We start from the raw sequence: 266567 nt of genomic DNA on the forward strand, positions 1-266567 counted from the left end.
GCCTGTAGTCCCAGCTCCTCAGGAGGCTGAGGCAGGAGGATCTCTTGAGCCCAGGAGTTTGAGGTTGTTGTGAGCTAGGCTGACCCCATGGCACTCTAGCCCGGGCAACAGAGTGAGACTCTGTCTCAAAAAAATTTAAAAAAAAAAAAAAAAAAAGAATGATGGGTTCAAGCAAGCCCAGACTGCAAAGATTAAAATAAATACCTAACTCTTCAATGCCCAGACACTGATGAACATCCACAAGCATCAAGAAATCAAGAACATACAAGTAAACATGTACTAGTGACCAGTCTTGGAGTGATGGAGATATGTGACATTTCAGACAAAGAATTCAAAATAGCTGTTCTGAAGAACCTCAATGGACTTCAAGATAACACAGAACAGAAATTTAGAAGCCTACTGGAGAAATTTAAAAAAGAGATTGAAATAATAATAAAAAAAAAAAACCAAGGAGAAATTCTGGTGCTGAAGAATTCAATTGACAAACTAAGAAATGCATCATAGTCTCTTAACAGCAGAATTGACCAAGCAGAAGAAAGAATTAGTGAGCTGGAAAACAGGCTATTTGAAAAGGCACAGTCAGAAGAGGAAAATGTTGCCCAGGCTAGAGTGCCGTGGTGTTGGCCTAGCTCACAGCAACCTCAGACTCCTGGGCTCAAGCAATTCTCTTGCCTCAGCCTCCTGAGTAGCTGGGACTACAGGTGCACACCACTATGGCCGGCTAATTTTTTCTTTCTATTCTTAGTTGCCTGGCTAATATTTTCTATTTTTAGTAAAATTGGGATCTTGCTTTTGCTCAGGCTGGTCTCGAACTCCTGACCTCAAGGGATCCTCCCACCTTGGCCTCCCAGAGTGCTAGGATTACAGGCATGAGCCACTGTGCCCAGCCAGAGCCACTTATATCTGAACTAGGAAGATTAAAAGACAAATCTATAAAAAATAACTATTTAATACAGCAAGGATTTGAGAGATAGTATAAAAAGATATGGATGGAAACAACAAAAAGTTAAAAAGTGGGGGGAAGGATGGAGTTAAAGTGTAGAATTTCTGTTAGATTTCTCATTGTTTTTGTTTGTTTGTAAGCAAAGTTGTCCCATTTTTAAAATAATTGGTTATAAAATGTTTTTTTTTGCAAAACTCATGGTAACCTCAAATCAAAAAATCTACAAAGGTACACAAAAAATAAAAAGCAAGCTATTACAACACACTACCATAGAAAATCACTTTCAATAAGGGAAGACAGGAAGGAAGGAAGGAATAAAGAAAGGACCCAAAACAACCAGAAATCAAATAACAGTAGTAAGTCCTTACCTGTCAGTAATAACATTCAATGTGAATGGACTAAATTCTCCAATCAAATGTCATAGAGTGGCCAGTGCAGTAGCTCAAGCCTGTAATCCTAGCACTTTGGGAGGCTGGGGCAGGAGGATTGTTTGAGTTTAGGAGTTCGAGACCAGCTTGAGCAAGAGTGAGACCCCATCTCTACTATAAATAGAAAAAATCAGCTGGGCATTGTGGCATTTGCCTGTAGTCCCAGCTACTTGGGAGGCTGAGGCAAGAGAGTCACTTGAGCCTAGGAGTTTGAGGTTGCAGTGAGCTACGATGATGCCACTGCACTTTACACCGGGTGACAGAGTGAGACTCTGTCTCAAAAAAAAAAAGGGTAGAAAACTTCAAATAAACAACCTAATGATTCATCTCAAAGAACTAGAAAAACAAGAGCAAACCAAACCCAAAATTAGTAGAAGAAAAGAAATAATAAAGATCCAAGCAGAAAAAATGAAATTGAAACAGGCTGGTCTGAGTGCAGTGGTATTTACAACTAATTGATCCTTTACAGATTCCTTTGTTCCTTCTCCTGCTTCACTTGACAAGCCTTTAAAAAAAAATGAAAAAATAAAAATTAAAAAAGTAGAAATTGAGGTCCTGGTTCGTGGAGAGCCACTGGGTTGGTGCTCTGGGACTTGGACCCTAGCAATAAAAATAAAAATAAAAATAAAGTAGAAATTGAAACAAAAAATACAAAAGATCAATGAAACAAAAAGTTGGCTTTTTGAAAAGATAAACAAAATTGACACATCTTCAGCCTGACTAAGAAAAAAGAGAGAAGACCCAAATAAATAAAATTGCATGAAAATGGAGACATTACAACTGATACTACAAAAATTCAAAGAATCATTAGAGACTATTATGAGCTACTATATACCAATAAATTGGAACACCTAGAAGAAATGGATAAATTCCTGGACACATACAACCTACCAAGATTGAAGAGAGAAGAAATCCAAAACCTGAATAAACCAATAACAAGTAATGAGATAGAAGCAGCAATAAAAAGTCTCTCATTGGCCGGGCACAGTGGCTCACACCTGTAATCCTAGCACTCTGGGAGGCCAAGGTGGGAGGATGGCTCGAGGTCAGGAGTTTGAGACCAGCCTGAGCAAGAGCGAGACCCCGTCTCTACTAAAAATAGAAAGAAATGATCTGGATAGCTAAAATTATATATATAGAAAAAAATTGGCCAGGCATGGTGGCGCATGCCTATAGTCCCAGCTACTATGAAACTACTAAAACAAAACATTGGGGGAATGCTCCAGGGTACTGGTCTGGGCAAGGACTTTAGTAAGAAGCAAGAAGCCCCCAAGGCATAGGCAACCAAAGCAAAATTGGACAAATGGGATCACATCAAGCTAAAAAACTTCTGCACAGCAAAGGAAACAATCAACGAAGTGAAGAGACAACAGAATGGGAGAAAACATTCACACACATCCCATCTGACAAGTGATAAATAACTAGGATATATAATGACCTCCAACAACTCAATAGGAAAAATATCAAATGATCTGATTTAAAAATGGGCAAAGGATCTGAATAAACGTTTCTCAAAAGAAGACATACAAATGGCTACCTGCTATATTAAAAAATGTCCAAATCATTAGTCATCAGAGAAATGCAAATCAAAACTACAATGAAATATTGTTTCACACCAATTAAAATGACTTTTATCAAAAAGACAGGCAATAAAGAATGCTGGTGAGGATGTGGAGAAACTGTTGGTAGGAATGTACACTGTTGGTGGGAATGTAAATTAGGGCAACCACTATGGAGAACAGTATGGAGCTTCCTCAAAAAACTAAAAAGAGAACTACCATATGACTCAGTGATCCCACTGCTGGGTATAGTATCCAAATAAGGGGAATTCAGTATATCAAAAAGATACCTGCACTCCCATGTTTATTGCTCACTATTCACAATAGCCAAGATAGGGAATCAACCTAAGTGTTCATCAGTGGATAATAGATAAAGAAATTATGGTACATGTACACAATGGAATGTTATATAGCCACAAATAAGAATGAAATCCTGCCATTTACAACAACATGGATGGAACTGGAGAACCTTATGTTAAATGAAATAAGCCAAGCACAGAACGACAAATCTCTCATGTTGTCACTCATATGTAGGAGCTAAATATTAAAAAAAAATTGATTTCATGGAGACAGAGAGTAGAATGATGGGTAGGGTGTCAGTGAGGGGGGATAAATTGGGGATGGTTGATGGGTACAAACATTTAGTTAAATAGATAGAACGAACAACATGTGATGGCACAACAAAGTGACTGTAATCAACAATAAGTTAAGATACACTTTAAAATAACTAAAAAAGTGGAATTGGAATGTTCCTAACACAAAGAAATAATAAATGCCTGAGATGATAGATACCCCAATTACCCTGATTTGATTAATTCACATTGTATTCCTGTATCAAATCATCACATGTGCCCTATAAAGATATACAACTATTAAGTACCCATAATAATTAAAAGAAAGAAAAAAAGAACAAACAAGTGAGCACACAGTGTAGTTCTAGGGATCTAGGTAGCAGGAAGTGATGAGCAGTCTCTCCAGGCACTATCAGAGGGGACTTGCATTAATCTACCCAAAGTTAAATTCTTACAATGAGGCATTTGGTAGACCTTACTTGGGTTATACACCTATGCTCTTGTCTAGGGGAGGAGAAGGCAGCTTGGCTGATATTCAAGTATGTATACACTGGAAGAGAGTAAACTCCAGAAGAAAAATACAGGTTGTGTTACCAGGAGAGGGGCATGTATGCTGGATGGGCACAAAGAGCAGGTGTCTACTACACTGTTCTGTCTGTGATGAAATATCAAGATTCTGAATTTTCCAAATATTCTCAAACATGCAGAATAACAATGAACACTTACATACCTTCCAACTAAATTCAACAATTGCTAATATTTTGCTAGATTTGCATTATCTCTCTCTGCATATTTTTATTTGTTGAACTATTTGAAAGCCATAGACATCATGGCATTTTACCCCTTAAATATTTCAGCATACATCTCCTGAGAACAGTGACACTCTCCTGCAATACCATTATCACACTTACATCCATAAGTATTCCACAATGTCTTCTAATAGCTAGTATATGTTAAAATTTCCTCAATGATACAAAAATGTATCCTATACATTTTTTCTCAAATCAGGAGTAAATAAATATTCACTCATTGCACTTGGTTGTTGGGTCTCTTTATTCTGTTTTAATCTAGAGCAATTCCTCTACATTTGGGGATTTTTCATGACATTGACATTTTAAAGAGTCCAGGCTAGTTGTCCTGCAGACAATTTTACATTGTTTCCTTTGCGTTCCTTTTTTTTCTGGTATAGTATTTTTTATTTTGACAAAATATATGTAACACAAAATTTACCATTTTAACCATTTCAAAGTGCACAAAATTAGTGGTATTAAGTACATTCACAATGTTGTACAAACATCACCACTATCCATTTCCAAAACTTTTGCATCATCCCAAACTGAAACTCTATACCAATAAATAATAACTCTCCATTATTTCCCATCCCCAGCTCCTGGTGACTTCTATTTTACTTCTTACAGAAAGCTTGGCACTTGTTCCCAAGACCACATAAGAAGAAAGAGGACAAGTGGTTTGAGGAGAAGGAAAGAGAGATTTATTAATTTTCTAGCAAATGAGGAAGATAAAGACTGCTATGTAAAAATGCCATTGTCCTCATAATAAGCAGAAATACAGAGCTTTTAAAGGGTGGGTTCTCAGCTTCAGGCAATTGTTGTTCAACTACAGTTGATGATCCTGATCTTCCCATCTCTGTCTCATCTCCTCTGAAGACAATCCTGTGACCTCCGCCCAGGTCCTCCCTCCATCAGGTCAGGGCTGAACAATCTCCTGTAGCACAAAGAACAGAAGACATTCCCCTGCCCCTCTGACCACTGGCCTGAGGCAGAGATGCAGGTCCTAGTTCTCCAGAAGCAGTAGGAGAGGTTTTAAACAGACATAAAATACCTTTGCCATTTTTTTTCCAGGCCCTTCCTTCTGCTACAATTTCTGTCTCTATGAAGTCGCCTATTTTAGGTGCCTCATATAAGTGGAATCATGATATTTGTCCTTTTATATTTGGCTTATTTCACTTAGCATAATGTCTTCAACATTGTAGCATGTATCAGAATTTCATTTTCTGCATTGCTTTTAAAAGTTAATTTGTTAGAGTCTTATGTTTATTTCCTTATAACCTTTTTTCACGTGAAGAAATGTATTTAGATTTATTCCCAAGTTTAAGAGAATATGCCTAGACTTTTACACTGGCTACGTTTATTAGATTTAGATCAATGAGGTCATGGTGAGTAGGTTAATTTATCACCAAGTTGGAGTAAAATTAACCTTCTATAACAAACATAGCTATAGTTTACAGCTTTAAATGAATAACACTATTTTCTACAACATCCTTTTAAAAATGTAGTTTCTTATAATAAAAATTAATAGCCTCAGTGTTACAAATACTCCCTGCAATTATTAAAACAAGCACTTTAATATTATAGAAAAGCTCTTTGTCCTTTTAATTAAAAGACTTAGTATATTTTTATGGTGACATAATTCAGAATCCATTTAGATTTATCTTGAATTTTATGGTAACTCTTATGTAAAATTCACTAACCTTCTTCCTTATCTTTCTAAACAAAGGGGGGTGGATAATCCAGTGCTTAACATTCTCTAAAGCACTTAAGTTAATAGCATCTCATCTCAAGTTTCCTGATAAAGATCAAGACTTTAAGGTTTATTATTTTTTTCTATATCTCTATACTCATGGAAGCTTCATAGCATAGTTTTTATACCTTCATTCTTTTCCAATTTTTATCACACACACACACATACATATATGTATGTATCTGGCATAATTCTAAGCACTTTGTATATATATAATTCTCACTTAACCCTTTTTCTTTTTCTTTCTTTCTTTCTTTTTTTGCTCTTTTTTTCCTTTTTTTGAGATAAGTCTTTTTAAAATCTCCATTTTACATGTGGGAAAATTGAGGCACTACTTGACCTGTCCAAGGGCACACAACTGTGCCATTGGGGTTCATACAGACACAACTTTCTGCAGAACTCTTATTCTTAATCTCTACTCATTCTTACTTTAGGGGGAAATTAAAAGAACAACACCACCAAAAAAGCAAACTTGACAGATACATATAGCATAGAAATTAATAATCCCCTTAACTCTATCCATGAGAAACATCCATTGATAACAGCTTACATTTTAATTTTACACCTAGGTATAGAGTACAAATACACAGATAATGACATTCTTGGGGAAGGTATAGCCATAATTAAAAGCAAACATTAACCGATTATCTGGATGGCAGGAAACCTCTAGGCAACCTCAGTGTGACCCAGCTCACTCTGTGGAATTGGACAGGGACAGGGTGAGGGTGGCTTGCTTAGTTGTGGGCAGCTGACAGTTGAGCTCCACAGCAGGGGCCACCTGAACAGGAGGGGAACCAAGAGTAGGAACAGGAGGCCAGACTGTTACCCAAAGCTTGGTGCTTGCCCCCGAGGCCACATTAGAAGAATGACAACAAGTGGTTTGAGAAGGAAAGAGAAGTGGTTTGAGGAGAAAGAAAGAGAAGTTTATTATAATACTTTGCTGACAAAGGAGGAGGATGGAGACTCCTCTCTAAAAAATGCCATCATCCTCATAATAAGCAGAAATACAGAACTTTTAAAGGGTGGGTTCTCAGCTTCAAGCAGTTGTTGTTCAACTACAGTTGATGATCCTGATCTTCCCATCTCGGTCCCATTTCTTCTGAAGACAATCCTGTGACCTCCGCCCAGGACCTCCCTCCATCAGGTCAGGGCTGAACCAAAGAACAAAAGACATTACCCTGGCCCTCCCAACCAGTGGCCTGAGGCAGGGATGCAGGTTTTAATTCTCAAAAAGGAGTGGAGGATGTTTCAAAGGACAGAAAATATTTTTGCTATTTTTTTCAGGCTATTTGCTCTGTTACATATTTCCCACTATCAATATTTCCTTTCCATATCTATGGGAGGAGAGGTGACTACTCTGTTACAAGATCAGCTCTCAGTAGGGTGAAGGCAGGGGCAGAAACCAGGTATCCCAGATGAGTTCAGTCAGAAGGATGAGGCAGCACCAGTGAGGTGAGGGGCTGGCCTGTGGGTCTAGTGTTGTCCATGAGGACAATTCGCAGTTATGTGGAGCCCCAAGGCTGTGCCAAAACAGCTGTTAATGGTCATCTGTGTAAGAAGATACTGTCTCAAGTGTGTTAATTAAAATAGAAAGGCATCCTAGTAGAAGAGTGTTGGACATGGCATGGGTGTGACCATGTGTGGGCATCAGGCATCCAGAAATAATCAAAGTGGGGGCCACAGCAGATAGCACAAGAATGACTATATGCAGTGACCTGGGTCAGCAGTTCACAAAGGTTTCATTCTCAGGATCCTTAATACTCTTAAAAATTATTGATGACCCCAAAGAGCTTTTGTTTACATGGGTCATAGCTGTTTATATTTTCTCCTTTAGAAATTAAAACTGAGGAACACACTGGCACACATTCCATTAGCCATCAGCAATGATATCATCATGTAGTCTCTGGAAAATGCCAGCACAGTTTTGGAAGAACGAGAATGAAAAAGGCAAATAATGAGTGAGTGTTATTTTTAAAGTAGGTTTGATTTCACTTACTCCCTGTTAGTGTCTTAGAGATCTCCAGGAGGTCCTCAGACCATCCTTTGAGAACCTCTGGTCTAGATAACATGTAGCATTTTATATTTGTGTAGTACTGCATAGTTTACAAAGCTTCTTAAATCAGGAAAAGTATTTTAAACTCCATGTTATAGCTGAAAAACACATTGCTGTGGAGCAGGGGAGGGTTCCGGCTGTTCTACCTCTGAAGAAATGTCACTAAGATGGTGGCCTGGAACCCATCACTGCAGCTGTTGCACTAGGATTGCTGCTTCCCGAGCTTCCCACGATTCCTGGGACTTGCTGTCTGCTACAACACTTGGCATTCTGCTCTTGGCTTTCTCTCTGCCAGGGAGCTGATCATGTCCACCCAGTCCTTGGAAATCGGTAGAGTGTCTGGGAGGAATTAAAGGCAAGAATATCAGATGCTCAGATTTCCACATAGGGCCGGGCGCGGTGGCTCACGCCTGTAATCCTAGCACTCTGGGAGGCTGAGGCCAGGAGGATGGCCCGAGGTCAGAAGTTCAAGACCAGCCTGAGCAAGAGCGAGACCCCGTCTCTACTAAAAATAGAAAGAAATTACATGGACAACTAAAAATATATATAGAAAAATTAGCTGGGCATGGTGGCACATGCCTGTAATCCCAGCTATTTGGGAGCCTGAGGCAATAGGATCGCTTGAGCCCAGGAGTTTGAGGTTGCTGTGAGCTAGGCTGACACCACGGCACCCTAGCCTGGGCAACAGACTGAGACTCTGTCTCAAAAAAAAAAAAAAAAGATTTCCACATAACTAATTTAACTGTCAGGTAAATATGGAAGAGTCTACCTAGAGGGCAGAGATAGTGTTAACTGAATATTTCAGTTTTAATGTCATACCTTCTTAGTCAGGTTTCAGCACAGGAAACAAATAATTCTAGGTGTTTTAAGCAGAAAGCAACTAATTTTAGGAGATTGGATGTTGCCAAAATCATTGGAAAGGCTGAGGAGCGAAATCAGGAGGTTAACTCTGGAATTGCTGATTTCAAGAACATACCTCTACAACTAAGATTCAGGGATCAGAAAGCTAGGATTGGGTGAGTACTGCCTTCGCACCCACTGTTGCTGTAACTGTCTTTCAAAACTCCTGGAGGGAGATTAGAAACTGAAATTCTGCTGCAGAAAAACCCCATGTCTCCAACAATGATTATATTGGCCAGCAGAAATAGCCAAAGTATAGGAAAATGGTCTCTTCCTCATTTCTACCTTGCAAATCTTATCCAAGTGCATCTAATAGACAATATCTAGTTCTCATCCAGAATCCCACCTGAAAGGAAGCCTGAGAAATGCCATTTTTAACCTTCTGATCTCTGCAGTAAAGGAAGGCTCACTAGAATGAAGTGGGAAAGGATGTTCAGCCCCATCTGAACATACTCAGCACACAATATTTTTGTCTGTGGATTGATTAGAATGTGAGCTCCATGAGGGCAGGGGTTTTGTCCGATTTGTTTTTTACTGTGTCTTCAGAGTCTAGAGTGTTAGAAAGTAGTAGCTAAATAAACAGGTAGAACACATCAAAACGAAGGTTTCCTCAGGATCTGTTTTTGTGAACATCAGAAAGATTACAGTAGTGGTAACAAGACTAAGTTACTCTGAAAATATTCCTGGGGAATAAAAAAAATCAGATACACAGCATAAAGAAAATACTCTAGTGAATTAAAGATGGCCTCAAATTCTTTGACATTTGTCCCATCACAAGGTGGGGTCTAGGTGAATTCTATGACTACTTTGACCAATAGACTAGGATGGAAGTGATGCTGTGCCAGTTTCCAGAATGGCAGCTTCCACAACCTGTCTCTGTGGAGCCGTGAGCTGCCATGTAAGAAGTTCAACTACCCTAATAGAGAGACCACGTGGAAAGGCTCTAAGGCTACATGGAGAGGGTCAGCTAAGTCCAGCCTTTCAGTGCCAGGCACCTGAGTAAGGCTATGTTGGACCTTCCAGACTAGCCTAGCATCAAGCTATGATACTACTAACTGACTCTGGTTGATGTCATATGGAACAGAGAAATCACTCAGCTGAGCCCTGCCCAAATTCTTGACTCAAAATGTGTGAGATATGCTATAGTGGTTGTTTTAATTCACCGAGTTTTGGGATAGTTTGTCATGTACCAATAGATAACCCGAGTACACCAGAAGTGTGGTCTTAGTGAATACAAAGCTGACTGTGGTAAGGATGGAGGAAATGTTCCATGTGTATCTCATGTGGATTCCCATGGCTACAATTTTAATCCATGGTTATAATTTTATAGTACATATTTCTGTAAGGTGTTCCTAAAACACCCATGTTTTGTTCAAGATACATTCTCTACAAAGCAAGCAAGAGATCTTGGATGTTGCTAAATGATACAGATTTCTTGGGGAAATAATATGAACAATAAGAGTGACTATATAGAAAAGATGCCTGTGGGTAAACTGAGGATAATATATACTCAGGAAACTGAAAATACTTTGTTCTAAAGATAGCAATATATCGCATATCTTAAAAATGTGAATTTACTCTACTCCAAAGGCTTTTTGCTAGTAAAATTTTGGACAAAACTATGAAAAAGACTCTAGTAATTTCTAGGAAAGGTCATGGAGGCAAACAGTGACGAATGTTTTCATTACAATGTTGAATAGATTGCTATAGATTTAAAACATTTTTTTGACTCACCAGTATACTAATGAGGAGCTATAGGTTTTTTAAATATTTATTTATTTTATTGTAGCAAAAATATCTATCATGAAATTTGCCATCTTAATCATGTTTAAATATACAGTTTAGCAGTGTTAAGTATATTTGCATTGTTGTGAAACAGATCTCTAGAATCTTTTCAGCGTACAGAACTGAAACTCTATACTCACGAAACAATTCCCCCTTGTTCTCTTCCCCAGCCCTTTGTAACCACCATTCTAGTTTCTATATCTATGAATTTGACTAATTTAGATACCTTACATAAATGGAATCATACAGTACTTGTCCTTTTGTGAATGGCTTATTTTACTTAGCATAATGTCCTCAAGGTTCATCCATTTTGTAGCATGTGTCAGAATTTCCTCCCTTTTTAAATCTGCATAGTATTCCCCTCTATACATACACCACACATTTTGTTTGTCCATTCATCCATCAATGGACATTTGGGTTGCTTTCATCCCTTAGCTACTGTGAATAGTGCTGCTATGAACATGGGTGCACAGATATCTCTTTGAGATCCTACTTTCAATTCTTTTGGATATATACCCAGAAGGGGATTACTGGATCATATGGTAATTCTATTAATTTTTCTGAGGAACCACCACACTGTTTTCCATAGAGGTTGTACCATTTTATAATCCCACCAACTATAGATTGCTTTTAGAGGCTGAACTGTCAGGTATATAATAAGAAATTGCCTTAAGTACATTAGAGAACATCAACAGAAATAAAATCCAGACACTGTACTTCAGCTATATCAATCAGGAGAGTTTAAATTAATAACTGTTATAAAATACTGATCATACATTCATCATGTCTTTTTTTTTTTTTTTTTTTTTGAGACAGAGTCTCATTCTGTTGCCGGGGCTACAGTGCCATGGAGTCAGCCTAGCTCACAGTAACCTCAAACTCCTGGGCTCAAGTGATCCTACTGCCTCAGCCTCCCAAGTAACTGGGACTACAGGGATGAGCCACCATACCCGGCTAGTTTTTTCTATATATATTTTTAGTTGTCCATGTAATTTCTTTCTATTTTTAGTAGAGACGGGGTCTTGCTCTTGCTCACGCTGGTCTCGAACTCCTGAGCTTCAAACGATCCACCCGCCTCGGCCTCCCAGAGTGCTAGGATTACAGGCATGAGCCACCGCACCCAGCCCATCATGTCTTTTTTTAATGGAAATATATAGAGGCGTTATTTTTAGACCTTTTTAATGTAATTAATTTTGGGCTTTGATTTACATTTTGGCTTTGTTTAGAAAGATTTGGCTATAATGTTTTTGGACTATATTAATAGCCTTGCTTTAGTGTTAAACTTTGTGGTTGTTGTTGTTTTAGAGATAGGGTCTTGCTCTGTCACCCAGTCTGGAGTACAGTGGTGCAATCACAGCTCACAGGAACCTCAAGCTCCTGGGCTCGAGTGATCCTCCTGCCTCAGCTTCCCAAGTAGCTGGGACTACAGGTGTGATCCACTGTGTCTGGCTCTTTTGTGTTACATTTGAATGAAATATTTCAAATCTGCAGAAAAGAATAGAAAACAATGTAACCAATATCTGAGTACTTACAACTCAGCTTGAACAATTCTAACCATATTTTTTGCCATATTTTTAAAAATTTGTCCCAAGTAGTAGTATAGTAGGGTAAGAATAAACCCTCAACAAATAATTCCACTGCTTGCTGACCATGGTAGCAAGCAAAATGCATGAAATCAAAGAAGAGAAACTTGTAAGTAAATAAATTCATGCTTGGCTACCTGTTGCTCTTCCTGTAGTGTGAGAGGAACATGGTCCAGTAGTTACCATCATGGGCTTTGAAGTCATACAGAACTGTATTCAAGTCCTGTGTTTGCTTCTGTGCAGCCTCAAGCAAGTTTCCTAACTTCTCCCTGCCTCAGTTTCTTCATCCATAAAATAGAGATAATCATAATTCTTCCCAAGTTTGTTGGGGGGATTAAAAGAGAAATGTGAACACTGATGTATTTACTACATATGGTCAATGAATACAGTAAAGCTTCAATAAATATTAGTAATTACTTGTGTTTACTGAGCACTCACCATATGGTAATCAGTCCTCTAGTGTTGAGAATTCAGCAGTGAACAAGAGAGATAAAGACCCCGGTGGAGTTTACTTTCTAGTGACAAACAAGTAAATAAGATAATGTCAAATAATGATAGGAACATGAAGAAAAGATAAGGTATGGGAAGGGAGAGACAGGAGGGTATGGGAGGCCTTCAGGAGGTGAGTGTAACTGCAGCCAGCAGAAGGAACCATTCATGGGGGAAGGTTTGGGGAACAGAGGGAACAGTATGTGCTTAGGCCTCAAGGCAAGAAAAGTTGGTTTGTGCAAGGAACAGAAAGGAGAGCATGGCTGGAGCTCAGTATGTGAAAAGAAGGAGGCTGGGCATGACATCTGAGATTTGGGAAGGACAGGCCACAAACGGCCTTGTAGACCAGAGTAAGGAGCTTGGATTTTATTCTTAATGGACTGTAAAGACAGTGGAGATTTTTTTTACAGCCGGTGAGGTACAGCACTCTCTGCCCTGGCGAGGAATTTGTGTTTTCCTGTAGCTCTGTTTTAGCATTACAGTCATGTGCTGCATGACGACACTTCAGTCAACGATGTATGGCATTGGCCCCATAAGATTATAATACTTTTAACTATACCTTTTCTATGTTTAGATTGTTTAGATACACAAATACTTACCATTGTGTTACAACTGCTTGCATATTCAGTACAATAACATGCTGTACAAGTTTGTAGCCTAGGAGCAATAGGCTATACCACATAGCCTAGGTGTGTATAAATACACTTTATGATGTTCGAACATCAAGGAAATTGCCTAACGAGGCATTTCTCAGAACACATCCCTGTAGTTAAGCACTGTGTGACTGTATGTATATGTACGTGCTTTAGGAGTAACTTTTCTGAGGATGCCACATTGGCTACTCACGGGGTCCCCCTGGTGGACTCACTTGCATAGTTTCAGATCAGCAAAAGCAAAGTAAAATGACCAATTTTTCTCAAAGTAAATAAGCATTTTATCCTTCAATTCAACAAACATTTATTCGGCACCTACAAAGTTCCAGGCTCTGTTATGGTACTGAAATACATCCGTAAACAAATCAAAGATCCATGCCCTAATAGAGTTTACATTTGGTCAGGGGAAGGGAGACAGTAAAATTTACAAGGAACTTGTGATAAAAAGACAAAAATTAAGGGAGGAACTGAGGTAGAAAGTACAAGGATGATGGTAGTGTTCCAATTTAAAATATAATGTCAGAGAAGTCTCATAGAGAAAGTGACATTTAAATAAAGATGTAGGGCTGGGCACAGTGGCTCACGCCTGTAATCCTAGCACTCTGGGAGGCTGAGGCGGGAGGATCGTTTCAGCTCAGGAGTTGGAGACCAGCCTGAGAAAGAGCGAGAATCCCGTCTCTACTAAAAATAGAAAGAAATTAGCTGGACAACTAAAAATATATAGAAAAAGTTAGCCAGGTGTGGTGGCGCATGCCTGTAGCCCCAGCTACTCGGGAGGCTGAGGCAGGAGGATCGCTCGAGCCCAGGAGTCTGAGGTTGCTGAGAGCTAGGCTGACACCATGGCACTCTAGTCCGGGCAACAGAGTGAGACTCTGCCTCAATAAATAAATAAATAAATAAATAAATAAATAAAGATGTAAACGCCGTGAAAGGGTGAATGATGCAGGTATCTGGGGGAAGAGCATTCCGAGCAGAGGGAACAGCAAGCACAGTTTCCAGAGCCCACGGGTAGGTCTGAGGAAGGTGAAGAGGCCAGTGTGGCTTAAGTGGAAGGGTGACAGAGAGAGTAGGAGATGAGGTTCTACTGGTGGGTGTCCTACAGGCCAATGTAAGGATTTTGGCTTTCACTCTGAGATAGGAATCCATTGGAAAGTGGATAGGATCTCATTAAGGTTTTAACAGGAACTCACTGCTACTGTAATGGATTGCGGGAAGGCAAGGGTATAAATAGGGCACTCACAGTCACCGATTGGGGCTTATACCAACAGAGGCAGTAAATGTCAGATTTTGTACAGATTTTAAAGGCAGAGTCTGCAGAATTTGGTGAATTAGATGTGGCATGTGAGAGAAAGAAGTTAGGATATCAGTAAATGAAGTTACTTGGTACATTGTTGTCATAGGAAGACATGATCAAAGATTATGCAGCCAAAAATGTAGAAAACAACGTATCTTAGAGGTGTATCAAGCAGTTAATTAATACAAATAGTGTTCTGTGGTATTTGTGAGCTAATTTTTAAAATTTGCAATTTGTGATTTCTTTTCTGGAACTCCTGACCTCCAGTGATCCTCCTGCTTTGGCCTCCCAAAGTGCTAGCATTACAGGCATGAGCCACCATACCTGGCCTGTTCTTTTCTCCTTATACAAGTTTCACTTTTGTATCTACCATTGTATTTGTAATTTTGGATTCTTTTTCTTAAAGAGGACCCCCAAATTTAATAAACTTCAACTCCACAAAGCCTGAATTTAAACTTGCTCCTTGCCCATACTTGGGTTGTAATTTACAATTAACGAAGTATTTAAAAACTTTGTTTCTGAAAACAATGTGCACGAAATGAAGTTAACTGTAAGCTCAATACATTATTAGGAATAAACTGAATTCAGGGACAAAAAGATCACCTTGTGCTAGCCTCCCAAGTGTCTTCCAAAACTTCCCACCCATTCTTCCTACCAGTTTTTCTAGATCTACCAAATGCATCCAGCATTTCTCCTCACATTTCCTTTAGGTAGGGAGGGATTATATGCGCTTAAAAAGACCTGGAGAGGCCAGGCGTGGTGGCTCACGCCTGTAATCCTAGCACTCTGAGAGGAGGCGGGAGGATCGCTTGAGGTCAGCAGTTCGAGACCAGCCTCAACAAGAGCGAGACACCCCCCCCCCTCCGCCCCGTCTCTACTAAAAATTGAAAAAAATTAGCCAGACAACTAAAAATAGAAAAAATTAGCCGGGTGTGGTGGTGCAGGCCTGTAGTCCCAGCTACCTGGGAGGCTGAGGCAGGAGGATTGCTTGAGCCCAGGAGTTTGAGGTTGCTGTGAGCTAGGCCGATTCCATGGCACTCTAGCCCAGGCAATAGAGCGAGACTCTGTCTCAAAAAAAAAAATAAAAAATAAAAAGATCTGGAGAAACGACGGCCGTGGTACTCTTTGCCAGGGATGCTTGCGGCTCTGTAGTGCAGCAGTCACCGTCCACACACTGCAGGACTCAGAGGCGCTGAGCCCGGCACGACTAGAGGCGAGGCTCGCTAAGCACACGAAGTGGGCGGGCCCTAGGCGCTTCCCCGCCTCCTGAGGCCCGACACATGCGCCCAGAGGCTTCTCGCCGAACGAGGTGTGGATTGAGGTGACCGTGGCCGCTTACTTCCGGTTCCTAGGGATACACTTCCGGTTCCTAGGGATGCGCATCCGGGTTACGCTAGCGCCGCGGTTTACTCCACTCGTTGGGTTCTACTGTGGGTCTGGACCGGTCCCCATGTCCTGCTGTGGGGCTTCTGCAGCCTGTGGGTGAGTCTCCGCGGTCGACAGGGTATGAGCGCAGCCGATCGAGTACAGCCTGGAGGGAGACGGGTCAAGAGTTCTGCCTCGGTCCTTGTGGGTGGGGGGTCTCTTCGCCTGTCCCTTGTCCCTGCAGTGCTTCCCTCACTCCACCCCTTTCCTTCACGCTGGCCTCGCCTCTTTCACCTCAGCTTAGCCTTCTCGGTCCGCGCACTTCTCGCCTCGCTATTTTTCCTCAGCCTCATCATCAGCGCCTTTCTAACCCCGGTTTCTTGCCTTCCGCCTCAGCGCTTCCCTCAGCCACTGCCTCTCCGTTTTCCTTCTGTTTTCTTGTTTTAGCACCTCTTTTTCCCATCCCCTGATTCTCACCGTTCTTTTACCTAGCGAGATGGCCCACCTCCTTAATTTGCTTACTCCTCTCCACTGCGAAACTGAGCCTCTCTCTAGGGTCTTAGGTCCTTGTCTCCCAACTTTCCTCACCTTTGCCCCTTTCTCCAGGGACTAGTAGGTGACAGTGCTGCGCCTGTAGTTCTCCTGCCCGTTTTTAGCTAGAGGAGGGCTCTGCCAAAGCCCCAGTCTGGGAAGACTTCCCCAGCCTAGCGGAAGTTTTGCCCCAAGGCTCTGGGTTGGACTGAACTCTCTGGTAGCTTCCGTAGTTAGGGAACAACAAAAGCGTTCCCAGTTCTGCGCTGGAGCTCAGTTTTGGGGCTCTCAAGAGCAGCTAACAGGTGGCAGGCTCACGGTACTGCTGGCGGTTGGGCTTGTGTGATCTTGCTAATTGACAGATCATGAGGACGTTCTGTCAGTCTTGTGTTCCCATGAGAATGGATGTGCACAGCTGAGGCAAAAATGCGAATGTTCTGGGACGGTCAGTTCTGTTTTCTGCATGGGCTTTACTTACAGGACAATTGCTATGAGAGAGGACAGGCTTTTTTTGGCGATTATTGGCCCCAGACTTATAAATTTATTGTCAAAAATTTTAGTGTGTTGTTACTGAAACGTTTTCTGTCAAAGAGTTCACTAGAGTGATTTCAAAGTAATTTTCTCTAGTTGAACTCAGTATGCAAATGTATCCCTATCCTTGCCTGTTCTACATTGTTTTTTCATTTTTACTGTGTTAAGGTTTCTATATCTCTCTCTGTTTCTTCATAAGCCAGACATTACAGTACCTCTTAGAATATTCTGCTAACTTTTGGTTTTTTTCTTTACCATTTCCACTTTAGTCTCAAAACCATCTTTTTCTCATTTTGAAACTTGGGGTGTCTTTCTTAAATTTCTCTGAAGGTTTTAAGTCGTGTATAATATGAAAGAATTGGATTTAATAATGGTCAGTGCCCCATTTCCCAAATTTTGTGATCTGAGGTATACTTAGAGGTACAGGGTTGGGTAATCTTTGTTTTTCCAGGTTTATGGTGTACATCTAGCATTTGATTGCAAAGGTTTTTTTGTGTGATCAGTTTGTGTAATCATATAAATTGTGCTCTAAAATTTAGTACTTCAATGTGAACAGAACAAATACAGGTTTTATCATCTACTTCTCTTTTAGCTAATAAGTTATAGAAAAATATCCCTCATTATGTGATACATATACATATAAGAGTTTATAAACCTTGGCTTATTCCAAAATTGGTCTGCTCTCTTCAGCTATTTTTAGCAAAGGACTTTGGAGCTTGACTATGTTAGTCCTAGAAGCCACAGAGAAGGACCCTTCTGGTGGGTTTTCAAGACTTAACTAACTGCTGAGGGAAGCCACTTTGAATGTTTCTTTTTTTATTTTTTAAGCTCGTATTTTGTTTTATTAAGCTAGACATTAAAGAGATTTGTAAAAAATGTAAAACAGTGCTACTCATTAAATTTTTTTTGTTTTGGAAAATATAATTATTTTAATAAAAATATATTGACTTGTAACAGGTTTATTATTTTTACTTTTAAATGAATTAAAAAGCAGTTCAAATATTTCTCAATTTCTAATAAAGTAAAGATCAATAAATATAACCCATGTAAATAAGAGTGTTTTGGAATACTCAGTACTTTTTAAGAGTTTGGGTCCTTAGTGAAAGTTTCTTATCTCTACCTCTTTCCCTGCACCTACACCGGAAACTGTAGCTTCTGTCCATCCTGGCCTTAACATGTCCCATCCTTAAAAACTAACCCCAATGAGTATAGTTTACTCCAGCTGCTTCCTTTTAGTAAGGTTAGTGGACTTTTTTTAAAGCCATGGGAACCCCATCAAGAACATCAAACCCAAAAATGAGAAATCACTGTTTTCAAAACAGTAGGAAATCATAAAATCTAGTTTTAAAAATTACGTAGCATTGTCACTGGTAACAAGTGACACTTTGTTTTACATGTAAGGAAATCAGGGCTTAAAGAATTAATGATGATTTTTCCAAGGTCATTTTATTTTATTTTTTTATTTTTTTAATTTCAGCATATTATGGGGGTACAAAAGTTTAGGTTACATATATTGCCCTTGCTTCCCCCCACCCCGTCAGTGCTTCAAGCGTGTCTAGTAGATAGTGCGCATCGCACTCTTTATGTATGTATACACCCATCCCTTCCCCACCACATCTGCCCGACACTGATTAATGTTATTCCTAAATGTGCTCTTAGGTGATGATCAGTGAAACCAATTTGATGGTGGATTTTTTTTTTTTAATAAAGAAGTCCTGCACATGCACTCAGAGTAGTGGGTTTTAGTTTCATCAAAGCTGAAGGCTGGAGAGCACCATATAGTATTTAGTGGGTCATTTTGATACATTTATGCCATGGGAATGAGATTATTAGGATAAGAAATCTGTGGCACAGATTTTTAAATCCAAAGCTGAAGTCATTTTCTCTTCAGAAAGGGACTAGAGAAAGAAACTTTTGTGCAGAAGTGGAAGTTGAAAAATTTTAGGAGTCTGTCTTTCTTCTTCTAAAATAGCTTTGGCCTATTATAATATAAATCTGCGCAAAAGCCCTTAAGTGAAATGAACATCCTATGTTCTCATTGGAACAGTTGTGTTTATGCTGCTAGTCTTCATACAGAACACTGATAGACTTTCTGATTACTGAAAAGCCTGCCCTTCTATCTAGCTGCCAAACCAAAAAAACAAAAAACAAAAAAACCCAAAACCACTAGCGATAGCTTATTTAGTGCATGTTTACTTTTAAGGCTCAGGAGAGGAATCATTGTCTGTTTTCTATAGAAATTTCTACTGTAGCTTGTTAATCTTAGTTTGTAACCCCAAGGGCTCAATTTAAAATACATTTCTGCATATTGGTTTTCTGTTTTGTTTTGGTTTGATTATTTTTGGTTATTCCGGATTTTACTTGCTACTATACTTTATCTTACATGTTTTAATTTTTGTTCTTGAACCCTATGTTGTGTTTTAAGGAGGATGCAGTTTTAAAAATTTAAGAAGCAAAATGTACCTCTAACATGTTCTTGCTGTTTGTACCTTGCAGCATCGTGGTTTCTGTGATTTGCCTAAGCTGCTTCATGACTTCATTCTCTTTGTTTTGATTATAAATAAAAAGTTCATAGAACTTCTTTTTTCATTGTTGTTTGTCTAAAAGATTTTCGTGTTCTGCATATAACAGGATATTTTAGCTTATGTATGATTTAAATGGAAGAATAATAGTTCAAAGGAGAAATGTATATTTAAAAATATTAGGAATAGTTAATTCTTCCCATATAGTCATCTAATTGGTTTATATACCAAAGGATTGAATTGTTTTATTTATAGTAAAGTGGAAAATAGGTGGACTTTCCATCTTTTGATTAACTTAAAAATACAAGTGCATGTTCTTTTACAGAATATATGGCTTAAGCTATAAGCTACCCTTATTGGGAGTAGTATGTTTTATTGTCAGAACATAGTAAATAATGGAACATGTCATCATGTTGGTACTTTTATTTTGTCCCATCAACCTAAGTCCTAGGGTAGCTAATTGGTAAATGTAGAAATAATTAAGATATTTTCTCTGTTATTTATAGTAAATTTAAAAACAGACATTTAAAAGATAGGCTTCATAAAATTTGTCCTTACTGTTTTCCCTTTATAAATATGCAATAGTATTTTGAATCAGAAAGGAAATGTGTAGTTTAACTAGTACACTTATTGTAAATAAGTTAACAGAGCAGCACAAGGCAATCAGTGCTTAATATCTTAAAGATCTTACCACAGATTCTGTTGGATGCACTTTAACTTATTAGCTTGGTTAATGTTTGTACCAGTTAGATTTGTTTTTTTTCTCTGTAGAAAATAGTTAGCCGTAATCTTTGTAATAACATTTCTTTCAGCAAATATATGGGTACCTGCTATGTACAATTATTAGGTTATTAAGTATGAAATGTTAGATTTCCTTAAGTACTGAGTTTGACAGTTAAAATCTGTGACATTTCACTTTGACATTCTTGTTTTATTTTGATTGTAAAGGTACATCCTCATTCTTTCAAATGCAAGTTTTGAATTGTGATTATCTTTCAAATTTTTTAGTACAATTTTTGTACAACCATACATAAGGCAGAAATTTGCATTATTTTCAAATATCAGTTCCATCATAAAACCGATACAACGCAAATAGCTCAAAATATCAACAAAGTGTTTGGACAGGATGTAGCTAATGAAGACAGTTCATTGATGGTTTAAAAAGTTCCATTCTGGTAATTTTAATATTAAAAATGAGCCACGGGGATGACCTGAGACCAAGGTGGATAATGATAAAACTGTAGTGGAAGTGAATCCATCTCCGCCTACACATAAATTAACAAGGTTTGACATTACTATTCTGACAATATTAGACCATTTAAAACAAATCCACATGGTAAAGAAGCTGGATAGATGGCTACTATATAAATTTAACAAACATCAAAAGAAAAATCGTCTCAAAGCTTGTCTTTTGCTGTCATCGACATAAAGGTGAACCATTTCTACCATTATTATGTGTGATAAAAAATAAGATTCTTTTTGACAATCACAAGCATTCAGCACAATGACTGGGTAAAGTGCTGAAACACCATCCAAAACCAAATATTCATCAGAAGAAGTGAATTATGTCTTGGTTTGGTGGTCTAGAGCTGCTTTTATCCACTGCAGCTTCATAAAACCTAGTCAGTTGATTACAGTGGATGTCTACTACCACCAATCGGACAAAATAATGAAGATGCTTGCGATTAAATAGCCAAGATTGGTCAATAGAGACAGGCCAGTCCTCTTACAACACTCAACCACGTGCCGCACAAAAACACTGCTTAAACTACAGAGACAGAAACTCTGTCATCCACCAGGTTCACCAGACCTTACACCAACTGACTACCACGTCTTCCAGATTTTGGACTACTTCTAGCAAGAAAAAATATCCAGTTCTTAACAAGCTGTGAAAAATGACTTTCTCGATTTCATTGTGACTTGCTTTGCAGTGTTCTTCACTGTTGACATACACAAGCTACCGTTAAGATGACAAAATTTTTTGGTGGTTTAGACACATACTTTGATTAACTGTACTACTTCTTGTTTGAGATGTAGTAAACTAAACTTTTGATTCAAAATCAGACATTTCTTATTTAATGACTTAATATAATAATATATATTTAGGCTGTTCATATGATTAGGTGACATTGTACAGAGCTGAAATATACCCCTTTTTTTGATATTTACCCTTAAATATTGAATTTGATTTGATTTGTACATTTCCAAATTAAACATGAGACTTAATATAATTAGAATTAAATAAGCTTAATATAAAATCATGTTTTTTCATTATAGATGCAATTAAATAACTTTCACTTGGGAAACTTTTTTACAACTGAACTGTAAAAATCTGTAGTGGTAAAACAGTAAAAATAAAGTGAACTTTACATAGCACTTTCTGTGTGCTAGGAACAATTCCACGTGGTTTACATGTATTAACTCTTTAATCCTTACAACTCTATGAAGTAAGTGCTATTCTTATTATCTCCACTTTACATATGAGGAAAGCGAGGCATAGAAGTTACATAACTTGCACAAAGTAACACAACTAGTTATTGAGAGAGCTATATTTGAACTTAGTCTTTTCTGGCTCCAGTGTTCATGACCTTTTTTGTACAAGGTTCTACTACTTTAGTGATTTCTTCCTTTATAGGTTAAGGTTAAAAATCCAATTTTTCTAAAGTACAAAAGAATACTGCTTTTGGTTGGGAACCTTTAGAGGAGGTTTTACCTGGCCTTTTATTAATACTGGCTTACAGCAAATCACAAACGCTTTACTACCTGTTTCTCAGGTGGCAAAAACCGTATGTTAAGAAAGCAAAACAGGATTAAATTCCTCCCCCTTTTAGAAAAATTATCTTACGGAAGTTAATTACTTCAGAGTTATTTGGAGAAAAGGCAGTGTTTTTAATAAAATGCCCTCTCAATGTTAATTTTTTTCGTTCTTCTGCACAGTATTAAATAAGCTTGTGTGATAGTCTTAAAATGCTGAAATCTTAACATCCCCCATATGAATTTAACAGCTTCAAAATATAAAACAGAAGATAAAAATGAAATTTCTGATTTCCTTCTAGTCTCATTTCTAAATTGGAAATTTGTGCAAAATTAAGTACATTCAGTAGGGATACCATGTTTAGAGTAAAATATTTAGTGTTTTTGCTTTTACTTCAGAAGACAGGAAGGGAACTTTCAAGAACCAATTTAATTTTTTATATTAAAATGCAAATCATAATCATTTGGAATATTAATCATATTAATATTATCCTTTTGTGCCTTATTATTCGCAAATAGAAATTTTAATTGCATACCTGGGGGAAGGAGAGGATTTTATATTAGTTGAGGTGCACCTCAGTGCAAAAATCTTGTACTCAAGTTATTTTTCTGAATATTTTGAAAACATGAGAATCATAGAAAAGTATATTTCTGGTAAGAAGGAACACTTGATTAGGAGTACTACTTATGTTAATTCTTATATGTTAATTCCTCTTATTAATTCAGACATATTAATTAAGTACACTCTTTTTCATAGTGGCTTTTGTCTCAATGTTTTTTTTTTTTTCCTGGTGGGAAAAGTATAGTTATGGAGCTGAAAAAAGTAGGCTTTATTTACTGTGGTGATTTATTTGTTGATATTTAGATTGTTGTTTACTTTTACTTAAACATTTAATTTTTGATTCAGAGCAATTCTCTTTTAAATGTAGGTTTGATAATCAGTTTGTCTTTTAAAATTTCACTAGTTTTATTTCACCTGAAATTTAATAATGTAGCAATTATGAATTTAGGAAAATTAGTAGTTAGTTGCTATCAGCACTGTTACTATGGGAATAAATTAGAGTGATTAGCTTTCAGGTGGAATTGAACTTTATTCTTTAGTTTCCATAGTACTCAAAAAAGATTTAGGTCAGCTTCACCTGTTGTCCCCCTTCCCCCTTTCACAATGAGAGAAACATTTAAGAGTGTATATTCTGGAAAACTTGAATCTATGTTCCTGGAGGGCCATCCTCAACCTTTACATTTGAATAAACTCTTGTTAAACTAAAACAAACAAACAAATGGAACATTTAATTTAGCGCAATGATGTTAATATTTTCCTACTAGATCGATGGTATTAATATGATAATCTCACTCTCTTTACCAACAGCGTAATCCAAAATATATGGGTGAAGTTTTTTTTTTGTTTTTTTTTTTGAGACAGAGTGTCACTTTGTTGCCCGGGCTAGAATGAGTGCCATGGCGTCAGCCTAGCTCACAGCAACCTCAAACTCCTGGGCTTAAGCGATCCTACTGCCTCAGCCTCCCGAGTAGCTGGGACTACAGGCATGCACCACCATGCCTGGCTAATTTTTTCTATATATATTTTAGTTGGCCAGATAATTTCTTTCTATTTTTAGTAGAGACGGGGTCTTGCTCTTGCTCAGGCTGGTCTCGAACTCCTGACCTCGAGCGATCCACCCGCCTCGGCCTCGGCCTCCCAGAGTGTTAGGATTACAGTCGTTAGCCACTGCACCTGGCCTATGTGTGGTTTTTTCTTGGAATATTTCAGACTTCAGAGGACATTTTAGGATAAAAATAGTATATAAATGTCTTCTAAAAAATACCCTAGGAATCATTGTGTTATTACTTCACTGAATTTTTCTCTTTTGAAGATGTCAAATTTAGGAAACATCTGTGATGATAATTTAAAATAAAGCAGAATATTCCAAATCTGCTGTTCGATTTCACCAGGTCTTCCTTTGCAATAGGTTAAGAAGCAGTGATTAGATAACACTGATGAATAGAGTTCTTGAGAGTGAAGCTAGGGCTTTTGCAAAGAGAATAGGCCATCTCGTATTTGGTGGGGCATTTAATATTAGCTAGGTTAGCTAGATGAACTGAAAACCTTTGCTTTGCCTCATTTCTATGTATTTTCTCTTAGTATGTATTTATGTAGTGTTGGGACCTTACATTTTGTGAAACTGTTGTTTTCTTTTTTAAGTGACTGTTGATTCTTACCAAGATGGTTTCATTTTCCTTTTTTGTTCTCTTTCAGAGGTTTGCTTTTATAAAACTATAACTTAGAGAACCACCAAATTCTGAGTGTTGTTTCATATATAGTTTGAAGTGGGTATTTTCCTCCCTTTTTGACTGGCCAGTTTTTTTATTTCTGGTAAAGTGGCCCACTATAAAATACATTTTCCTTTGATACCTAGTACTTATACACATAAATGTACATGTTAATATTTTAAATCGAGACAGAAGTTTCCTGAAACAGTATTTCTCTTTACTACTGGTGATACATTGTAATATTTTCTATCTTGTTTTGTTGTATGTCATTTAAAACAAACTGGTTTCCAGTCACTAAGTCGATATGATAACCTATTAATGCAGTATACCTGCAGTTTGAAAAATTCTAGTGACTGCTGGGTTTTTTCCAATATTGTCTTTTTGGAATTAAAAATGTTTGGGCTTGCTAGTTTTTTTTTTTTCTCTGAAATGTACCTTGATTCTATAAAGCTTTTAACCTAAATAATTGTGCTGAGCTTCTGTCATTAGAATCCTTTGCTAGTTTCCATCTGACAGTCAGAAGTTTAGGTCCATTCAGCTGCTTTTCACAAACTTTGCTTCTGTTTTTGGCAACTAGTCAAAAAGTTACAAAGCTGCTTTATTCTGCTTTCTTCTGGCCCCAATCCAGTCTTTGTGAACCAAAAAAAAAGAGAATTGAGGAATGAAGCAGTTTGCTGCTTCATGGTGTATATGGTTAGGTGAAAGTAAGCTGGTTGAAGAGTTACTAGGGTTTGTGACAGTGGACTGCATTTATTTATTGTCCCAATTTGTTTCCTGTAATCACAGAGAGGAGAAAGATGGTAGAGATATCAACAATTCCTAGCCTATCCTAGCCATTACAGTGAAACAGGGTCAGCAGGCATACTCTACTATTTTTACCCCTACCACCTCTTAACACTTAATGAGCACTTACTATGTGCCAGGCACTATTTAAAGCACTTCACTTGTATTAACTCATACTTATTGGGAGGCCTGGGAGAAGAATGAGAAAGGATAAAGAAGAAAACTTGCCTTCTTCTTAATATCTTCTCATTACCTGGTTTATGCATTCTTGGCTGTTGCTGACTGTAGTATGTAAAATGTGAATCATACATTTTAAGCTTGGTTAGCTTTTAAAAATCACCAGTCCTGTCTGTGATGTTCCATTATGAGGCATGTAGCTGTAGATTGAGAGCTCAGGCTTTGAAGATTGCCTGCCTAAGCTTGAATCCCAAGTTGGTGACTTACTAGGTTTATAACCTTGGGCAAGTTACTTTCTGTGTCTTAGTTTTCTCATCTGTAAAGTGGTAATAATAACAAATAGTACCTATCTTATAGACTTATTGAAAGCATTAAAATAGTTAATATATCAAAAGTACTTAGACCAGTGCCTGATGCATAAAGAGCATTCCGTGAGTATTAGCTATTAATAGTTATCAACTCACAGTTGGATCTCCTGAGAGTATTTGTGGCTGTGATGAGTTCTGTATATTTGCTGAGTAACAGGACATGACTGATGTTCGATGTTATATTGCTCAGGAGCTTGAAAACATCTTTTCTTGAGGACTTGTAGGGGAAAGTTCTTGCGTAGAGTGTTGTGTTGAAAGCTAGGTGACAAAGGTTATCAGAGCTACAGGCCCAACTTGTTTAATGTCTCATAAGCATCTCTTATTATTTGGACCTCATTCTTAATAGTTTTAATATTTTGCTGTTTGGGAAATCTAAGAGGAGCTACTTAGTGAATTGACTTTCACTCAATACCAGATTTCTTTCCTGTGCATCTATGTCTAAGATATTTATTTTATTATTATTATTTTTTTGACAAACACTTATATTACACTTACTATATGCCGGGCACTATTTTAAGAGCTTTACAGATAGTAACTCATTCAATCCTTATGGTAATTTTATGAGAAAGGCACTATTATTCACATTTTACAGATGAAGTAACTGAGGCCTAGGAAAGTTAAATAATTTATCTAAGATCACACCACTCATTAGTGCCAGAGCTGGTATTTGGACCTAAGTAGTCTGGCTCCAGAGTTTGTGCTCCAAAAATACATTCCACTTGCCAAAAATACATTACGCTTGCCAAACCTGCTTCTTACAGAGGTGTTATGTCGAAAAGGGTAAAATAAAGAGTGTTATATCTTGCTTCACTATTCTTCACTCTTTCTGGGCTAACATGACGGCCCTGAAATTATGGGTGATGGCATTATTTGTCTGATGGATTTTTTTTTAGTGATACATAGCAGTTGTGAATAGTTTGGGAGTACATGTGATATGTGCATACAATGTGTAATGGTCAAAGTAGGGTAATTGGGATATCCATCACCTCCAAACATTTATCTTTTCTATGTTGGGAACATTCCAATTCTTCTCTTCTAGCTATTTAGAACTATATAATAAATTATTGTTAACTATGGACACTGTACTGTACTATTGAACACTGGATCTTATTCCTAATAACTGTATTTTTGTAGCCATTAACCTGTCTTCATCTTGTCTGATGGATTTTTGAAGGAGTAGATAAGTTTGGGGAAATAAAACATTAATACAAGAACTGAACCTAGATTTTACATTTCTTCTGGTAGCTAAAGACATACATTTCAAAAGATTTAGTTCTGTTAGTATAGTATATATTAAATATTATCCAAATACGGGAGCGCTGTTTGATATAGAGGATGGATATATAGATGAGATATATATAATGATATAGAATATTACAAAATGGATGAAATAGGGTACAACTTTTCCTGTGTAACTAGAAGCAACATATATATAGAATATTCCTGTTGGAATATAATACCATGTGTTAGGCCACATAGAGAAAAAAAAAGTGATTTGCTTAGAAGCATTGATTTCACAGATTAAAGAAGAATGAAGATAAAGTTTTGGAGTCTGAGTTCTGTGGAGTCTGCATCTCCAAACAAATTCTTACACTGTGTGACTGACAAGTTACTGAAAACTCAAAAGAGGTCTAAGGAGTGTTGGAAGTAATATAGTAGAAGAATTGTTAGACTATGATTAAGCTTACCATGACAGAGCTAATTCAGATCAACCTGTTCCTTCTTAATGGTTTTTACTGTGGTTTTGGAACTTTTCCTGTGGAACACATCTTCCAACTTATTGGAAGCTTGTGGGGAAAAGTTTCTGCTAATTTTTATTAAAGATTGTTTTATAGACAACTTCAAAGGATGATTTTCCAAGAAGTAATATTAGAAATTGTAAAAACAGTTCTTCTCAGAGAATCTATTCCTGAGAAAATATTGTTTATTAAGAATTTGGAACAGCCTAAATATATTTTTTAAAAAACTTTCTCAGTAAGGTTTCGTAGTATTCTGTTAAGTGTAAAGTTACTATAAATATTCCTACAGCTGACAATACCATGATATGTTAGTCAGTCATGCCTCCCAAATAAAGTAGCCGGAAGAATTCACCAACTTTACCACAGTCAGTTGGCGGCTGTTTGTTTATGTAAGGAGTTGACCAGCATGGTGATGGCTTATTTTTATTTTTATTTTTTTGAGACCGACTCTCACTCTGTTGCCCAGGCTAGAGTTGCTCACAGCAACCCCAAATTCCTGGGCTCAAGCAATCCTCCTGCCTCAGCTTCCCCAGTAGCTGAGACTACAAGCATGCACTACTACGCCTGGTTAATTTTTTCTATTTTTAGTTGCCTGGCTAATTTTTTTTCTATCATTATTATTTTTTTAATAGAGATGGGGTCTCATTCTTCCTCAGACTGGTCTCAAACTCCTGATCTCTAACGATCCTCCCACCTCAGCCTCCCAGAGTGCTAGGATTATAGGTGTGAGCCACCTCGCTGGCCAGTGATGGCTTTTATCTGTCTACAGAAAGTCCATCAGGGAAGGTGTAGTTGGTTGCAGTTTTTTCACAGAAGTGTGATTTGTGCTGTTGCCTTAGTTGTGAGAGCTGAAAGGCTGTCTTAGGATCATTCTAAACCAGGCCTTAAGAGAGGTCACCTGAGTGTAGGTCTCCTGGCTATTTGTGTCTACTTCAGCGGGGCTCTGAGTACAAAGGATTCTGAGTGGATATGTTAGTAGGTATGTTAGATGTTTTTAAAAACATAGTAAATCAAGAGGGGTAGCCTTTAGCTGATGAGACTTTAATGGATTTCTGAAAGAAAGGAAACAGTGAGATTGGATTGATGGAGAAACTAGGAGAAGAAATCACAGCCTAAAGTATATGTAGAAGTTTCGGAAATGTACCGAACTCCAAGTAAACAAATATGAAGGGCCTGGAACATTCATCAGTTTGCTGGCCCTTGCTCTTGATTTTGAGCATCTGGTGTTTGTCCCCTGGATAAAGCCTACTTAGAGAAACACTTTCAAACATACTGGACAATTTGCGTGGGAGGGCATGTATTTCCTTGCAGTCTATTCTCAAATCATATCATACTCTTGCTTAAAGCACTCACTCATTGCTTTCCAAAACTCCTGTTATAAGCTGCGTGCAATCTTGCCCTTCTCTGTTTTTCAGGCCTCATTTCCTGCCACTTGTTTATTTGCAAACACTGGCCTTTTTGCTATTTCTCAAACATGACAAAAACGTTACCTTTTCAGTTTCTTTACACTTGTTCTCTCCTGGAAAGCCCTCCTTCACATCTTCTTACAGCTCTATTTTTGTCATTCGTATCTCTACTGAGAAATTACCAGCTTAGAGAAATTATTACCCCATCTGAATTAGCCTCCTCGAAGTGAGAGTCCTGGCATAGGAGACCAGCTGTATCCCAAGTAATTTATGTGATGCTCAGAAGAGACAGGGATTTATATCCAGAAAGCAAATTACCTGCAGATACTGCCTAACTGCATTTTTTATTCCTCTTCCACAATCACTAGAGGTGGGTGTATATTTTAATAATTAGAACCTGCATACACCAACAGATAAAGAAAGATTTTCATCCTCTTTGAGAAAAAGCTATTTAGTTGAAACTCCCAACTACAAATATGAACTAATAACCTAGATTTATCAGTCATTTAAGGAAAATTAATACATGAAAGAGAGGTACCAAGTGTAGTCAACACTAAAGCAAATACTAATTAGTATAAACTGAAGGAGATTTTAAAGATAAGCATTACTGTTAATTTTAGAGGAAATAAAAAGGCAAATGAGAAATGGAAATATTGAAATTGAAAAATTTTTTAAATGGACTGAATAGCAGAATAACAAATTAGTAAGTATAAAGATTAAGCTGAAGGAGTTTCTCAAAATTCAGTGCAGAGGATGTCAGCAAAAATGGCAGAGTAAGAATGCCTAAAAATGTTCTCCTCCATAAAAGCATTGATAACACTAGCAAAAATTGTCGGAGGCAACTTTTTTCAGTATTCTGGAAATTAGCTACAGGCTTGCAGCAATCTGGGAGCATTTATTCAAGAAAAATGGCTGAATCTTGACAAAAACAGCAAACTTTGTGGCATTTTAACTTGCTCTTTTCCCACACCACCCTGTCTAGCTCCACAGTAGCCTTGAAAATTAACAGCCTCAAATCATGAAAATCAGCCACTGAAAGGGACAAAATGAGTTTAGAGTGTCTTCAAAGCCCCATTCCCGGAGAGTTGTCATTATTTCACCTAGCTGTTGGTTCCTTGAAAGACCTCATTCACAAAACCATCTGTATTTGACTTGATTTGGAGTTCACCAAGTACAAACTGCATTATTTCCCTGGAGCGTTCGTTGGAAACAGAGGCAGTTGTTGAACATCTTGAGTGCATGTGACAGTGAAATAATAGTTGGGGCAAATAATACAGGCTAATCAAAAAGCATTTTTAAAAGGAAAAGCTGGAAATGAGATGTTACAAAGGAATTTTTAAAGATCTGATATATTTCTGAGAACCTAGAAGGCTACGTGCATGTGTAGGGCTGTGTATATGCTTAGAAAAGAACTAAAAAGGCCCTAAGCTCTCAGTTCTGGTTGATCTTGAGGCTCTGTGCAAGCAGGAAGTGAAAGCTAAGGCAGAGTTGTAAACTTCCTGGCTGGGTGTGAAAGTAACACATATACAAAGCCTGTCAATACAGACTGGGACTTATTTGTTCCAGGCCTCTAAGGAAATCTCTGTTCAGTTATTAGCAGAGCATTAACAGAGCAGAGACTTCAGTGGCCACATGACTGAGAATCCAGACTTTACATAATTAGTTCTGAAAAGTCACTAAAAGAAACAAAGAACAACAGTAGATAGTAACAACAACAAATACTGGATTCTCTGATTTCCAGAGTTGTCACATTATGTATTTAAAATGTCTAGTTTTCAACAGAGTATTAAAAGACACGCAAAAAAACTACACCAAGTATGGTCCATCCAGGAAAGAAAGCAGCAAAATAGAAACTGTCCCTGAGGAAGACCAAACATTGGACTTATTCGACAGACTCTAAATCAGCCATTTTAAATATGTTCAAAGAACTAAAGGGAGGTATGACAACTATTTTGGTCTCCTTGGTTTGCCATAACAGAATTTTACAGACTAGGTATCTTTAAATAACAGAAACTTATTTTCTTACAGTTCTGAAGGTTGGAAGTCTAAGATCTTTTTCTCTTTTTTTCTTTTTAAAATGAGTATCAGCTCTCATTTAGGTGTAACTACTTCTGAATGATTGTATGTTGTGTAGGTCTACCTGTAGTGATTTAAGATAGAGGTAGAATTCTTCAGCCATTTCTATTTAAGTAGGGAAAAGGTATCCGTTTGAAGGCAGTCACATTTAAAGTGAAAAATAAGAATTTATACAGTTTGACCTTATTTAAGTCATCTGTCTAATGGAAAACTCTTCTGTTACAATGATATCAAATAATAAAGCCTGCATTTCAAATCTCTGTACTCATAGATAAACCGTTGATGCAACTGTGTTTATAATTTTATTAGCCAATGTTTCAAATCTCTGTACTCATAAATAGTTGATCCAATTATGTTTATAATTTTGTTAGTCAACATTTCAAACCTTTATGTTCATAAATAAACTATTGGTCCAATTGGTTATAATTTTGTATTACAGTCATAGAATTTTATTCAGTTTCATATGTGGTTTTCTAAAAATCTAAACAGATCCTATTATAATTTTTGAGGTATAATTCATATACAGTAAATTCTTCCTCTTAAGTATATAGTTGCATGAGTTTTACAAATGTATACAGTCGTGTAACTGTCACCACAGTCAAGATATAGAATAGTTCCATCATCCCCAGAAAGTTCCCTTGTGCCCCTTTGTAGCCACCCCCTTCCCCTATCTCCAACACTTGGCAACCTCTTATCTGTTTTCTGTCCCTATGGTCATGTCATATAAAGAATGTCATACAGACTGGGCACAGTGGCTCATGCCTGAAGTCCCAAGACTTTGGGAGGCCAATGAGGGAGGATTGCTTGAGGCCAGAGAGTTTGAGACCAGCCTGGGTAACATAGTGAGACCCTATCTCTCAAAAAAAAAAAAATTTTAGCCAGGTGTGGTAGCGTGCACCTGTAGTCCCGGTTGCTCAGGAGACTGAGGCTGAAGGATTGCTTGAGCCCAGGAATTTGAGGTTATTGTGAGCTGTGATCAGGCCACTGCACTCCAGCCTGAGTGACAGATAAGACCCTGTCTCTTAAAAAATGTAATCATACAATATGTAAGTTTTTGAGTCTGCCTTCTTCCACTTAGCATAATGCATTTGAAGTTCTTCCAGATTGTTCTGTGATTTGCTATGTGTAGTATTCCAGTATATGGATGTACTACAGTTTCTTTTTTTTTTTTTTTTTTTTGAGACAGAGTCTTGCTCTGTTGCCTGGGCTAGAGTGAGTGCCGTGGTGTCAGCCTAGCTCACAGCAACCTCAAATTCCTGGGCTCAAGCAATCCTCCTGCCTCAGCCTCCCGAGCTGGGACTACAGGCATGCGCCACTATGCCTGGCTAATTTTTTCTATATATATTTTTAGTTGGCCAGATAATTTCTTTGTATTTTTACTAGAGACGGGGTCTCGCTCTTGCTCAGGCTGGTCTCGAACTCCTGACCTCGAGCGATCCGCCCACCTTGGCCTCCCAGAGTGCTAGGATTACAGGCGTGAGCCACCGTGCCCGGCCACTACAGTTTCTTTATCCATTCACCAGTTTGAAGGGCATTTGAGTTGTTTCTAGTCTTTGGCATATGTATGAAAAAGCCACTGTACACGTTCACATACAGGTTTTTACATGAACAGAAGTTTGCATTTCACTTTGTAGATACCTCAGAATGAGATTGCTGGGTTGTATGTTGTTTCTTCCTTTATAGAGAAACCACCAAACTGTTTTCCATAATGGCTTTACTGTACCATTTCGAATTCCCACCAGCAGTGTACAATTTCTAGTTGTACATTGTTTTAGTTGCATAGAGTTCTTTTTGCTGTGAATCCTTGCCAGCATTTGGTCAGTTTTCTTTTGTTTATTTTAGTCATTCTAGTAAGTATGTAGTGGTATCTCATTTTATTAAGTAAGCTTTTTATTTTGGAATAATTTTAGATTTCCAGAAATGTTTCAGAGATGTTACAAAGGGTTCCCATTTACCCCTCACCCAGTATCTCTGCTATGGGATTAATATCTTACATAACTATGGGATGTTTGTCAAAACTGAGAAACCAACATTGGTACATTACTATTTCATTACTGTTTACTAGACTCCAGGCTTCATTCAGATTTCACTACTTTTTCCACCAATATCCTTTTTCTATTCCAGGAGACCACATTGCATTTAGTATAATTTTATTTAATTTTTATTTCTGGCTCTAACATGTTATAACCAATTTATATGGCCTTGGTTCTGTTTTTTTGCAAGAATATTTTTTCAGCTCATATCTATCCCAGAATGCTTTATATGTCATGTACTTTTCTTTTGGGAAATGAGTTTGTGTATCATCCTTTTTGAGTTGCATTCAAAGGAGATTCCAAAGTTTTGGATTGCTGACCTCTGTAGATTGGATCCTTTAATTTAGGACAGAATAGTACGGAGAGCCTCAGAGAATTGTTTCAATTAAGAGTATTTGTCAAGAAAATGAATAAGTTCCTAAAGTTTACCCTTTTCATTGACTTTGTTGCCTTGAAGTTAGAATTAACAGTTTTTATTGGTTAAATTAGCTAAGCGTTTATATTTTCATTCTGTTTGATCTGTATGATTACATTTTAGTGTTCAATTAAATGGCATATTCAACACTGACATGAACTTCTGATACATAGCAGCCAAAAGCAATTAAGATTTCTTTCAGAATATGTCTTTAATATCTGGCATATTCTAACTTGGATTCCATTTCAGTGTTTTTCTTCCAGCTCAAAATATTCTGTGAATACTTTAGAAAGAATTTCAGGGCTCTATTCATGGCACACAAAAAGACAGTCCCAAAGAAAGTAGTACATGCAAAAAATATGTATTGTTGAGTTAGAAAAGTCACATTTTTCTAATAACAAAAATTTCTGACAATCCAGTACCATCCCATGATGTGTATATCAGTGTTCTTAATATAGTGCTGAGCATAATATTACAAAATTAAAAGTTTAGTAAGTGCTTTATGGAGAAGCATACTACGCTATAGATAACACAAAATGACCACATGACAGAAATGCAAAATATGAATTTCAATCAAAGTAGAAAAATATGAGTGTTAGTCTTGAGGAATAGTTTGCCTGCGTTGTTAAGATCAACTTAGAAAGGAAGAATTGCATCTTACAGGTTTAACTGTAGCAGTAAATTTTTTCCCAAGCAAAATACATCAGAGTACAGTGATTATATGTTGATTTTAAGTGCTTTCTTGTGAATACTAGTACTTGAGTTTGTTCTCAGGGCTTTGGAAAGATCTATAAGGCTTCTCGAGACCCATGAAGTACCTGGAACTGTCAGTGTTATTATGTTACCTGGGTATTTCTTCCACTATATAAATTTAGAGTTTGACATGGAGTGAAAGCAGAATGCTAACTTTGAAGTTTTGTAACAGTTCCATAAGAGAAGCAAACTTTCTAATGATTTGAAAGCTTTTGAGTGTTTTATGTTCACCCTATTATTACTGAAAGTTTGCTACTTGTCCCTGAGGCTGAATCAGTGAGAATGAAGAACGAGAACAAGTGGTTCGAGGAAAAGGAATGAGAAATTTATTAATTTGCTGGCAGATGAGGAGAGTGGCAGATTAGCGTCTCAAAAGACCACCACCTGACTTTAAGCAGCAATACAGGGCTTTTTAAAGGGGGTTTTCAGCGGTTGGGCGCAGTATCACATGTCGTGGCTTCAGGCTATTGTTTAACTGTACTTGGTGGTTTTCCTCCGTTTTATCTCTAGTGAAGACGATCTCACAACCTCAGGACAATTCTGTTGAGCCATCTCCTATGGTTTAAGACCCTAGAAAACTAAGAACAAAGAACATTTTTCTGCCCCCTTGGTTACTGGCCTCTGGCATGCCAGTTTTAATTTCCAAAAAGGTTGGGGGGTTTTAAAGAGACATTTTTCCTTTTCAGACTTTTACTTCTGTTACACTATTCCTCTCAATGTTTGGAAGCATTTTTTCAGCTGTGTGTACAAAGTCATGTTCTGTTAACATATTTACTTATTTTTCTTCATTTCTCACCTTTGTTTTCAATTTGTACATTTTATTCAGTGGCCAGGAGATGACCAAACAAATCTAAGCAAAGAGGTAATAGCAAAAATCAACAAATGAAAAACATGAACTTCTTTGCTATATTTGTATTAGTTTCCTGTGGCTGCCATAACAAATTACCCCAAGCAAACTTTGAGGCTTAAAACAATAGAAATTTATTATCTCATAGTTCTGTTACTGAAAGCTCAGCCACTTGTCCTCAAGGCTGCATTAGAAGAACGAGAACAAGTGCTTTGAGGAGAAAGAAATTTTATTACTTTGCTGACAAAGGAAGAGGATGGAGCCTCCTGTCTAAAATGCCATCCTCGTAATACTAATCAGAAATACAGAACTTTTGAAGGGTGGGTTCTCAGCTTCAGGCAGTTATTATTCACTTACAGTTGATGATTCTGATTGCCCCATTTCAGCTGAAAACTGTCTTTCGACTTCCACCCAGGACCTCCCTTTACCAAGTCTGGGCTGAGCCTTCTCCTTTAGCACAGTAACAAAAGCCTTACCCTGCCCTTCCCAGCCACTGGCCTGAGGCAGGGATGCAGGTTTTAGTTCTCAAAAAGGAATGGAGGATATTTTAAAGAGACAGAAAATATTTTTGCTGTTTTTCTCAGTGCATTCCCTCTGTTACATATTCCCCACTCTCAATATTTGCCTTCCATATCTATGGGAGGAGGGCTGACTACTCTGTTATAGTTCTGGAAACCAGAATTCTGAAATCAAAGTGTTGACAGGGCTGAACTTCCCCCAGAGGCTTTAGGAGAAATCATTCCTTGCCTCTCCCAGCTACTAGTGGCTTCACTTCGGTCTGTTTCTCCATTTTCACATTGCCTTTGTGCTTGTGGGTGTGTGTGAAATTTCTATCTGCTTTTCCCTTATAAGGATGCTTGTGATGGTATTTAGGGCCTACCCAGGTAATCCAGGATAATCTCATTTTAAAATCCTTAATTTAAGTACGTCTGCAAAGACCTTTTTTCCAAATAAGGTAGCATTCACAGGTTCTGGGCATTAGGATGCGGACCTGTCTTTGGCTAAAAATTTATTTCATGATAGCTGTGTGTTTATGTGTTTGGGAAAGGGGATTCCTTTCTCTCCTCCTCTTCCTCCCTTCCTCTCTCTTCTCTCCTTCTCCTCTTTTCTTCTTCCCTCCTTCCCCACTGCCCCCTCCCCTCCTTTTTTTTCTTTTTTAACTTAAAACTTTAGCCTATTAATAGGGGGAAGAACCCTAAGAGCTCCTAACCTGTAAGTAGCTCATGTGATCCTTGTTATGGATGTGATATTAAAATTTCATTTGAAGTATTTCATTCTTTTCTTGTATTTGAAGGGAACTTTTCAGTTAATACAGACTTCAAAATGATATTCCTTTTTTTTTTTTTTTGAGACAGAGTCTCACTCTCTTGCCTGGGCTAGAGTGCCGTGGCCTCAGCCTAGCTCACAGCAACCTCAAACCCCTGGGCTCAAGCAATCCTCCTGCCTCAGTCTGCCAAGTAGCTGGGACTACAGACATGCGCCACCATGCCCGGCTAATTTTTTCTGTATATTTTTAGTTGTCCAGCTAATTTCTTTCTATATTTAGTAGAGACGGGGTTCTCACTCTTGCTCAGGCTGGTCTTGAACTCCTGAGCTCAAACGATCCTCCCGCCTCAGCCTCCCAGAGTGCTAGGATTACAAGCGTGAGCCACCGCGCCCGGCCCTAAAATGATATTCTTTAAATCAGTTTTTGTTTTTGTTTTTGTTTTTAAACCTGTAAAGAATTAGAGTTGTAACTTAGGCATCCCTGGTGAAGATGGGAGAAGTGAAGTTTTGAGTTTTGTGTCTCTAAACATACTGAAAGTTCTTAATGAACTGATTTTAAGTAAATATTTAGAGGAACCAAGACCCTGGAAATTGTGCTTGATTGAACAAATATTTATTCAATGCCTGCTACATGCTATAAGATAATAAGAATAAAGTGGTCTCTGCCATTGTGAAATTTAGAACCAAGAAAAGTGAATAGTTGTAAGAATTGTTATGAGCCACAGTAGGTCAGAGGAATAGTTTTGAAGAACTCTTTAATGAAGCAGGGAACTCTCACTAATAACTGAGGTTTTAGGTTGGGAGGTTTGTTTTTCTGAAATCATAATGCTTATCTTTGTCTAGAAATGGTAAAGTTATTTATTTTTATATACTTTCTAGTTAAACTTGCTTGTTTTGTTAACAGTTCATCAGAGCTTATACATTTGTACATTAAGGGCTTAGTTTGTAAAAAGAAATGGTTTTTTTTTTGTTAGATTCTACAGTATTTTAATAAGTAGCATGAAAAAGAATCTCAGGTAGTTCTCTGAACCTCTTCTGCTTCTAAGGGCTGCAGGATTCATGAATGGTTCTTTGCTCAACTATGTTACATTTAATCCATGTAAACAATAAAACAAAGAATCTTGTTTTTGGATTTTTAGGAGGTCTTTAAAGTGCCAATCCATACATTGATTGGGTTTATAAATTTAAAACATTCTAAAACTTTAAGAACATGTTGTTATTCTACAAGATCAAAGTAATGTATTATACTATAGAATAGTTAGAGATTTAGTGAAAGAAAAGGAAAAACTGGCCTCAGGTAATATTGAGAATGCAATTTTTAAAGGAAGGATTGTATGCTCAGTTCTACATGAAGGAAGAAAAAAGCTTTAGGACAAGGGAGTTCAGAGTCTCGGGTTTCCACCACTGGTTTTGCTGCTTACAGGTTCATGGGGTGGTGCCTTGACCCGTTTGGTTTAATTTCCTCGACTCTAAAATGAGGATTACCTCTAACGATCTATAATACTCTATATCCTTTGTAGCATCTTATATATTTCTTTGCCTTAGGAGGAGAGAATAATGATTTCTGTCCAGAAAAGTGAAACCAAATGTGAAGTTTCTTCTAATAGCAAATTCTTTAACTATTAGAAGTTCAATGCTTTTGCTCAGAAACATAAAGTGAACCAACCCTGAGTCTGTGTACAGTGTTTAAATAACTTGACTTCTTACAAAGGAGATAACATAGCAAGAAAATCAAATAAATCTTTCTGCCTGTACTGTTGTCATAAACTTCTTCAAGGTTTTGTGGGTGAGGGAGGATCTCTGCAATTTAAATTGCTTTTACCTCAAAGTTAGAAATTTTTCCTGAGGAAAAAGAGTGGAACAAGAATGCAGAATTTATGTCCAATTTTAGCTTAATGTCAAACATTTTTGTAGAAGCATTTTTAGAATATGTACTTAAACATTTTCCTATACAAACCTTTAAATATGTAACTTTGTATCTGCTTTTAATTCATATCAAATTATATGTAAGCTATTAAATTATAATGAAAAAAACTTACTTTTTTAACATTTTAAACAAGGTTGTATAAATAGGTTACAGTTTTGATTTTAATATGGAATGTTCAGTTGTAGAATTAGGATAGCATAGTTAAACCATTCTTCACATGTTGGTTTATAATTTTCCATTTCTGTGAACAACAAACTTATACTATTTTTTAAAATAGGGTTAGCTTTTTCTCTGTGTATGTAATTCTTGGGAAAATATCTAAGAAAAATTATACGGGTTAGGTGATGGCCAATTTTATGACCTCTTTTATACTTTATTTGGGGAACAGTCTAAAGATACATGTGATTTTTATAGCTGTACCTGAATATGTCTTTTTTTAAAGCCCAGATAACTTCAGGTTATGTTGTTTAGATTTTTTTTTGTTTGTTTAAATTTTTTTGAGTGGTTTAATATGGATGAAGAGGTATGTTAAGAATATTGCAATTTATTTCTTCAGTTAGTAGTGAGAGTCTTTCCTCAAGTGCAGAGTTGATCTTCCTGGTGACTTAAACTGCCTGTTTTTATCCTTTGATAGGTTTATATGTTAGTCAGTATTTGTCACATAATAGATGATTGGCAAATGTTGAATTGGTTTGGTTTATATTGTAGACATTAAGCTTTATCTGTAATAATTATTGCAGATATTGCCTTTATTTGTTATATCATTTTAATATTGCATTTGTTTTTTCATTTCATAGTTTATTTTACATAAGTGGTTTTGTTGATTTATTGCTTATGCTTTCTTCTATTGCCCATAAATTTATCTTTTTCCACAAATAAGATAAATATGCTATTCTGTTTTCTCCAAAATACTTTGAATGCTCAGTTTTTTATATATTTATAATTAACATAGCATATGATGTGAATGTATTTTTTCCACATTGATAATCCATTTTCTGACAATATTTTTTTAACTACTGATTTTTCCCTATTTATTTCATATTTTAAGTACTTTTTAGATTTGATGTTATTTTGGCATTTCTAGTCTCTTATGGTATTTTTTAAACTTTTTTATTGTGGTAAAATAAACATAGCATAAAATTAACTTTTTTTTAACTATTTAAGTACAGTAGTCCCCCTTATCTGCAGTTTCACTTTCAATGGTTCTTTCAGTTACCTGCAGTCAACCTCGGTCCAAAAATATTAAATGGAAAATTCCAGAAATAAACAGTTCATCATAACTTTAAAATTTCATACCACACCGAATAGTGTGATGAAATCTCTTGCCATTCCCCTCTTTCCTGCCTGGGATCTGAATCATTTGCCCAGTGTATACACACTATAGACACAACCTGCCTGTTACTCACTTAGGAGCCCTCTTGGTTATCAGATTGCCTGTTGGAGTATCACAGTGCTTGTGTTCAAGTAACCCTTTCTTTACTTAATAATTGCCTCCAAGTGCAAGAGTAATGATGCTTGCAATTCACATATACCAAAGGGAAGCTGTAAAGTGCTTCCTTTAAGTGAAAAGGTGAAAGCTGTTGACTCAATAAGGAGAGAAAAAAAACATTATGCTGAGATTGTTAAGATCTACAGTAAGGAACAAATCTTCTATCCATGAAATTGTGAAGAAAAATAAAATTTGTGCCAGTTTCACTGTTGCACCTCAAATTGCAAAAGTTGTAGCCACAGTGTATGATAGGTGCTTAGTTAAAATTTTATCATAGGTATGTATGTATAGGAAAAATCATAGTATATATAAGGTTTGATACTATCCACACTTTCAGGCATCCGCTGGGGGTCTTGAACTCCTCCTAAAGCCTCCTAGTTTCTAAATTAGATTTTTTTTTTTTTTTGAGACAGAATCTTGCTCTATCCCCTGGGCTAGAGTGCTGTGGCATCAACCTAACTCACAGCAACCTCAAACTCCTGAGCTTAAGCAATCCTCCCACCTCAGCCTCCCAGAGTGCTAGGATTACAGGTGTGAGCCACCATGGCCGGCCTATAAATTAGAATTTATTTTGAACTGATATCTTTAGGCTTTAGGTTTGGTCCTTTGGGTATCAGGACACTTGTTTCTGAATTCATTAATATATCCCCCTCAGAATAGGTTAGTGCTTATTGATTTTTATTTTTAAAAAATTTATTTTTTTGGTGATAGGGTTTTGCTCTGTTGCCCAGGCTAAAGTGCAGTGGCATCATCATAGCTCACTGCAACCTCAAATTCCTGGGCTCAAACAATTCTCCTGCCTTCCAGGTAGCTAGGATTACAGGCACACACCACCATGCCCAGCTAATTTTTTTTCTTTTTTTGGTAGAGATGGTGTCTTGCTGTGTTGCTCAGACTGGTCTTGAATTCCTAGCCCTAAGCAATCACCAGTTTAAGCCTCCCAAAGTACTGGGTTTACAGGCTTGAGCCACTGCATCAGCCAGTAATTGTTGGATATCAATACTTGAAGCAATTGTCTTAAAGCCATTAGAAGAGGGTATTTATTTGCTTTTTGTTTTCATTCTTCAAGGTGTACACAAAAGTATATCTGAAGATGCCATGGTAAACATTTGCTAATTACCTACTTCTTTTAGGTCCTAAAGTAATCCACACATTAATAAAAATCTTAAGTGATAATATACTACTTTTCTGATATGTTTCCAGGCTACGATCGTTTATAACTATTATTGCATTTTTTTAATTTTGGTAAGGATGCTGTTAATTTTCCCCTGGGAAACTTCTGTAGGCTGATTTTTGGTATGCTCTAAAATATATATATAAGGCTTTGAAAGGGGTAGTAAATAAACTTCTAAAATACAGTGTAGTCAGTGATCAAATTTATGGACTACCTATGTTCTATATAGGACTGTATCAAAGATATTCAGTTAACCCTACATATCTCTGCATACTTAGCTACCTTCTAAGACCTATAATCAGACTGTTTTTGCTCTGTTTAGACACTTATCTTGCAGTTTAATTAAGAGTGATATATACTTTGTTTTCATTGAAAACAATTTGATGTTTATTCTGTGCTTTATTTTATTTTTTCATTTTTCTTTTCACCATCTCGAACCAGAATATTCTGTGCTTTAAAAAATATATATGGACATCAAAAGAAAACAGACTAATGGCCAAAAAACATATGAAAAATTGCTCAACATTTTTAATCATCAGGGAAATGCAAATCAAAACCACAATGAGATACCACTTAACTCCAGTGAGGTTGGCTTTTATCAAAAGGTCCCAAAACAACATATGTTGGCAAGGATGTAGAGAGATAGGAACGCTCATACAGTGCTGGTGGGACTGCAAACTAGTACAACCTCTATGGAAAGTAATATGGAGATACCTCAAAGAACTAAAAGTAGAACTACCATTTAATCTAGCAGTCCCACTACTGATATTTACTCAAAGGCAAAAAAGACATTCTATAATAAAGACATCTGCACTCAAATGTTTATAGCAGCACAATTCACAATTGCAAAGATGTGGAAACAACTCAAGTGCCCATCAATATATGAGTGGATTAATAAAATGTGGTGTATGTATACCATGGAGTACTACTCAGCCATAAAAAAGGTGAACTGACTCTTGTATTATCCTGGATAGAGCTGGAGCCCATTCTTCAACGTGAAGTATCACAAGAATGGAAAAACAAGTGCCACATGTACTCACCATTAAATTGGTACAAATTGATCAACACTTATGTGCACATATGGAAGTAACATTCATCAGGTGTCAGGCATTTGGGGGGAGTAAATTCACACCTAATGAGTGTGGTGCTGGGGGGTGGGCATGCTTATAGCTCTGACTCAGTGCAAAGGCAATTTATGTAAGCAAAGCATTGTACCCCTGTAATATTCTGAATTTTTTTTAAAAAAGGGAAAAAAGTAAATATATATATATGGACATACATATTTAATTTCCCTTCCTAAGCCTGAGAGCTGTAATAACACATTGAAGTGACCTGAGTTCTTGCCTGTGGCCATTTACAATTACTAGATAAATAGCGCGTTAAACTCTGTATGAGACAGAAACTATGATGTAGGACTCTAATTAGAATTTTGGAATAAAATATTTGTTACTAATTATTTCCCGTCTAACTTCTAAGGAGTAAAAATAAAATTTATAGCTGCCATATTACAAAAGGATTCTGCTTTATTTTTGAACATGTGAAATCACAATAATATTTAAAATTGTGACTTTTTGGAATCAAACCAAAGTTCCTATTTTTTCGTTGTCTACATTTGTAGGTAGGGAAATGTGGAGTCTTAGGAAATCTATTTCTGTTCTCAAAAAATTTTAAATTTTCCTAGAATTCTGTCCATGAAGGCATATGGATACTGACAAGCTCTACCTCCAAAAAAGGTGATAAAACAAGTGTATTTAGAAACCAATGGTAAAAATTGAAATTAGAAAATTGTGAAAAGACATTACTATTTAAATGTCCTAAAGATACTTAAGATTAACTCAGAGCGTGTTTTGTAATTTCATCAGCTGTTTTGACTGAGCTTTAATTATTTTAATTACATTAAAAATCCACTTTCCGCTTGTATGTCAAAGCTATTGTATTATTTGATATTTTAAAAGATGAATCAATCTCATTGAATGTAGAGTAATGTCAGGTTACATTAATGGGGGAAAAAAAGAAAACCCACCACAGATTAAACTCTAGAAGTAATACATGGAAACTAATACTAAGATTTTTATAGTAATTCTGTACTTCTTTTATTATCAAGTACTAGAATATGGTGTGTATGTTATACAATACTTTCCTTTCGTTGCTGGTAAATGTGACTTTTCTTTCTTTAGCATGTGCCACTTGCAGAAAATGGTGTGAGATCTTACTAAAAGTTTTAGCACGTTGATAAATTTTGGGAATGTGCTGAACACTTGCATTCTTATATTTAGTATGTTCTTATATTTCAGGTCTTTCAGATTACAAATTATTGGAAGGAAGGAGAATTGATGGAAAATAGTACTTAGATGCATGTTGTGATGAAATTACATAATTTATCATCATTAATGCATCTTATACACAAATGTGCCAGAATGTATGTTTGCAGACTTCTTACATATCACATGTTGCCAGTAGAATCCCAGAAAATTCTGTAATATATCATACTCTTTCCTTGGAGGCTGCTTTTTTTGTTTTAAGATTATCAAAATTACTGGTGCTCATTGGCCAATTACTTTGAGATATCAAGCCTGATTTTTTAAGTTCTTTTCTTCTACCTATAGAAATTATTTATGCCCTTTTTATTCCCCTAAATTGAAAAGCTAAGAAAATAAAGGTAATTTTTAATATGGAAACAACAAAGGACACTTATTTTTGAAGAAGAAATAGGACCAGTAGAAAGGAATGTCTTTCAATTTCCCCTTAAAGGATTTCTTGCAACTTATCAATAATTTAATAAAAATAGCAGATTTGTCTTTTCTATTATAAATTCAATTTAATAGTACCAGATTTCTACAGAACAAAATTCAGGATTTTAACATTTGGTTTTGGGTGGCTTGAGAATTTATTTCCCTACTGTTCAGAGTAGTGTTTCTTAGTTTTTAAAACCCATGACCCCTTTGACCAATAAACAATCTTATGTTCTCTTTTAACGTTCAGATTTTTTAAATAAATTAGTTTTTGTGTTTAAAAACAAAATTAAAGCACATGTATTATCATTCTTCTTCTTTTAATAATACTTCTGACTGTTCTCTTATCCAGAGATGGATTTTATAACCATTCCCCTGTAGGAATTGGGGGTGTGGATATCCCTTCCTTCTCCCTTGCTGAGAATATACTGGAGGTTACAATTTTGACAGTCATGGAAAACATGGAATATTTTCACTTTTTATGTAGATGAAGAGCTGGTTACACAAAAATTCAACAAATGAGATATTAAAGACATTACATTTCCTAATGATTTGGTCCTATTTTGCTCTTATGGGATGAAATCATATATGTATAATGTATATTTAGACAGCACTAAAATCCCATAAGGTAAAGAAAAGACTTTTCAATTTAATACTTAGATAGATATAAACTGGGTAAAACAAAAAATGTTTCATCTTGCACAGTTGTGAATCAGCTTCACCTCACGTTGATTATGCTCTTCTGAGTTGAGCAAAACAAGTGCAGGGAAGATAGCTCCTGTGGGCTTTAGTTATTGCACTCTGTAATTCTGCAGCACTGGTTATCTGCGTCATGTAGTAGGAGAACTTAGCTTTTGAGGCTCTGTGTACGAGCTACACGTGAGTACATTGAGCATCAGGTGTTTCTGACCTTTAAACTTTTTTTCTTTTGATATTCTAGATCAGGACAGAGAATAAAGCTGTGTCAGAGTTGGACAGTTTTGCATCTAATTGTATCCGTTACACGTGTTTTCTCTCCTTTAACCATTCTGGAGTGTGGCTCTAAAATAAAGTGTATTGTATTGCACCAAGACAGAGTAATAGAAGTAGATTGGTGGTATGCTGGCACAACTGAAGCTTTTTGTTTTTCTTTTCATACTATTTGTCTTTTTTCATTATTTCTGCAATGTGATTCTTAGCTTTGTGTGTTAAATTAGGTACAGTGGTTGCAGAAGAAGTGAAAACAGCTGTGACTTTAAAAGCATAAGCAATCACATCTGTTTGGTAGAAGTGCTAGTCTCATTTTTGTTAAATAGAAATGGAGTATTTCATTTTTGTAATGAGCTTTCTAGAGTAATTTCTGTCTCTCTGTCTCCTTTCAGCAGGGCACAGTAATGTGGTTTTACCAGTAAATGTGGGAATTATAATCCTGTTTTTCTTTTTTCTTTTTGTGTTTGAAAATCAGGACAGGAGGAACAGGGTCTGAGAAGGTAAAGATTTTATTTGAATAATCGACTAGGCAGTATACTTAGTGGAAGCTCATTATTTCAGAATTAAATTGGGTCTTAGCTTTACATGATTATTTTTCCTTAATTCTAAAATTCAAAGTTTCACTATACTTACTTATTTTCATTGTTAAGATGCAGAAGAATTTAGTTTTCCTTTAAATTCATTACACATAGACGGTTGTGAATATATTTAATTGATATTCCAGTTTGTCCTATTTAAAGTGATTCTGTGTGTCTATGTTAACAGTTATGTAAATGTTCCACATTAAAGCAGGTTAGATGTTATCATAACTTACTGACTTGCTAGGCTAGTCTCTATCATTTTTAATGTAACTCTAATCCTTAAAAAAATTATTTTATTATCTGCACGTGGCTGTCATTGTAAAATGTTTAATGCATTAGGCACTATAGTAACCAGCAGAAGTGGTTCCACGTGTTGGCTTTTGCAAGGTATTATAAAAGTCATTGTGTACGTCTCTCTTGACTTGGTGCAGCATGTCATTTTGAAAAGCCACGTGCAAGTTTTGAGATTTTGAGATTGGAACTCACGTAGAAAGGTTGGGGTAGCAAAATATTAAAAAATTATTCTCTGATGGCCTCAATGATAATACTTTAAGAGCATATAAAGCTTTGAATCCCTTCTTTTTTTAAAAAACAGACTGTGAAGACTGCTGAGAGAGACTTGCAGTTCAGTCACATAAGCATAATAAAGAAATATTGGGCCTCATGGAAGAAGAACAAGATTTACCAGAGCAACCAGTAAGTATTTCCTTTAACGATTTAAAGTTGACTATAGAAAAGTTAATCTTAAAGGATTTTAAATATTGTACAGTTATACTTATAGATTCTAAATGTTGTATTTTGCTAACTTAAAGCTATTTAGAAAGTTCAGCATTACAAAGTGGATATTGTATTTGGAAATGTCATTTAAAAAAATCAATGGCTAGTGTTACAGTTTTTAGAAAATAAAAGAGGATGCCTATTTACTAGTCAGGCAGTATATCACCATTTCTGCCAGAAAATTTAGTTTTATTTTTACCTAAATTTCCCTAATTTACTTAATTTTTTTAAATGTGAGGAAAGTATCATTTGACTATTAGCTAATTCTTAAAAACAGACAAGACCTTAGAAACGAGATTGAATTGTTAATTTCTTTTAAATATTTAATACTATAAAATAATTTTAAATGTCTCCAAGTGATATGGATTTATCTTCTTTTTGTTTTTTGGCCCTTAACATTTAGAAAAGGAAAGCAATAGTGTTATTCTTTTAAAATAACTTTTCTGTTAAAGGGTCTTTTCCTTTTGTCTCTAGTTTCTTTTTCTAAGGTTAAATAAATACTGATTCAATTTGCTATCCTGAGTGGGCCGCTTGTATTTCATATTAAGAGAGAATACAGAATAGTACATGCTTACTTTTCTTTATGAAAATCCAACCTAGAAAAATTTGAATTTTGAAAGCAGATAATAGGATATATTTTTTATGTTCTTTATATCACAAAAGGATGTGATATAAAGCTTCCATTTAAACAATGAAGTCCTTATAATATATTTTTAATGTTTTTCTTTATGTTGAGAAATGCATGTTGGTGGTTACTTTGCCATTCATTATTCTTCTAGCCCTCAGTTGAGGTGTTTAAGTGTAACATTAGGAAGACATAAGCAGCTGGTAAAAAGGCCTTTTGAAACATTTGAAATGTGATCCCATCCCTGGTGGAACATTAATAATTAGGGAAATGGTAAGGTTAAAAATTATCTTGAGTGGTTTATATAGGGTATGCACTATTGAAACAAATAGATGAATTATAGATACTCAATGTAGCAAGGACAATTATATCATTGAGTTTTTAATGTGGTAAGATAGAAGTCATTTTTCATATTTTCAAAAGACTTATGTAAGTGTTGACATACTATTTATTGAAATATGGGTATTGTTAGTTACTCCTTACCTGTTTAAGGTAATGAGAATTGTGAGGCTGACCTTCTGACGAGCCATGTCTCTGCTCTGCTTCATTTCCTTGTCATTCTATTCAATTTTTGTAACATAATGTGCAAAACCTGATTGTTACTTCAGAGAAAGGTAAGAAATTGAAGCACTTTAAAACCAAATTTCTGCAAGTATAAGTGATTATAGTCAGTCACAGGGCATCATTTCTTTTTTTTTTTTTTTTCGAGACAGAGTGTCACTTTGTTGCCCGGGCTAGAGTGAGTGCCGTGGCGTCAGCCTAGCTCACAGCAACCTCAAACTCCTGGGCTCAAGCGATCCTACTGCCTCAGCCTCCCGAGTAGCTGGGACTACAGGCATGCGCCACCATGTCCGGCTAATTTTTTCTATATATATTTTTAGTTGTCCAGATAATTTTTATTTCTATTTTTAGTAGAGACGGGGTCTCGCTCAGGCTGGTCTCGAACTCCTGACCTCAAGCGATCCACCCGCCTCGGCCTCCCAGAGGGCTAGGATTACAGGCGTGAGCCACCGCGCTCAGCCTATTTCTTTATTGATTTGTGCTCAGGTCTTAATTTATAAAGGTGACTGAGTGGGTGCCATTAAAAAAAAGTTTAATGTTACTCACAGTTCCCCTAGAAAGAAGAGGTATAGCGTGCCATACAGGGCCACAAAGGAAAGTACCATTGTTGGTCAGGAGGCGGGAAAGGCATGGGCCACAGACTTTATTGAGGTTTTTATAGGAAAGGAAAGGCAAGGCAAGACAGGGTAAACAATTTAGAATTGGCTAGATTGGGTAATTCCAGCAGGCTTTGTGGCCTAGGGGCTATTTCTCATCCAGTACCTGGCCCTAGGTTGATTTAGGGCAGGTAGAGGCGAAATAGAGGCTTAGTGTGTGAGAGTTAGATAGAGGATGTGGTTTAGAGTATGGGCACTACTGGATTGCAGGGGAAATATAAACAACTTTGGCCTTTAATTAGGCCCTGATTTATGGATGCCAAATAGACAGATACAGAATCTAAGAAAACACAGAACACTTAACTGGTAAAAATTGAATAGGAAGAGTAAATGTCATATTTTTAGGAGAAAAACAGCTTTTTACAGGCTATAGTAGAGATCTAAAATATGAGTGGAAAGAATGATCCTATCCCAAGTTAATAATAAATAAAGGCAACATTTTTTTTTTGAGACAGAGTCTGGCTCTGTTACCTGGGCTAGAGTGCCGTGGCATCAGCCTAGCTCACAGCGACCTCAAACTCCTAGGCTCAAGCAATCCTTCTGCCTCAGCCTCCTGAGTAGCTGGAACTACAGGCATGTACCACCATGCCTGGCTAATTTTTTCTATATATATTTTTAGTTGTCCAGATAATTTCTTTCTTTTCTCTCCTCTCCTCTCCTCTCCTCTCCTCTCCTCTCCTCTCCTCTCCTCTCCTCTCCCCTCCCCTCCCCTCCCCTCCCCTCCCCTCCCCTCTTCTCTTTTTTTTTTTTTTGAGGCAGAGTCTGGCTCTGTTGCCCGGGCTAGAGTGCTATGGCATCAGCCTAGCTCACAGCAACCTCAAACTCCTGGGCTTAAGCGATCCTCCTGCCTCAACCTCCCGAGTAGCTGGGACTACAGGCATGCGCCACCATGCCTGGCTAATTTTTTCTATATATTTTTAGCTGTCCATATAATTTCTTTCTATTTTTAGTAGAGACGGGGTCTCGCTCTTGCTCAGGCTGGTCTTGAACTCCTGAGCTCAAACGATCCACCCGCCTCGGCCTCCCAGAGTGCTAGGATTACAGCCATGAGCCACCGTGCCAAGCCAGAAAGGAGTTTTTAATATGGCAGATACTTTGTCCCATCAGAAGACCAAGAGAAGTTACCTCAAATCTGTCTCTGAAACCAACATTTTTAACTCTACTGTTTACCTATATATAGGGAGAGGGATTACTGATGGGCATTATTATTGAACTTATTTTAATCCTATCTCTTCTTAACTCTTACTGAATTTATCCCTTCTCTTGTTTCTTTACTACTTGCTTGCTCTACCTGAAGATTTTGTTCAGGTTGTCATTCATAACACATAAATTCTAACCTCTGGTTCTTTCACTTTCCATTTATTGCTAATCAATCCTCAGCCTTCCCTGCAATCAGAAATGGTTCTCTCTGTAGTTACCTTTTAACTTGAAATCACTCAATCTTTTCCTCCAGCGGTCACCTTTCTCAGCTATTGTCCAAACTGGAACTATTTTGAAAAAGAGTGAAAGGGTACACTAACCTGACTTGGTTTTAGGATAAGAGGCATAAACTAAGACTGTTGCTGGCAAACTGGAAGTATTAAAAACCCCTTTTTGGTTACCAGGAGTGCTCTCTGAATTCAAGTTTTTTAATTTTCTTTTGTGAGACAGGATCTTGCTCTATCACTTAGGCTGGAGTACAGTGGTGCTATCATAGCTCACTGTAACCTTGAACTACTGAGTTCAAATGATCCTCTTACTTCAGCCTCCTGGGTAGCTAGGACTACAGACATGCTCCGTGCCCTGCTAATTTTTAAATTTTTGGAGAGACAGGGTCTCACTTTATTCCCCAGGCTGGTCTCGTACTCCTGGCCTCAAGCCATCCCCTTGCCTCCCAAAGCTGGGATTATAGGTGTCAGCCACTGAAGTTTTTTAAAAAAGATTTTATTCCCACATTTATAGCAATCACCTAAATTATTTTAAATGAGTTCTAATCCTCCAGACTCATAGAAGTTTTTATCCCTTATACCTGAAATGTACAAACATCATTGCCAACCTAGTGTTTATCATCTCTAAAACATCACAGAAAATAAGAAGGTACTTGAAACAATATAAAGAAATGCTGGACTGTTTGGGCTTTTTTAATTTAAAGGTGGTGTCAGTGAGGAATTAGGTGCTGGAAGTTATAGACGGGGTGCTCATTTAATGCTAGTGACAGCATTGTAAAACATAATATTGAACAGACCCTAATATTGACCAGCCCCTGGTGGACACTTAGAAAAGGATATGACAGTCACCAGGGGCTACTATTTATTTTCTCTAAGAACTCTCAACATTCTCATTCATAGCTTAAAGATTTAGGATATAAATAGATCAAGTATCTATATTAAAGTTAAAGTATCAAAGGGTGGTAGTATTACTTCTTCAAGGACTCTCAGTGTGTGTATTGTACTGTGAGGTATTTCTTATTCTTGATCCAGGGCTGCTCTTTATACACTACTGTTCACGTAGAGGCTATACAATCATCAAAGAGAGAATCCTCCCATCTGTAGCTAGGATTCTTGCATTTTTGGAACGTTGTTTATGGTAACACAACGAAGTTATTTACAACTTAGGTGATTTTTTTTTTTATAAGCTAAGTGTGGCCCTGTTAGTATTACTCGCTAGAAGTGCGTCTTTCTCCAAAAAAGGGTGTAGGTACCTCCTGTTTTATTTTCTGTACTTGTGTTGTGTTGTGACTAAAGAATACCAGTTTTGTGTCCTGTGTGGAAAAGAGAGAAAAAAGATAAAGTAGATGAAATTTTCTTCCTTATTTAAGTTACTGGTTTTCCCACAGTAGAAATATATATGAATGTAAGTATATTTTTGCATTTTATATGTTTTTGTATTTTATGGACCCAGATTTAACAACATTTTATTTTGCTGATTCCTGCAATTAGCACAGAGCTAAAAAATTAGCTACAATGATCAAGTGACCCTTAAAGAGTAGCTGTGTCATGGGACCAGCATAGTCCAGCTGTGGTCTCTGAGAATTTACTCTGAGAATTATCAATTTTTAGGTCATCTTTTCTCACATGGATTAATGCAACAGCCTCTTCAGATTTTCTTACATTAGTTTTGTCCTACCTCCTATTCATTTTTCATGTATATTTTATCAGAGTGATCTTTCTAAAATTCAGAATGGATCATGTTATCTTGCTAATACTCCACGGCCTCCTCATTACCCTCAAGATAAAATTGAGACAGTCTCACTTTGTTGCCCTGGCTAGAGTGCAGTGGTGTTATTATAGCTCACTGCAGCGTCAAACTCCTGGGCTCAAGCAATCCTTCTGCCTCAGCCTCCCGAGTAGCTGGGACTATAGGCATGCGCCACCATGCCCGGCTAATTTTTTCTATATATTTTCAGCTGTCCAGATCATTTCTTTCTGTTTTTAGTAGAGATGGGATTCTCACTCTTGCTCAGGCTGGTCTCAAACTCCTGACCTCGAACGATCCTCCTACCTCGGCCTCCCAGAGTGCTAGGATTATACGCATGAGCCACTGTGCCTGGCCCCTTTTGTGGATTCTTAAACTGTTTCAATGGAAATGCCTTCTCAGAAGGAAGTAGAAAAGGTGAAATGTGGAAAAAAGAATAGAATAATATTTTCTAAATTATTAGTAACCTGGTAAGAATTTATTTTAATTTTTGGCACTCAAATAATTTAAGTATAAAGATATTTCTGTTAAATAAATGAGTAGATGATATCCAGATTGCCATACTTACCGTTTGATTAAGTATAATGTGTCTTACGATATAAAATCAACTATTCTGTATCCAAGCTTGGCTATTTTATTCTGGTAAACATTCTACCCTGAGTAAAAAATCCTGATAAACATTTTACTTTGAGTCTGAGGAACACTTTTTTTCATTAAAAAGAAGAGCTCCATGTAAAAATAGTCTGTCTCTAACTCTAAAATATAACATGAGTTAACTAAATAAATCTAAGTGAAACAAAATGAAACAGTTAGCCTGTACTATATTAGTTAATATTAGCCTGCTGTTTGAGTAGCTAGATGATTTCAACAGATCACTGCGTTGATACTTTTGTATATTTATTTTTGCAGGTGAAAAAAGCCAAGATGCAGGAATCAGGAGAGCAAACTTTAAGGTATATAAAGTTGAATTTGTTTTTAATGATCTTATAATTTTTTCTCATGCTAATTTTAGTGTATTTGTGTGCTTTGGGTTGACTGCCCTCTTTTTGGTTTTAACATCAGCCTTTACATTTTGAGATTATTTGGTTTAAGATTAAAATTTTCCTCCAAAAAAGTTTTTCACTGAAACACATATGCTTATTTTTTTTCTTATACATTATTTATTCTATAACATTTACCAAATTCATGTTGTGTATCAGGCACTCTACTGTATAGGGAAGGCCTGATGGTAAAGATGAAAAATACCACATTCTTGATAGTCAGGTGTACAGTATACAAAATAGGAAGCAGAAGCTAAAATAAAGGGAATCCAAGGGATTTGGCATTAATTATCAAATGAGTATAGGATGCCTTAGTTATTAACTCCACTCCCCTTATAAAAAGAGGCAATTTGTTAGCATCTCACACTCTGGCTTCCATGCACCATAGTTTTCAGTTTTCCATAATTCTTACCTTCTGTCATTTTTGCACTAACCATATGAGCCATTAACTGTGTCACCTCTAACACATTAATTTCAAGAATCTTACTCTTTTACCACTACACACTATCATTTCAGCTCATTTATTTTTTTTTATTTTTTTGAGGCAGAGTCTCGCTCTGTTGTCCGGGCTAGAGTGAGTGCCATGGCGTCAGCCTAGCTCACAGCAACCTCAAACTCCTGGGCTTAAGCAATCCTACTGCCTCAGCCTCCTGAGTAGCTGGGACTACAGGCGTGCGCCACCATGCCCGGCTAATTTTTTTTCTCTATATATATTTTTAGTTGGCCAGATAATTTCTTTCTATTTTTTAGTAGAGACGAGGTCTCGCTCTTGCTCAGGATGGTCTCGAACTCCTGACCTCCAACGATCCACTTGCCTCGACCTCCCAGAGTGCTAGGATTACAGGCGTGAGCCACCGCGCCCGGCCCATTTCAGCTCATTTATTCTAGAACTGCTAGCCATGTGATGTTTTATACTTCCAATTAAATGATTATCTTATTTTCACTATCAACCACTGACCCTTCCCTCAAAAAGAAGTTCAATTTCTTTCTCATGCTGCTTAAATGATAATATCTACTATAATTGGTCCCTTACAAACACTCTTTAACTTCGTCCGCTTTTTCCCTGTGTCATACTTGCCTAGCAAAACCACAACCTTGGATGAGCCAAACTATCCACCTATTCTATACTTACTTCTAATTGCCCATACATTGTAAGAGAAAAACACAAAACTATGCCAACTGGTCTTAGTTTCCATTCATGATTACGTCTCAAACAGGCACTTAAACACCCTTCCTGGTTGTCTGATTTCCTGGTCTCTCAAATCATCTTAATTCCTTCCTTCCTTTCTTCCCTTGCCTCCTGACCTCTCCCTTTTCCCTCTCTGTCTGCCACTTACATTCACTCGGCTGTGGAACTTACTCCCTAATTCAAATAGAGATTAGAAATCATTACATAGGAACATCTTGCTGTCTGTCTACCCACCATATATACCCACTTGGTCTGCTTCTCTGTGGATATTCTTTGCTTCCTTTTCCTCTGAAGTTAATTCCCTTGTTCTTATATAAGCCTCACCCCTCCAGTTGTACTAAAGAACCCATCACCTTCATCTCTACCTGCAATTACCTCTTCTTTTACCTTTAGCAATGTTTTTGTTATGATAAAATATACATAACATACAATTTACTGTTTTAACCATTTTAAGTGTACAGTTTAGTCTCACATTAAGTACATTCACTTTGTGTACAGCTGTCACCACCATCCATCTCTAGAACTTTTTTATCTTCCCAAACTGAAACTCCATACCCATTCAACAAGAATTCCCCATTACTCCCTCTGCCAGTGCCTGGCAACCACCACTCTACCTTCTGTCACTGTAATTTTGACTACTCTAAGTACCTCATAGAAGTGGAATCATAGAGTATTTGTCTTTTTGTGACTCAGTATAATGTCTTCAAGCTTCATCCATTGGTAGCATGTGGCAGAATTTCCTTCCTTTTTTTTTTTCTTTTTTTTTTAATCTTTAAAAAAAAAAAAAGTACGTGGCTGCTGAGGAGTTTGTATTCCTTCCTTTTTAAGGCTGAATAATATTCCATTGTATGTCTGTTCTACATTTTGTTTATTCATCTGTCATTTGTGTTAATAATGGACAAAAATTCTGTTGAATGAGAAGGAGGTATTTGGGTGTTTTTGCTCTTTTTCTTTTTTGGTCATTTTATTTTAGAGCGACTTTTTATTCCCCATGGTGCACACATTGTTAAGCAAAATTTATGTTTGTGTAACTCTGAAAATAATTATATTCTGAGACAGTATATCATTTCTCTAGAGATAATAACTTTAAAATATTTATTTTTTAATTTAAAAAATATTTAACAAAAGTGCTAGTTAATTCACTGTTTTGTGCTGTTGTTTCTGTTTAATCTTCTAGATGGTTAGTTGAATATGTAGAGGATTTTGCTATAACATAAGATTCTAGGACGATGATGTTTAGGAACTGGTCCAGTATATACTAGACCATACAGATATCACTAGCTTCTAAGATACAGGAGCTAGAAGTAGTCTTCAACAGTGGGTATAACAGTGATCTCCAGACTTATCCAGGTATACCTATAAGACAAACCAGTTATTGCAGTCAGAAATGTGAAGTTCTCCACTTTTATGCCCTTCCCCTATTTAAGTAGATGTGGCATGGGCCCTAGAAGTCTGTATTTTTATCAACCATTCAGGTAATTATAATAAATTAGCCAGTTTGGGAAACACTGATATAACTACTCCATGTATTGTCTTACCCTTACCCTTCAATTCCCATAGTTACATCTTGGTTAGTGCATTAAGTGTGATTCCAAAAATATAAGCATTTGAGTAAAGGGATAAAAATAAACTTTATCTGGGGATATAGCCTTAAAAATTAATTGATCTGAGGAAAAAACTATTTGGACATTCAAAATATACCAGAAAAGAATCTTTTATTACACTTTAATATTAGAGGTCAGTTTCAGAAATAATGTGAGAACCTTTAAGAATTTTGGTACTGTATAGTTTTTATTATATATATATAACATTTCTTTTTAAAATTTTCCTACGTAGAAACTACTTTTACCTTTGATTAGTCAGCCTTATCTTTCCAGAGGTATGGAGCCTCGGGTACAGTGTCCTGCACCTCTCCCTAGAGTATAGAAGAACAAAAACAGATTTCTTTCTAGGGAGCATGAATGTGGGAAGGATTCCTGGACTGGGAAGAATTCGTAATATCATAACAGAGTTATAGTTTGCTTACTATGTTCTAGTTTTGCTCTAAGTACTTTTTATATATTAACTGGTTAATCCTCATAACAAGCCTATGAAATAGGTTCTATTTTTGTTCTCATTGACAGTTAAAGAACCTGGGGCACAGAGAATTTCAGTTACTAGCCCAAAAGTCATAGAGCTAGTTGTTGGCAGAGTAGAATATGAACTTGAGCAGTCTGATTCCAGAACCTGCACTCTTAATCACTGTGCTATACTGGGAGGAAATAACTGGAGAGTAGAAAGTAAAGTAGGAGGAAAGGGAGAACATTGTGAGGGACAAAAGTTAGAATAACTTCATTCCAGAATTTCAGTGGAATCTTCCCAGCATTAAAAAGTATCTAACATAATGATTTGTCTTCCCAGTTTAAATGACTTACTTTTTGCTATTTCTCTTAATTTTCCTTATAAGTTTAAAAAAAAAAAAAAAAGTGTTCTTCAGTCCTGGATGTAATAACATAAAAAATGAAGTGTTTCTGATTTTTATTTTTTAATTGGGAGAGAAGAGAAATGCCATGGGTTCAGAACCCCTGCTTGGAAATAAACATTTGTAATTTGAAAAAACTTCTCATGTGATTATGTTTTGTAGCCAATTGAGAACCACTGTCTGAAATCAGGCATCTTCCTACTTTCCTGTGGTACTTTAGAAACAAAGTGACAGAGCACTATTGCACAGAATAGTGACTATAATAAATAGTAAAACATTGCATATTTTGAAATTGCTAGAAGCATAGATTTTAAATGTTTTTACCACAAAAGAATAAGTATGCAAGGTGATAAATTTAATTAGCTTAATTCAGTCATTCTGTAATATAAACATGTATCAAAACATCACATTGTACCTCATAAATATATAATATATACAATTTTTTAAAAAGTGACAGCAGTGTTTTTAGATGTTGTGGAATTGCTCTTTTGTGGTATGGTCTTAGAGAAAAATCTGACTTAACTGTGACTTAGCCGGAGTTTCTGAAAGATATAAAAATGAAAAGGGTCTAGGGATATGAGAAAGAACACTAGAATGCTGAGGGTACTAACCCTAGCCATAGCTCTTTTCAAGTAGTTGCTAAAATCCAACAATAAGGCTATTGGGAAGATTTACCTTGCCTCTTACTTGTGTAGCCTAGAAGGAAATGGGTCTGATCTCAGCACTTTTAGCAATGTAGCAAATCAGTCAGGAGCTAATGTATTTATTTTGACTCTCTCAGTCAAGTAAGCAATCCGGATGTCAGTGAGCAGAAACCTGAAACATCAAGCCTTGCTTCAAACCTTACCATGTCGGAGGAAAGTAAGTATTAATAGCATACTCTGTGCATAATGGAACAGATATTCCTATAACCAGGTATATATTCTTATACATTTGGTTTCCACTCATTGCCTTGTTTGTCCCAGAATATCCGGAAAGCCTTACCATCCTTGTGTGTGTTCATCCTTGTGCTCTCCTGTAAGCTTTATTGATATGCTAGCTGGGGAGAAATCACATGGGATCCACTCACCCAAGGAGTCACACTCGATGGTTTTATTTTTGTTCTGACGCTGGATGTTCTAAAGGTTAATGGTGTCTTACTTAAAATCAGAGAAGTCTGTAGGCCAACCCCTGATAGCTCCTCCAGAGGACCTGATATTTTTCTACCTTTCTAATAAAATAAAATGATCCACCTATCAATCTAGACCACAAAAGAAAAGCAACCCCCTGAGACCCAAAGATTGATACTGGGCCCTGAAGGAGATCCAGCTCAGAAAGATAAAGCCTCCACTTACTACCCCTCACTCTCCTATAGAATAGTTATATTCCTGCACTAGGCAAAAAAAATTGTGGAGTGTTCTGTTTTTTCTTGTGGAGAAGACATAGGCTTTGTCTGGCATACCTACTTACTGCCCTAAATTGCCTCCACAGATCAAATAGTCCTCCCTAAAATTAAATAGCTATGCCTTTCCATATTTTACCACACGCTTTAAAAAAATAAATTTAAGTGTAAGACACTTTAAAAAAGCACTTGTTTGGGGAATATTTCTGCTCTTAAGATGATTATCCTTAACCTTGTATACTTCCTATGTATTTAAAAAAAAAAGTATGACTATAGAAAAAAAGGTGTGTCTTGAGTTCTATATAGTATTTCCTCAAAGGTGATTCTATTCCATTGGTTCTCAAATGTTTAGCATACATAAGAATCATCTGTAATACTTGTTGGTAATGTGGAATTCTGGCCTCACCTTCAGAGATCATTCAGTAGATCTGATATGGATGGGAAATCTGCATGTTTGAGAATTTAGCTAGGTGATTCTTATGGGAAACTGTCCATACTGTGGGAAACTGCTCTAATCAATGAAATGTCTCCTCTAATTTCTTGAATATCCCACTCATCCCCAAGAAGAAGGCCTGTTCCCTAAAATCTTATACTTTACATTCTTCAGGGCCAGGAAATAAGTTGAGTCGTCTTGCTCCTTCCAAATCATTTCTATTCCTTTTTTCCCTTCAAAAACATTAGTTCCTTTGAAGTCTAACCTATAACTTCCCCTACTTCTCCCCGCTCCCCCCCCCCCCTTTTTTTTGAGACAGAGTCTCACTCTGTTGCCCGGGCTAGAGTGCCGTGGCATCAGCCTAGCCCTCAAACTCCTGGGCTCAAGTGATCCTCCTCCTCAGCCTCCTGAGTAGCTGGGACTACAGGCTTGCACCACCACGCCCAGCTAATTTTTTATATTTTTAGTTGCCCAGCTATTTTCTTTCTATGTTTAGTAGAGATGGGGTCTCGCTCTTGCTCAGGCTGGTCTCCAACTTCTGAGCTCAAGTGATCCTCCCAGCTCGGCCTCCCAGAGTGCTAGGATTACAGGCATGAGCCACTATGCCCAGACATCCTACCTTACCTTTTTTTACCTTAGACTACTCCCAATCGTTCTGTTCTTTAAAGACTAAATTCTCTATTTTCTTCTACTTCTAAAATCTTATTGCTCTTTGTAATTTTTAATATTCATGCAGATGACTTATCCAGTACCTCTCCTGCCTTTATTTTCCTTCTTACTCAGTATAGATTCTCTGGTCCTTGATTATAATTACTTCCTTACAAATACCTTCAATAACTGCCCCTTGTACTGTCCTTGCAAAATCCCAGTCTTAATTTACCCTAATTCTCTACCTTCTCCATAATTGCATACAAATAGCTAAACATTATTGGGTAAAATTATATTCCTAACTCATTAGTTACACTTTAGTCATAATCACAGGGCCTCAATGGGTACTCAATGTGCTTGGACATCCGACTACATTTCCCTAATGAGTTTTGCCTTTTAATATTTCACACTACCTTTTCTCCTTGCAAAGTACCAATACTCATTCACCTTTCCTCACTCTTAACTGATGACTCCTCAAATAAAAGTTGTTGGACAGGAAACTACCTTCTCATCCCATCATCAGATCTTCAGCCTGCGTGTGTTTTTACCCATGTTTTCTTGCTTCTTCTCGTCAGAATGGAAATAGTATTCTTGCTGCTGTAAAATGTAAGTCCTCTTATCTGTGCTCTATATCCTATCCTTTCTCACTTTCCCCAAGGATTTTGGTACTGCAGTTATCCAGCCACTACTCCTGCATCATCACGTTCTTCTCTTTTTAATCCTTCCTATAAATAAAGAGACCTGCTCTGGTATGTACTGTCTTAAAACACAAACAAAAGCCTCCTCTTTGATTCCATATCTCCTGATGGTTATAGACCTTCTCTTCGTTCCATGACATACGAGTACCTCAGAAAAGAGTTTCCCTCACTTTCGTACCTCTCTTTCACTCTTCAGGTCTCTCAAATTTAGGTTTTATCCCCACTCTTCAATGAAAGGTCATCTGTTACTTTCATACTGCCAACTCTACTAGACATTTCTCTCTTCTCATATTCTCCCTCTCCACTTTTCCTTCCACTTTCTGTTTTGATGGCCCTTCTCCCTCTGTCTGAACTCAGTGCTTGTGGGCCTCAGAGCTTGATTCTAGGCTACCGTCTTTTTCTGGATCCTCCCATCCATTACATTACTTTAAATATCTATTTTTTTTTAGAGATGGAGTCTCTCTCTGTCGCTCAGGCAATTATAGCTCACTGCAGCCTCAAACTCTTGGGTTCAAGCAATCCTTCCACCTCAGCCTCCCGAGTAGCTGGGACTACAGGTACACGCCACCATGCCTGGCTAATTTTTAAATTATTTGTAGAGACAGGGTCTCACTGTGTTGCCCTAGCTGGTCTTGAACTCTTGGCCTCAAACAGTCTTCCTGCTTTGTCTTCCCAAAGTCCTGGGATCTACAAGTGTGAGCCACCATACCTGACCTACTTTACATATCTTATACATTGTTAATGAACTCCAAATTTATATTTCCAGTCTGACTTCTTCCCTAATTTCATTTGTGAATCAAACTTCCTGTTTGACATTTCCACTTAGAGGTCTAAAAGGAAACTCATACTTCAAATTTCTGAAAAAGAGCTTTTGATTCCTGGCTGGGCGCAGTGCCTCACGCCTGTAATCCTAGCACTCTGGGAGGCCGAGGCGGGCGGATTGCTCAGGTCAGGAGTTCGAGACCAGCCTGAGCAAGAGTGAGATCCCGTCTCTACTAAAAATAGAAAGAAATTATCTGGCCAACTAAAATATATACATAGAAAAAAATTAGCCGGGCATGGTGGCGCATGCCTGTAGTCCCAGCTACTCAGGAGGCTGAGGCAGTAGGATTGCTTAAGCCCAGGAGTTTGAGGTTGCTGTGAGCTAGGCTGATGCCACGGCACTCACTCTAGCCTGGGCAACACAGTGAGACTCTGTCTCAAAAAAAAAAAAAAAAAAGAGCTTTTGATTACTTTAGCACCTATCACATCTATTCTTCTCCCAAACTTGCACATCTCAGGAAGTAGTATTATCTCTGTGCAAACTAAAAACCTAGAAATATCCTTTATTCCTCTGTTTTACGCATTCTCTATATTCAAATCCATCAGAATGTCCTGTTAGTTTTACTTTCAGAATATATTTCAGGATCTTTGCTTCATCCCCGTTGTTGCTACTCTAGTCTAAGCAAGCATATTACTTACTTGATCCTCCTATTGTATGATAGCAGATTATGCCTTGACTCTGTATAATCCTTTCATGATTCCCAAGTACTGCCAAGATCGAGAGTCGCTCATTCTCTGGAGAAATAAAAATTAGCCTGAGTCTCCTAGGATATTTTGTTGATCTCTTCCAGGATTAAATTAAATTGGAGGAGGATAAGGGCTTGGGGTTTTGTTGTTGTTTTTTAGGAGATGGAGGTCTTTCTGTTGCCCAGATTGGAGTGCAGTGATGTGATCATAGGTCACTGTAGCCTCAAACTCCTGGGCTCAAGTGATCCTCCTGCCTCAGCCTCTGAAGGAGAGGGACTACAGGCACACACCAACATGCCTGGCTAATTTTTTCTTTGTATTTTTCTAGAGATAGGGTCTCACTGTGTTGCCCAGGCTAGTCTCAAACTTCTGGCTTCAAGTGATTCTCCTGCCTCAGCCTTTCTGAGTCGCTGGGTTTGGATTTTTTAAAGTACTTGTCGGCAGAGAGAGAATCATCATACAGAATTTGAACTTACCTTACGTTCTATGTAATATATGGTAAGAACTTTAGATCTAATTGAGATCTTCATTTTTGTCAAAATGATTATTGATGACTGTGTTCTTCAAGTTTCCAATAATTATTTTTAAAGACCTCAAACAATGGTATTGGACAAGATCTTCTGTGATAAAGTCACAGGTCTTGATTTGTCTTATTCTTGGGCATGAATTGATCCCTTATCTGCTCTTGACCAGGGTTCCTTTTTGGGGTGAGGCACTCTTTCAGGGAACTTATCTAGACAGAAAGTTAATGGGTTCGCCTTCAATCTCTATTCACAGTAGAGCAACCTCCTTTGTAGGTGCTGAAGGAAATTCTTGAGCAGTTTAGAAGTCTGGTGAAAGCTCTTTATGTTGTAACTCTGTCTACAATATGGATTGAAATAATGCCTAATGAATAGGGTTCTGCTACCTGTCAAACTTGAATCAGGTGTTTACAGCAGTTATCCTACATGTAATTGTGAAAGCAAGCCTTCACAGCAGCTATTCCAGATGAAGTCATGACAGTTGAGAGGACACTAGTTGGGAAACTAGTATCTTTATTTGGTAGTTCATCAGAGCATCACATCAGAGTTCCTCAGGTCTGTCTCTGCTTTGCAAAACTTAAAGCCTTCACTACAAAGCAGAAAAAATAGTAGTATAGAAGCATACTTGCATCTGTTCTGTTGATTATACACAGCAGTAGCAATAGTTTTCTAGTAAGATTGGGTGCTTCCCCTGAATCTGTCTTTCTGTAAGCCATTCTTACGGCCTTTTACTCAGAATAGAGTAAGTACCCGAAGAATGAATAAGCTGAAGAAGCATAATGTGGTTTCCTAGGTATGGATCTTGCTTTTTAAGTTTGCCTGTGAGCACAGCTGAGAGCTTACGGGGTTGCTTCATCTATGGTTTTAGGTCAGCAATGAGTGAAGGTAGAGATCAGTCAGTACCAACCTTTAGCTCTTTTCCGTGCCCCCTCATTCTTCTTTCACTGTCTCTAAAGTATGTGAACAGGTCTATAAAGACAAAAGTGAGGTATTTTCTACCATATAGTCTTTCTAACTTTCTGGTATCCAAGTTGTATTCTGTTAAGTAGTTTGAAAGACTATACAGTGAGATATGCAGTTTTCCCATTCCATTTTTGAAATGTTCTAACATTTTTACCTCGTGATATTATCTTTCTTTCAGTTATGACATGCACCGATTACATCCCTCGCTCATCCAATGATTATACCTCACAAATATATTCTACAAAGTAAGTTGAATAATTATTTCCAAAATGTATATGCTTTTTCTCTAGGTTCATTGCAAAATTTATTGTGATATTTAACTTATTTTCACTTCTCTTGGTCTCTCTGTCCTGAGTCCAATTCCCTCTAAAATAGTGTATGTGGCTTTCTTTTAAAAAGTAGATGGTTGCCTCGAATGGATCATAGTTACAGAGGAGCTCACACTAAATGAGTAGGCACTGAAAATGCAAAATAGTGTTAGTGATCAAAGCATATCATTGATTGACCTGTGATCATTCTCTTTTTCCCTCTACCTTGACATACAGATCAATAAAAACAGCTCAAGCCGAACCCAGCCTGGGATTTCTCAGTCTAATCTGTATTCAGTTTCTTGATTGAGGAATGTCCTCAGAGTAGAACTGGGCTTGAAGTTAGATAGGTTTGGTGGGTTGAAGTCACTGAGAGAACATTTTGGGCCTTCATGGGGTAAGGTCAGCATTTAAGATCAACTAGGCTACTCATCACCAAGAGAGGTGGGTGCAGAACAGTATGTATAACAAGCTTCCAATTGTGCATTCATGAAGAATCAACCTATACATACAAAGACACATACAAATGCCCTTATTAAGCCAGGATATATACTTATGTGCCTACAAATGCAAGATACATAAGGAAATTAGTAACATAGACGAGTGATGCCTAGGGGGCTGTTATGAAAAGGAAACTGGCTTTTCCCCCCTTGTTGTACCCACTTGCACCTTTTGAATTTTGCATTACTTAAAAAATAAACTAAAAAGTCAACTCAATGAGTTCTCCAAATTCTAATCTTGTATTAACATTAATGGTGTCCTTGGGCTAGTCATTTTCCTGTGATTTTCTTGTGTGAAATGACTGAACCATATTCTCTGGGATTATTATAAAGAAGTTAGATACTAAATGTGAAAATACATTTGAGCCTTGGACTATAAAGAAACTACATGAAAAAGGAATTATGGTCTTAAACATATCTGGAGATCTATCTGAGGTCACTAAGATTTTAAATCATTCCCATGTGACTTGAGTAACAACTATAACCTGAGCCGATTCAACTCTGGCTAAGAAGAATAGACATTTTAAAATTCAGTTTCTTAGAATCTACTGAGATGTGAATATGTTGCATATTCCAAATTCACTAATTCATTCAGAAAGTGTTTGCATACCTGCTATATTCAGGACACCTTATTAGCTATGCCTTCTATCCTTAATTCCTCCTTACCACTAATCTGAACCATTGCATTATAATTTTTTAACTGGACCTCCATTTCCAATTTCTCCTCCCCCTTCTAAAGCATTTTACAAAACAATGTCAAATTAATCCTTATTAAAGAACAGCTCTGTTCCTATCACTCTGCTCAACAATTTCAGTTGTTCCCAATTTTAGATTTGTCTAAACTCTTTTAGCCTGGCATTGAAGGTCTTTGCTATCTATCTTTCTATCTTTGGCTTGCTACTTCCTTTCTTAATATAATCTATGCTCCTTACAGGCTAAAGCCCTTGCTTTCCTTCCTGTGTACCTTGGCAGGGTGTTTTTCTTGTCCTAGAATATCTTTTCTCTCCCATTTCTGTACCTCCTATCTGCTCAGCTCATGTACCACTTCTTTATAACCTTTCTTGATTTACCTCTTCCTCAAAAGGTACGATCCCCATATTTTGTTGTCATGACTTATATGGTACATATAGCACTTTCTTTCTTAATTGTAACATAATTCACCAAATATAGTAATTAATATCTAAAAATTCAGTGCACTATTGTGGATGAAATGACTGTGTCACCCAGCCAGTATAAAGTCCCAGGGGTTTCACTGTTGAATTCAATCCCTAGCTATCCCTGATGTGGTTGGCACCAGCTTGTGGCAGTATGCTGTGACTTAAATATCAGGGAGGAGATTGAGTCCCTCCCGTCTGCGACTTGCCAGGTTTTATTATTTACCTGGCTTCTATTTTGTAGGCTTGATTTGAGGATATTGGGACCCATTCCTACCCACTGGTTCCTGATGAGGTTACTTACGTTTTCTCCACTAGCCTCGCCCTCTTTTCCAAATTCCCCTTTTCCCTCTAAGACCTTTAGTTTGTCCCAGGGGGCTGGAGCCAATTGCCAATCCTGTTCTATCCAGTTTTCTGTTTTTAGGGTTTTATTCTGTATGTAGACATAGGGCATAAACAAGTTTAATCCATCCTTGTGTCTCACAAAAGGCCATGCATGTAACACACCATGAATGTTTGTAGGATCATAATTGGAACTTGGGAGGATGTATCAAACTATTACATTTTTCATAAAATTGTTCCTTGGGTAGGTGATGGTAGAACCTGAAAAGGAGAAAAGAGGTCTACTTTCTGACCCATAAGAGCCATTTTATGTGGAACGTTAGTCTCCCTGTTGCTAGTTCTTTGCTGTTGGTAATATTAGCTATTTTTACCTATTTTTCATAACTAAAATAAATCACACATGGAAATTTTTGTTTCTTGAATTTTTCCAGACCATATGCACATATCCTCTCAGTTCCTGTTTCGGAAACTGCGTACCCTGGGCAGACTCAGTACCAGACACTACAGCAGTCTCAACCCTATGCTGTCTACCCTCAGGCAACCCAAACATATGGACTACCTCCTTTTGGTAAGGCATCCTATTGTAGGCAGTTTCTAATAATGTTGATTTTATTCCCCAGAAACTTCTATAAGCAACACTTGGCTTGGCTGATCAGAAAGCTGAAAGATGCATCATTCTTTACACAGCACTTACTCAGTTATGTGTGTGGTGGAAATTGGGTATGCAGTGTTCTAACAGTATGTTTGATGCAAGTATTATAAAAATCATAGTTTTTGATACTCATTTGTTATCCACCAAAATTTAGCTGTTTCCAAAGTGCTAAATCTTGACTCTGAAGCTTGGTATCTTTAAGTTTGGAAACTCTTTGAGGAATTACTATTGATTTGACTTACTTTATATGCAGTATAACATTGTACCATAGGAAAGCATAATGAATATATTTTGAGATGGCTACAACCAGGTAGTCTAAATATCCAGATAGAACATGCCTCATAGTTTTACTTTGTGGTGTTTTTTTGTTTGTTTTTGCCAATTTCTCCCTTTCCTCCCTGCCTCAAACTGATCAGATATTGTTCTGCTGAACCAAAGTCATCCTAGAATTTGGGAAATCCCCAATTTTCTATAACCTTATCATGTGCATAGGGAGTTATTTTCATTGGTTTTAGGTATCTTGGACATGAACTATAAATTAGTTGATTTACCGGAAATCACTTTTAAGTTCTTTGGGCACCTTAATATCTGTGCTGATTTTTCTGTGTGTATGAATTGATAGATAATATAGATTATGCTTCATTGACCCTTCCCTGCTCTCCTAGAACTGATGTCAGAAAATTGAGAGAATACTGTATTATTTGAAAATATGCAATATGTTAATAAATTTATAACACTGTAGACTTTATTTCAATAAGCTAGGAATTTGAAAATTTTCCAGATAGATCACCACACAGATTTTTGATGTATCAACGTTGTCTGCTTTTGGTTTCTACATTCCTACTTCTCCTGGCCCATTTGGCTAGTCTTTTATGATAGTGACAGCTTTCTTTTAGCCTTGTTAGCATTCTTTAGCTCCTGGTAACTGCTAGAAACAAAATTTGGGGGTTATGTTTAATGATAGTGGGAGGTGATAAATTCATGAGAGAAGGGAAACAGAAATTCTCTTGTTTCCCCATTTGTACATCCATGCCCCCATGCCTGTCAGTATCAGCCAGTATACTCAAACCTTATATTTGTGATATATGTAACCAGCCAAGACTGAATAGTGAATTGGCCTTTTGGAAGAACCCTCTGTGAATATATGTTTATTTCTTTTTGGTTAATTAAAGCTAATTTTACAATGGCTGGCTAATAAGAGGCTAGCAATTATAATTATTTTCACATAGTTTTTTTACCCTCTGTTTTGACTTGAATTTATTATTAGCAAGCCCAACCCCTTTATATTTTAATAACATTGTTTAACAGTTGGTCATTCTGCTGTTCAATATTAAATAGAACTTCAATTATATCTCTGAACTCAGTTTATGGAATACCTAACATAATGCCGTATACATATAGATTCTAGATGTTAGGGGTATTTTTTTTATGATCACTGCATTTCCTTGTATTAAAAAAGAAAGAAAGAAAATTCTGTAAAGTAAATCAATCTCTATTAAAAACTTGAAGGATACAGTTTTATATTATGAAGAAATAATTGGCTCCCTTAATAATCTGGTTTTATTTAATATTTGTGGGCAAGGGAGACTTATGTTTCACAATTTCTTCCATCAGTAATTGAGAGAGAGATAATCATTAGCTTAACTTGACTTTAAGTAATGTATGAAATTTACCAGAGAGAGATTTAGGTTGGGGCTACTGTGAATGTTAGACATGGCATATTCTTGGCCGGGTGTGGTGGCTCACGCCTGTAATCCCAGCACTCTGGGAGGCCGAAGTGGGTGGATCATTAGAGCTCAGGAGTTCGAGACCGGCCTGAACAGGAGCGAGACTCTGTCTCTACTAAAAAAAAATAGAAAGAAATTATATGGACAACTAAAAATATATATAGAAAAAATTAGCCAGGCATGGTGGCACATGCCTGTAGTCCCAGCTACTCAGGAGGCTGAGGCAGGAGGATCGCTTGAGCCCAGGAGTTTGAGGTTGCTGTGAGCTAGGCTGCTGCCACAGCACTCTAGCCCGGGCAACAGAGTGAGACTCTGTCTCAAATAAATAAATAAATAAATAAAGATATGGCATATTTTCAGGATTTACTAGGGAGGGAAATTAAATGTTTGTAATACTTTTAAAAGTGACTATATTTTTAAAAAGCATTTTCTAGTGTTTTAGCATGTGGCTTTTTTGGGTAATATGTTCACTTAAATATGAGAAAACATTTGATTATTTTGAAAGCAAGATTTTATTATCATAGTGCTGCCTATTTTCAGATTAGTCTGTGATTTCAGATATAAGTAGGGCTTCAGAAAATCTTATATTTATTAAGTGCTTATTAAGCAATATGCTAAGAATAAGTACTTCACACTTTATGTGATTGTCTCATTTAATCCTCAGAATAGTCCTAAGAGGTAAGTAGTAGCATTTTCCCTTTTTATGGATAAAACTGAGACTTAGGTAAATCACTAGCCCAAGATCATGAAATTAGTAAATACCTGGGATTAGAATTGAACACATGTCTGTTTAATTCCAGCAGTGCTCATAACTTTAGGTCTACATCAAAAAGATGGTTTCAGAGTTGAGTTTGAAATTAAAAACCCTCCTCTTGAAGAAAGAAGAAAAGACTAGAAGAAATCTAGGAAGGCTATATTATGAGTAATCTTTAAAAGTAAAGGGATATTGATCATATTCTTTCTAGAGCTATATACAAATGGGGTAGGGGTGGCAAAAAGGGAATTAGAGGTTTAACTCCTAGTGTTTTGAAGGAGTATGTGTGAGGAGAAGGGTACTAATTTATTATTAATGGGATTCATAAAATTTGTCGTTAGCTGCCACTATTCTGATATATCTTAAAAGAATTTTAATGTGAGATGGAGGAGTTGGCAGTATTTATTAAGAGCCTTAAGGATGTTTATTTCATTTCCCTTAGTGAAATTCCCTCATTGCACTTCTGGGAATTTATCCTGTGAAACTAATTAGAGATACTGACAAAAATTTACTGACCAACATATTCATTGCAGCATTACTTATAATAGCAAAAAATTAGAAACAACCTACATATTGAATAGTAAGGTGTATGTTACATTGCAGTGTATCTGTGGAATGGAAAACTAGCCATTATAAATCATACTCTTAAAACATATTTAAGGTCTTGAGAAAACAGTATATTATTAATTAAAGAAAGCAGTATGTAACACTGGAAACAATGTAATACTAATTTAGTATTTTTAAAAATATGCATAGAGGATAATTTGTAAGAAAATGTGGATTTTTAATAGTACAAACACAATAAATTTTATTTCATTTACCGTGGAACTGTGCAAAGCAGGGACACAGTTTGAATGTACACAAGGTTTCAGTTAACACATCCCATGCAAAAGTGAGAACTGTATTTTTTTCTGTGTGGTGAGGCTATGTGATTGTTTTCTTTCACTTCTTGTATTTTCCTTATTTTCTATAATACACATCTACTTCGTTTATAATCAGGAAAAAGTACTCAGATTTTAAATTACTTAGTATTTATAATATCTCATCCCAATGAGCTGTTGAATCAACAAACCAAAATATTCTTTCATGTCTTTTTTTCTAGCATTGGTGTGTACTTCAGTTCCTAACCAAACTAATCTCTAAAGGTCTACTACTCTGATCTGTGTTACTGTAACTGAACTGATCAGATTAGTTTGGTTAGTGGCTAACCAACTGTGAAGCATTTGTGCTGAGAAACTTGGGTAGAGTTTGTGATAAGACCCCACTATGGGGCGGCAGGAGGATAGCACTCCAGAACAAACTTTCTTTTCCCCTGTTAGACCCACAGTTTCCCCACAGCAGGCTCTGGGTGCTTACAAGTATGTGAGAAGCTTTGTAGTTGTAGGCATAGAGCAGTGCACTAGGAGTCAGGTAACCAGGGTTTGGTTTCTTTGTTTGCTATGGGCAATAGTGCTAGAGTCAAACCATTTGGTTTTGCTGCCTATTATCGGGATTCTGTGAGGGGTGCTTCTAGAGGAAGATATTCACATGCCTAAAGAGCAGGGCTGTAGTGATGCTGGAGGCAGAGTCTATATTGTCTTTTATTCCTCCATTCCTCATAAAATAATTATACATTAAGTATCTACTGTGTGTTTTTGGCCAAAGACATTCCTACTTATCTTGGACATTTCTGTCCCAAGTTTTGACCTTACAAGAGGGACCATTTATAGACATTTTACAGTTTGAAACTTTAAAAAAATATACTAAATAATAAGACTAGCAAAACATTCTCAGTTGATACTATTGTTATTAACAAGGCTTTATTTTAGTACAGTGTAATAGCAAACATGCTCACAAATCCAACACATTAGGGTCAAAACCTATTTGGAAAAAGAAATCACATTGATTACAATAAATCTGGAAGTCATTGTAACATTGAAATGGTAATTTGCCATAAAACGTGATATATAGCTACCAAGAGTAATGATACTGTTCACATTTTATATCATAAATGTTTAAAAAATGACAATCTCAAATATTTTTATTGTTAAAAATCAAACATAGCACAAGATCTTAGCTGTGGCTAACCTGGATAAGACATATTTAAATGATCATGAACCAAGAGGGACAGGGGCAATGCTCCTACTTCATGCTAGAGATATCAGTGTTCCTGTCTCTTCAAATAGGTTATTTCATATGGTTAGAAGTTTGGAAAAAACTATGACATTTTCTATTTTTATGCATTAAGAGTTTGGGGCAGAGCAATTACCATGTCCCATTGTCAACCTTTTAAGATTTTCATAGCTCCCTTTACTATTCTTAAATTTATTTACCAGCAAATTTGACAAATCTGAGTTGCACTGAGGTATCTCAGTGCCCTGGGAGGCAGAGTTCCTCGTTCTCAAAGTATAACATTTTTTATTGTGCATATTGTTTGATTGACTATAAATTCTTTGTCAGATTAGGAGTAAATGAAATGAGTTAATGTTGAATTTGAAGCCATGGCTAATCTTAGAATGTGTTTGATTGATAAACCTTATTAGACCCCGATTATCAGCTTCAACAACACTGACCCAGCAACCATAGCTATTCAGAACATAGTGAACAACTAAAAATTAAACTTTTTAAAAAATAGGCTTTTGCATAGCCAAAATCAGCACCAAAACTATACACTCATGAGCATTTAGCTCATAAAGGATATACTTAGGCTGTCATGCAGAAGCAAACTTTGTTTATGGTTTCCTAGTTTATTGCAAATTAAAAGCCAGAGAAGTCAAGAAGTGACAGATTACTTCTTATATCACAGAAAGTGACATAAGAACCTAAAAATCATAGAACTATAATTGAGTTCTATTTAGTATTAAGTAAATGTCTTCACACAACACAAAAGCCTCTATGGCATTTCTGTAATACATATATATATATATATGGCACAGTACAATATTGATCATTATAACAATAATTCTGAGAAAATTTGAAGGTATGTTCACTATTTCCTCCCTGCTAAGAAGACAGAAAGGATATAAATATATTTTAGAAAGATTGTCCCTCAGGAAGGAACATTATAATAAAAATAGAATAAAAGTGAACAGCCATGATATCTACCAGTATGAGATAGATTTATATATTCTGACATGGAAAGATGTCTTTCAGAGGTATTATGTAGAAAAGCAAATTATGAATAGTATATATAACATCCCATTTTTGTTAAAAAGATAAGTTGAATGCATAGAAGAAATATGGGTAACTCTTCTGCAAAGTGTTCATAGTGGTTAAGTCTGGATGATGGGATTATATATGACTTTATTATATTTTTAAGCTACATATTTCTGTAATGTTAATTTTTAAAAATAAGCAGGTATGTCTTTCCTAATCAGAAGAAACAAAAATAACAAAATAACCAGCTTATGAAGGCAGGGAAGCATTTACTATGTTTTAGAAAAATTTCGTGCTTGTTTAATGGGTAAGTGAATTTTAAACTTATGTATGTGGAATGTCTCCCACCTTGACAATACAGATAAACGATTTATCACTGTACATGAACATTAGGCACTCTTTAGGCACTGGAGACAAATACTCCAGTTGGGTGTAAATAACTTTTTTCTGCATCCTGGTCAATTTTCTCCAACCATTGAAATGAACCTTATATACATACCACTATTGGGGTCTGTGGCAAGATTTTTGTTTCTTTGGCCCCATCCCCTAATTCTTTGAAAGTGTATTTGCTTGTGGTATATTACAAGTGGGAGAATTAATAATTTTCTCTTAACAAGCAAATTTATTTTTAAGATTTAGATTTTAAACCTACTGGCTGATATTTGAAAGCATAACTATGCTCTCAGTCCCAGTGTATTGTTTGTAATTGGTCCAATTTATCTGATTCAGGTGCATTGTGGCCAGGTATGAAACCTGAAAGTGGTTTAATTCAGACTCCATCTCCAAGTCAACACAGTGTTCTTACCTGCACTACAGGGTTAACCACAAGCCAGCCAAGCCCAGCACATTATTCTTATCCCATTCAAGGTAAATAGGCATGGTTGTGTGTGTGTGTTTTAATTATTATTATTATTGTTTCTTGTTTGTAATCTACCTGTATCTCTAAACAAATTGGGCAATACAGGATTCTGTCTTCTAAAATAGAAAGGAGTGATACTTGCATTTGTGCATGCTTTTTGTGTTAGGCAAACCAGAGCTGAGGAGCGTGGTTTATAAGTAGTTTAGCCTTTGAATGTGAGTTGCTTAATAGAATTGAAGCCTTCCCTTTTGCATGTTGGTATCTAGAAAATCTCTTTGATTTTATTCTAGTCTATTCTCAGTAGCATTTTGTCCTATAAGTGAGCAAAAGACTCCATGGGTTAGAATTTTGCTGACTTCTTTTATGTGAATTGTCGTAGTGGTACATGAGATGTGTGCTGCTTTTCTGCTGTGACTTTGTCACAACTACACCGCATTTACTACTTGGTGAGAGCATTTATGTTGCTCAGAATGTTCATTCTTATTCTATCTCAGTATAAAAGGCATAGAATTAAAGCTTAAACTGTAAATATCTTTGCCTTCAGAGTTCTTCCTCTAAAAGTTCAGAATTGTGGCAAGAGTATTAGGAAAGAAGATAAAAAACTCAAAAGACTATGGAATTAATTGCCTACCCTTCCAAATCCAGTGCAGGCAATTTGCCATTGCTCCAGACTGGGATTAGTGTCTGTGGACCTGGCTTCTCATCTGCCTCTTCTCCTGATTTCTCCCAGTTTTAAAATTTTATTCCTTATAAAATGGTTAGTATAAGGATGAGTATGGGACAGCAAAAACCTGTCTGAGGTACTCTTTTTTTTAAATATATTTTTTATTTACCTTTTTACTTTTTATTTATTTATTGTTTACTTTTATTATTTACTTATATTTATTGATTCAAGAGTTAGTTATTTAGTTTGTGCTGAGGTACTCTTAAGAACTTTGGTGACGAAAAAATGTTGTGATGTAGATTAGATTGAACAGAAGATTTTGATTTTCAATTTTAACTATTTTCAAAAATGATTATTACTTCTGCTTAGTCCAATGGGAACAAGAATTGGTCACTATGTTCCTAAGCCACCTTTACCTCCTTTTGTTTACTAAGTCTCCCCCTTTCTTACTTATTTTCCCTTCTTTCTTTCTTTGTCTCCTCCCCCTTCTTTCTTTCTAATATGAGAACAAACCAGGAGGGAAAAAACTTGAGAGTGTGACTTTGCCTTCTGCAGCACCCTCTTTCATTTTTATAAAGTAATTTCTCTAGGATGACGTGCCTGTTGGGTCCAACCACAAGCAAATTTAGTAGCCAAGTCCCTCCTAAACAGGTATATCCCTGATGACTACACCTAGGTTGTGAAAGAAGAGCAAGGGTTCTCTTATATTAATAACCCTCTACCAAGGTGCTGGACTTTGAGGAACCTGATGGCTGTGTTTACTTCTCCCTCCTTGTAAAACAAGAGGAACCACCTCTTTGGGGATCTGTTAGGACTCATTGCTTTAAAAGAGTTATGAAAATATCCCTTAAACTTCAGTAACCACTATCCTTACTTGTTATCTATTAGTACACTTTTTCCTTTGGGTAGGTTAACCTGATTTCCCCTGTTTTGATAGTAATGATAATTGCTGGTATTCTTGAAATTCTTACTATGTTCTCAGCATTGTTCTAAGCAATGGATAGATGTTTTTATACTTATGTAATCTTCACAACAACCCTATGAGGGAATTAGCCCCGTTTTACAGAGGGGGAACCTGAGGAACAGAAAAGCTAAGTATATCCATATCCAAAATCACAAAGTTAGTAAATAATTAAAACAGGATATAAGCTGGGCATCCTGATCCCAGAGCATGAGTGCAGTATTTATGATTTTCAGTATTGAGGTCATGGTATTAATGACAGCTCTCCCATATTTGAGAACCTATACTAAATATTTAAATTCATTTTTCTTCCCTTTTCCTGGCTAATCTGTTGGCTCACTTTTTGTTCATTAGAACTTAGCACAGGATAGAAATTAAAGCAGAAGTTAACCATCAAGTTACCAACTTTTGCCGTTTATTCTGAAGAAAAAATTAGTAGAAAAACAATTGGCTAAAATGAAATATAGGTATTATTGGAAGATTTTAATTACCTGGGTTCCCTACTTTCAATACCACTCTCCTCACTCCCACTTCTCCTTTACTTTAGCATGGATAATGAATGTTTAGCATGGATGATGAAGCAGCTATCTAGAGCTGCTGCTTTTCCCTTACATGACTACCCGATTTTTTTTAGGTGTCAAAACAGCAGTATTCACTCATTCTACCCTCAAGCATCCTACAGTTGACAGCAGCCCATATTCCCTGGGGAAGTTAGGGAAGTTATCTCAAAAAACAAATTCCAATTCTGGCTTGATTAACTCTTATCAAAACCCTTTCTTTAGTTTACACCTCAGTGGTACCATAATGAGAAAGGACTGTCCTTGTACACTCAATAAAATCCTTTGAATAAGTAGATCAGGCTGCTTTATAGTATCGTCATTTCCTAGAGTCTCAGTTGACTATGTGGCCCTATCTTTCGTCACTTTCTTCAGTTGGGATTGTTTAATTGATTAAATAATATTCAAGGACAGGCATGGTGGCTCAGGTTTGTAATCCTAGCACTTTGAGAGGCCAAGGTGGGAGGATTGCTTGAAGCCAGGAATTCAAACCAGCCTAAGCAAGAGTAAGGCCCCCTCCCCACAGTCCGTCCCTACCTCCCCACCCCCTACAAAAAATACAGAAATTAGCTAGGTGTAGTGGCATGGGCCTGTAGTTCCAGCTACTTTGGAGGCTGAGGCAGGAGGATCACTTGAGCCCAGGAGTTTGAGGCTGCAAGGAGCTATGATGAGGCCTCTGTCCTTCAGTCTGGGCAACGCTGAGACCCTGTCTCAAAAAAAGAAAGAAGAATTGAAGTGGCAAAATTAATTTTAACTCAGTCTTCTAATAGACAATAAGCTCTCACTAATTTTAACTTAATCTTTTAATGAATATCTTTAGGCTCTGATTTTGTTGATAACACACAGTAGTCTATTAAATTTAGGAGATTTGTTTGTTTTTATTAATAGACTTAATTTTTTAGAATAGTTTTAGACTTATAGAAAAATTGAGCAGATAGTACAGAGTTCCCATAGTATCCCCCTGAACCCACACACACTTTTCCCCATTATTAACATCTTACATTAGTATGTTCCACTTGTTACAGTTAATGAACCAATATTAGTACATTATTATTAACTAAGTCCACAGTTTATTCAGATTTCCTTTGCCTTTATTTAATGTCCTTTTTCTGTTTCAGGATCTCATCCCAGGATACCACATGACATTGAGTTGTCATGTCTCCTTAGGCTTTTCTAGACTTTGTAGTTTGTCAGACTTTTCCTTGTTTTTCATGGTCTTAACAGTTTTGAGGAGGAGTACTGGTCAGACATAGTATAAGATGCCCCTCTATTGGAATTTGTCTGATATTTTTCTCATGATTAGACTGGGGGTTATGGATTTTTAGAAGGAAGGTCATGGAGGTAAGATACCTTTTCCATTGCTTCATGTCAGGTTTACATACTGTCAGCGTGGTTTATGATTATTGATGATGACCTCAATAACCTGCCTGAAGTAGTGTTTGTCAGGTTTCTACCCTGTAAAATTACTCTTTTTCCTCCTTTTCCATACTGTGTACTTTGAATAGGACTGGCTGTGTGCAGCCCACACTTAAGGACTTATGCTGCCTTTCCTTTAGGGTAACATATCTACATAGTACATTTGAAATTCTTCTGCACAAGAGATTTGTCTCTTCTCCATTTATTAATTTATTCAATCATTTGTTTATGGACCTGTAGATATTTAATGTATACTTTGGGTCATAATCCAGTAGTACCTTATTTATTTTGTTGCTCTGATTGTTACAACTTGGCCTCTGGGAGCTCTTTTAGTTGGCTCCTGTGCCTTTTCACATACTCCCATTTTTTGTTTGGGTGTTTTTTTGGTTGTTGTTTTGTTTTTTTCCAAGCACTTCTTATTTCCTGGCACAAGATGCTCCTGGCTCATGTTGTACATTACCTGGCCAAGTCCTATAGTCAGCCATGTTTTCAAGACGTCCTGGTTCCTTTTATCGGAGAGAATGGTATTAGAAACCAAGATCTGCGTGCACAGGATGCTCGTTGCTAGTGGGGTGTCAGGTGACATTTCTTTTAGGCTCCCTCAGCTGACAGCAAAGAAATGTATGTGTGTATACAACCCATGTAAAGATACATATCTATAAATATTTCTATATGCAGTAATCTGTATCTATGTTAAGTTAAACATGAGTTAGTACTAATTTCTCCAGCTCTAATACATTACCACATACATCATTCTAAATTCTGTCCCTGGAATCTGCCAACCTCCTCATTTGCCGGCAAATTAGTAAACTTCTCTTTCCTTCTACTCAAAAAACAAAAAAACAAAAACAAAAAAAACCAAACTCCATCTCTTGGTGATCTGTAAATCTCTATTTCAACCATGAGAAACCTTAATTAAGAGACTTTTATCCATGAGAAACCTTAATTAAGAGACGTTTATTACTTTGATTTACTAAGCTCCTTGAGGGGAAATTTTTTGTTTCGTGTATTGATGTATCCCAAGCACATGAACAGTACTTACACATAGTAGGCACTCAATAAATATTTGATAAATAAATGAGTTAATGAATGAATGACCCACTTAAGCCATCAGTTTTAACCAAAATATGCAGTTTTTACTAATTCCCAAATGATCAGGAATTGGATGAGTTTTTGTTAGTTATGTTGGTCACATACTGAAAGTTAAGTTTTAGGAACGCACCCTAACTGTCGGCCTCTAGCAGAAAATAATGATTTTGCCCTTCACACCTAGTGCATGCAAGACTGATATATATGAATCCCACAAGTACTTGAGCATCACCTACTGTATGCCAGGCACTTTGCTAGATGCTGGAGATGATAAGATAGTAAGATTCTGCCTTCATGGAGCTTACCTACTAGTGGAGGAGACAGGAAATAAGCAAACAAATAAATATCAGATTTTGGAAAGTGCCCTGAAAGAAAAAAATAGATTGTGATTGGGAAAACAAGAAAGGACTTAGTTTTATTATGATAGAAAGGTCAGAGAGAGCCTTTCTGAGGAAGTGAGTTGTGCTGAGGAGGAGTCATGCCAGGAGGACGAGAGGGACAGAGAGAATAATTCAAGCAGAGAGAACAATATTGCAAAGGCCCTCAAATGGTAAAGAGCTTGTCTGATTTTGAGTAACTCAAAGCCAGTGTGAGCAGAGGAGTGACACAATGTAAAATTAGAGAGGTGGGTAGAAACTAAATCTTGCACAGATTTTATGTGCCAATAATACTTGGGTTAACCTTCCAACTTTGAGGCAATGTCACATAAGTCAACTGTGCCACTCGTCATTCTATAACCACAGTCTTCTGATCAAAGCTCTGTCTATATACTGACTATATTAAGCGTGCATCTAGTGGGGCATGGTTCTCAGAAGCTTTGTGCTTCAATGATTTTGCAGCTCCATTGTCAAAAAGGGAGTGAGGATTGTCTAAAAACAGTTGGCCATGCCGTGGCATTTAAAGAGCTAACAGCCATTAGATATATAACAGTAGGACCTATCACTTGAGTTTTATTTGATTCTTTAAATTTATACTTTTCATTGCATATTTCATTGCTGCTGCTTTTGTTTTTAAGCCTGCAATTGAATATTGTTTTGTTGAGATATATATACACATACACTCACACAAACACATACATACACACACACACACACACACACACACACACACAGGATGATCAGCACGTTTTTTTTTAAAGTACCTGGCTTTTTAGTCATAGCTGTGTGTGGAATAGGGCATATAGTGAATGGCCATGTACATTTTTAGGTGAATTTAGCTTGGGTTCAATGATGGTTACAAGAGCCTAAAAAGTATCATTTATTTAATTATTGACTGACTTCCCTCACTAGACTTTAAACTCCATAAGGGCAGGGACTTTGTCTTGCTTATTATTTTATCCCACAGTGGCTGGAGTAGTTTCTAGGCACATAGTAGACCCTGATATACTTATTGGTTGGCTGAAAGAATGATTGGCACATGTTAAAAATGATTTGGTTGAGTTAGAGAAAGAAGTACTATTGAGCCCTGTGAACTTTCTACGTCAGCAGGCCAAGATCCCCTATGGTAGAAGCTACTATTGCTGGGAGAAATTTGTGATTTTTAGTATGGCACTTTTTAGAAACTCAGATAGTTACCAGCTAGCTAATCAAGTCATTAAACTTTCTAGCAGGGATATAATAGAGTAAGTATATGGCCAATGTTTTATTACATCTACCCTTTTACCTCCAGCCCAGTTCAGAAAGTGGTCTGAAAATTGTTAAATTTCTGAAACCACCTTGTCAAAGTTCATTGTCCCCCGTGTGTTTAGAGGTCACATATGAATGAATTGTACCTCCAGCCATTACTAAGTTATCGAAAAGGTAGAACAAAGCTAAAGATCAATAGGAGAAAAAGGAGGAGTATATGCCAGAACCAGGACCAAAGGAAAATTGAACTAGAAATGGACTTTGTTGGGGAAGATAAACTTAACAGATTAAATAAATTCTTTATTTTCTTTCCTACCTTAAATCATTTATGTTCAGTCTGTTTTATTGCAGGCCTGCCTAGGATAATGTCCTGGTAAAAGAATCTGGAAACTAGTGAAAATTCTTTTCCCACAGGATTGATTAAAACTATTTATAGAGTCATCTACTTTGTGTATTGTCATTTTTTGGTTCTTCCTCTTAGGACAAAGAATGGTTTAAGCCGTAGTAGAAGAGAATATGAATATTGATGGGAACAAAATATCATCTGTAAAGTTAGGAAATATATTTCATTTAGTTGTTTAAGAAAGTAAACCCTTAAGAGTCCCTTAGTTCTCCTGAGACAAGGAGTTATAAGAAAGTTACTCTGGACAGTCAGGAAATTTGAACCCTAGCTCAGCAACTGACCCTGAGGAAAGAACCCTGGATGAAGAACTGGGAGATCCAAGTTGTCATTTTGGTTATCTACTACTATCTCCATGTCTCTGGAAAGTGGCTTTAACTCTTGTTTGTCCCAGGTTCTTAATCTGAAAGCTTGGGTTGCTGCAATTGCTGTAACTGACGTTAATCTCGTCTAGACACTTCTAAGCAGAATATCCTTGGGGAAAGGGATGAAAATTTCTCAGTTCTACATTTGTTCTCCTCCCTGTTCTTAATGGAGGTTTCTTATTAACTTTCCCTGTGGAGGACTTTATTGCTAATGGGGGCAGGTAGTCAGTCAGGTGACTGATGGTGAATGCCTTATGGTGTGTGACTACAGTAGGAACCCTGTATAAGTGTATTTATGGGAAGTGAGGGAGAAGAGTTCAAGACCAGTACCTCATCGTAGCAATTACATTATCCACCTGAAGAAAATCACTGTGGTAAATTCCAGTCACTGCAGTTTTAATTAAAATCCTGGTGGAATCTGTGATACAAGGGTGTAAAACTTAATCCAAATTTCTTATTTTAAAACAGGCAGCCCCAATAGCTTAGAAAGTACATTTTTACCTGACCAGAATAATATTTAATATTTTCTGAGTTTTTCCTGGCTCAATGGTAAAGTCTCTAAATGCCAGATCATGGTATTTGTTGATCCACATTAATAATCCATTATTTGAGTAGAGCCCAAGAAGCAATTCCAAGTACTTTAGAATTTAAAGGACCAGCTCTATTTCTCAAAGGAATTATGTTGCATCAGGAAAGGCATAATTTGGGGCAAGTGACAGTAAACAATATCTCAATATAGGATTTACCAGAGCTCTGCTGATTTACAGTAAGTCACATTGCAGGTGAGTCATTTTTCAGCCTCTGGAGAAGATGGACTGGAGTAATTGGGTTTAGTTCTGATTTTTATTTCGGGTATTATTAGTATGAGCTGTGAATTGTATATGTGTCCTTCTAGGACTTTAGTAGGAAGAGTTGAGACTCAAGTTGAAACAGAAACATGTTCAAAGTGTTTTGTTTCTAAGTAAGTCTAAATTGAGGTATGGCATGCAAAAAGGCTAAAACAAGTACTTCTTATTTCCTTTGCCAATGTTCTTTTTTTTTTTTTTTTTTTTTTTTTTTTTTTGAGAGAGAGAGAGTCTCACTCTGTTGCCTAGGCTAGAGTGCCATGGCATCAGCCTAGCTCACAGCAACCTCAAACTCCTGGGCTCCAGTGATCCTCCTGCCTCAGCCTCCCGAGTAGCTGGGACTACAGGCATGCGCCACCATGCCCGGCTAATTTTTTTCATATATATTTTTAGTTGTCCAGCTAATTTCTTTCTATTTTTAGTAGAGACGGGGTCTTGTTCTTGCTCAAGCTGTCCTTTGCCAATGTTCTTGATCTCCTTGTAGGTGTGTTCACTTAAGATATAATATGTTTTCAACTTTTTCTAGCCTTTTACATAATGTCTTTAACTGGTATCTTTTAACACTCAATCCTGTAGCTTCAAGCACAAATGCCAGCCTGATATCCACTTCATCTACAATTGCCAATATTCCAGCAGCAGCAGTTGCCAGCATCTCAAACCAGGTATGGTGCTACTTTTGTTCATCCTGTTTATATGGTTCATCTAGCTTGCTCTTGCTCTCTTATTTCCATGGTCAATTTGCCCATCTAAGAAACAACCAGGAATAGTATGGACTGTGGAGACCTCTTTCTGGATGCCTTCAGAACTAGGATCCTGGATGGTTTCTCAGGCTACCATCCAGTTTCTCTTGTTCCTCTGCTAAGCCTCTCTAAAATATGGTGTATCTGCTCCTTTATGTTTGTCTCTTCCTTCTATTCTGCCCCCACTAGAATGGGGGCATGAAGCTCCGTGAAGGTAGGGATTTACTTTTCTATTTTGTTCACTTATATATTCCCAGAGCATAGAAAAATACCTGCCACTCACATCAAAGGCACTTGATAAATATTTGTGGAATCAATAAATAATTACCTCCACTGTAAACCACTCATTCTTTTGTGAATTTTTAAAAATCTGGTCTTGATGATATTATTATTAACTATGCTTAAAAGATCACTGGTAATATCTTCAGTGTTTTAGAGGTTTTTTTGTTTTTATTTGTTGTTTTCTCTGCAGCAATTAATAGTATCACCACTACCAACATGGATCTTTTTTCTGGCTGCAGTTAACATTACTATTTGGATTCATTTTTTATATTTTGCTGTTTTTGAATTTGTTGATTCTTATAATCCACAAATATTTATTGAATTGCCAACTATGTGCCTGACATTCTTCTAAGGGACTCTTCCCTTCATTGCTTCTCTTTTTGATTCTGCCTTTTAACATGGGCAGTCTCTGTTTAGTTTTTCCACATGTTAATTACTTCATCCACAGAAACGTTTAACCATGCTCACAATGTCCATTTACTACAAAAAATGAAAATTTTAATCCTGACTTCATGACATTTACAGGTTTCCAACTGATTGATGAATATTTTTTCTTTGAAGTCCTGTTTTTTACCTAAGTTCAGCATATCTAAAACCAGTCTTTCATTCCAACCATTTTCCTGTCTTCTTGTCTTCCAAAAGTAAAACCACTTTCCCCTATGACTTCTCAATTCTTGTCAATGACATCATTTTTTTCATTTTTTTTTTTTTTTTATTAATTAAGTTTTTTATCAAAGAGACAAGATTTCCCTCTTGTCTTGGCTGGAGTGCAGTAGCCCAATCATAGCTCACTGCAGCCTTGAACTCCTGGGCTCAAGGGATCCTCCTGCCTTAGCCTCCCGAGTAGCTAGGACTACAGGCATGTGCCACCACCTGGCTAATTTTTTTAAATTTAAATTTTAATTGTATTTATTTTTGTATTTATTTATTTATTTTTGTAGAGTTAGGGTCTTGTTATGTTGCCCAGGTTGGTCTCTAACTCCTGGCCTTAAGCAGTCCTCATACCTCAATCTCCCAAAGTGCTGGGATTACAGGCATGAGCCACTGCATCTGGCTGATGTCAATTATTTGTTTCCTTAATAAACCTAGGCCTAGGCCGGGCGCGGTGGCTCAAGCCTGTAATCCTAGCACTTGGGAGGCCGAGGCGGGCGGATTGTGTGAGCTCAGGAGTTCGAGACCAGCCTGAGCAAGAGAGAGACCCCGTCTCTACTAAAAAAAAATAGAAAGAAACTATATGGACAGCTAAAAATATATATATAGAAAAAAATTAGCCGGGCATGATGGCACATGCCTGTAGTCCCAGCAACTCGGGAGGCTGAGGCAGTAGGATCGCTTAAGCCCAGGAGTTTGAGGTTGCTGTGAGCTAGGCTGACGCCACGGCACTCACTCTAGCCCGGGCAACAGAGTGACACTCTGTCTCAAAAAAAAAATAAAATAAACCTAGGCCTAAAACCAGACCAGTCATCTTCCATTTGTTTCCCCACACCCGTCCCTAATCCAGACATTTCTCAAATTCTTCCCTTCCTTTTCATTTTTGCTATCATTTCCCATGTTTTGGCGTTTTCCCCCCTTTAATCCTGAATTACCATGGTTAATTGCTCACCTTCTCTCCATTTTTCCCCCCTGTGCTTGTCCATGCGCTAAAATACTATCTGGTTAATTTTCTCTAAATGTCAATCACCTACTCAGAGTTTTTCATTTGAGAGTCCCCATTTCCTGTTGTCCTCCCAGTGTGCGTGCGCACATGTACACACACAAGCTGTATATACACCATTGCCTAAATAATCCTAGTCCTATTGCTTCACCAGGTATTCAAGACTACAAAGATCCTTTGTTTCAATCAAACTCAACATCTGTGGCCCGTTAATAAAACCTTTTCAGGGCCTATTCATGTTCTTCTCTGCCTATTTAATCTCAAAAAACTCTCTCACTACCACAAGCTACAGTGATAGTTATTTCTCAGTATTTCACTCATTTCACTTATAACTTACTGCCAATTTGTTGGGAATTTTTTCTCTGTCTTCTTTCCTATTAGATTTTTAACCCTCTTGAATTGTGCTAGTGTGACTTAGTCTTTTCTTTAATATTTCCTCTTCTTGCCCATGCACAAATACACGCACACATACACACAGACACACACACTCACACTCTAAATTGCATTTGGTTTATTATAGATGCTCAGTGACTATTCATAAATAATTGGTCTGATCAATTTGCTTTTTATTTGTCACCAATATCGGTGTCAATGGAATTTTTTAAAGGTGTGTATCGGAGCTGTGTGTCATACCTAATTTTCTTACAGCTTTATTAAGGAGTCATTGGCATATAATAAACTGCACAGATTTAAATTGTATGGTTTGATAAGTTTTGCCTTATATATGCCTGTGAAACCACCAAAAGTTTCTCCCAGTATTGTAAGGAAACTTTAGTTTTAAAGAAAACTTGCTTGTTTTATATAGAGGATAATCAGTTTTTAAACTAGGAAACTTTAATGTAGGAAATGTGCTTAAGTTCATCTGTCCTTAGAAGCACTGCCATCTAGTGCAGTGGTTTGTAAACTTCTTAAAGAGTAGAATCTTTCCCTCAAAAATTTTATTCAGAAATTTATACAAAAATTCAGTATATAAAATTGGGGGGAGGGGCTGTTAGAGTAGAAAAGGGGGCATAGTATGTATGTGTGTAAGAGTACATGGGATCCTGCCCCTCATCCCAAAAATACCTGAGGTATCTCCTCTTAACTCTTAGGGTTCCGCAGAATGCATTTTGAAAACCATTGATTTAGTTTGGATACTACTAGATACGTAAATGAGAAGTCAATTTAACATTTTGGGGAAATAATTATGAATAAGAGGGAGAAGAAAGCCTCTTGTGTTGAAATTAATGTATACTATAAGAGTCTTGTTTTCCCCCCTTGTTCCCTTTGGCCTGCAGGACTATCCCACCTATACTATTCTTGGTCAGAATCAGTACCAGGCCTGCTACCCCAGCTCCAGCTTTGGAGTCACAGGCCAGACTAACAGTGATGCCGAGAGCACCACATTAGCAGCAACCACATACCAGTCTGAGAAGCCTAGTGTCATGGTACCTGCACCTGCAGCACAGCAGAGACTTTCCTCTGGTAAGCACCACAGCTCTGAAAACCTTGGCTTAAGGGCACTTCATCTAACAGGTGCTTTTAGGCCATGGTAAAGATGATTTTGTTCTGGTTGAAGCCACTGTTACCATGCTGTTGGCTTTCTCTCTCAGTTGAGAAATATTTAAATATTGGAAGCAGGCTGTGATGAGTCAGAATGTATGCCTGATACTGAGAACAGAAAAGTATCAAAAATGAAAAGACTGTGTTTCTGACTCCTACTCTGCCCTCCCTGTAGCTTTAATAAGCTTGTCACAGGGAGCTTCAGGATGTTGGCGTATTTGTAGATTGGAGGACTCCGGTTTTAGTTTTTGCATATTTTGAACTGCTGCTAAGACCTCAGAGCCTTGTTCTTTCTGTGTCTTCAATGCTTTTAAGATTTTGAGGAAAGTTATGGTCCTTTTCCAAAAAAAAATACATAAAGTTTAACCTAGAATTTCAGAAGGGTCACTGCTCTGATACATATCAATGAGTTATGACGTCCAGGTTAAAAACCTTTGACAGAAAAACTTCATACGCGGCCGGGCGCCGTGGCTCACGCCTGTAATCCTAGCCCTCTTGGAGGTCTAGGCGGGTGGATCGCTCGAGGTCAGGAGTTCGAGACCAGCCTAAGCGAGACCCCGTCTCTACTAAAAATAGAAATAAATTATCTGGACAACTAAAAATATATATGGAAAAAAATTAGCCGGGCATGGTGGCGCATGACTGTAGTCCCAGCTACTCGGGAGGCTGAGGCAGTAGGATCGCTTAAGCCCAGGAATTTGAGGTTGCTGTGAGCTAGGCTGACGCCACGGCACTCACTCTAGCCCAGGCAACAAAGTGAGACTCTGTCTCAAAAAAAAAAACCTTCATACGTACATTCAATAAACATATACACATACATTTTATCTCTATATTTATGAAAATTTGGTGGTTGACTATCATCTCGTGTAGCTTGAGGGAAGCATTGTTTATCATTGGCCCTGGTGCATGTTTAAAAACAGTGCTGTCCATGTCACTGTTACCAGTCTAGTAAGTAAGACATACAGATAGGTAGTGCTTCATACATACATAAATTTGAAATAATTACAGGTGTTGATTAAAAACTAAGGTTTTAAATTCATTTCTCTTAATATTGTTGTTCTTCATAATAATTTTAACTCGAATAATGGAGAAGTTCAAACATAGAAGTTGTGGGAATACTATAATGAACCCTTACATATCCATTGTCTATCTTCAGCAGTTAACAACTCATGGCCAATTTTGTTTCAGCTATACTTCATCCAGTTTCCTCTCTAAATTCCAGGCATTGTTCTCTAAACTATAAGCACAGTACTCATTAACATAACCACAGTGCCATTATCCCATCTTAAAAATTCAGTACTAATAACTTCTTAAATTAAGTGCCGAAAGGTATTCATATTTCCAGTTTTCTCATAAATGTTATAAGTTGTTTTTCTTTTTATATTTTGTTTAAATTAGGGTCCAAGTAAATACAAAATGTTATACCTATTTCAAAACATGTTATACACAAGAAGTATATATGATTTTTATTTGTTAAAAGTAAATAAATAGAAAATTTAAAGGAAAAAAATTAGAATCCAAATAAGGTCTACATATTGTGATTGATGGGTATATATTTTGTGTTTTATGTCTCTTCTAACTTACTATTTCCCTCTTTTCCCCACTTTTTAGTTTATTTCTTGAAGAAACTGCATTGTTTATCCCACACTGTTTCCCAGTCTGAATTTTGCTGATTATATCCTCATAGGGTAGTTTAACATGTCCTACTGCCTTCTGTGTTTTATTGTAAATTAGTAAATGGATCTAGAGCAGTGTTTTTCAACCAGAGGCAATTTTGTACCCCAGGTTGGCAGTATGTAGGAACATTTTTGGTTATCATGCTCGTTGAGGGGTGCTACTGGCATCTTGTGGGTAGAGGTCAAGGATACTGCTTAACTAAACATCCTACAGTGGATAAGACATCCTTCCACAACTAAAGTAATCTGGCCCAAAATGTCAGTTGTGGCTAGTTGAAAAACTCTGACCTAGAAGCTTGACCAGATGGCCAGGTGCAGCAGCTCACGCCTGTAATCCTAGAACTCTGGGAGGCTGAGGTGGGAGGATTGCATGAGCTCAAGAATTCAAGAGCAGCCTGAGCAAGAGCGAGACCCTGTCTCTGCTAAAAAGAGGGGGAAAAAAATTACCTGGGCAACTAAAAATAGAAAAAATTAGCTGGGCGTGGTGGTGCGGACCTGTAGTCCCAGCTACTAGGGAGGCTGAGGCAGGAGGATTGCCTGAACTTTAAGGTTGCTGTGAGCTAGGGTGATGCCATGGCACTCTAGCCTGGGCAACAGAGCAAGACAATCTAAAAAAAAAAGAGAAAACAAAGAACCAGATTCAGGTTCAATTTTTTTTTGTCAAAACAACTTCATAGATGTATGTTCCTCCATCAAGAGGCAAGCATATAAAGTCTGGTTTTAACTCTTACTGTGATGTTAGCCAGTGTTGATGCTCAGTATCTAGATTTACATTCCCTAATTACTTTCGGAAAGTCTAGTTTTCCAACTTTTATCCCTTCATTATGACTCACAAGCACAGAGAATCCCGATGACCCTCTTCCTGCTCTGGTTTTTATAGCCTGTGACTACTGGGAGCATGTCTTGTTTTTCCTTTCCAGGAGACCCTTCTGCAAACCCATCTTTGTCCCAGACTACACCAAGTAAAGATGTTGATGATCAGTCCAGAAAAAACATGACTGGCAAGAACCGGGGCAAGAGGAAAGCTGATGCCACTTCTTCCCAGGACAGTGAATTGGAAGTATGGGAAGAAACTCATTTGAGTTACCTACATTGTTTTTCTCACTTTATGAAGCATGTGTTTGAAGCTCATGGAGAGATAATGTGGTACCATGTTATGTACGCTTTCATTCTTGAGCAAAAGAAACTGAACTGGCCACATGGAAAAAAAAAAAAAGTAAAAATACGTTCCTCCATATCCATAACTTTCCTTATCCCTTTCGGATGCTTTTCATCAGAAGCATTGAAAAAGCTTTGCCAAATTAGGTAGCCAAGTAGCTTTTTAATGGAAAGAACAAACTATTCTCTATATTCCAGAGGAGAACAGAACAAATAATGCATCATATTCAGAAAGCAGAGGGAGTCACAAGTGATATCATACTGTTCTCCATTCAGAAATCGAGAAGGAAAGTAAGGGGACTAGAGTGCTTTAAACCAAGTTTCTGTAAGACACAAACAGATCTGGTAACCCTATTAGTGAGATTGTCACTGATTTATTGTATAGTGTAAGCACTATGAAGAATTTCTCGACATACATTTGACTTCATTGTTAAAGACAAAAAAGGCACCCAAAATGCTAAGAATAGTGGAATTTTAACATTACCCTTTGGTTTTCTGTTTTCAGTTTTTCTGCAATGTGAATATTTAATAAAGGGGAAATGCGTATTTTAAAATGAATCCAAGACTAGGCATGATGACTCATGCCTGTAATCCCAACACTTTGGGAAGCTGAAGTGGGAGGATCACGTAAGGCCAGCCTGGGCAACATAGCAAGACCCCATCTCTACAAAAATATTTTTAAAAACTTAGCTGAGTATGGTGGCATGCAGCTGTAGTCCTAGCTACTTGAGAGGCTGAGGTGGAAGGATTGCTCAAGCCCACAGATTCGAAGCTGTAGTGAGTTATGATCGCCACTGAACTCCAGCCTGGACAATTGAGGAAGGACCTTGTCTCTTTAAAAAAAAAAAAAGTGTCCATTGATAGGTACTCTAAGGCATAGGTAAATTGAAGCTATGTTTGGAGGCCTCTCTTTCTCTTTGTTGGAAGGCAGGTAGAGAAGAAAGAAAAAGAAAAACTAAGTTTCTGATGTATTTCTTAGGAAAGACTGAGAACTTACTCATTTTTAAAATTGTGGTAAAATATACCTAACAAATTTTACTACTTTAACCATTTTAAGTATATAAGTCAGTGTCATTAAATACATTCACAATATTGTGTAACTATCACCAGTATATATTTCCAGAATTTTTTCAGGCTCCCAAACAAATACCTGTGAAACAGTAATTCCCCATTCTGTCCTCCTCCTAATCTCTGGTAATCTCTATTCTACTTTCTGTCTGTGAATTTGTCTATTCTGGATATCTCATATAGGTAGAATTATGCAATATTTATCCTTCCATATTTGGCTTATTTCACTTAGCATAATGTTTTCAAATTTTATCCATATTGTAGCATTATCATAATTTCATTCCTTTTTTTTTTTTTTTTTTTTTTTGAGACAGAGTCTCACTTGGTTGCCCGGGCTAGAGTGAGTGCCGTGGCATCAGCCTAGCTCACAGCAACTTCAAACTCCTGGGCTTAAGCAATCCTACTGCCTCAGCCTCCCAAGTAGCTGGGACTACAGGCATGCACCACCATGCCCGGCTAATTTTTTCTATATGTATTTTTAGTTGTCCAGATAATTTATTTCTATTTTTAGTAGAGATGGGGTCTCGCTCAGGCTTGTCTCGAACTCCTGACCTCAAGCGATCCACCCGCCTCGGCCTCCCAGAGTGCTAGGATTACAGGCGTGAGCCACTGCGCCCGGCCTCTCATTCCTTTTTATATCTGAATATTTCATTATGTATATATATATCACATTTTGTTAATCCATTCATCTGTTGATGGACACTTGGAATTTTTCACCTTTGGGCTGTTGTGCATAATGCTACTTTGAACACTGCTATACAGTTTTCTGTTTGAGTCCTTCTTACCAATTCTTTTGGTTATATAAGTAGGAGTGGGATTGTTGAAAGTTGTGGTAATTCTATGTTCAACTTTTTGAGGAATCACCAAACTGTTTTCCACAGTGGCTATACTGTTTCATATTCTCACCAGCAATGCTCAGAGGTTCCAGTATGTCCACATGCTCACCAACACTTGTTATTTCCTATTTTTTTGATGATAACTATCCTGATATGTGATAGCTATCCAAATGTGAAATGGTATCACATTGTGATGTTGATTTGCGTTTCCCTAGTGACTAAGGATGTTGAGCATCTTTCTATGTGTTTATTGGTCATTTTTATATTTTCCTTGAAGAAATGTCCATTCAAATCCTTTGCCCAGTTTTGAATTGGGTTGTTTGGGTTTTTGTTGTTGTGTTGTAGGAGTTCTTTATATATTCTAGATTATTAATCCCTTCTCAGATATATGATCTGTATATGTTTTCTCCCATTCTGTGTATTGTCTTTTCACTCACTTGGTAATGTCCTTTGAAGCACAAATTTTTTTAATTTTTAAGAAGCCTTATTTTTTCTTTTATTGCTGTGCTTTTGGTGTAAGACTTAAGATTTCAAGGTTATGAAGATTTTATTCTGTTTTTCCTAAGAGTTTCATGGGTTAGCTCTTAAATTTAGGTCTATGATCCATTTTGAGTTAATTTTGTACATGGTATAAGTAAGGTAAGAGTCTAACTTCGTTCTTTTGCATATGGATATCCTTCTTCTCAGCATCATTTGTTGAAAAGACTTTACCCTCCCATTGCATGGTTTTGGCATCCTGTCAAAAATTAATTGACGATATGTATAAGGCATTATCTCTAGACTCTCAGTTCTTTTGCATTGGTCCATATGTCTGTCCTTAATCCGATTACCACAATGTTTTGATTACTGTAGCTTTGTTGTAAGTGTTGAAGTCAGGAATTGTGAATCTTCCAACTTTGTTCTCTTTCAAGATTCAAGGTTCCTTGAGATTCCATCTGAATTTTAGGATGAGTTTTTGTTGTTGTTGTTGTTTTTTGTTTTGTTTTTAGCTGCCCCAGGATGAGTTTTTCTATTTCTTAAATAGTATTGGGATTTTGATAGGGATTGTGTTGAATTTGTAGATTGGTTTGGGTAGTATTGTCAAATTAACAATGTTAAGTCTTCTAATCCATGATCTTTCCATTTATTTTAGGTATTTCTTTAGTTTCTTCAGCGGTATTTTACAGTTTTCAATGTACACATCTTTTGCCTCGTTGGTTAAATTTATTCCTAAGTAGTTTGTTCTTTTTGATGCTGTTGTAAATGGAATTGTTTTTAAAATTTCCTTTTCAAATTATTCATGGCACATGTATAGAAAGACAGCTGATTTTTTTAATTCATTCATTAGCTCTAACAATATTTTGTGGGTCCTTTAGGGTTTTCTACACATAAGATCATATCATCTGCAAACAGATAAATTTATGTTTTCCTTTCCAATTTGGATGCCTTTTTTCCCTTTCTTGCCAGATCTCTCTGGCTAGAACATCTGGCACTGTATTAAACAGAAATGGCAAAAGCATCATCCTTGTCTTATTAAAGCTTTCAGTTTTTCACCACTGAGTATGATATTAGCTGTAGATTTTTCATATGTGGCCTTTATCACTTTGAGGACATTTGCTGCTGAATCTTTTTTTTTTTTTTTTTTTTCTTTTTGAGACAAAGTCTCACTTTTGCCCCGGGTAGAGTTGCAATGGCATCATCATAGCTCACTGCAACCTCAAACTCCTGGGCTCAAGCAATCCTCCTGCTTCAGCCTCCTGAGTAGCTGGGACTACAGGTGCACACCATGACGCCTGGCCAATTGTTCTGTTTTTAGTAGAGATGGGGACTTGCTCTTGCTCAGGCTGGTCTCGAACTCCGGAGCTCAAGCAATCCTCCCACCTTGATCTCTCAGAGTGCTAGGATTACAGGCATGAGCTACTTCGCCCGGCCTAACATTTGCTTCTATTCTAGGTTTATTGAGTGTTGTCAAATGTGTTTTCTACATCAATTGAGATTATCATGTGGGTTTCCCCCCTCTATTAATGTGATATATTTGATTAATTTTATATGTTGAATGAACCATCCTTACATTCTGGGAACTAATGTCACTTGGTCATGTTTAAGTTTTTAAAAATATGCTGCTGAATTTGCTTTGCTACTATTTTGTTGAGGATTTTTATATTAATTTTCATAAGGGGTATTTGTCTATAGTTTTCTTACAGTGTCTTTTTTTTTTTTTTTTTTTTTTTTGAGACAGAGTCTCACTCTTTTGCCCTGGCTAGAGTGCCGTGGCATCAGCCTAGCTCACAGCAACCTCAAACTCCTAGGCTCAAGCAATCCTTCTGCCTCAGCCTCCCACGTAGCTGGGACTACAGGCATGCGCCACCATGCCCAGCTAATTTTTCCTATATATTTTTAGTTGTCCAGATAATTTCTTTCTATTTTTTAGTAGAGATGGGGTCTCGCTCTTGCTCAGGCTGGTCTCAAACTCCTGACCTCGAGCGATCCTCCGCCTCGGCCACCCAGAGTGTTAGGATTACAGGCGTGAGCCACTGCACCCGGCCTCTTATAGTGTCTTAATCTGACTTTGGTATCAGGGTAATGCTGACCTGATTGCATTGGTCAGGAAGTGTTTCCTCTTCCATTTTGGGGAAGAGTTTAAGAAGGATTAGTGTTAATTCTTTAAATATTTGGTGGAACTCACAGTGAAACCATCTGTTCTTGAGCTTTCTTCTTGTTGTGAAGTTTTTAAATATTTTTCCAATCTCCTCACTAGTTATGGGGCTTATCAGAGTTTCTTTTTCTTCTTGAGTCAGTTTTGGTACTTTCTGTTGTGTATTTGTAGGAATTTGACCATTTTGTCTGATTTATCTAATTTGTTGGCATACAGTGTTCATAGATTCTCTTTTAATCCTTATTTCTGTAAAAAACGATAGTAATGTCCCCACTTTCATTTTTGACTTTAGTAATTTGAGTCTTTTTTTTTTTTTTCCTCCCTAGTCATTCTGGCTAAAGGTTGTCAATTTTGTAGATATTTTCAAATAACCAGCTTTTGGTTTTATTGTTTTTTTTCTCTATTATTTTTCTAGTCTCTATTTGATTTACCTCCACTCCAAGCTTTACTATTTTCTTCCTTCTGCTGGCTTTATTTTGTTCTTCTTTTTCTAGTTCCTTAAGGTATAAAATTAAGTTATAGATTTGAGATCTTGTTTAATATATGTAATTACAGCTATAAATTTCCCTCTTAGCATTGGTTTCGCCATATTCCATAAGTTCGATATGTTGTGTTTTTATTCATTTCAAAGTATCTAATTTTGTCTTTCTGATTTCTTCTTTGACACATTGGTTGTTTTGTTTAATTTTCACGTATTTGTGAATTTTCCAGTTTTCCTTCTGTTATTGATTTCTTGTTTTATTCCATTGTGATTGGGAAAGATACTCATTATTTTTTATCTTTTCTTCTCTCAGCGGGTATTTCTGTGGGACTTGGATGAAACCATCATCATCTTCCACTCTCTTCTTACTGGATCCTATGCCCAGAAGTATGGAAAGGTAATTTAAGTCTTCCTGTGTTGTAACTGTCCCTCTTCTGGACTCCATAGGTGCATAACTAAAATGATTTTCTCTGCTACCTCCATCTTACCCTGTTTTCTTTTCACTTTCCATATAAAACTTCAACAGATGGCTTGTACCAGGCAGGCTACACGGTAAAGCTAGAGACCGCTAAGACCAATGCTGAAAGCTTAAGTTGTTTGAGAGTGAATTTTTTTTTTTGGTGGTTTTTTTTTTTTTTGTTTTTTTTTTTTTTTTGGTTTTTTTCTTTTTTGAGACAGAGTCTCACCCTGTTCCCCAGGCTAGAGTGCCGTGGCGTCAGCCTAGCTCACAGCAACCTCAAACTCCTGGGCTCAAGCCATCCTACTGCCTCAGCCTCCCAAGTTGCTGGGACTACAGGTATGCGCCACCATGCCCGGCTAATTTTTCTATATATATTTTTAGCTGTCCATATAGTTTCTTTCCATTTTTAGTAGAGACGGGGTCTCACTCTTGCTCAGGCTGGTCTCGAGCTCCTGAGCTCAGATGATCCGCCCGTCTCGGCCTCCCAGAGTGCTAGGATTACAGGTGTGAGCCACTGCACCCAGCCGAGAGTGACATTTTGTGAAGATTAAAGTATATGGCCCAGTGTGGTGGCTCATGCCTGTAATTCCAGCACTTTGGGAGGCCAAGACAGGAGGATCACTTCAGGACAGAAGTTTTTTTGGTTTTTTTTTTTTTTTTGAGACAGAGTCTCATTCTATTGCCTGGGCTAGAGTGCCGTGGCGTCAGCTTAGCTCACAGCAACCTCAAACTCCTGGGCTCCAGTGATCCTTCTGCCTCAGCCTCCCGAGTAGCTGGGACTACAGGCATATGCCACCATGGCTGGCTAATTTTTTCTATATATTTTTTAGTTGTCCAGCTAATTTTCCTTATATTTTTAGTAGAGATGGGGTTTCGCTCTTGCTCAGGCTGGTCTCTGGTTTCGAACTCCTGAGCTCAAATGATCCTCCTGCCTCGGCCTCCCAGAGTGCTAGGATTATAGGCGTGAGCCACCGCGACCGGCCCAGGACAGAAGTTTTGTAGGAGGCTGGGCAAATGGCACAACTCTGTCTCTACAAAAGTAAAATTACCCAAACATGGTGACATGACACATGCCTGCAATCCGAGTTACTCAGGCAACTAAGGTGGGAGGATCACTTGAGCCCAGGGTTCGAGGTTACAGTGAGCTATGATCACATCACTGCACTCCAGCCTGGGCAACAGAGCAAATACAGGAATGAGGCTCAAAACGGAGTATAGTCTTGGGATTATAATCCAAAGACCGATGTGTTATACCTTAAGACACTTTTAACAGCCCAAACTGAGCATTTCATTTAGCCAAGTATGTGCCAGGTATTTATAAGTAAAATGTATAGATAAAATGTCTGTCTAAAATAGATTATATGCCTTTTTAAACTAAATATACCAAACAAAATTTAACTGGCCTTATCTTCAATGTAAACATTAAATTTTTTTTTTTGAGACAGAGTCTGGCTCTTTTCCCCGGGCTAAAGTGCCATGGCGTCAGTCTAACTCACAGCAACCTCAAACTCCTGGGCTCAAGTGATCTTCCTGCCTCTCAAGTAGCTGGGACTACAGACGCACCTCACTACGCCTGGCTAATGTTTTCTATTTTTAGTAGAGACAGGATCTCGCTCTTGCTCAGGCTGGTCTCAAACTCCTGAGCTCAAGCAATCCTCCTGCCTTGGCCTCTCAGAGTGCTAGGATTACAGGCATGAGCTGCCACGCCCAGCTGTAAACATCAGTTTTAACAGAAGAATGAACTGTTTTAAGAAGATTAAGGCTGTGTATTTCTACACTAAATTACCTCAAAGCTCATATTTCCATGAATAAATTTTATAAAAATATCTGCTCCCGGCTGGGCGCAGTGGTACACACCTGTAGTCCCAGCTACTTGGGAGGCTGAGGCAGGAGGATTGCTTAAACCCAGGAGTTTGAATCTAGCCTGGGCAACATAGCAAGATCCCTGTTTCTAAAAATAAAAAATCAAATATAATATCTCCCTCCTTTACCATCTTACTACTTCCAGTTATTTTGTATTGTTTCTGATATTTCTGTTAGGAGTATTTTTCCACAGACTTTTAGTATTTAGACTGGTCCAGTGACATAAGCTCATAAGCTACATAACTAAGCTGGTTTTAAGAATGTATAAAATAAGAGCATGCAGCCTCTAATTAAAAGACTGATGGTTCATTTTTAAGCAATTGCATTGGTTTTCCTGCAAATATTTTGGTTCTGCAGCTTTTCTTTACTTCCTGGTTGTTGAGATTATCAGATAACTGGCTTCTAGTGTTATATTTTGTGTGTGTACATATACGTGTGTGTACATGCAGGCAAGAGAATGAGTATTATAATAGCAATATTTCAACAATAGTCAGAATTTACCCTGGAACAGGGAATTTCCCAAAAATTCAGTGAATTTTTTTTAAGTGGGAGGAGAGCTCCAAAGGGAATGATGGATATAGTTTTGACTGTAAAGCATTGAGTTAGTTTTTAAAAATATATCCTCTGTCCGCATTTACTTTTCTAGTTCCTAGAAACTGAAGTCCTAAAATTTTTAACTGTCCATATCTTCTCTATTGCACAATCCTCGATTCCTGTAACTATGAATTAAATTGCATCGGTTATAGTTTGAAGCACTATTGTGGGCTTGTGTTGTTTTAGCCTTGACCCCAAATAATTTTGAAATATTTGAAGATTAGAACCAGTGCTGTGATTACCAAGTCAAGCAAATTTTTCTCTTAATTGTCTTCTAGGACCCAACAGTAGTGATTGGCTCAGGTTTAACAATGGAAGAAATGATTTTTGAAGTGGCTGATACACATCTATTTTTCAACGACTTAGAGGTAAGCATTTAAAATTGCTTCCATGCTTTGGTGAGAAGTTTTGTTCAATAACTGTTTTAAAGCCTATGCTTATTGTATTTAGAAGAAACATAGTTAGTGGGTGGGTATGGAGAGATCAGCTGGCCACTTAAGCATATCTAGTCTTAGAAAAATAGTGCCATGGATGTGTCACCACAGTCTTGGTTCTGGCCCTCAATTTTATTGGCTCAAAAATTTGATTTTTGTTAGCTTATTTGGAAGTGATCTAGCACTAAGGGACATGCCAGCCTATCAGGTAAAACACTGACATATAAACCAATATTCCAATTTATTAATCCGTATTAAATAATATATATAAAATGGATTCGATTATTTTTTATCTCAGTTATATTTTGACTATTCTTCAATTTTAGCTTCTTAAAAGATTATCTCAAGGGGGTGGGGCCCCAAAAAGATAGTCTCTTGATTTGTCAAGTCTATAAATGGTTATTGTAACCCATTATATTCTATACATGTTTATTGTTCATATATAGGTTAACCTTGATGTACAGAATCATTTTTTAGTTAGGTGCTGGAAAATTAAGAAACACTAAGAGCTTAATAGGGACATTTTTTGACTTTGACATTTGAGTTCACCTTTGTGGTAAATGTGTTGTAGCAGAAAGAGCACAGCACTGGGAGTTGGAAGAACAGGGCATGAATCTTAGATTGGGAAAGTTATGTTCCCATTCTGGGTCTCAGTTAAGCAGTCATCCTATGCAGGAAACTACTAACAGTTATTGTATCTGGGGAGGGGAATGTGTTGCTGGGACACAGAGGTGGGAGGAAGCAGACTCTACACTTCACACCCTTTTGAATTTTGAGCTGTGTACTACTTACATTACCTAGTTTTTGAAAATAGTAAACATTTTAAAGTAAAATAAGATAGCATTTTAGAAATATAATCCTTTTTTTAAAAAATAGAATCTAATTCTCAATAGATAATTCTCCAATTAATTAAATTAATAGGGCTCTAAACTTCAGTACTTTTGTCTGAACTCCTTAATACTTTAAGCTTCCCTCATCTTCACATATTGCTAAATTGGGACATCATAGTTTTTATTCAGGAAACATTTATTGAAAACCTACTGTGTGCCAATAATTATTGCCAAATTGTATTTGTAATGATTTTCTAGAGATAGTCCTCACTCAGGACTGAAATTTCTGTGAAGAATTTGACCTGAATGTGTTCCTGCCCCCCAGGTCAGTGGTTCTCAACTTTAGGGGGCATAAGAATCACCTGGGGAACTTCGTAAAAGTGGAGATTCTAGGACTTCAATCCCAGAAATTCTGATTCGAGTAGGTCTGGGATGGACCCAAGAATATGCATTTTTTAAAAACTTCCCCAGAGGATTCTGATGCAGGTACCCTAGGTGGTATCAGAGGAGTACATCCATCAGAGTTAGGCAGTGGATGGCATTTTATATCAGTAGTAGCATGGGCTTGGTGGAAAGAACCTTGGATTAGAAGCAGAAAACTTAGGTTCTTTCTGTTCTCCTTTTACCACTCACTAGTTGTCTGACCTTGATAAAATCATTTCACCTCACTTTTAGAACATGAGGAGATTGAATTAGATGATCTCTCTACCTCCTAAGTCTGATTTTATAAATTTCTATTTCAGTCATTCTCAGTTTTGATACCATACTCTACTAGCATCTGTTTTATTTACAAAAATTTGTTGGGTACATGCTCGTAAGGGCATTGGACTAGACCAGAGGGATGCAAAGGAGATGTAAGATGTGGTTCGTGCCCCAGGAGGCCTACAGTGTCACAGGACTTACAGTCTGGTGTAGGACATAGATACACCTGAAGTGTAAGGGAGCTTGTGCTTATTCCTATGAGCTGTTGGAGAAATGAACTATTGAGAGAAGAGCAGAAATTAGGGATGGGATAGTTAAGGAAAATTTCATGAAGACTGTGGGATGTGAATCAGGCCATAAAAGAAGTTGGATAGCAAGGGGTGTGAAAGTGATCACCTACACATAAGAGAGACCGTAAGACATTTCATCATCCTGCCATCGTATGTGATCTTTTTACAATATGTCATAGCAATAATAGCTCTTCTACTCCCAGGACTGAAATAGTATATTTTGTCTTTTAACAGGAGTGTGACCAGGTACACGTGGAAGATGTGGCTTCTGATGACAATGGCCAAGACTTGAGGTGATAAATACAATGATGTCTTGAACATTAGTATACCTGTTATCTGCAAGATCTGTGTAGGTGCAGAGGACAACAAAGATGAATAAGTTACAACTCTAAAAGTGCTCACAATCTATCAGAGGACACAGAGGCAAACATGGTAGACCATGACATACAGTGTGAGAAGGTGACAATAGAAAATACAGTGGAGCACAGAGAAGGAAGTAATTCTGATGGGAATAGGGAGCAGGTAGTGCCGACAATGGAGAGGCCTTCTCAGTGGAGTAGCATTTGAGCAGGACCTTAAAGAATAGGTAGCAATGACAGGATGAGGAGAAGCATTCCAAAGTGAAGAATATACTAGTTTCTTTTTGGCCAGATTTTCAGTCAGGAGAAAATGTGCTTCCAGTCTGGGTAGTTTTAGATGCAAATAAGCATCTAAAATTTCACCAAGGAAACTAACTGCAGGAGTCTGATGGTGTCAGGAATAACCCTGTGGAAGACAGTCTTAAACATTTTATTATAGTGAAAGCTATACCAGTGGCCAAATGGTTGCTCAAATCTCCTTATTCTTCTTGTGGCTATTGTCTTCTGGTCCAGTAGTCTTAGCTAAGAATGATCCAAAATGTATCTAGTTTATATTTAAAAACCTTTAGTAAAAAAGATTGTCACATCTGTCTTTTCATATTAATTTGTTCTAATGTTTATCCCTTTGCATAATTAAAATGTGCTTCCCAGTGACTACCGTAAAATTCAGTGTTCCATCCGTGAATTCTCTAATACAGAACAGAACTGGACATACCACCTTAGTACAAACCTAGTCAGATAGACCTGAGAAGACTGAAAGGTTTCACTTTCAGGAATAGCATCTACTTGTGCATGTTGTGGCCTTGCACAGCCACAGAAGACACCTTTCTTATGAGACTTTACTGTTCTGTTTAGAAAAGAGCCTGATCTGAAGCAGTATATGATCCACTGTGAACCCCAGTTGTTTTTCCTCTTATACATGTGGCTATTTTATGTCTCGGCAGCTTTATTTTCTTAAATACAGAGTCTCACTCTTAACATATTGAACTTTATTTTGACTTTTGGTTGAACCAAGTTGTCTCTAATTCTGTCCGTCATTTTAAAATCTTTACTTACAAAATATTAATCCTTCCTGGTCTGTATAACTGTATTAGTTATCTGTTGTTACTGTCTAATAACTACCCCAAAGCTTAGTTGCTTAAAATAATTAAATATTTATTATCTCAGAGTTTCTGTGGGTGAGGAACTTGAAAGTGGCTTGGGTACATAGTTGTTATTCGGGTCTCTGGAGTTGGAATCAAGATGTTGGCTGGAGTCTCTCATGTGTGGCTGATGACAGGAGGGTTTAGTTCCTCGCTGCATGTGCCTCTCCATGGGAAAGCTTGAATGTTCTCATGTGACAGCTGGCCTCTCCCAGAGCAAGTGCTCCAAGAGAGAGCAAGAGAAAGCTTAGTCTCTGAATTCTAACACTATCATTTCACTACTTTCTATTTCTATTCTAAGTATATCCCATACCTAAGGGGAACAGAATTAGAAGAGAGGAGTATCAAAGAATTTGTGAACATATTTTGAAGCTACTAACGTTGACCCATGAACTTAATAAACTAGCTAGCAGATCACTGGGGGGAAATCTGCTGTTTTATCATTATTGGCATTTCGGGTCTTTTTCTTCTATTAATTTTTTATATTTCTCCTTTTTACATAGTTGCAGTCTTTTTGTGTGTGTATGACAAAATTTTATATTCTGCATTTTTCACTGTATGGTATTGTCTATCATTAATGAAAAAGATGCTTTATCTCCCAAGCCAACCTCTAGTTAATGCTAGTGCTTGAATTGTTTCTTCCTCTCCTTCCCTGCCTCCCAATCTTTTCTTTAATAGAACTCATAGAGGTGAGGTAGAGGACTAATGGAAGATAGACTCTGATATACGAAGATTAAGGGAGAAGATTGTTAAAGCCATTAGCCTTGTTTATTAGATACCAGGAACAAGACAGACAATCCCAGGTGGCTCTCAACCAAAAAACCCCATACTGTATAGATTTTAATTTTCATTATCCTCTCTCTTTGCAGCAACTATAGTTTCTCAACAGATGGTTTCAGTGGCTCAGGAGGCAGTGGCAGCCATGGTTCCTCTGTGGGTGTCCAGGGAGGTGTGGACTGGATGAGAAAACTGGCTTTCCGCTACCGAAAAGTGAGAGAAATCTATGATAAGCATAAAAGCAATGTGGGTGGTAAGTGTGGCATACAGCCAGTCTAATTCTCTGTTTCTTTCTGATTTCCTACTTTCCTTTCCAGGGATTCCTTAGATTCCCCTGGCAACTGCTTATGAATTATGCCACAGTAACATGTTCACTCTATAAAAAAAAATGAAGGTTTGGTTGAAAACCTTTGGGGAAGAAGCTCTGTATTTCTAATGGACTTCTCTTAGCATAACTTTGCAGAGTTCTCTTGTTCTCTTAGACAAATGCCTTTTTAAAGGACATGTGTTCCACAGATTATGTTTGATGATGTGTTTTATTCATTAGTGACAACTACTGTCAGTACTAATTAATAGGGTGCCACATTTTTTTGGCTGATTATTATAACCATCAGGACAAGTTAAGTAGAGCTAGTTAGTAAGTTTGTCCAGCATTGTAGGATGGCAATATCAATGTGTTATGATTTGAAGCACATTGGAAATTCTTTCTGTTGAGAAATATTTCAAATACCAGGTGCCACTGTGCCTAAAATTCTATTATTTAGAATTAATTAATCACAGATTGGCCAAATTAGAAGAGACATTAGAAATCTAATATAAATTCCTCATTTTACAGCTGACAAAATTGATGTCCATCACAGGGTAGTAAGCGCAGCTTACCCATGGTCACATTGCAAGCTTGTGATCCTACCATGGTTAGAATCCACATTCCCTAACTTTTGGTCCAGTGCATTTTATATTCATGTGTTCCTTTTTTGGTGAGATACCCTTACGAGAAGATACTTAAAACTGAACCATCACCCTCAGAGATGTACATGCCCACGAAATGTACATGAGGTATATTACTCCAGGTCAAGAGTCCTTTAACTGCACCATGCTGCCTTACAGGGTGGTGCGGAGTGTAGTTCAGTTGGCTTTGAAATTCAGTTTGGTTCATTTCTGTTTAGCCCTCTAAAACCAGATAAAAACCATGGGCTTCCAGACATTAGGAATCTAATTTACTTTTTTCAGATTCCCATTTTTATTGTTTATTTCTTCTCATGATTTAGAGCTAGTATTTTTTATTTTGGCACCTCCAAGTCTTTTTGTTATACTTTTTGTCTCTCACAGACATTAGCCTTTTTTTGGTTAATTTTCATATATAACCTAAGTCTTTGATCCTTTCCCTGCCCAGTGCCTGGACCTAGTTTCCTAAAGAAAATGATTTAACCCTCTGTGAGAATCCCCTGAGCCTACTTTGGGGAACAGATGAAAAGTAATGTCCCAGCTGTATGTTTTATAAAATATGAATTAACAGAAGTACCACATCATATATTAAGTATGTGACATATATATACTGGTTTTGTTGTTGTTTTATCCAAAATGTTAAATAACAGTCATCTAATTCTAGGCTTGCATTTTGAAACCATCAGTCAAAACAGATTATACTCCAAGTTCTCCTCCTCACAGAAATGCCTTCTGCTTTTATGGAGTATTGCTAATAGAATAGTATAGCTAATAGAATTTTTTTTTCTTTACCTTCACTACAGAAAATTCAGAGCCAGATTTATTTGAATATTTTAACTCAAGTGTCCAACAAAAAGCTCCCATCAAGTTCTGTTTTGTTTTGTGCTTAATTGTCTAGTCTTACGTAGTATTTTAGTCTATCAGCTGGAGTCATTTCAGAAGTAAGTACAGTACAGAGAGTTGCTCATTCACCCTGGAATCTCAAGTTGACATATTCTGACACAGGTGGAAGTGCAGTCACCATGGGAGTTGTGTGTAGTAATGGAAAGACTTCCTGAGACAAAAAGCTACTAACTTAATATGTTAGCTTAGACCTGGCCCCCTTTCTCCCTTGGACTTTGGTTTCTTTAGAAAGAAATTAGAACTACTGAGGACTCCTCCAGCTGTAACACTCATTTTTCCCACTTTGGTTCTTGATGTCATTTTCTGAAGCAGTGCTACTCAAAGTGTGGTCCACTGGTCTGCAAGTGATGTTACTGGTTAGTGAGGAAAAGGGAGCTTTTACCAGAATGCAGTCATGTTTCTGTCAGCTGATTTTATTGTTGTCGTGCCCCATAACAAAACATTCTGATGAAGAAAGTCAAAATAGCTTTTTAAGTAGCACTACTCTAAGATTTCTTTAAGAAGAGAAATATATTAGCTCAGGAAAATATTTTAGTGACTCACATTATTTTTAAATTGAATTTAGAAGGGGCTTTCTCAGTATCAGCAAGTATATGTTGTCAAATGATAAACATGTCTGCTTTTATTCCCAAAGGCCTCCTCAGTCCCCAAAGAAAGGAAGCACTACAGAGATTAAGAGCAGAAATTGAAGTTTTAACAGATTCCTGGTTAGGAACTGCACTGAAGTCCTTACTCCTCATCCAGTCCAGGTATGAAAATGATTCTTTTAGTTCTCATCTTTTCAGAGACACACTATTTACTACCCCAGTCCAGGACAGGCAATTGCCTAACATAGGTTTTGAGATAGGGAAGAGAGAAGTCGAAATGCTGCTGTAGGGAAGTATTTAGGTTAGGGTGGGAGACAAGGTCATTTTATGTTAACAGCATACCTTAGAGTTTTCAGAGATTTATATACAGAATTCTTTTTCTTTCCCCTTACTTTTTGCTCACAAAATTAAAACTCAGTAATTCATAATCTCCAGTCCAGGAGATGGGCCTGGCGACATCAAAGAAGACAGGTAGGAGCCATGTCACAAATATCCTAAGTGTAGGAAACTCCAAGAAGTGTACTCAATCCCACTCAAGAAGGCAAGAATCAAAAGAAAAAGGGTACTGTAAGCAGATTGTGGAGATATCAGCATGAAGCTTAGACCAGGAAATAAATGCAGCCATGTCTGCACCAGTACCCTATTGCTCCCTTCCTCACAGCAGGAATTCCAGATGCACAATCTAGTAAACAGTAAAACTAACACTGAGGGCTAGATATCTGGTGAGCGTAAAGGACATGTGAAATTAATGTGTATTATAGAATTTGTGTTGCTGTTGTGTGAAGAGCAGAGAGAACTTAAATCATATCTCATTTATGGACTGAATTGCATTCAGATAAAATAGTACAGCACCTGAGAGCTTTTTGCTGTTTGTTTTCTGAAATGTGCTATCAATGACACAGGTTGGTAGTATTTGCTAACAAGTGTTTGTAAGCTAGAATGATCATTAGGCAAGAATTAAGTTGCTGCTCTGTGTCCACTGAGAGACAAAAAAGAGTAAGATCTCTTAATAATATAGAAAGTAAATAACCTGAAATAATAAGAGCATAATAATAATAGTAGCTGAACATTGGCACTGAATGTATCATACCAGACCCTTTGAGGTTAATTTTTAATAATTACATCCTAAAGAGGTGGCCCATTTGAATTCTTACTCCAGGTCAGTTTAGTTTTATCTGTTTCTTTTCTTTTTCTTCCTACTCCCTTCTAGAAAGAATTGTGTGAATGTTCTGATCACTACCACCCAGCTGGTTCCAGCCTTGGCCAAGGTTCTCCTTTATGGACTAGGAGAAATATTTCCTATTGAAAACATCTATAGTGCTACCAAGATTGGTATGGTTTCTATTCTATTTCTTGTCACTGGCCTTACAATAAAACTTTCTACTCATGATATACCTATTATTTGCCAGCCTCTCTATTAGAAACTTTATATATAGGATCTGTAACCCTCATAACAGTCTTCTGATATTTCTGATGAGGTAGTTGAGGCTTAGCAGTTATATAGCTTGCTCAAGGCCTAACAGCTAGTTAGTTACATAAACATATCTTTTATAATATTTGAAAGAACATGATATCTAGCTTAGAAATCTATGTTTGCCTCATTTCAAGTTTCTCTGTCTTTTTCTCAGAGAATAGATGATAGAAAAAGCACTAGATGTAAATCAAGGACTAACCTGAATACTTAAAAATGGTTAAAATCCTTCTCACCCATTAGGATGGCTGCTGTCAAAAAATAACAAGTGTTGGTGAGCATGTGGAAAAATTGGAACCTTGTGCACTGTTGGTAGAACTGTAAAATAATGCAAATGTTGCCAGGCACAGTGGCACATACCTATAGTCCCATCTACTTGGGTGTCTGAGGCAGGAGGATTGCTTGAGCCTGGGAGTTCACATTCAGCCTGGGCAACATAATGAGATCCTGTCTCTTAAAAAAAAAAAAAGAAAGAAAGAAACTGTTAATGAAAAATTATATGGTGGTTCATCAAAAAAATTAAAAAATAGAAATACCATATGAGCTAGCCATCCTACTTCTGCATAAATATCTGAAAGAATTAAGTCTCAGATTCTTGGGATATATCCAAATATCCAAAAGCAGGTTCTCAAAGAGATTATTTGCATACCCATATTTATGGGAGCATTATTCACAGTAGCCAAAATGTAGAAGCAACCCAAATGTCCATCAGTGGATGAATGGATACTATACTATGGAATATTATTCAGCCTTAAAAGGGAAAAAAATTCTGACACATGCTACAACATGGATGAACCCTGAAGACATTGTGCTAAGTGAAATAAGCCAGTCACAAAAAGACAAATACTGTATGATTCCACTTATATAAGGTACCTAGAGCGGTCAAATTCTTAGAAACAGAAAGTAGAATGGTGGTTACCAGGGACTGAAGGGATGGAGGAAATAGGGAGTTAATGTTTAATGGGTTTAGAATTTAAGTTTTATAGTGTGAAAAGGTTTTAGAAAGCTGTTGGACAATAGTGTGAGAATACTTAAATACTACTGAATTATACATTTAAAAATGATTAAGATGGTAAATTTTATGTTATGTGTTTTTTATCACAATGAAAATTTTTTGAAGTTTAAATTAGTAAATTACAAATTATGCATATTTTACCACAATTTTCTACAAAGGAAAAAGAAAATAAAAATCACGGAGTAGGATTTAAGTCCTGGCTCCCCTATTTACTAGCTCTTACCTTAACCAAATTATCTTATCTCCCGAGCCTCAGTTTTCTCATGTAATTGAAAATCAATTGGGAAGTTGTGAAAATCAAATGAGACTGCATATATATATGAAGGTAGTTTTTAACCTCTAAAAATATATTTAATACCAAGTATATAAAGTGAAGGTACTCAATAAATATTGGCTGGATTAATTAATTGGCATCAAGTTTATACAAAACCACTTGTGCAGCTGAGAAGAGAGCAGAATGTCTCACTCTAATTCTGTATGTGCTCTGGGGAAACCATCCACTTGCCCCCATAACCTTTAGTCTACTTCCCTGTTGTAGCAAAGGGAAAGGTCCTGGAGTTTAAAGATGAGCTGTGGTCATTCATTTTCTAATCTATACTACATGCCTGTTGATCAGCTTTTTACATAAAAAATAGATCTAATTTTCTTTATATCCCAGGATCAATGGAGGTCATAAATAAGCCCACCAAATCCTATTGACACTTGTGTTTCTCCTTCATTCAACAAATGTTTTCTAGATGCAAGTTGACCAGAAAAAAAATATATATATATATATGTATATATATATATTTATTGATCACCTTTTATGTCCCAGGCATTGTTCTAGGTACTAGGGATGTAGCAGTTAACAAAAAAGAAAAAATAGTCCCTGCCCTGGGATAAGACAGTCAATGAATAAGTAAAACAAAAGATGTCAGATGGTAATAAGTACTGTGGATAAAAATCAGTCAGGGAGCCAAGGTAGGTCATGTTTTAAATTCGAGTTAGAGAAGGCCTCAGTGAACCAGGTATCTTTTGAGCAAGGACGTAAGGGAATGAGCCATTAACCTGTGTCTGGGGGAAAGAACTGCTAAGGACAGGAAACAATGGGAAAAGCTGAGGTCATGTTCAAGGAAGAACAAGGGAGAAAGAATAGTAGGAAATAAGATTGAGAGGTTAAAGGAGAGTGTGGGGAGTTTCTGTAGGGCCTTAGACAATGAAATGCAATTAAGATTTTGAGCAGAAGAGTGACATGATCTGACTTACACTTTTTTTTTTGGTAGAGATGGGGTCTTGCTCTTGCTCAGGCTGGTCTCAAACTCATGGCCTCAAGCAATCCTCCTGCCTCGGCCTCCCAAAGTGCTGGTATTGCCAGCATGAGCCACCACGCACAGCCTGACTTATACTTTAAATGGATTAGTCTCACTAAGACCCTCCTCAAGGGTCTTGAGGAAGATAGCAGGTAGAAAAGTTAGGTTATTGTACCAACCCAGCCTGAGATCATGGATGGCTTCCAGATGGTATTAATAGCAATGGATGGTTGAGAAGTAATCAGTTACTGGGTGACAGTATGAAGGCAGAACTGACAGGATTTGCTGATAGTTTGGATGTAGGATTTGAAAGAAAAAGAAGTTAAGTATGATTCCAAGGATTTCGGCCTAAGCAACTGAAAGGATGAAGATGTCATTCACTGAAATGGAAAAGACTGTGAAAGAATGATGAGTTTAGGTTTGGACATACTGAATTTGAAACTATTGTTAGACTTCCAAACAGAGATGTCAAGTAGGCAGTTGGAATATCTGATTTTGGAAGTTGAGAGACACTGACTAGCTATAGAAACTTGTGAGTTCTTGTGTACACATGGTTGTTTAAGACTGGATGAGATCATAGAAGTGAATGCAGATAGCAAAAAATAGAGGTCTAAGAACTAAGCCCTGGAGTCCTTTAATATTTAAACCTTTGGATCATGAGGAAGCCCCAGCAGATGTGTCAGAAGGATTGCCCTTGAAGTATGAGGAGAATAGTGTCTTGAAAGACAAAGGAAGGGTGATCAGTTCTATCACATGTTGTTGATGAGTTAAGTGAGACCTTTGAATTGAAGGTGGTTTTTAACTACTTGAAGGTCATTAACTTTGACAGGCAATTTGAGTGGAGTGATGGGGATGAAACCCTAATTGGAATAGGTCGAAGAGAGAATGGGAAGAGAGGAGTTGGAGACAGCAATGATAGAACTATATTGTTGTTGTATGTTGTTGGAGGAGGTTTGTTTAAAGAGCAAGAAGGAAGGCAGTAGCTGGAGGGGTATGTGGGCTTGAGGATTTATAAGATTCATAAGAGAAATTATATCAAATTTATATATAGATGGAAATGATCCATTAGATGAGGAAAAATGATAATGGTGCCTGCTGTGTGCTAGGCATTGCCAAGGCACTAGGAACACAGCAGTGACAAAAGTCCTCTGTCCTCATAGAACTTACCTTCAATCCATGGTGCTAGGATAATTGGGTTACCCATATGAGGGGAAAAAAGGCAGAATTGTTTTCCTTCATTTCATTAACAAAATAAATTGCCAGTAGATTAAAAACTTAACATGAGGTGGGAAGATTGCTTGACCCTAGGAGTTAGAGGTTGCAGTGAGCTATGATCACGCCACTGCACTTCAGCCTGTGTGACAGAGCAAGACCCTGTCTCTAAAAATACTTAACATGAAAAGCAAAACTTTAATTTTTAGAAGAAAATATAGAAGAATATCAGTATGATATTGAGGTGAGAAAGGATCTCTTTTTAAAATATCAAGGCCGGGCGCGGTGGCTCACGCCTGTAATCCTAGTTCTGGGAGGCCGAGGCGGGTGGATCGCTCAAGGTCAGGAGTTCGAGACCAGCCTGAGCAAGAGTGAGACCCCGTCTCTACTAAAAATAGAAAGAAATTATCTGGCCAACTAAAAATATATATACAAAAAAATTAGCCGGGCATGGTGGCTCATGCCTGTAGTCCCAGCTACTCGGGAGGCTGAGGCAGTAGGATCGCTTAAGCCCAGGAGTCTGAGGTTGCTGTGAGCTAGGCTGATGCCACGGCACTCACTCTAGCCCGGGCAACAAAGTGAGACTCTGTCTCAAAAAAAAATAAATAAATAAAAATAAAATAAAATAAATTATCAAAAGATATTATAAAAAAACAAGAAAATGATCATTTTGATTTCATGAAGCTTTTAAAGTTATATACCATGAAAGATAACATCAAGTGACAAGACAAGCCATACACTGGGAAAAGAGATTTGCAAAACATTTAATTGATAATTAGTATACAGAATCTGTAAAGAATTCCTGCAAATCAAGCAGCAATTGTGAATATAGAATATAGAAAAATAGGCAAAAATCTTGAAATAGCCAGTTTGCAGAAAAGGAAAACCCTACTGTCAGCAAACATATGAAAAATTCCTTAACCTCACCACCTAAGGAAATGCAAATTAAAATGTGATGCATTTCACACCCATCAGATAGAGAAAAATTAAGTCTTGACAGTGCCAAGCTTTGTTAAGGTAATGGAAACTCTTACTCTGCAGATGGGATTGAAAAAGAATATAACCTTTTTTGGAGAACAGTTTGTTAATGTTTAATAAAGTTTGAGATGTACGTGACCCTGTGATCAATTCCACTTTGAGATATATGTACTTTTGAGCAGGGATCTGCAAATTACAGCTCATGGGCTAAATCCTGCCCCTTGCCTGTTTTTGTAAGATTTTTATTGAAATTTAGTCATGCTCACTCATTTATATAGTTGCTTTCACACTGCAGTAGCAGAGTTGAATAGTTGGAACAGAGACCATATGGCCTGCAAAGTCTGAAATATTTATTGTCTGACTGTTTACAGAATAAGTTTGGTGACCCCTGCCTTTGAGTGATTCTCATATGCACAGGGAAGAGACATGTGCAAGGATTTTTTTTGATGCAGCCTTGTTCATAATAGAAAATAATGGGAAATAATTGGTCTGTGAACCTGTTTGTGAACAGAAAATGGATAGATATATTCAAACAAAATACTATATTGCAGTTAAAGGTGAATGAGCTAAAATTACATCTACTCATAAAGATTAATATAAAAAACAATGTTGAACACAAAAATACATCACAGATAAATGTACAGCATGTAACATTTATATTAAGGTTTAAAATGTTCACATTTTTAGGAGTATTTAGGAAATTTCAAGTAAATCTATAATAACTTATTTTTAGGTGGTTATACAGGCATCTATGGGTTTTTTTTATTCTCCCTATTATTTTATGGTTGAATTATTTCATTTACAAGAGATTGAGTTGGAGTGAACATATATGAACACTCCCTTTGAATATTGCTGCTGTCACTGCTTTATTATGTCATGTCATAAGAACTCAGAACACTCACTGAGCCTCCACACCTGCAAGGTAGATGTTCTGTAGTCCTCATTATACCGAGTCCTGGCAGCACAGGCTCATCAATCTAATGGAAGTGATTTCATTCCCTCTGACAGTAAGTGTGCTTATTTGGTGGTTTTCCTCAGTCTCAGTTCATCCGGAGCTAATTTGTGAAGCTGCAGTGGGATCTGGTGCCATGGTAACCACAGTGGGAGGCTCAAGGCTTTCCTTCACAGAACTGTAAAATGGGAGCAAGGAGAGGAAATATTTTTTCAGTTCCTCTGAAATGATTTCAAAGTGTGGTTCTCTTAATGGCCACTCTTTGGTTTTGGCCATTAAAGAGAATTCTCAGAATCACTTCTGAAAATGTCTGAAGTATTTTTGATAGAGGAAACCCAGGAACCAATGTTCTCCAAAGGCTTGGCTGATCTTACAGTTCACCAGCTTCAATGACTTGACGTTTGGTAAACTGCCTTGTCATTGGCCTCATCCTTCTGAAGGGGAACACGCATGTCCAAGATTGTTTTGAGACTCTAAATGGAAGTATTTTACCAATTGGATTGGAGTCATTTTTTCATGTAGCTAATCTTTACTTTGAGCTGTTAATAACTCTCTTTGTCTCTTAATTCTTTCAGAGGAGACATTGCAGAGTGTATTCCATCCTTGATTACTGCATGCCAGGATAATAAAAATACCTCTGTGTCCTTGTCTTCTAAATATGAGGTGTTCCCTTTGTTGAGTCTTAGGAGAAAGTCTAAAATCTGACTCACTTAATGAGTTTTTTTTCTATAGACAGATCATATTAGACTGTGGGTCTGGTGGAGGTTGGCTTAGTTTGTAAGGCTGTAATGGTTGGAATTAGACAAAATTCTTCAACACCTTGAACATAAGAATTCATTATTAGTTGAATTATTTAATGTTTGAATTGTGGGGCTTAAGATATGGACTATAGTCCTCCATTGAATCATTTGTGAGGTTAATATATGTTAACTCAGCAAACATTGATCGAATGCTTCATATGAATGTAAGGTATGACAATGCTATTGTAAAGTGTTAATACTAAAAGGGACCTAAGGGCACCTAAGCCAAGCCTTGTATTATAAGTGGGAGACTGAACCCAGAGTGCACTAGTGTCTGGTCCAGGTGACTAGTCCATCTGCTTTGAGGTGCCACTTGGGCTATGGATGTCAAGATTTACACTTGCTCAGATGTGCCAAGCAGGACTTCTAAGTATGGAGGTATAAGTTCTTATCAATTATGTTATAGTCATCTTAGATTTGTGTATTTGTATATTTGTTGCAACTTTCCAGCAGATGGCAGTCAAGTGTCTTGAGGAAGAGACACCTTTATCATACTAACACAGGAACCCTGGTACTAAGTCACTGGATCTAGCAAGAAGAAGGACTGAGAAGGTTAATGGAGCAGGATGAAGAAGGAAGCCAAAGTTAGGACCTTGCTTAACTGAAGAAGGTGGCAGAAACAGGGAAATAAAGTATAAGAGATGGTGAAGAAAGAACAAGAGATATAATTTCCTTTATTTATGCACATAAAGAGTCTTTCCCACAGCATTATCATCTGTGCATGCTTTAGGTGTTGGTTGCATATGGGATTTGAATTTTGTTACACTGGCATGTTTCTCAGAACTGCAATGGATTTAAGTCACCCATTTCCCAAGGTCAGTTTCAGTGATGCAATGTCTTGGTTACAACTACAAAGTATAGTAAGTGAGGGAATTCTGGATATAACAAATATTGTTGCCGTATTTATTGGTCACTTTTCTCAGTTCTGCTCTGGGGCTCCTCCTCCACTGAAAGACACAAGGCCGGTGCTCAGGACTGTTTTTGAAAAATGAAGAATTGGATGAAAATGGCTCTTTGTCTGTTACTTATTTCTACCAAAAAATTAGGGCCTCATGCTTCCGCTTGCCTTTCCTACCCTAAAACATTTCCCCTCAAAAATTAATTTTCAAAAATTGTGGCACAGTGGCAAGAGCTTGGATTTGGAGCCAGGGACCCCTCCAAGTCCAAATTCTAGCTACTCGCTTGTTTGTGATCTGGGAGCAAGTCACTAAACCTGTGAGTCCCATTGACATCTATCTATAAAATAGGGACAAGTACTCATCTCACTAGATTATTTTGAGAACTAAATGAATAAATTGATAAGTACTTTGTAAGCTGTAAAGTACAGGAGAGGTAGAAGAGAGAGGTGTGGTATTCATAGCCCTCAACATAGACAAGACTCTTTAGTCTCCCATTTATAGAAATTTCCTCACACTTAAGAACTTAGAGACTTCACCCTCAATGTGTAGGTTAAAATGAGTTGTTGTTTCAATGGCACGATTTGATTTCACATTCTTTGGGTAGAGGGGTCTACTAGATCTCTAACTCCCACCCCTACATCCTACCAAGCAAACTATATATATAGGCTGCCACGTAGTCCACCTAAGCACAGGCAGGTAACTCTAGTAGCAGCCCTTTTCTTTGGTTTTGGAAAAAAAGAGTATATCCTTATAGGAAATTTATTTTTCTCATCAGGTAAGGAGAGCTGCTTTGAGAGAATTGTGTCAAGGTTTGGAAAGAAAGTCACATATGTAGTGATTGGAGATGGACGAGATGAAGAAATTGCAGCCAAACAGGTAACCATTATAAAGAAAATTGTACAATTAGAAAAATGGTAAAAACTACAAAATCTTAGGAAGCTATTGTACATTTTTACTGTTTTCCCTTCCTTCACTTCCTCTCCCACTTTTCTTTAAAAAAAAAAAAAAAGAGGGCCATTTTTTCCCCAAATGGAGTTTTCCCTGTAAGTTATTAAATCCTTCCCTTCCCCCTCCTCCCTGCCACTCAAGAATCTTAAGACCTTTGAGGCCTGCTACAGGGACCCCCAGCATTAAACCTGAGATGGGCCCCATCTTCATCTTAGAATGCAATGCCTTCTCAAGAACATCAGACTGGACTGCAAAAAGGCAAATCATTCTGACTTTTTCAGGCTTCAGATTGTCATAAACAAACAAAAAACCAGTACAATCAAGTAGTTTTCTGTAGAGAAAGTCCTTTCTGTTTTTGAGCCCTGGAAAGATTGTTATGATGTTAAACTCTTCACTATCCAGGTCCCAACTCCAGGCCATTCTTTCTTAATAAAGGAGATAGTAGATGAAAGAGTCTTGGTTGTAGAATCTAAAATCCCATCTGTTTAATAGCTGTGTGACTTTGGACAATTTAGTTATCTTCTTTGAGTTTCCTCATTTACTAAATGAATCTATAGAAGTTCTTTCCCTTGATACCTCAGTTTATTTTCTTCCAGCAACTTGATTTCTTAGATTTGAAGGCATTGGGTTGCCAACTAGGATCAACTTCCCTGGTATTCTTCACCCAGTTAACATAGAAACCTCTGCAACTGTAATAAACTATGAGATTGGTAATAAGTTGGCATTATTATTCATTATGTTTTCATTTGCTGCTTTATGTAGCAATTCAAGGAACATTGTTTTTTCCACATATGTTATCACTGAAGCTTTGATTTTCAAGTGCTTCTCATTGCCCTCTTTGGGGAAAGACACTAATGGGTGTAGGCATCAGTGCTTCTCGATCTGAAGGGCATGGGGAGAGAAATAACAACTTAAGTCATTAGCAGAGTTGGTGTGTCTGTAAGCTGGTGTCTGTAATCATCTACAGTGGAATACACCCACTGGAAAATGCCTTAGCACTTGATCCAGTTTAGCCTCCACCCTGTGAGGGATCTTTTCTTCAGCCTCACTGCAGAAGACTTTCCAGTCCTTGCTTGGAAATACCCGAGGATGAGGACACTGATTCCCAGGTAGCCTTTTCCACAGTGGGGTCAACCATGCTGTTAGGGTGTTCCTCCTTCCAGTGAACAAAAATGTCTCTCTCTAACTTTGACTTAATGGTCCTCATCTGGCACTCCTGAGCATAACCTAACAAGTCTGCTTCCTCTTTTGTATATTAATAGTCTTTTAAGTATTATGAATGAGCAGCTCAATCGGAAAAAAAACTAGGATACATGGCAAAATAATTGTGTTCTAGGACCTCAGTGTTCTGAGTAACTTTGAACCACTTTGAACAAGACAGTCAGTAAAGCCAGTCTCCTTCAGCTACATAGAACATGGTTTCCAACACTTAGGTTTATCAAAGCCCTCCTTTAAACCATGGCTTCCCAAATTGGGCATGGTGGCTCGTGCCTATAATCTCAGCTACTCGGGAAGCTGAGGCAGAAGGACCACTTAAGCCCAGGAATTAAAGACCAGCCTGGGCAATATAGCAAGACCTTCTCTAAAAAAAAATTTTTTTTCTTATACATTTCCATTATACAAAGTGCTGGGTAAAAACAAATTTTTTTTTTTTTTTTTTGAGACAGAGTCTCACTCTGTTGCCCAGGCTACAGTGAGTGCCGTGGCGTCATCCTAGCTCACAGCAACCTCAAACTCCTGGGCTCAAGCGATCCTTCTGCCTCCGCCTTCCGAGTAGCTGGGACTACAGACATGGGCCACCATGCCCGGCTAATTTTTTCTATATATATTTTTAGTTGGCCATATAATTTATTTCTATTTTTGGTAGAGACGGGGTCTCTCTCTTGCTCAGGCTGGTCTCGAACTCCTGACCTCGAGCGATCCACCCGCCTCGGCCTCCCAGAGTGCTAGGATTACAGGCGTGAGCCACCGTGCCCGGCCAAAACAAATTTTTTAATTAGCCTAGGCACAGTGGCTGACACCTGTAGCCCCAGATACTCGGAAGGCTGAGGCAGGAGGATCACTTGAGCCCAGGAGACCCTGTCTCAAAAAAAAAAAAAGTATCTCATCCTGTCACCTAGGCTAGAATGCAATGGTGCCATCATAGCTCACTCCAGCCTCAACTTCTGGACTCAGGGTCTCAGCCTTCTGAGTCACTGGGACTACAGGTACAAGCCACTATACCCAGCTAAGTTTTTTTCCATTTTTTGTAGAGATGGAGTCTCACTGTGTTGCCCAGGCTGGTCTCGAGCTCCTGGCCTCAAGCAATCCTCCCACCTCAGCTTCCTAGAGTACTGGGATTACAGGCATGAGCCACTGCACCTGGCTCTGAGACCCTATCTCTTTAAAAAAAAAAAAAAAAAAAAGTGGCTTTCAGAATAGCACGTAGTATTCTGGACACAATGCTGATCAAATAATATAATGGGATTATCATTTCCCAGATCTGTGTGTTCTACATCTTGGATATGGGCAAGATTTGGGCCTTGTGGCTCTGAAACTGAATGAATTGACCATCTGTAAGACAATGTAATCTTACATCAATACTAATTTTTCACCTGGGCCATTTTATTTGATCCTGAAGACCCTATATATAAAAGCTAAAACAGGTATATCTCTCGTAAAAGCACAAAGCTACCACTGAAACCTAATAACAACCTCTCACATTTATAAAGTATCCTATAATGTACAACAGCCATATGAGGTGGGCCAGAGTAGATAGACTTCTCCCTAAGGTATGTGGTAACCCTGTGGGGGAAAGGGTAGGGATAAATATAAGTTCCCAAAAGAAATCGGATTAACCAGCTATTCCGTCTCTCTTCCAGCACAACATGCCTTTCTGGAGGATCACAAACCACGGGGACCTAGTGTCTCTTCACCAGGCTTTGGAGCTTGATTTTCTCTAAGAACTGGAATAAGGAGCCTACCCTGTGAACTTTTCACTCCTCAAGGGAGCTAGAGACTGGAACCAACTGGGATCTTTCTCTCTCTCTCCCTCTCTCTCTGTCTTTCTCCATCGAACGCTGGCGAGAACACAATCAGAACCAAGAGCTGCAGTTTTTGCCAAGAGTGAGCCGTAGCCCCCATGTTCCTCCTCGTACAGAAGCAGGAGACAGTTGGATAGAGAGAACAATAGACTCACTGCAGCTACAGTGCTTTTAATTCTTCTGTGTTTTGTTTTGTTGTTGTTGTTTCAAAAAATGAAGAAAAAGAAAAAGGCAATTCTTGGGGCAGAGTTGCACTCTTAGTCCATGACCAGATTGAGAACTGCTATTAACTTGTGGTGATGGGATAAATGCAGCAGATTTTATAATAACATCTCTTGCAGTCTAGAATCTCCATAGCTGTAGAACTTATTTCCAGGTGAACGTGTATGTTATTTTTGTAGGTTAAGGGCCTGGTCTCTGAAGCAGGTTTTCCCTCCTTTTTCTATCAAGAAAGGGATGTGTAAAGTTTCCTTGAAAATAGTAATTGAAATATCTAAAATACCTCTCTGTGGCAGTAGTGCCTCTTCAGCTGCTGCAGTGGTCTGCTCTCTGGGATGGTTCCTTCCCTGTTCTTCCATCTTCTAGTTTGCTGAACTATGGGGGCACCGGACACTGAGCAACTTTAAACTTTGGCATTTCCCATCCTAGAACTCTTAGTCCCCTTTGCAATCCTTCTTCCCCTTTAGCCAAATGGCACAACCCCAGAGACTCCTTTTCTTAGACAGTAAATTCTAAGCCTTCAGCTTGACTTCTTAGTCAAAGACTGTGTCCCCAGAGGCTTAGCCTCCAAACTAGAGAGAAGGGGCTAAGACTTCTTAGGAATTTCAGCTTCTTTAGCTCTTGAGACAGAAAGCTTCCACTTATTCCTCCTGCAGAGAAGCACCCTTCACCCGTGAAATGCTCACCCCTGCAGCCTCTTCCTTCTTAGTCATGCTCATATCCACCTCCAGGCTCTGGCCAGTCTCTGGGTGTTGGACCCAAGAGGTCAAATCAAGTCTAAAAACCGGCTTCTAACTACAGTTTAGCCAGAATTACCAGTGTATTTGGCCTCCTTTGAGGGAGCCCTTAAGCCATATGAAGGGTGTCCTAGGCATAATATTTACCCAGATCTCTGCCTGAAAAGAGAAGATTGCTGTAATTAAAGCCCAGTCTCTCATGGAACACCTTGCCTCTCAAATCCCATTTTAAAGTGGGAAACCAGAAGCCCAGAAAGACTTTTCCTGATTTAAATGAGAGTGCTGGATCGTTTGCTTCATGTCTGAAAACCTAATCCTGGGCCAAATACAGGGCATCTCAAAAAAAGCATCTGGGCAGATTGGTGGGTACCCAGGCACTAGTCACAGCCTTCCAGCCCAATGTTTGTTGGGTGCCCCATCCCTCCAAGACCTGGGCATCTCCTAAGGCAGGATAAACCTCCCTAGAGCTGAAGAAGTTCAGCCTCTCCCAGGCTGCACAGAGAGCAATGCAGGCTTGATCCTCAGGAGGCATCCTTGAACAAGCCCAGCTACGATCACTTGTGCCCAGAGACTCTGCCTACCTATTTTCAGAAATGTTACAGCACAGAACAACAAGACTTCCAGTGCCAGGTCACCTAGATGGCAACAGAGATAGGCTGGAATACACAGTCCTTCAGAACTCATTGAAAAGTGCTTCATGACTCGCAGTGTTAGGGAGTTTTTGGAGAGTAGCTGAAGGCAGTGCTCCATTACTTAGCTGCCTCTTTGGCCTTGCTTCCTGTGGGGGTGGGGGGCGGGAGGTGGAGTCTCGAGGTAGACCTTGCCTTGGTCTGTATTCCGCATATTGCCCCGATGCTGCTTTGCCTCACTTGATGGCTGATCTTAAAAAGCTCTGGGTTTTACTTTCAGGCGTCAGGCCCTCCCCCCTATTGCCAATATAGCTGTTGGTTTCCTGTCCTGGACAAAGGCCACCCTGTTGGTGCTTTGGGTTTGTGAGGCTGTGGAGTGGTACCCCATGTAAGTACACACAAATACTTCCCTCTCCCCATCCTGTGGGAGCTCTTTAACTCTTAGACTAGGACTTGGACTCTTTTATCAATGGACTTTTTCTTCTTTCCCTGACTTCCCAGCTTAGCTCTTTCCGAAAGGAACTTGAACTTGGCCAAGAGAAGTAAGGAGGCTCTCTGAGCAGAGCAATCTACTGCTTTCTGGTTCCTACCATCCTCATTTAGAGGACAAACAGAAAATAGGAGCTTTTTGGCTCATCTTTGCCAAATTAAATTGTCCAGGAAACACATTGCTCTTCTTACTTACCCTGTCTTTTCCTCCTCCCCAGCACAAAAATCTAGAAACAGTAAGTGGGTAGCATCAAGAGCTGTTGGAAGCTGAGGGCCAAAGGGTACTGTGGGTCCTTTCATCAAGGGGGAAGCCCTCTTTGCTAGAAAGAGCCCCCCATGAAACTAGCCAGATGCTGAATCCTTCCCGGCAGGGCACCTGGGTTCTCTGAGATGGGTCTGCACATTTCATGGTGAGGGCTGTCTCTAGCAGCAGAGCTGGAGTCGTCAGGTATGTCCTGGATTTAAGAGGAGTCTTGACTTTGGAATGTAAAACTGACTGTGCCTTAGCATCACCCTGTCCAGTGCCCCTGGGGCAGCTGGTTGTGTCCAGGAGAATGGACACCTGCTCCAGATTTAGATGCCCATTTGGGCTTTTGTTTGATTTGGGGTGTTCCTGTCTTCTGCTCTGCAGGTTGGGGGGAGGGTGGGCAAAGCTAGTGTCCCAAGAGACTTGTGCCACAGCTTGTTCGCAGTTTACACAAACTCAGCTTTAAAGCTCCGATAGATCTGATTGGCAAACTCCAGCTGCAGCATATGGAGCTTCTAGATGTCCACTAGCTTGAATGGGTGTCAGTGCCACTGAGCCAACGGGGAGAAGAGTACAGGGGCAGAGCCGTGTCCGTCTCCCTCTTCCTTGGGAGAGCAGTGGTCCGGGCCAAGGCGTGGTGAGCCTTCTTCTCACTGCTCACTCCTCCTCAGGGGGGCAGTGAGGGCCCCTCTTAAGCAAGCTTCTATTTCTTACCACTAAATTAGTTTCCTTTTTCATCCAAAAGTTAGAACTCCCCAGATACCACACTAAAGAAGCCAAATCTGAATTCTGAGATTCTAAAATATCTTAAACCACAAGAGAGAAAATCTAGTTCTGCTTCAGCCCCAATCAGCAGGCTGTCCCTTCCTCTCCTCTGAGTCAGACAGCTCCAGAAAGCAAGGCTCCTTGGCTAGTTCCTGCTGCACTGACGGGAGCCATCCGGTTGAGGACGACTTCTACTCAAAACACGACTCTCCCTCTGGACTTCAGATGCCTCTTTTAGCAGGAAAAGGCATTGATTGGATTAGGTATATTTATGTGACTGCGGGCATTCGTGGCTGTAGAATCCTTGACCATGATGTTATATGTATTGGGAACTATCTTATAAACTTGAAAAAAATAAAGTTTTTATTTTCTATACAGTTTGCTCTTGTGTGTTTTCTGAGTAGGATAAGCCCAATTGCCGGCTGTGTAGGAGCCTAATTAGGGCTTCATAGGGTTTCTGAAGAGTTCATTAGAAAGAGGTCACCCTTTCAATAACTGGGTCATTTCACCAAAAAAGTTTTTAAAAATTAACCATTTGGTACAAATACACATGGAAAAATTAATATTTTTAAATAATTTGCAAGAGAGCATTTATTTCTTAATTGTTTCAAAAATTGTTTTGTAAAGTTTAGAACTGGAACGATAAGAAATTTCATTTGCTGTCAAATGTGCTGGAATTTAATTACCAAAGAGAAATAATACCTTGCTGTGCTGAGCTTAAACCACAAAAGCAATAAAACTGACAAACTGGTATCAAACCTTGTTTGATTTGGCCTGATTTCATGTTATATCAACTACTTTTTCTCATTTCATTTCTCCCAGTTTGGGTCTGGCTGTCCCCCACTGGCCTGGAAAACAGTCAAAAAGGCTTTCTGCCTTTTAGTCCAATGAAGAAAATTAGAATTCAGTTCTAACTTCCAAGTACCATACATGTTAGACTACAACATGTATTTTTCCTCATTAGGTGCAGATTTTGAATGACACCATAGTTGAAGCAAATCTATTAGTTGGTATATCCTTACTCAGTTTATAAGCACAGATATTAAAGGCACTGATTTTCAAGCCCAAGGAGTTGATAAACATCTCCATCTCCCACCTACAAGTAATATAACATGTCGATTTCTCATACAAATCCTTTGGTAGCAGGTAGAAATTAGCAATTTATGAAGTTTTTTATTTTTTAAAAACAAGTTTCTTGTAATTTAAAAAAATTCTTAGAACGTTCAAGGGGAATTTCTAGTTGCAAGTAATGTCACTGTCATCTTTTTTAAGTTGATGAATTCTTAAACTTTAAAAATATATACAAATCAACTGCTAGATTCTGCAGCTTTTTAAGTGGTACACTATACACATTGTTTGGATTTAATTGCATACATATTACCATCATTTGGCCATTTTATATAGAGAGTATTAGATGAGAGCTTCACCAAAAATAAAGTTAGAACTACATCTTTTTGGATTTTTCTCAGGAAAAATGGGGAATTGCCTAAAAAACTGGGTCTTCTTTTTGTGCATATATGGCATCTCCCCTCACCGTACTCTTCACGTATGATAAGAATAAGTTTGGTGACACCCTAAACACCAATGTCCAAGACAAGGTTGGGCACTAAGCCCAGCGATTTCTAAGGGCTAAGCCAGCCCTTGCTGGTATTGGTATTCTCTATGAATTGAGAAGAAATGATAATGATTTCAATTGTGTGTGTATGTTTAAATGTATTCAATTAAATAATTGGTCCTTTGTTCTGAGATTGTCATATCCTTTTATGAGATGAAGATAATAGATGGTGATAGTTCTGGGGTTTTTTTATTTTGTGTTTTTGTTGTTTGGGGGTGGGAGTTTGTTTTTTTGAGACAGGGTCTCACTCTGTTGCCTGGGCTAGAATGCAGTGATGTCATCATAACTCACTACAACCTCAAACTCCTGGGCTCAAGTGATCCTCCCACCTCAGCCTCCCAAAGTGCTGGGATTACGGGCATGAGCCCAGCCAATGGTGACAATTTTTAATGATTTCTTTTGTTTAAACTGGCAACCACGTTAGCCATTTTACCAGTCCATGATACTCAAAAGTCTGGAAGCCACTAGATTGGATGATCTGCAGTTCTGCCTATAACATGCCATGTCAAAATCACCAGCATCGTCTTCCCAGAGCGTCTCCCTGCCCCCATCCTTCATCTCTAGGTCATCCTTAGCTCCAGGTCACTAGAGCACGAAAAGTCCTTCACTCCGTGGAAAGCCATTTGCGACATTCCTTCCCTCTTTGGGTAGTATAGACATTTTAACAACGTTGATTCTGCCAATCCATGGGCATGATATGTTTTTCCATTTGTTCATATTCTCTGCAGTTTCCTTTCTCAGCGTTTTGTAGTTCTCCCTGTAGGTCTTTCACCTCCTTGGTCAAATATATTCCTAGGTATTTTCTTTTCTTTTTTGCTATTGTGAAAGATACTGAGTCTTTTATTTGATTCTCAGCTTGACTATTGCTGGTGTATAGGAATGTTACTGATTTGTGTACATTGATTTTGTAACTGGAGACTTTGCTAAATTTATCAATACCAGGAGTTTCTTGACAGAATCTTTGGGGTTTTCTAGATAATAAGATCATATCATCAGCAAAGAGTTACAGTTTGACCTCTTCTTTCTCCATTTGGATACCGTTGGTTTCTTTCTCTTGCCTGACTTCTCTGGCTAGGAGTTCCAGTACAATGCTGAACAGAAGTGGTGACACTTCTGAAGTGATTGAGGTATGTTGAGGTATGTTCCATTGATGCCTGTTTATTGTGTCTCCACTAGAATAAATGAATAACAGACCTGAGACTATCCCAGATTCCATCACACGGGTGACTCATTGGAACCTTTTCTTCTCTGTCCAGTGACCTTTTCCTGTTCCTTGTTTCTCCAAACCACAGACCTCCCAGAACAGAGGTCTTATCATAAAAGAGTGCTGAATTTTGTCAAAAGCTTTTTCTGCATCTATTGAAAGGATCAGAAGAGGTTGGAAAAACTTGTATAGCTATTGACCTGGGCAAAGAATTTATGCAGAAGGCCCCAAAGGCCCCACAGCAACAACAAAAATAAATAAATAGGACCCGATTAAATTTAAAAGCTTCTGCACAGCCAAGGAAACAAATCAATAGAGTGAACAGACAACCTACAGAATGGGAGAAAATATTTGCATGCTATACATCCTAGAATCTGCAAAGAACTCAAGCAAATCAGCAAGAAAACATCACATGGGGAAAAGGTAAGAACAGAAACTTCTCAAAAGAAGATAGACTAATGGCCAACAAACACATGAAAAGATGCTCGACATCTCTAATCATCAGGGAAGTACAAATCAAAACCACAGTGAAATATCACCTAACTCCAGTGAGAATGGCTTTTATCAAAAAGTCCCAAAACAACAGATGTCTGCATGGATGCAGAGAGAACACTTACACACTGCTGGTGGGACTGCAGACTAGTACACATCCTATGGAAAGTAGTATGGAGAGATACCTCCAAGAACTAAAAGTAGACCTACCATTTGATCCAGCAATCAATCCCACTACTGGCTATTTACCCAAAGGAAAAAAAGACACTTTATAAAAAAAAAAAAAAACGCTTGCACTCAAATGTTCATAGCAGCACAATTCACAATTGCAAAGATGTGGAGACAACTCAAGTGTCCATTAATACATGAGTGGATAAATAAAATGTGGTGTATGTATACCATGGAGTATTACTCAGCCATAAAAAAACGGTGAACTGATACCTTTTGTAACAACCTGGATGAACTGGAGACCATTCTAAATGAAGTATGGCAAGAATGGAAGAACAAACACCACATGCGCTCACTACTAAATTGGAACTAATGGATCGACACATGCACGTACAGAAAACTTAACGGAAATCAAGCAGGCAGGAGGGGGGACGAATGGATGGGTAAATTCACACCTAATGGGTACAATGCACACTATCTGGGTGATGGACAAATTCATAACTTCAACTCACACTATACAAAAGCAAATTATATAACCAAAATGTTTATATCCCCATAATATTCTGAAATTTAAAAAAAATTTCCTTTCCTCACAATAGTTCAAGCCACCAGTGACTCTGGACTCTGCTCCTTCTTGACATTTATAGGCCACATCACAGTCACCGCTGACAGGACTCCCTCTGTCCCTTTCCTTTAGGGCTTATCAATTTCTCAGGGAGGCTTTCCTCGGCCATTCTATATAAACTCATAACTCCCACCCCCAACACACAAGTACCCCCTATCCACTTCCCTGGGTTATGTTTTTGGGTTTTTTTTGGTTTTTTTTAGCACTTAACACTATCTGGTGTACCAAACGTTTTACCTAAACCTATTTATTGTGTCTCCACTAGAATAAATGAATAACAGACCTGAGACTATCCCGGATCCCATCACACGGGTGACTCATTGGAACCTTTTCTTCTCTGTGTCCAGTGACCTTTTCCTGTTCCTTGTTTCTCCAAACCACAGACCTCCCAGAACAGCAATAAGATTCCACTTCCCTAGCACTATCGCCCGTGTCCCATAAGTCACTTTGTCACTTAGCCTCTCAGGGCTCCCAGCATAAAGACCTGTCTTCACCTGGGCTCTCATAGTCACTTCCTAGTACTAAGGTATATGTGGCTACTCCTGCCGGGCCTGGACCAGAGCTGGTAGTTAAGAGCGTGCACTAGAGTCAGCCCAGAGTTGAGTTCTGATCCCCAGCTGAGCAATCAACCCTGAGCTGGCCCACCAGTTCCTGAAACCTGGGAAGCAAAGCTGAGAAGTCCCATCTAAGCCAGCTCTTTTTCTCTGTCCTGGGGGCCTTTACCGATTTTGGGGTGGACTTCATGTCCCGGACTCCTTTCCAGGAGGCTTTGAACTCCAGGAGATTTTGTTTAATGACACAGACTAGGTTAAAGGATTTCATGAGGTTTTAATAATAACATAATAATACTGTTAAACAAAAACAACATGTGTCTCTCCTTGCAGAGACACATATGCACACACATCTTCCTCTCACACAGACTCTGAGGTAGGAGGTACGCTGGCTAAAGAATAAAAATACTCCGTGGGCTGCCTATGGCCCAGACCACAGGTTCACGAGGCATCTGGCTGAATGGTGGCCCCTGGAGAACAGGAGCGGGGGCTGTGCCAGCTGCACCGAGACCCTGCAGGGGCTGACGGGCCACCCAGAGCTACGCTTCCCTGGCTTCCAGCCCTTGAGATCCAACCCAGGACTGGCTGGAGCACGTAGGGGATGAAGCTAGGGTGGCAGCTGAGCTTGTTCCAGGTTCCAAGGGCAGGATGTTATTCCTGGCACATAAAATGCTCTCAGTAAACATTTGTTGAATGAATTGAATGAATGTGACGGGGCAGGGGAGGAAGAATTCTAGAGAACAGCCCCCTGGAGCCCCTGGGTCCTTAAGGGGTGGGACAGCACCTCTACCAATTATTTTAGAGGTGGCCGGGAGGTGCGAATACCCACAGCAGAAGCTTTGGCTCACCCGCTATACTGGTGGGGGACAGGGAGAGAAGAGGGCTCTCTTCTTTCCTCCCAAAGTGTCCTGTACATAACTGGGGCCTCTGACCCTCCAGGACCCAGCCCCTATCATCTTGGTCACACTGTGGATGCCTGGAAGGAGGCCTCTGCCTTGCTCTGCCGTGCCTGGTGGAGCAGGCATCCACTGCCGGTGAGTGGATCAGGCCCACGGCAGCATAATTAGCTTATCTCCTGCCTTCTACCGGCAGACTCACTGTGCCTCTCCCCTCGCTGGGTCAGACCCTGCCTCAAACGACCCCGTTCACCTCTCCCTTCGCTGGCGAAGCAGCCGCATCCTTGGCCTTGGGGAAAAAGGTGTGAGCTAACTGGGCCGCGCGCCTGTTCTGAGGCAGCTGACTCCCCTCCGGGGAAAGGAGACTCCGCGCCCCGTCCACCCGGTCGGGCTCCCAGCGGCAGCTGGGGTGCAGCCAGCGGTAGTAGGCCAGCCGCAAAGCCAGACCCAGAAGGAAGCAGACGCCCGCCACAGGCAGCCACGTCTGCAGTGGGGCCCCACTGGGCAGCCAGGTGCTCTGAGTCATCCCGGTGGCCACCAGGAGAGTGCTGTCACTCAGGAGGAACGCCAGGTGGATGGTGGCCCGGCCTCGGGTGTGGCCCTCAGCCACATTGAACCAGGAGAAATAGAGGATTGTGGCCACCGTCGCCCGGTACAGCCACTCGGAGCCAGCGTCCGGCATGAAGTCTGTGCCCTGAAGCCAGACCCAGAGCAGCAGCACCAGCCACAGGCCCAGGAAGTGCAGGGCCACGTAGCGGGGGAAGACGGCTGAGAACAGGGCCACAGCCAGGACTCGGGGCCACAGCAGCAGCAGGTTCCACAGGAAGTAGATCACGGAGGAGCCCAGGCCCAGGAGGTGCTTGGAGGGCAGGCAGGTGCGCAAGGCCCGGTGGTAGTCCAGCAGCGCCCACGAGATGCCCACGAAGGACGTGCAGATGCTCAGCCCTGCAAAGAGCCAGAGGAAACGAGTGAGCTCTGCACAGCCTGCGTGGCAGCCCCCAGGGGTCACAGGTACCGCGGGGGCCCTCACAGCTCCCTGAGGCAGGCAATGAGAAGCCCGGTTTGTTGAAGGACAGCTGCAGCTGGAGAACATTCACTAAGTTCACACAACCACAAGCAGAGCTGGGATTCAAACACCACCCTGCCCTTCGCCACTGTGCCTTACTGTGCAGGTGCTGGCGTGGAGGTATTTTCAAGGATGAGTAGGTGTGCATGTGACTTATAAAGAGTCACCCATCATTCAGCACCCCTGGGCCTTGGCCACACCCTGAGCATCTTCTAGGCCTCCATAACCCTGCCCTTCCCGGAATAGCCCAAGCCTTTCCTGAGTGTGAAAATCAGCAGTCCCAGTTCCCCCTTTCTGAGTTTCAAAAGGGGAGATGGGAAATCTCACGGGATGGCAAGAGGCCTCGGCTGAAGCTGCCGTCAGGCCAGGAGGGACGTCCCTGCGGTGTGGACAGAAGGTCTCCCCACTGCCCCCTGCCCCAACTGGCCCCTAGTCTTGATTTTCCAAGATCCAGAAGTTTACGACGGGGGTCCTATCCCACTTCCTGGCTGCCCACCCTGACCTAGAAGCACGAGGACCCCCAGGGAGGGGGAAGCAGTACTGGAATGTCTCCCGAAGCTTCCTCCCCTGCACTCACTCCACAGACGTGCACTGGGAACCCGATGTTCTTCCAGTTTGCCCGGCACACCGCCTGCTGTGACCTTGACAGGCTTTGCCCACGCTGTTCAGCCAGGATCACGTGCCCCACTTCCCAGGCCCACTGCTCCTCAGCAAGCCCCAGCTGCAAGCCCCAGCTCCAGTAGCCCCTAGCGTCACCCATCCTGACTGCAGCCCACCCACTCGGCTGCATCAGGTGTTCCTGTAACACGCCACCCACTTCTGTCTGGGTCTCATCACATAGCAATTACCTATTTCCTTATTCCCCAGCTCCTTGAGGGTAGAAAGCAGCTAAGCACATGGTACATAATAGCAGCTGAATAAACGTTTGCTAAATAAAAAGTAGGGAAAAATCTGTCTCCCTGCCCCACCTCCACTCACACGGTGTAAACTGTCTCCACTTAGCCCTGGTCCCAGACACCCCCCACTCTCAAACAGACAAAAACACGTGCCCGGTGAGTGCTGAGTGACCCAGGGCAAGTCACTTTGCCTTTCTGCACCTCTTTCCTCTTGTGAAAACTGGAGATAAATATAGCAGCGATCCACACAGGGCTGCTGTGAACATGAGCAGTGAGGACTCCAAGCACTTCCCACGGTGCCTGGCTAATAGCAAGAACCCAACTGGGACGGCCGCTGTTACCTTTCTGTCAATTAGCGTTACAGACTAGCAAGCTGAAAGGGCCTTGGAGACCGAGTCCAACCCCATCTTCCACGGCCGTGGAAACTGAGGCCAGAGAGAGGAAGACTCTCCCGGATCACACAGCAAATGACAGGTGAGTGGGGGGACTGGGTTCCTTGGGGAGCTGTGGCATTTACAACAGGGGGCCTCAGGGTGTGCGGGGGGTAGTGAAAGCAAAAGGGAAGCCCTAGAGCCTGAATCAGACATGCGCTGGAGTCCTAGCTTGGCCGCTGGCTGGGCCTGTGACCTTGGGCAAGTCGCTTCCCTTTTGTGGGCAAAAACCCTCCCGGATTTCCTCACTGTCAAACTTCTGCTTTGTGCGGCCCTGCCCAGCTCTGCCACCTGCCTCTCCCTTTTCCAGTTTCTCCACGCACCATGCTGTAAGCACCTGTTTTATAGTCTACCATCCTGCAGGCCAGGGGCCGCCCTCATCATTCACTGCTGTGTCCCCGGCACCGCGACAGGCACAGAAGAGATGCACAATAGAAACCTGTGTGCATGAAGGCGCTCACTGAACTGTTTCTTGACTAAGAAGCTGCCTATTCTGTATGAGGCACCCAACACGCTTCATCTCTATTGTCTTCAAAATGGTAAAAATTACAATGAAGAGCCATTATGTACCAGGCATCACCTCACTTGATCCTTCCATCATCAATCCTATGCGGCAGGAGCATTTATGTCCACTTTTCAGACGAGAACAAACTGATGCTCAGGTCACTGTCCAAACTCATACAGCTAGAGAGTGATTTAGATTTGAAGCCAGATCTCCCTGACTTAAGCACGTTCTCCTACTTTCCAAGCAGCCTTTATAAAAGAGAGAAAACACTTCTGACATTCGAAGGAAACTTCCCAAGCCGTAAGAGCGGGGCTGGCCCATCACTCACATTGGTAGGGCTCGGCCCGGCCACTCTGCAGCATGATGGCCAGCACCAGGGTGAGCTGCGGCGTCGCCTCCAAGAAGGTCTCAAAGAGCCGCAACATGCTGATGTCCAGGGAGAGGAAGTCGGCGTAGGCCAAGTCAAACTCAGAGGGCGCTTCCTGCCGCCATGCCAGCAGCCCCTGCTGCAGCCCCTGCACGCACCTAGCAGCACACACGGAGCCCCAGGGGGCAGGTTAGTGTCCTGTGAAGCCCTCGGTCTCCCACCCACCTGGTGGAGGCAGACAGGCTCCAATCCAAGCTCCTCATTTCCATGCGCTGGGGCTTGGGGCGAGCGACTTAACCTTACTGAACTCATTTCCTCATCTGCAGGACAGGGATACGTATAGCTTCTACTCCTGCTGGCCAGGCACTGTCCCAAGCTCATCACAAACTTTGTCCTGTTGATTCCTCAGAGGAACCCCACTTTACAGGTGGGGAAACAGGATCAAGAAGCTAATAAGCAGTGGGATCAGGATTTAGACCCAGAACTGTTTGGCATGAAAGGCATGCCATAAAGATGGCTGAGACAGTAGTTCTCAACTTTTAGTAGCCCATGAATCCCCTGGGATCCCGTGGGCAAAGGGAGCCACCGAGAGCTTCTGGGCAGAGGCAAGACAGGGTCAGACTCTGCTCTGGAAAGAGCACCCTGGCCTGCAGGGGAGGGAGGGCTGTAGGGCTTAGATCGGAAGCAGGGGCTCCCACCTAAGAGGCTGGCTCAGCGGGGTGGAAACGGAGAGTGGGGCAGAGGTGAGTCCAGAGGCTGGACAGACAGGCGTGGGGGGCCCACTGGCATGAGTGTGGAGTGGAGGATGCACCATGGCCTCCCCGACCCAGAACTCTGCTCAGCTGGCTACTGGGATTAGTAAGCCCACTCACTCACTGCAAACTCTTTAGCAGACGTTTCCTGTCCCTCCCCTGGACAGACCTGAGAACACTAAGGGATAGGCAGGCAGGGCCGATGGGGCTCCCCCTCAGCAGGAGCCTTTGCCCCTGATCCCCGAGTGCCCTGGCAGGGGCCCTGCCTAGCCCAGTCACAGGCGAGAACAGAGACCCTGTTTTCAAAACCAAGGCTCAGTACAGTCTGTGTGACTCAAGCTCAGCAGAGAGGGGGGAAGGGACGATGCAGGAGGAGATTACGGATTCGGGCTCCTCAAAGCCTGCCTAGGACTATCTAGCAGTGCCCCTTCATGCCCACTCAGGTTTCTTTCTTTTTTTTTTTTTTTTTTACCATGACAAGATTCCTGTCATTTAATTAGATTTGCCATGAACAGCAATAACCTTGGCTAACCACTCTGTCCTCCTCCTCTACCTAACCCCCATCTCCCTTCACAGGCATGCAGCACAAGAACCCAGAGGCCCTCCTCCCCACAATCCTCCCCACTCATATTATGGGAAGAAGTGTCACGAAATGGACTCAGCCTCCTCCATATATCATGAAAGAGGATGAATAAAACTCTTGATGAAGAGTTTTGTTGTGCTATCATCTTCAGGTAGAGTCATGGCAGAGATGGAAGCAAAGGCAGGGTGAGGTCTGGGGATCTCTTAGAGATCAAAATTTGCCTGAGGGGCACAAAGCCCATAGTTCACCCAGAAAGGGGGCTATATCTAAGAGGACAGGGCTAGAATTGGCTAGGCTGATAGTTTTCTTCAAGTGTATGTGTTAGGGTGGGGGCAGCTAAAAATTCATTCTCCTTCCTCCCCCTACACCTCCCCTAGCTCCCAGATAGGAGGGTAGGGGGCTCCTGAGCAGGGAACAGTCACAGTCCTCACAAGTTTCATCTGATTCCCAGAGCTTCCAGCAGTGAGTGGGGCATGGTGCTGCCGGACCCCTTCCCCCAGCTCTTTTTTGATGTCTGTACAGAGTCTCCGGCAAAACTGCAACATTCAAAGCTCCTCTCCCTGGGGACTCCATGCAGCTTTGTCAAGACAAAATCTGGCAAGAATTTGTAAACGGATTCGCAGTGGATCTTGGCTCCCACCCCACCCAGATTGCCAGATGTCCTGACTTCATCGCATGACTCTGACCCCTTGGTTTCAGTTTCTGTGGAGCCCGATTCAACACATTTTCCGAGCCGCAGCATGCGCCCACCCTGGCTGGCTGCAGGGACACAGATGGCTCAGGCCCCCTCTGCGCCCTCTTGCTTGGCCTGGGGGTGGGAAGCAAACGTTCAGGGAGAAGAATATGAGGGGGCAGGGAAGGGTGCGAGGTGCCCGCTGTGAGGGAACAGTGCTGCTGTGGGGGTCAGGGCTGCTGAAGCTCCCTGGGTACCCCTGGTGACCCTGAAGCTAGCTGACATTTGTCAAACGCTTACTCCGTACCAGGACAACTTACAGGTGCCATTTCATTTAAAACTCGTAAAACTGAAGTAGGCCCTGTTACCATCTCCCTGGAACAATGAGTAAACTGAGCCCCGGAGAGGCCAGTGACTTGCCCAAGGCCCTGCCCACAGCTAAGGGAACAGCTGGTGTTGAAGAGTCCACACACCACGCTCTGGGCGAGGCGCTTCCTCTTTCACTCCCTCCTCACAACAGGTGCCTGCCACACCTGTCTCTAGGTGAGTACCTACTTTTTATAGAGGAGGAGACTGAGGCTCAGAGAAACTCAGAAATGAGGGCACAGGTGGCAGAGCCAGACTGAATCCCAGAGAGGCCTGCCCCCGAATCCCATGCGCCTCCCCTTCTTGTTTGGGCCTCAGTTTCTTCACCTGTGCCAGGAAGGGTGGTGCTACCTGAGCTCTGAGGGCTGTCAGCCGGAGTTCTTTCCCTGAAGGGCGGGACGCTCACCTGTAGGTCGCACCCCCCTCCGAGGTCAGGCGTCCCACGGCCACTGCCCGAGGTGCTGGGCTCCGTGTCCCCTCCCCCGTCCCCCGGGGCGCTCACCTGTACAGGTAGCCCAGCTGCAGGAGATGCAGCAGCGCCAGGCAGCGACCGGGGGGCTGCGGCCCGTGCAAGCCGACGGGGTCGGCGCGCAGCCAGAGCCAGCTGAAGAGCTGCGTCGCGACCGAGGCGAGGGCCAGCAGCGCCAGCACCAGCGCCGCCCACAGGTAGCGGCCGCCGAGCACGTACTGGCAGGCGGCCCACAGGTCGGCACCCAGGTCGACCAGGAAGGCGGCGGTGCCCAGCACGCCCAGGACCAGGTCCCGAAGGAGGGCGGCGCGGGGCGACAAGGGCATGGCCCGCCGGCCTCTGCCCCTCCTTCCCTTCTGCGGCTCGCGCCCGCCCTGGCAGCCAGGGGTCGCGGCGGCAGGAAGGAGGCGGGGGCGACCCGGGGCCCCGGCCTGCTGGGCGGGACTTCCCTGTCCCGCCCTGTCCGGGGAGGGGCGAGGCCCGCGGGCGCCCCGGTCCCGGGCTCTGGCTCTGACGCCATCCCAGGGATCCCCCGACGCCGCCCAGCTGAGCCCCGAGGGCTGCTAGGCGCGCAGAGCGCCGCCCTTCGCTTAGCAGACTTCGAACCGCCTGGTTTTACATTTGAGGCGCCTGGAGGCCCAAGAAGGCGACCCTGCCCGGAGCAGCCCCCCACGTTTGCATTGTTGCAAAACAAAACAACGAAACGGAAAGGCCTGTTCCGACCCCAAAGTGCGGGACTTTGCAAACTGCGTGCACCGCGTTCGTGCCATGAGCCAACGGGACGCATCTTGGGGCAGCTCAGTTCTCAACGACAATCCGAGTGGGGGAGGGGAGGAGTTCAATAACCGCAAGCCACTACTTTAAACATCGTTTACATAAACAAAAACAAACAATGCACAGAATAACATGCTCGATGAGCTTTGGGGGTAAAACATGAAACATGAAAGAAATGTGATTTTTTGGAGGGCTTCGTTTCGGGATCTGCCCGTCCCATCCAGTTCCCTCTCCGCAGAGGGAGAAACGGTGGAAAACCCCAGCTCTCTAGGGGGTGACGCTGCCCACTTTACCAGGAGGAAGATAAGCCCACCAAGTGGGCGGCAGGCTGGGCGGCTGGCTGGGCGCCCAAGGTCACGGCGCCAGCAGCGGGCACAGGCCCAGACCCGCCGTCAGCAGCAGCAAGAGCGCGAGCCGGGGTGGCGGCACGGAGCCCGAGGCGCGCAAGCAGGTGGCGTAGGTGCCAAAGGCCACGTGGCGCATGGCGCACACGTGCTCGGCGCGGCAGGCCTCGTCACAGGCCCTGTCATCGTAGCTGACTGAGTTGTAGACGTAGTAACGCTGCAGCGCGCCCTGGTCGCTGGCAATGCGGTCCAGAGCTGTGTGCAGGGACTGGACGCCTGCGTCCGGCACCCCGTAGGCCTTGGTCAGCCGGTACTCCAGCTCCCAGCGCGGCGTCCCCTGTGCATTCGCCAGGCTCAGGTTCAGGAAGTAGGTCACCATGTCCTGGAGAGGGGGCGCGGGGCGGCCGGCCATGAGCTGCTGTTCAGTTCCACCCCCAGTCCTGCACCTTGCATTTCCCCCAAATTCTTTATAGCCGTGACAGTGACCACTACTGAGCATTTAACTACCTACCAGGTCTGCCTGCAGACATCCTCTGATTGAATCTGATGAGGCAACTGCTCTTATTACCCCCATTTCACAGATGAGGAAACCGAGGCCTTAAGAGGTTAATTGACTTGGCCAGGGTCATACAGGTGTTCAGCGGCAGAGGCAAGATTGCAACCCAGGTTATGTGCCTCAGGCCTATGCATTTCTGTCCCACCAAGCTTCTGGGCACATAGAAGATGTTCAGTATTTGCAGAATGAATGGATGAAAAGCAACTTAAAGAGTGTGGGACTGACCATGAGCAGCGTGACTAGCTGAGAGAGTTATAGACTGTGGACCCCCAGGGCCCAGTTGCGTCTTCAGGACTAGAATCTGAAGAGTTTAGCAATCTGATACTTTCCAGTTCAACTTGTGGACCTGCTTCAGGTCACTAGAGACGGGGGTAAGAGGAGCTGCCACGTGTGGACCACAACTGCGTGCCAGGCTCGTTACATCATTTCATTTGCTCCTCCCCCAAACCCTTCCTTTTACACATGAAGCAACTGAGGCACAGAGGGGTTAAAAAGCTCAAAAACCTTATGAGTGGTGGAGCCAGGTCTGACCCCGTCTGGGGCATGTTATGGGGTGCAGTGGGGGTTCCTCAGCCTGCAAGTCCTCTTGCTAAGACCCTCTGAGTGTCCATGTGGACAACAGGCCACACCCTTGAAAATCCTCAGACCTCTTCTTCATCTACGTTTACTCCCTGGAGTCAAGGACCTAGATTGTCTCATCCCATCCCTGGCTTTAAATGTCCTCTGTCCACTCCCAGTTTAAATCTCTAAACCCATCTCTTCCTGGAGCTCCAACGTGCCCCCTCCCTCGCCACTTCCTCTTGATGCCATTTAACCATCCCAAAGCTAACCGGTCCAAACCGGACTTCTCATGGTCCCTCCGAAGCCTGGTGGCCCCGCAGTCATCCCATCTCAGTAACCAGCAGCCTTGTCCTCTCCCTTGCTCGGGCCAAAATCCCTGGAATCCTCATGGACTCTTGTCTTCCTCTCCCACCGCACATCCACTTACCGGCACATCTGGCTGCTCTGCCTTCAGAATACAGCCAGGGCCCGACACTTCTCACCAGCCCACTGCTAGCACCCTGGCCAAGCCACCATCGTCTCTGTGCATTTTGTAACTGCCTCCTAACTGCCCCCTGCATCTGCACTTGCCCCTACAGCCGGTTCTGTGCACGGCAGGCATGGTGATTTTGGAGAATTATAAGTCAGAAGATCTTCATCCTTCTGCCCAAACCCTCCACATCCAGAGTAGGCATCACAGCCTACGTGATCTGACCTCGTCCCTCCCATCTGCCCCTGTGAATGCCACTGTGGCCGCCCAGCCTCCTTGCTCCTCCCCTAACTCTCCGAGCACACCCCAACACCGGGCCTTGCTCTTCCCTCTGCCTAGCTCGCTCAGTTTACTCAGAACTCAAATGCCACCGTATCTCTGACACGTTCCCTGCCCCACCTGTCTCCCACAGCACACCCCCCATAACCATCACCACCCTGTCTCTTCACACTGTTTTTTCTCCTTAGCCCTGCTCTCTGTACCATACTTAATTTTACTTATTTGTTTACTGTCTCTCTCCTGTAAGAATGTCAGGTCCAGGAAAGTGGTGACTTTGTTTTGTTCACTTACGTATCTCCTGAGCTTAGAACAGGGCCTGGCACATGGCAGATGCTTAATGCATTTTGTTGAATAAATGAAGGAATATTTCTTTGTCATTTCAACAATCACAAGCACATTCTAGGAGGTGTGGGATTACTAGATTAGGGATTGAAGCCTCATCGGTATATAGGAAGAGGCAGGCAATGGGCTTGAGGTCAGACTGTGGGAAGCCTCGAATCCAGGCCACAGAGACATAACTTTATCTTGAGGGCACTGGGGAGCCACTGAAGGTTTCTGAGCAGGAGAGAGATAAGATGAAAGCAGTGCTTTAGAAAGAGGAATCCCTTCTGTAGTGTATGCAGATGGGCCCCAGCAGGGCAAGGCTGGAGGCAGGAAGATCAGGAAGGGGGCTGTGGCAGTGATACAGGGTGAAAGGAGATTTGAGCAAGAAAAATTGACCTGACTTGGTGGCAGGTGGCCCCAGGGTTCTAAACCTGAGCTTTGAGAAGGGTGGAGGTAACTTGACCTGCCTAAGTATGGGTGGCCAGTGGTGGGTGGGTTAACGGAGAGTTCGGGAAGGCAGTGATGCGTTTAGGTCCCTCCCACCCTCCTCCTCCTCCGGCCCTAGCACACCCAGGACTCCTGACCTGCAGACTCAGTGTGGCTCGGTCGTATTCGAACACCCGGATGCTTGGATTGTTGGCCCCGTTGACCACTCCAGGTAATGTGGTTTTCCAAGGGGTGACCCCAGGTGTGAGGAACATGACGCTTATGGGGGCACCTGGAAAGACAGCGGGACTGAGAGGCCGGTGGCAGGAGGGAGGCAGGCTGGCAGCTGCTCCAGGTCGAGTACCTGCATCATCATAGAACATCCGAAAGCTGTCGGTGTGATGGTGCCCGAAGAACTGCCCTGCTATGACTCCATGGTGCTTCTGGATGACCTCCAGGTACTGCTCGTTGAAGCCCTCCCGGAACCATGCCTTGTTCCGCTTCTTCTCAAAGAACCCCGGGGGTATGTGGCCAGTAATGTACACCTACGAGGAAGGGGCGCCCAGGAGGGGCTCAGAGATGCCCTCTCCGGCCCCTCCTTGCTACCTCTCAGAACCTGCCCGTCTCCCCTAAGGCAGGTAGACAGGCACACGTGTATCTCCTCCCTGAACTTCTCCCCCCTTCCGCCTCCCAGGCAGATTCACTGAATGTGCCACATGCCTTCCACCTGTGTGCCTTCGCCCGTGCTGTGCCATGAAAGACGCCACCTGGAGTGCCATTCTCACTTTCACTTCTGTGAAACCTACCCATACTTCAAGTCCTAGCTCAAAGAGCACCTCCTCCATGAAGCCTTCCTGATGCTTCAAAGACTAGTCCTCTCCTCTTGGAGAGCTTGCACACTAACAAAACCATCCTTGCATGGTTGTGTAGTGTATGCTACATGGTAATATGCGTGCATGTCTTAGGTTCCTCGAGTCACTCAGCTAACAACACCTGGACACTTGGCTACCATTGCAGGAGGCAGAACAGGGACAAGGTTGAGAGCATGAGCTTTGGGGTCACACTGCAGCTTAGACACCAGCTGTGTGTCATCTCTCTGAGCTTCGGTTTTCTCCTCTGGAATAGCACCTAACTGCTGGAGTTGGGGGAGCTAAACGAGATAATCCCCATTAAGCACTGAGCAACGTGCCCGATGCCGGCACAGTGAGTCCCACCAGCACCAGCCAGGAGATCCTCCTGGGACGTGCTGGTCAGTGCAGGGACTCAGGCCAGTCCATGCAGATTTGTCGGCCCAGCAGACTAGGTGGACACACCCCAGGGGCAGGGCATACAGTGGGGGCTGCAGCTCTGCATGTGGTAGCAGTGGAAAAAGCACTGGACTTGGAGTCTGGAGACCGGTGTTCTAGTCTCGGCTCTGTCGCTTATCATGTGATCACTCCTCATGAGCCTCAGGGTCCTCCTCTGCGATGGGCTCCTGGATCCCAGCTCACAGGGATGGAAAAAACCCCTCCAGGTGCCAGGCTGATGAAGGACGTGACAGGGGCATCTTGTCCCGAGTGGGAGACTTGTTCAGGAAGTAACCCCAGAGAGGGAGGAGAAAGAAGCAGGAGCCCTTACCCGTTCCCCAGCTCGGGATGCGTTGGTCAGCACATCGGCTAGCCACTGGAACTGCTGGCTGGGGTCGGCCATGCCTGCCGTCTGCTCGTTGTTGACGTAGTACAGGTTGGTGTTGAGGACCACGATGCGCCCAGCCTTGCTGGGACCCGGCAACTTCTCAGAATAGAAGGCACCTAGAACGTCACAGCCAGGGAGAATGGAAGAGGTCCCCCGCCTCTGGCCAGACACACCCCTGTCCCCTTCCCCCCCACTCTCCCACCTTGTCTTTCCCTCCCCAGCTTTACCATAGGAGGCGCCTATCAGCGAGACCAAAGGCTCGGGAGCTAGTCTCCCTGGGTTCAAGTCCTGGCTGTATCATTCATTAGCTGCACAACTTGGGACAGTTACTTTACCTCTCTATACCTCAGTTTCCGCATCTGTATGATGGGAATAACAACGGTGTGTGTTTGCCCATCCAGATCCACTGTCAGCCTTTCCCCACTGAGCTCTCTGCCCCAGGAGCTGATCTATGTGGACTAAATCCACAGGCCTCTGGTTGCGTTTGACCAGCAGAGAGTCACAGCAGCAGGAGACCGAGGAAAGGAAACTGAGTAGGGTCGGTTTCCTTTGGGCTGGCTGTGTCTCTGAACTAGTGGCTCTCATCCAGGTAATTGTGCCCCCCAGGGAACATTTGGCAATGTCTAAGACATTTTTGGTTGTCACAGCTGTGGGTGTTGCTGGCATTTAGTGGGTAGAGAGGCCAGGGATGCTGCTACACACTGTGCAGTGTACACGACAGTCCTCCACAACAAAGGACTACCCGGCCCACCGTGTCAGCAGTGGCAAGGTTCAAACCCTGCTTGAAGCAGAAGTCACTTGTCTTTCCCAGAGTTGTTGTGAAGAGTCTAGTACACTGCCTGGCACAGTAGATGCTCAGTAAGTACTGACTTATGATCATCGAGCACTGTGGGGTTTGGAGCACTGGCTTTGGAGTCAGTCCTAGATTCTGACCCAAGCCTGCCTTTTCTAAGCTATGTGACTTTGGCCAAGTGACTTGGTATCTTCAACCTCAGTCTCCTTCTCTGTAAAATGGGGATAAAATCAGTACCTATTTCAAGGAGTCGTCGTGAAGACAAAATTATAATCAGACCCTGCCGTGCAGCAGATGCTCCTTATAGTAGCAAATGGTGTTAGTACCTTCTTTGAAGAGAGCCATGGATTCGTCACTAAGCCAAGGTTTCCACAGCTCTGCTACCTGGTTGTAGATGTTGTTCCTCCCTGCTGGGAGCTGGTTTTTGGGGTGAAAGTCATGATTTCCCAAAGCAGCATAGACTTTAGTATCTGGGAGGCAAAGGAGAAATACACAATATATACGCAGAAGCACTTGGTGGAATTAGTGCTTTTCAGTTGGCCACTGGCCATCAGACCTAATGAGGAAGAGCAATAGCGATCGCGCAGATGAGAAAAATACAAAGATAAGCAGAAAACCGCAGCTGATAGAATCTGGCTGAGCTCTGCTCAGACCTGGGACGGAAGAACAGACAGTTGTCTGACCCCAGTCCCTAACCCCGTTCCCAGCAGAAAGTCTGGCCAGAAAGGAGGCAGCAGACGAGAAGGGGGAAACAGGACAGTCGAAATAATTCAGGTCATTGTCAGCCACTTGGTCATTTAGTGTTCCCAGTTCTTGTCAATTCCAGATCCACCTTACTGTTAGGGAAGGGGTCTGGCTCACTCCAGGAGGCCTTAGGAGTTTCACTGGTTCATGCAGTCAGCAGATACGTTGCTGAGCACCTACTATGTGCTGAAGCACAGAGCAGGGGACCCAGGCTCCCAGTCCCAGAGGCCTTGACAGGTATTGAGTAATTAGAGGTATGAGGGCTCCCACAAAAAGGGAAGGGCCACTGCTGTGGGTGTGGCAACAGAGGGCAGGAGTGGGGGTAGGGAGGCCTCCCTAGGGAAGTGGCCTGTGACTGAGACCAGGAGGCATGGGGGAGCCTCCGCGTGAACAGCCTCACTCCTGCTTTTATTTTGTGGTCTGTGTCTGGCACACAGCGGGTGCTCCATTAATAATGTGACAATGAACAAACACTCCTCTCATGCTCAGAGCAGGGCCTTGCCCTTGTATGAGCTTGGCCCATCCCAGGGAGTGACCTTGAACCAGTGAGGAAGACTAGAGCCTCCAATTCTCTCACAAACCCTTTGCCCTGTGTAGCCTACAAGATCTAGAAATGCTGACAGCTCTGCCAAAGTAGGAGGTTGTCAAATGCATCACTGTAACCACCTTAAAAAGCCCTCGCCTCTCTACAGTGCCAGCAGCCGTTGAGAATCCATCTAAGAAAAAACACAAATCCTGGAATCCCAAGGTCAGATGAAAAGGGGAGGGAATCGCTCCCGTTGTTGTCCCGCCTGTGCGCCGGGGTCCTCACCAGCACGAGCCCCATGCGGGTGTGACCTGCTATCCTGCCCACTGCCATGTCCTCTACCCCTAGAATGGTGTCTCACCCATAACAGATGCTCAACACGTATTTGTTGATTAACTAAATGTGCAAACGCATTACCTTATTTAATCCCCATGACAACTCTTTGGGCAGGGACCATCCTTTTCCATTTTTCACTGGGAGAAAACAGCCTGGCTGAGATTACCCGGCTAGAACGTGGCGGAGCCGGAGCTGGGCCCTGGATTTGTTTGCCTTGTGTGCCTGGGCTCTCCACCGCTCGGCGGCGCCGGGCAGGCAGGGACTGGTGTTCACAGCGACTCCGGGGGCAAGACGGGTGGCACGTGGCAGGAAGAGCACATGCCGTGGGACGCGGAATCCCAAATCTCTGTTCCTTCCTCCTCTCAAACCAGTTACTTGGCCCCTCTGTACTTCAGCCTAATTATCCATAGAATAAGAGTGCTCTGCCTGGCCTGTGTTGTATAATTCTCAAATAAGACAATGCTTCTTTTCATCTCTTCCAATTTATTCTCATTTTACCATCTCTAAAAGTGAGGTGTGTCTTGCGGCTGTGGCCAGGAGAGAGCGCTGTGTCAGATTGGAACCGGCAGCGGTTTTTTCTTAGCAATGCATAAAATAACCATGCATCTTTAAGTCAATGGCACCTTGGATATGAGAAGACTCAACAAATGTGCAAGTGTGGTATAAACTGCAAAATCTTATCATTTGCATTTTCTTATCCATTATTTCACTTTTATTCCAGAAGCTCCATATGGAGCAAAGGAAAGTATACTCCCGGTGGAATCACGTTTGACTTCCTTCCTAGGAACTGACTAGCACTGAGCCTTGGCTCCATAGCTATACATTGTGAGTAACAGTACTATTGCTGGGGTGGGGGGATGTCACGGTTTGACCCCAAGTAGTGACCTCTGCTGGAAGATGAAGGACCCCAGCAGTCCAGGTTGGGTTGGGTTAGACAAACTGGAAGCCTCCAGACATCCCTTTGCACGCATTGATTCATACTGAGGGAAGGAGTCTGTGGGCGTGGGGGGTAATCGCAGTGCTCAAACCAGGATTTGGGTCCCCACCCTTGCCACATGACCTTGACCAGTTTCCTTGACCCCAACGCTCACCTTCCTCATCAGTAAAATGGAGATGGTACTAGCACCTCTGTCCAGGATTATTATGGCAGTGAATGAGACAAGGCACCCAACACTTAGCACTTGACACATGTAGTTATTCTGCTGCTGTTTTAATTTTTACTATCATCATTCCGTATCTGGGTCCTGAGGAAGCTGGACCAGAACCCGCAGGAGGAATGGGGGTGAGTAGTGGGCTGTTTTCACGGTAGCCCGCCAGCACGACTCAGCCCCCAGGACTTTGTGTTTGAAACATGTTCAAGGACCATTAGACCCTATTCTCCCTATAGTGTCCCTTAGAGCTGCTGCCTGACTTGCTCCCAGTCCCCGCCCGCTCTGCCAGGCTCTGAAGGCCTTGGAAGCAACAAGAAACAGCACTTTGCTGCAAATCAGCATCTCCCAGAGCCCCTGGCAGCTGGGATGGTTTGAGGGTGGAGGATGCCAGCTGTGAGAGCAGGACACAGGGCTGTGAGAGACCTCCCCAGCGGGGACGCCTATGTGTAACTGCAAACACCCTGACACGGGTTTGTGAGTCTGCTGTTAGACGGGTAGGGGCAGAAGGCAGTGAAACGGCAGGCACTCCCCGTAATAGGGTTCTGCGTGTGCCACAGGCCCGCAGGCTGGCACGTCGCTTGCAGGGTTATTGGGAAGGTAAGAAATGATCACTGCGAAGCACCTGACACAGGACCTGGCCGACAGCCATTGTCGCCAATGGATGGAGGTCTTTACACTTGCTGCTGCTGCTGTCCCCCTATGCCAGGCACTGCCTGGGGTTCAGGGAACATGGCGGGCAGGGGGGACGATGACAGAGTCTTACCTGGAAAGACCTCTCTGATGAGCCTGGTCAGGCGTCCCACAATTTCCAGTACAGCTGCCTCTCCCAGCCTCTCATTGGGCACATGAGGTGTGTCATCGCTGCAAAACATGGCCGAGCCAGTTAGGACAGAGAACTCAGGAAGGGACACAAGAAAAGGAAGGGAAGCTCTGCAGTGAGGCAAAGCCTGTGGCCTGGGCCTCAAATGTCCACTTAGCAGGGAATAGCCAGGCTGGAGTGGAATAAGGGCAGAGTTCAAATCCTGGCTCTGCCATTTACCTGCTGTGGGACCCTGGGCTGGTTGTTTAACCTCTCTTAGCCTCTATTAGCTCATCTGTAAAGTGGGGATAATAAGGTACCTACTCATAGAGTATTTGTGAGACTTCAATGAAGGGGGGAAATTATATGTATAAAATTACATATAGGTTGCTAGATTGTGGTTAATATTATTTAGAGAGGGAAGCTCTGGGTTCCAGTCCCATCTGCAAGCCCCCAGGGAGCTCTGGGTAGCGAAGCCATCTCTGAATGCTGCACCCTTCCCCAAGAGTTCTAAGGAGTTGAGTTGGGAGATGGCTTCAGAGTGTAGATTCAGATCTTTTCTAGGGCAGATCCAGGACCTGCCCCGGGACATTCTGTCTCCCATTCAACAGATCTAAATTCTTGGATCCACCTTGGAAATGCTCAGCATGGGGAGGAGAGTGGTGGCAGGTGGTGTTTGGGGATGGGTAGAAGCTCAAATGACTTAAATCCGGAGGCCTTTGCTAGACCAGATTGAGAGAGGAACCTGCCGGCCATGTCCTTGGCCCTCACTAGGAGTTAATTAGCTTATCAGCACCAATACTGCTACCAGAAGCTCACACCGGCTTATGGTGTGCCATTAGTCACATCCACTAATCGGTTCCTCATTATAACTCTACAATGTAGGTTCTGCTGTTGGGCCTATTTACCAGATAAAAAATCCAAGGCACAGAGGGTTAAGAATTGCACCTAAGTGCAGACAACTAGAAAGTGGTGGGGCCAAGATTTGAACCCCATCAGCGTGGCCCCAGGGTCTATGCTGACACCCATCACATCCTACTGCATCTCTGATACTCACTAGGGCAGCAAAAGGAGGTGTTTAGCCCTGAAAACTTCTTGGGGACAAGCTAGGAACCCAAAGACACAGGAACAAAATTCCATTTTTTTCCTAGTTTGGAGGATCTAATTCTGTCCGATAGAAAACACATCCAGTTTCTACTGGTTATTCTCCAAGGGCTTGCAGCTCTCTCGGAGAAGTCAAACTTTTTTATAATTGAGGAATTATAAAGGGTCCTAGAGATTATCTGGTCCAATGCCATACACCTCTGCAAGGTCCCAGAGATCTCTCAGAAAAAAATTATACATCTGTTAAAGGATGATGAATTTCCCAAAGCCTTTCCCAGAGGGATCACGTCTTTCAGAATGATACACATTTCCCCCCTCCTCAGAGAAATAGAGGTTCCCACAGCAAGACCCCGTGAGGGAGCAGGCGTAAGGGCATGGACTAAAGTTCACTCTTTTCTTAGATTGGCTCCTGAGCCCAAGGAAGCCAGGGCTGTGCAGAACCCTCCTTAGACAATGTCACATTTCTTAAGTGTCCAGGCTTGCCTCTCCCTCTGCCAACCACAAGATCATCTGAGGGTCATTCCTGGTCACTCCCATGTCACACAGTGGGGGACAGCTGGGAGCCTTGTGGGTTTTATTCTGCCTTATAGAAGTGTACGTTGAGGCTGGCAGAGGGAACATGGACTCAGAGCCCCTCCCAGCCTCGCTCACCAGCTCTCCTGCAGTAAATCCTCCCCAATCCTGCCAGATGGGGTCAGGTCAACCCCCAGTGACCGTCCTTCCTTGCTGGGATGTACTGGTCAACCGGCTTGTCTGCATCGCCCACAAGACCGTGAGCTCCTTGAAGACAAGTCTGGGTCTCCATCATCTCAGTTCCCCAGCGTCCAACCCAGGGCTGAGCACCCGACAGGCTCACCTACCAAGTGAGGGAGTGCGAGGGACCAGGGGACCTGGAGTGATAAGGAAGGCAAGGTCCCAGGAAAGTCGACAGACTTAGAGCAGCATCCTTAGAGGAGAAGCAGAAACTGGCCTCTGTGGCTGAGTGGCATCATCCCTCCAGCTGTCCCGTGCAGAGCCGTGTTCTGACCAGCGAGAATGCTCCAGGGCCACTGGGCAGCCCAGGGGAGGCCAGCAGCTGACCAGGACACTTGGCCCCAATTCTGGACCCCTTTCAGCCCTGGTACCTTCTTCCCTTCCTGCATTTGGATCTCTCCAGCTTAGAGTCCCTAAACCCCAGTGGCGGTGGCTCCAGTGTCCATCCCCAGCTTAAAACCCAGGAGTTCCCCAGATACCCAGACATGCCACAACCATGTTCCCAGGCTTAGTGAGAGCTGTATTCTGCCAAGGGAGACACGGGGGTTGAGGACACAGACTTTGGAATCGGCCAGATGCAGGGACCCCTGGGCAAGGTACATAACTCCTTTACGCTTTGGGTTCCTCATCTCTAAGACGGGGCTGATCGGAGGATTAAGGTGAGTAAAGTGCCAGGCTGGCACGTGGCACACAGCAGGTGCCCGGAACAGGGCAGCTGCTGCCATGACTGCTCACCCGGTCCAGAGGATGAAGTCCGGCTGCGGCTCGATCTCCTTCATGGCGTAGATGGAGGAGTTGATGAGGATCCAGGGGGCATCGCAGAGGTAGTCACCCCAGGGGCCTGCGCTGGGTACCGGCTGGGAACCGGCCGACGGGCACACCTGGAGGGGGTCTTTGGATATACTGTAGTCGGGGTCCAGGTGCAGGTCAGAGATGTGCCAGAACTTCCCTGCGGGGGAAAAGAGACCCTCCGTCAATGCCGTCCCTCCTGAGCCTGGATGGGGGGGCAGCCTGGGGAACCCTGGGCCGGGGGAGGGGGTGTCACACAGGAAAAGGACGCCTCCCCCGGGCACCCAGGATTCGGAGAAGAAGGGCCCACAGGTCTGGCTCTCCCCAGGGGAGCACTGAGTAGAGAACAGGCTTAGCTCCATCCCTGCCCTGTGACCTTTGGCAAGGCCCCGTCCACCTGCGACCTCAGATCCGCAGTGACTCTCGAGGCGTTTGAAGCAGCGGGAGGAGGGGAAGTCTTGTTTGCTTGTTTTAAAGCAAAGGCAGGAGAGGGTAAGGGCTAAGCCCTGCGGCCCTGGAGCCACGTGTGATCTGTGTGACCGTGGGCAAGCTATGGCACTTCTCTGAGCCCAAAAGTAGCGCCAAATCCTATCACGCTCCAGGGAACTGGTTATGTTGAAAAACCTGACCCGGAGGGAAGAGGCTTACACGCAAAGTGAACCAGAAGATCTTGCTAATTAATACCACCAAAAACCTGGGGAAATGTGTAGAAATGAGTCTAAGAGTACTAGACCAGGAAAAAAGGGACATCATTTCAGACTGGACTGAGTTTCTCCTGTCGGGGAGCCTGCTGGGGATTCTGGATTTAGGGTGGCAGCTCAGGCAGCTGGGAGGGGTCCTGTTTGCTGAAGCTGTTGACCCAAACCTGGACTCAGCTGCAAACCAAAGGAGGCTGAAATGCCAGAACCTCTTGGCATACAGAGGAAGGAATCCAAAGAAACAGGTGAGATGGAGTGATCTGTCCGTGCACACGGCGGAGGGCCTGGCACAGGCAGTTTCAATGAAGGAGGGTTAAACAGGTTTGGCCTCTGCCCTAAATCCCGTGTTACTGGCTAAGACAAGGGTAAATCCTGGGCTTTCCTCACCCTCCACTATTGCTTCCACTTCCTCTTCCATTTCCCGGATCATTCAGAGCCATCAGCCCGCATCCCTCGCCCAGGAAGCTGAGCTGGGCCTGGGAGACTGGACTTCTGTTGGTTTCAGGGTTGGGTAGCCATTGCCCCACCTGAGCCACAGGCCATTCGGTGTGGCTCCAGGACAGGCCCACAGGTAATGGCTGGCTCAGACCCTCACTCCCAGATGCTCTAGAGCTTTTGCCCACATTTCCTGATCTAAACCTGGTCTCAGGAAAGGACCTGGAACTTGTTCGCACTAAGGTGTAAATGACTGATTAAGCAAATCACCATCCCACCCATGTGCACTGTTCAGTCCTCCTCACCACAGCCCTAGAAGATATTGATCACCACCCCCATTTTACTAAGGAAACTAAGTCCAGAGATCTGAGATCACACAGTAATGGTGGGGGCCTCTGACTCCAGATCCTCTCCCAGGGAGATGTGATTGCTATGAGGATAAAACCAGTGCCTTTTTATTTTAAATGTGCCTGTTTGTTGACAGTGTATACCCACATTTTTACTTTTTACCCAAACTGAGTCTTCGTTTATAATGGGAGGCATTTAACCTTTTCACACAAATTGTGATCTCTAGGTCGGGCACGGTGGCTCATGCCTGTAATCCTGGCACTCTGGGAGGCTGAGGCGGCCGGATCACTTGAGCTCAGGAGTTCGAGACCAGCCTGAGCAAGAGCCAGACCCCGTCTCTACTAAAAATAGAAAGAAATTATATGGACAACTAAAAATATATAGAGAAAAAAATAGCCAGGCATGGTGGCGCATGGCTGTAGTCCCAGCTACTCGGGAGGCTGAGGCAGTAGGATCGCTTGAGCCCAGGAGTTTGAGGTTGCTGTGAGCTAGGCTGACGCCACGGCACTCACTCTAGCCTGGGCAACAAAGTGAGACTCTGTCTCAAAAAAAAAAAAAAAGACATTATTCCTACAGGGGCGAAGCCCTAAGCCAGAGTGAAGGAACTAACTGCCCCATTCCAGCTAGTAAGTGGGCAGAGCTGGTGGTTCTTCCAGGCCTCTGAGCTGATACTCAGTGGGTCATACCTGCTTCCAAGCCTGGGGCCAGGCTGGCCAGGCTGGATACGGTGAGGGCCAACTTGCTCTTCTCTCTGGCATGTGTGGCCACCCCTCCTCTGAAGACCACAGCGGAAGCTATTGCCCTGCCCCAACCAGGCCCTTTCTCAATTAACCACAAACAGCAAGCAGTTGGCCCTTTGACATCTGCCCTCAAAGTCTTCAATGAACATTTCTCCACTTCAGAAACTCCCAGTTTCCTCATTGCGGGCCGCAGATCCCAGTGACCTCGTCAGCCGCCCTCAGCGGCAGCCCTTGCTCCTCACAGGGCCTCTTCCAGGACTGCCCCAACGCCTTGCCCAGTCTTCCCCACGTCATCATGTGGCTGCCTCCTCCCCATTCAGGCCTCGGCCAGAACGTCACCTCCTCCGAGAAGGCTCCCCAGACCGCCTCATCTCAAGTGCCACCTCCTCCCACCATCTGGTTGTTAGCTATCGCCTCCCCGGGTTTATTTCCTTCAGAGCACTCTAGCATAGGAAGCGATCTTGTTGGCTTGTTCACCATCCATTCTCCCTGTCTACGATGTCAGTTTCGTGACAGCGCCAAGCCTGTCTTGCTCATCAGTGTGTCCTCAGCACCCAGAACAGTGCCTGGGACCTGGAAGATGTGCAAATGTGTCTTCAATGAATGAGCATGGCTGGGGGGGGGAGGGACAATTATTCATAGAATTGTAAACACTCAAAGAATGGTAGCTGCGTGCCCGCCCTTTGCCTGTTTATCTAGTTTCATCCTTGTAGCCATTGTGTGGGGGAGGGGTTCTTCTGCACATTTCAGAGATAAGGAAACTAAGGCTGAAACCCAGACCTCCCTGACTCCAAAGTTAAGATACAACGTTGTCAGCCTGTTGACTTGGAACCCCCAGAAGGTGCCTCTTATTATACACATATTATCCGTAAGAAAATGGAAGCAGTCCAGGCGAGGTGGCTCACACCTGTAATCCTAGCTCTCTGGGAGGCCGAGGTGGGAGGATCGCTTGAGCTCCAGAGTCCGAGACCAGCCTGAGCAAGAATGAGACCCGTCTCTATTAAAAATAGAAAAATTAGCCAAGCATGGTGGCACACGCCTGTAGTCCCACCTACTCGGGAGGCTGAGGCAGGAGGATCACTTGAGCCCAGGAGTTTGAGGCTACAGTGAGCTATGATGATGTCACTGCACTCTCCCCAGGGTGATGGAGCAAGACTCTGTCTCAAAAAAAAAAAAAAAAAGAAATGAAAGGGAAAGAAAAGAAAATTATGAAAGCAGCCGGCCACAGTGGCTCACACCTATAATCCCAGCACTTTGGGAGGCCTAGGCAAGAGAATCACTTGAGCCCAGGAGTTTGGACCAGCCTGGGCAACATAGCAAGACCCTGTCTCTACAAAAAATTTTAAAATGATCTGGGCTTTGTGGCACACACCTGTAGTCCCAGCTACTTGGGAGGCTGAGGGAGGAGGATGGCTTAAGCCCAGGAGCTTAAGGTTGCAGTGAGGTATGATGATGCCACTGCACTCCAGGCTGGGCAACAGAGCGAGACCTTACCTCCAAAAAAAAAAAAAAAAGTTCACATATCATTTATTATTTATTATTATTATTCATTAATTATTGAGAATATAAATAAATCTGGTCACAAGTTCAGTGAGTAGTTAAGGGCACAGTCCTGGGTGGGAACCCAGCTCTGTCACCCAGTAGCCGTGTGAACAGGGTGACTTTACTCTGTGCCTGTTTCCTTTACAAAATGGGGGTAACAGTACCCCTACCTCGTGGGGCCCTTGTGAGGATTAAAGTGAGATAATATGAGCTAAACCATACGGGCACAGGAAATGGGAAGCAGCAGTTACTCTACATTTGGTTCCTGGGGTGTCCTGCAAGTCCCCCTCTCACCTCGGGAGGAAGACAAGACCAGGGCGGGGGTGGCTGCTATCCTCTGCAGGTAAGGTGAGGGCTCAGTGGGACATTTGAAGTGAAACAAAGTGAAGACAGATCCTGTCTCCCCCTGGACACCATGTCCCTGGGCAGGCAAAAAGTTTCCTGGCCCTCCACCTTCACCAAAGGGGGTCACCTCATGACACTAGGACGACAGACACAGGGCCCAAGGCCTAGTAGCTTTGCAAGGCCTACGGAAGTGTCTGAGAGCTAAAAAAAAAAATGCAGTGACTCCAAAAATGCAGGAAAACCACAAACTATCCGAATCAAATAATTCATCAAAATCAATAGTTTATTTCAAAAGCAATGTTAAAAAATTTCATTAAAATAATGTATGATATGAGATCCTTTTCACATGATTCGTGATGAAGGTAGGGGGAGCTCCCCAAAAGTCATTCCTAAAAGCTAAGAAGGTCTTAAAATGGCCAGAAGGTTTGCTTTGGGCGGGAAGGCACCTGCCATTTACTTAGCACCTGCAGAAGGCAGACACTGTGCCACTCACCCTGTCCACGCAGCCTCACGGCAACATTATGAAATACATCCTGCAACTGTACCCATTTTACAGATGAGGAAACTGAGCCAGTGCGTGGCAGACCTGGGGTTCATATCACGTCAGAACGGAACTGACCACAGTGCACTTTATTCGGCCACTACCTAGCAGTGTGACCTTGAGGTATATACAGGTGCTTCTCGGCTTATGATGGAGTTACGTCCCAATAAACCCATCGTATGTTGAAAACATCTTAAGTCAAAAATGCATTGAATACACCTAACCTACTGAGCTTCACAGCTTAGCCTAGTCTACCTTCCACATGCTCAGAACGTTCACATTAGCCTACAGTTGGGCAAAATCATCTAACATAGAGCCTACTTTATAATAAAGTGGTGAATATCTCATGCAACTTACTGAATACTATGCTGAAAGTGAAAAACAGAATGCTTGTCTGAGTACTTGAAGTATGGTTTCTACTGAATGCACATCGCACCATTGTAAAGTGAAGCAAACCATGGGAAATTGGCGACCATCCTGTGTGTATAGTCCCTTAACCTTTTACAGAACTTTACAGTGTACATGCACAATCTCACTTAACTATATATATATCTATATATATTTTTTGAGACTGGGTCTTGCTCTGTTGCCCAGGCTGGAGTGCAGTGGCATCATCATAACTCACTGCAGTCTCCAACTCTGAGGCTCAAGGGATTGTCCCTCCTCAACCTCCTGAGTAGCTGGGACTAAAGGTGCACATGACCACACTCAATTTTTTGTTTTATTTTTTTAGAGATGGGGGTCTTGCTATGTTGCCCAGGCTGATCTTGAACTCTTGGCCTCAAGCCATCCTTCCACCTCAGCTTCCTAAGCCATTGGGATTGCAGGTGTGAGCCACCCTGCCTGGCCAACTATCTTATTTAATCTCTCCTCTGCTATTATCCCTGTGTTTACAGATATCAAAATAGAGGCTCAAGGTCACATAGGTGTCCAAAGGCAGGACCAGAGGCAGGACCTAGGTTTTGGGCTTGAAGCAGTGGTTGTCTCAGAAAGAACACGCATGAAACTTGGAATCAGGGAAATCTTATTTTGAATCCTATCTCCTCTACACAGGCGGTGGCAACCTGAGCAAGGGATTTCCTGAGCTGAGCCTCAGTTTCCTCACCTGTAAAATGAGGATGAGAATGCTCACAGCAAAGGAGTTCCCTCTACAGAGCCCCTGGCCTCAGGGTGAACAGTGAACTCACCAGCCTGAGCGCTCATTCCTGGGGCTACACTGCCCCCTGGGCTTCTGTGTCCCCAAGTGTCAAATGGAAGTATTGAATAAAGGTTCACTGAGGGCCCCCCCAGTTCTAACTGCCTGTGATTCCATGACCTTTGTCTGTCATTGTAACCCACACCACAGTGACCCTGGCCCCCTTTCAGTCCTTTGCTGTTGATGCTTGGCAGTAAGGCCAAAGCATTTCAGCTGTAACTCCCCGGCGAACCTGAGCCCCCAAACACACAGGTTCATGAGTTAAAACTAGCATTTACCGGCCCCTGTGCCAGCTGCACGGATTACCCTCTCCCCACACAGCTCCAGAGGTAGGTATCACCATTCCCACTTTACAGATGAAGAATCCAAGGCTCAGGCCACGTGGTGTGGACTGGAGGTCCCATTTCCTGTCCCTTAACCTTGGGTGGTAGGGGAATGTTTTCCTACCAGGCTAAGCCACCCTGGAAGAACTTGTCTGTTTCTCTGCAATTAGACGCTGAGCGGCAAATGGAGTGTTGCACAGGGTATGTGTGGGCGGAGAAGGAGCCAGCAGGTTGGTGCCCCGCCCTGGGCTCTAGGCTAAAGAAGGTGAAGGTAGAAACCTGCTGTTTTATGCAAAGCAGGGATGGCTGACATCTGATCAATCAGCTGTCTCAAAGTCCTCCCGCACTTCAGGAAGAGACTTGGCGTCTAAACAAATGTACAGGTGCTGTGGAATTATTTCTTAATTTACTTTTGTTTTAAAACTATAGATGTATACATTCCAACAAGTTTGGAGAAAAGACTAAAAATAGTACCTACAAAACCTACCATCCCAGCTGGGCGCAGTGGTTCACACCTGTAATCTTAGCATCCTAGGAGGCTGAGGCAGGAGGATCACTTGAGGTCAGGACTTCAAGACCAGCCTCAGCAAAAGCGAGACCCTGTCTTTACTAAAAATAGAAAAATTAGCCAGGTGTGGTGGCAAGCACCTGTAGTCCCAGCTACTTGGGAGGATCACTTGAGCCCAGGAGTTTGAGGTTGCTGTGAGCTAAGCTGATACCACAGCACTCTAGCCTGGGCAACAGAGAGAGATTCTGTCTCAAAAAAAACAAAAAAAACCACAACAAACCAACAAAAAAAAAACCCATCCCAAGAGGGCATATGGAAGGGCATGGGGCATGAGGCATCTGGGGACATTTGTCCTGCCATTTCCTAGCTGGAGAATCTTGGGGAGGTGTTGTGTCCCCTCTGAGTCTAATTGTCCTCGTCTGCAAAGTTGTTATAATGATAATAGTACCTACTTTACAGGGGCTATAAAAATCAAATGAGTATTTTTTCTTTCCTTTTTCAAATGAGTTTTAAAAGGACAGCATATGTCAACTCCCAAGCACCAAGTCTGGCCCATTTTAAGTGCTCAGTAAAGAAATGTTAGAGCCAGGTGTCCTGGCTCACTCCTTATTCCTAGCACGTTGGGAGGCTGAGGTGGGAGGATCACCCGAGTCTGGGAGCTCGAGACTACCCTGGGCAAGATAGTGAGACTGTCTCTACAAAAAATAAAAAGATTTCTTTTGCTATATTAGCTTGAAAAATTTCCACCAGATGGTTATACCATAATCTATTCAGCTATTCCATTCTTATTGTTTCAATTTTTTATTATTATAAATAATACAGCAATGAACATTTTTGTGCATGTGTGGGGAGGAGAAATTCTTATTAACCAGTAAGACTCTGGGCTGGGGAGAGTGTGTCCACCGGCATGTATATTTCTAAGAAAACATACTTAAAAGTGAAAAAGTGACAGGGGTGGAAGATTCTTTCTTCTTTGTTTTTTTGTTTTTTTTTTTTTTTAAGACAGAGTCTTGCTCTGTCACCCAGGCTAGAGTGTAGTGACAAGATCAGAGCTTACTGCAGCCTCAAACTCCTGGGCTCGAGTGATCCTCCTGCCTCAGCCTCCCGAGTAGCTGGGACTACAGGCACACACCACCATGCCCGTCTAGTTTTTTATTTTTTTGTAGAGACAAGGTCTCACTATGTTGCCCAGCGTAGTCTTGAACTCCTGGCCTCAGGTATCCTGTCTCCCAAAGTGCTGGTTTTGCAAGTGTGAGCTTCCTCACCTGGCCCAGAATTTTCTTTCAATCATTCTTAAGCCACCAGTCAGACTGGTAGTGCTCTGAGTCCCCTGGCAGGGACCTTGGGTATCTGTCTCTGGGGTGGAAGGTGGACTGCCACTCACAGGGAATGACAGAGTCCTCTCAGGGCTTGTCCCAGAGACACCTTCCACCTTAACCCAGGTATTTCTCTCTGGCCTGCCCACCAAGCGCGGCACTCCTCCTTGCTGGCCTCCGAGAATGCCTGGCCCTGCCAGCACAGTGCTTTGCCAAGCGCTCTCGGGTAGTGTCTTAGAAAGTGGACTGGCTACAGGTGCTCCTAGGGGCCACTGGCCCTTCAGACTCCAGCCTAGGAGAACTGAGCTCCTCCGCCTACATCTCGGCAAACAACTTCATCCCTCCTGCTGCTGAGACTGAAAACCTGGCGTCACCCTTGAGTCTTCCTTCTCTCACACCCACCATCTGTCAGCAAATCTTGTCCAGAATCAGGCCATTTCCTGCCCCCAATGCCTACCACCCTGTCCCCACTTCCATCCTCAATGGTCTGGCTGCGTCTGCTTCTCGAGGGCGACCCACTGGCCCAGTTTGCCCGGGACCAAGGGAGCACCCAGGACACTGGACTTTAAGTGCTGAAACGAGGAAAGTCTTGGGCAAACTGGGACAAGCTGGTCACCCTGCCTTCACCCAGTTGCGTCTCTTCCCAACATGACAGCCTGAGAGTCCTTTTAAACATACACAAGTCAGGCCACATTACACCTGTGCCCAGAACCCTCTAATGATGTTCCATCTGAGGCTGAGTCAAAGCCTGAGTCTTTAAAATGGTCCTCAAGGTTACCTGTGAGCTGGTGCCAGGCCCACCCCTGCCACCCCGACCTCATCTCCCCTCCTGACCCCTGCCCACTCTGCTGCAGCCACACATGTCGTCCCCTCTTCCTGGAACGTTCTCCTCCTGAACGTCCATGTGAGCAATCCCCTGGCCTCGGGGCTCTACTCCAATGTCACTGGACTAAACAGCTCTTCTCTGGCGCCTGTGAGTACCCTTCCCACTCTCCACCTCCCTATTCCGCTTTATGCTTCTCTGTAACACTTGCCATCCCCGTGCTATGTATTTTACTGGTTTATGTGTTTTTCATTTGTTTCTCCCCAGGTAAAGGTGGCTTCATGAGGACTGGGACTTTGTTTTCTTCTCTGCCACATCCCTGGATCCTAGAATAAAGCAAGGTACAGAGAAGGCCCTCAAGCTGCCACCTCCAACCTCTGCTAATGCAGCCAGACCTCTTAGTAAAGTCAGCGTCCCTGCCCTAGCCAGCTGTCACCCCAACTTAAAATCTTCAGGCTCAAACAACACCCCCCACTGCCCACTCACTCTCGCCACCCTGCCCCCCTACCCTGGCTCTGTGCTTGCTATTTTTAGCAGCACTCCAGCTTCCTGTGAGCAGCTTCCAGCAGCCCTGATCCCAAGTTCATAGTACAAAACACAGGCATAGCAGGCGTCCCTGTACCTGGTTCAGCCCTGGCGACTCCCCAGCAGGCCAGGAACATCAGCCATGTGAGCAGCCGCATCCTCAGGGATCACCTTGCTGCAGCCAGGGCGTCTCCAGGAGCCGTGGGTTGTCCATGCTGCAGGCTTCCCGAGTAATTGTAAGCAAAAGTACAAAGTCTTTAAAAGGAGGCCATTTAGCTTGAGGCAATTGCTGTACTACAGTTAAGGATTCTGATGCGTCCCACCTCCAGGAAGACAATCTTGTGACCTCTGCCCAGACCTCTGCCCTTTGACCTCCGCCCAGAACTCCTCCTGGCGGGACCCAGGCCTCTGCCCAGACAGTTCCACTGAGCCACCTCTTGTAGCACAAAAAACAAAGGGCATTCCTCCGCCCCTCCCAACCACTGGCCGGAGACTGGGATGTAGGTTTGAATTCTCCAAAAAGAGTGGGGGATGTTTTAAAGAGACAGAAAACATTTTTGCCATTTTTTTTTTTTTCCAGGCCATTCCCTCTGTGACAGTTGTCTGTGGCCAAGTGCCTGAGCAGAAATTCCTGTCCTATTACCAGTGTTCCAAGTCATCCAAGGCGACTGCCTCCTCTGGCTTTTCCTCCTTGCCCAGCAGAGAGTGAGTTGGGGAGGCCGAGGAGAGGCCCTGGTGTAGAAGGCAGGTCTCTGCACCCTTATGTAATAGAAGCTGAGCCTGTCTTGCCAGCTCCTGATATAGCTTTGTAGTTGCAGCCAGCAAATGCAATCTCCGGGAAACTTACCCAACCTCAGACACTAATGTTAGGCTTAAAGAATTCACCCTCCCCAAACTTCCATCCAAATCTCCTATAAAACCTACTGCTCTTCCCTTCCTAGGCATGTATTAGGCACATAGCCTTTGCCAGACTCCCAGGGAGATAAAAGAATGGAATGCAAGAGGGGAATTTACTTTCCTTATCCCTCCTGGTTGTTTGAAAAGAATTTATTTACTCCCCCCAGAAAAATCCTCTATAAAACCCAAGCCTCTCCCCTTTTTTTCTAGTGGACGCCTTTTTTGGCCTCCACCCATCTGCATCCAGATGCTCAAAATAAACAGCATTTTGCTACACATGAGGCTTCATGTGTGTCTCTCTCAGCTCCAGACCTAACAACTAAGAGGCAAATATCGTCCACTTCCCGTACCCCCTCTCCCCTGCAGAACAAACAAACCTAAAAATGGCTAAATTTTGCCAAGAAAGGAACAACTACTAGTTGGAGTGATCGAACACAATGCGAAATGGAGCCCAGACTGAATCATCCATTCACTCACACCAGCAATCACACCCCAGGGAGATGGTGGACACCCCAGGCAGCCCCTTAAGAGGGAGGTGTCATCAACAGAAAAGAAGCCGAATTCTATAAAATAGTTTAAAGAGGTTTTGGGTGTTTTTTAATTTTTTTTTTTTTTTTTGAGACGTGTCTTTCTCTGTTGCCCCAGGTAGAATGCAGTGACATGATCATAGCTCACTGCAACCTCCAACTCCTGGGCTCAAGCCATCCTGCCTCAGTCTCCCAAATAGCTGGGACTACAGGCGCACACCACCACATAGAGCTAATTTTTTCTATTTTTGGTAGAGACAAGGTCTCACTCTTGCTCATGCAGGTCTTTTTTTTTTTTTTTTTTTGAGACAGAGTCTCGCTTTGTTGTCCGGGCTAGAGTGAGTGCCGTGGCATCCGCCTAGCTCACAGCAACCTCAAACTCCTGGGCTTAAGCGATCCTTCTGCCTCAGCCTCCCCAGTAGCTGGGACTACAGGCATGCGCCACCATGCCCAGCTAATTTTTTCTATATATATATTTTAGTTGGCCAGATAATTTCTTTCTGTTTTTAGTAGAGATGGGGTCTCACTCTTGCTCAGGCTGGTCTCGAACTCCTGAGCTCAAATGATCCGTCCACCTTGGCCTCCCAGAGTGCTAGGATTATAGGCGTGAGCCACCACGCCCGGCCTCATGCTGGTCTTGAACTCCTGAGCTCAAGCAATCCTCCCACCGTAGCCTCCCAGAGCGCTAGGATTACAGGTGTGAGCCACCATGCCTGGCCTCTAAAATACAGTCTTAATTACTGCTTTTAAATTCATAAGTCCTACCAAGAAAACAAACATAAGTATTTTAATAAGATTTGTTATTTTAAACAATGTAACATTTCCAAGTTTCAAAAAATATAGTAGACATTTTAGAATATCCTGTTTAAAAGGTGTTAACTAATTAGATATTAATACTTCTAAAGCATCATATCCCAAGACATCTATTGATATTGTAGGGGCCGGGCATGGTGGCTCACGCCTGTAATCCCAGCACTCTGGGAGGCCAAGGTGGGTGGATCGCTCAAGGTCAGGAGTTCGTGAATGAACACTCAAAGATGCAGGGGAAATTGTCCATTTTTATGCTTAGGGTCAACAAAGTATGGACAGCTGTGTAGAAATATGATTGGACAAAAAGGATGTGATCTAATGCCAGCAGGCTGAATGGTGGGGAATCCACAAGGCCTTTCTATCTAGGCTCTCTTTGGCCACTCTGAGCATGCATTCCTTCCTTCTGGGTGTGGGGCAGGGCCTTTTTTGGAATGGAGTTCTAAACTAAAACAAAGTAGGTCAGATAATTACTTTATGGCCAGTTTTTAGGTAGAATATGTATATTTTTAATTAATTTATTTTTTCTGAGACAGAATCTCGCTCTGTTGCCCAGGCTAGAGTCAGTCTAGCTCACAGCAACCTCAAATTCCTAGGCTCAAGGGATCCTCCTGTCTCAGCCTACCAAGTAGCTGGGACTACAGGCATGCGCCGCCATGCCCAGCTGATTTTCTCTACTTTTAATAGAGATAGGGTCTCACTCTTGCTCAGGCTGGTCTCGAACTCCTGACCTCAAGCAATCCTCCCACCTGGGATTACAGGCTTGAGCCACCATGCCCGGCCTAGTCTTAATTTCAAACATTTTATCCTACATATCATAAATATGCTATTAGTTGTCAGACTATGTATGTTTTAATTACCTTAGGCTTAATATAATGTCATCTGATGTGCCTTAGCCTTTTGTCCTTAGCTGTATCTTATTTATTTTTCAGTGATTTGGAGGCTTACAGAATTACAGAATTTTTATAGGAAAGACATGGCACACAAGTAACATGTAGCTCAGATATGTTTTGTTTGGTTGACAGTGTTTTTAAATTTTTTAATTTACTTATAAATACTTGCAATTCAGAAATTTTTACATAAAAAAAAATCAAGATTTTTGGCATCTGCTAAAAACACTTAGATGACCTGGTAACACTTGGTGTAACCATATCAGACCAATCTGGTTCAACTTTTATGCAACAAAGTTGTGAGTTGTTTTCCATTTGCCATGGACCCCTAGGTTGAAGGTCATATGACCTGAGCATGCAACCACTGGTGGAACCTAAATTCTTGGACCTAGGAGCGGGGATTGAATTATGAAGTGGTAGGTGCCTTCCCGCTGCCCGAAGCCACTGCCAGGCACAACGCAGATGCCGGTCTCCTCCAGGAGGCTCATGCAGTAGAACATGTCCGGGGCCATCCTGTGGGCCTGAGCCGCCTCCACGGCCTTGGGCGGGATGAAGACGCGCAGGAAGGCGTACATGGAGCCCTGCAAGGGGTTGCAGTGGATCCCCGGGACTTGGTTGAACAGGTCTTCCGTCAGCTTTGCCTTTCTGGCCAGATCACCCAGGACCGACTCCTTCTCCCTGCTGAACTGCTCAAAGGACTCCTCTCCTGGCACCGGGGGGTTCACGACGATGTCCATGGCAGCCTGTCCAGACACTGGTGGACACAGACGCACCGAGAGCAGCTTCACCAGCTGGCCCTTGATCTCGGGGTGCAGGCTGATCACCTCCATGTAGCCCCCTCTGTAGCCACACTCACCCATGTAGCCCTTGGAGGTGGAGTGGAAGGAGGCCAGCTCCACGTTGCTGGAATACTCGGGCCCCATCTCATAGAGCCCCTTCTTAAAGGAGTGGAATCTGCAGTCTGGAGAGTACACGTTGTCCTGGTACACCTCGTCAGCCAGGAGAAAGAGCTTCTCTTCCCAGGCAAAGTGAATCACATCTTCGATGCACTTTCTGCTTTGTACCTGGCCTGTGGGGTTTCCAGGGTTGATGATGCAGAGCACCTTGGGGTCACAGTGGTCCTTGGCCTCCCGCACTGCCCGCCGGAGCTCGTTCACATTCAGGGCCCAGCAGTTCTCCTCGTCCAGGTAGTAGTTCACCTGGATGGCGTCGAGCTCAGAGATGACCGCGGAGTAGAGGGGTATTGGGGGACGGAGATCAGCACGCCTGTCTGACTATAAAACCTGTACCAACCCTCTACCTGTCTACCACCACCACCCCCTTCCGCTGCAGGATACAGATTTTGAGTCTCCTTGTTTTGGTCACCTGACAATAAACCTTTGTAGCTGCAAAATCTCAGGGTTTCAGTGTTTGGCTTTCCATTGTGTGTGGGCAAAGAACCCAGTTTGGTTCACTTATACTGGGCCCACATTACTATTGATCATTGTGCTTGTGTGGTTCATTTTCTTACTATAGAGAAAACAGTGAATTTTTTACAAAGCTCCTCTCTGTTATCCAACTCATCACATTTATAGTTTCCTTATCTCAGTTGTTATCTGAGCTTCTAACACAGTTCTAGTATGTTCTATAAGGTATAATAACTACACTGGTTATGGAATCAGACTTCCTGGGTTTGAATGCAGACTCCAACAAATTAGCCTCTCTGTGCCTCAATTGCTTCATCTGTAAAGTGGGGACAACAACAGTATCTACATACCTCACAAGATTAAGTTAATAAATGTAAAATGCTTAAGACAGTTCCTGCAGTTTTAGAAAAATAATATAAAACAGTCCAGGAGCCCAAAGGCCATGTCTATCTTATTTACCATTGAATCCCAATGGCCAGCACAGGACCTGGAACAAAGGAGGCATCAGTAAATTTTTTTAAATGAAAAAAAAAATTCTAACACTCTAGTAGCATTTAGCAAGGAACTGAGAGACGTCTTCCACTCCCTATGGGAGGGACACAGATAAGCACTTTATATGAATTATGAAAAGCATTTGAAACCACTGGGGATGCTGAGCCTGAATTAGAGTGGGATGAGGGAAGACAGGGTATAGGGCAGGGGGCCTTGCCATCCTCAGATCTTTTAAAAAGCTGTCACGCGTAAGAAGGAGAGAATCAGGACCAGTGGGTACCATTACAAGAAGAGAATTTGGCTCTTTATGGGAAAGAACAAGCAACTCCAAGAGGTGCCGTGAGGTTAGCACTGCAAGTGCTTGAACTGCGCAAATGCCGCGCGACAGCGGATCTGGGACACAGAAGCAGGACTCCTACTACAACGTTGCAGATTGAGGCGTCGTCTGATTGGTGATAGTTTAGCGGGAACAGAAGGACGCCAAACAGAGGAAGTGACGCAAGCAGTCGATCTCTTAACGAGGGTGGGATTACACGACCTGAAATGAGGAAGTACTGTATTGATTGGTGGTTTTCTTCAGATACCGCCCTGTCAACATTTCGTAGCTCCTTCCTTCCGCTTGCGCGAAGGGTTTTGCCCTTAGTAAAGATGGCCGCCGAGGCTTTCCGCCCTCACTAGGAGTAGAGTGTGCGTTTTCAGGAGCATGGCCAGAGAAGACGGGAACAAGCATAGGATTCGTGAGCCTTGATTGGCTGAAGCGAGAAGTGCCCTGGACGCTGACTGGCTCCGTCATTCGCGGGAAGGAGTTTGTGGCGCCAGAGAAGAGTACACAGAGGACTGCAGCAAGAACGGGATTCTGAGGTGTTCTCAGCACCCACCGGACCAGAACTTTCTAGGCCTCTTTCCCAAGGGCGTCGCGACCAAGATGTGGAATAGTAATGATGGGCGTCGGGGGTGGCGGCGAAGGGGAATCGCAGGAAGATTGAGCAAGAGGGCGAGCCTCGGGTCCGAGAGGCGGGCGGGGGCGGGAGGAGGAGGGCGGGAGCCGGAGGTGGGGTCGTTTGGGGGTCGGGGAAGGTGGCGGGGAAGATAGGGGGGACTAGGGGAGTTTGGGGAGGGATGAAATCTCAGGGAATTTTGGATTTCAAAGGCCAAGTTTTTCAGAGGCGTGGGAAGCCACACAGGTACTAATACCGTTGTTCAAAACCAGGTGGTGGATTTGATAGTTACGGCAGCTCCACGTATGGGGGAGCCGGCGGCTACACACAGTCCCCGGGAGGCTTTGGATCGCCGACGCCTTCTCAGGCAGAAAAGAAATCAGTAGGTTGAAGTGGTATTTCTTTTTATTTTATCCTGCCCTGAAGCCCCTAACTCATTTAAGAGAAAATTTATGCGGTGAAAGAAGGGTGTTAAAACACGAACGGATGCGATAATTATCGATTATTATTCGCGTTTCTGATGATTATGTGCTGTAAGTTTTAGAAATGAAATCCTCTCATATTCTGCATCCACTATTTCCTTGGCTTTTTTTTTCCCCTTAGCTTTATTTTGAAATTTATCAGTATAGCTAATGAATCAGTCTTGTGGAAAAACTCTGAACTTGTATTAAATAGCCTATTTTACATTCTTTATGCATTCAAAGTTGTTTTTTAATTAAATGTAGTGAGGCGACGGAAGGCAGTGGAAAGAGTGTGGTCTTAGGAATCAAGTAGATCTGCGTTCTGCCGTTGCTCTGGCACTTTACTTGCAGGGTGTCATTGGACACTTTTCTTACTCTGCTTAGGAGTCAGTTTTGCACCTGTTAAATGGGATTAATACATACCGTACCAGGTTGTTGTGAGACTTAATATTGTATACAAAGAACACTGGCTTTGGAGCCAGAATACATAGACTTCAGAATGAGTTTTGCTTTTTTTTTTTTTTTTTTTTTGAGACAGGGCCTCACTTTGCTGCCCAGGGTAGAGTGCAGTGGCGTCATCGTAGCTCACTGCAACCTCAAACTCCTGAGCTCAAGTGATCCTCCTGCCCCAGTTTCCCGAATAGATGAGACTACAGGTACTCACCACCACGCCTGGCTAGTTTTTAAATTTTTTGTAGAGATGGGGTCTTACTGTGTACTCCTGGGCTCAAGCGATCCTCCCACCATGGCCTCCCAGACTGCTGGGATTATAGGCATGAGCCACCGAGTAGGGCCAGTTTTGCCTTTTAACTGGTGTTGTAACTTTAGTGAAGCACCATGAGACTTGTGACCCTTCGTTTTTCTCATCTAATAGTGGCACTAGTCCTGCTCATATCACAGAGTGGTTCTGAGAATTGATAAATAAGGTAATGCGTAGAAAAGTGATCTGTAGGAAGCTGTCTAAATGTTTATTATTCGCTATTTCAGAAATGAGTTTGCTGTTGATTTCATCCCATAAATAGAGGTTTAATTTGGCTTCTCTTTACTTGTCACTCAGATGTGGTGTTAAGATTCAGTATGAAGGCCGAGGCGGGTGGATCGTTTCAGCTCAGGAGTTCGAGACCAGCCTGAGCAAGAGCGAGACCCCGTCTCTACTAAAAAAAAAAAAAAAATGGAAAGAAATTAGCTGGACATCTAAAAATATAGAGAGAGAGAAAAAATTAGCCGGGCATGGTGGCACATGCCTGTAGTCCCAGCTACTCGGGGGGCTGAGGCAGGAGGATTGCTTGAGCCCAGGAGTTTGAGGTTGCTGTGAGCTACGCTGATGCCATGGCACTCTAGCCCGGGCAACAGAGTGAGACTCTGTCTCACAAAAAAAAAAAAAAAAAAAAGATTCAGTATGAGCAGGACATATGTTTTATATATAGGTTGATAAGTTTATTCAGGGGTGAAAATTTATTCAGGGGTTTTGTATTGGAGGGAAAAATTGATTGCTATTTCCTGTACATTTGGGCTTTGCTTTATATTATTCATGTCAATTATTAAATATAATCCTGTAAAGTATCAGAGGCTCAGGTATACTAAGAGTACAGGCTTTGTATGCTTAAGCTTACATAGTAAGTGACTGGAAGCAGCCAGTGCACACATGATGTAGAACAAATACAAAATCTACTGAGCAGCGGTTTCTCTCTATTATAGTTTTCTTTTTCCTGGAAGACCAGAGGGGACTTCAGTTCTCTAACTTTGTTTTTCTTAAGGTTGTAAAGGAGAAAACAGATTATTGGTTTTCATCTTTTTTCCCCAAGTGTAACTGTTTTTCTTCATTCTGGTTGTTGGAATTTTTATCTCAGAATCCCTAGCCTGGGTTGTGTATTAAGATAGCCTTTTAGAGAAAGATGATGGTTATAAGCTGGAGACTCAAACCCAGGTCTTTTTGTTTTTAAATCTGGTCTTTTCCACAGTAAATTAAATAACCACTATCTAAAATGTTTACTATTGATTATACATTTGCTATATTTGGTTGAGCCGTGTGAAATTTCAAATACTGACCAATTTTTGCCTATAAAAAATGATGGTTTCATACAGTATTGTCAGAGTAGCCTGTGGTTCATAGTCAGCTATGAAAATAATTTTTTCATTACTAAACATACTTGTGCTGGCATACTCCCTGAACCTCTTTGGAACAAACTAGAAACTCCTTGTGATCATTTCCTGGCATATAATATGTGCTCAATAAAAAATAAGAAATAGCTGATTTGAGATGAATTTAAGGGCATTGTTGACACTTTATTACCCATATGTAACTTTTTTATGGGAGGAATAATATTTATTTAATATCTACTACATGCAGAGAATGGTATTAGCGCTTTATGTACATTATGTGTTTCGTTTACAACTTGAAAGCTAGATATCCTCATTTTCCAGAAAATGTAGTGGCATGTCCAAGGCTGTGGAGCTGGGATTTGAGAACAAGTCTATACTATTGTCAGGCTCCAAAGCCCATGCTCTTGCCACTTTACCTTACTGGTTCTTAGTTTTCTTATGCTGAAGATACAATGAAAATCTCAGCTATAATAGGTGAAAACATAAAATCTAGTAGTTTGTGAGAGGTAAAACGTGGGATCTCTGCAAATTTTAAATCTATAAATATTAATATAGCATATAACCTCACCTACAAAGTACTAGAAACTAAAATTGAAATGTATAGTTGATCCATTCACAGCCTTATTAAAAGCTGTTGCATATATAAAGAATGAGGAACAATTGCTAACATTTACTACTGAGTGTTTACTATGTGCCTGGTAGTATTCTTATTACCATACAGTTAATTTTCATAATGATTTTATCATTCCTAGTTTTGCAGATGAGGAAACCAAGGTATAAGTGTTGAGAAACATGACCAAGAACACACTCTCCTGTGGGTAGAGCTTAACCCTCAAGCTCAGCTGCTACCTTTCGTGGCATATGTGGTGGTGGTTGGCTGAGCTTTCTTTATACCTTCATGGCAATACCATTCAAAATTATGCTTCAGCAAAGTGAAATATTGTCAGTGTCATGGATCTTCGGGTCAGAGTTGCAACTACTAAATCCACGAAGGCCAACAATCTACTATATTCTATGTCTTACATGTAGAATAGGTATTGGGTCATGTCCTGTTGATTTCTGATAGGAAGAACTCTAATCTGCCATGCCATTTCTACCTTGTACATATTCCCTCTATGAGACTGTGGGAGTACATATTTGCCCTCAGCCTATAATGCCCATTCATTACCTGCTATTTTTTCACTATTGAAATTCTCACGCTGCAAAGTCCAGCCCAAAGATTTCCTGTGTGAAATTACCAATTAATTTTTTCTGAGATCCCACGTAGTACATTACATTTCATTCAATAGTGTATCAAGATCAGGTTTGTTGTTTAGATTTGTACCTCCCTTCGGAGTGTATTTGAAGGCAAATCTTATCCCATCTTACTCATCTTTATGTCACCCATACTACCCCTTGCCAGTGGTAGCCAAAAATAAGACTCTACACTGTTGTCTGGCGGCTTTAGGATGTGATTGTCAGTGACTTCATTACAGCAATTCCAGAGTCTTGCCTCCACTGGCCATTTCTCAAACATTTTGCCAATACCATCTCCTCTTGTCAGTGACCTGAACAGTGAAGCCTGCCTTGTCCCTAATGCTGGGGTTTCCTCTTATAGGTCTGTTCCAGCAGTAGATCATTCTTCCCTATACTGTCCCCGTCTAGCCTACTTATTTTGGTGAATTCTTAGTGGAACACAAACTTAGAGTGAGACAAACCTGAGTTTGAATTATAAAAGTTTGGTATTTGTTAGCTATGTGACCTTGGTTTTCATCTCTGAAGCAAGGATAATGAGGTTTGTTTTGAAAATTCAATGTTCTAATATATTTAAAGTATTTGGCACATGGCAAGTGTTAAATGAGTGGTACTTATTACTTCCTTAATTGGATTTTTGCATACTTTTTCTTTTCAGAGAACTCGAGCCCAGCACATTGTGCCCTGTACTATATCTCAGCTGCTTTCCGCCACTGTGATTGATGACACGTTCAAAATTGGGAATGTTGAGATTTCTCAGGTATGTAAAAGAATTTGTGGAAGAGTCTCTAAATCATATGAAGAATGAAATAAGGCTTACTTCATTTAAAAATGCATAAATGTTGCTTTGGTTTCCAGGAAAACTGAACTTTTTTTTTTCTAACCTAGGTCATTATTGTGGGGATAATTAGACATGCAGAGAAGGCTCCAACCAACATTGTTTATAAAATAGATGACATGACAGCTGCACCCATGGATGTTCGCCAGTGGGTTGACACAGATGTAAGTGACTGTTTTTGAATCATGATAGGGTTACTTTGTGACTTTGGAGATATTTTTTATTAAAGTCTTTTTTCTTTTCTTTTTTTTTTTTTTTTTGAGATAGAGTCTCACTTTGTTGCCCGGGCGAGAGTGAGTGCCATGGCGTCAGCCTAGCTCACAGCAACCTCAAACTCCTGGGCTTAAGCGATCCTACTGCCTCAGCCTCTCGAGTAGCTGGGACTACAGGCATGCACCACCATGCCCAGCTAATTTTTTCTGTATGTATTTTTAGTTGTCCAGATAATTTTTATTTCTATTTTTAGTAGAGACGGGGTCTCGATCAGGCTGGTCTCGAACTCCTGACCTCAAGCGATCCACCCGCCTCGGCCTCCCAGAGTGCTAGGATTACAGGCGTGAGCCACCGTGCCCAGCCAAGTCTTTTTTCTTATTATAAAAATAATGTATAATCAAGACATCAAAGGCAGAAACCCTAAAATGAAAGATTAATAAATTTGATTACTTAAAACTTTAAAACCTTCTGAACTTCCCAACTTACAGTGCCAGTTGCATAGTAGTCCTTGAATAAATATTGTTTAACTGAATGGGAAAAATACTTGCAACGTATTACAAACATTTAAAATTTTAATTAATAAAAAACCCTTACAAAGCGAAAGCACTGTACCTTAGAAAAATGGACAAAGAAGATGCACAGATAATTCATAAAAGACATTACAAATGGCAGCAAAAGTAACTAAAGCAGGTTTAATAAACACTGAGATACCATTTTTAGCTTAAGTTTGCAAAGAAAAAAAGAATGGCAATGTCCACTTCTAGTGAGAACAACCGTTAGCACAGTACTTCTAGAACATAGTAGGCACTTAATAAATTTTTATCAAGTGATTTGTCAGTGTTTAAGGAGATGGATACAATCCTATCCTGATAGTATGAGTATAAATCAGTATAACCTTTCTCAAAAATCAGCTTGTATTACTTGAATCCTGAAGTGCCTAAAGAAAAAAGAAAGAAAGAAAAAAAAATCAGCTTGTATCAAAATCATCAATCATAAAAATGTTGACCTAGTAACTCCATTGTTAGGGGTTAATGTTAAGGAAATAAAGACGTGCAAAGATTCGGTTATAAGAATATTGACCATAACCTTATTTATAATAATGAAAAATTAAAAACAATCTCAAAATGTTAGTGATGGGGGATTATTAACTAAACCATGGTATATTTGTAAAATACTGCAAATGATGTGGAAATGTATGTATTGTCACAAAGAAGTGTTTACCATTAGTTGTTGAGAAGAAAAAACACCATGTTATAAGGTAGTATGCAGGATTTGACTTAGTTTTTACAAAACAGTATATTTATGAGTATCTGTGTAAACATGGGAAAAAAATAGAAGGATAATACATGCTTTTTATGCTGTTGTTGTTCTTTGAGACAGTCTCACTCTGTCACCCCAGGTGGAGTGCAGTGGTGTCATCTTAGCTCACTATAACCTCAAACTCCTGGGCTCAATCAATCCTTCTGCCTCAGCCTCTCAAGTAGCTGGCACTATAGGCATGTGCCACCACACCCAGCTAATTTTTTCTATTTTTAGTAGAGACAGGGTCTCGCTCTTGCTCAGGCTGGTCTCAAACTCTTAAGCTCAAGCGATCCTCCTGCCTCAGCCTCCCAAAGTGCTAGGATTACAGGCATGAGCCACTGCACCTGCCAGAATACATGCTTTCTATCCTTTTTATTGGTTAATTGGAGAGAAGATCTCTTGTTTTTTTGTTCGTTTGTTTTTTTGTTGTTTTAAAAATACATTCTACTGGGCATGGTAGCTCATGCTTTAATCCTAGCACCTTGGGACTGAGGCAGGAAGATGCCTTGAGGCCAGGAGTTCAAGACCAGCCTGGGCAGTATAGCAAGACTCAGTCTCTACAAAAAATTAAAACAAATTAGCCGCTGCGCTCCAGCCTGGGCGACAGAGCAAGACCCTGTCTCAAAAAATATATATGTATATGTATAAATACATATAATATTTATACATATATATATTTATGTATATATATAAATCTGCTTAAGATGAATTCCTAAAAGTTCATTTTCTGGGGGGAAATACATATTTTAACTTTTTTTTAACATCTTACATTTTTGCATTTTCCACTGCCTTCTATAAATGTACCAATTTACACTTCAGTAGTGCCTGAGAATGCCCAGTTAATTCTCCATTGCCTTTCAGTGAAACTTTTCTTTCTTTTTAATTTTTTTTCACTTTTTTTTGTTTATATACATTCACGGGGTATAAATGCAGTTTAGCTACATTGGTATATTGCATTGTGGTGAAGTCAGGGAAAATTTTCTCTTATTTATATTTCTTTGGTTTTAGTGAGATTGAATTTTTTTTACTATGTTTAATGTTAATCTGTGTGGTTTTTGTAAATTTTCTCTTTATGTTCTTTGATTCCCCTACCCCAAGACTGTTTATTTTTGTTTATAAGAGCTTGAAAAATACTATAGTAACCTTATTGTAATTATACAAATAGTTTTTCTAGTTTGTCTTTTAACTTTGAAAAACTTTTCTAGCCCTGAAGAATTATTTTTTAATTTTCCATAATTCCCTCCTTTATTTCTGTGGTTTCTTCTTTTTTAATGATCCTTTATTTTATGATTAAATCTTTGATCTATACGGAATATATTTTGGTAAAAGAGAAGTAGAGATCTGGCTTTACATTTCTCAAGTGGATTTAAAATGATATGAGAGGCCAGGCGCGGTAGCTCACATCTATAATCCTAGAACTCTGGGAGGCCGAGGTGGGCGGATGGTTTGAGCTCAGGAGTTCGAGACCAGCCTGAGCAAGAGCCAGACCCTGTCTCTACTAAAAATAGAAAGAAATTAGCTGGACAACAAAAAATATAGAGAAAAAATTAGCCAGGCATGGTGGCACATGTCTGTAGTCCCATCTGCTCAGGAGGCTGAGGCAGGAAGATTGCTTGGGCCCAGGAGTTTGAGGTTGCTGTGAGCTAGGCTGATGCCATGGCACTCTAGCCTGGGCAACAGAGTGAGACTCTGTCTCAAAAAAAAATAAAAAAATAAAAATAAAATGATGTGAGAATACAGAGTTTTATCTGTGCTATATAGATTCAGCTACATATAATAGATGGAATGAAGTGCAAAAAAAAAGTTGATTTCCAGGTGATAGAACTTGTGATGTTTTTTATTTTTAAATACATTATTTTCTAGTTTTTTAAAGTCATGAATTTTATATAATCAGAAAAGCACTTTAAAAATCAGCTAATTTTTTCCTAATAAATATTGTGTTATATTTTAGAAAACTCAAAATGAAATATTAAAATCATTTGTATTTGTCGCAGTTAACCGTTAAAAACAGTTTGGTGTGTATTTTTCCCACATGGAAAATGAGCTTTTTTCTATATGTTACGACTAATTTTCCCAGACAATAAATAGAATTCTGTGTTAATCATTTGCAACAGTGTGGAGTATCCTATTATATAATAGAAATGTGTACTTTATGTTGGATACTTAGGTTGTTTTAAAATTTTTAGCATTCTAGACTATGCTATGATAAATGTAAATCTCAATACAGGTTCTTAATTTCCTTAACTTCCTCAAAGTAGAATTGCTTTGCTAATAAGTATATCCTCCAGAAAATTGTGTGCCTAAGAGCAATGAATTGAGAATATCATGACTGCTTTTTTGGGATGTTTGACTTTCAACTTTGGAACTAGGAATTACCTTTAAAGATATTTTTATTTAATTCCTGATTTTACCAGGGAGTAAGTTCTAAAAGGCAGGGCAAACTAGTTTAATGCCATGTTAGGATCCTTTAGCTCTTCTACTTCATAACTTTCCCTTTCTATAACTAATTTAGAAAAAATTTTTCTAAGAGACAGAGTCTTGCTTTGTCTACACAGGCTGGAGTGCAGTGGCTCAACCATTGCAGCCTCAAACTCCTGGACTCAAGCGATCTTTCTTCCTCAACTAATTTTGTTATTTTTTTGTAGAGATGGGTCTTGCTATATTGCCCAGGCTAGTCTTAAACTCCTAGCCTAAGTGTTCCTCCTGCCTTGGCCTCCCAAAATGTTGGGATTACAGGTGTGAGCCACAGTGCCTGGCCTAGAAATTTTAAAGAGGCTTTCACCAGCATCATTAAAACCTTAGTGATATGTTTGTATTTTATCTATTAGGACACTGGCGGTGAAAACACTGTGGTTCCTCCAGAAACATACGTGAAAGTGGCAGGCCACCTGAGATCTTTTCAGGTAAAGTCAACATAAAATAGCAGTTAAAATGAATTTGCCTGAAGCAATTTCTGGGTTCATATCTGGGTTTAGGATGCTTGATACTTAAGTTTCCATGTTTAATGGAAATTTTAGTTATTTCATTATTTTGTTCTTCAAAAGGAAATAACCGGATTTTACCTTAATGTAAAACTAACAGAATTGTAGAGAAAGAACAGATTCTACATCTGTAATTGCCAGCTGGGGCGTCCATTAGGTGGAGAAGGAAGAACACTGGATTCAGAGTCAGGAGAACAGACTGCTCAGTTGTGTAACCTTGGGAAAGTCATGAACAACTGACCTAGTTTTATTTTCTCCCCTCATTATGGACTGTATTTGGATTACCCCTGAGTTAAAAATTTTAAGTATATAACACATTTTCTCATATTGGCAAAATGTTATAACTTAGAAAAGAGCCCCAGTGTTTTGACCTGAAATCGATGTGAATATGCTCGTCTTCTATTCATATTTTTCTCTTCATTTTAATAGAACAAAAAGAGCCTGGTAGCATTTAAGATCATGCCCCTGGAGGATATGAATGAGTTTACCACACATATTCTGGAAGTAGTCAATGCACACATGATACTGAGCAAATCTAACAGCCAGGTGAGCAGCTTCACTCTTCTAGCTTTTTCTCTTCTCTGGAAGAATGTATACTGGTTTTGTGCTCTAGCTTTGATTTCCTTGACCTTTTGAAGGTTGAATCAGAAGTAAGGCATCACTCAGTCTCAGAACACTTCTTCATGAGCTCTGTTGTCGTATTTTATTCCAGATGAAGCACTCTTGTTTCTCTCATAATTCTGAGTTCCTCTGACCCCACTGGCCTGGATGCCTAAGGCCTGAAACAGCTTTCAGGTGTAGATGTGTAATTATAGACTGAGCTCATAGGTCCAGAATTTTCAGTCTGTATTCAGAGAAAAACCCCAAGTAGGACAGCATTTTGCTCCTTTCCTGTTGTTTGAGTGGGAAAAATTATGTACTGTTATTTTTTTCCCTTGGTTCATATTGAAATTTCTCCATATTATTTTCTGTTGTGTGAATTGACTTTGGCAAATCCATCTGGGACCATGCAAGGGGTTTGTTGATTCTAGTATTAGGAGGTCCTCAGATGATTCAGGTGGCAAGGCGGAGGACTGGTTATAGAAGTAGAGACTGGAAAACCGATAAGCCATTAAGAACGTTGTCGCATCCTACTCAGTGCCAACCACTTTGTGAACCCCAGGGACACAGATAAACTCATTCATTCCTTTATTTGAAAAATATTTATTGAGCCTACAATGTGCCAATCACTATTCTAGGTTATTCTTAGAATACAGCAGTGAACAGATGGATAAAACATCTGCCCTCAAGCTTATATTATTGGGAGAAAAAGGCAATAAACAGAAAACAAATGTGTAATTTTAGGTAGTTTGGAAATGTACTAAAGCTTTGGATTTGAATTTAGCTTTCAAATGAAATAAAGCAGAATAGAGAAGTGAATGATGGAGAGAACAAGAATGATACAGTTCATTCATTGGAAGAGCATTCCAAGCTAGAGGGAATGGGAGTGCAAGAGCCATGAGGCTAGAGCAAGCTTGGCATCTCTTGCAAGAAGGCCAGAGTATCTGCGAATGACAAGGGAAAGGTTAAGGGAAGTAGGTGAGGATGCAGGATACAGGTGAGGATGCCCCAATTGCATGGGGGTTTGTAGGCTGTGGTAAGGATCAACTTTATTCTAATTGGTACTAAACCTGTGGAAGGTTTCAACCAGGAGTGACATGGTCTGATTTACCTTTTGAAAAGCTCACTCAGACTGCTGTATTGAGAATAGACTATGAGATATCAGGAATGGCAACACGAGTGATTCAGGGTAATGGTAGAATGGTAGCAGCATCTGGGAAAAGAAGTGGTGGGTGTGTATATATATGTGTTTCTTTTAAGAGTGAGTCTCACTGTTGCCCAGACTAGACTGCTATGGCGTCAGCCTACCTCACAGCAACCTCAAACTCCTGGGCTCAAGCAATCCACCTGCCTCAGCCTCCTAAGTAGCTGGCACTACAGGCACACACCATGAGGACTGGCTAATTTTTCTATTTTTAGTAGAGATGGGGTCTCAGTCTCGCTCAGGCTGGTCTCAAACTGCTGAGCTCAAGCAATCCTCCAGCCTCGGCCTCCCAGGGTGCTAGAATTATAGGCATAAACCATTGCACCCAGCTGGGATTTCTACATATTTTGAAGGTAGAGCTAACAGGAGATCTTAGTAGATTAGATATAGGATATGAAGAAAAGGAAGAGTTCAAAAATGACTTTTTGAAAGTAGGCGGATCGTCTGAGCTCAGGAGTTCGAGACCAGACTGAGCAAGAGCGAGACCCCGTCTCTACTAAAAAAAAAATAGGAAGAAATTAGCAGGACAACTAAAAATATATATAGAAAAAATTAGCCGGGCATGGTGGCACATGCCTGTAGTCCCAGCTACTCGGAAGGCTGAGGCAATAGGATTGCTTGAGCCCAGGAGTTCGAGGTTGCTGTGAGCAAGGCTGATGTCACAGCACTCTAGCCCAGGCAGCAGAGTGAGACAACGTCTCAAAAAAAAAAAAAACTCTTTGGAAGGTAAAATCCAGAGTTCTGTTTTAGACTTACCAGGTATGAGATGCCAGTTAGATACCAAGTGGAGAATGGAGTGGACAATTGAATATATAAGTCTAGGAAGCAAGAGAGAGGTCAGGGCTAGAGGCGGAACTTTGGGGAGTCATTGTTGCATAGGCAATAATTTAAAGCCTAGGGAGTTAAGAGGACAGAGACCTGAGCTCCGGGACACACTGACTTTTAGAAGCCTGGAAGCAGAAAAGGAGCCAGTGAAAGGCAAAGAACTTGCCAGTTAGGCAGGAGGAAAACCAGGAAATATAATTCTGTAGAATATTCTGAAAAGAGTATTTCAAGGAGAGAGTAGAGATAGATTATAGGATGCTGCCTTAAGTCAAAATGTTAAAAGAGATCTGCTGTTGGATTTGGAAATGAGAATCTTCAAAAGAGAGGCTTCTATAGAGGATGTGGGGGGAGTGGGTTAAAGAGAATGGGAATGGGTAGAAAGTTTAAAGTGTTTATTTTATTACTATGCTTCATAAGATGTATGTGTCAAATATTATATGATAAAGATTTTTTTTTTTTTACCATGTTTGCTGTCTAGATAAAGATGGTTTTAAAGTGAGAATGGTGGCTAGGGGGAGTAGAAACTGTAAGTATAGACAGTTATATTCAGGAGTGAATGAGGTAATAATCCTTCCCGTCAAAAAGGGTTATGTTGCAGTGGGGGTTCAGCAGTGGGGGGTTCAGATGACTTTTGCAGTGAAAGCAGCAATAGCGGCAAGTGCAGGGTGCCACAGAGAAGGATTTCCGGTCCTGGCCTGGACATCGAGAAAGGCCCCCTGGAGGAGGTGATGCTTAAACCAAATCTTAAAAGATACATGAGCTGGGGTCACCTGAAGTGGAAGGTGAGGTCATTTCAGAAAAGGTATTGGGGTAAGAAACAGCATACTGTTCCGTATTACTGGATCTTGAAATACAAGACTTCTGTTTCACCAGCAAGCAATGTGAAGGCATCTAGTTTGAAAACAAGTGACCATGATTCAGTTTTGGGTTTTTTTTTACTACCTCAAAACAGACATTTAATGAACATTTATTGAATGAATGAATCTCCTGACTGGACAAGATTTGTCCTAATGAGCTTCCACAGTACTCTTAGATGTGGCGTATATGCTCAATATATTTGATCTTCTGTCATTCTTATTTATAAGTTCAATAGATGAAACACTGACAGCACATACTGTCTACCAGGCACTGTGCTTAGAAGAAGGGGCTTGTGTGGGAAAGTGACACACGGTGTGCTGGGTGCGGTGATAGGGACTGGGCCATATATGCTGCGAGAGCCAGGAAGGAAGGTGACTAACTTGGCTTGGGGAAGGCGGGAAAGGCTTTACAAAGGCAGTGGCAATTAAGTTGGATTTTGAAGGATGAGAAAAGTGTTTACCAGATAGACAAGGCGGGGAGGAATATTCCAGACAGGGAATCATACATTCAGATCAAAGGCTTGTTTGAGGGTGGCAAGAAGTCCAAGTGCAGCTGGGGAGTAAAGTGTGTCAAGAATAAAATACAGGCCGGGTGCGGTGGCTCACGCCTGTAATCCTAGCACTCTGGGAGGCCGAGGCAGGTGGATTGCTCAAGGTCAGGAGTTCGAGACCAGCCTGAGCAAGAGCAAGACCTCGTCTCTACTAAAAATAGAAAAAAATTATCTGGCCAACTAAAAAAAATATATATAGAAAAAATTAGCCAGGCATGGAGGCGCATGCCTGTAGTCCCAGCTACTCGGGAGGCTGAGGCAGTAGGATCGCTTAAGCCCAGGAGTTTGAGGTTGCTGTGAGCTAGGCTGATGCCACAACACTCACTCTAGCCCGGGCAACAGAGCAAGACTCTGTCTCAAAAAATAAAAATAAAAAATAAAAAAAAAAAGAATAAAATACGGATTTTGACTTTAACTTCTAGATGTGATAGGTCTTGAATGTCTAGGTTTATATTATTTTCACAGGCAGAGGGAGCCACTTGAAAGCTTTTAAGCAGAAGAGTGGCTTGACTAGGGGAGGTTACGACTTGTAGCTGTGGGAGGGTTGATTGGAGTGTAAGAGGCTAGAGGCTGAGGAACCAATCAGGGGACCAGGGGTGGTGAGGATCGACTTCAGCTACACTGAGGGGTAATAGCTGTGGTGTGACAGATTGTGGAAGGTGAGTGAACAGAGACTCACAGATGACTGGGTTTGAGTTTGCTAACTGAGATGGAATGTAACAGGGGAAGCAGGTTTGAAGAGGAAAGTAAGGAATTTTGTTTTATTTTGAAGTGTCTGAAATATTTATGTGGAGGTATCCAGTTAGATGGCCGGCAGTGAGGATCTGTGGCCTAGGAGGAGGTCTGGGATGAAATCTGGGGGCTCTGTCAGCCTTTTGGTGACAGGTAGAAGAGGGATACCGAGAAGGTTAGTTGAGAGGTTGAGAACCAGAAGAGTATAATGTCAAGAAGCCTAAGGAGGAACACATTTCAAGAGCAGAGTGGTCAGCATTGTCTGCGTCTGGGAGGGTCAAGTATTTCGAGGGCTGAAAGAGACTTTTGGATAGTTGGTTGAAAAGTCATTGGTGACTTTGGTGAGAACAGTTTCAAAGGTGTATTTGGGGAGAATCCTAATAATGATGGACTGAGGGGTGACTACGGAGAAAGGAAATGAAAACGGTGACTATTTTAAGAAATTTGGTGATAAAAAAGAAGTAAAGAGTGAGGATGATGGGGACTGTATCTCCTTTTCTCTCCTTGTTGTACTTCGTGCCTAGCTGATAATCCATGCATGCCTGATACCATTATAGCAGACCTCTGGGTAATTTTCTTCTCCTCGCTACCTTTCCTCTGGTTCCTCTCACATCACAAAGAAGAGGAACCAGGAGTATCTTTCTCTCTTTTTGATATTATGTGCTTCAGAGAGTTACTTTACTTTCCTATGAAATACTCATTGGGTAATAGCTGTCCCTTCCAGTGTAAGCAGTTGTTATTGGGAAAACTTTGCTTAAATTGTTTCTTAGAAGCTGCTTATTAACAAGCTATTTGAAATAGTAAAGACTGTATTTAACTTGGTGGATTTTCTAATGTGGATTTATTTTTTAATTCAGTCCCCAGCACGGAGAGCACCTGTCAGCAACCCAGGAATGAGTGAAGCAGGGAGCTTTGGTGGGACTAGCTTCATACCAGCAAATGGCCTCACTGTGGCGCAAAACCAGGTAAACTCCATCTGAGTGGCTGCACAAATGTGAAACAGACAGTCTTAAATTTGATTACTTCCTTAATGATCTGAGGCTAACTACCTGGCTCACTTCTTTCTTATAAAGGGACTTAGGTTTGCAAGGGGGAGCTGATTCAAAGTAGTTGCTAAAATCTTTCTGATTAATTCTTCAGGTGCTGAATTTGATTAAGGCTTGCCCAAGACCTGAAGGATTGAACTTTCTTGATCTCAAGAACCAGCTCAAACATATGTCTGTATCCTCAATCAAGTGAGTATTTGATTTCTGTGAGCTAGGGCTCCAGAATTATACCAGGGTGAGAAATGAGTTTAAAAAGTAAAAAGGTTAACTGCAACCTTATTGACAGAAAGGAAGCTGTTCAGCTGTGGAAAAATAAAAAGACACCAGGCGTGGCTCACGCCTGTAATCCTAGCACTCTGGGAGGCCGAGGTGGGAAGATTGCTTGAGCTCAGGAGTTTGAGACAAGCCTGAGCAAGAGAGAGACCCCATCTCTACTAAAAATAAAAAAATTAGCCGGCTGTCGTAGCATGTGTCTATATAGTCCCAGCTACTTGGGAGGCTGAGGCAGGAGGATCATTTGAGACCAGGAGTTGGAGGCTGCAATGAGCTTTGATGACACCACTGCACTCTAGCCAGGGCAATAGGCTAAGACTCTGTCTCTAAAAAAAAAAAAAGAAAGAAAGAAACTAATAATTAAAAAAAAAAAAAAAAATATATATATATATATATATACACACACACACGCATATACATATATATATATATAAATAAATAAAAGGACTCACAGACGTGGTATTACCCATCACATCACTCATTCATTTGTTCATTCAACAAATCCTAAGGCCCATTATGTACAGGGGGATATAATTCTAAGCAATAATTGATCTGATACCTCATGGGATTTAGTTTGGAGGAGTGAAGGCCTTAGCTCCTGGTGCTCAGGTGTACATCCCACTGGTGTTACTGTCCCCACTGTGGATATAAGTATATTAGGCTATCTGGACCTGAAGCCATTAAACAGTCCATCCTTCCAGCACCCTTATCCTGATTCCATCGAAGACAAGCAGCCTCCTGATTCCAGTGTAATGGACTAATCAAACAAGCTGAGTATTACGGTGTTTGTGATAGTTATTTGCTATTGTAAATCAACTGATATTCTAGAAAGGAAATGCTCAGGTCTAATTCCATTTCCTGTCCTGTGAAATAAGGATAAAAATTCTTATCTCAGAGTTGCTGTGATGAAGGGGTACAGAATCATTGTCACTTTGTAGGTGCTCTGTAGATTGTGGCTGTTACTAAATATATTACTGGCACTGACCCTGAGGGCCTTGGAGGGTTTGAAGGTGTCGTATTGTTTCTGGAAAGACCTTTCCTTAACTTCTCAGACAGGGAGCAAGGAGATTTCAGTGTGTGGGTGGAAAGGGGGGACTTTTAAACACAGCTATTTATACTAGGAGATTTTATGTACAAGCTTGACTACAGCTTCAGATCCTTGTCTCGTTCTGCTTAGGCTGGTATTTAAGTGAGGCCCTATTTTATTTCCTTTATACAATTTGGAGGAAGGATCCAAGGCAGTCCTAGTAGCCATTACCTCCATGGATAATCTTGGTTTTGCAGTTTTACTGGCATTTCTCCCCGAGAGAGGCTTCTATGAGCAAAATGGTTGTGAATTCTTCTTAGCTAAAATATAAGAGTTGAAGATAAGTGAAGTTTGCATATTTGGCCATATTCAGAAGGCAATTTCCTTTTGCATTGGTTTGAAAATGAACTTTTTTTTTCTTTCTTTCTAGGCAAGCTTTGGATTTTCTGAGCAACGAGGGGCACATCTATTCTACCGTGGATGATGATCACTTCAAATCCACAGATGCAGAATAACTGGATCTAAATTGGGTATCTGTTTTCCAGCTGGACCTGTTTTCACAGTCTGTTGTCATCCAGCTGTGCATATATATTTGGCCAGGTGACTTCTAGGAAGTAGGTTTCATCTGTAAAAGGCCTCGGCTGACATCCTTTTGAAACTTACTGCTCTTCTGTAGTTTTGTTTGTTTGTTTTAAAGCTCAGAGGGCTATGGGCAACTGACAGGGATATAATCCAGGGTGGAATTTCTTGAAGAAGTTACAAATAAGCTAGTTACAACATCAGGATAGAAGGAATTGGAAGAAGGATGCTACCAAGAGAGTACTTAAATAATGCTTGGGAGTTTCTATTCCTAAAACATTTTCCGCTAAACGAAGATAAGCAGGACTCGGGCCTGTGGTAGAGCACTAGCCAAGAAACCCACTGGCCTCTGCCTGTTTTTGTTTCCCACTTTGGTTATGTGGCATTATTTTCAGAATTGCACTTTCCTTCACCTGCTTGTCGTGACAGCACGTTTATAATAAGAACATGAGGTTTTGGAGTGGTGGCCTCCAGGGGCAGAAGAGAAGAATTACTGAATTTTGTACAAAGTATGTACATTTATATGTTTAATAAAACAGTTCTATTGCAGTTACTTGTGAAAACGTTCTCATCTTTCTAAGCTGGTGTAATTACTACTTTACCATCTGAGGCAGTGTGGGGTGGTGACCTTGGATTTGAATCCTGGCTCTCCCACTTTTTAGTTAGGATCTGGAGCAGCCCATGTGAGCTCTGAGAGCCTCCATTTCCTCATTTGTGAAGAGAAAACAGTGAAGATTGAATAAAATAAAGTCTGTAAGGGATTATAAAATGGACCTTTATGTTGAATCTTTAGCAGTGTTTGATCATGTAACTGAATTGAATATCTACCATTTGACCTAAGAAGAGAATTTCCTTTTGGAAATAGCCTGTGGCTATTTTTTGGCCAACTTGATCAGCTCTGTTTCTTATGAGAGAGGAAACTAGTTCAGAGATGGGGTTTTGTTTTTTTTTTTCTTTTCTTTTTTTAATTCTTTTTGGGATAGGGTCTCATTATGTTGCCCAGGCTAGAGTGCAGTGGCTCACCTAAACCTCATGGGCTCAAGTGATCGTCCTGCCTTAGCCTCCGGAGTAGCTGGGACTACAGGCATATGCCACCACACCTGGCTCATTTTTTCTGCTTTTACTAGAGATTGGGACTCGCTCTTGCTCAGGCTGGTCTCAAACTCCTGAGCTCAAGCAATCCTCCCACCTTGGCCTCCCAGAGTGCTAGGATTACAGGCATGAGATACCTCGCCCGGGGAATTTTTCTATTTTTTGTAGAGATGGGGTCTCACTGTGTTACTCAGGCTGGTCTCGAACTCCTGGCCTCAAGCACTTCCCGCTTAAGCCTCTCAAAGTGCTAGGATTACAGATATGAGCCACCATGCCTGGCCCCGGGGATGTTTTTAACAACTCCAGAAAGTAAGCTACATTTTGAATGGAAGAACCAGTTATGAAGTTAATGAAGTGTAACATGCAAAAGAATGCTATATCTGCTTTTACTGCTTTTCTAAATGAGATTTTGCACCTGTGTGAAGGCTCCACCCTCTTGGTTTCTAACAGTGAACAATATCTGGCTGTTATGTTCTATACATACAGAGTAGTTCTATCTGGGGAGCTATGCAGATGCTTAAAACTCAGTCAACCAGTATGTTCATTTGCAAGTGTGTCCATTTTTGGTTATTTCCTCAAAGAAAGAACAGTGGCTAAAAACAGGTAAAATCATATATATTTGCATTAGGAATGCATGATAGGATACTTTTATGGGTGGTGGACTTCTCTTTCTAGTTATCAGGTTAGTGCCATCAAATGGGCAAAGCAATAGCAGTAAGTGGAAGTCTTTTTTCTTTTAATAGAATCAGATGATGACTTAGCAATTAAAAACTGCTTGGTTTTTTGGTTTTTTTTTTTTTTTTTGAAACAGTCTCATTTTGTTGCCTGGACTAGAGTGCCGTGGCGTCAGCCTAGCTCACAGCAACCTCAAACTCCTGGGCTCAAGCAATCCTCCTGCCTCAGCCTCCCGAGTAGCTCGGACTACATGCATTCGCCACCATGCCCGGCTGATTTCTTTCTATTTTTAGTAGAGACGCATTCTCGCTCTTGCTGAGGCTGGTCTCAAACTCCTGACCTCAAGCAATCCTCCCGCCTTGACCTCCTTGAGTGCTAGGATTACAGGGCTTAGCCACTGCACCTGGCCAAAAACTGCTTGTTAATTCAGTGTTTATTGGGTACATATGTCAACCCATTGGTCAGGCACTAGGAATATATAAAGCATAAAAAGAGATGGGCAGCACAGGGCTTGCTAGTTCAGCATTTACAGTAGCACAGAGCAGCTGGTCTGTGATACTGGATTCTCCGCCATCTTGGCGTGTCCGTGGTCTGGCAGGAGCTGTGTGATTTCCGAGCAGGGGCAGGAAGGCCCACGGGCTGCTCCTCTGCAGGATCAAGCTCCAGCCTTCATAGAGCTGCTGCTCTGCTTGGGTAGGAGGAACTTGCATCCTTGGCATTTGTGGTCACCTGGTACATCACATGTAGTGTTCTCTCAGCACATTGTTGAGACACCAGCATGATCCAAGTTCTTAGGAACCTCCAGTGTCAACAGCCGAGCAACGGATTCAGCCTGCTCGCAGGAGAATCTTTCTGTATGTACACCGGTGGGAAATGAGGCTCCTTGGGAAATAGTACTTTACGGATTTAACTAGAGAAAGGCCAATAAGAATTAGTGTCTGATGTGGATTAGTAAGAAAGATTTGTTTTTAAAAATGCAGTTGGGGGAAATTCAAAATTCATTGATAAATTTTTGAGCACGTTTCCCCAGTTTATATTCATTTGTTTAGCAATTGTTAATATCTATTGCTCTATTAATACGTTATATACATTTTAAAACATTCTAAAATAGACAGGAAAATAGTAAAACTAAGTACAAAAGGATGTACTAATAATTATTTTCTGTTTCCCAGTGGATCATCTTGCGTACTCCCAGGAGTCTGTGCTCCTCATTTTGGAGCCCACTGCTCGGGGGAATCCCAAGCCCTGTTACGTCACCCTCCCCACTGGTAAAGAAAGCAAAAGCGCCCTGAGGCTAGTATCCGCCTCTGATCCATTTCCTGCCAACCCCCACTGCTCTGATAAAACATTCACAGTTGTGGTTTTCAATCATGTTTTCCTTTTAAGCCCAGCTTTTGCTGCTCCAAGATTGCTGCTTCTCACTGCAGCACTTGGCTACTAAGAAAGCCCACTTTGCAGGAACTGGTACCCTCTCTCCCGCCCCCGTTTGTGGCTTTCTTGCTCCTCTTGCTCAGTTTTGTGTCAAGATTAAATACAAATGTGGAAGTGAAAATTAGTGGCCTTTTGCACATTGGCCTGGCCCCGTCCCGTCCCGTCCCGTGTCAAAGAGGAAGGATCTTTCACTCTCTTGCTCATTCCTTCTCCCTACAGTACTGTCTTTGTGGGTTGAGCTCTCTGCAGGAGGTCGTGGGAACTGGTGCGCAGGTGAGGATGGGGTGCCAGATACTGGAGCCTGGCCCAGTAGCCTGTAGGACCCACTCAGTAGTCACCTGGAGAACTCCATGCTGGAGTGTGGGGGCCCCGAGGCCTGGGGAATGCAGTGGGTCCAGGCAGCCCAGAGAGATGTTAGGTAAAGGAAGGACACACCCAGGTGCAGTGGAGCTGGAAATCTGACCCTCTTCCAGCTGGAGACTTAGATCATCTTTTTATCTGTCTCCTATATTTTCTGCTGACTGTGGTGCTTAGTTCTATGACTGTATCACCCACAAACCAAAGAAGCCCCACCACTTCCAGGAAATACAGCCCATGGTCTTGCCTCATCGAACAGGCCTAGACTGACCTTGGAAGCTGAGTTAGTGTCTACACGGACAAAAGCTTGTATCTGTTCTCTAATTGCCACTAAACCAGACAGTGAAGCTCTCCAGTGAGTACACTCTGTCTCTACAGTCTAGGAAAATGGTATGTTTTTAAACACTGGGATGAATTTCTTTTTTTTTTTTTTCTTTCAGTGACTACCAGCAGGACACTGGGATGAATTTCGTGACTAGGAGACATTATAGAGGTGTGGCAAGAGTTTGGGCTAAGCTACATGATCTTGGTCAATAATGATACTAACATGTTTATTGAGTGTTTACTATGTGTCAGGCACTGTGCTAAATGCTTTACAATGATTATCTCATTTGATCTTTAAAACAATCTTGTGAGGTAGATAACTTATTAGTTTCATTTTGACATGTCAAGAAACTGAAGCTTAGAGAGGTTAAAATAACTTGCTCACAGTCCCAGCAGGAGGGTGGCGAGCTGGGATCCTCACCCAGTCTCATGCTTTCCAAGTCCTCGCCCTGCCCCGCTAGTTGGCCTCCTGAGGCCCTTGACCACTCGGCCTATTTCCCAATATTTTTTTTTTTTTTTTTTTGAGACAGTCTCACTCTGTCACCCAGGCTAGCTAGAGTGCTGAGGCATCATCTTAGCTCACTGCAACCTCAAACTCCTGGGCTCAAGCAATCCTGCCTCAGCCTCCCGAGTAGCTGGGACTACAGGCATATGCCACCACATCTGTCTCATTTTTTCTGCTTTTAGTAGAGATGGGGCCTCGCTCTTGCTCAGGCTGGTCTCCAACGCCTAAGCTCAAGTGATCCTCCCACCCCAGCCTCCCAGAGTGCTAGGATTACAGGCATGAGCCACCCTCACGCAGCTCTGTTTCTCAATCTTTAAAATCAGTCCATTGTCTACCCCAGGAAGTTAAAGATTCAGATATAGTTTGTAAAGGATCTGGCACACTGGCAGAACATAATAAATGATATGTTATTATTCATATAGAAGCTCAGATTTTCTCTTTTTTTAAATATCTGGAAAACCCCTAAATATTTGGGAACTAAGCAACACACGCCTATTTAATTTTTTGAAGTGATGTCCAGGCTGGTCTTAAACTCCTGGGCTCAAGCCATCCTCCCACCTCAACCTCCCAGGTAGCTAGGACCACAGGTACACACTACTGCACCCAGTGATGTCATTTTTATTCTATGGCTTTAGAATGAAGTAATCTTGGATAATCACAATTGTGACAATATCTTGGCACCACCTGATGAAACCTGCCAGTGTTTCACAGCCTCAGATCTCCATTAAGGCCTGGAACTGGCTCCCCTCATTTTACTACCAGCTTTAGGGGGGCAAGGTCCTAATATTCTGCTCCTGAAGCGAGGTTTCCACATTCATTCATACAGCCCCTATGTGCTAAGTGCTACAGAGATGAGGAAGACACAGTTCTGGTCTCTCAGGTGCTTGGAGCCTGGCGGGTGGGAGCAAGAGGGAGGGAAAGGGGGGTGGCAAACATTTTTAAAAGTCTGTCAGTGCAGTGTGATCAGGACTGAATCCCCTTTACTGAGAGGCAGTTGGCACTGTGCTGCCATCAAGGTTGGTGGCTTCTTTGATTCCTCTCTGCACCAGCCAGTGGGACCACTGGTCGGGGTACAGGACTGAGTGGAACCCAGCTCGCTCCTCTGGATACCAAAGCTCAGGCTGAGGGCGTGCCGGGCCCACATAAGCCAGCCTTCAGCCTGGAACCCGAAGGAAGCCATCCCATTTCAAATCAGTCCCCACAAAGCCATTCCGTGTCTGCAGTCTGATTTCTGCAGGATCTTGTCCAAGGTCTTTTAGAGGCTTGTAAGGGTTGGCCGGTGTCTCAGATTCCCTGAGAAGCAGCAGTTAGGAAGCATGGTTCCTCCAGCACCTTAGAGGGTTTTCTGAAAGTGCTCAAGTATTTCTTCATAATCGTGTTCATCGTCGTCTGCAAAAGAGTCAATGAGGGCCTGGTTGCAGTGGCTCACGCCTGTAATCCCAGCACTTTGGGAGGCCAAGGCAGGAGGATGCCTTGAGGCCAGGAGTTTGAGACCATCCTGGGCAACACAGCAAGACTTGATCTCTACAAAAACAAGCAAATAAAAGGTCAATGAGGATCTTTGGCTTAGGCAAGTTCCTTCCTCTCTTTAGGGTGTAGTTTCCTCACGTGTAGAAGGAAGGAATTGGCCTGAATGCTCTAAAGTCTTTGCTAGCCCAGAAACCACTATTTGTTCTGTTTCAACACTTTGTAACCCCTGTGTTGTCCTGTATGCTGCAGGGAGGGTAGCATGTCAGGGCCTGAACTCACTTTCCTTGCCAGGGCTCTGGAGCCCATAGGACAGAGACAGTAGGGACCTTTCTACCTGAGCCCAGCCTGTATAGGCCTATCCTTCAGATTGGGACCACAGAGGGGTCTGCCCAGGGGCAGGGCCATCAGAGGCAAAAGCTGCAGAGGAGCCAGGGGGGAGGGGAGAAGCAAGGCCAAGGGTGAGCAGGGGCCAGCAAGGACTCACCTGCATCCTGCGTTTTGGACTTGGTGGGCCTGAGGCCCTTGTTGACAGGAATCTTGCTGTACATGTTCAAGCTGTCCTTGGTGGACTCTGGCAAGGTCTTTGCCTTGGGTTTGGGCAGCAGAGGGGGTTCCTGCCGTTCTAAGACTTGAGAAGACTTTGGAAGAAAAAGAGCAGAAGTCAGCAGGGTCCCAAGAAATGGGGACGTACAGTCCATGAAATGTAATTCACTTAAAATGTCACTTCCTCTGCTTCCCTCTCTACTTCCTTTTCAGGGCAGGGCCTCTCAGGACCCAGCTATTTTTGCTAGAAGCACATGAAATATTCCAGACAAGGGAGAAGAGGGTCCGGGTGGGAGGTGAGGATAGGGTTGGGGCCTGGAGAGACAGATGTCCCTGGGATTCTCCACTGAGGGGCTTGGTCAGTGTCCTTTAATTCTCTTGCTGAAGGGGAAAAAGCAAAGTGGAGACACCGCGGAAAGCAGTCACAAAGCCTCATGGCAGCGCCAGAGCGGAGAGGGGCCCCAGGAGGAAGAGGACTGTTACTGAATCCCTACGGTGGCCGGATGTCGTATGCGTGTCTGCTCATTCAATCCTCAGGTGGCCCTCCGCGTGGTTGTTTCCATCCCCCACTGACGTATGAAGAGAGAGCGTGCCTCGTCAAACCTCACGCCGGGGATGCGTAGCAGGGCCAAGGTTTGGACCCAGAACCATGTCTGAGAGCCCTAAAGCCAGCGGCGTCTGCACCAGGCCATGCAGTGCAGAGCAATCGGTACCACTGCCCGGTCGGCAGTGGAGGATACCGTGGCCCAGAGAGGAAAAGTTACTGGTTCAGGGGCAACAGCAGTGACTGGGCCTAAAGTCCCTCCCTCAGCAGCTGAGACTCGGGCTGAGGCCTCTCAGTTCCTTGTGCTGTGCCCTTCCCAGCACTGTCACCAGCCCGTGTTCCAGATGTCCCACTCTAGCTTTTGTCAGGAAGCAGCTGCCCCACTCCCACCGCACACAGGAGCCCCTTCCTCACTCAGGATTCAGCCTTCAGCCTCCACAGCCATCCTGCCACCTCCCCACACATACTAAGTACGAGTCACTCAAGATCCCGAAACAGTATGTGTGTTGCAGTTTCCAAAGTACTTTTTATCCAGCACGTCCCCTCCCCCCCCTTAGCAGAGCACAGCAGTGGGGCGCTCAGCCCGTGAGACCCGATGTCACATCCCAGCCCCGCCATGGGCTGGCCACCTGGTCTCAGGTAAACTACTTCACCCCCCTCAGAGCTTCTTGTTTTCTCAACTGTAAAAGGGGAGTACCAGTGTCTACCTCAGAAGCGTTGTGCGAGCTGGTGTGACAGTGCCTGTCAGGGCCTGCGGCAGAGAAAGCACCCGGTAGGACGCAGCTAAGGGAAGAGCACCGTTGGTGACGCCATCTCAGGTTTACTGGAGAGGACGCAGGTGCTCAGAGAAGGAGCTGCTTGCACAGGCTGCAGAGCGAGTGAAGGGGACGCAGGCTGCTCTTCCCATCTGTGATCCCCGCTGGCTCTGTTCAGCAGGTCCCACGGGCCTTGGAGCAGGTGAGGCCCTGTCCCCACAGAACTCTCTTTCTAGCCAGAGAAAGCCACTCAAATGACAAGGCTAACTGCAAATGGCAATGTGCAGTAGAAGTAAGTACAGAAGAGGGGCAGGACCGTCCTTGCCGAGGGGGGAACTCAAGCCTCCCCCGGCCTGCGGGCCTGCAGGAGGAAGGACGCTGCTGGCAGAAGGCCTGGTCAGCGTGGGTCCCGGCTCCCTGAGGGAGCTGCGGGGGCTTCTCTGGCTGCAGCAGGGACCGCAGAATGGGTGGCGGGAGGTGGGCCTGGCAGGTGAGACTAGAGTCGGCTTACAAAGAACCCTGATGCCCATTAGGGGGTTTGCGTTATTCTCCAGCAATGGGGAGTGACAGAAGGTTCTAGACGATGGAGCCAAGGCCATCAGTGACCAGGGAAGGATTTAGGAGGCCGTTCTGACAGCTCTAAGAGGCAGTTCAGGTGAAAAACGATGCGGCTTGAACTCAGGAGTGACAGCAGGGGTAGCAGAGAGGAAGAAGAGCACACGAACCTGGAATGTTTATGCTCAAGTTCAGGCCTCCCACTTACTAACTGGGACCTCAGGCGAGTCTCAGGGTCTCTGAGTCCTCTTTTCTCAATCATAAAATATGGCTAATCACACCAACCTCAGGATCGTGAGGATCAAGTAAGAGTAACGGGTGCAAAGTGTGCGAGTTTATGAACTGCAAGCTCCACCGATGGCAAGAGAAACATGACAGACAAAGAGACAACGATCCGGACAGGCGGCCCCTCCCTGCCCACTTCTGTTATATGGTACCTTGACGTCTCCGTCCTGGCCGCTCTGTTTCCTCTGCCCGCTGAGGCCCTGACTTTTGGGGGGTCTGGGCGGCGGGGGTTGGATCCCGCAGGCTGGTAACTTGCGAAGGCGATAGTAGAAGGCGTCCGTCAGCTCCTCCACTGTGGCTACCGGGAGGGGCCCGGCTGGCCGGCCTGGCTGCCCCTCAACCTCCACAATAGTCAGGTCCAGCCACCAGGGAGGGATCTCAAAGCACGTGCCAGGCTCGGAGTCCAGGCTCACCACCAGGAAGGGTTCTGTGATCTTCTCCTCCAGCTGCAGGCCCAGGAAGGAGGCCAGGGGGTCAGTGGGGTGGCTGGTGTCCTTGGCCACCACCTTGACCTCACAAGGCAGGGAGAACTGGGCAGTGAGATCCGCCAGGCTGTAGCGCCGGCTGTCGTTCATCTCCTCCACAAAGCTGCCGGGGAAGTAGAGGGGCAGCAGGATCTGCTCTTGGCACTTGGCCTCCTCTTCACAGTCTTCCTCCCCAGTCTGATCACTCAGCCGCTGGCACACCAAGACGTCTGTGTCCCCGCCTTGGGCCCTGTAGGTCTGGCCAGACTCCAGCACCTCCAGCCGGTCACCCACAGACAGAGACGTGAACTCAGAATTCTCCGTCTCGCCCTCGCAGTCCTTTGTGGCCACCACCCGGAGCGGCTGGCCTGGCTGGAAAGCACCCAGGAGGTCATAGACCGTGGGGAACTCCCTGGGCCGCCGCCGCAGCCTGCCCCGGTAGGCCCCGGAGACCATGAAGTGTCTGGGCACCTTCCGGCCCTTGCTTGAGGCCAGGAGCCGCCAGGGCGGCGAGGCCAGCCCGTGGATGCAAAGCCTCTGGCCTTTGCGCAAGGACCCCGCCCACGGGCCGAGGAAGATGGGGGGCCCCTCTGGAACTTCCAGGATCTCCACGGACAGGGGGAAGGGGCCCCCCCGGGCCAGGACCTCGCTCAGCAGCAGCGGCTTGATGAAGTGGAAGTGCTGGGAGGAGGCAGTGACATCCTCCACGTCGACCTCCAGCGTGGAGGGGATCCTGACGATGGTCCTGCGCACTGTGGAGGGAGCCGTTCAGGGGTGCACCGCTCGCCCCCCCAGCAGGGGCCGCCCACCCCAGGCAGAGAGCCTTGGTCTGGGCTTGCTGACTTCTTTCCTACGAGCGTTTTCCTACTGTACCACATTCCTCACCCACTCTTTTCCTTCACCCCCCCCTTTTTTTTTTTTTTTTGAGACAGAGTCTCACTCTGTCACCCTGGGTAGAGTGCAGTAGCATCATCGTAGCTCACTGCAACCTCCAACTTCTGGGCTCAAGTGATCCTCCTGCCTCAGCCTCCCGAGTAGCTGGGACTACAGGAGCATGCCATGACACCGGGCTAATTTTTCTATTTTTTGTAGAGATAGGGTCTCATCTTGCTCAGGCTGGTCTCAAACTCCTGAGCTCAAGCGATCCTCCCACCTCGGCCTCCTAGAGTGCTAGGATTATAGGTGTGAGCCACCTCGCCTAGCCCTTCAACCTTTTTTAAAAAAATGTTTTTAAACATTTATGAACTAGAACAGTATAATGCACTCGCAGGTGCCCAGCGCCCAGCTGCAGCATCTAACTCGCGGCCCACCTACTTCCATCCACACCTCCAGCCACTCCCCTCCACAGGATTATTCTGAATCGGAATAATCACACATGTGACTCTTACACTGTGATTGCTAGAAGACAGGATAATTTATACCAAAAATTTTAAAAAGAATAACCACAATGCTTTTACTGCATCTAAATAATTATTTGATAATTCCTTAATATCAAATATCCACTCAGTTCAACCACTTTTTAAATTTTACTTTAATTTTGAATGTAATTTTACTAGCTGCCTTTCCAAATGCTTTCTGGATTTAAATAGAGAGATAAAATCAAATTAAGGAAAACACTAAGTGACCTTGGGCAGCTTATTTCCTCTCTGGGCATTGGTGAGTATCCCGACGTGGCAGCTCAGGAGTGGCTCTGTAAGACGGCAGGAGAACTGGCCCCCCCACTGTGTGGTTTGATCCACACCCCACGGAAGGCAGGGCAGGGAACAGTCTCCCCATTTTACAGATGAGAACACTGAGGCTTACAGGGGTGGCAACTTCCCTCAGGTCACATTGTTGGAAATTTTGCTCTGTGCCAACTAAGCTGATGGTTGATTGAAGCTAGTAGCTGGGCACATGGGGGTCCTTATGCTGCCCAGCTTTTGTCTCACAACTGGCGTACGGATACCTGCACTGCCCCATTGTCCAGGGCAGCCTGCAAAGCCCTGCCCACCATTAAAACCTCTGGCCCCCTGGTAGTCTCTCACTACCATTTCCCACTAAAATGGTCCAGAGCTCCCTGGAAGGAGCTAACCAGTTCCTGGGGAGGAAATGAACGTTCAAGATGAGCCTGAGGCCGGGCAAGTTGGCTCCCGCCTGTAATCCTAGCCCTCTGGGAGGCCGAGGCGGGTGGATCACTCGAGGTCAGGAATTCGAGACAAGCCTGAGCAAGAGCGAGACCCCGTCTCTACTAAAAATAGAAAGAAATTATCCGGCCAACTAAAAATATATATAGAAAAAATTAGCCGGGCATGGGGGCACATGCCTGTAGTCCCAGCTACTCGGGAGGCTGAGGCAGTAGGATCGCTTGAGCCCAGGAGTTTGAGGTTGCTGTGAGCTAGGCTGACGCCATGGCACTCACTCTAGCCCGGGCAACAGAGCGAGACTCTGTCTCAAAAAAAAAAAAAAGATGAGCCTGAAACGTGTTACACTAGTACACAAGAAAATCGGCTCAAGACCACACAGGTAGGTCAAAAGGTTCAGGAGCCAACTTGAAAAGGAGGTTCCCACTAGCCAAAGCTGAGATCATTTGAGCAGCAATAAAAATAACTTCATCCTGCCACAGAGGTTTCAGGAAAAAGAAAAAAAAATAGTAGTAACTTCAGTGTATATATATACTGGCAGGCCACCTGGAATTCCGAGGCTATCACGGGGATGGGGGTGTTTTCCATCAGAGCAGCTCCCCAGGCGCCCCTCTTCCCCTCCCCACCAGCCCCATCCACCCGCCCAGGCCACTCACTGTGCATGATGGCTTGGATCTCATACTGGGGCCTCAGGACCAGGAAGTTCCAGGGTAGGGTGGGACAGGTGAGGACGAGGTCCTCCAGGGCCGGGTCCTGCAGGACCTGGAGCAGGGTTTGAGGGGCACTGGGCTCCCACGTCCAGAAGGGCCCCTTCTGGGATAGGGGCAGATGTAGGATGACTTGCTGGTTCCCCAATCCCAGGACACAGCGGGCACAGCGGGTCTTGAGGTGCATTTCCACAGCCTCAAAAATGAGGAGCTCGTCCTCAGTCACCACCCTGGCCTCTGTGATGATCCTGTGTGTCGACGTGAAGTAAATGGGCAGCTGCTTGGAGCTCCAAGTTGTGGCAGAGACCAGCTCCTCCAGCGTCCCGTAGCTCTGGGGGCTAGTGAGGGCAGTGAAGTAGCCTGTGGGGGACAGAGGGTAGGGGAGAGTCACCGTGGGTATCAGGGTGGGGCAGGCCTTGGCTGGGTCCGGGCCTTGGGCTGGTCCTGCAGATAACCCAGCCAGGGTCCCCAGGGACCAGTGTCAAGGGTGGGCTTGCATCCGGACATCCGCACCACGGGGCTGGGGGACAGAGGGCAGAAGGTGACAGTGCGTGAATGGACAGTGAGGAGCAGGGGGTGGGTAGGGACCCAGAGGGACTGTTGCCAGAAACATGGAGAACAAAAGGGGGCTACATAACCCAACAGGCACACCTGACCCGCACATTCCCTACCTCCTGACCCCCAGCTGCCTCTAACGTCATCCGTGTACCATTCCCTCCAGAAGCCTGGCCCCAGCTCCAATCCCGCGCATCCAGAACCTGTCGCCCCCACCCTGGGGCTGCGCCCTGGCTCTCCCCAACTAGAATCCCAGGAGCTACTGGCCGAAGCCACCTCTGACCAACCCCCTTCACCCCTGCCTCCCTCCACCAACACTGGCTGCCCAGCTGCTCCCACTTTTCCTGCCCCAAACCCACAACCTGAATCTCATCAACGAAATACCCACAAACCCAGACTGAGGGACGTTCTGCAAAAGTACCGGTCTGGGGTCTCCAAAAGGTCAAGACAAAAAAAGGCTGAGCAACTGTTCCAGCCTGAAGGAGGCGAAAGAAATAGGACGACGGAATATGACGTACGATCCAGGACTGGATTCTGGATCGAGGGGAAAACTGCTATAAAGGACATTGTTAGGACAGTGCTTGAAATTCAAATACAAGCTGCAGATTAGACAATAGTATTGCACCAAAGTTAAATTTCCTAAATTTGGTCACTGAACAACAGTTTTGTGAGTGACGGTGCTTGCTTTTAGGAGATACACACTAGAGCATTTAAGACTCATATTTAGTTGTAAAGGAGTATCATGTCTGCAGTTTACTCTCAGATGATTCAAAAAAAATATATCCATATGTACACATACACATATAGCAATATATTCATATATACATATGTGTGTAGAGAGGGAGAACAAATGTAACAAATGTTCAACAATTGATGCACCTGGATAAAGGGGGAACAGAAGTTTGAGCAAGTCTTCTGTAAATCTGATTATTTTGCCGGGCGCGGTGGCTCACGCCTGTAATCCTAGCACTCTGGGAGGCCGAGGCGGGCAGATCGTTTGAGCTCAGGAGTTCAAGACCAGCCTGAGCAAGAGCGAGACCCCGTCTCTACTAAAAAATAGAAAGAAATGAACAGGACAACTAAAAATATATAGAAAAAATTAGCCGGGCATGGTGGCACATACCTGTAGTCCCACCTACCCGGGAGACTGAGGCAGAAGGATTGCTTGAGCCCAGGAGTTTGAGGTTGCCATGAACTAGGCTGACGCCATGGCACTCCAGCCCAGGTGACAGAGTGAGACTCTGTCTCAAAAAGGAAAAAAGAAAAACCTCAAAATACAAAATACATCACTTCCCTATTAAAAACCCTCACTGGGGGTGGGCATGGTGGCTCATGCCTGTAATCCTAGCACGCTAGGAGGCCGAGGCGGGAGGATCGCTTGAGCTCAGGAGTTCGAGACCAGCCTGAGCAAGATTGAGACCCCATCTCTACTAAAAATAGAAAAATTAGCTGGGCGTGGTGGCACATGCCTGTAGTCCCAGCTACTCAGGAGGCTGAGGCAGAAGGATCGCTTGAACCCAGGAGTTTGAGGTTGCTGTGAGCTAGGCTGACACCAGTGCACTCTAGCCCAGGCGACAAAAAAAATAATTGTCTAAAAAAAAGCCAGCCCTCAGAGCCTCAGGGTGCACCTGCTTCACCCCAGCCCCCATCTAACTCATTTACTCCTCACATCAAGCCTGATTCCCGCCATTACAGAGGAGGAAGCTGAGGCCCAGAGAGGTCCCGGGAACTTGCCCAAGACCACAGCTGGTAGCCAACAGAGGAGCTGATGCAGGCTGCTGGCTTCAGGATCCAGGCCCCTGGTCCACCTCCTGTGATAACTGAGCTCCTTGGGGTTTCGTGAGAACCAAATGTGTACATGCTACTCCCTCTAGCTGGGGTCTTTCCTCTGACTTAGGAGCTGCCTCCTCCAGGAGGCCTTCACAGACCACTGGGGCAGGTTCCTCTTGCCCAGAGCCATCTCTAAAGCTCATGCCTGCTTCTACTGTTGCTCTCTCGCTGCCAGCCTAGAAGCTCCCCGCTAGCGAGGGCTGAGCCTGGTTCATCCTGAGCCCCCCGCCCAGCCTCCACAGGGCTTGGCACACATGGGTGTCTGCAGATGTGTGGTGAGTGAATTTGTGAATGAACACAGAGACAGGCACCTGGACAAAGACCTGGAACAGAGGCAGATGTGATCAGAGAGATGGACAGGGAGAGGGTGTGACCGCATCAGGCTCAGGACATTGTCAGACCACTCTGAGGACATCCCCAGCCTTGAGGCTGGGTGGTGGTGGATGTGAGAGCCTCAAGGGCAAACCCAGAGGCGTGGGAGTGAGTGTTGGGGTTGGCAAGCCCACAAATGGCCCACAGGGGCGTGGAGGGTGTCAGGGCATGTGGGGAGGCAGAGGGGCCCACCTTACCCTGGAAACTGGGGGTGAGCTCCATGGTCTGACCCGTCCCCGGGTTCTCGCAGACCACCTTCTGGAGGTGAACCTGGGTAACCTTGATCAGGTCCCCTGTAGAGAGGCAGCACTCATTCCCAGAGATCTCGTAGATGGAGCCTGTGGAGACAGGGACTCAGTTTCCCCATTGGGCAAGGGCCATGTGCTGGGCGGCCTGTGTCCTGTGCCCAACACACCGTGCTCTGCCACACCTTTGCACACTTTGTTCCTGCTGCCCGAACGCCCTTCCTTGTCTTTCCCTGCTACGGTCCACTGGCTCAGCCGTCCTCAGCCGTCTCTGCCTCCTCTTAGCATTGGATGCGCCCCCTGTGTGCGCTTCTCTGGCCTTTCTCACTTCCTGAGCCTCCTAAACTTCGCTCATGGGTGGGGCAGATCCATCTCAACATCACTGCAGCCAGCACAGGGCTTGGCCTCTGAGTACGTGCTAAATCCACACATGGGTAAATAACCCAGTGACTCCCAACTTCCTTATTGTACAGCTACGAAGTCGAGCTCAGAGAGGGTTAGTGGTGCCCTGCACGTCACCCAGAGCCAGGGTGGGTACCCAGCCCTCCTGCCTCCTTCCTTTCTTCTTCAGATGAGTTGTTTTTAAAGGAAACACAGGAGAGAATGGAGGGGCACTCGCAGGGTGACACCCAGGGGGCAAGGCTCAGCAGCTCCACGTTCCCCGTGCAAAGCGCTGAAGCAGTGTCGAGAGTGCAGCAGGCACTCAGTGACGATCTCTCTCACACACAGGGCACAGGCCCTCCATCCCGCGACGGAGGACAGGAGACGGCCGGGGATGGGGTCTTGAGGCCACCGGACAGCCCCAGCAGAGCCCTTCACATCAGCCCCAAGAAACTGATGGAAACCTTATCCCCAGGACAGTGCACACGGCTCATAAAACCCAGTTCTGTCTACAAGGTCAGGGTGTGGGCCTTCCAGAGTGGTGAGGGCGACAGCTGCGGTGCTATATATACCAGGCACTGTGCTGAGAGCCGCCGATGCATCACTACACTTCAGACTCATGACCTTCGGTAGGCGGCAGTTCTGATTTCCTAAATAATGAAACTCAGCCTGGAGAGGTTGAGTGGGTCGCCCGTAATGATCCGGTAATCAAATGCACTTAACCACTGGGACAACCACTTCTGAGTGTCCTGCCCACCACGGGCCCCCACGGGCATGGCCATTTGTCCTCCACGCTCAGCCCGGTCACACCCATGCCCGGTCAAGTTCTTCTCTAGTCATCATCACCCTGACTTCCACCACTTCCCACCACCCCGGCTCAGGCAGGATGAGGAAACTCAGGTATTGTGACACCGGCCGGCAAGGGGTGCCTGGGCTTGGAGGGGCTTGAGCCTGGGCTGGGGGAAGAACGAAGAGATCCAGGCGCCTGCCTGCAGGAAGCCCCCAGACGTAGAGTCAGAATTTGAACCCAGATCTGTCAGATTCCTAAGTGGACCACTGGGAGGTGGTGGCTCCTACTTCTCTCCGTGTGTCTCAGCCTTGGTCTAGGACCCCACATGGGACCCCAAACACTTTGCTGGAAGCTGCGTGGCAGAGCAAGTTTTCCTCCTGCGGGAAGCAGGGCAGGGCAGGGCCCTCAGGCCTAAGTCAGCTCTAAGGAAGGAACCCGCACACCCACCCAGCAGCTCCTGCTTCCCTTTCTCCGCCACCTCCACCTCCCGACTCTGACGGTCCCCACTTCCCACAGAGCAGCCCTGGCACCCGCCCCCGTGCCCCCCGCACCCCTGCCCTACCGTCCTCTCCTTTCCACGACCTGTCAATCCCTCACCTCTTGCTCTTTGGGGCAATAATCAAGTGACTGTGGGCTTGCTGTGTACCAGTCCCTGTGAACCAGGGGGCTGCAGGCAGGGGCAGCTGTGCGGGCGTGCAAGGAGCAGAGAGCCGGGAAGCCTTCCTGGAGGAAGAGCCATTTGAGCTGAGAACTGAAGAGCTGATCAGACTGAGGCTGCCCCTGAGCCACCAGACGGCCAAGGTGGGACGAGGGACTGAAGGCGGACAGTGCAGACAAGGGTCGCGGGGAGGAGTGCGAGGGCAGAGAGACGGGAAGACTGCTCTGGCAGCGATCAGGGCGCCCTACCGCCGCGCCGCCCGCACAGGCGGAGCCCCATCCATGCGCACACGGTTCCACCTGGCTTGCTCGGTTGCAACCACCTTCTGCGCCCAAACTCACCGAGCTTGCGCCACCCCCCTGCGGGGAAGGTCGGCGATCCCCCATTCCACGGAAGCACAAGCCCAGGTCCAGGGAGGTAGAGGTGGCCCCAAATCTCAGCTTGGGCAGCGGCGGCGTCGGGATCTGAACCCGCCGCGCAGTCCCCCCGGTTTCCAGCGCCTCCCAGCGCCTCTGCCCGCGCCCCACACCTGGGGAGAGCCCGGCCGCCGCGGGGACGCGCTCGCAGGGGTCCCGGCCCCCACTTACCCTCGAAGTAGACCCCAGAGCAGACCCGCAGCACGCGCGGGAGGGAGGCGGGGTCCAGGGCGCGCACGAAGTCCTGCAGCGGCACGGCCTCCATGGTCCCGCCGCTCGCAGTGCGCAGACTGAGCACCCGGACGCCGCCCACCCGCGGGAGCCCGCGAAGCCCCGCCCCGCCCCGCAGAGGCCCCGCCCCGCCCGGGCCCCGCGGGACCCCCGGAGGGAAGGGCGGTGCTGAAGTTGAAAGAGAAGCCCAGACGCCCACCTCCCGGTGCTCCTAGTCAGAACCGGAGGCCCGGCCGCCTTGTGTGGTTCTGGTCTCACAGGAGAGACACAGCCCTGTCCTTTGGGTCTCGGGAGGAAGATGTAGTGTCACCTCTCCTGAATGTCCCTTCCAGGACACACTGAGGTCCTCTACTTGGACACTCCTAGTGAAGGGGAACTCATTACCGTTCCAGGACGCCCATATCCTTTGAACAATTCTAGTTAAGAATTCTGTGCCCAGTTTGGCAGCACATATACTAACATTAGAACAATACAGAGATTAGCACGACCCCTGCGCAAGAATGACACGCAAATTCGTGAAGGGTTCCATATATTTAAATTTTAAAAAAAGAAAAAAAGCTAAAAATTTCTGAGTATTAAAAATAATTTCTCTTTCCTTGGGCGAAAGAGAATCTGCTTAGGAGACAGACCAACCACTTCTCCCAACCCCGCGGGCATGGGATGAAGCTAGTCTATTTCGCCTCAGGAGTCAAACCAACATGGGTTCAAATCCCAGCTCCTCCTCTTGCTTGTTATATGACTTTAGGCAAATCACTTTAATTTTCTGAGCCTCAATTTCCTCCTCTGTAAAATAGGGGAAAGAATCTTCTCTCAGTAGATTGTGAGGATGAAATGAGATGATACAGATATTATGCCAAATGCTTTACTTAGTTTTTTTTGTCACTATAAAAGTAGTAGCAGTCTTTTGAACAGAGATAATAACAAAAGTTTTAAATAGTTTAAAATAAAAGAAACTGTAGGTGTGCACCACCACACCCAGCTAACTTTTTTTAATTTTTTAGAGATGGTGTCTTACTATGCTGTCCAGGCTGGTCTTGAGCTCCTAAGCTCAAGTGCTCCTCCTGCCTCAGCCTCCTGAGTAGCTGGGACTACAGGTGTGCACCACCATGCCTGAATAGAAAACGGTGATCCTTTCTCTCTTTCCCGTGGGTTTCAGCAGCCCAGTAAGCGTGCCGGATTTCTGCCTGCCCAGTTTTGCCTAGAACTACAGTAGAGGATGAAGCATAAAAGAAAGGCTTTTAGCCTGGGTACCACGATGAGACCTCATCTCTACAAAAGATTAAAGAAAACAAAAAAATTAGCCAGGCATGGAGGTGCACCTGTAGTCCCAGCTACTCAGGAGGCTGAGGTAGGAGGATCCCTTGAGCCCAGGAGTTTGAGGCTCCAATGAGCTATGATCTGATAGTGTCACTGTCACCCCAGCCTGGGTGACAGCGTGAGACCTTGTCAAAAGAAAGAAAGAAAAAGAAAGAAAGAGAGAGAGAAAGAAAGAGAGAAAGAAAAGAAAAAAGATAGGCTTTGGAGATAAACAAACCTGGGCTCAAATCCTGGCTCCACCACTTCTTAGCTGTGTGACCTTGGGCAAGTTCCTGAACCTCTCTGAGCCTCAGTCCCCTCTGTGCAATGGGGACTGGCAGGAGCTGGGATGTTAGTAAACATGACAGTGTAACACAGGCATGGGCACATGCCAGATGTTCAATACCTACTATCACTACATTATTATTTATCAAGGGCTGCCTGTGCCTCTATCAAGAGAAGATCTTGTTTACTTCTCCCAACACCCCACTTTCTATTTTAGGAAGTAGACTCTTACTGGGAAACTGTCTCTCTTTCGGTTGCACAACATGTAAATGGAGGAACCATATTCAAACCAGCCTGTGGGTTGCCACAGCCCAAGCCTTTTCTACTTCCCCAGGCTGGAAGCACCCGGCTCCGCAAGAGTGGAGTGGGGTGCGGAGAGGGAAGCTCGGCTTCCCACAGGGCGGGCAGTGGGGTGAAGGCCAGAGAGCTGGCAGCTGTGAGGAGGCTGCCTGCGACCGCTGAGAGCTGGAGTTCCTGGTTTCACAAGCCTGTCTCTGCCGGGTTTGGGAGTCTGGAGGTGGACAGCTCAGGACTTCCTCCGGGCAGCAGGTGGCAGCTGCTCACTGTAGCAGGGTGACAGGATGGGGCTGGGCCCTCACCTGCTGCTTGGGCACCACGCACTCCCATACATGCCACTTGACTTGGTGTATTTCAGCAACTTACAAGGCCAGAGGTGGCCTTCCTCTGTGTCCTGTGTTGCCCGCCCTTTGGAGGAGGTGAAGGGCCTGCCGTTGATGCAACCCTGGGTGGTGGTTGTTACAGTGTCCTGCTGTCCACTAAAACGTCCACCAGTGTGGCACAGCCGTCCAGAGCGGTGGAAAACACCCCAGCAGCCAGCGGGGTCAAACTGGTGTGGGAGGGACGTGGAGAGCACCCACCTTCCCGAGGGCGAGTGCGGAGGTCCCGACGCACAACTGAACCTCTGCGTCTGGCTGGGAGTCATCTGTGTCCCACAGCCTGATGCTTCTGATGTCCTCTTCCTCGTTGGCAGGTGCCTTGGTGGCTGCCCTTGCATAAGCCCCAAAGCAGTTTGTCATGAGATGCTACCTCTGCAGAGCATACACACGCCCAGCCGGTGGGTCCCTGAAGTTGTCATGGAGTTGCTCTCTCCCTGGGAGAGCGAAATCCCTCCCGTGCCCAGTGGCTTCGTGGCACCCTGAACCATAATGACCACAGTGCAAAGAAAGTATCGAGGACAACTCCCAGGGCGAAAACAGAACTGTTCGCAGCTCCTGGGATGATGGTGACAAAAGGCCATGTATTGTCTTTATCTGTTTTCTAGATTTTCCGTAACATGGTTTGAGTATTTTTTTTTTTTTTTTTGAGACAGAGTCTCGCTTTGTCACCCAGGCTAGAGTGCTGTGGCGTCAGCCTAGCTCACAGCAACCTCAAACTTCTGAGCTCAAGTGATCCTCCTGCCTCAGCCTCCCGAGTAGCTACAGGCATGCGCCACCATGCCCAGCTAATTTTTTCTATATACATTTGTGGTTGTTCAGATAATTTCTTTCTATTTTTAGTAGAGACGGGGTCTCGCTCTTGCTCAGGCTGGTCTCGAACTCCTGACCTCGAGCGATCCACCCGCCTCGGCCTCCCAGAGTGCTAGGATTACAGGCGTGAGCCACCACGCCTGGCCGGTTTGAGTATTTTTATATTAATCAAAACAGTCTGAACAGCTCCCTGCCAACGATCCCCTGAGACGATTGTGGGGTCATCTGGGAGGGTTTGCTCCCTCCCCTTGCAGATTTTCACTGAGGGAAAAACTGGTCACTTTTGGGGAAAGATGCTCAACACATGTCTATCCTCAAGGAGGCGGCATGTCCTCAAGGACTGGCTTGTGCTCCTGTGTGGTGGGAAAGTTATTATAGCTTCACCTCCTCTGGGTCTTGAACCAGGGTCAGACTAAGGACCTTTTACCCTCTCCCTCCCCTCCCCCCCATGTGGGAAGAAGATAAGAAGGAAGATGGGGGGTGAGGTGAGGCGGGAGGGGTGAGAAGCACAGAGGAGAGGGGTGGGGAGGGGTGAGCCCACGGAGGGGAGAAGTGGAGGCCTGAGAAGTTCCCACAGTTCAGCCCCAGGGCCACAGGGAAGACGGGGGGGGGGGGGGGGGGGGGGCAAGCCCCATGTTGCAGGGGCCAGGATGGGTAGGGGAGGCAGCTGAGGGGCGGCCAGGAGCTGCTCAGGCCTGGGGACAGGCCAGGTCACAAGGTGGGGGAGGAGCAGAGCTGGAACACAACCTGAAACCTTGGACCTAGGGCCTGGGGAAGTGGGTTTGAGCACAGAGAGCTTTTGTCCCTGTCCCCTCGGCAAACTGGGACCCGCAGAGCTGCACCCTCTCCACAGTGTGTCAGATGCTGCCCTCAGAGAAGGGATCACAGCTCTGCAGAGGGAAGGAAGTGGGGCCGGTTCTGGTAACAGGGGTCAGGCTCTGTTCTGCAGTCATTGCAGAAACTTCTGTGTAATTTCTGGGTTTTAGGGCAGCTGCCAGCTCTGCTGGTAAATAAAAAGTTATCTCTTTCTCAAAATATTAAAAATAGAATTACCATATGAGCCAGTAGTTCAACTTCTGGGTATATTATACCCGAAAGCATTGACAGTAGGGTCTAGGGAGGGGCGCAGTGGCTCACGCCTGTAATCCTAGCCCTCTGGGAGGCCGAGGCGGGAAGATCGCTCAAGGTCAGAAGTTCAAGATCAGCTTGAGCAAAAGCGAGACCCTGTCTCTACTAAAATATAGAAAAAAGAAAAAAATAAATGCAAGTAGGGTCTCAGGGATGTTTGAATGGTTGTGTTCACAACAGCCAAAAGGTGAAAGCAACACACTGTGGTACGGGCATAGCTTGTTTCACTGCGCTTCATTTCATTGTACTTTGCAGATACTGCATTTTTTACAAATTGAAGGTTCGTGGCAGCCCTGCATAGAGCAAGTCTATCAACGACATTTTTTCAACAGCAGGTGCTCACTTCATGTCTCTGTGCTACACTTTGGTAATTCTTGCCATATTCCAAGTTTTTTCATTATTACATCTGTTACGGTGATCTGTGATCAGTGATCTTTGACAGTACCATTGTCATTGTTCGGGGACTCGAAGAACTGCACCCAAATAAGATGGTGAACTTAATAAATGTGTGTGTTCTGACTGCCCCAGTGACAGCCCCATCTCTCCAGCCCCTCCTATTCCCTGAGACACAAGATTGAAATTAGGCCAATTAATAACCCTACAGTGGTCTCTAAATGTTCAAGTGAAAGGAAGAGTTTCCTATGTTAAGTCAAAAGCTAGGGAGGAAGACATGGCAAAAGCCAACACAGGCCAAAAGCTAGGCCTCTTGCACAACATTGCTAGCCGAGTTGTAAATCCAAAGGAAAAGTCCTTTTTTCATTTACTTAATTATTTGTTTTTTTAAGACTAGTCAAGTGCAGTAGTGAGAAGCGGGGAAAGAGCAGAACAAGGAGTTCGCTCTGTAACTGACTGTGAACAATCAAGTGAGATAACTCACTACCTTTGGACCAGCCAGGAAAAGTTCTTTTTTTTTTTTTTTTTGAGACAGAGTCTCACTCTGTTGCCCGGGCTAGAGTGAGTGCAGTAGCGTCAGCCTAGCTCCCAGCAACCTCAAACTCCTGGGCTTAAGCGATCCTCCTGCCTCAGCCTCCAGAGTAGCTGGGGCTACAGGCATGCGCCACCATGCCCAGCTAATTTTTTCTATATATATTTTTAGTTGGCCACATAATTTCTTTCTATTTTTCAGTAGAGATGGGGTCTCGTTCTTGCTCAGGCTTGTCTCGAATTCCTGACCTCGAGCGATCCACCCGCCTCGGCCTCCCAGAGTGTTAGGATTACAGGCGTGAGCCACCGCGCCAGGCCTCAGGAAAAGTTCTTGAAGGAAATTAAAAGTGCTGCTGCAGTGAACACATGAATGATAAGAAAGCGAAACAGCCCTGTTGCTGATATGGAGAAAGTTTTAGTGGTCTAGGTAGAAGATCAAACCAGCCACAACACTCCTTCAAGCCAAAGCCTAATCCAGAGCAAGACCCTGACTCTCTTCAATTCTAGGAAAGCTGAGAGAGGTGAGGAAACTGCAGAAGGAAAGTTGGAAGCTAGCGGAGCTGGTTCATGAGGATTAAGGAAGGAAGCCATCTCTATAACGTAAAGGTTTGCAGCAGCAAGTGCTGATGTAGAAGCTGCAGCAAGTTATACAGAACATCTAGCTAAGATCATTGATGAGGTGGCTACACTCAACAACAGATTTCAGTGTAGACAAACAGGCTTCTATTGGAAGAAGATGCCATCTAGGACTTTCATAGCCAGAGAGAAGTCAATGCCTGGCTTCAAAGGACAGGCTGACTCTTTTGTTAGAGACTAATGCAGCTGGTGACTTTAAGTTGAATACAACACTCATTTTCTATTCCAAAAGTCCAATTATGCTAAATCTACTCTGCCTGCGCTCCCTAAATGGAACAAAGCCTGGTTGACAGCACATCTGTTTATAGCATGGTTGACTGAATATTTTAAGCCCACTGTTGAGAACTACTGCTCAGAAAAAAAGACTCCTTTCAAAATGTTACTGCTCATTGACAATGCACCTGGTCATCCAAGAGCTCTGATGGAGAAATACAAGCAGATTAATGTTGTTTTCATGCCTGCTAACACAGCATCCATTCTGCAGCCCAGGGATCAAGGGGTAATTTTGACTTTCAAGTTTTATTACTTAAGAAGTACATGTCATAAGACCACAGCTGACACAGATAGTGATTCTTCTGATGGATTTGGGCAAAATCAATTGAAAACTTTCTGGAAAGGATTCCCCATTCTAGATGTCATTAAGAACATTCGTGATTCATGGGAGGTCAAAATAACATTAATAGGAAGGCCAGGTGCGGTGGCTCACACCTGTAATCCTGGCACTCTGGGAGGCCGAGGTGGGAGGATCACTTGAGCTCAGGAGTTCAAGATCAGCCTGAGCAAGAGCAAGACCCTGTCTCTACTAAAAATAGAAAAATTAGCCGGGCTGAGGCTGAGGCAGCAGGATCTCTTGAGCCCAAGAGTTTGAGAAATCTACAGAGAAATCTTCCCTGAAAGGAAGAGTCAATTGATGTGACAAACTTCATTGTTGTCTTATTTTAAGAAATTGCCACAGCCACCCTAACCTTCAGCCACCCCTAGTCTGATTAGTCTGTTGCCATCCACATGAAGGTAAGACCCTCCACCTGCAAAAAGATTATATTATGACTTGTTGAAGGCTCAGATGTTCATTAGCATTTTTAGCAATAAAGTATTTTTAAAGTACATTGATTGTTTAGACATAATGTTATTGCACACTTAATACAGTATAGTGTAAACATAACTTTTATGTGCACTGGGAAACCAAAATGTTTGTGTGACTCACCTTATTGCAATATTCACTATAACACTGAAGACGCTTGAGGACGTCAGGATCAGTGAAATGAGCCCATCACAAAAAGACAAATAAACTGCAGTTCCACTCACATGGGGAACCTTGAGTAGTCAGATTCATACAGACAGAAAATCAAATAATGGTTATCAGGGGCGGGGAAGGGAGAAATTGGGAGCTGTTTTTAATGGGTACAGAGTTTCAGTTTTGCAAAATGTTAAAGTTCTGGAGATTGGTTGCACAACAATGTGAATGTGCTTAACTGAACTACTGCACTGTACGCTTAAAAATGGTTAAGATGGTAAATTTTATATTATGTGTATTTTATGACAATTAAAAAAATTTATCTGAGACTCCTTCTAAATCTAAACCCAGTGTGCAGTGTGTTTTTTCTTCAACAGTGGTCTGGCTGGTATTGAGTTCCAGACTGAAACAATGTTCCCCCAAAATTTGGACCCACGGCCTTGTAGCAATACCGTTGGTGTTGGGAAGTCTGATGCCATTCTTACGCCAAACCCCTGTGAGTGAAGTTCGGGAGCCTTCGCTCTTGACCTCGGTGCTCTGGTATTTCGCATGCTTAGCCAGATGTAGGTCTTTCATTCTTGCTTCTGGGCCTTTATGGATCTTTTAAATCTAGGGACTCATGCTCCTCAGTTCTGGAAACTCCCTTGGTTGTTTTTGTTTGTTTGGTTTTTGTTTTGGGAGCTCATTTTAGTCAGATATTGGCTCTTCTAGATCAATTCTTCGTCTCCTGCCCTTTTGTTCTGTTTTGTAGAAGATTTCATAGATTTTTAACTATTCTACCATTTAAAAATTTTTCTGCTTTTATATTTTCAATTTCCAAGAACCTCTTTAAAATTTTTTGGTATTACATCCTGTTTCTATTTCATGGATATCATAGATCAGATGAGAGAGAAGGGAGTTGCCAAAGATCATCTGCTTTGACTCACCCCTCTAAAGAAGAAAGCTTAGAAGTAATGAAGAATGTTGGCCAAGTGTGGTGGCTCACGCCTGTAATCCTAGCACTCTGGGAGGCCGAGGTGGGAAGATCACTTGAGCTCAGGAGCTTGACACCAGCCTGAGCAAGAGCAAGACCCCTGTCTCTACTGAAAAAAATAGAAAAAAATTAACCAGGCATGGTGGTTAGATAGTCAGCCCATAGTCCCAGCTACTTGGGAGGCTGAGGCAGGAGGATCACTTGAGCCCAGGAGTTTGAGGTTGAGCTATGATGATGCCACTGCACTCTAACTGGGGTGACAGAGGGAGATTCCATCTCAAAAAAGAAAAGAAAAAAAAAAAAGACTCTCTTGTGCAAACGACTCTTCCCAAGACAGATTTATACTAACAGAGCTAACTTGTTTTACGAGTAATCCCACAACTTCCCACATTGGACAGGAAAACTAGATTGATACTATTATGAAAGTTCTTATTTTTTCCTTTTATACTTTTTTTGTTTCTAAAATTTCTTCTTCTTTTTTTTTTTTTTTTTGAGACAGAGTCTCACTCTGTTGTCCAGGCTAGAGTGCTATGGCGTCAGCCTAGCTCACAGCAACCTCAAACTCCTGGGCTCAAGTGATCCTCCTGCCTCAGCCTCCCAAGTAGCTGGGACTACAAGTACTAACCACCATGCCCAGCTAATTTTTTCTATATATTTTTAGTTGTCCAGCTAATTTCTTTCTATTTTTCGTAGAGATGGGGTCTCGCTCTTTCACAGGCTGGTCTCGAACTCCTGAGCTCAAGCGATCCTCCTGCCTCGGCCTCCCAGGGTGCTAGGATTACAGGCAGGCGTGAGCCACCGCACCTGGCGTGAGCCACCGCACCTGGCCTGTTTTAGCTTTGAGGGAGAAAGGACACTTCCTTCTCATCTTTCTGAGGCTTGTTTCATACTAGTGGTTAATTAGGAAGACTTTCACTGAGGGCCGGGCACTGGAATGTCATCAGTTAGCACCACAAGGAAGAGCAGGCCTGAGGAGGCCAAGTTCTGGAACGAGAGAAAAGACAAAACAATTTGATAATTCCATTATATGATCACATTGGAATCAGAAGCATTTGATATTTTTCTACAATATTATAGTTTGAGGTCAGAAATATTTTCTTAGAAGACAGATTTCTGTTTCTTGCTCTCGTTGCGCAGGGGTGATTTTGGAGAAGAAAGAGGAGAGGAGGCTGCTCCTCCACCTCCGGCCCCACCCTTCCCTCCAGACACTGCGAGGGGCTCCCCCCCCCCAGGTGGGGGCCTTACTGGGGAGTTTAGAGCTTGGGGTTCCTGGCTTGTCTGTCACAACCTCTTCCTTGTGGCCTTGAACCCAGTGATTAGGTCTAAATGTGCACTTTTTGCCACCGCGACCTCCAGGGCAAGCTCCCAGAGGTGCTGCAAGACTTACGTTCCATGTGATCAGTTCATGAAAGTCCCAGGATCAAACCTGGCTCCAGGCAACAGTCGGGCAATAGCAGTAGCAGCTGCCACCTCTCAGCCTCAGTTTCCCTAGTTGCAAAGAAAAAGGATTGAAGTACAAGGCCAAAGCCTCCCCCATCTGCCTGTTATAATTTCCCCATCTTCTGCAGCCCCACGGCCCTGCCCACAGGCTAAAGCACGTCTGTCCTGCTGTCCCCTCCACCGGGTCTGTCCCATCCATCCCTGGCCTGGGTATCACACAAACTTGAATCTTCACACCCCCCGAGGCAATGGAAAGCCTGGGGCCCTGGGAGGGGGAGCCCTAGCTCACTGGCCTGCAACAGCCCTGAGATGTGGGTTGTCTCGTTCTTTCCTTCTTATAGACAGGAGAGCTGCCACGGAGAGAGGTAGAGCTGTGTGCCCAGAGTCCCCGCCAGGAAGAGACTGGAGCAGGATTTGGTCAGAGTGCACCCCCTCCCAGAGCTGCAGGAAGACCCTTGGGCAATTTCCCTTCTGCATGACACACAGCCCTCCCCATAGGAGCTCGCCCTGCCTCCTTGCCGCCCCTACTTCCCCTAAGCGTGGGGAGTCTTGTTGAAACTTGACTTCGGTGTGGTGGTGTCTCCCGACGCCACGGTGTCACTGGGTTTAAGGCCGAGACCGTGGGGGTGGCACAGGTGAAGGGACACAGCTTCTGGACTCAGGCTGCCCCTTCTAGGTGGGAGGGAGGGTGTCTTAGTCAAGTTTCTGTTGCTATAACAGAATACCACAAACTGGGTAATTCATAAAGAAAAGAAATTTATTTCTTGCAGTTTTAGAGGCTGGCAGGTCCAAGGTTGAGGGGAGCCACATCTGGCGATGGCTTTCTTGCTGCATCAGAACATGGCAGTGGCCGGGCGCGGTGGCTCACACCTGTAATCCTTGCACTCTGGGAGGCCGAGGCAGGAGGATCACTCGAGGTAAGGAGTTCAAGACCAGCCTGAGCAAGAGTGAGACCCCATATCTACTAAAAATAGAAAGAAATGATCTGGACAGCTAAAAATATATATAGATAAAAATTAGCCAGGCATGGTGGCGCATGCCTGTAGTCCCAGCTACCCGGGAGGCTGAGGCAGGAGGATTGCTTGAGCCCAGGAGTTTGAGGTTGCTGTAAGCTAGGCTGACGCCATGGCACTCTAGCCAGGGAAAAAGAGCAAGATTCTGTCTCAAAAATAAATAAATAAATTAAAAAAAAAAAAAAAAAAGAACATGGCAGTGGGTATCACATGGCAGGAGAGCAGGAGCCTGCCAGCTTGGGTCTCCCTTCCTCTTCTTATAAAACCACCAGTCCCATCATGGGGGCCCCAGCCCATGACCTCATCTAACCCTAATTGCCTCCCAAAGGCCCCACTCCAAATGCCATCAACATATGAATTTGGGGATTAAGTTTCCAACACATGACATTTGGGGGGCACATTCAAATCATAGCAGAAGATACCTGTCCAGCTAATGGGGCAGGACCTAAGGATGGGGAGGACAGAAGGAGAAGCTTCTCAACGCATTGTAGTCCTATGCTGCTCGTGCTGCTGGCCTGCACAGGCACACGGCGGGGTTGCCGGGGAACAGCGGCAAACAGGACAGACACAGTCTCTGCCCTCCCAGCGCCCACACGGGAGGACCCGGTGTGTGAGGACTGCTCAAGCAGGTCTTCCTTCTGCAGCCTGGGAACCAGGAAAGGCTGCCCAGAGGAAGTCAAGCCATGAGGGGGTGAGAGGGAGGGAGGGAGGAAGAGGAGAGTGGAGAGGGGAGCGCAGTGAGGAACTGAAAGCAATTGAGGGGTTCTCCGTCCACCCCCCCCCCCCCCCCCCCCCGCTTGCAGGCCCTGAGAGGCCTCAGTAAGGGGTTTGGCCTCTGTCCCAAAGGTTTTGGGGGATGAGCTCCTGCTTGGTTTGAATGAGGAGTGATGTAGGGTGAATTGCATTTTAGCAAGACTCGGGGTGGGGGTGGAAGATGGCGCAGTGGGCAGGAGGGCAGTTAGGTGGCTGGGGAGGTTGCTCAGGGGAGAGAGGATGGGTGGCCTGGCCTGGCAGCAGCTAGGAGAGTCAAAGAGGAGGCAGAATGGAGAGCGAGGGGTGAAGCCCGTGGTTCTAGGTTAAGGGGCTCATCCCCCTAGTCTGGGCAAGTCGCCTCCAGCTCTGGTCAGAGTCCGGGGATGGGGCTGGTTGGGGCCATTGTGGCGAGAAGGAAGCATGACAGCCTGTGCTGGGCCTCAGCCCCAGTCCCATGCGATCCCAGAATAACGAGGGCCTGAGTCCCAGGGCCAGGCCGCCATCTCCTACTCCAGCTGGGACTGGGTTCCAGACTGGCTACTGCAGCTGTCTGTGCAGGGGCCTCCCCTCTCTCTCTAAAGAAGCCTGGAGCAGTGAGCTATTAGGAGACACAAGAGATCTCTGTCCACAGGAGTGATTCCAGCTGCTAGGGTCCAGCCGAGACGTAGAGCTGAAAGAGAAGGAGGGTGGGGAAGACAGACACTGAACAATAGTAACAAGCAGGTAAAAATGATGGCAGGGGGTGGGGGCAGTTGGTCGGGATGAGGGGTGAGAGGCTACAATTTTAGGTGGAGTTGGAGGGTTGGCCTCATTTAGATGGTGACCTTTGGGCCAAGACTGTGCCAATGTTCTCCAGCCATGACCACCAGGGACACAGGGGCGGTTGAACATGTTGGATTTGTGACTTGTAGGGAGGGATAGCACACGCCGAGGGAAACAGTGGGAAGAGGGTGTGAGAAAGGACTTATAGGATTTGGGGTAGACAGTTTGGGAGGCTTGAGAAAACAGGGCTTCGCTCTGAATTGGTGCTGTCCAGAGCAGGGGTAATGCTATGACTACGTATCTTCATGAAGAAATTTTATCTAGAAGGAGGGAAGACTAGAGCAAGGCTAAAGCTGTGATTAGCAAGATGTAAGAGTCTCTCTTATCAGCCAGGATAGGGGGTTGTGTTTAGTTTCCTGTGTCTGCTGTAACAAGTGACCCACAAACTTGGTGACATAATACAACAGAAATTTATCCTCTCATAGTTCTAGAGGCCAGAAGTCTGAAATCAAGGTGTTGGCAGGGTTGGTTCCTTCTGGAAGCTCTGAGGGAGAACCTCCTCCCTGCCTCTCTCGGTTCCTGGTGGTGCTAGCAGTCAGCAGCATTCCCTGGCTTGTAGACGCATGGCTCCAATCACCGCCTCCCTCTTCGCATGGCTTCCCCTCTGTCCGCTGCCTCCTCCTCTGACTCTATTGGATCGTCACTGGATCCAGGGCCACCCGAATGCAGGACGATCTCATCTCAAGGTCCTTAATTACATCTGCGAAGATCCTTGTTCCAAATAGGGCTGCATTCTGAGGTGCCGGACACGTTTTGGGGGCACAAGGAAACCCACTGCAGGGATGGTTGGTCCTTTTTGTGGCTTGGACAGTGTCTATTTTTTGTCTGTGTTCAGACATGATCATGGATTGGTCCTGTTTGTGTCCTGACCCATCATGGTCACAGAGTGGCCTTGTCTGCTGTTGATGTCCTGTGCAACTGCTCACAGAGAACGCCAAAGCCCAGCAGGGGCCGGGCCAGCTCTGGGTGATCAGGTGCTTTTCTCCTTGTCCCCTGGAGGCAGAGCAAGGGAGCCTGGCTGTCCTGGGGGAGGGGGCTCCAGCCACAGGGGCAGGGGTGTGCCTTGTGGGGTGGAGGCTGGCTGTCACTCAGAGGGACACGAGCGGCCTCTGGCGCGCCTGACTGGCTGGGCGTTGATGGTGTGTTGGGCAAAAGCCTGCCCGGAGTGGGTTCGACAGCAAATGGAGCAGACTGTGGGGTGGGGGCGGAGGTGGCTGGTGCAGAATGGAACCAAGAGGTTTTGCTTTGTTTTCCTTTAAGGTGAGAGCAGTAAGGGCAAGTCCAAATGCTGTGAGTGATCAGGAGACGGGGCGTGCAACTGCAGGGGCCCAGGGAAGGAAGGTGCCCCAAGGTTCTCCTTTTTTTTTTCTTTATTTTCAAACAACCCGTTCCAAATGAACTCAAAGGTTCTATTCTGATGCCTCCTTCCATCCTTACCTGCATGACCTGTCAGCAGCCTCGGGGGCCCTGGGTGCAGGTGTCTGCGGAGAGCTGCCTGGGCCAACCTGGCGCAGGTGTGCAGCCTCAGCACTGGGAGCCCCACGTGCCTCAAATGGGGCAAGAGATAGAGACAGAGGGGCAGGACATGGAGAGAGAAAAATCAGAAAGGGACCGATATCCAGAGTCTGTCACAGACTGGGGAAGAGGCAGGGGCAGCAGCCTGAGTTGGGGACTCACCTGCACTGTTCAGAGTCTAAAACATCAGGGCCAGGTTGCAATGTGGCTTTGCTGCTCACTGGCTGTGTGACCTTGATTCTCCTACTCTGAGCCTCAAGTTTCCCATCTGTAAAATGGGGACACTACCAACCTCCTCTCAGGGCTGCTGGGAGAATTAAGGGTGACAACACACCTAAAGTGCCCGGTAGGGTGCCAGCCCTGAGCCAGATTCTTTTCCTTCCCTCTGGCCCCACCTCTGGGCCCACATCACGGGGTCCATGCTGGTCACCACAGTGGCTCCAAGGGTGGGAGCGGGACCCCACCTGCTGGTGGACTCTGGAACTGCACCCCCACCCCTGTTCAGAGGTTAAAGCCTCAGAATTCAATTTCCTCCGCAGAATAGGCATTGATTTTACTCCCTGGCCACAGAGAACATCCACACTCCCTAGGCATTCAAGGGGCTCCCACCACCAGTCGTATGCCAGGGACTTTGATCCACTCCGCCCCATCTTTGCCCCGGCTTGGAGTGGCCTCCGCTCCACCACTTGGAGACATCAAATTTCGCCCTCTCTGAAGCTGTCCACTGCCCTCTCCTCTTAGCCCCCCTCCCCTCCCACAGGGGAACTTTCCCTTCTGAATTCTCAAAACACTTGGGCTTATCTCTAGATTTCCTAAACTGTGACAGAGAGCACTAGAACACCTGCTTGTCTCCCCTGCTTGGAGGAGTCTCACTAGAGGTCAGGGACCACCTTATCCATCTGCCACCGGTTTTTTCTAACATCTGAAACCAACCAGTCACTGCTGCTGCCTGAGATCTTCCCAAGGAAGTCTCTCCCCACTCTGGGTGAGGAGGGTGTGTGTGTGATGTATCTTTTTCTGGATTTTCCAAAATATCTACATGAACGTATCTTTTATCATCTTATTTTTGAATTCTGCCTCTCTCAGGGTGGTCCCTCTGCCTAGAAAGCCTTGGTCCACACTCCTCAGGTAGCAAATTCCTACTTATCCTTCAATGCTCAGCTCACATGTCTGGGTCTTGGTCAGGGCTTGTGTCCCCGCCCTATCAATCCTGCCATTTAAGTTCCCAGCAACCTGGACAGGCGCTAAGTGCACATGGCTGTTCCCCACTAGAGGGGAGCCTCTTGCAGGCAGGGGGAGTGCACTGCTGTACGCTGGACTCACACACGTTCAGCCCAAGGCAGGAGGAAGCGAGTCCTCACTGCTCGTTTGCTCACCAGCAAAATGAGGGATCTCAACAGGATCTCCTGAGTCTCTTTTGACTTCAAAGTTCTACGATGCGCATTTAATAGTGAACATATTTTAGGCAAGCACTCGTCAAACACCTGATTCAGGCCCAGGGTTCCCTGGGGAACGGTGGTCTGTCAATGGATGACCTTGTCCACAGGGCTCACCACCTGCCCTGCCCTGGGGAGAACAGGGATCACACTTTCCCTCCTTAGCGGGTGGCCCATGACTGTGCATAGGACTCTGGGGAAACCAACAGTCACTTCTCATAGGGGGCAGTGAGGGCTGTGTCCCCCAGCAACACTGTGCTCACAAGAGCAGTGGACCATCTGCCCATCCTGGTGGTGAGCAGGAGGGGCTTATCCATCTATGGTTGTGGCCCAGAGCTGATTAAGGGCAACTGAGCCCCTTCATGGGGTACTCATCTGAGGGGCACTAAAGCATGATTGGAATAAATCAGAAATATGGTGCCAGTTAAGCCAGGTTTCCACACGTACCTGCCTCCTTACATCGTTTAACTACCAAAGTCAGCCAGTCCTGCTTCTGCTTAAGTTGACTGGGCCCTTGAAGTGAGAGCAGTCTCCTTGCAGGTCTGGGTGTTCTGCTGAGCTTTGAGATGCCAATGCAGGTTTTACTCTGCAACTCAAATTCTGAAACCAAGAATGCATGGCACAATTCCTCTCACTTCCTAGTGACTTACATCATCTAAACTGCATCTAAACCCTTTTTTTTTTTTTTTGAGACAGAGTCTCACTCTGTTGCCTGGGTTAGAGTGCCGTGGTATCAGGCTAACTCACAGCAACCTCAAACTCCTGGGCTCAAGTGATCCTTCTGCCTCAGCATCCCGAGTAGCTAGGACTACAGGCATGCACCACCATGCCCGGCTAATTTTTCTATGTATTTTTAGCTGTCCATATCATTTCTTTCTATTTTTAGTAGAGATGGGGTCTCACTCTTGCTCAGGCTGGTCTCGAACTCCTGAGCTCAAACAATCCACCCGCCTCGGCCTCCCAGAGTGCTAGGATTACAGGCGTGAGCCACCGTGTCTGGCCTAAACCCTTTAATATACTCCCAATAAATTATCTAGTTTGGACTTTCTTTAACTACAAAACAAGCACCTAGGAGAGAAAATACAGCTACAGCCTGATGAGCAAAATGGTGCGCCACCCACGGGCCAAGCACATCCCTCACCTGCGCTCGTCTCAGAAGCCATGTAAACCTGTGCTCAGACTCTGGATTCAGACTAGAATTGCAATCCTGACTTTAGAACAGTGGGCTCATAGGGAGGTTTACTTTGTCTCTGAGCCTAAGTTTTCTCATCTATAAAACGGGGATAAAAACAGAATTCCTCTTAGGACTCTGAGAATTAAATGACACACTGTAAACGGTCAAATGGTAGATGCACTTCACCACACCTTTTTCTATTTTTTGTAGAGACGAGGTTTCACTGTGTTCCTCAGGCTGGTCTCGAACTCCTGGTCTCCCAAAGTGCTAGGAGGTGTGAACCACCTGCACCCAGCCGATACTCACTTTTTACAGAGCCTGTGAAGTCAACTTTTGAACAGCTGTGATTTTATAGGTCACTGTTCTTTAGAAGGCTGCTCCTGCTGTGAGTCTACACTCTCCACCCAAGAGATTTGGAACTTAGCTGGCATCTTCATCACAAAGCCACATGTGTCTCACTGCAAACAGTGCACTTGCTGCAAACAAGATTCAAATATGCAGACACATCCCTTCAATCCAAACTCTTGCTGAAATCTCTCCTAAACTCATTCAACTTTAGGTTCCTTTTGCTCCTGTGCTCAAATGCACAAGCTCTAACTACAGAGTAGGTGAGCAGGCTTAAATGCCCTAACCAGGCATGATGGTGCACGCCTGTAGCCCCAGCTACTCAAGAGGCTTGTGGCAGGAAGATCACTTGAGCCCAGTTCAAGGCTCCAGTGAGCTACGATGACACCATTGCACTCCAGCCTGGGCAACAGAGCGCGAGACCTATCTCTTATGAAAAAAAAAAAAAAAAAAAAAAAAAAAAAAACCAAACCCACACCAACCTGCAGAAAACCCCACAAAATACCACAGAGCCCAGTCTCCCCTTATGAGATCTGTTCTGTTTCCTGATGAAGGGCAACAGGCACCTCCTAACCCACTTTGCTTTGCCGGGCTTCAGTCTGGGGACTGAATCTCTAATTAGAATTTCCACATTCATCAGAAACATCTTTTCTTGTGGTAATAAAATGGGGACAGAGTTATCACTTCCCAAGCCCGAATGACATGCCTTTAACAAATATTCCCTGATGGCAGTGAGAATCAGTGACTAGACAGACTCACAGACTGCACAGACTACACCCGAATGACAAAAGTTACGTTTAATTTACAATGTAATAAAGGTTACAGGTAAAAAGCTACACATAAAGCGTGAAAAGGCCTATTACACAAATGTACAAATCTCTGTACAAAGCTCATACCAATGTTTCCTACCTTCGTCTCCTGTTTGTTAGCCAGGTTTAGTCCTGGAGCTCCGGGTAACGAGAGCTCTCAATCCAGGGGGGAAGAGCCTCCAAGCCAACATCTAGAAATTCTTAGAGACATCAGCTACTTGCAAAGTAAAATCTTTTCCTTTTTAATTTGAATTGCCCTAACTGGTCATATCCTTTAAAAATTGCCTTCAAAACACACTTAAAAAGGAAAGTAATGCCACAGAGAGGAGAGGATAGTACTCTGGAATTAAATAAGAAACTTCAGCAAGTGGAGTGCTCAGGTTTGACAAGAAAACAAAGTTCAGTTCAAACAATACTGCAAGTTAAAAACTGTAAACCTGTGTCTATGGCACTGGTCACTCACAAAGGAAAATTAAAATGTTCTCATTCCAACAAAAGGACAAAAGAGAAAAGCCTAACTACTGGACCTCAAAACCACTGACCCAAGAAAACATTTTTGAGTTTAAACCCTGGCTTAACTACAGAATTCTAAGCCTTCTTTTGGACCAACCTGGGATCCACGGCAACCCTTTTGCTATCTGGGACTTGCAAGGATAGTAGATATAAATTAGGCTAGTAGAGCCCCCAGGCTGGTGATGCTACTGTAACCTCCACAGCTCTGGCGTCAACCTGAGGGCCTGGGATATCTGACTTTCCATAAAAATATCCTACAAAGAGGGAGAAAGAAAGAAGGAGGTAGTGGAAAGCTGGGGAAAGAGCCTGGGCAGTCAGTCTATGTAAGAGGATATATGAAACCTTTCTCTATACTGAAAGTGTTCTGAAGACAGGTTTTTACGGGATATTTCAACTCCACCCCAGTTTTAATGTTACATGGTTAGGACCCCAGGAGACAGTCTGAAAGACGATACTGAACACATGGAAAGTTTTTCTCCCTAGTTCATTAGCTCCCCCATCACCCTTCTAACCCCAATCCCACCCAATCCCACCCTTCTCCACGACCAAAAATATCAAATCAGTAAGGAAGGTGTGGGCTTCTTGCCCGGCCAAGCCTCTTTTGCATATTTCTTCTTCTTGGGTTCATTTACAGCTTCAGGGTTATAGACTGCAGGGTTTGGTGCAGGGTTCATGTTCACTGCTGACGGCACAACGGGAGTCAAGTCCACATCAGGGGCGAGGTTCGGGTATGGCATGGGCAAGCCACCAATGAGGGCTGTCCCGTGGATGCCATGCGGCTGGGAGCCGGCCTCACTGTGTGTGGGGGGCAGGCCCCCATAGAGTCCTCCACTGAAGGCAAAGTTCTGAATGCGCCTGTTCCCTGATTCTTCTAGGCCCAGGGAGCCAGGGCCTTCCACTCGCTTCTTCTGTGGTTTGCAGTGAGGAGAGGGGAGAGAACAGAGAGAGAAGGGGTGAGGCCCAAAAGTGGTTAGTTAGCCTCTTCTAGTCCAGCCTTAGAAAAATGGCCTTTGGAAAAGCTCCTAAATTCTAGGCTGTTTTGTATTTCAAACAACCTATTTGATGGTCCTGAAATCCTAGCACTTAAAGGGACCTTACCAGTCATTCCACATGGTGGTTCCCAAACACTGCACTACAACAAAGCTTTCACCGTCCTATGCCAAACCGAAAAAAATGAGAATTGTGTTGTTGAGTAAAACTTATCCAATTTAAATGACTCTTCTTTATCCTAAGGTCATTCAGCTCCTCTCTTACTCTGACGTTAAAAATGCTCTTTTAGAAAATGGCAGTGATAAAAGATGGTAAGAAGTATTTATAGTTTTCTTTTTTTGGGGGGGAGTCGGTGTCTCTATGTTCAGTGCCCAATTTTTAAACATTAATCTGAGAGCAAAACAAATATACAGTGAAGGAAGTCATTTATTGGTTGCCTGGGAGTGGGAGGGGCTTGCCTGCAAAGGGACAAGAGGAAACGTTTTGAGGTGATGGAAATCTATATCTTGATTATGCTGGTGGTTACACAGATGTATACATTTGTCAAAACTCAAACTATATGCTTAAATGTGTGTGTTTTATTATACATAAATTATTTATTGATTGATTGCTTGCTTGATTGAGACAGAGTCTGGCTTTGTTGCCCGGGCTAGAGTGAGTGCCGTGGCATCAGCCTAGCTCACAGCAACCTCAAACTCCTGGGCTCAAGCGATCCTACTGCCTCAGCCTCCCAAGGAGCTAGGACTACAGGTACGAGCCACCACATCCAGCTAATTTTTTGTTTCTATTTTTAGTTGACTGACTAATTTTTTCTATTTTTAGTGGAGAGGGGTCTCGCCTTTGCTCAGGCTGGTCTCAAACTCCTGACCTCAAGCGATTATCCCGCCACAGCCTCTCAGAGTGCTACGATTACAGGCGTGAGACACCACGCGCGGCCTATTGTATGTAAATTATACCACAATAAAATTGACATAAAAGTAAAAATATCTGCTGATTTTGTACTTTAATGACAACAGAACACTCCAAAGAAGGAACAAAAGAAAGAGGAAAAAGAGAGCGAGAGCGAGAGAAAGAAAGAGAGAGAAAGAAAGAGAGAAAAGAGCTCAAGGGGAAATTTGGCATGAATATAATGGAGTCCCAAGGAAAAACTTCATCTTCTACTTTTCCACACTGGACTAAAGCTCATGAAAGATCTCCCCACACCTATAGTTCTTTTGGATTAAACAGACTAAGCAGGCACTCTGACATATCTTAGCAGTTTAGTTTAATATATTCTAAAGATTTTTTTAAAAATTAAAACTCTATAGCATCTCTGACCAGCATCTTCCAATCACTTTTTTTCTTTTTCTTTTTCTTTTTTTGTATGCCTACCGCAGCTGTCCACAGGATCCAATCACTTTTTGAATACCTCTATTAATAGGGATCTCACTACTTTAAGGGGCAGTTTGTTCTCTGTTGGACAATTCTAACTATGATGTAGTTCCTCCACATGTTGAGCAATCAGAGCATCTCTGTAACTTTCACCTCTCGGTTCTTCAACATATCTGATCTTTAACCTATTCAGATCTGGGCTGACCTGCATACCTGTGCCATTCCCATTTCCAAAATAAAGGGCATGGCAAACCATGTGGCGCTGCAATAATGTATGTCCCTCACCTAGTAGTTTACTTTGAGTCAGGAGGGGAAGGCCACAGAAAGGTGGGCCTCTCTCTGCACCCTTCTGGAAGGTAAATTTACAGACACAGATTGCATATAATTTATATGAAACATCAAGCTGCCTAGTTACCTTGAGCCTTTCTGTGGTACCTTAGGACTCCCTAAACATAGGTGGAGTAAAATTATTTCCACAGAATGAAAAATGGGGGAGGAGCATAGAATGTGTGTTTTTTTTTTTGAGACAGAGTCTCACTCCATCACCCCAGGTAGAGTACAGTGGTATCATCATAGCTCACTGCAACCTCAAACTCCTGGGCTCAAGCTATCCTGCTTCAGCCTCCCAAGTAGCTGGGACTATAGGCATGTACTATGACACCCGGCTAATTTTTCCATTTTTAGTAGTGATGGTGTATCACTCCTGTTGATCTTGAACTCCTGAGCTCAAGCAATCCTTCCACCTCAGCCTCCCAGAGAGCTAGGATTACAGGCATGAGCCACCATGCCCAACCTAGAATGTGTTTTAAAATTAAGCACTTACTTAACACTCACCTACATGGAAGAGCTACATTTAAACCCAGACTGTACAGTGTTTCAAATGCTGTTATAATGTGCTTCCTACCTTGACTGGGACCACTGCAGTTTGCACCATGTTCCTGAAGCGACCAACTGAGGGATCCACATCCTCTGCAAAAAGAGATGAGGGCAGGGTTGGTTTGGTACTCTACTGGGAGGGATAAGGGTATAGGGCTCACCGCAAACAAAACAATCACAACAACTCACATTAAAACAGTGTGTTTACTGTGTGCTGGGCACTGTGCTAAATCCTCACGACAATCCTGTGAGGCAGACACTACTGTAATAAACAGAGAATAGACTAGAAAACAAAGTGAGGCTTGCAGGAGTAAAGTGACTGGCCCAGTCACCCTGCTGGAGGGGCAGGAGCCAGGACTTGAGTCCAAGCAGTCAGAGACAGATCTGTGCTCTGCACCACTGTGCTGTGCTGCCTCCCCGAAGTTCTTTCCTGTTCCATACACTTTCTTCTTTTAAGGCGAGAGAAAAGAGTAGACGTTATCAATCCCATATAGTGATAAAACAATGCCATGTCAACAGGGCACATACCACCACCTTGCTAATGCCTGCTCATTAGCAAAAAACAGATTTAGGACTCAGACCCAGGACTTCAAATTTAACCTGGTCTTTTGACCTGAATAACTTGAACTGTATACAATCAAGACTTTTACTAAAGGATCGAAAGCCCCCTGGACAGGGTGGGAAAGTGGCTCTCTTTTCATAGCTTGCACACACACCACTAACCCTACAAAGCTTCCAGCTTCACTCACTCTGCACGGAGACAGCACTGAGCCTAAGTGAAGGACCTGCTTTTCAGTCATTCTCTCGGGCCTCACTTAATTGGACTTCAGACATGGAAATAAAGAGCAAGATACTGTCCCATCTTTGAGGAGTTCAGTTACGGAGCCAGATAGGCTGCGACACACAGAAGTGCTTCAAGAGAAGTGCACAATGGTGCTCCTGGAGCACAGAGGGGATGTTTGGGCTGGATGATCACCTAGGATGCGGGAGTTTTCCCACTGAAGCTTGAATGAGTGGAAACATTCACTCTGAGGCAGGCACAGACTTATTATCACTACTAGAGAAAACCCCTCTAAGCCCCTTTAACTTAATATAGTTGTAATCTTATTTTAAATGCATTGAGGTTGCTTGCTATTGAAAGAAACACTCTTATGAATCCTCCTGGAAAACAAAGAATCCCTATTTAATAATTAGCCCCTGGTTTAAGTTTGGCTTTTCACATATTAGGATGCTTAAAGATACCCTGGTATTACGTTCACAACCAGTCTTTGCTCAAAGAATGAAAAAACAGCTTCCAAATGAAAGAAGAGAGAAGAAAAAATATCCAGGTTCATTAGGAAGGAGACAAGGTCTCTAAAAAGACACCCTGATCTTCCTTCATTGCCATAGGAGCCTGTTCCAACCATCTTCTCAGCAAGGAGAGCTAAATGAAGCCCAAGAACAACTGGAGCCCAAGAGAAGTGGCTAACAGGCAATGTGCCCTACATGTGCACGCAGGCCTGCAGAGGAGTAGGGCTGAGCCGTTCTGGGGGATCCTGTCTTGAGATGGCAAAATAGTTCTCAGGGCTCTCAACCTCTCTTCAATCTCTCTATGCATCTTAGTTCTGGAGAGAAAGGATACACCCATTGCAGGATATCTGTGCTCTTGGAAGACTTACCAATAAATTCCTTGCTAATTCTACTTCTAATGTAGGAAAGGCTGCATGGGTGAAAGGCAGATGATGATGGTGATAACAGCTAACATTTATCGAGGGCTTACTGAGTGTCAAGCACTGACTTTCGAGCACTGACCTTAAGTATATGTACATTTATTAACTCATTTAACCTTCCCACCAAGCCTGTGAGGTCAGTGGTCTGCTAAGTCACTTGACCAACGCCATACAGCTAAGAGGAAAAGTCGATTTCAGACCCAGGCCCTCTGATTTCAGAACCTGTGCTCTTAACCACTATGCCATACTGCCTGAATACACTGCTTTAAGAAAGCTCTAATTTGCAAGGAGAAAAATAGAGTGGATCAGACCCTGACTTGCAAAGGGGACTTAAGAGATTGTCTAGGCAGACTGCTGGCTGCTGTACAAACAGAAGCATGTTTAAAAATACAAATTTCTTGGTCCAACCCCTGGAAATTCTTATTCAATAGGTTCTGGGGCCCAGAAATAAGTTTCTCAGATTGGTCATCCAGCCCCTGCCTGAACAATTCGCTCTAGCACTCCTTACTATAATCCATTCACTTCACATACCATTGGAAAGCGAGCTTGTAGTCACTAGAAAGAATGCTCTGATCTCTTTCACAGCAGGAATCCTTTTAATTCTTCTTCTAAAGGTAAGCCAGGGATTTGCTGGGGTTTTTTGTTTGTTTGTGTTTTAAATGTTTAGCCAAATACTTGGTGGCCACTGGCTCTGGTTTTGCCCTCCTCCCTCTCTCCCTTGCCCCGCCTCCCCTCCCTCCTTCCCTTCTTCATTCCTTCCTCCGTCCCTCTCTCCCTCCCTCCTTGCGATTGAAGGCAGGAGTGAAGGCATGAGTGAAGGCATGGCCCTCAATCCTCTCTCCCTCATGCTTGGTCGCCTTAAATCCCCAGCATCCAGGAGACTGTACTCCAGAGCTGTGAGCTCCTCCCCTGTGAGGACAACTCATTTGGGTGAGTTCTGGTCAGAACACAGACCAGTAGAGCTACTGTCCCCACCATGCTTCTATTAATGCAATCTTAAACTGCACTTGATTAGTTTCTACATCCCCTTGATGACTCAGACTACATTTTCAATTAACTAAAATCCCTAGATTTTTTTTTCCATGAGCTGTCACTGGAGCAAATCTTCTCCATTTAAATAACTGATATTTTAAACCTAAATGTAGGACTTGAAAGTCATCCTCATGGCATTTCAATTTGGGAAATAAAAGCAACTTGTTAGGCTGCGTTCCTTATATCCATCCACTGAGATTTGTTTTCAAATAAGGTTTTAAAAAAAGAATCCCATCATCCTATAAACTATACATACCTCCCAGCTCTGTGTTATACTTGAGACATAACTTGAGATATAACTTGAATCCAATAAATGAATGTTGAATGATGGAACAACTTGTTAAACTTAGTGGCCTTCCCTATAAACATCTTGATGAAATTTCCATATAAAGTATCTATAAGTTATTTCCTTACAGAAAGTCTTGAATGGGATTAATGGTGACAGCAGAAGGTTCCCTAACCTTGGAGTTACCAATGCTACTGAAAATCCCATAAAGACAATAATGTTCTGTTTTGAGGTAAACACAATAAATGCCTATACATTACTTAAACTTCCACCATGACACAGACATACTGAATCAGCAGAGAATTACAGCCTTGCTCTCTACAATGTATAATACAGGGCCCTTCCTTTAGCCATTTCTTTCACACTGTAACTGGCTTGAGTGTTCGGAATACCCCACCAATGAATTGTACAAAAATATCTCCCCTTGATATAGCACCTCTTATCCTAAACGTTGTTGAAAAACATCACAACTGATGTACCTGTTGTGTATGCTACTCTCTCAGACCACAGCCTTTTCATCAGAAGAAACTAGGAAGACACCTCACCTGGGTTGATGATCTCATCATCCTCACTGAACGTCACCCGTGAGTTCTTCCTCTTCCTCTTTGGTCTCTGAATGTCCAGATTTCCCTCCTCAATGGTAAGGGTAGAAATCCGCTTGTTGTGGGCAGTGTTGAACTCTGTCAGGTTCTATAGACCAGGGTTCACACAGGAAAGACAGGAGTCAGTACAAAGGGGATTTGATGAAGAATACTAAATAAAGGACAGCAAGGCATTAGGGACTAACTTTGACCTCCCAAGGCAGATGAGATTCCCTTCTGCATTCGGAGAAGATTCATATCATCCCAAGACTGCTAATGTGAACAAGTCTCATTTGAAAGAACATGGAACATCCTCATTGACTAGCAGGGGGCAGTGATATTCAAAAGGAGGTACAGTGCCTTGAGCTGAGAACAGGTCATCTGTGCAAATACACTTGAGGTTGTTTTGTTTTTGTTTTTAAGAAAGAATATCGTCATCATGCTGAGAATTAAAAGGAAATATTACTAGGAAGAATTTCAAGAATTGTTTTTTAAGTATATAATAACAAAACAGAGATGAAAACGGACAACTGACTGCTTCTTTCCAGTAGTTCTCTCCTTTAAAATTCTTAAGGACACTGACAGTGCACTTAATGTATGATGTTAATATTTTGTCATTCCCCATCCTATGTCTGGCCCCAATTCTATTCATTCATAACCATCTCATGATTTTTTTTTTTTTAAAGGGACAAGGTTTCAGTGTGTTGTCCAAGCTGGTCTCGAACTCCTGGGCTCAAGTAATCCTCCCACCTCAGCCTCCCAAGTAGCTGGGACTATAGGTGTGAACCACCATGCCCAGGTCATCTCAATGATTAACTTGGTCATAGCACTGTTGTTTGCCTCTTCCCAATCCACTGGACTTATTTCAATCTGGTACAAATTACCAGGTTCAAATATTCCAAATGTCTTAAAAATGAAGATCCAGAGAGGACCTAACATACTGAACTAAGACAGGGAAGCACAGAAATGGCCTGCAGGGAAATGGGCAAGAGTGACTACACAAGGTCCCTAGCTATGAAGCCACTACTTCTGAACCAAATGACTTCTCGATTTTAAGATTTATATTGTGCTTTTCTTCCTTAGGGTTGGGAAACTGCCTTAGTGTACAGGAATAGTAAATGTATGTGAACAGTTAGGGACATGCTTACATTTGGCCTATCTGAACAGACCAGTCACACCAGTGCAGTGACAGACATGTGAAGGACTACTACAGCTACAACACAAACTACTGGGGTTAGGCTCTAGAAAAGGAAAACTTTTAGCACTTTAAAGTTCATGGCCTTCAGGGCAGCCATGCCCATAAGAACAAAAGCAGTCTAGTTTTATTAAGAAGATTCCTGGGTGTTCAGACAGTACCAAAAGAAGCTACATAAATGAATGAAAGTGTGAGTCTCTCCAAGCCAATGCTGTCTGATAGAACCTTCTGTGATGATGGAAATATTCTCTGTCTGCACTATCCAATATGGTAGCCACTAGCCACATGTGACTATAAAATACTTGAAATGTGGTTAGTGGGTACCACACCGGACAACATTGCTGTAAGTAGTCAGAAGGACAGAAAAATGTAACTCCCAGTCTTGGTGGCTTCTAACAGCCAGTGAAGGTACATAAGAAAACTGGAGTGTGTGTGTGTGGGGTCTAGTAGCAGGTAAACCCAGTTTCCTTGTTAGCCCTGGTCATATATAACCAAATCCACACAATGAGGCTCTCCAAGGTGTGTCACAGCTGGCCACACCGCATTGCCACAGGCCCATTACTGGACTCGAGAGACCCTCCTGCTGCTAAGTCATTGGCATTTCAAGCTACACAGAACAGCTACACATTGGAAAAACCAAGGTTCCCAAAGACAAAACAATGACATAGACATGGAATTACATCAAGCTCAGTTTCTTCCTCTGGAAGCCCCAGTAAGCCCTTGAGTTCATCATCCTCTCCACCCATCTTCTCATCTCCTTTCACAGCTGATGGCAATGTCTGGGGCTTCTCACGCAGAGTGTACGCCCGTGTGGATGCACCGAAAGAGACTGTGGAATCGATGGGGATTTGCTGAGGCTTGTGAGGTTCCAACCGAATGTGACCCAAGAAAGTGCCGTGTGCTGGGAATAATCAAATCAGAAATGTAAGGGGAGAAATCAAAAACAATCTAAGTTTTAGAAGAGAGGGTATGATCTTCAACTTTCTTATCAGGTGAGCACCTCCTAGCACATCAGTTTTGTTTTGTTTGTTTTTAACTTATAAAAAAAAATGCCACAGTCAGGATCATGGTCAGAAAACATAAGCTTTTTAAAATGAAATTGGCACTGGGTCCACTGCATCCATCGTGTGTTACAGTGAGAAGGAAAATTCCTTCACTGAGCCTTGAATCTCTTCAGTGGATTTCTTACACATCTTCAGACCTGTTGCTCCCCCAGTAGCAAATACCACTGCCTGTTGTCTGCTGCCAGACAGGCTTGGCTCCATTCTGCATCCAGCAGGAATGGCTCCAACCCAGCAGAAGGCATGACTCCCAAGGCAGAAGACAGGAATCACTGCCCTCTCCAGCCCCAAGTAAAAGGAACGCTGACTGTCCTAATGGCAGTTATGCTTGGGTCTTCCCCAGGACAAGAAAGGTGCTTGGCTGAAACAGGTGCAATATCAATGCCAAGGCAAGCCAAAATCCTACTACGGGTTCTGAACATTTTCCACATCAGCATTCTGTATGTTATTAAATGGAGAGAAAAGATAAGTACTTGTGAGACCAGGCTCTCCAAGTCCCTTACATAAGCAGATTAGGGTGGTGTGTATGTCTGTGTGTGTGGTAGTGAGGGAAAGGAGAAGTCAAATATGACGAACCCAGGAAGCAGGACCCTTTACATCTTACACTCTATTTACACATGGGCAAAATGAACAAACTTCAAGGCGCCACGCAGTCAAGTCTCAACTGCAATTCTGTGGATCATCTGGGGCAAAGTTTAAAATCTTATTAGTTGAAGTGTGCTCGTAGAATTAAAATTATTATTATTCATAGTCAAAGCAAAATGTAGCTGGGATAAAGAACCTATTGTAAATAATTAAATTTTGCTCAAAACAAGTACTTTTAAAATGTCCTGCACCCGCTGCTCTACTACATTTATGGAGCTAATCATGGCTTCTGCTTAAATTGGATCACAATTTATCATGGTCCTAGAAACACCTGAATACCCATAATCCCTAGTTCCTGGGTGCCTTTTCTGTTCTCTATACAGATGCTCCTGGACTTACAATGGGGTTATGTCCCAATAAACTCATTGTAAATTGAAAACACCGCAGTCGAAAATACATTTAAAGGATAAGATGGTTAAGATTGTGGACTGCCAAGTCCTAACTCACGTGCGATGCCATTACTGGCTTGCCACCTTCATGCTGGGCAAGTATCCTGAATTTCATCTCAAGAGTAATTGCCTTCCTCCTCTTCTTACCAGAAGCAGGAGACATAGATGGCCGTTTTATACACACAATAGGATGGGAAAACACAAGACACAATATCCAAAAAACGCTGGCAACATAGTACACTGTAGTGTATCGGTTGTTTACCCCTGTGACCCTGTGGCTGACTGGGAGCTGTGGCCCGCTGCCACTGCTCAGCATGGCAAGAGAGTATCCGGATTGCTAGCCCAGGAAAAGATCAAAATTCAAAATTCGAAGTACAGTTTCTACTGAATGCATATCACTTTTGTACCATCCTAAAGTTGAAAAATCATTAAGTTGAACCATTGTAAGTCAGGGACCATCTGTACATGCCATTGCCTCCTCCAGGACAGCACCACCAAAGTCCTCTTCTCTCCATAGTCAATCATCAATTATCTCAAGAAAATATGACAATCACAGGAACAGAGAAGGGCTGACTTTAAAACCAAACATAAACTTTTTCCTTGAATAATAAAACAGAGTTTCTGAACTAAAGAACCCTAAGGGCATTTTCACGCTGCCCAAAGGGAACACGTGAATTGGTAGGGAGTTACTTACTACTATTGAGATCTATCAGGAAAACTCTCTTCAGATGCTTGTGGTAGACCAGTGCAGCGTGGACCCGAGAGCAAGACTGGTGGTCAATGGTAAAGTCACACAAATCAGGGTTTCTCCCAAATAAGTAATACTTCTTCTCATCAATAATCAGTTTCTAAATAAATATTAAATTAAATATTACTTAAATCTTGTTTCAACAGGGTTTACCAAAAACTCTTCCAATAAAATAAGTAGAGGATCTTGAGTAGATAAAATTCCTTACCAAGGAGAAAAAAAAATATTTCCCGTTATTCTTCAACATAAAGAGCTCAGAATAATTTTCTAATTTTTTTTTTTGAGACAAGAGTCTCACTCCATCGCCCCAAGTAGACTACTGTGGCATCAGCATAGCCCACTGCAACCTCAAACTCCTGAGCTCAAGGGATCCTCCTGCTTCAGCCTCAGCCTCAGCTTATAGTAGCTGGGACTACAGGCACCAGCCATCACACCTGGCTAATTTTTTCTATATTTTGTAGTGCCTGTCTTGTTCTTGCTCAGGCTGGTCTTGAACTCCTGACCTCAAGTGATCTCCTCCAGCCTTGGCTTCCCAGAGTGTTAGGATTACAAGTGTGAGCCACTGCACCTGGCCTGCTGCATCTTAAGTCAATCAGGAAACAAGAAGCACAAAAGACATGTCTATAAGGTAATAAGATTGCTTTTCCGAAAATATACATTCAGATGAAGATTATCACTTGGTTGGGAAAGGAATGAGGTATAAACACCTATCTATATTCTAATCATGCTGTGATAGCCCCACAGTATTTTTGGAACTCTCTTTAGGAATTGGAATTATATTAGACATCATTGTATGTGCCGTTAAATCCCACTTTATTGTCCCATTTCACTTTGGCAGCAAAAAAATATGCAGAGTTAATTCTAAGTGAGTATTTACTGTGTCCAAATACAAACTACCTCACATGGCAAAGATTTTCCAAATTTGGGGAAGGGGGATGTGGGAATTAACTATTATTGCTAGGCATTTTAAACATTAACTCATTTAATCTTCAAAACAACTCTGTGAAGCAAGTATCACCTCTATTGTTAAAGATAAGAGAATAGATTCAGAGAGTCAGTCACCCAAGGTGGCCCAGCTGGTGAAGTGGCCGATCTGGGACTGAAGCGCAGGTGTGACTGACTTGCAATGCTAATATTCTAAACAATGTGCCATGGGTCTGGAACCCTTCTGAGAGAAGAGCTCCAAAATGGTCTCATGTTGCTACTGTGGCACTGGAAAAAATAAAACTACATAACGCCCCAATACAATAGCAGAAAAGGGGATTTTCAGACCAGCAAACTGTTATTTAAAAATTGTGAGGGGAGAAGGGGCTGACATAGGAGTGTTAACTTTTTTATTTTCCCAAATAAGGACATTAAAAAACAAAGTGTCATGGATTTAGTATCATCATTTTATAAAAGAAAAGCCATTTTATCGGTAAATGAGTAGGAAGGGCAAGGATGAAGGATCATTCTTTGAGCTGAATTTAGCTTTATGAAAAACTTACTACACTCCCCTTGTATTTCTTTTAATCCTGGATTTGCCACATATTAGTTGTAAACCAGGCTGTCATAAATGAGGGACTCTAGGTGAATTATTGCTAATGCTTCTTTCAATGCTAGTGGTCTAGTAATCTAGCGTGACCACCTGAAGAATAACTCTCATTCGGATATGTTGTGTTTTTCCTTTAAACACAAGGTCTCATTAAGCTCTTGTTCACATTTTACACTATACCCCTAAAATCCCTGAGAAAAGACAGCACAAAGCTGAGTAGAGAAGTATACTCAAGTTAGCACCAGGCTAGGAATCAAGAGGCTTGTATTTCATTCCTGGCTCAGTCCTTGAATTCACAGTGGGCTACTAATCTCCCCTATGCTTTTGCATTGCCCTTACAAAACCAAAAGATACACCTCAAGCATTAATAACTGTAACAAATGCTGAGCACTTCTGTGCTACACACTGTGCTACTTTTTTTTTTTTTTTTTTTTTTTATGAGACAGAGTCTCACTTTGTTGCCCGGGCTAGAGTGAGTGCCGTGGCGTCAGCCTAGCTCACAGCAACCTCAAACTCCTGGGCTCAAGCGATCCTACTGCCTCAGCCTCCCGAGTAGCTGGGACTACAGGCATGTGCCACCATGCCCGGCTACTTTTTTCTACATATTTTTAGTTGTCCAGCTAATTGCTTTCTATTTTTAGTAGAGACGGGGGTCTCACTCTTGCTCAGGCTGGTCTCGAACTCCTGAGCTCAACTGATCCGCCCACCTCGGCCTCCCAGAGTGCTAGGATTACAGGCATGAGCCACCACACCCGGCCTCTTCCTACTTTTATAGATGACAAAATTGAGGCATAAAGAAATTAATTAACATACTCGTGTTCACACAGCTAAATATTTGTAGGCTGGGTTAGAAATTCAGATTTGTCTAGCTTCAGAGTCTAAGCTCTTTTAATCACATTATATATTTTCTTCATTCTATTTACATCAAAAAATACACCATATGGCAAAGGATATTTTAAGGAGTGAATAAGCACTGTGGGTCACAATCTTAATTTTTCTTTAAACAATCACTTGCCCAGTTTCTTTCAAGCTTAGCCTTCAAGGTTCAGTTAGTTCAAGCTAGCTTAGATTATGTGGGTCACCTCTGGGAAACTCTGTCCAGCAGTGCCCATCTGCTGCTGATAGAGCTTGCTCCAGACCTATACTACTAACAGAGCACCAAGATTGAACAGCCTGACAGCTCAGACAGTCACCTCCAGGTCTGCTTTGACCCAAGTTTTAAAACTTGGGTTGAAAATAAGACATTGCTTCAAAAAGACAGCCCTAAAATTTCAACATCTTTTTCTAAGCAATATCTATTCAGGCTGAATCTCACTGCATTTCTCATTCATATTTATATGCACACAGATTACATTCTCACAAACTTAAATCTGCTAATCACAATGCTCACAGAGTAGTCTCAAGGAACATAAAAGACCACCAGCTCTTGGATTTTAATATAATAATGACTAAATTTCTATGACTCTAGGTTGTCAAAGACATACCAGAGATTTAGGGATTTGTTTGAGAGGAAAAAAAGAGAAAGAACCCCCAAATTAAATGCACACATTCACTATTAAAGGCAGCCCAGCTACCGAAATGTTAAAATGCATACAATTTTAACAGAAAATAGTATGTCTTAGAATCAAGGAAATGTGTTAATTGTTGGACAATGTGCTTCTTCTGTCCAAGTGAATTAAATAATGTACTGGTCTTTCAATAGTCACTAAAGCCATAACTTCTTGATTAGCTATGGTCAGCACCACTATCCAATTGTGCCTCTAAGTTATAACTCAGAGTGTATCTTTACACACTGGGCTTACAAGACTCATGGCTTTTGTTTTAATATTGCACTTCTTAAACCCAGCTATCACAGCATATCACAAGCCTTTGACACAAGGCAAGGATATAGATAGCTCGGTTAGTATCAAGTGCTGATCAAGTTTAAATCCTAAAAAATAAGCACATTTCAGGTCTACTCCTCTCAAGAACAATATAGTGATGTCTAAGGACTGCAACTTAACTGTGTGGCACTCAACACACCTAAGAGCACTGAAAGACAGAAAACATAATCAGCTGATGGAAACCAGTAGTCAGAGGGGTTGTCGGTTTCTTCTTGTTGCAAACTAAAAACTAAATTCTAGTAATGAAATAGATGCCTATATGCCTTCAAGCTCCATCCTATTTAGCAATATTTTGTATCTGTGGAATAATCTATAGTAAAAAAGGTTTTACAGATATTTTAGCTAAATTATTTTCCTGAATAATCTCAATGTTTTGAATCTTTAAGATAGAAGAACCCATGACAAAAGGGTTCTTTCTGAAGCTCACATGACTAGGTGAGGCCATGATGAATTAGTAACAGGAGAATTCATTAAACCCATGGATGCCATAATACTTTGCAAAATACCTGGTTATCTCTACAACATCCTAAAAGTGACAACAATATATTTACAGAACATCTTTCAGAAGATCTCAGATAGCTATTCAAGTTAGCAACCATGGAGTTGCAAAGTTCATATTATATAGATCTAAGAAAAACAATTGCATTCAGTAATGGGGCTTTGAACCTAAATTCTAGCTAAGCAAGCAAACATAAAACTGGTCTGAGATACGGAGACTCACAGCTACATGGTCATAGTGGGCTTAATCTCCATTTCTTGGTAAATAAATACTGTAAGGATTAAAATAGCTAGCAAAAACTCATGTTGTCTTTAAGTTCTATGTGATGTTCACTCTAGAGACTTGTATAAGTCTGCTAAACGTTTCCTTTATAGTACTTATTTCAATTAAATTTATGTAATTTTTTGATTCTGTCTTTCCCACTGGATGACTTGAGGACAGAAATCATGTTTGTTTTGCTCATTGTTGTATTCCCTATGCTGAGCACAGTAAATGGCACATAGTAAACAATAAATGTTTTGAATGAATGAATGAATTTTACCACCATTCCATTCTCTTTTTTGAGCAAGCATCTGAGTTTACCATATTTCTTTGAAGGGGTTGGTCCTGAATTTCACACAAACAACTTAAAAGTTAAACTCAATATATATCATTCATTTTCTTCTTCAGTTATTACACATTGTATATCTTCTACACAACTCCATGTGCTCAGAGAATTCACCAAGTTAATAAGGCCTCTGGTATGATTAGAGCCCATCCACCTTCCACCATTTGGAAGGTGAGAGAAGTCACAAAAAACTGAGTGTCTGTGGTAGATATGAGCTTTGAGTGTGTTATATTACCATGTGCTTTTAATAGAAAAATAATTCAGGATGAAACAAAGTAGCATTGCTAGAAAACAAAGCACAGGAGAGGGGGTGGAAAATGAGTCACTGGCAAAAATCCTTAGTGTGGTGGGGGAAAAGGAGGAAGACTTGTATTTCCATACCTCAATTAGTTTGTCTCCTTTGACTACATCCAGATGTAAACCAGGAGGGGGCTTACCTGCCCTGAAAAATAAGTGTGAAAAAAGCATTTTCAGGATGAGTTCATAAATACTATTTACAATCATTGTCCCATTCAACATTGCAGCTCTCCTGCCAGCCTATAATTAGTTCATGTTCAAGCAGAAATGTCATCTACTTCACTGTTATTACAGCTCCATTCTACATTTGACATGTCCCCAGTGATTCAATTGCTCTAAAACAGATTTTAGTGGATCCGTATTTAGAGCAGCACCAAAGAAACTTATATTTTAACACTGCATATTCACCTAGGAGAAAGCTGCACAGAGAGTGCAAGTACTATAGCTGGAGTAGTATGGTTATCTGGAATTTGAATCTGAGATTTGCCACTACCCTAATACCATATAAAGGTAGTATAAATCAGCTGTTGTTTGGGATGGTCAAGATTAGTCCCATCACAGAATAAGCAGAGGTTACTGCCCTGAGCTCTGAGACCAAATCAGAAGTGCATAATTAGAGAATTAGGGCAATTCAATATCGTGTCACATGAAACCAGGTACCAAATGAATACAAGACATATGCTACTCTTGAACAAGTCTTTCTACAACAGCATGGGTAAGGGAACTTTTCTCTGCACTCCTACAGTCATACCATTCAAGACGGATACACACGTCAAAGCACCTAACACAGTGCCTGGTACATACCAGAACCTAATGAAATGGCAGATGATCTCAGTCTCTTCTATGTTTGCTATCCCGGTCCAAATTTTGAAATTAATACAGCAAAGGACCAAACTGAACATATAATTTGTAGACTGAGGCAACTGGATATTCCAAAATTGCAAAGGGATCCAGAAGATAGATACACATTCACTTGCTTCCTGCATTTGTTGATTTGAAGTTTGAAGAAAGAACAACTGTGTCAGAGCCCTTACATTTGCACATAAAAAATGTATCCTTGTCTATCTAATTGAAGATGTAACATAGTTATCTCACAATCCTGCCCCAACCCCTCTATGGCAGTTGCTGAAAGGACAGTGGACTGGACAAAAGCCCATTTTGTCCGGGAAACAGGGAAAGGAATGTTACATCCAAAATATACTTTCTGAATTCCTACTGTGTGCCTGACTTAGGCCTAGGAGCTGAGAATACAAAAATGCATCAGTCTTTGCCCTTGAGGATCTCAATATAATTAACGGGAAACAGATGAGTAATATAAACAATACATTGTGATTAGCTACAGCAGAAAAAGCTTTTAACTCAGACGCGTCTCCTTGCAAGGCAATTCATATTTATTCATCTTGTACCCTACTCAAATACCAAATTAAATTACTCCATTATTCCCAAGAACTTCTGAAGGGATGAAAAGGATTCATTTCAACCATTCCTAATGCCCACTTGTGCTGGGCTTCGCGCTGGTCACCGAGAACACGAGGGTAACTCAGCGCCATCCCTGTCTTCAGGGAGCTCCCAGTCTGCGGGAGACAGACAGATACCGCAGCAACGACAGAGGGATGCGGGGCTCTGGGGTTGGGTTGGGGCTGGGAAGGGGGCTCGAGTCCGCTCGGGACTTACAGCAGGGGGGCCAGGTACCATGCTCCACAAGAGCACCGACACTCAAGTCGGGAGTTGGGGGTAAGTTTGAGGCCAAGGCCCCAAAGCGCCCCGGCCACCGGCTGACCGCCCAAGGGGCTGCCTAAGTGAGCGCCTTTGAGCCCTCTACCCCAGGTTTCTTCAGTTCCTGGGCCCGGGCTCCAGGCTCCCGGTTCCTCCACACGTAGCCCGGCCCGGCGCAGCGAACAGTTTTCCCTCAACCATTCCAGGGTCTCTGAGCCGTTTGGCTCGCCACAAAAAATGAGCCGCCCTTCCAGCCCAGGATAGCTCAGGCCAGACCACTCCAGCCCTGGCCGCCCCGCCACTCACCAAGTCGGGCAGTCGAACAGCGGGAGACTGGAGCCCGAGTTCGCGGCTGCCGCCATCTTGCGTCTCCCCCTCCCATTTGGCGGGCCTGAAGCACGCCGGGAAACTGGAAGACAGGATTGGGGGTAGGAGGTGGCATCCCAGCAGCCTATGCGCACGCGCGCTCAGGCGCGCACGTACGTAAGCGGGGCGGTGCTTCTGGTGGGGACTGAGCTGATTTTCAGGTCTTTTTTAGTGTTTGAGAGAGTTGGCCTTAACTGAAAGTCTCTAGTGGTTAAAGTTTTCTTTAGCCAGGAGGTGTCAAAAGCAAAGGGGCTTGTAGGGAGGGGTGTCAGTCTCCTCCGACGTCCTCCTGCAAACGCTCTTGGGCTTTAAAATCTTGCCGCTGCATCCTCCTTTAAGGTTTAGGTTAGCACTGTCAGCCTTTTGCCCTCAATCTAGAGAGACTCTAGAGGGTAAAACTGGGAGATTAGAGTGATCACTTACTGTTTTTCCTCTTCCGGCTCTTCTCCAGAAAGCTGCACCCTACTTCTAATCCAAGTCTGGGCCTTGAGAGCCTCTAGATTATCAAAGAATCTACAGAAGGGGTTTATAAAAACTCTGGACAAGCTGGAGCCAATGAGCAGATCCAATAATCACAAGGCAGGCCACCAGAACATCACTGTGCATGGTTCAAATGGCTAATCAAGTTGTGTCCCCTTTGGAATTTTTTCTTTTGGTCAGTGACTGCATTGTGCAAGGAAGCATTGGGATTGCTGGCTTGCCCTAGGGCCACTAGCTGGCTGAAAGAGAACATCAGCGAGGCCTCTGGTTGTGATGGCTTTGTCTATTTAGCACTTATCTGGGCAAGTTATGTATTTTATATGAATCATTTCATTTAAGCCTCACAACAGTCTTGAGATAGGTATTATTATAATCCCTGAGGAGAGGCTCAGAGAAATTGAGTTGCCTAGCCTCACCCTGGTGAGGGAAATTCAAACCTATGACACCAAAGGCCATACTCACTAATCTCACACTTTGATGTTAGTATAATCATATTTATTATTAGCATGCAACTGATGTGCCTCTTTTCCACTTTTGTAGAAAACTCGGCAGGATTATCTAACCTGCAGTTTTTTTCTTTTTTAAAGAAACCAATTGCAAAGTTATTGTTCACCCGGCAAGAAGAACTGCTCAGCAAGCTAAGGAATCTCTATGATGAAAGTATTTCTTTTCTTTTTTTTTTGAGACAGGGTCTCGGTCTGCCGCCTGGCCTAGAGTGCAGCGGTGTCATCATAGCTCACAGCAACCTCAAACTGCTGGGCACAAGGGATCCTCTTGCCTCAGCCTCCTGAGTAGCTGGGACTACAGGCACATGCCACCACACCTGGCTGATGAAAGTATTTCTTTTCTTGATTCCCTGCTATTGGTCCTCTAGATCTTAAATAGAAAATCAGCTTATTCAAGTCCGGGCTCGGTGGCTCAAGCCTGTAATCCTAGCACTCTGGGAGGCTGAGGCGGGCGGATTGTTTGACCTCAGGAGTTGGAGACCAGCCCGAGCAAGAGCGAGACCCCGTCTCTACTAAAAATAGAAAGAAATTATATGGACAGCTAAAAATACATAGAAAAATTAGGCGGGCATGGTGGCGCACACCTGTAGTCCCAGCTACTCGGGAGGCTGAGGCAGTTGGATTGCTTGAGCCCAGGAGTTTGAGGTTGCTGTGAGCTAGGCTGACACCATGGCACTCTAGTTCGGGCAACAGAGTGAGACTCTGTCTCAAAAAAAAAAAAAAAAAAAAAAGAATAAGATACTTTTATGTACAGATTGTCTGGGCCTTTGAGGTTCTGTGTCCCTTTCAGGCATGAGGTGGTGTTGAAGGCATTTGTAGCTATCATTGACCCGATGACATCTATGTCAACTTTGCCTTTCAATTTCTCAGCTTGTGTGTGATTCTTCTAGTGCTGACCATATACCCAAGAAACATAAAAGCTAATTATTCTTACACTTATAATTCTTTACTCCTTGGCCATATCCCGTTTCCATCACAGCTGATATTCACACTGGCCTCTGATGTAGTGGGACCTTACATTTACATAGGCCCATATATAGCAAAATGCTCTTTGTTTGGGCACCAGTGATGTCAGAGTAGACCAGCAACCTGGAGGGCAACAATCTAGACCTTTACCCTTTTGAAATGGAAAGACTGATGGGCTAGCTGCCTTTGGATTTTGGTATCTCAACAAAGAAAGATTCATTTCTTTGATAGTCCTTAGAGTAGAATCTAAAGATATTAGGAGCATACTAATGTCAGAAAACTTAAAAACAAATCTTTGATATAATGTGAGTGATCAAATGGAGAAACGGACAAAATTTCCTGTGTGTGTATAGATAGTACAAGCAGGAGGCTTCATTTAGCAGGGTGGTAAATGAAGTTCACACGGTGCTGACGGAAGAAAGGATGTTTATGAAAAGTTGGGTACAAACTGCCACTTCTCCAGATTTTTAGGGAAAGCTTCATGGAAGACTCAGTGAGCAGGACACTTTGTATCAATGATGCACAGAGATAGTACATAGTGTCTAAAGGTGCAGTTTCGAGGCCTGACTGTTTGAGATCAAATCCTGGCTCCAACACTTACAAGTTGTATAACCATGGGCAGGTTACTTATTATGCCTCAGCTTCCTGATCCATTAGAGGGGAGACAAGAAAATACATCTCATAGATGGTTTTGGGGTATAAGATACAATGTAAATCATCTAGCATCGTAATTTACTAGTAGTAGGGGCTCAAATATTATCCCCAAAATGACCATTCACATTCAGAGCACCTCCTCAAGCCTTTAAATTCCTGTATTAAACTGCCATTCCTGGCCTTACCTTCTTTAGTTGTAAAATGATGGGGCTAGTTGAGATAAGTAGTTCACAGACTTTAGAGACGTGACAGACCAGAAAAAGAAATATAGGAATGTCAACTTTTATTTTGCCAGCTCCGGAGATTTAAAAATGAAGTCTGCCATCTAATAGCATCACCTTTTCATTTTGGTAATATTAAAATACTCTTTTAGGCTAGGCACGGTGGCTCATGCCTGTAATCCTAGCACTCTGGGAGGCCGAGGTGGGTGGACCGTTAGAGCTCAGGAGTTCAAGACCAGCCTGAGCAAGAGCAAGACCCCCGTCTCTACTAAAAATAGAAAGAAATTATATGGCCAACTAAAAATATATACAGAAAAAATTAGCCAGGCATGGTGGCTCAGGCCTGTAGTCCCAGCTACTCGGGAGGCTGAGGGAGGAGGATTGCTTGAGCCCAGGAGTTTGAGGTTGCTGTGAGCTAGGCTGACGCCATGGCACTCTAGCCTGGGCAACAGAGTGAGACTCTGTATAAAAAAAAAAAAAAAAAACCATCTCAGACTCAGATGGAACTTTTAAAAAACATCATTTTTCTCATTTCTCCATGGACTGGTAAAAAATTTGATCCTTAATCACAGCCCAACATCCAAAATTGTAGTATTGCAAGTTTATTCTTTAAAAATTAAGTGCCACATCGCCAATCAAATTTCATTTTTACAAAGTGTTAAAATGAACTACCTGGTTGGTCTAAAAGTGGGATCAGTGGTTGGGAATAAAAATCTTTCAAACTATTTCCTGGTTAATTGGAGATTCTAAAGTAGCCATATTTTGTGATGCTGGAAAGCAATACTGAAAAAATCTGTGAAGTCTAGGGATGCACTAAATATGCTTGGAAAAGCAGGGAACAAACAGTTGATTCCCAGCCTTAGGGAACACAATGGATTGAGATTTGAGATAGGTTCTGGCCTGTACTTAGTGACCAAAAGCAAAAGCTGTATAGCTAAGGACAGTCTCTGAATAGGGGGGAAAAAATTGAACAGAGGAGGCTCAGAGTGTTTTACTCTGCACAGACTGAATGGTAATTTCATTTTGATATTTTTGCCCAGTGTACGAGGCAGTGTAAAGTTTAGCTTGAGAGCAAGATTGTGCATTGCAGTGGGCAAACACTCCCATCCCTACCCCTTAGCAAACACACCCACACACACACATGCCCTGGGAGCATTAGTCTAGCATCTAGCAAGTTCTTATTCTGGAACATTCCCAGATGAAGTGCCCAGAATGACATTTCTACTTTACCCTATACAATACTGTAGTTTTAATTCACTTGAAGAGAGAATGCTAGATCTACCCAGTACTCCTGGAATGGTCCATAAAGGAAGTAGAAAAGGGGACGAGAAAAAGAAAGGAATATAGAGGCAAACATACAATTTGTATGTTCAGACTAAACCCCTGTGATCCTTATAATCAGAAAATTTTGTAGATGCAAAAGCACTGAGAAATTTGGAACCTATACATTAAGTGACTTGTCCAAATACCCTCAGCAAGTTAATAACAGAGCTAAGATGATCCAGGTCTTTTGCATCCCAGTTTAGTTTTTAACCTCCAAACCAATGGTTCTTAACCATGGTTAACACATAAGAATTACCTGGGGCCTTTAAAAATCCCTATGCCTGACTGGGCACGGTGGCTCACACCTGTAATCCTACCACTCTGGGAGGCCGAGGCCGGAGGATCACTTGAAGTCAGGAGTTTGAGGTTGCTGTGAGGTAGGCTTATGCCACGGCCCTCTAGTCTGGACAACAGAGCGAGACTCTGTCTCAAAAAAAAAAAAAAAAAAAAAAAAAAAAATCCCTATGCCCAAGCTATTTTCCAGGCTAATTAGAATCTTGGAGTTGGGGGGATCAAGGTATTAGTATTTTATTAAAGTTTCTAATGTGAAGCCATAGCTAAGAATCACTGTCCTAGATGACGATGCCCCCAGCGATAATCAAGCACAGATACAGAGGATTCTGTGAATGGGTTTATTAGGACCATGCAGTAGAACCTCTTTGGAAACTATCTGAAATTCTAGGCCACGTTCATATTTGGTCCCCATGACCACCACTACAACTACCACTGGATCACAGAGTGTTATAGAACAACCTGTGGTCATATTATTTTACCCAAATGCAAATAGTTTTTCATAACCAAGCCTTTTTTCTTTCCTGGAATGTTACAAATGATATATCCAAGTCCACTGCGATTTGAAGCTGAAAGGGTAGTGATCAGAGAACCAAGAAATTATCTCTGAAGCTGTTGCTTGGGCCACTGTGCCACCCCAACAGCTCTATCCTGTTTTTCAAGGAAAGGCAGCAACACCTATTCCACCCCCAAACCAACCTACACCTGGGTCTCCAGTCTTCTTGCAAGTCTCAATTTTTCTCATGGCAGTACATTATCTAATACCTACCTCATCAGGATGTTAACTCATAAAAACTTACTACAAAAACTTTAAAAAATTTTTACTTGTATTAAGTAAGTGCAAGAGGGCAAAGAAATTTATGCATTTGGGCCCTTGTTTCCCTACTGTTCACATCAGTTTAGAAGATTAAGCGACATTAAGGGGGATGGAGTACATGAATATAAATATACCCAGGGTAGCCAAATCCTCTAATTCACTAAAGAATGAATCAAGGTTGTTGGCCCAATTCACACTTATGCAAGAGCCTAAATAAATTATGTTCCCTTTAACTGTTCTAGGCCTGTGAAAAAGGGAAGTGGACAACATTTATATTACAAGACAGCAATTTTATTGAAACATTTTTTTGTCTAATGGAGAGATTAATTTCTTGTTCATAAATTAGGATAAGTCTAACATCACTATTCCAAACCAGTATTATTTACAAAAATGAACCTTTTCTTTGCTTTATCGCCAGGTTCACAGGACTAAGTTTTAAACCAACTTCAGTCTATCTTTTAAAATCTTCCTGCTATCAAATGCCCAGAAACCCTTATAGGGTAGGGGACAGTCTTTTGACAGCAACATTCATCATTCACCAGGAATGTAGAACCACAAGCAAACAACAACAACAACAACAACAATAAAAAGATTAAATCATTCCAAACAATTCCTGTTTGCTTTTCAAAAGCATGCTATGTCTAATTCTCCCTTTCTATGCAGACAGGTGGGAGAGGGACCCCATAGAGCATAGTAATGTTAATTAAATTAACCCCTTTAAAAAGTGGACGAGATGGCTTAGTGTGCATGAGGACGGGCTGCTGTGGATGGCACTAGCAGATAATGAAGTAAACTTTAAACCAGATTAGTAACATGTACCCAGCAACTGGCCAGCTCAAATAGATACTTCTCATTTAATCTGAATCTCATGTGCAATTTTTTACTTTCCAGTTAAATATAGTGCCAAAATGTTTCAAAACAAATAGAAAGTAGGCTTCCTAGAAATCCAAATTAAAATGTTAAATAATAAAAATTGCTGGCCCAGTTTCTGACAGACTCCAATATGCTGGGTGCAAGAAAGTAATTCTATCTCACTTGCAAGTAAAAAGGTATATTTTGTATACACATAAAAGACAATATTACGAGACTGTAGTGTCACCTGTCAAAACAAGAATATGTAGAATGGAATTTTCAGTAAACATTTGGGATGAAGGGCAATCAGAATACAAGAGAAAGCAAATTCACATAAGTTAATTCCTAATTTGAGAAATCAATAAAATCAATAAATTGATAAATACTGTCTCCATAGGTCACTAATTCCAAGGACTAGTTAGTAGTTAGTTTCTAACTAAATTACTACAGGACGTTCTGGTGTATGCTCTCTTCTTGTGATCAGTTTGTTCTGGCAAGACTCCAACAAGCACTTGCCCTTGAAAACAGCTCAGTGGAGAAGGCTCTGAGGCAATCACTTCGTTTTATAAACTAGCCAGATAATAAGTCCCAAGATTACAATAATCACTGACAGGACAAGCACCAGGATACACATCTTCTTGCGGGATTTTTTCTGAGGAAAGAAATATGTAAAGAAGACACTCATGAAACAAGTAAAATATTTTATATCTAAGACTCCAAGAGTGCTTCATAAATCTGCCTCCTTGTAATTTCAAATTAACTCTATCCATGCACAAATAAGCAGAGACCTTCCCCAAAATTTCAACAGTCACTAGTGCCAGGCTGAAGTGCAAGTTTCAATTCTAAGTCCCCAAATACAATTTTGCAAAGGAGCTATACCTATGCTGCTAGGAATTATTTGCACTAAGTTATTTGTGTATATATATTCTAATAACAGTTTTATACCTATAATAAAATTTTATGTTCATTGTAAAAAATATAGGCAAACAGAAAGAGAAAATAATTGCTAACAGATAAACTGTCAACATTTTGATTGTATGTCCTTATGATCTTTTATCTATGTATATTAATATTTAACATAATTGGAATCACACTGTATGATGTTTGATATTTTTTGCACTTAACATTTAGCATAAACATTTTTCTGTTATAAACTCTTCATAAACATTTCTTAAATCTCATATAATACAGCTAAGTGGATGTATATAATTTACTTAATTATTCCTTCATTATTAGACACTAAAGTCATCACATAGTTTTTAAAGGAAATACGATTATTAAATACAAATTTCTTTAGGAGTATTCCCAGGTAAAATAAAGCTACCTCAGGAACATGGAAAATGACTGAAATGCTATTCATTTCTGAAAAGCCATGCAACACCAAATTGATGGAAATGAGAAGGACCTCATTCACAGTTTTATACCTGAGATTAAAGACCCAGATAAGCCATAAAACCAGAGTTTCAACTAAAATGTAAAAGGATTTCACTTTATAGGAACAGTTCCATAATGATAAACCCCTATTTATTCATATATAAATAGCAGTCGAAGTTGATCCTATGTCCATTCTCTGTTGCAACAGACAACATGAAGTATCTATGAAGCCCTACTTTAACTGCACCTGTTACTATCTGAAACACATTTTGGCTGTTTAGAATATAAAATTAGCCTGATTTAGGTGTCACGCTAGCTTATGGGGTTAGCTTTGCAGCTAAGAAGCTTGTGGTAAGTTTATTCAAGGTTTGATGACTTTTTGGAGGTCTATTTGCAAAGGGAAATACTAAAAATGGAACTGGGACTACAATTATGACTACTTTCCTTAGCCTAAGCCTAAGCAAAAGGCTGCAGCTGTTCTTAGCATGTCAATGTACTGTGATGGCCCATAAAGTCTGCAGCACAGAGTGACTTTCTTTGGTACCTGCTTTTACCTGATAGTAAGCAGCTCGCTGTAACTGATCAGTGGCTCTTTCGACATGCACCTCTGAGCTTTCCACATTGGCTTCTATGCTATCTGCAAAAAGAAGGACAGATGATTTTTTAGGACACTCAGATGTTTCAAGACAGCAAACTGAACAGATTTCTGATGTCATAGGTCTTGGTTTCAGTACCACCAGCCCAACTATCCAGCCATGAAATCAAAAGTTACTACCTTAATAAGAGAACATCCCTATTCTTTGGAAATAAACACTGAAATATTTAGGCGCAAGGGGCTACAATGTATGCAACTTTCTCCTAAATGATTCAGAAAAAAATTGTGCGTGTGTGTGTTTGTATATAGATAGAGAACATAATAAAGCAAATGGGATAGAATGTTAACAAGAAGTAAATCTGGATAAAGGGTATAAAGGAGTTCCTTGTAATATTTTTATTTTTGCAACTTTTTATAAACTTGAAATTATTTCCACACAGAAAGCTTAAAAAAAGAGTTATTAACTCCATAATTGTGCAAGTTTCTAGAGATAAAAGCTGGGAAGCTGACAGCTATTTCTCTAAACAAAGACTTAGCAAGAAGCTATGGCAGGCTGGGCGCAGTGGCTCACGCCTGTAATCCTAGCACTCTGGGAGGCTGAGGCAGGCAGATTGTTTGAGCTCAGGAGTTCAAGACCAGCCTGAGTAAGAGTGAGACCTCATCACTACTAAAAATAGAAAGAAATTATATGAACAGCTAAAAAATATATATATAGAAAAATTAGCCAGGCATGGTGGTGCACACCTGTAGTCCCAGCTACTCAGGAGGCTGAGGCAGGAGGATCGCTTGAGCCCAGGAGTTTGAGGTTGCTATGAGCTAGGCTGACGCCATGGCACTCTAGCCCGGGCAACAGAGTGAGACTCTGTCTCAAAAAAAAAAAAAAAAAAGAAGCTATGGCAAGTGAATGGGGCTGAGTACTCATGAGGCCTCACTTTAACTTCTACATTTGAAAACATAAGAAAGCTGCTAAGAAAATGAATTAAATTATTTTTAAAATGGCATTCCTAAACGCTAATTCTATAGCCGACGTGTCTTATTGACTTTTTTTTTTAAGAGATAGGGTCTCATTATGTTGCCCAGGCTGGCCTTGAACTCCTAGGCTCAAGTGATCCTCAATCCTCAGCCTCCTAATAATCTGGGACTACAGGCATGTGCCACTGTTACTGACTTCTTTTTACACAAATACTAACAACTCACCTTGAAGTTAAAAGTATCAATAATACATACCAATCAGATCACCTTGGTCATGGATCATCATGGCCAAATCTTTAAATATCTGATTAACATCCAAAATGTCAGCCTAAGAAAGACAAAAAACAATTAACTGACATTAAGCAACATGTAAGAAGATTCATTTCTTCTACTTAAAGTTTTAGCTATTAATATAACATGTTTTTAAGGCTCTATAAAGCATGTTTTCCTCATAAACAGGAAATGATCTCTCACTACCTACCTAATATTGTAAAATAGAAGCATGTAAATCCACCCTTCAAGCAGTATTAACTGGATATACTGCATGGGAACCAGTAAGATCACCCAAGCCCCAACAGTATAGAGTAGAAGGCTAGAGTGCTGGTATGGATAAATCCTTGGTATAATAGCCGTATGTGAAGCCTGCTGAGCCTTATGGTAAAAGCCTGTGAGCACCTTCCAAAGACAATTGCTGGTACTTTGGACTAGAGAATTTAAATGGTTTGTATAGGATCGTGCTACCTGAGGAATGCAAAGAGGATATAAGGAGTGAGCCTCTATTTCCCTAGGACTGACTCTGGAACTATGTGAGGAGCTGCTGGATTCTATTGTCACTTGGACAGTACCCTATAAACAACCTCTTAACTGACTGACAAAGAGCTGCTTGGTTTGTGGATGGCAGTTCCAAGGTGAATGGACATCAATTTGGAAATCTGCTACTCTAATCAAAGAAGGTAAAAACAAATCAGGTTGGTGGGCTCAATTGTGCTCCATTTTCTTCGTAGTGATGAAAGAATTAAACAGTAGTAAAATCCCTGGTATTTGGGTTTTTCTGACTAAGGGGCAGTGGCCAATGGCTTGGCCACATGGCCAGGTAGAAGGGCAATAGTAACCTGCCCTATTAAAGAGATGCCATATGGGGCATGACCCCGAGGACATTTGAGGGTACATTTAAGTAGGACATGTTGATGCCCACTGGAAGATTCAAATTTGAAGTGTAATCGGAATCATATTAATAATTTGGCAAAAGTAGTTCTGGTCAGCATCTCAGTCACTTGCTAAGAGTCTACTATAGTTGGGGCAGTCTGCTAGTTGCTGTGGATACAGCTAATTGGGGTGGGGAGTGGGGAATGAGTACACAATAAAATAAGAAGAAAGGGTGTTATATAGGAAATGACTAAATGAATGGTATGGAAAGGTGTGCAGAAAAGGAAGACTTTGCAGAAGAGGCATAACTTGAATTGTGCCTTAAAGCAAACGAGAGGTCATACAAACAGAAAGGCAACTGAGTTAAAGAGCCAATCCCAGTTTGGCCATAACATAGGGTTTGTATGTCAGGGGTAGGAAATGACTGGATGTGAAAATTGAGCCCAGGCTAAGAAATTTGGACTTCATTCTGTTGAATGTGAAATGATCCATTACATTCCTGACATCCATTACATTTCTTTGCTTAGCTCCATATGTTTCACTCTACTCCCTGCTATAATAGTACATTTGTCCCTCGGTATCCACAGGGGATTTGTTCCAGGACCTCTTCCCGCAAGTCCCTGATATAAAATGGTGTAGTATTTCCCTATAACCTATGCATATGTTCCTGTAAACTTTAAATCATCTATAGATTACTTGTAATACCTAATACAATGTACGTGTTATACAAATAGTTGTTATACTATATTGCTTTTTACATTTGTCTTATTTATTGTTGTATTGTCATTTTTTATTGTTTTTTTTTTTCCAAATATTTTCAATTCACAGTCAGTTGAATCCAAGGATGAAAGACCTGCAGATACGGAGGGCCAACTATATTTCTAATTTCAGAGAATCATGTCAATGATTAGTAGCAGTAGGTGAAAAAGAGTAAAACGAAGCTATGACATCTTTGAAGACAACAAAATAATCATAACTTGAGGATAAACTGCCCCATCTAAAAACAGACACTGATGGTCCGTAGAGCAGTGGGCCTCAATCTTGGCTGCATGTTATAGTCAAGGAGCTTTTAAAAAACATCCAAGCCCAGGGCCTCACCCCCAGAAATTATGATTTATTAGGTTGAATCATAAAATTATGGATATTTGCCCATTTTTAACCTACTACTAATTCGTTGGGGGGTCCTAGGGAGGAGAGCTGGGATGTTGGAAAAAAATCTTCTTAAGGTGATTCTAATGCACAATCAGGGTTCAGAACCACTGCTATAGATGAAAATCAAGAAGGAGCTCAAAGTCACGCCCCCTCCTCCTCTCTTACCCCACCCCAGCGATGGTGGTCTTCTATCTCCATGAAGGAGAAAACTTCTCAGGTTTAAGGAAATTTTAATGGTCACTGTGTAAAGTTAAAGTTGGAAGCTCAGTTAGGTAAGAGAGGCCTACAGACCTCTCCCTCAAAAATTGTTCCTATGTCTCTGATCAACTGAAGTGGTAAGATCTACAACTTGGGATTGGACTTTAGGATGTACAAAAATGGAGCAAGACTTTTGGCCTGCCTTTATACTGGGCTATTCAGACTAATCAAAGGGGCTCTCCATAGAGCCCTGCCTAACAGATGTTGGCACTGAGATTTGGGAACTAAGTTCTAATGAGCATTACAATATCTGTTTGCCTTGTCTGTTCTCTATGCATATTTCTTACGGAGACCATATAAGATGTGGTGTGACTGAGGAAAGGATTTAGGTACTCCTGGGCACCCAGGTCAATATCATCATAATAGTAGTTCAAATTCCCTATGATTACCTTGAGACAGATAATACACAAATCATACAATGACTCATTTCATGCTTTTCCATGATTATTGAGAGAAAATTCAGGTAAAGAGTCCAGATACCTGCAGACACCCTGAATCAAACAAAAAACACGACCTGGTTCTCACCTCCAGCTGCCGAATTGCCGTTTCCCTCTCTTTAATAAGTTCCAGATCCTGCTCAGTAATGGCCACCTCATCCTCCTGGCTCTGCATCTGATTCCACTCCTCATGGCTGCAGGGAGACAAACATGCTAGTTGATTCCTCCTCTCTAAGGTGTGACAAGACATATCTACAACATTTCTACTGCCAGCAGAACCTACATAAAGACATTGCCAGGGCTCCAACTCCTCTGGTATCAATGCAAAGTCCCCAAGGGCCACATTCTTCATATCTAGAGGCAAAGAGCTGATAATACCAGAAAAGCATAGTCTCAGCTTCACCCATGGAAGCAGAATTATGAGGGATGGAACTCCTTGCTGTTTCTGCTTAGGAGTACACTCTGCAATCTTGCTAGGACTTGCTAGTCAGCGAAAGGAGCCAGACATTTAAGCTCAATGAATTATACCAACCCATCCTCTTCTAGGACACTCTCAAAGTGCAAGCTGTTTTGGTACCTTGGTTAATAAATGGATAGAGGAGAGCAGGCTAAGTGGCCTATCTGCTTCACCAATTAGTTTAACAGAATCACATCTCCTGGTGTTCAGAAATTTCCCTGAGGTTATTAAGCTAGTGAAATGTTATAACTCTTCAAGTCTTTAGAAGTAAGGCATATTACATATTATACTAGACACGAAACACTTTTGAAATTCCAGTATTATGCATTTTTCCAACAATATGTATAAATCATACTTCATCTCTACAATATTTAAAGAATGTCTTCCATGTGCTGGAGATACAAAACTGAATAAGTACAGTCCCCTAGGCCTTTGAGGTACTCATAGTGTGGTGGGGAGAGATGGATACATACTTTAACATGAGAAGACTGTTAAATTCTGTATCAGTAACATGGATACATTTCTATGGGATTAGCTTGGAGAAGCTAAGAAAGGAGACATCTTTCAGATACAAATTGTCTGCTTTTCAAACTCTTAATATTCCCAGAAGGATGAGTTGCCTCCATTTTAGTGAGTAAACAGAGACCCAAGAACTTTGAAGAACTTAAATCTGAATTAGAAGAAAGATGATTTAGACCTCCTAATCTAAATGTGTGAGTTCATACTTATTCCTAGGGACTCAAGTTCCCTCTCCAACACAGACATCAGGGGTTTCTTGGAATTTTTTATTCACTTTGAAATTATTCCTTCCATAACTCAAAGATCTTAGAAAAGCCCACGGTTTTTACTTTTTTATTTTATAGATTATAAGTTACCAACCCCAGGTTGCCCTTTTTTTCCTCACTGATTTTTTAAAATTAAAAATAAGCATAAAGATACAGACTCCCATCTCAACTATCCAGCAGGTTGTATGAATAATTCTATTACCTGTCAAATGAGACCAGCTGTTCTTCTCTTTGCCTCTCTTCTGCCTAGAAAGCAGATGGCATTATTGCTACTGTTATCCAGAAACATGTTACAGACAGCCACACAAAACAAGTGTTTCCTTAGCTACAGTATAAAGAAGCAGCATCCCTTGGCTCCAACGATGACATAGGACTCTGGCAATCTGTCTCAACTAAGAAATCGGTGTGAAGTGGTTGAAAGCAAATCTGCATTTCAGTTTGAGCCCAGAACAGAAACCATATTGAACAGGATGGAGAGAATAACATGGGTAAGAGAGAGGGATTAAAAAATGAAAATAATGATAATAATAATAACAACATATTTTAAAATTTGGGGGTAGGTAAATAAAAGGAAAAGTTGAAAACTTTTGAGAACAGTGTAAAAAAATTTTAATGGACATTTATAGCATATCAGATACTAAAGTGGCAAACTCACTTCAAAAAGCAGTCTAATACATGTATTACTTTTGTAATTTAAAAACAAAGAAAAATGTTAAAGACCAATCTATTTTCATTTTGAAAAAGCTTACGTTTTCTATAACAGCAATACAGGACAAGCACAATGAAGAAAATTTCAAAATTCTACCCACCCAGAGGAACACTATAACAGTAGATCAGACTTTTTTTTCTTTTTACTTTTACTTTTTCCCTGGATCAAGAAATAACACTGACAGTGTCCCACCCATGTGCCCTTCTCCAATTACAGCTGCCTCCTTCCACCTTAGAATATCCATTATTCTAACTTTGTGAAAATCATTTTGTTGCATTTTAAAAATAGTGATAGACATGTTGCATCATATTCACAACCACTCCCAGTTTTCACAGAATTATTAAAATTTTTGCCATCCTTATGGAGATGAAATAGCACCTCATTGTTGTTTTAATCTGCAATTTCACAACTACTAAAGAAGTTGAGTACCTTTTCATTTGCTTGACTATTATTCAAAGTAACACTAATGTGTTTGTCTTTTTCACTGTGTTGACATTTACAGTTAGGGAGCAAAAGCAATGGTGGATAAAATGGCTCAAGGCAGTGGCACCAAACTATACTAGTATTACTGTATTCTTCATCACCATACACCCATTATAGAAAAAAAAGCCAGTTTGTCCTTGAAGCCATACAAATTAATTCATTAAATCTTAACCGCTCAATACACATCGTTTTAATATTCCACAGGATGAAATGGGAAGTATATATAAAGTACTTCTGCTGCATAAAGAAATACAATGTTGAGCCAGGCACAGTGGAGTACATTTGTTGTCCCTAGTAGTGTCAGGAGGCTGAGGTGGGAGAATCGCTTGAGCCTGGGAAATTGAGTCCAGCCTGGGCAACATAGCGAGACCCCATCTCTAGTTAAAAAAAAAAAAGAAAGAAATACGATGTTTATCTCCAGGAAAAGCACTTATGTAATTGAGTTGCAGGCTGAACCAGCCACATTTTTTAGGGAATATCATTTTTACTTATTCAATACAGTTTTTTATTTTCTTTCTTGTTTTTTGTTTGTTTTAGTTTGAATATAGCTTTATAAGAACTTGGCTGGTCATCGTGGCTCACACCTGTAATCCTAGCACTCTGGGAGGCCAACTCGAGATGATCGCTCAAGCTCAAGACCAGCCTGGGCAAGAGCAAGACCCCATCTCTACTAAAAATAGAAAAATTAGCCAGGCACAGTGGCACATGCCTATAGTCCCAGCTATTCAGGAGGCTGAGGCAGGAAGATCGCTTGAGCCTAGGAGTTTGAGGTTGCAGTGAGCTGTGATGACACCACTTGCCACTGCCCTCCAGCCAGGGCAACAGGGCAAGATTCTGTCTCCAAAAACAAACAAAAAAAAACCCCCAAAACCTCTCTCTGCCTCTCTCTCTCTCCATATATATAGTTTTATAAGAACTTATAAAAAGCTTATTAAAAAGTTTTAACACTTTTCAAATGGGTATTTGGCAGACAACTTCTCGAAAATAAACATGAGCCTGTCACTTCAGGGAAAACAGATAGTATTTATTGCCAATGATAAAAATGTAGCTTTCAAATAAAGAAAAAAATAAAATTTTAGAAGACTTGTATCTACCACTATTAAGAGTTTCGCAATATTTAAAGACTTTTTTTTTTTTAAGAGATAAGGTTTTGCTCTTGAATACCTGGGTTCAACCATCCTCCTACCTTGGCCTCCCGAAGTGCTGGGATTACAGGTGTAAGCCACCGTGCCTGATCTTTAACAATTTTTAAGAATGTAATGGGGTTCTGAGATCAAAAAGTTTAAAAACTCTTATTCTATTGTGTTGTATCTTTTTCATACTGATTCATGGGAATTCTTTATTCTAAATACTAGCCCTTTGTCAGTTATACATATAGCAGTATTTTCTACCTGTCTGTGGCTTGTCTTTTCACATATTTACCACTTTCTTTGCTCTTCATTCCATTGGGCTTTTCACACTTTCCATCTGGGATCACTCTCCCTCTGCCTGAAGTATATTCTTCGGAATTTCCTTTAGTAAGATGTACTGATAGGAAACTCTTTTGATTGAAAACATCTTTAATTAGCCCTCATTCTGGATATGTATTTCCACTGGGTTTCTAATCTTAGGTAGGCAGTTGTTGTCCCTCATAAACATTCAAGATAGCACTCTACTGGCTTCCATTTTTGCTGTTGGGAAGTCGACTGTCAGTCTAACTATTACATCTTTGAAGGTATTCTATTGTTTCTCTAGCTATTTTTATGATTTTCTTTTGTCTTTGGTGTTCTGAAGTTTTTCTTTGATATATCTAGATGAGATATTTTATTTACCCTGCTTGGGATTTGTTAGGCTTCTTGAAAATGGAGACTAGTGCCTTTCATCAGTTCTGAAATATTATCAGTCATTATTTCTTCAACTATCCACTTGCGTTCTATGTTTGCTCTAATTTCATTCTGTAACTCCAATTAAAACTATTTTAGATCTTTTCATTCCATTCTCCATTTCTCATCTTTTTTACATATTTCACCTCTTAACCTGTGCTACATGCTAGATAATATCTTCTAACCAATTTTCTAGTTAAACCACCCATCCATTAAGTTTTTAATTTGCATATCATACCTTTCAATTTTAGAAATCCTTTTCATACTTTTTCAAAGCTTTCTGCAATACTTTCCTGCAAATGTTTTCAAGTTTTTCTTTTATTTTTTTTAATGCAATAAGTATAGATGCCTTATAATTCTAATATACAAAGTCTTTTTAGGTATATTTCGCTTCACTGTTATTTCTACTAGTTCTTGTTTAGGGTAATTTGTTTCTTCGTGTATTTGGTTATTTTTAACTGTGTGCTACTCATTGCCCTTGAAAAATCGCTTCAGAGTATTCTTTCAGGACTAGGATAAGGTGTCTTTCCACAGAGAGAATTTGTGTTTGCTTCTGCCAGGCGTGTAGGTGCTCTACCAATCCAGGACCACTTGAAGCTTGAGGCTTTGGACCATTCAGGTAGTATGAATTTACACAGTAAATGTGCCTGAAAGTTACTTTGTGGTACAACATATTGTCTGAATTTCCCCTCCCTCTTGCCCTCCTCCACCACCTGCTTAGTTCAGTGCTAATGTCACCTTTTTGCAATCTGCTGGGGGAAAGGAGAGCTTATTTTTTGCTTACCTGTACCCTGAGGATATAGTCTTTTAGGGCCAGTTTAATTTGAGAAGTGCCTCCTTTTATATTCTCCACTTTGTGTGGACCCTGGGCTTGGACTTTTATCCTCCTCATGTCATGAGGACATCAAAAATGAAGTTCAAGTTTGCCTTCAGTACATATACTCAGTTGTAAATACAGTTTCGGTGCAACACCTCTCTTAGATTTTGACCTTAGTATTTTCATGGCTCTTTGATACCTTTAAGAAGTTGGGTTTTCAAAATCCAGTATTTGATGCTTCTTTTCAAAAAAAGAGGGTTAGTCCAAATACTCTAGCCTATTATATCGTAAGAAACAGATTCATCTTTTTTTTTTCAAGTTTTTAACATAAAACATAACAAAATGAAAAAGAAAATTACACATAATTCTACCTCTCATATTTTTAACCCTTATACCTATTCCTTTCTAGTCACTGACAATATGCATATATATTTTTTACAAAGGTTATTCTAATCTGACATTTTCACAGCAGCTAATGTATATGTGTGTTATCTGGGGTGATAGTAAACAAAGACTAATGATCAAAGAGGAAAAAACAAAAACAACTTGGGAAAGAGCATCCTAAAATTGCAAAGGTCTTCCTTTGGAAATCAACTTACAGAAAGACGAGATCCAGCTCTTGCTCTGGCAATACTCTCCTTTTCCTTTTCAGATACCCTTCTCTGCACAGCCTGGAAATTGTTTAAGGCTGCAGAGAAGTCATTCATGAGGCGTTCCTTCTGAAGTTTCTGCTGGCGCTAAGGAAATTAAGAAAGAACTTGAAATTTCACATTAATTCAATCATTTGGTCTTAATTCCCATTAAAGGCAAAATTATATCGCTTAAAGATTTCTAACTAGGAAAATTATTATGAAATAGGCTCTTCTATAAATTAATAAATTTGCTCTTTGCTAGCTCAAATCCTTGGTTAAAACTATAGACCAAATAAGAATTTCTCTTCTTTCATTCTGACATACCTGGGAACTGAGTTTCATTTACCTTATAACCTCAGAAGGAATAGCAACTCAGAATTTTGGTTCCCTAGAAAATCTAAAAGCAGAATAAATTCCTTTGGACTCAGATTGGACCCAAATAGAGAGTAGTTTTTACTAAAATGTTAAAATTCTATTGATCTTTAGTGAGTTCACAGCTTCCCTGAAAACTATATAATCATTTTACAGCATTTTTATAGTGAGATTTAAAATCCGTAAGGCCTTGACAAGTACTTTCTTTATCTACCTTCACTAAGCTTGTTACTTTTATGTCTCAAAAAATACATACTAAGAGCACTTGCCCTGTCCTAAGAACACAGAAGTAAAAACTCACCCCTGACCTCAAACACCTTACCATCAATTTACAGACAAAGGATATAAACGGACAAGTAACAGTCATCATAAATAATTGCTATATACAATTAGCACTATAGGAATTCCAAGGCAAGAATCATCAGTAAGGAGTCAGGTGGTTAAGAAGGGCCTCAGGGAGGTGGACAGTGAAGGAAGAGTAAGGCGTGAGTAAGCAGAAAGAAAAGGTAAAGCAAATCCAAGCAAGAGAACAGTGTCAGCAAAGGCATGTGACAGCAATTTGAAAAGGATCTATAAGGAGATAGTTTGGCTGGAACCAAAGGTTTATTCATGAGTCTCACCAAAGCACAAAGAGAGGTGATATAATTTGTCCAGAATCACACAGTGGCAAAGGTGGGATTTAAATCCAGGAAATGTGGTTCCAGAATATGTACAATTGGGCTTTTTTCTTCAGAATTTTTTTCCTTAGGACAAATTTGCATAAGAGGGAACATTAGGTCAAAAGGTACAAACTTTTGTATTGTCAGTGAACTTAGTTAAGGGGTTTGGGTGAAACCTGAGGAACTCAGTATAAGACAACTCATTAAATTTTGTATGAAGGTAGTATATTCAGGAGGAGATGCAGAACAGGAATTGGTGATATGGGCCAAGTACTTAGAGACTTAGGAGCTAGGGTTAGAAAAAGATCCAGATCTTTTCATGATCATAAAGATGAAAGGGGAGTCATAAAAGTAGGTAAGATTCCTGAGTGAAAAAATTAGAGACTCAATGGCAGAGCCTTGGGGTATGTTCACTTTTAGGAGGATATAGTGTCAGGGAAAGAGGCTGAGACTCAACCTGGGGATCTCCAGAGTTAGAGGAAGGATGAAAAAGCATCATGGAAAGAAGAAAGTTTGAGTGGAGACAGGATGGGCAAGAGGATCAAAGGAAACAGAGAAGAAAAGCAAATAAAAACTCAAAAAAGGTCACTGAATTTGGTAACTAGATCACTGATGATAGTACGTAAGTGTGGAAAAAAACTGAAAGTCATATGATTTGATATATACAGGACATATGATTTGATATATACAGGACAGTAGTGAAAAGATGGGTGATGGGGCTAAGATTAATTAGATAAGGAAACACTAGAATGACAAAAGGGTACTCAGCACAATAGGAGGAAGGGAATCAAGGAATTATATTTCACCAGAGAGCGTTATGTTTGTAGATCTATTTCGTGTTCTTAATGATCCAAGCTAATGGAAGGGAACAATAGCATGCATAATCCAAAAATTAACTTTTATTTGGTTTTGGAATCCATTTGGTGAATTTTGTTTTGGTAGCACATTTAACTTTCTATTTATATTTTGCTTAGTTTACTATTTAACTCTTAAGTGCTTTTAATACTCTGCATCAGACCCTAAGACTCCTTTTTATTACTGTAAAAACTATCTACAAGTGTGTATTCCCCAAGTGCACAGCTGGGAGGAAAAAGGGGGTAATTTGAGAGCAATATGGACACATTAAATGGCAAGGGGGAACTGGCCCATAATTGAAACGTCAGCAAGAGTAATGACTAAAACAAACAGCCCAAATATAGATAATCAAAGGGTAATTACATTAAGATTACTTTTTACCATAGCTACTTTGTAGCAGGATGACAAAGCATCTAGTCTTGGCTCCTCTCTTTTGCGCAAAAGTATGCCAAAACTCCAGACTGAACATATGCTACATGGAACAGCTTGCCGGGTTAAACTCGTGCTTTTCAAACTTGTTTAACAGAGACTCACAGTAAGAATTTGACATCATGACCTAATACCATACATGCACATATATATGAAATAAAAGTTTCAAGGAACAATATTTACCCTTGTTACATGGTACACACACTGATAGTTATACTCTATTTCAGTTTTTTAAAATGCTGATCACAATATACAAAAATGATTTCACATTCCACTAGCTACAACCCACAATTTGAAAAACAACCCAGCCTGGCGCATTGGCTCATGCCTGTAATCCTAGCAGTCTAGGAGGCCGAGGTAGGAGGACTGCTTGAATTCAGGAGTTTGAGACCAGCCTGAGCAAGAGTGGGACCCTCTCTTTACTAAAAATAGAAAGTATTAGCTAGGTGTCGTGGTGCAAACACGTACTCCCAGCTACTCAGGAGGCTGAGGCATGAGGATCACTTGAGCCCAGGAGTTTGAGGTTGCAGTGAGCTATGGTGATGCCACTGCACTCTAGCCAGGGCAACGGAACAAGACTCTGTCCATAAATAAATAAATAAATAAATAAATAAATAAAACACCACCAACCCAGGATAGGGAAATTGAAGGCTTTGTCTTCAGAACCATCAGAGATAGGACACCATCATTTAAAAAGTTCAATAATAAAAAGCATGCATTTCCATAGGCTCTTAGGAAAAAAAAAAAAGCAATATTAAATTAAGTGCCCCCATGAGTGATAAAGAAGCTAAAAGCAAAATAGAATCGTGATGGGCTAAGATAGATGAAGAACCTTTTTTTCCAGGAAGAGAGAGACCTGAGGTAGACCATGAATGATGGTATAAGAGCCAAGGCACAATGATGGAGGGGACACATCTGACTTCACAATGTGTAAAGAAAAGACATGGCATATTAAGGGAACAATGAATCCCAGTAAAAGTTGTTAAAAACAATTTAAATGGCCACTGAACAAAATGACTTGAAAAGAGAAATCTTTTTCTCTGAGCATTTCTTTAACCTGAGACCTGTGAATGACTCATTATAGGACATGAAGGTGATTGCAAAATATGAAAGACAGACGCCGGATTAAAATTTAGATATTTTATACAAAACAAACTAGGACTAAGCCTGCAAACAGAAAGCTGCTGGCCAAATCCGAAAAGATGCAAACATTGAGATTGTTCATTGGTTAAATCCATTTTATTAATGTATAAATGATGTTATTAATAATAGCAGTGGCCACCACATATTGAGTACCTACTAAATGCCAGGAACTTTGCCACATTTGGTGCATACATTCTTTCTATTGTCACAACAGTCACACATCTCTCACTTTACAGATAAGGAAACTGAGGTTCAGAAAAGATGTATGCGGCACCAAAGGCCACTTTATTTTTGTTCTACATACTGCCTTTCTACTAACACAAAGTCCTTTCCTATTAATAAACAAAAAAACAGAAAATACCAACCTGTTCTGAAGTAGATAAGGGAAGGGGCAAGGACCCTAATTCCTTCAGCAACTCATTTGTTTCCTTGGCGAGCTGATTTGTGGAGTGTTGTAACTGTTGCCTAAGAGAGAAAAGATACGTTTCAGGATATTGTCACTTCTTGACAGCAGTTATACTCAGAATCACTTTGTCCTCAGTGTGTCTCACAATGCAGGGAATGAAGGGCCATTTGAAGAAATGGTCCCCTAGATGCCCAGGTTCACAAGAAAATTTCATAAATATTACCCAAGTAAACCCACTTCAAGACATCTTCACATTACTGAGCAGAAAGAACCTGCTTCAATGACACCTGCTGAGGGAAGCACAAATCAGGAATTTTAACTCTTTGGGGGAGAAAAGAAAAACATATCTGCAGTTCTCATAAAAACATAAGAGAAAATGATGCCACCCACACCTATATCTAATGGTTTTAACACACTGAACTCTCCATAAAACTCTCACATTGAATTGCCCGGGAATTCTGCATGGTTAGTGTCTGTCACAGTCCACTGACTAGAATCCAGGCACAGGTGGCTGGATGAAATGTGCATTAAAAGCATAGCTTCCTAGGGAAAAACCTCCAAAGATCTATTCCCACACTCTTGCTTAAAGCTGGTTCTTTGTCAGCTTTATTCTCGGCTCCCTACCTACTCACACTTGACTCTCTGGATTTTACTTCCAAAACAAAGAAGCCCTAGGCTGTTTAAAAATACATACAGAGTAGGGAGGGAAGGAAATTAAAGAGAGAAGAACATGTAATATATTAAGTGGGATTAGAAAGAAGTGGAAATACAAAACGAACTTTCACTCATAGTTTCTTCCACTCTCTGGCCATTTCTAAAAAGGCTTTAAGGGAGTACAGAGAAACCATACGCTATGGTCTGAATGTTTGTGTCCCTCCAAAATTCATATGTTGAAATCCTAACCCCCATGGTGATGGTATTAGGAGGTGGGGTCCTTTGGGAGGTGACTGGATCATGAGAGTGGAGTCCTCATGAATAGAGTTAGTGCTATTATAAAAGAGGTCCCAAAGAGCTGCCTTGCCTCTTCCACCCAGTGAGGGCACAGCAAAAAGGTGCCATCTATGAAAAAGCAGGCCCTCACTAGACACTGTACCTATCAGCGCCTTGACCTTGGACTTCTGGGCCTCCAGAACTATGAGAAATAAATTTTTATTGTTTATAAACTACCCAGTTTATAGCATTTTGCTATAGTAGCCCAAATGAACTAAGATGCCACACTACTAATTATTAATGTTTTTTCATTGCAAATGGGCCTCCAGGATAAAAAACAAGGGACTTAAAAATAAGAGGGAGTCAGTCAGGGGCTTGAACACCCCAGAGAGTACTAATACCCAGAGATATTTCACATCTCCCTGGAAAAAGCTCACAGTAATAACAGTCATCCTTTCGCTTCACAGTGTCTAGGATAGGAAACAAAGAATATTGCTTAGTATATTTTAAAGATGAAGACTAGAACTTCTAAAAGCAGAAATGGAGTTGAAAAGGACGTGATAAAAAGAATCAAGAGTAGCCAGGGTGGTGGCTCACGCCTGTAATCCTAGCACTCTGGGAGGCCCAGGTAGGAGGATCGCTTGAGCTCAGGAGTTTGAGACCAGACTGAGCAAGAGTGAGACCCCGACTCTACTAAAAATAGAAAAAGTTAGCCAGGCATTGTGGTGCACACCCGTAGTCCCAGTTACTTGGTAGGCTGAAGCAGGAGGATCGTTTGAGCCCAGGAGTTTGAGGTTGCAGTAAGCTATGATGATGCCACTGCACTCTTGCTGGGGTCACAGAGTGAGACTCATCTCAAAAAAAAAAAAAAAGGAGGCTGGGTGCAGTGGCTCACACCTGTAATCCTAGCACTCTGGGAGGCCAAGGTGAGAGGACTGCTTGAGCTCAGGAGTTCGAGACCAGCCTGAGCAAGAGCAAGACCCCATCTCTACTAAAAATAGAAAGAAATTAGCCAAACAACTAAAATAGAAACAATTAGCTGGGCATGGTGGCGCGTGCCTGTAGTCCCAGCTACTCAGGAGGCTGAGGCAGGAAGATCACTTGAGCCCAGGAGTTTGAGGTTGCTGTGAGCTAGGCTGACGCCAGGGCACTCTAGCCCAGGCAAGAGAGTGAGACTCTGTCTCAAAAAAAAAAAAAAAAAGGAATCAGGAGTTCCTACTACCAGTCCACTATCCTCTCCCTCGGGCTCTCCTTGTATCATTCTGAATACATTTTTCTAATATTATATTATATATAGTAGTCCCTTGGTATCTGTGGAGGATTGGTTTTAGGACCTTCTGTAGATGCTCAAGCCCCTGATATAAAATGATGTAGTATTTGCATATAATCTCTGCACATCCTCCCATATACTTTAAATACCTAAAAAAAAAAAGAAAGAAAGAAAAAACTACCTAATACAATGTAAATGCTATGTAAACAGTTGTTATACTGTTTAGGGAATTATGACAAGAAAAATGTCTGTACATATTTAATAAAGATGCAATTTTTTTTTCCGAATATTTTGTTGTTGTTGAGACAGAGTCTCGCTGTGTTGTCCTGGGTAGAGTACAGTGGCGTCATCATAGCTCACTGCAACCTCCAACTCCTGGGCTCAAGCATCCTCCTGCCTCAGCCTCCTGGGTAGCTGGGACTACAGACAAGTGCCACAGTCCCAGACTAATTCTATTTTTAGTAGAGACGGGGATCTCACTCTTCTTTAGGCTGGTCCCAAACTCCTGAGCTCAAGCAATCCTCCCGCCTCTGCCTCCCAGAGTGCTAGGATTACAGGTGTGAGCCACCGCCCCCGGCCTATCTTTTCCAAATATTTTTGACCAGTGGTTGGTTGAATCCGTGGATGCAGAACCCACAAATATGAAAGGCCAACTATGGATAGAAGGCCAATGAGACTAGATCATCAGGAGTCCTACGCCAAAGAGGAGGCTCATTTAGGCAGAGTTGTGAGCTGAATAGTTTAAGAGTGGTATGAGTTCCCTTCTCTACTTCCCTAAATTGTTCTGCTAAACTGCCCAAGGGAAGAAAGAACCAGAGTTCAAGGACTATAACAGGCAGTAGAGACCACAATCCATTAATACATGTTGTTGCTCCTCTTGTAGATATAGCTATTACCTCATGACCCACTGCCTCTCATTCTGACTTCACAGACCTGAAACCTAAGCAGCCACACAGCAAGGACGTCAAGTGTGTCCTCAAAGGGCCCTCACAAAACCTAACCTTGTTAGGAAGATACTCACAGATTTTCCTGTAGCTTGCTTGAGTCCTGCTTAGTTCCTCGTTGGCTCATCAAATTCTTTATCTGAGCAGCTGGGGAGAGAGGGGGAAAAAGATTTATTTAAAAGAAAAATACATTTATCATGAACTCCCTACTTCTCAGATCACTGGTCTCTATATCCAGAATAAGTACATGCAACTAATGGAAACCATGCTATGATTAAAACCAATATACATTCCTCCAAAAACTAATTACAAGGTTCACCTTTCTCCTACAGAGTAACTACATCACTAAGTAGCAGGGAGTGGTTTTATTTATCATCCTCTCCCAAATTTGCTAATTTTTCCAGATCTCCTTTGGCACCGGTGAAAAATTTCAACATTACTGGAAGGACCCTGATACCAAATATCAATGTGCAAAAATAAAAAATTAAAATCCACCAATACATAATAATTTTTCTATAGCAAACATTTTTGGAAAGACAACGTCCATTTATTATTAATAATAAGTTACCACTGATTGAGCACCTCTATGTGCCAGGTACTATACTAAGAGCTTTTTATACATTCTCTTATTAATTTTCAGAGCAACAATCTGAAGTAGATATACCTTCATTTTGCAGATGAGAAAATACAGTTAGAGAGGTTAAGTATCTTAAGTGTACACAATTAATAAATACCAAGGCACTATTTCAACCCCAGGTACAATCAGATTCCAATGACTGTGTTCTTTCAACTATGCTGTACATACCATAATATAGTCAAATAAATATGGTTTTGTTCAGCTTTTTCTACCTTTTCCTAGATATTGTGCTAAAACTAGAAATAGTCATGTTTGAATCTTGGAAGTTTAAAACCCTAGCCTGGGTGGGCACAGTAGCGGCATACACCCGCAGTCCCAGCAATTTGGGAGACTGAGGCAGGAGGATTGCTTCAGCCCAGGAGTTCAAGTCTAGCCTGGGCAATATAGCGAGACCTCATCTCTCTTAAAAAAAAAAAAAAAAAAAGAAAGAAAGAAAAAAAGCCCTAACCTGGACCAAGAAAGCAGAGGGCCAGAGGAACCAGAGAAAATGATCATCTGTTCATACGGAAAACTACTCTAACACAAGCCCGGCCTGCCTGGGACTCTGAACATCCTTGTCCCTCAGTGATTTCACAACAGGAATAGAGCCCTTGATTTCTTTTGTGCCTTACTTTCCATTTTCTTTATCTGGTTGGTGGGGATGGTGGGAGAGATTTATTCATTCATAGAGGTTGGAAGTTAGTTGTATGAATTTTTGTTTGCTTGCTTGCTTTCTAAGAGCATTCATTGTCTTCTATTATAAGTAGCTGGAGTACAGAATGCATTAATACAGTACTTTTTGCCCAGAGGAAACATGCTTATCTTCAAGTTTCAATAGAACTTTGAACGATAATATAACACAAAGGCTTAAAGGCTCTTCCAGGCAAACTCAGTCTCCTTTGTGAAAGCCTTTCCTACCCTCTCTGGATTAATGTCAAAATTTCACTTGTGAAGCACCAGACTGCTAAATGACTGACTTACTGGAATAAGATGAAGAAATATATATTGTATAATTTGTGATTATTATAGGAACAATGTACATAAAATGCTTCCATGTCTAATAGGAAAGAAACCTGACTTACTAGAATTTTGAAATTAAGAATTATTGTTCCAAGGCCAGGCATGGTGGCTCACATCTATAATCCCAGCACTTTGGGAGTTTGAGGCAGGAGGACTGCTTGAGGCCAGGAGTTCAAGAACAGCCTGGGCAACATAGCAAGACCCTGTCTCTACAAAAAGTGTTTTTTTTTTGAGACAGAGTCTCACTCTCTTGCCTGGGCTAGAGTGCCGTGGCATCAGCTTGGCTCACAGCAACCTCAAACTCCTGAGCTCAAGCGATCCTACTGCCTTAGCCTCCTGAGTAGATCGGACTACAGGCATGTGCCACCATGCCCGGCTAATTATATATATATATATAATATATATATATATGTATATATATTATGTATATATATATATAATATGTATATATATATACACACACACACACACACACACACACACACACACATATACATATATATTTTTTAGCTGTCCAGCTAATTTCTTTGTATTTTTTTTTTTTTTTTTTAGTAGAGATGGGGTCTCGCTCTTGCTCAGGCTGGTCTCGAACTCCTGAGCTCAAACAATCAGCCCACCTCGGCCTCCCACAGTGCTGGGTTACAGGCGTGAGCCATCACACCCGGCCAAGACCCTATCTCTTAAAGAATGAAAAAAAAAAAAGATTGTCTGACCAGGCAAAGTGTCTCATGCCTGTAATCTTAGCACTTTGGGAGGCCAAGGTGGGAGGACTGCTTGAAGCCAGGAGTTCAAGACCATCCTGAGCAAGATCAAGACCCCATCTCCACAAAAAAGTAGAAAAACTAGCTGGACATGGTGGCTTGCGCCTGTAGTCCCGGCTACTCGGGAAGCTGAGGCCAAAGGATCAGGAGTTTGAGATTGCAGTGAGCTATGATGACACCAGTCCACTTTAGCCCGGGCAACAAAGCAAGGCAAGACCCTGTCTCAAAAAAAAAAAAAAAAAGGAAATGAAAAGGAAACGGGGAGGGGAGGAGATGGGAGGGAAGGGAAGGGAAGGTGAAAGGGGGAAGGGGGAAGGGGAAAGGGAAAGGGAAAGGAGGAGGGGGAGGGGAGGAGGAGGGAAGGAAAGGAAAAGAGATTGTTCCAAATTCATTTTATGGTAATAGTGCTCTTTAAAATAATATTTTGGGGCCAGGTGTGGTGGCTCAATCCTAGCACTCTGGGAGGCCAAGGCAGGAGGATTGCTTGAGGTCAGGAGTTTGAGACCAGCCTGAGCAAGAGTGAGACTCCATTTCTACTAAAAAATATAGAAAAAATTAGCCAGTCAACTAAAAATAGAAACAAAAAATTAGCCGGGCATGGTGGCGCATGCCTGTAGTCCCAGCTACGTGGGAGGCTGAGGCAGGAGGATTGCTTGAGCCCAGGAGTTTGAGGTTGCTGTGAGCTAGGCTGATGCCACGGCACTCTAGCCCAGGCAAGAGAGTGAGACTCTGTCTCAAAAAAAATAAAAAATTAATTAATTAATTAATTAAAATAAAATTTGGGGGCCATAGTCATACTCTTGTCCCTAATTTGGCCATCAAGATTAGTAAAAAAGTAAGCTAAAATTTACTAAGTACCAGTTATCTTACAATAACACTGATATGCTAATAATAGTCCCTAAGTCTGATAAAAGGCAACGATTAGGCAAAATTCTTCTAACTGGTTGCTAGATGACTCTATTCTTAAGAAGAAACAGAATAATCCAGCCCTTAGCAGCATGTACAAGTTATTTCTTCCTCACCAAAATCACTGCATCATTGCAATAATTTCCAAAAAGTCTAGAATATGTAAGTTTGCAGCACTTTGGGTTATGATTTTATCTTATTTTGGGACTATGTTTTCCTAGCAAAAATGTGATTCCAATTTTATAATGAAAATATAGGATTCCCTTTGTTAAAAATTTGTCTTTTGATAAAACTTCCCTAAAATATATCTATTCTATTAAATGAAAATTACCAATAGCTTAATAGTTCTAGAGGAAAACATAAGGACTTTAATTACTATATTCTGATAAGATAGCATTATATATGATATAAATGACCACTTTTCTTCATTACTAACATGTGGAATGTCCTTCTTATCTAAGTCAAATGGGAATCAGGGTTCCACTAAAGCTATCAACTGGTTGGCCATTAAAATAATTTAGGAAAGAGAACAGGCATCAGCATTTACTGAGCACTTATTATGTATCAGACACTAGGCTAGGTACTTGATATGCATTATCTTATTTGACCCAACAACCCTTATTGAGGCTCATGAGAGTTACAAAACTTATTCATTCATTCATTCATTCGAGTACAGTACCTATGCTACACTAGTCTATGCCCTAGAAGATACTTGCTTTCAAGCAGCTTACATTCTAAGGAAAAGAGATAGATAATAAATATACATCAGGTGGTGATAAGTGGTATAAAGAAAAATAAATTCAGGTAAGGGCTGGAATGATAGGAGTGGGTAGAGGGTACCAGTTTATATAGTGTGGTTAGAGAGACTTCTCTGATAAAGTGACACTAAGCAGAGATCTAAAGGAAGTGTAAGATCAAGCCATGCAGCTATCTGTGGGAGAAGCAGTCTAGGGAAAGAGTAATTAGTACAAAGTCACCAAGGCAAGAATACTCAGAGGAACAGCAAGGAAGCCAGGCGGCTAGAGAGAGTGAGCAAGATTAGAGAAGTGGCCTAAGAGATAGTGGGGAGCCAGATTATACAGGGCCTTGTAAACAATTTTTTTTTTTTTTTTGTAGAGACATGTCTTGCTATGTTGCCCAGGCTGGTCTTCAACGCCTAGCCTCAAGTGATCCTCCTGTCTCAGCCTCCCAAAGTGCTAGGATTAACAGGCAGGAGCCAGCATGCCCCACCTTGCTGCCTTGTAAACAATTAAAAGGACTTCCGGAGTTTAATGAAATGGGAAGCCACTGATAGCTTTGAGCAGTGTGTCGTAATAACTAGAATTCAAACCCAGGGCTAATTCCAATGGCTACATTCTTTGTGTCACATTATGTTCTCTCAAAAGCCTGACACTTAATGGAAACAGAATGTAGTTACACAAGGCAGGCCTGGATTTCCCAGTGTTCCACTTAGCCCCACCCTACTTATCTGATACCTCCCTTACTTAATAAACAGCTCTCTGCTCCAGAGAGGCTGATGTCCTTGCTCTAACCTGCTCCCTTCCCTTCCCCAACTTCCTTCCATCTACAGGATACTCACCAGAGTCTAGCAGAGTGCCAGGCACCCACTGGATACATAAATAATTACTGATTAATTGGGTTAGCTTCCCTTTTTGATTATGGTACTCTCCTTGAGGTAGAAGATATGAATGAATACATAAGCTAGGAATAATGAGGCCTGAAACCCAGTAACTCAATGACCCATATATTTTATATCAAAAAACTGTATCCTTCAAAAAACCTAAAGCACAAAAAGGAATAAAATGTTTACACATATACTTATTTTCATTTGACTGTAATTAAAATACCTAAAAGGAAAAGTGATACCTTTTGGAAATATTTTTACCAAATAGGTTGAATCTAAAAAAGTTTTCTGGTCAACTTGGTTAATGAGAAAATTCCTTTTCCAAGCATTTAGTAAATGAAAGTTCTTCTTTAGATAAATGTGTTTCAACATTTTGGATGAAAATAATTGGGTATCTTTTATGAAATGCTACATAATCCTAGAAACCTAATGACTAGATAAGTCCTTCATTTCCATGTAAGCAATTTTGTTATTTTTCTTTTCTTTTTTTTTTTTTTTTTTGAGACAGAGTCTTACTCGGTCACCCTGGCTAGAGTGCAGTGACATCACTGTAGCTCACTACAACCTCAAACTCCTGGGCTCCAGCAATCTTCCTGCCTCAGCCTCTTGAGTAATTGGGACTATGGGTGCATGCCATGAGGCCTGATTAATGTTTTCTATTATCAGTAGAGACAGGGTCTCGCTCTTGTTCAGGCTGGTCTCGAACTCCTGACCTCAGGTGGTCCTGCCACCTCAGCCCCCCAGAGTGCTAGGATTACAGATGTGAGTGACCTCACCGGGCCCAATATTGTTATTTTTAAAGCTAGGACTCAATTTCTCCTATTACTGTTTTTTGTTTTTCTGTTTTTGTTTTTTTTTTTTTTTAGAGACAGGGTGGGTCTCTTCCTGTCACCAAGGCTAGAGTGCAGTGGCACAACACAGCTTACTGTAACTTTGTGTGTGTGTGTGTGTATATATATATATATATATATATATATATATATATATACATATATATATATATATATTTTGTATTTCTTTTTTATTCGGTAAAGACAGGGTCTCACTGTGCTCAGGCTGCTGTTGAACCCCGAGCTCCAACTATCCTCCCGCCTCAGGCCTTCCAGAGAGCTAGGATTACAGGCGTGAGCCATTGAGGCCCGCCTCACTGTAACTTTGAACTCCTGGGCTCAAGCGATCCTCCATCAGCCTCCTGAGTTTCCTATGTTGCCCAGACTGGTCTCAAACTTTTGGCCTCAAGCTATCCTCTTGCCTCAGAACTCCCAAAGTCTTGCCAGGATTACAGGTGTGAGCCAGCACACCCAGCCTGACCATTCTCTCTCTCTCTCTTTTTTTTTTCTTCATGGAAATATTTGGTCATTTTTTTCCCCTTACTTCTCATGTTTAAAAGCATGTCCTGACTAAAACTTTTAAAAGAATACAAAGCAAATTGATTTATACATTATAAATCGTACAAATTGTACATTACAGATAACATAACATCTATACTAGGAACTACACTAAATTGAACACTCCTTTTGTGCTTCTAGCTGGTAACAGCAGAATCTGAATCTCCAAAGGAACCTTAATCTAAATAAATGTCTAATATTGAAAGCAACTATCATCACAGGTAGGAAAAAAATTTCTCTTCACTGGACAGAATCTAATGCTCTAAGTCAGTATAATAAAAAACAAATACAACAAAAAAACATTATTTGCACCAAATGAGAAAATGATAGCCTATGTGATGATTATGACAATGAAGTCATCTCAGTGTTTCACTCTGAAAATTAGGTTTATATTCTGTTTTTATATAGCTACAATGAAAATTTAAAAATAGCCACTTCATAAAAAAAATAGTGACTATACTACAATAGTAAAGCTCTAAACTAACTGGAAATGGGTACCTAATATCACAGGTACAATCTTCCATTTACCATCCCAGTGACAGAATAAGTAACAGTCACGAGCAGAAGCTCTGAATTAAGATTATGTTTGATTCCTGGTTCCACTCCCTAGCTGGGTAATCTTGAGCAAAAGGCTCCAATCCTCTGTGCTCAGCTTCTTCGCCTAAAAAATGAGAATGACAAGAGAACTTTCATATGGTTGTCGTCAAGATGAAATGACATAATATGAAGCTAAGTTTAGAACAATATCTGGCACATAAAAACACTTAATTAAGGATAGCTATTATTACTGCCAAACTCAAGACCAAGGAAAATGTACTTAGCAATGATAAAATCAATTAAGTACATATCGAATGCCAACTACATATCCACTGCTGTGCCAGGCACTGTGGCTAAAGAGATGTGTATAATACATGGTCTCTCTATCTCCACAAAACTAATAGTGATCTCTCTAGTTGGAGCGACAAGGTCAAAAAGCCCAAATGAATTAAAGAATACAGAATATAAGTAAGTGCTAAACTGTGAGGGAAAAGTGCTTGCAAATTCAAAGGAAAAAACCAAAATGATAGCTAACTTTATTAAGCACATACTATGTAACAGGCACTGTTTAAAGCACCTTACATAAATTACCTCATTTAATCCTCACAACCCTATAAAGTAGGTTATTATTAACTTTACTTTATTAATTAGGAAACTGAGAAATAGAGAGGTAAAGCAATGTGTTTACACAGCCAGTAAGAAGCAGATCTAGAATTCAAACCCAAGGCAGTATGCCTCCTGAGCCTGCCCACCTAACTATTAAACTATAGTGGGGCAAGGGTATTGAATGTCTGCTATGCACCAGGTAGTACACTAGGCACTTTCAAACATCTCCTTTTAATAATTCCATTCATTTTACAGATGAAAAGGGAAAATAACCTGCTCAAGGTTAACAGTACAGTTGAAGAGCCGGGATTCAGTCACAGATCTGCTGACCCTAAAGCCCATGATCTTTCTGACTTCACTTTATCTTTCGAAGCAAAGGAAGGCTTAGTTCCAATGGGCAAGATTTAAACACAACTCAAAGGATGTGTATAATTTCGTTAGCCAGTGAGGTATGGAGAGGAAAAATATTAAAGAAAGGAGGAACATAAGGAACAAAAACTTAGACCAAAAAATAGAGTTGAGGGACATTAAGAAAAATAGCCTGCCTACAGCAAAGAGTAAGGAGGACTAGAAAATATGGCTAATTTGGGTTAAGATCACAGAGAGTGAAAGTAAGGTGGAATGTTACGATCTGATGCAGCAGACAACACAGAGCCACCACAGGCTCTAGAGGAAGTGAGCAGTATAATGAAAACAGGACTTTAGACATGCTGTTGATAGTATTTTCAGGATGAAGTAGAATGGGTGAAACTACAAAGACACTAGGAGCATGCTGTTGGAATACAGATGTTGAGCTGATGAAGACTTAAGAGGATGACAATGAAATATAAAAAGTAAGGGCCAACTATGGAGGTAACTTTGAAAGAAGATCCCACAGGATTTCATGCTAATCAATTTTAAAAGTTTAACTGCTTCTTATTGTTAGTAAACAAAATCTTATCAATAAATTAGCAACATAAAGAACAGAAATGCTGTTCTTTAATCCCTTCAGAGTTAACTTTGAGGCTATGAGGTTTTTACCTATATCTGTCTCAGCAATGCTTGCCCAGACCCTTTGTTTCACAATAAGCAGAGTCAATTATTTTTCCTCTGTACCCCCCACACACTGATAACAACCGTTTGCACCAGGCAGTCAACCTTAGCTGTACCTATAACAATCCACATAGTGGGCAGCTGTATTTCAGGCTGACGTGCTCAGCAGTTCCAAACCTACTTCTGTGGTTGAACAATTTAGAAAAAAGAATGGCTATTCTCTTAAACTTTCAATGGCTACAGGTCCTTGCCGGGCTGTATGGGTGTGTGGACATATGTCTGGGAGCTCACATTCCAAGGGTATACCTGGGTATGCTGGCCATGTCTTGGAAAGGCTGGAGGGGATAAGGACTAGCTTGACAACTGGGTAGATGCGATGCTATTCTATCAATTTCAAATTGCCAATTCCTCACCAAACAATCCCAAGGGAAGAATTTCAACTCACACTGCTTAGAGTCATAGGATATGGTAGGTACCACACAGTACAAGGGGCAAAAGGCAGCAAGAGTTATCAAATGGTAAAAAAAAAAAAAAAAAAAAAGCCTCATTTGTTCAAATCAATTGAATACAATTTATTATGCATCAAGACCCTATGTGATCTGATCCCTGGCTACCTCTCTGACCTCTTTTCCCATTCCACTCTCCTTCTTTAACTGTAGTCCAGCCACACTAGCCTCCTTGCTCTTCTTTGAACAAACCAAGACCTTTGCTCTTGCCCTCTGCCTAGCTAGAATGCCTTCCCCAGCTACTCACATAGCTCTCTCCCTCACATCATTCAGGTATCTACTCACTCAAATGTCACCTCCTCAGAAAGGCCTTCCTGGACCAACTTACCTAAAATAACGCACCTACCCTCCCTCTTCCCTCACTTTCTATCCATTTACCCTGCTTTATCTTCACAGCATTTCTTACTTGATATTTATATGCATATGTGTATATGTGTATGTGTATATATCCATACACACACACACACACACACACACACACGCTATCAAGACAAGGCTTTTGTCTCTTGTTCATTGCTCTACCCCAGGACATAGCAGGTGCTCAAAGAATATTTGTTGCATAGTAGATAAATGAATCTATCATATGCTTGGGACTGAGATAAGCAGTGGAAATATAAAGATGAATAAGTCATGTCCTCTGCCTCAAAGGAGCTAACAATCTAGCAGAGGAGATGGACACAGCACAAGAAGAGAAAGTGCCACAGCTTCAGGTATTTCCCCCACAGAGTGTCCTCTGGAGAATGATAAAACAAGCCACTTGTATACTTGAAGTGTTAACTTCTACAGAACTGTAATATTAATTAAAAATTATGAAAAAGCAAATTGCTGGTCATAAGAGACAGACCTGGTTTCACATTCAGATATTGTCATATATTAGCTCTGCAATTATTTAACCTTTCTCGGTCTGTTTCCCAGCCCACAAGATGATAATGATTGAGCCCAATACCCTAACAACAGTAAATCTTACCAATTTTATCACCAAGGAAACCTCTCCTATCCTTCCCTTTCTTTTCATTTTCACAGTCCCTAACTGATATCTCTGATTCCAGACTTTCTGTCTTCCAATTCAATTTATACTTTCCTAAAGAATTAAATCCAAGCCCCTTAGCTTAGCATTTAAAGTCCTTCATGTTTGGGCCTCAACTTACCTTTCCAACCCTTTTTTTCCCCACTACTTTCTGGAGTCCACCACTTTAGCCAAATCAAATTACTCTACTTTTCTTTATACACCCTATGCTTTCCCATTACCATGCCCTCCTGGAATGCTCTTCTCTTAACCTTCAAAGGTCTAAATCCTTTCCACTTTGTTTCCAGACCTAGGTCAAACACCATAACGCCTTCCCAACTAAAAAATGATCTCTCTCTCCCCAGAATGCCTGTATAATGTTATTTACATCTCTTCTATAGCACTGATCCCTTTCAACTTTATATTTTGGTTATTTATGTACTCCACAGGCTCCCTGTTAAAAGATCCATGCCAGTTCCCATACTTACTACATGGCCTGATATGCAAATATACATTGAATAAATATTTCACAAATAGACATTAAAATCAGATTTAGCCTCCACAAGAAATTTCACATTTGAACCAGAATTTTCTGATCTAACCTGTATTCCAGCTCCTTCACAAAAGGAAATTGGAACACAAAGTACTACACCTTCTAAACTGTGGTCATATTAAATTTTTTTACTCCTGGTTTTAACAGGCCCTATATTTTTCCTTCTACTTCTAAATCCCCGTCTCAATACCTTCCCATCAGAAACTTTCCACCTCTCAAGTTCTGCCATATACATTTAAATTTAAAAGTGACATAATTGTTAATTCAAGACCAACTACCTCTACCTATTAACAGAGTACAGCCAAGCTCACAAAAACACAATAATAAACAAGGACGATGACCACGCTTCTTTCTAAGTAAGGTTGCTACTGACCTGTTTATAAGGCTCTGAGATGATTTTCAAGCAAAAAAAAAAAAAAAAAAAAACAGCCTATATTTGACTGGTTCAGCCACAGTCTCACTCAGACCCTAACGGTGAGGAGGGATTTTTAAAGACAAGCAATGACATTCCTTACTTGCTATGTGGTTGTGGCTAAGTCCCTGAGCTTCTCTGTGCATCAGATTTGTTCAAAAGAGTAGCTAAATAGGGAAGGAAAACAAAAGACCCATTTGCTTGAAATCCAAAAATATACCCAAATTCTTTGCTACAAAGGACAAAATAATGTAAATTGAAATGTTTTCGGTGAATTCTCTTTACTAAAACAGAAATCATCCCAGCCCTCAAATACCAGTCATTGTGTTTGATTCCCGAATTCATTACAGGAAGAATTGTGTATTAAGTCACCCAAACACATGCACTCGCCACTTCCCTTAATTGAAAGTTGCTTATTTCCGAGGAGCCAGTGGCTGAGCAGAATGTAAACCTAAAGCCTAAATCAGTAAACAACTCCGATCCAAACTGGCCAAAGAGGAAAGCGAGGTGGGTGGGGAGGCGGATGACAGGAAAAACTCGGCTGACCACTGCGCCAAGTCAACGCACTCACTGCTCTCGAGGTGATGCACACCCCTCTCCCACCCTCGGGCTGTCAAGTCTGCTGTTTTGGCCCCAAGGCTGCGAGGGCAGAACTCCGAAGAAACTCGAGCCTTAGCTGGGGCTCGGGACCTTCGGGGCACCCGGGCCTGACAGACTCGAGGATGGCAGTCCGCCGCCCCCAGAATGGAGAGCCCGAGACGGCTTCAGGTGTGGCCTTGGCAGTGGCCCCAGCCGGGCTCTGCGTCCAGGCAGCATCACCCAGGCCTGTCGCCGGGACAGCTCCCGCCCCCCAGCTCGGTTCCCCGGCTCACTGGCTTGGCTGATCCGCTGGATGTTGCCGCTGCACGTCTGGATGATGCTGCTGAAGTCCCGGAGCTGGGGCCCCGAGGGCCCCGGATTCCGGTACATGTCTAAGGGACCGTAGGACATTACGAGGAGCTGAGAGCGGCTCGCCCCGCACCGCTTTCCTACCGGAAGCTGCCGCCAGACCGAACCGGCAGGCGGACGAAGAAACCGGGAAGAGCAAGGGCGGGGAAGCGGCCGAAGCTGCGTGCGCACTAGCCCCGCCCTCACGCAGCGCGCACGCGTCCGCCCCGCCCCGCTCCACAGTGCGCAGGCGCTGCTAGAATTGGTGCTGGAACTGTAGCTTAGAGACTCGACTCCGTGAGGCTTGGGGGTGCGGGGGGGGGGCCATGACGTCACATAGTTGGGGATCAGATTGGATGAGCTTGAGTGGCAGTGTTGTTTCTTGCCGGGGCACGGTGACAAGAGGCAAGAATTTTCGATTTGCATAAAATTGTACTAGATGATCTCAGCCCTTATATCCTATTCTGTTCTATTCTGAGAATTCAGGCCCAAATATGGGAGAATTCAACAACCTTGAAACTCAGACCCGTAACCAAGTTGTAACCCGAAATTCCCACTACTTCCATCCTCTAGGGCTTTGGTAGTATTTGCTGAGCACTTTTATGGTTTCCAAACCACGATCATTTCTCCCTCCACCCCTCTTCTAATCTAAACAATAAAATAATATTTATTGAGCACGCACTATGTGTGTGCATCCTCACTGCAATTCACTTGTTCGTAAGCTCTTTAACAACAAGGGACAATGTTCTATCTATATTTTTATCTTTAGAACGGATAACGGACAGCCTGTTTTTTAAATGTTGAAGTAAAGTAACTCGGCAAAGTAAGCATTATTATTTTCCCTTTTACAGATGAGAAAATTAAGACCAGAGAGTTTAATTCATTTAACGGAAGTTTGACTACAAAACCCAAACACTAAGCTGATTCCATAGTCATCTGACTACTTCCCTAAAATTCATTCTCCATCTAAATCTCTCCCAAATGGCCTGTTCATCTATATCCCAAACTGAGATTTCTTAGGGAAATAGACTCCCAAAATTTAAAAATCATTCCCTTAAGTAATTTGGAATGTATGACCTCATGTTCCCATAGAAGACTGCATTTTATAAGCCTGTGGTAAAAGGAAAGACATGGATAGGATTTTGATTTGGGAGGAGAACAAGATGGTGAGAAATAAAGGGGAACTGGCAGTGTTTTCTGTATTCTCCACCCCACCCTACCCCAGCCTGCTTTGCAGTGTTTGGGAAACACAGAGAGAGGAAGCTACTTGCCTGTGTGGGAGGAGACCTCAAATGTGTGAATGAGCCTGTATTCAGCCTTAGAGCTTTCTAAAGCAAGGCTATCTCTATTTTTCAATGGAACATTTATGAGGGCATTTTTTTACTCTCTAAAAAGGGACAGATGACATTTGAAGGGCTCTCATTTTGGTTATTAAAACCCTACCATTTCTTAGAATCCATAGTTTTATGCCAAATCCTATAGCAAATCATGTAAATTGCACTTTTTATGAAATAGTCTTGAGAATTTTTTCATTTGCATTTGACACTATTTAAAGTGAAGCTCAGTAAAGGTATTTTTCTACTAGGAATTGAAGATATAGTTGCTGTCTTCTTTCTCCATGTACAATACAAGTGGTTTTCCACCTGTGCATCTCTCATAGGAGTAAATCTGTACCTTGCAAATACAAGACTTCAAATAAACATTTATTGAATTAATACATGAATGATAAAAATAATAATTTTATCATTTTTAAATGCCTATCAGGTGCCAGGCAATGTGAACATATTTTGCATACATTATCAGTAATTTGCAAGATAAAGACCATCTTATAAAGACCACCTGTGGTCTGAAAAAGTTCAGTTTATTATAATAACTCGCTGCTACAAGGGAACTGCACACCAAAGGAATCATGGGGCATGTCACCAAACACGGAAAGAGAGAGAGTTATTCCAGGATTTGGAGGAAAGATAAAGTGTAAAATTTAAAAGAACCAGTGTTTTGATAACCTCAGAGCATCTCTGTGTAAAGGGATTATCATCAGGCCTAAACTGGCAAGAGGAGTCAGTTTCCTGTTTCCTTGGAAACTACAATGCGAAGATAAATGTGGAATGTTGTATGTGGAAACCCATTATCTAAAGCTGTGCACTTGGGTTAGAAATTGAGGCTGTTCCTGTGTGTCAAAGTAACTCAGATCATCCAGGTAAGAGTGGTATTTTCCATTCTTAATGGAATAATAATTCAAACAGCAAATTTTCTGAAAATCTGTGACTTTAGAGAACAGATTTCTCAGCATTGTGTCCTTTTGTTGATTAACGAAAATTGTCTTTGTGGATTTGCACCCAGCAAGGTGAGATTAGCTTCCTGGTACAAATAAGCAAACTCTAGAGATTCTGGGTACTTGCCCAATGTCATACAGCTGTTAAGTGGAAGAGCCAGGCTTTGTATATACCTTATGACCCAACAATTCTAATCTTAACTACATACCCAACAGATATGCAAACATATATGTTGCAAAACCCAGGTATAGTTTATAGCAGCATTTTTAGGACCAAGCAGCATTTTTCTGTACCTAATTTTTATTGAGTTATAATTGATATACAATACCTATTGAATACAATAGAATGCACAGATATTAAGTGTTCAGTTCACTGAATTTTGACACTTGTATACACCCATCTAACTACCACCCAATCCAAGATTTGAACATTTTTATTGTCACCCCAGAAAATTTCCTTGACTTATGCTCCATTTGTTGTTGTTGGTTTTTTTTTTTTTTTTTTTTAGAGACAAGGTCCCACTCTGTTACCCAGACTGGAATGCAGTGATTCTATCACAGCTCCCTGCAATCTCAAACACTCCCACACTCAAGCAATCCTCCTGCCTCAGCCTCCCGAGTAGCTGGGACTGCAGGCACACGCCATCACACCTGCCTAATTTGTTTTTTGTAGAGACGGGGTCTCACTATATTGCCCAGGCTGGTGTCAAACTCCTAGACTCAAGCGATCCTCCTGCCTCAGCCTTCCAAAGTGCTAGAGTTACAAGCATGAGCCACTGCATCAGCCATATAGTCTCCTTTCCAATTTCCCTCATCACCAGAAACCACTTTCTGATTTTTACCACCATAGATTAAGTTTTACCTATGCTTGGACTTCATACTTTATATATTCTTTAGTGTTTGGCTTGTTTCAATCAACATAGTGTTTCTGAGATTTATCCATGATGTTGCATGTAGCAGTAGTTTGGTCTTCTTTATTGCTGAATAGTATTTCCTCATATGAATATACTTACAATTTGTCCTTTTATTGATGGATGTTTGGATTGTTTCCAGTTTGGGGCTGTTATGAAGTCCATAGCAGCATTTATTTTTGCTAGTTTCAAACTGGAAACAACCCGAATGTCTATCAACAGTAGGATGGATAAACTGTGGTATTACAGAGCACAAGAATAAATTGTGGCCTACAGCTATGTGAACACAGGTAACCTCTTCCAAACATGTGTAGCCAAAGAGGCCAGACACAAAATGAGTACAACCTGCATCTTTCCAGTTTTAATAAGTTTGAATCTGGCAAAATTAATCGTTATTAAAAGTCAGAATAGTATATATTATATTAATAGTTTTGTGGAAGAGAGGGAATAGGAATGGATGCATGAGGTGAGCTGCTAGGATTGTATTTCTTGATCTGGATGGTAGT

At 42.0% G+C, this 266567-nt stretch overlaps 8 protein-coding genes, 1 long non-coding RNA gene and 2 other non-coding genes across 16 annotated transcripts; 3 read left to right on the forward strand and 8 right to left on the reverse strand.

The window, feature by feature from the left end:
• The first annotated feature begins 16090 nt into the window (after positions 1-16090).
• EYA3 (EYA transcriptional coactivator and phosphatase 3) lies at positions 16091-117504 on the forward strand. 4 transcript variants are annotated; one of them, XM_045545791.1, is made up of 18 exons: positions 16091-16282; positions 46105-46205; positions 52212-52255; positions 56774-56853; positions 62324-62390; positions 64881-65017; positions 71447-71584; positions 80075-80160; positions 83452-83638; positions 86313-86452; positions 91884-91967; positions 94766-94855; positions 96978-97036; positions 99114-99274; positions 101504-101618; positions 102667-102788; positions 110848-110948; positions 113882-117504. In XM_045545791.1, the coding sequence occupies exons 2-18, from the start codon at positions 46173-46175 to the stop codon at positions 113960-113962; spliced, it is 1725 nt and encodes a 574-aa protein (XP_045401747.1). In that variant the 5' UTR covers positions 16091-16282; positions 46105-46172; the 3' UTR covers positions 113963-117504. The 4 variants fall into 4 exon arrangements, with proteins under 4 accessions (XP_045401747.1, XP_045401748.1, XP_045401749.1 ...); XM_045545792.1 differs by lacking the exon at positions 71447-71584 and having other exon boundaries at positions 16169-16282; XM_045545793.1 differs by lacking the exons at positions 110848-110948; positions 113882-117504 and adding an exon at positions 109624-110832 and having other exon boundaries at positions 16178-16282.
• A 4537-nt stretch (positions 117505-122041) lies between these two features.
• On the reverse strand, positions 122042-129207 carry XKR8 (XK related 8). Its single transcript, XM_045545795.1, has 3 exons — positions 128822-129207; positions 125907-126103; positions 122042-123625 (listed from the first exon to the last, which is right to left on the reverse strand). The coding sequence occupies exons 1-3, from the start codon at positions 129112-129114 to the stop codon at positions 122916-122918; spliced, it is 1200 nt and encodes a 399-aa protein (XP_045401751.1). The 5' UTR covers positions 129115-129207; the 3' UTR covers positions 122042-122915.
• Positions 129208-129644: 437 nt separating this feature from the next.
• Positions 129645-150992, reverse strand: SMPDL3B (sphingomyelin phosphodiesterase acid like 3B). Of its 2 annotated transcripts, XM_045545797.1 has the most exons (8): positions 150627-150992; positions 141137-141350; positions 138509-138606; positions 135315-135458; positions 134139-134311; positions 132886-133066; positions 132680-132813; positions 129645-130288 (listed from the first exon to the last, which is right to left on the reverse strand). In XM_045545797.1, exons 1-8 carry the CDS (start codon positions 150685-150687, stop codon positions 129917-129919), a joined length of 1377 nt encoding a protein of 458 aa, XP_045401753.1. In that variant the 5' UTR covers positions 150688-150992; the 3' UTR covers positions 129645-129916. The 2 variants fall into 2 exon arrangements, with proteins under 2 accessions (XP_045401753.1, XP_045401754.1); XM_045545798.1 differs by lacking the exon at positions 135315-135458.
• A 3032-nt stretch (positions 150993-154024) lies between these two features.
• Positions 154025-156341, reverse strand: LOC123634876 (alanine aminotransferase 2-like). Its single transcript, XM_045546556.1, is given in 3 exon segments — positions 154025-154887; positions 154890-154976; positions 156104-156341. Coding segments are annotated over 3 exon segments (1188 nt in total).
• Positions 156185-173860, forward strand: RPA2 (replication protein A2). Its single transcript, XM_045545799.1, has 9 exons — positions 156185-156483; positions 156759-156868; positions 160942-161043; positions 161172-161285; positions 165465-165539; positions 166047-166163; positions 171244-171351; positions 171527-171621; positions 173163-173860. Exons 1-9 carry the CDS (start codon positions 156474-156476, stop codon positions 173245-173247), a joined length of 816 nt encoding a protein of 271 aa, XP_045401755.1. The 5' UTR covers positions 156185-156473; the 3' UTR covers positions 173248-173860.
• A 4223-nt stretch (positions 173861-178083) lies between these two features.
• THEMIS2 (thymocyte selection associated family member 2) lies at positions 178084-190681 on the reverse strand. Its single transcript, XM_045545800.1, has 6 exons — positions 190557-190681; positions 188093-188233; positions 185088-185498; positions 182000-183063; positions 179650-179803; positions 178084-179084 (listed from the first exon to the last, which is right to left on the reverse strand). The coding sequence occupies exons 1-6, from the start codon at positions 190648-190650 to the stop codon at positions 179029-179031; spliced, it is 1920 nt and encodes a 639-aa protein (XP_045401756.1). The 5' UTR covers positions 190651-190681; the 3' UTR covers positions 178084-179028.
• A 366-nt stretch (positions 190682-191047) lies between these two features.
• LOC123636177 lies at positions 191048-191151 on the forward strand. Its single transcript, XR_006734383.1, has one exon. It is a non-coding gene; the product is annotated as a U6 spliceosomal RNA (small nuclear RNA).
• A 10668-nt stretch (positions 191152-201819) lies between these two features.
• Positions 201820-207204, reverse strand: LOC123634322. Its single transcript, XR_006733887.1, has 3 exons — positions 207039-207204; positions 204045-204154; positions 201820-202455 (listed from the first exon to the last, which is right to left on the reverse strand). It is a non-coding gene; the product is annotated as an uncharacterized LOC123634322 (long non-coding RNA).
• A 655-nt stretch (positions 207205-207859) lies between these two features.
• PPP1R8 (protein phosphatase 1 regulatory subunit 8) lies at positions 207860-226555 on the reverse strand. 2 transcript variants are annotated; one of them, XM_045545801.1, is made up of 7 exons: positions 226125-226555; positions 224187-224247; positions 219229-219382; positions 217120-217340; positions 215209-215353; positions 211665-211729; positions 207860-209307 (listed from the first exon to the last, which is right to left on the reverse strand). In XM_045545801.1, exons 1-7 carry the CDS (start codon positions 226178-226180, stop codon positions 208954-208956), a joined length of 1056 nt encoding a protein of 351 aa, XP_045401757.1. In that variant the 5' UTR covers positions 226181-226555; the 3' UTR covers positions 207860-208953. The 2 variants fall into 2 exon arrangements, with proteins under 2 accessions (XP_045401757.1, XP_045401758.1); XM_045545802.1 differs by lacking the exons at positions 217120-217340; positions 219229-219382 and having other exon boundaries at positions 226125-226225.
• LOC123636291 lies at positions 222567-222732 on the reverse strand. Its single transcript, XR_006734482.1, has one exon. It is a non-coding gene; the product is annotated as a small Cajal body-specific RNA 1 (non-coding RNA).
• A 4397-nt stretch (positions 226556-230952) lies between the features above and the next one.
• Positions 230953-263085, reverse strand: STX12 (syntaxin 12). The gene is made up of 9 exons (XM_045545804.1): positions 262821-263085; positions 251059-251128; positions 247797-247896; positions 243941-244078; positions 239673-239716; positions 238317-238422; positions 235491-235563; positions 234223-234305; positions 230953-232946 (listed from the first exon to the last, which is right to left on the reverse strand). The coding sequence occupies exons 1-9, from the start codon at positions 262936-262938 to the stop codon at positions 232848-232850; spliced, it is 831 nt and encodes a 276-aa protein (XP_045401760.1). The 5' UTR covers positions 262939-263085; the 3' UTR covers positions 230953-232847.
• Positions 263086-266567: the final 3482 nt, after the last annotated feature.

Source organism: Lemur catta, chromosome 3 (genome assembly GCF_020740605.2).
Source record: "Lemur catta isolate mLemCat1 chromosome 3, mLemCat1.pri, whole genome shotgun sequence".
In the NCBI taxonomy this organism is placed as follows: Eukaryota; Metazoa; Chordata; class Mammalia; order Primates; family Lemuridae; genus Lemur; species Lemur catta.

Excerpts from the sequence above, each read along its gene's own strand:
- EYA3 (XM_045545791.1), top strand. The coding sequence starts at position 46,173 with ATGGAAGAAGAACAAGATTTACCAGAGCAACCA. Across the intron at positions 62,391-64,880 it reads TCACAAATATATTCTACAAA|ACCATATGCACATATCCTCT; the intron begins GTAAGTTGAATA and ends GAATTTTTCCAG. Across the intron at positions 101,619-102,666 it reads TTACTCCTCATCCAGTCCAG|AAAGAATTGTGTGAATGTTC; the intron begins GTATGAAAATGA and ends ACTCCCTTCTAG.
- XKR8 (XM_045545795.1), bottom strand. The coding sequence starts at position 129,114 with ATGCCCTTGTCGCCCCGCGCCGCCCTCCTTCGGGACCTGGTCCTGGGC. Across the intron at positions 126,104-128,821 it reads CAGCTGGGCTACCTGTACAG|GTGCGTGCAGGGGCTGCAGC; the intron begins GTGAGCGCCCCG and ends GTGTGCTGCTAG. Across the intron at positions 123,626-125,906 it reads CCGGGCCGAGCCCTACCAAT|GGCTGAGCATCTGCACGTCC; the intron begins GTGAGTGATGGG and ends GGCTCTTTGCAG.
- SMPDL3B (XM_045545797.1), bottom strand. The coding sequence starts at position 150,687 with ATGCGGCTGCTCACATGGCTGATGTTCCTGGCCTGCTGGGGAGTCGCC. Across the intron at positions 138,607-141,136 it reads GACTTCATCCTCTGGACCGG|CGATGACACACCTCATGTGC; the intron begins GTGAGCAGTCAT and ends CATGTTTTGCAG. Across the intron at positions 134,312-135,314 it reads CATGGCTCTCTTCAAAGAAG|GTGCCTTCTATTCTGAGAAG; the intron begins GTACTAACACCA and ends GTGACGTTCTAG.
- RPA2 (XM_045545799.1), top strand. Across the intron at positions 156,869-160,941 it reads CTCAGGCAGAAAAGAAATCA|AGAACTCGAGCCCAGCACAT; the intron begins GTAGGTTGAAGT and ends TTTTCTTTTCAG. Across the intron at positions 166,164-171,243 it reads TGAGCAAATCTAACAGCCAG|TCCCCAGCACGGAGAGCACC; the intron begins GTGAGCAGCTTC and ends TTTTTAATTCAG.
- THEMIS2 (XM_045545800.1), bottom strand. The coding sequence starts at position 190,650 with ATGGAGGCCGTGCCGCTGCAGGACTTCGTGCGCGCCCTGGACCCCGCC. Across the intron at positions 179,804-181,999 it reads GCCAGGACGGAGACGTCAAG|TCTTCTCAAGTCTTAGAACG; the intron begins GTACCATATAAC and ends TTTCTTCCAAAG. Across the intron at positions 179,085-179,649 it reads GTCCAAAACGCAGGATGCAG|ACGACGATGAACACGATTAT; the intron begins GTGAGTCCTTGC and ends ACTCTTTTGCAG.
- PPP1R8 (XM_045545801.1), bottom strand. The coding sequence starts at position 226,180 with ATGGCGGCAGCCGCGAACTCGGGCTCCAGTCTCCCGCTGTTCGACTGC. Across the intron at positions 219,383-224,186 it reads AAGGAGACAAACTAATTGAG|AAACTGATTATTGATGAGAA; the intron begins GTATGGAAATAC and ends ATATTTATTTAG. Across the intron at positions 217,341-219,228 it reads CCTGATAGATCTCAATAGTA|CACACGGCACTTTCTTGGGT; the intron begins GTAAGTAACTCC and ends GATTATTCCCAG.
- STX12 (XM_045545804.1), bottom strand. The coding sequence starts at position 262,938 with ATGTCCTACGGTCCCTTAGACATGTACCGGAATCCGGGGCCCTCGGGG. Across the intron at positions 239,717-243,940 it reads GAGCTGGATCTCGTCTTTCT|GCAGAAGAGAGGCAAAGAGA; the intron begins GTAAGTTGATTT and ends TCTGCTTTCTAG. Across the intron at positions 234,306-235,490 it reads TGACCAAGGTGATCTGATTG|ATAGCATAGAAGCCAATGTG; the intron begins GTATGTATTATT and ends TTCTTTTTGCAG.